Consider the following 269,146-nt stretch of genomic DNA (forward strand, 5'->3'; position numbering starts at 1 on the left):
CCATTGCAGTGTGCCAGCAGGGCTGCAGGGAGCTCAGAGACCACTGAGCAGTGCTGCACACTAGCCCAGACCCTCAAACATTCCGCTGGGACGAAGCTACTCCAGGGAAGGGAGGGCAGGAGGGAGTGGACATGTGACCTTCTTCCCTGTTGCCAGCAAGCCTGCAGAGTTTACTCCTGCCCCTGCTCAGTTCTGGCAGAAAGCACTTTAGCAACTGCTGCTTCATTTTTTCAAGGCATCAGCCCCAGAACTTGCCAGCCTCCCTCCTCAAGGAGAAGCAAGAGGATAGCTTATCACTTGGATTTTTGTTTAACTGAGGTTTTTTCTTCTTTGAATGACTGTTGAGCAGAACAGACTTTAGTTTCTGGAATTAGGCATTCTTCCACATCTTTTGTAAACAAGCTGAGCTTTCCTCCAACTTTTCAGCTAAAAAGGCATAGGTGTATGGTCAGCCTCACCTTTGTGGTGCTAGGAAGATCACAGAGTTGGTATTGCTATGGACTAAAGTGGGGTACGTGGGCACAGGAACAGTTACACCAATACGCAATCCCCTCGGGAAAGGTGTTCTCCTAGCATGAACGTGCTTTTTATCAGCATGGTTTATTCCCCTCCCCACGTGGGAAGAAAACCTCCCCATTCATTTTAGCTTCATGCATATCAGATTGCTACCAAATCTAATGGTGAGGGTGGAGGGGATTTAGGCCAATTTATGGGAGCAGATCTCCAAGGTGCTGAGACTTTGGCTTGTTATCCAGAAAATGCAAGAAGAGGAACCACAGAGGCACAGCAGGAGCCACAGGGCTACCTGGCCACCCAGAACATACTGCCTGCATCTCAAAGGGCTGCCAGCTGCTAAAGGACACAGCCCCAGCACCTTTAGTAGCATCTTGTTTTTCCACGTGTCAGTTGGGCTTGCACCTGCCACGCTAAGTTTGCCATGAACCTTTCCTGGTGCCTCAGAGAGTGCCATACTTTTGGAAAGGCTGCCTGGAAACTTTTGCATGCCTCAGTTTTCCCTGCGGGTTGAGCTGTCTGCTTCACACAGGAGACTTGGCTGAGTGATGGTGAACAGTGGTTTGCCCATGTCCAAGAGACGCACACGTGTCCCCGTGGGAGGCTCTAGACCACAGCAACTGTTTGCAAAAACACTGTGAGGTGTGTGAGAACAGAGGGGGTTCCCAGAGGCAAGAACCCCCACCCCTTGAGACCTTCCATCCCCACATCAGAGGGGTCAAAGCAGCTGCCTAGAAGAGGGCACAAAAAGGCCTGAAATTCCTGAAGAGCTGTTACGTCATTCAGACCCTGGACACCTGGGTCCCTTGGCGCTCTGCACACCTTAGCAGCAGGGACCTCAGCACCCAAAGGTGAAGAGTGAGCTTTGCTGCCTGCCCCCAGTGAAGCTCAGCTGGAGACTGGCTTTGCACAGCTCTGCTTTCTCCAGCCCCAAGGCTGTTTCCTTTTGCTGCTTGTGGGGGCACAGAGCATGGTGACCTCTCGCTGAGTGCAAAGGCCGTTATCAATAACAGGAAACGAAATTGTCAGGAGGGGCAGGAGGGAGAGAGAGACCCAGAGAGAAAGGAAGCGGTTAGAAAGTAGTCACTTCCATTTCTGCTGTGAGAGAGCCTGCACCCACACATTGCTGGGCTTGGGGGAAGCAGCACTGGCTTTCCACAGTCTTATCTGGTCTGGGATCAGCAGTGAGTTTTTCGTAAAGAGCACACAAATCATCTCCTGACCTGTGATAACAGCTAGAAAGGAGAGAATAAACTAGGGACAGTTAAAAATAGCCCACACCTAGCCGATGCCTGGTGCAGAAATAGGTGCCCGTAGAGCAGCGAGTCAAACAGCTACTGAATTTGCCACTCCACTGGGGCTAATTTTCTCAAACTTTCTAAAAACAGATCAAGCATGTGACACTGACTGTACCATGCCCCATAAGACCTGAACACAGGGCAAACATATTAATGCAGATACCTAGGGCCAAAGGGCCTTGTGCACTGCATATTGCGGACCAGGGAGGATTTACTAGAAGCTTCTGCTTGAAGTCTAGGACATGTGGATATGTTGGGGCTGTCTGAAAGATCAGCCCTATACAACGAAGCCAATGCAAGAGCTTGGCTCTCCAAGGGCTCCCCTTTCAGTTGCTAGCTAGACTGCTTGCTGCTGGACAGGAGACACCTTTTCTTTATATAGGTACTTGCATAACTCACCCCAACAGCCTCTTCCTCTTTTCCTGGGCAAACGGTAGAGTTCAGGACTGACAGATCTTCAAATTAAAACCATGTTTTCCCAACCCTTCTATTCTGTTTTTCTAGATTCTTCTAAAGTGCCAGAGTATGGGTAAGCAGGTGGGACAGCCTATGGAAAAGCCCTTGCCACCAACTGCAAAGGCGAATCCATTGCTATGCTCCGCTGCAGAGACTGCATGATGCCCCTTGGGCACAGCAAGAGGTTCAGCCTCCTGGCCCCAAATATTGCCAAGACACTTCTGTCTGGAGCACAGCAGGGCATGGCCTACAGACAGGACCTAGTACCCAGACGGTCAGGATCATGTGAGATAAATTTCATGTGCAAATGACACTAATTCCCTAAACTGAAGTCCTCCATCCTGTACATCAGCACTGAGGTGCTGGCATCCACACTTGGCTGACAGTACACTAGAACATGTTGATTTCCTCCTAAAGGAGATCCCTGTGCCACTGTGCAGTATGCAAGAGCGAGAAGCCTGTGCTGCCACACAGAAGCAGACCTGATCTCTAGGTCTGGAGGTGGAACTCACTGTACTTCAGGCGAGATGCACTGATGCAGCCAGAGGGCAGCAGTGCAGAGAAATAAGCTGATCTGCACAAAGCAGCTTCCCCTGAGATGCTGTCTGCCACTGCACAGCAAGCCAGCTTCGCCAAGGCAAGGCAGTGCGTGCGTGCGAGTACGTGAGCCTGTCTGCTCTTGCAAGACATTTTGGATAGTGTTTTCTGGCCTCAGCAAATCAGGAAGTCTTTGTGTTAGGCCATGCATTCCTTCTGCTAAGTGGTGCCTCCTTACTTCCCTTCTTACTCGCTGCCCCCCCACAGCCTTGAGTTTTAGCCACAAGAGTACGCAGCACATGGGGTCTGTTTTACCCCCTGGGCTCCAGGCAGCAGGGATTTTCATGTCAGCTCATTGTGGGGAAACCATCATGCTGGAAGCCACAAATGTTCTAGATCTAGAGGAAATGCTAAGAAACTGCAAGCTTTTTAAGCTGTTTTCCTTCTGCTGTTGGGGCTAAAGTGGGTTCCCAGCTGCTCTCAGGCAAGGGACATCTTTCCTGCCAGCAGGCACAGATAACAGAGGATGGAGCCACGTGGCTTTGGGCACTGGAGGCTAAATTAAGGCAGCCGCTGGTGACAGTGATGTCCCTGATGCAGCACAGGCATTGGACTTTTTGCCCAAGAAAGCTTTGCTTTGCCAGCCCTATATGAGCTGCAGCAGCTGGCTGTAGATCTCTCCTTCACCCATGGCCATGGTACGCCTTCTCCTTGCACACAGCTCCTGCCCAGCATGGGGAACGAGCGGTGGCACTGGGCCCAGCGTGGTGTGTGCAGCAACCCTGGGTAAGGGGATAAGGGGTCCCACACAGGGGCCTGAGGATTGCCTTACACACTGAGAGCGCGGGGTGCATGCAAGGGCAGGAGATGAGACCCACAGGCCTGTTCCCTGTGCTTCACACCAGCCCCACAGGGTTTGCTAGCAGGTAGGGCATGTTCCCAGCAGCCTGGGGCCAGTGGGCAGGACATCTGTTTCTGTACAGTGTAGCTTCAAAAGCCCCAACACAGATTTCAGCAAGCTCGGGGCTGCTTTCTGCAGCACTGCTGATGCCTCTGCCACTGTGTGGGAAGGGCACCAAGTCAAGGCCGTGATACCTAGCAGATAGATCACTGCACAGATATACAGATCTGCCCCTGTTTCTGGTCCACAGGCTAGTCCTTCCCCTCCAATACCTTGGCTGTGGTTTACCGGGAGCAGTGGACCCTGTTGGCAAGGGGTGCTGAACTGCACGTGCATTTTGGGAAAGGGTGAGTACCCCTACACCCCAGAGCGTGCATATTGTGCTCTGCCCTGTGTCTGGGATATCAGGATCGAGCCAGCAGGATGGACCAGTGCAGCTGCAAACTGTGGGAGAGGATGAGAAAGCTCGTGGGTCACTGGCCGAGCACAACTACATATCACTGAGGACTATGGGGAAGGGTGTGAAGTTGGACACAGCACATCTCCTCCCAACCCTCTCTCTGGCACTGCTAGGAGATGGACCCATCCTCCCAGAAAGATGTGGGCTAGGGGAAGGGTCTTTTCTCACCCGGGGCAAGTTACCCTCCAGGCCATCCTGGCACCATTACATCTGAGCAGACCACGTTGCTCAGCAGCATCATGTCCAGCAAAGGGGCATCTCAGCCTCCTCTCACAGTCCCCGAGGCAGTTGTGCTCCTTCTATGAGTCTTTCGAGCCTCTCCACAGACACAAGGGCTGCCAGCAAATACAGCAAGGCTAGCAAGGCCGCCTCAGCTGGTCATTTGGGCCCTTCCACTTTTGGGGCGTGGAGTCCAGCCGGGGGGACCCTGCAGAGCTCTCTGCATTTTTAGCCACACTGCTGCACTGAGGCAGGCAATGCAGCAAACTCCAGGCATGTGCTGGGCCAGACAGAAAGCCCTCCTGCCTGATCCTGCCTAGGAGAGGCTGTGGGTTGTGTTACATCCTGCAGCGCCAGCTGCATCTGGACCCAAGGGTGCTGACAGGAGCCCCCAGTTGATAGCCTGCCAGATTTGTGTCTTTCTCCATTCCTGCAAGGGCCTGTTTTATGTTCTTGTTGTGGTCAGGGATGGCTGAGCATGCGTGGATCTAGGATGGACTCTGAGGAGGTCCAGATGGCTCCTGTCTCCCACAAGGAGCTAGGACTGATTTGAGCAGTGGCGGCCACGCTGTGTGTCAGCATCCCCTCTGCCTGTCTCTCCTCCAAGGGTCAGACAGTCCCCAGAGGCTGATGCTTGCGGGCTTGCTGTTTCGGCTAAGAGCCTTTTCTTAGTATTCCTCAGCAACTTCAGGGAAAGATGATGTTTGTCAACAGAGAAAATATCTCTGCATTTCCCCGGAGGCCTGGTGGGATAGTCCCCCTGCCCTTGCTCATTGCAGGCCAGCCCTGGGTAGCTTCCAGGGCGGAGAGGAGGTCGGTCACAGACAGAAGAAAACGTGGAGAAGATGGGCAGTGGGGTCTGGGGCCAGAGGCAGAGGAACAGCAAAGGATATTGGGTGGGCAGCACCACTAGGCAGGGTGGTATGCACCTTACCACGTGCACAACTGCAAACAAGGGGAGAAAGGATGGACCTCAAGGCTGGAATGACAGCAAGGGCACTGCACTCTGCTAACAACCCTAACATGCATGTCCATAACAACTCTGTTACCCTTAGCAGCTGCGAGGGTGGTCAGTCTCCAGGGCCTGGCTGGGAGGAGCGGTTGTGATGGAGGTGGAGAGGCCTGCTCCAAGCTTCCAAGAAACAAGGCACAGTGGCTTGCTGTGGGGTGATCTCCCCCCACCCTCTGCCTTCAGCAGCTTCCCACCTAAGCACTGCAACACCAAGACTTTCCTGCAGGAAGTTCTCCCAGCTCAAAGTAGGCAATGCTGAGCATAGGGCACTCTACATGCTCCCTGCACAGGACTTAGCCTGGATTGCCACCCCTGTCTTATCTTCTGAACATGTCTCCAGTCTCAAACAGCTCTTATGCAGCCCTGCTCTCCTTTCCCTCTGGCTGATGTTCCCCTGCCAGGCTACGAGACTCTCCAGGACACAACCATCCCTCACTCACCCAGCTGTCCCAACTGCACCCCCGAGCTGCTCCAGGCCTCGGTGAATCGGACTGCCCACAGACTCTCCTTCAGCGTCCTGGGCCATGAGGCCGTGAAATGGAGCGACAGAGAGACTTGGAGGAGGTGTCGAGCAGGTAGGACACCATAGGCTGGCCATGCACATGACAGGTTTCTTAGGCCATGGAAAGCTGCCCATATTAAACACCAGTGAAGCTGTATAAACAGGCAATGCCCAGTCTAGGTCAGTCTAGGCAAGACAACAGATTCATAGTGTGCTTTCAGCCCAGAGAATAAGAGATTAATGTTGTCTCCTACAGCAGGTCTCCGATAAATATCTCAGCTGCTCCTAGAGCCAATCTCTTATGGCTTTTTTCTCTGTCAGATGTCCAGGAAGCATGGACTTATCTCCCCAGTGAGGAGCAGGGCTGGCTCCACTGTGGGACCAGGCTTTGCTTGGACAAGATCTCTGCTCCAGTGGTGCTGGAAGAGCTGCTTACAAAACAGGAAACCATTTGACTAGCAAAAAGCAGCAAAACATTCCCTTACTCTTCAATGTTTGTTGTTTTAGGCTCGTGCAGCAGCCAGGCTGCTCAAGTCGAACTGCAGCCCGGCTGATACCCCCAAGCCTTGGGAGATGTCCCTCCCAATCCCTGGAGCCAGCACAGCCAATTCTCCCAGCCCGTCTGGGAAACACCAACTGAACCTTGCAGCCAGAGCAGCCCACCTGCACCACCCATGGGAGAAGCAGGACAGCGTGGCTTCACAGCTCAGCTGCCAAACTCACTGCTAATGACAGCCCAGGAGGAGAATTAGGAGGCTTGGTAATGCTTTCTGGAGTGCCCATTACTGGGGTGTCTCACAGCTTCTCTGTCTGCTCTCCCTCCCTCACCTGAGGCTGCAGAGCAGCTCTCCTTCCCCATGCATGAATGGTAAACTGAGGCAGGGCTTGTGTGGCAGGTCCTAGCTGGGCCACAACAATGAAAATAGCTTCTGCCAGTCCTTTAGTAGTGACTAGCTCTCCAAGTCTGGTATCTGTGAAGATCTTCAGGCCCCACAGCCCCTCCATGCCCCCACACCCAGTCTCTCAAGCCAGGATTTCCATTTCCATCAGCATTACCCTTGGGACCCTTTGTCAGGAACCCCTGGGCAACCAGGGCTGAGCTCTGGGTCACTCTGCAAGACCCTATGAGTGGTCTCATTGCTGCAAATCAAGCAGCAGAGGCTGAGGAGAGATCACAGGGCTCTGGAGCAAAACTCCTGGCAGGCAATAGTGGAGGGTCTGATTCTGCATCCCTCTGTGACTGCTTCACCCATGCTCCAGAATTGCACCACCACCTGGGTGATGAAAAGCTTGTGTGATGAAGCCCTTTAGCAATTACCAGCTGTGAGAAATGCACTCATGGCCAAGATCAGACCCAAGAAGCAGCTTCCGAAAAGGAGAAAACCAGACCAGCAATACTGCTTCCTGGTGCTGACCTAAGCTGCCTCTGCACACCGTGATGGGTGAATGCAACCTATGGCAGTCTCCCAGGGGCTAAAAGTGGTGGAGGAGTCAGCCAGACTGGAGCAATGCCAGCCCCAAATGAGCATCAGCCTGGGGAAAGTAGCCCCAGGGTTGAGCTGGAGGGAGGAGAGCCAGGGTAGGGGTTCACTGGCTGTTCCTGCTCCTGAGGAGGAGCAGAGTTGCCTTCTTTTGGGGGCTGACCTTGGAAAGTAGCAGGCACGACTGACAGCCAAAGAGATGTACTCGCGTTGTGTTTGGCTCCGGGTGCTGCAGGAAAATCCAAGGAGCTGCAGCTCTGAAGGGAAGCAGGTACCACCAAGCCAGGAGGCAAGCACCCCTAGAAGCCATGCCGCAGGGCCCTGGGGCTATAGCAGTGCACGGCGTTCTCCGTGGGCAGGCATTGCTCCCGTTGCTTAAGGACCAGCTCTGCCCTTACACAGCACCATCCCATAACAGTTCCCTGCCTCCAGGGGCCCTCCAGGCAACACGGTGCTAAGGGGAGGTGTGCACAGAGCCTCAGCTGCTGCAGCCTGCCAGGATTTGGCACCTGCAGGGCAGGCCAGGCTGCAGGGCTCAGTATGTCCGTGGTGCTGGTGTTGCTGAAGGCAGCAGTTTGTTTGCAGAGGCCTTGCTGACAGAGAGGATGTGCGAGAGGGAATGCAGCCAGGCAACAAGATAGGACCTTACCCTGCCTTCACCCTGAGCTGCCAGGCAGGCAGATAGCCTGGGGATACAAGATGGGGAGGCCCATGTTTACTCCTCTGAAAAAGAGACCTTTCTCCCGGAAAACAAAACCTTTGTGTGCAAATGCAGCCATCTGGCAGGTCTGTTTTTACACAGGAAACTTTGAACCAAAGGGGCTAGGCTGTTTTTTTCAGTTCATGGTGGGATTTGGAAACAGAGTTACTTTCCAAATTTGGAGGCTGTGTTTTTGCATAGTTGCTGAGCATGACAGCAGTGTCCAGGGCTTTCCCCTGCCCCTTCAGCATAGTCAGTCTGGTCTGGACTGAGCCGGTGCGTTGCCTTCTTTTTCCCTTTTCTCTGCAAAGACAACTTTGCCCAGCTGGGGAGGCATGGGGGGAGCCACTGGTGACCGTGATGGGAAGGCTTAAACCCTCAAACCTGCAGCAGAAACAAAGTCCTTCTGGGACTGAAAAGGGACAAATGCAAAAGGGGTAGAAGTCCCTTTCATGCACCACATAGCAGATACTGGATCCCACTGCTCCCATATGGGCCTAAGCCAGGCTAATCCTTCCAGCAGTGTACCAAGAGACAAAAAACACGAGCTCTAGGCTTTGTTTTTCACTGGGAGTACAGGAGACGAGTCCCCACACGCACCATGGTGGTTCTTGCACACCCTCCTGCCACGACTGCCAAGATGAGTGAGGAGATGCCTTCAGACCTCTTCCCATTGTCTCAGCTTTCCTCTGAATCACCGGCAAGATGCCCCTCCCTGACCCCCAAGGACCATCTAGCTTCAACACAGGCCACCAACTCATCTGGCTGAGGATAAGTGATTGCCATCCCGGGCACCCTCTTGTCGGGGGCTTGTACCTCCTGAGCCAACGCACCATCTCTTCTCCATCCATTTCCCAGAGGGGGGCTAAGAGGAACCAGGAAGCTCTCACTCCAGGGTGATGGGTGGCATGATGGGACCCAGGGCAGCAAAATGGAGCTAATCACAGCCCACAGGCACCTCCAAGCCATTCACGGGACTGGCTGTCTGTGTTAGCTCCGTCATGGCCTCAGGGCCCTCCTTGCCCCTCCCTGCAGTGATGTGAAGGAGTGTGTGCTGCCTACAAGGGTCCCTCCACAAGGATTCTTCCCCAGGGCTCAAGCTAGACATGCAATGCTTGAGGCAATGCAAAGGAGGGCTGTCTGCAGGGAGGTGTGAGGAAACGGCAACACCAAGCCTGCAGGTGTGGTGCCTCTCTTGTGCCTGCAGGCACAGCACAGTCCTCCTACTTTCTCCAGGGTGCAAACCCCTGCGGTTATGGGGCAGCAGTAGACATCTCCATCCATCTGATCCCTCCTCCATGGTGTCCTGCAGTTTTTGAGTGAGATGCTGGGCGAGCCCAGGCGGGCCTTCCTTCAGGACCAGCCCAGACTTGAACGTCAGGGCCATGCACAAGCAGCAGTAAATAGTGAGCAAGTGTGAGCGTGCATAACCGGCACTGTGCGCGCCAAGCTCACGGGGACGAGCTGTGGACCTCCGCTGCGGATGCCCACCAGGAGAGGTATGGGTCCCACTCTTTTGCCCCCTCCCTTCTCGGATGTGCGTTTGAAGTCGAGGTGTGTACAGTGGGGAAGGGACTGTGAATCTTCCTGGGGAATGTCAGGGCCAGCCCCGCACTCAGGTACAGCGTGGGCAAAACCTCGCGCGTAGCCTGCTGAGGCAGGCTGCAGAGGGCAGGGCAGCCTCGGTGCATGTGTGATAGGCATAGACGGGCATTACGCTGCTGTGCCTGTGCGATTGGGAGCTGGGGGGATTCGTACCCTGGCTTTCCAGCGTAGTGAGGCGTGGGGAGGCACTGGGTGCCTGCTCCTGTTGTGCTGCCAGCAACACACCCTTCTTGGCTATGTGAGAGTGGATTTTCTGGCAGTACCAGGCACCTCTGCTGTTACCCTGTGCTGGCTCTGTGCTGGCGCTGCCTTGGTGCTGGGACGCTGGGGCTGTGTCCCAGGGTGGGAGCTCAGCCCCCCAATGGCTTCTCAGGATGCTGGCAATGGGATGTGGGTCTTCCAGGCAGTTCAGATGCTGCCGTAGCACTGCTTGCAGACGGTGTGCGGCAGGCACATTCCAGACTGCCACAAGCCCCTCCCAGGAGACTTGGCGTCTCTTGTCCTGGCCAGAGGAAAGTGACTCCTGAGTCTGTTCAGCCCCAGGGCAGTTACCCACACCCCAAGAGGACAGAGCAGGTCTACCCGGCTCTGCCGGCTTGCTGGGTGTGCTCTGAGTAACTCACAGCCCTGCTCTTCCCAGGTCTCCAGGCACCTGGTTCACAGCCGCAGGCATCATGGGCCCTGCTGCCAGGTCTTGTCTGTCGCTGGCTGCAAGGAGGGGTGAGCGCAGAACATCGCCCAAGCACGAGAGAGTTGCTCCTTTGCCTCTTTGCCTTCCCAGCAACCTGGCCAGCATCAGTGTGCTTGGCTCTGAGCACAGTCCTGCCCTGCAGAAACGGTGCCTATCCCCCTCAGCCTGACTACTGGGAGATGCCCTGGGACCTTGCCCCTCTCCAGAATGGGAAGAGCTCCAAGGTTTGAAAGCATGGGGTGGGAGGCAGGTAGCAGTGCTGGTAGGGCTCAGTGTGGTTAAAGACCCACAAGGAGTTGAAGAAAGAGCATCCCAGTATCCTGGAATTCAGGGTTTGTGCTGTGCGGCTGGCCTGAGCCTTGCAAATGGAGAGGTCTCAGCAGCACCCACACCCTCCAAGGGCTCTGTCCCGAGGAACAGCCTTACCCCTTGTTGCTCCCTCACAACCCCAGCCATCACTCAGCAATTTTGGGGGGTGGCAGCAGGTTGAAGTCATGGCCTGGGGCAGTACGCAATGCTGGTGGTTACAAAGAGAGGATGGGGACCAGACAGACTTTGCTTCTGGGCCAAGGCAGGACAGGAGCCTGGGCAGCTGCCTTCAGCCCAGTTCCCAGAGCAGGAGGTCCAGTGGCACCGGTACCCCATATTGCTGGGCTGCTGGGCAACACAAGCTCCCTGGCAGGGCATCAGGCTGCCTGCAGGAGGTCCTGCCCAGGGAGCGATGGCAGTGCTCGTGCAGAGGGACAGGAGGGTTGTGCTTCTGGATTCAGGCACAGGGTCCTCTGCATAGTGATGGTGTCACTTATGGCGTAGTGCCAGGCCAAGGCTATGTCACACTGCACCGAGCCCTCTCTGGGTGACAGGCATTCCTGTTGAGGTGGAGTCCCTTCGGATTGAGTGGCAGTGCCTGTGCCCATGAGGTTTTCCCCTGGCAGCAGTTTGCAGGTGCTTTCCCAGACTCCGCACTATGCCCAGCTTCAAGAGCATTGCCTGCTGGCTGACGCCATGCTGAGCCCGTGCACAGACCCTGCAACACTCAGGGATACCCCCCCACTCTCCACCGTCTTAGGCACCAACTGTGCTACCCAGCTTTATGCTCATCCCCTCTCCTCACCCAAGCTGGTGCTTCCCACGCAGGTCCCTTATTTCCTCCAAGCATGGAGAGTAATGCTTAAGCCTGGCAGATGCCCCAAAGGGGACAAGCCCTGTGCCACCAGCTCCATGCCGGGGCACCTCACGTAAAGGATAGTATGTGCAGTGCCAGGGCAAACCTGAGGATGACTCTGCTCTGCTCTGAGGTTGGCACTTTCCAGTGGGGTAGCCCGGAGTGGTTTCAGACAGGGCTTTTACTGCTGCACTTTAGCTACTGCCTTGCAATCAATGTAAGCAAGACACCACACTGATGGGCGTGCTGTCAGAGGTCTCACCTCTGCTCCTGACTGGATGAAGCCTAGTTCCAGGTGCAAGGATAATCTCCCAGCCTGGGGTTCTCCCCCTTGTAGGAGGCCAGGATGTGGCTATCCAGATTCTGCTGTACCACTCCAGCTCAGGCCAGCACGGCTTTCAAATACTCAGTTTGCCAGGCGCTCCCCCATCCCCCTGCTCCTCGTGGTAGCCTTTGCTGCTTCACGGAAAATGTGATGACTCGGCAGCCCCTGAGTTTCCAGGCCTGGTTCCAACTGCTGGGTGGAGAGAACTTCTGAAGTTGTTTTTGGGTCTGGCACAACGGAAGGTTTCGCTGTCGGGGGGACGAAAGGGGGGCTCTGGCATCCCCAGCTGTAGGCGGGCTCTCTCTCTGTCCTTGCCTGTGGCAGGCATGGTGTCACTGGGGCGGCCAGGCGGAGAGCAGCACTGACACATAATGAGTGGCTTCTTCTGTCCAGCATGGGAGGCTGCTGAGCCCCATGGCGCCAGGGACAAGGCCTGGGTTTGGCTCCAAGTAGCAATTCAGGCTGGTTTCCACCACAGGCGCAGTCTGAAGTCCCTGAGCTCAGGTCCAGCTCAGAGCAGAACTGCTGGTCCATGGGCAGGAATCAAAGTAGGCTTAAAACTGTGGAGCTGGCATGGATATGTCCCCAAAGTCAGCAGGGTACCAGCTCTGTCTGCCCTGTGCTGCACCATCCGCAACACATGGAAGCTGGAAAAGCAGCTGGGCTACTGCTGGGGCTGTAGCGCCTAACGGTCAGTCCCAGCCCAGCAGGCAGCAAGGCACGGTGCCAAGGCATCCAACCAGGAGGGTAATCTCTCCTCCTACCCAGAGAGGCATGGGGCATCAGCACAGCATGGCAGTAGGCTCCAGTGGGGATGGAGAAGACATGCTCCAGACATTCCTGCTCTGCTCACCAGCCTGGAGATTGCGGAGGGTGGGAGGGGTCCTTTGATGCCTGGGCAATGCTCAGAGAAACTACCCCAGTAGTGGAGTGGTAGCCCCAACACAGGGAGCTGTCAGCCGAAGTTGTTTGCCAACAAGCTCCTGAGATGGCACCGCCCAGCCACTTCTCTGGCAGCTCCAACCCACCAAGCCAGGATGGCCGTATGTCCCCATTTGCTCTCTCCACTGCCGGACCCCCTTGCCCATCTGTCAGACAGAGCAATTCCAATGAGCCAAAATATGGGGCTCTATCACTGTGGCCACTAGGCCACAGGAAAACCTGTGGTCCAAAAGCCAGGGATTTCCTCAGCCTGCAGCTCTGCAACACTCCCAGCTTTGCCAGTGAAAGTGGGCACACACCCCACAACCCTGCCAGCTCCTGTCTGTCCTGAGCCACAAGCTCTAGCACCATGCTGCTGTGCACAGCTGGATGCTGAGGGTACACTCGAGCACAGGACACAGCTGGTGTGACAGCAGGGAAGGGGTTTCAGCCCAGAGCTGCAGGGATGCAAGCATAGCTGACCATCCCTCAGGTCTATGCTGAACTATACGTTAACAGTGACATACTCAGTCTGAGCTTCCAACCCCTACCAGTGTCCAGCCCTTAAGCCTCCTGTCCTAGGATGCAGGACACCCAAGGGCTGGGATGCCAGACCCTTGGAGACTTACGGGAATGCTCCTAGTCCAGCAGGGAGACAGTTAATCCTGGCATGCCTAAGGCAACTGGACCTGCTGTATCCTTCAGTGTCTGAGAGCTGTTCCCAGGTGTGGGGAGAGCAGAGCAAGGGGTCAGGCTAGAGGGTCCGTTCCCATGCTGATGGTCTCACTGCATAGCACAGCTGCCTGCAGTGCAGAAGTTTTGCAGGGAGGCTGGTGGCAGGAGCATTTGGGCTGCAAATAGGTGAGGCTGGAGGGGTTGGGCCAGTGCTCCAGGCAGGCAGATGTAGTGAGCATGTGTGGGCTCAGCTTACTCCCCAGCTGAGCAGGGCAGACTCAGCCCAGCTGGCATTTCCTAGGACCGCGGTGAATGAGGTTTGTTCTCTTGCTGGCCTGGAGCCCTTTGGTGTGCTTTGAAGCTCGATGTGCCCCACCTTGACTCTTTAGCCTGGAAACTTAGCAGGGGAAGCTAACCTCCTCCCAGGGCTTCCCTGGTAATCCAGAGTGTCCCCTGCTCCATTACCCCTGAATCACAACTCCCAGCTCTCCAAGCCTCCATCCTAATCCCCAGCCTCTTGCTTCATTAGCCATGGACTCATCCATTTTGGTGCTGCCCTCACCTGCAACCCTGGCCACTCCCCACCAACACCCCCCACCCACCCCCAGGGCACCACACTGCCCCATCCAACCCCACCACCCCTGCCCTGGCTTCCTCAGCTGGCTCTGCCTCTGCTCCCAGGCCAGCCTGACTCTCCAGGCTGTTCACTGCAGCAAACACAATCCTGTGCTCCCTGCCTTGATGTGGGGTCACCCATCCTACTTTGTGGCGGGACACCTTAGCCAACAGCCTGCACAACCCCCCCTCAATCCGAGTCCTGCCTGGTGAGATGAGGGTTGAAAATTTCTTTGCAAATGCGTTTGGGAACATGCCAGCTGTAACCTCCAGGATCCCGCCCTGGGGCCTCAGGGTAAACCTGGCAAGATCTCACTGCAGTGGGGAACTCTAGCCTCTTCTCAGCTGGCTGCAACCCCCCTGCTCTGGAAAGGGGCCTTTTAAAATAGCCTCCAGCCCACTGCAGCCTGCAGCAGCCAGCCTGGAGCCTCCCCCTGCTCTGGCCCACAGGAGGGACCTCCCTCCCCACCCCTGTGAGTGGCTGAAGGACGTCACCTCCAGTACCTGTGAGCATCCACCGTGCACCCAGCTACTTTCTCATGAGTCAGAGACTAGTCTTCTGGTCACTTCTACATTCAGCAACAGTGGTGGGTGTCTCCAGTCAGGGCTTTTACCCTGGGCCTCCATCACTTAAGCAGATGCATTTCTTATATATTTACTTTCATCCCCTCTGGAGCTACCTGTATTAAGGATGAAAAATGCTTGCCTACACTAAAGCCAAGGCACTGCCTTGTGCTCCCACTGATTTCTATAGCTGTTCAGGGCCCAGTGACAGTACAGAGCTCTGGGATACAGGGTGTACTCCAAATGGCCCATGTTATAAAGCCATGCATCTGTGTTAGGTGGGAACATTTGAGTTATTAATAGAGGGGACGCAAGGCGATAAATACATCCTCACCTTTGGGACACATAGCAAGGCCAAGGCTCCTTTACCCAGCGCTGTTTGAAAGTTTTTGGGTGGTCCCTGGGTGTTTCCACTGCTGCTGGGGGACAGGCTTGAGATGAGTCAAGTCCAAGAAGTCTCCCAAATCAAGGCAACTGACAAGCGTGACAGAGGCAGGGCCGGCCCTGTAGGGGATTGGGACACACACACACACCCCGCCTGGCCCTGGGCTTCACTTCCCTCAGTCTGCTTTTGTTTGGGGCCTGGGATCTCTGCAGAGTCATGATGGTGACCGAGGACAGGGACTCCTAGCACCATTCCCATTTCATCAGGACCTGGGGCACACTGTGTCCTGCATGCAAAGAGAAGGGGAGTCGCATGCCCTGTCCCGTTGTCCACCTGGCCCCATCAACCTGGGGGCTGTCAGGAGGTTTTGGGCATGGATGTGGGGTTGGAGAGGGGTCGCAGTCTGGGGCACTTGAGGATAGTTGCCCCTCTATTTTATCTTTGTTCTCAGTTAATTGCTAGGGCCTTCCCAAAGCCTTGGCCCAGGCACTGGGAGCAAGTCTGGCCCCCACAGGTCCCACTTTGCTAACCTCAGAGTTTCCATGGGAGCGAATCCATCATCCTGTTGGCCAGCTGGGGGATGAGTCCCCGTGGGATCCCACCCTAACAGGCTCAGGGGCTCACAGAGTCTGGCAGGGATTTAATAGCTACCCTTTGTGGCCGTGCTGGCTACCAGGACAGACTCCCACGGCCACACAGGCTGCACTGGCTTCCTGAATAGATGCATCACTGAACCTTTTCCAACACTGCCCCAGATCTCCAGCGCTGATGTGAAGCCAATGGCATCTCCACTGTGAATCAGAGCTGGCAACCAGCCACACACTGCACAGACACAACACACTACCACACAGTGCACGGCACTGCACATGGCTGGAAGGGCACAATAAACTCCTGACAGCAGCAGTGCAAAGCCCATCTCCTACAGCCCAGGAGAAGGTGTGGCACAGGTCAGAACCAGCCAATGCATCAAATAAACAGAGCACAGCCCAGGCACCTTCGCACCCATGAGACACAGCACACACAAAACTCTCAAAAAGTGTACACCCCCCCACAGCTCCAATCCGTCTGCACAGCAGCAGTGCAACAACGGGCGTCATACAGAGACACATCTCCCACGTCAGCAGGCATGACCAAAGCTCACATTCCCCATCAGCATCATGCACAGACACACAGGCATACAGAGCTAAAGGGTACATGAACATGCTGGGGACAGAGATACCTGGCAAGCTGCGCAGCACCCTAAATCTACACTCGTGCCAATGCCCCCTCCATACGTACAAGCCCAGCTGCCGGAGGCTGTGGTCCGCCTTCTCCTTGCTGGGGGCTGGTTTGGGCACTCCCTTCCAGCTCAGAGCCGCCATCTGCCCTGTCCTGTCTCCTCCCCTCTCCTCCCCTCCCCGCACCAACTCCCACAACTCTGCAGAGCTCCTGACAGCCAGACAGGGCTCCAGGATTGCAGAGACCGAGCCACAGCAACCCCCCCCACATCCTCCAAGCCCCCCCGGCAGGCAGCTCTCTGGCCGCAACACACACGCTCACACAAGAACAACTGCAGAGCCGCCGCAGAGGGACACAGATCCACAGGAACAATAGCAAATGCTTACAAGAAGACGCACACACACACGCTGGACTTCTCCCAGCCCAGAGGCGCGCTCTGCTCCTGCCCAAGGACGGCTGGCAAAGCTGATGTGCGACACGCTGGCATGCAACGCCTGCTCCCACTGATGTCAACCTGTCACTCGAGCTTGGAAAGCATGTGGGGACACAGCCCCTCACTGCCATGGGATGAGGGGCTATCTGGGGACAGCCACCACTAAGAAGCTCCCCCAACTTGCTATTCCTTTATTCTGCAGCAGCCCTGGTCCCAATGCAACTACTGCTACTGGCACTGCTTGTCCTGTGGGAACCGTGGCTCCTGGGAACCCTGGTAAAGGTAAGCCCTTGTCTCTTGAACCCCTCGTTTGTCTGTGCGGGATCTTGGCTCCACATTCACTGGCAGTAAGGAGCTTGCACAGTCCTATCCCGCTGAGGAATGACGGCATATTTCTGGGCTGCCTCTCCAGCCATGCAGCTGCACCAAATTAGCAACGTTTGCAATTATGAGCTGGCTCTTTCCTCCGCTTCCCCCCACCCACTATGCCCTGTTGCCCCAGAGCCTGAGATCAGAGCTTGTTACTGCTGCCATGGCTGCACGGCTCTTCGTCCCAGGAATTGGCTGGCTGCTATTCCCAGGGGGTGCGGATCCCCCTCACTCCTCTCCACACACACACTCTCAAAGGCAGTTGGTGGAGGAGCCAGAAATGAGTCAGACACCAGAGCTGAGGGGGAAATAACTACAGAAAGATGAGTGCTCCTCTGTGGCTTGTTGCTGGACAGGGAGCGGATAGATATTTCCTTTAATGTGGAGAGAACTCGCCTCAACTTAAAGCAGAGCATGCCCTGCTTGCACTGCTTGCTAGCAGGCTGTGGAGAGGTGGGTGTCTCGAGAGTTTGCTGAGCACCCACTGTGGGGTGGAGGGTGCTAGATGCTCTGAACCTGTCAGGACAAACTCCTGCTTGTCAGCCTGCAGCGGATGGCAGCTGGACTGAGTTCTGGGGTCCCTTCATCCCCCACCATGGTCATGGGAAGGGAGGGGTGCCTGTAGAGGGAATGAGATTGCTAGGGCCTGTCCTGAACTCACTCCCTACCCAAATCTACCCCTTATGCTCTGATAGTTTTGGTGGGATGTCTCCACCCCATGGGCAGTGCCCCATGTGTGTCTGCAGTCCCAGGACCCATGCAAAAGGCCAAGGCATCCCAAAAGCTATGTCTGTCTCCCTGCCTTGGCTAGGGGAGGGCTATCATTAGAGATGACCTGTGCTATCCTGGGAAGACAGGGTCAAAGTCCCCAGATGTCATGGCTGGGTGGAACCTATACCCAGCCATTCTGACCCCTGGCCTGGCCCAGGTCACCTGTCCCAGACTTTAGTCTCAGCTTGGACCACCTCACCTCACCCCTGTCTCTCTTGATGACCTCAATCCCCCAGGGCGAGAGATGCAATCAGACAGCATGGGCAGGGTTGGAAGGACAGGATGCACCAGGTGATAGAGGTAAGTCAAAGATGAGGGAAACAAGGAGCTACCTAGAATGTGGAGTGTGGTCTTGGTGCCCAGGAGCTGGCAGACGATCAGTTGTGCTGGGCTAGGACTTTGGGGCCTAAGAGTAGCTTTATAAATATTTTGCTTTAGATTCACTGCCTGTTGAAGCTGATCATGACCAGGGAAGGGGAGGGAGTCAGCTGCACCCTCTTCTGGTGCCCAGTCTCGTGGGGACCATGGGAACAGCCCTGTTTCTCCCAGCAGAGATGAGCTCCATGGAGGGCAGCATGTGGGAGATGAAAAAGGCTCCAAGCTCCCTCCTTCCCACAGAGCATCAAGTGGGCACAGCAGCGACACAGCCACAGGTCCCTACAGGGAGCTATAGAACCAGCCAGGCGGGATTGTGCTTCATGGAGCTGCTCCACGGCTGCTTTGAACTGGCCGAGGAGCAACACAGCCACGCTCACTCTGCACCTAGTGATTCCTGCTGTGTGCTTGCATTTGGCACATTCCCCAGCATGGCTCTGGCCCATTGTAATGAGCACTCTCCCAGATGATCCACAGGCAACATTTAGGGCATTGCATGTGTCTGGATGTGGCCATCTATGATGTGGTTAACAGAACTTAGCTATGGTTACCTGAACAGTACTATGGGCATGGGTCTCAGGGCTGGACGATGTGTCTGGCCTATTTTAGGCGTTAGTATAGCTTTACCAGAGAGGTGAAGATGACTGGGAAATGACAAATGCAGGAAGGCTATTCAGTTTGTTGGAAACCTAGGACCAGCAGACAAACATGAGTGGAGAACTCTTACCTTTAGGACACAAGAAAGATCCCATAGTGGAAAACCATCCTGGCCTGTCTAAAGCTGCTTGAACTCTGTGCCAAGCACAGTTCATCTGGACATCTTTGGGAGGAGATTAGGCATGCCCTCAGCTCCATGTGCTGCTGTGACTGGGTCTCTGCTAACAGCAAAGGGAGCCCAGGACAACAGGCCCAGCTGTAGACACCTAACTCACAGATACCCAGCTGCATTCACATAACCCTTCCCAAGCAGACTATTTCCATACCTGTGTTTGAACTGCCCAGGAATGGCTCTCAGAAGGTGTTTTCAGGGACCTGGCTCCCTTTGCTCCCTTTTTGGCAGTCTAGTTTTCCCTCTTCTCTTTGCACCCTCTCTGTGGAGTAAAGCTCTCCTTAGCCTAGCAGCAGACTTCAAATGACAGCACTACGTGAAACAGAAATAACATATAGTTATGAAAGCGTCATGCTTTTCCAGCTTTGTAGGAAACCCACACAAAACACCTGAACAGTCCAGAAAGTGTACCAGGCCCAAATATTCACCCCACACTATTGCTCCTCTGCTGCTGCAGACAGCCCTTGGCATGCCTTTGGGGCAATAGCTGTGCTTGTTTAAAGCTTTCTTGTCCTGCCAGATCACATGTAAGCCTGTTACAACACATTGCACATCATAAATTGTAAGTGCTAATTATTGCACAAATGTCCTATTGGCACTGGAGCTGCAGATCTTCTATAGTGTATCCCAAAGGCCAAAAGCAATAGAAAGCCTGTAGTTAACAATGATATTGAGGAGTGGAGAGTGTGTGACAATCTGCTAGCAGAGTGGTCCCTACCAGGGGCTTGTGGGGGGCTGACCCCATAGCAAGGCAACTTGGAGGCATGGGGGGGTAGGCATGGTGTGTGGAGGGGTCACACTGCCAGCTTGGTCCCAGCATACAGGCTCCGTCTCGCTCCTTTTTGTGTAGACAGTTCCTGAGCAATTCTAAGGACAGGGACCCACAAATGAAACAAATCCCTATATGACACTTCCCATTCCCAAACACTCTCTGTCTGGATGCCATAGCACTGGCCCTGCAGCCACAGCGTACTGACGATGCCACTGAAGCAACTCCAGGACAGGGACACACCTTAGCAGTGATTCATGTGAATCTGGTGCCACAATTCCACCACATCTGCAGCCTCCTGCTCTCCCTGTGTCTTCTCTGCACTGAGCAGGGCAAAGCACAGCACTGGCCCCACGTACCTGGGTGGCACAGCAGGTTCCTGAACGCCCTGCACTGGGTGACCCTCTCTGGGCTGTGGTGCAGCCAAGTGCAGGACAAGCCCCAGGCCTGTTGCTCCCTAGCAGTGGGTCTGGTTTATCCACGTGCTGCAGGGACCAGGATTGATATCTTGGCTCTCCCAATCCAGCTAAGTTCAGAAAGAACCTCCCTTGTCCCCAGCCCCAGCAACTCTCTCTGCTCTGCCTTAGTGACAGTGAGGTGTCAGTGCCTGGATCCCTCAAGGGCAGCCTTCACCATCCCCTCTGTCAGGGATCACACAGAGACAGGTACTGCTGCAGGGAGAATAACTGCCCCACTGCCATGTCCACCCTGTTCTCGTGATGGCCCTTGTTTTGCCCCTGCAGCTGGGTCCAGAGCCCTTTGACATCTTTTGGGGGGCCCATACCAACCAAGGAAATACCATAAGATGAAAAGCAATGGATTATAACCAGACAAGGCAGCAGTTCTGCCATAAACCTGGGGCTGTCTGAGAATAGCATGGGGTGGCCTGAAGCTGGAGGCCTGTTTTTTGTCCACCAGAAGAGATGCTCTATGCTTAGCAGGACCTCTTTCACACAGTGTCTTTGACCTTCACTCCAAAGGGTTTTCAAACACTCTCGTGTTTTCCAAATGCTGCTGAGACCTTGGGGTCAGGGGCCAGGGGTGTCTGACCGCAGCGGGCCAGTGCCCATGGAGTTGGCCTGTGCCAAGAAGTGCAGAGAAGGCTGGTGGGCTGGGGAGCCTGGCGCTGCACACTGGCTGCCCACCATGCCTCCGCTGGGGCCAGCAGCACCACAGCTCCCTGTTGAGGATTTCAGCTTTACCTCCGCAGGGACCCTTCTGAACCTCAGCGTGGGTGACCATAGCCGCTCGGACTCTCTCCTTCTCTCCTGGGATGAGCCGGAGGGGGGTGCCATGGGATATTCTCTCGCCCTCTCTTCCCTGGGGCCGGACATGCTGCTGCAGAACAGATCAGTTGGACCCAATAACACCAGTTTCTGGTTCCACGGGCTGACACCTGGCACGTGCTACAAGATTGAGGTGACAGCTGCTCTTGCCTGCATGGACATCACCAGCCAGACAGTCACAGGACAGACAAGTAAGAGGTTCCCCAGGGACTGCAGAGTCAATGGGTCTAAGTGCTCCTTCCTGTCCTGTCCTGTCCTGTCCTTTCTTCATACTCGTTTGGAGGGTGCAAAGTTCAGGGCTATGTGGAATACTGTGAATCCATGGGGAAGCTGGGTCATTCCCCACTTCCCTGTCAGTTAGGGTCCTTTCCTGATCCCCAGGGCCTATGGGTAGTAGATTATTCTGTCATCCATGAGGAGGGAGGGTCCTGCCCCTGCACCTTGCACTAGCCAGGCCACATTTTCTCCTGGAATAATGCAACAAGTGATGGACCAAACCGTGATGTGGACTCTGGAAAGAGCTAAGGGATAGAAAAGGTCATGCTTGGAGGTCTAGAAAGAGGTACAAGGAAGTTGTGTCCACTCCATGATTTTGGCACACCTCTGGCAATCACCTCTTTGTCCACCAGCCCTTGCTCTTGGCCTTTCCTGGCTCATCCCAAGGGACTGGGGGAAGAGAAAGCAGGACTGATGAGCTCACGGCTCAGGTGAGGACATCAGCCATTGCCTGCTTCTCTCCAGAAGCAGATCTCCAGAAGACCCTTGAGTAAATCAGTGCAGGTGAAGGTGGAAAGCCTGCTAAAGGAGGGCAGAGCAAAGGCAAGGGGTTGGCTGGGAGAATGGATGGAGAGAGGATGGTGTCAGACTGCCAAGTGGCTGGGAATCCATGTGGGGAGAGCAGGGTTTGGCTTACAGTACAGAGCTTACAGTAAGGCAGTTGGTGGGATCCACAGGGCCAGGAGGAATGGAGGGCCCTTGCACTAGGTAAGCCTGGAGGCAGGTTTGATGGCTTTGCCTTTTTTAGTGCATATCCAGCATGTTGTCCCTGACATAGCTTCATTGCCCAGTCTGAAGTGATCTGACACCCGTGGGAGACCAGAGAAGCTGGCAGGGAGCTAATGGGGCTGTGCTTTGGGAATTCAGTCTTGTTGGGCTGGCCAGTGGGACCTCATCAGGTGAGCTGAGAAGGCAGTGTCCCACCAGCTCCCAGGCAAACTGGCAGATCAGGCATAGCAAGACAATGAGCAAACCCTGTCTGTGCCACGCTTGACCTAGGTCCTTCACCTGTCCGCAACCTGAGCCTGAGCAGTGACGGGAGCTCTGCTGTGCTGCGTGCCTCCTGGGAACATGCCAGCGGGCAGCGAGACAGCTACCACCTTGCCCTGTACCACAGCGACTCCCAGACGCTCGTGAGAAATGCATCCATCCTGCCAAACGCCTCCACATTCCTGTTTGATGGTTTGTTGGCTGGCAGTGAGTATGCCTTGAAGGTCAGCACACTGTCTGGAGCCAGCCAGGCCAGCACCAGGATCCACCAGTGGACAGGTAGGGAGGGAGGGATGTGCCTGCCCAAGGCGTAAAGGAAGGGAAGGGATAGAGGTCAGAGTGGCTTTGGAGGGGGAAACGCAGCACATGTGCCAGCTGGGCTGGCAGAAAGGGGGAGGAAGACTCCAGACACAGGATGGGAAGTGTGTGTAAGTTGGGGGGCGGATGGAAAGTTTTCACACTCCTGCTGTAAGCTGAGGAATGTGGTAAGGGCCAACTTTGCCCAGTTTGTCAAGCCAAGGGGACAGACCTCACACCTCAGTCCTGGTTTTGAAGTACAAGCCCACAACTCAGGCTTCTCTCCTCTATGACCCCACGGAAGAAGGGCAGCATGGGGATCTTGGCAAAAGGCCTTCGCTGGTGGGAGCTGCAGAAATGTTGCATTATCCAGACTGCCACCTTCCTCTGCCCCTAAGAGGGGGGCCTAAGAAAATATGAAAGTATGGAGGGACCCCAAGATCTTTTCAGCCTGTCTGAGAAGGGATGTGGGAGAGAAATGATGCAGCAGACCCCAGCCAGACCTTCAGCCCCTGGGCCAGCATGGAGAGCAGCTATGGGTAGAAGAGACCCTGGGGAGGGAGAAGGGTCCTTGGAGCCCCTAGATCTCTTCTGCCACTGCTCAATCTCACTTCCTCCTGCTTTTCCCCTCAGCACCCTCCATTCCCACACAGCTGAGACTCAGCCCAAGGTCCAGCACCAGCCTCTTTGCCTCCTGGGCTGGTGCTGAGGGGGCTGCCTGGCTGCACCTCATGCTCCGCAACCTCCTCACCCAGACGGTGACCAAGACCCTGTCAGCCAAGAGAGGCCTCACCAGCTACACCTTCCAGCACCTCCACCCTGGCACCCAGTACTGGTTGGGTCTGAGTGCCATGGCCGGGCCTTACACCATGACGGGGCCGAATGCCACAGCTTGGACATGTGAGTACAGCACACTTGGGCTAGGGAAGGGGACCTTGGTCACCATGTATCTGCCTTTAGGCTCAGAACAGGCACTGTGAACCAAGGGCTCAGGAGACAGAGAACAACAGCATGGCCAGCTCCTTGAGGGTGGATGCTACCCTCACATCCCCCTGGGTCTTGGAGTCTTGTTTATGCAAAGCCCCCTTTTCTCCCTCTGAAAAAAGCATAGCAACCTACTACTCTTCAGTGAAGATCTGACTCTGTGCCTTGGAGATCCGGGCTGTCTCCCTAACCTTTTGTCTGGCCTTTGAATTTAAAGGTCTCCTGCAAGAGCCCTGGGTGCAAAGGGCAATTCATCTTCTTGGATCCTATTTGAAGCCACTCCAGAACCTAGCTCTGGGGGTCTGTGATAACAGAGAAGGGGAATGGGGAAGCAGCAGGGCCGGGGAAGGTGGGCAGCCTGTGAGGCTGGGTCAAGCCGGAGAGTGCCTCAGAGGAACAGGAACACCAAGTTCCATGGAACCGTGGGCAGAAACAGGGCTGCAACATAGGCTTTGGAGGAAGCCAGAGATAGCAGTCAGGGAGGAAACAGAGGGACAAGATGAGACACAAGGAGAGGGTCTGGTTCCAGGACCAGTGTCCCCTTTGGGCAGGTGAAATCCCAGTGCTCAGTATGCAACAGGATCAGCCTGATTTCTCCCTGAGGATGGCTGTGGAGGGGCCAGAGACTAGGCACCAGACCTCACTGGTGTGCAGTGCAGCTGGGGCCAGTGTCTCATGTGCCTGGGGGCTGTCCAAAGGCACCAGAGGAAATGGAGAACAAGGGAACACCAGTTTAGATGGTATAAAATGGAGGTTTCTGGAGTGAAGCAGAGCTTTGCCTCCCCTTGGTTGCTGTCAAAGGTGTATTTTGGTAGCACCTGGTAACCTACCTTAGTGGATGTCCCTAGTGCACTACATGCTGTACAAACACAGCCAAGGAAGGCAGTCTCCGGCAGGTCAGAAACTGAGGACAGCACTCCCAGACCCCAGCTAGTTGCCCTTGCCTTCACCTTCTTACCTCTGGCTGATGAGGGCCCTGAGAAGGGGTAACTTCCATCACCACGTTCCTTGTTTGCCCCCAACACTGTGTCCCCTGCGCTGTGAACAGTTCTTGCTGCAGACTTGCTTTCCCAGATCTCCCCAGGAAACCACAGGGAAAATGAAGAGAGCAAACACAGCCTCTTGGATAGTGCAAGATTCATGCCAAAAGCAAAGAAAACGTTGGCCTTCTGTAGGGAAGAGCAACAAATTATGGAGATGTCAAACTGCAAACTCAGGGCTGCTCTGCCCAGTGACTCGGCCTGGTCCTGGGCAGAGACAGTGGATGGTCATTGCCAGGTGTACACTGAAATATGAGGACCTGGGAGCCACAAGATAGCAAGTCTCCAGCTCTTTCCTGTTCAGCCTGTTAGTCCAGAAAGTTGTGGCCTGGAGCCTGGAGCCTGCTCACAGCTAATTCTGCAGCTGGGATTTTGGAAGGTCTCCACACCCCCAGCTGGTTTGTTTCTGCTATGAAGTGACTCCGACTACATCCCCACAGTTACTGTCTATGGCTCTGATTTACCCTACTGAAAAAAATGTCTTTGGTGTCAGATGCAAAAGTTGGGGGCAGCCAGCCAGCAGTTTGATCCAGGCCAGTTCCCGGGAATATCAGCAAACTCATGACAGGACACAAATGGAGATGAGAGGGGCATTTAGGAATTTCCCAGCAGGGCTGCCAAGCTGCTCTAAGCTCCACTAGACCAGGAATGGTTGCACTGGGGAATGAAAACAGCACACTCTAACAGAATGTTTAAGCCAGGCTTGTAATGGTCTTGCAACTAAGGGAGCAGGGAATGAGACTCAGGAGGATGTGGGGAGATCTGAGGGTCTCACATGGCACCCGCTCACACAGCAGTCTGTGTCCTTTGCCTGAGCAGGACAGGATGGGAATGCAGGTGTGCCAGACACCTCACAGCCCAGGACCTTAGCGCTGATAGGCAGTCCTGACACAAAGCAAACCCTGTGAGGCCTGGGGTTGGGGTTCAGAGCACCCTGTAATCCTGACACACACAATATTGTTCCCTTCCCTTCCAGACCCCCTGAGCCCTGGCAACGTGACCCTGAGCAGCGTGGAGGAGCGGAGCTCCTTGCAGGCGCACTGGAACAACCCAGCAGGAGAGAGAGACTTTTATCTGGTGGCCCTGCAGGAGGGAGAGGATGGCACTCCAACCAGGAACATATCTGTTGGAGGGGACAGCACTCATGTCACCTTCCATGGGCTGAGCCCTGGGAAGCAATACTCTGTCCGAGTGACAGCAGTGGCTGGGCCTTACCGGGCCTCTGCCTACAGCACGGCTGCCTGGACACGTAAGCACAAAGTCTAACGTCTTGTTGAGGCCATTTCTGCCTCCCCACAGAGAGGCCAAGCTCTCCAGTGCTGATGCCCAAAGGGAGGCCCACGGGAAGGGAAAGGCATGGTTGCTGCAGATGGCAGAGATGGAGTTGTGCAGTATGATGGCACCTGGCCTCAAGAACAGGTGTGGGTCAGAACGACAAAACCTTCCACACCATGAGTCCTCTTGAATGGTGGATTTCAAGGCCCTTTGCAGACTCATGCCAGGGCTAACCAAGCCCTGATCTATTCAATAACCTTCAGATTTAGCACTCAGTCGGCATCAAGACAACTTCCCCTCCCTCTGCTCACAATAGCATGGCTCATTGGGTACTGAAGCATTGTCAGAGCCTTTAGAGCAGACTGGCATCTCCCCCGTACCCAGTTCCTCCTGGGTGAACCCCAGAGCCAAAGTAAGTTCTCATCCAGTTGCCCCAAGGCTGCCAACTTGGGAGGGAACGACTGGAGCTCTAGCGGGGAGCATAGGGTGGGGAGGGACTTACTCAGCCCCTTGCACTCAGAGCAGTAAAATGGCCTCCCTGCAGCCCTGGCAGCCTCTGTTTGGCGGAGGGGATACCACAGACTGTCATGAGAGGAGGCTAGCTGCCTCATGCACTGCCCTACTCGGTAATGTGCATGGTCCCATCTTTGTCCTTCGTAGAGCCACTGTCACCAGCCAGCGTGAGCCTCTGCAGCCAGGGTAGCCCCTCCAGCCTGCTAGCCCGCTGGGAAGAGGCAATGGGAGAGGCGTACGTGCTGGCCCTCAGTGCTGTGGAGCACCCCATGAAGAACAGCTCCCTTCTCAGAGGTGTCACCAACTTCACATATGAAGGCCTTCGCCCTGGAACCCTCTACAGCTTTGAGATCAGCACTGTGGCTGGCCCTTACACCTCTGCACCTCAGCGCATCACCAACTGGACATGTGAGTGCCACAGCCCTCACCCCAGCCAGCCCCTGGGGTCCCTGTTGGATTCTGCCCTTCCCAGTGGTGTCATGCCTCAGGGTTCCTGAAATCATAGATCTTTTGCAGCTTCATGCAATAGAAGGGCGGAAGGCTAAGGAAGAATGCAGAGGTATTGTTGGATGTGCCCAATCCTGGTCTGCATCCTGATTACCCAGCATATGGGTTAGCAGCCCATATGGGCTATGCAGCCCACAGCCTCCTCCAGCACCAGAGCAGCCCTCTCTTGCCATGCTGCATTGGACCCTATGCTGCCCCAGCCCTTGGTACTTTGGGGATGTAACCCCCCACACACCCCCTCACTAGTCTGTGTGGGTTACAAGGGGTGATGGTGGCCTGTTCAGATCCCATAGGCAGCCTGAGGGCTTGGACTCCCTGGAGTGGGGGTGTTACTAGGGAAGGGGCTTCACTCCAACACATCTGGGGTTGCACCTCTGCCAGGTGGCCCCAGTCTGGCTGTACCCGTGACTCTAGACCTTGCCTTTCCTAGATCCTTTGCCTCCAGAGCAGCTGACCCTCAGCAACCAAGGCCTCAGCACCTCTCTGCAAGCTTCCTGGAAAGCATCTTCTGCTGGCAGCACTGGCTACACTGGCACCCTCTGGGAGACCAAGTCCCAAAAGTGGGTCAGGAACATGACTGCAGGGAACAACTTGACAAACATCACCTTTGAGGATCTGGTGCCTGGGCGACAGTATACACTGGAGATGGTTGCCATGGCTGGACCTTACAAATCCCCCATGCAATCAGCCACAGACTGGACATGTGAGTGCGTAACCCCCACGGAGAGGGGCAGGACTCCTAGCCCAACCCTACTGCAAATTGCAATCACAATCTAGCCAAAAAGAGCAGAGAGTTTTCAGCATGAAAGCAGGGCAGAGTAAGGAACTGGGGATAGGGATGGTTAGTCAGAGAAAGGAAGAGTGGAAGGACAAGCAGAGCCACATTCAGCCAGGTTGGAAGCAAAAGAGTCTTCAGCGCAGGAGAAACCCATCACTGAATGTCAAACATTTCCAAATGTCACCCAGCTAGAAAGGTGGGGACCAGGTCCCATGTGTGTTGCAGAGTCGAAGTCTAGATTATTTGGGGGGGGGGGTTGATATGCGAGCACCAATTTCTAACCTCATTCCACTCGGAACAAGCAATCCACGGTGCCCAGGACAAGGGCCCACAGACATACAGCCCTTTCTGCAACCAGCTCTCCAGTCCCCAGCTCCCCTCTGATGTTCCACCTCTGGAACAAGGAGCTCAAACTCATCCTAGGGAAGACATGGGGTCATAGCCCTGTCTCCTGAGTCAATGCAACACCGCATCGCCGGTCAGCAGCTCCCACCTCCACACTACGGCAGCTCCAACATGGCTGCTTCTCACTGCCTGCGTGTCTCCTCTTTCTCAGACCCTCTGGCTCCATCCGGTGTGACCCTGACCAACACTAGACACCCGCTGGGACTCTCTGCCTTCTGGGAGAAGGCTGCCGGTGATGTGGACCAGTTCCACCTCCAGCTCTACAGCAAGAACCTTCCAGCACAAAGGAACATCTTGGTGGGGCCAAAAACCCAGAACTTCACATTTCTGGGGCTGGCCCCTGGCATTCAGTACTTCTTGAAGGTGACCGTCCTTGCTGGCCCATACAGATCCTCCTCCCACTTTGCAACTGAGTGGACATGTGAGTGAGGGGTGGCACCAGACTGCTGCAGGGCCAGGGCACCCTGGCACTGCCCACAAGGTTTGCAGTGACACAGACACAGCCAGGCCACCTCTGCAAGAGAGCTCCAGTGAGAGCTGCATGCTCCATGATCCTGGGAATCAGAGCATGTGTCATGAGCTAGGTGCTGTATACTCATCTCAGAGTCTATAGCTAGGGCATTCCCCAGTCAAGCTGGAGCTCCTGCTTAGACCACTCATAAACCCAAGGCCTGTCTGGGATTGCCAGGAGAGGGATGCAAGGGGGGAAGCACAGAGACCCATCTGGGCCTGCTGCTCCCTTTGCATAGAGCAGAGCAGCCCACTGTGGAGCTGAATGCTCTTTTCTTAGTACAGCACCTGCCTGTTAGCAGCATCCCGGGGATATGCGTGGGCAGCTTGCATAGCATGCTGGCAAAGGGAGACCTGGCAGCCAACTGTCACAGCTTATCCTTTAGCCCTGTGGCAGAGGTGCAGGCTGGGTCCTGGCTTCTCCAATTGCTTTCCTCCGCCATCTCATGGCTCTCCATGCTGTGTTTCCCCCTAGATCCATTATCCCTGGCTAATGTGAGCATACAGCCTGGCCGGAGACCCCAGGAGCTGCATGTGAGCTGGGTGGAGTCAGGTGGTGGCAGAGAGCACTTGGTACAGCTCTCGGTGGCTGAATCCCTGTCCATCATCAGGAATGTGTCTGTTCCCCGTGGAGTCACCCACCTTGACCTGGAGGGGCTGGTGCCAGGGTCCCGATACCGCGTGGAGATCTTCTCACAGGCTGGGCCTCACCGCAGCTCCTCCCAGACTGCCATCGGCTACACTGGTAGGAACAAGGCTGTTCTGCAACTGTCCCCATGCCCGGTAGCATCCTGGCTGACTTGGTGAGGATCTGGGAGCCAGGAGAATAGTTCCAGGGCTGTTCCGCGGGAGGGCCCTGAGACCACATCCCTGCTGCCCCACTGGTGCCTGTCACACTCAATGTGCTGGCTGTCTTTTTTGGGACTCTCAGTGCACGAAGGGCTCACCTTGAGCCCACCAGCTTGACGGTGCATCCTATCATGCCTGCCCCAGCGCTCTGGGACAGGGGGGTCTCACACTGTGGTTGTGACTCACTGTTACCACCTGGGACACAGGGAGCAGCTTTGATCTGCAAGCAACCCACTGCCCTCAGCCCTCTTTAGACAGCATCTTAGAGGCTCACAGTCCTGCAGCTTCCAGTTTCACACCCAAGCTACCTTCAGTCCTGGGCACACCAAGATTTGTCCACTATAACGCTGTTTCTCTCCCACAGTCCCACTACCTCCTCTCTCACTGTCAGCAATCCCTGTCAGCACTTCCTGGGCTCTGGCTGTGCGCTGGGAGACCCCTCCTGGGCAGAGGGATGGATATCTGCTCAGCGTGCTTGAGGAGGGCTCCTCTTCATCAGCAAGGAACCTGGACATGGGAAAAGACAGCACCAACATCACCCTGTCACAGCTGGCACCAGGAACTTGCTACCTTGTTGAGATCTGGGCTGTAGCTGGACCCTACCGTTCTCTCCCCGAGAACGTCACTGGCTGTACAGGTGATCATCCACACCACTGTCGTGTGACTGCAGGTGGGAGAGTTTCAAGGAGCTGTAGAAGGGAATGGGGAATGATGTTTGGCATCCAGAGAGAGGAGAGCAAGGCCCCCTGGCCTGGTTCCCGATGATGGTACCTGCAGTCATTTTCTGCCTCTTACAGCCTTCTTCCACCAAGTGGGCACAGCATCATTGGCTGGCCTGATGCTGTTGGTTGTCCAGGGGAAAGCAAGACTTCTCCCCAGAGACGGCTACATGTTCAGAACTGGATTTTTCTCTCTCTGACTCATGTCTGTGTCTTTTCTCGCAGTTCCTGCTGCTCCTACAAACCTGAGCCTTACCAACCCAGGCAGCTCCTCAGAGCTTCGCACATGCTGGAACAAGCCCCCTGGCAGGAGGGACCATTATCGTGTTACTATATATAGCCTTTCCTCTCAGAGCAGGGAGAGGGTCCAGATCTTGAGGCCAGATGCCCAGAATGTTACCTGGACTCACTTGGAGGCAGGCAGCAGGTTTGCTGTGCAGGTCACTGCTGTGAAAGGCTCATTTGAAGCTTCCTCTGCCAATGTCACCCAATGGACATGTAAGTCTGATGGGTGGGGCACAGCGCTTCCTTGTGCTCCAGAGCCACTATGTGAGTCTTCAAGAGCATCCCCACCCCCCATTTCCCCATCCCAAACCATCCCCACAGTGTCCCTGTACACTCAGTCCATTTTCTAGGTCACTGTCCCCACTCTAGCCCCCATATTGGGACAGTCCCCCATCCACCTCAAAGACACTGGGTATCTCCTCTGTCTTGCACACCTGCAAGTCCCAAGGATATTGTGCTTGGAGCCATGTGCACTGACTGCCCCTTTGCCTCCATGCTTCTCTGTGGGAGGATCTCTGGTGGCCAGCCTGCCCACTGCCCCGCAGGAGCCTGGAGCTGGAATCCAGTCCATGGTACTGCCAGAGTGCAAGGAGCCACCTGGCAAAGCAGCCAAGCAATAGCAGTCAGCAGCGAGTGGTGGCACGCGCAGGGGCTGACTATTTCCCTGTTGTCTTCCAGATCCGCTGGCCCCTGCCAACCTCACCCTGAGCAGCCCCTCTGCCTCCACACTGCAGGCCTCCTGGGCAGCAGTGGACCAGGGAGCAGAAGGCTACGTGGTAGATCTCTGTGACACAGCCTCCAGCAGTTGCGCTGGGCACATGGTGCTGAGCAGGCACGCCAGGAGTCACACCTTCAGCAACCTGAGCCCCGGCACTCACTACAGCGTGGTGGTGAGGGCCACAGCTGGGCCCTACCACGCCAGCACCCTCAACCTCACCCACTGCACACGTGAGTATGATGCAGTCAGGTGTCTTCCACCCGGTCTCCCCCTTCCCGGTTCAAATCAGAGGCCATACTGGTCCAGCCAGATCCCTGCCTTCCTCTCCTCACCCACACAAGCACCCTGTGCATGTAGCATAGGGAAACTGTTCTGGACCCTGTGGCCTGGCCACCTGCCTCTCAAGTAGCCATCCACAGCCACTGGATAGAGGGATGGCTGGGGCACAGGCAGCACCGGGGAGGAGGGGGTCCCCAGAGGCAGCTGCCACAGAGGCAAGGGCAAAGCCAGTCTTTGGGACTTTGCAGGGCTGACCCACTGCCTGCAGCACTAGGGGCTTGGTATGGACATGGGGCATCTCCCTTCCCCTCAGCTCAGACACAGCTCCTGGCAATGACTCACGTTTCCTCCCCAGGCCCCCTGCCCCCTGCGGCCGTGCACTTTCTGAGCATGGGGCACTCCGACAGGCTGAGTGCATCCTGGGGAGCTGCAGCTGGGGAGCGAGACAGCTATGCGCTGACTCTGTACCATATGGGACTGGGCACCGTGGTAGCAACAGTCTCGCTCAGGAGAGACACCCACAACTTCACCTTCATGGGCCTGGCCCCAGGATATGAGTACTCCCTGGAGGTCAGTGCCATGGCTGGACCATATCGGGCAGTGGCACGCAACGTCAGTGGCTGGACACGTGAGTGCTTTGGGGATGGGTGGGAGGCCCGGCACAACTGGGCAGCCCTTAAGGGGGCTGAGAGGTTTACAGGAAAACTAGTGCCTTTGGAGATGTGCACACATGTGCATGAAGGCAACACACACCAATTAGTGCATGGGCACACTGTTATCCTCATGGACATGTGGGTGTTCACACATGTAGGCTTGCACAAGTATGTGCTGATGACACATAGTGGTATCCAGTGTGCCCATGTGAGGACATCTCCGTGCCCATGCAGCTGAATGTCCCTGCATACCTGAGCACTCATACCCCCGCTGAGTCTCCTCCAGCAGGTAGAAAAAACATTAGCATAAAGTTCCATGAATCAGTGGGGGAAGAAAAGGCTGATCCATGGTCTTCTCAAGAGAACAAGCCTCTGCTGTGGAGATGGACTAGTCCAGCACTTCTGCTCATCCCAGAAAGATTTTGAGGCTGGACAGGGTATAGACTAGTCCTGCCCAAGCTCAGCCCTGGCAGCTGCACTCTAGGCAGTTGTTCAGCAGAGAAAGGCTGGAGAGTGCATGTGCATGCGAAAGGGGGAATGGCACTCCAGTTGGGCTATGGGGAGAAGGGTGAGAGATGGGAACTGGACGGAGAAGAGCTGGCACATGAGGGACTACAAAGAATGAGCAGCACTGGAGGTTAATCAGGAGGGGAAGGGAAAAGAGAAGAGTAGGGAGGAGGAGAGTGCCAGAGAAGGCCTGCTGTTCCCCAGCCCTCAAGGAGAATCTGCCCTGATGTACAGTGTCCCATCAAGCATCTGTTTCCTTCTGCATGGTCTCTAGTCCCTAATATCAGGTCTGGTGACTCCCCAGGCCCCCTGCCCCCTGCCACAGTGTGCTTGCTGAGCGAGGGGCACTCCGACAGGCTGAGAGCATCCTGGGGAGCAGCAGCCGGGGGGCGAGATGGCTACGCATTGACTCTGTACCATGTGAGCCTGGACACTGTCGCAGCTACAGCTTCTTTTGGGAATGACACCCACAACTTCACCTTCACGGGCCTGGCCCCAGGAAGCAAGTATGTGTTGGAAGTGGTCTCCATAGCTGGGTCCTACCTGACATCTGCAGGGAATGTCAGCAACTGGACATGTGAGTACCAGGGTTTTGAGGGTGATCTCAGGCCTTGCTGGGACAGGGGTAACCTGCCCATCATGAAGGTTCACAGGAAAGTGAATGCAAGCACATAACTCTGCTGGCGTTTACGGCAGATCCCTGACCCCACCTTAACCCAAGTATAAGTCAATGCTGCAGCACTGAGCAGGGCTCTGCCCATCCTAACCATCAGCTCCACAACCCTGGATTAGGTCAGCTGCAGAGTCTGGGAGCTGTGGCTCAGAGCAGAGTTGGCCCCTGGGAACAGAGGAGCGAGCAAGAGAGCAGAAACTGAGCTGGAAGACAGTGGCATGAGGAGATTCAGCTTCCCCTTCCCTGCAATTGGCTGGCTGCAACCTCTTCTCCCATCCCATGGCAGTCAAGGCAGCTCGCTCCACCTCGAACAGAGTTGTCTTTGCTCAGTCAGGCAATGATCAGAGTTTGCAGAAGCTGTTTTTAACAGCCTCCAAGCTGTTAGATGCTGCCATCCAGCCAAGACAAAGTGCCCTGTCCTGTATGGTGCACCTTTTCCAATGACACTGCCAGGACACCTAGGCAATGTCCTCAGACCCTTCACTGATACATATCTCTCCCATTCTGTCTCTCCAGATCCCCTGGCACCACGTAACGTGTACATGACGAACCAGGGGTATCCCAACAGGCTGAGCGTGTCCTGGAAAGCTGAGTCCAGAGGACAAGACAGTTACAGGCTCCTCCTGTACCATGTGGGATCAGGTCTTGTGGCAGGCAATGTGTCTGTTGCGAAAGGCACCAACAAATTCACCTTCTCTGGTCTGGCTCCAGGGCACAAATATCTGCTGGAAGTCCTCTCAGTGGCAGGGCCCTATGCAGCCTCAGCAGCGAACATCAGCGACTGGACAAGTAAGTGGCAAAAGCTAGAGGCCCTTGTGTCAAAAGTGAGGTTCAGCTTTCGTGAGGCAGGCAGGCTCAGCACCTGCAGTGAGAAGGTGCAGAGACAGGGCTGGGAGTGTTGCCTGGAAGCTCTAGGTACTGCTGTAGCAGCAGGTTTATGATCTACTCTAGCCCTTGTGCAGGGGAGAGCAGGGGACTGCTGCTGTCCATAAGACAGTCTGGCAGCTATGGTCACTCTCTTAGGGCAGATCTACTGGCTTGTAGTCCCACTGCTCACAAATTGCTGGCTCCTCCAAGCGTAAGTGATTGAACAGGAGCAAGGGATCCACTGGTGGTAGTGCTACTCTGATCAAGGACAGTCTCACAGCCTGGGAGACCATGAGGCCCTACAGCAGGGTGGGGGAACACCCTGCCATGCCACACTGCCATTCTCTCAGGCATTCAGGAAATTCCTGGCATAGGGGATAAGGGCAGGCTGGGCTTTGGGTTTTTTTGTTTTTTTTTTTTTTTAGGAATGTGGAAATTGGAGATAAGCACAATAAGCCTTTTCATGTGCTTGTCCCCACAGACCATGCACTTCAGTTGGGGAATCCAGAGGTCTCTGCTCCCACGCTCAGCCAGCCCCTGGCAGGGTACTGGGAGTCATGTGCAGAGCCCTTCAGGCAGTTCTCTGCTGAACACTTGCTAATTTGTAGGAGGAGGAACCCATCTTCTCATGCTCATCTCTTTGCATGTGTTCCCATTACCATTTAAAGGCCATTTCTGCAGAGATGTTACCACTAAAAATAGGAAGTTTCCCTCCATATTTCCCATCTCCTGTTTCTATCTCTGCAGAATGGAACAGGGGATCTGGCATGCCAGTAACATTCCCCCAATGTGGTTTTCATTGTAGCCCCCTCAGTTCCCAAAAATCTTTCTGCGGTGGTTAAAGGGAGCAACACAATGGTCATCTCCTGGGACAGTGTCTCTGGCCAGCAAGATGACTGCCAACTGTGGCTGCGAGATCCCAGGAACAGCTCAGTGCCCCAGCGGCACACTGTCACCAAAGGCCAAGTGCAGCACATCTTCCAGGGGCTGATCCCAGGGAGGAACTACTCCATCTACTTGAGCTGCGTGGCTGGGCCCTACTGGAGCAGCACCAAACCCTTGGCAGTACCAATAGGTGGGTTTGATCTGCTGTGGGCCTGGGAAGAATGTAAGCCTGGAAGAGGGAAAACATCTGGTTGCCTCAAGGCTGGATCAGCCCTTGTGGGTAGGCAGCAGGGTGGGAAGTCTTCATGATGGGAGAGAAGGGAGACCTGCAAGGTGACCCCCTGGTAGCCATCAGCCCCCTGAGCTTTCCCCAGCACAGAGATTCCCCATCAGCGAATGGCCTGGCATCCTGTGAAGCAAAGTGGACTCTGCGGAGGAGATGTGCAATGGTCTAGTTCCCTTACAAGACACCTCCTTCCCATGCCCTGGCCCATTCACCTTGTCTTTTGGCCCTGAGCATGGAAGGCTCTTGAGCCGCAGACATGCAGCTCTGCCCTATCCCACTGACCTAGGGACCAGGGCCATAATGGCTCTGGGGTGGTACATGGGTTGGTGCTGGGATTTCTCTGATCCAGTGAGTTCAGAGCCTGTTGGCTCTCTCTTTTGCAGAACCAAAGCCAGTGGAGGATGTGCAATGCCTCCCGGAGTCCAGGAGTCTTTACTTGAACTGGACCAGCTCTCCTGGAGATGTGGAGGCCTACGAGGTGGTAACAGAGAGACTTTCTGATGGTCCTTCCACCTCCAAGCACTTTGTGAGCGTCCCTAGGAGTGAGGCCAGCCTGGAAGGACTGGGGCCAAACTCTTCATATCGAATCATTGTGAGCACAGTGGGCAAGAACAGGATGAGGAGCCAGGCTGTAACTCTGCTGTGCAACACAGCAGTGGAGGGTGAGTCCTCTGATTTTCTACAGCCTATCCACAGACCCCAGGAGAAGACATCTGATGTTGCTAATAAGACTTGGGGACTTTTTCAGGTATCTGTGAGCCCCATGTGGTCCTGCACTGGACTGCAGTGGGGCAGGGCTCTGAGGTGGTGGTGCCAGGGGCACTCACAAGCCAAGTAGTGAATGGTGGGTCTGTGGGAGCAGAGACACACTAACAGGCTGTGTTTGCTGGGTTCCTCTTCCAGCCCTGCCTCCACCCCTGCGAGCAGACATCTTCCAAGTGGAGGCCAGCTCCACAGTTATCATTTCATCCGACCTGTTCAGTGAGGAGAACGGCCAGATCGAGTATTATGGTGTCATTGTTACCACTAATGACTCATGTAAGTGCCCCTGCACATCCTGATCTGCAGCGGCTCCCTGGAGGGCAGCAGTTTCCCTGATATCACTCTGGGGCTACCACTGTCACTTTGTACCTTCCCTTCCAGTGCTGAGGCCCACCGAGGAAATCATGTCCAGCACATGGTATGACCACTATTACGGGACAGAGGACTCCTACCTGGCTGTACTAATCCCCAATCCCTTCCATTCGAGCCCCAGGAGCTCCCCCAAAACCTGGCCAGTGCCAGTGGGAATAGAGGAGTGCGGCCAGTCCAGGGCAACATGCAACGGGAAGCTGAAAGCTGACAAACAGTACAGGTAAGAGTCATCACCATCCTTCCTGGGGGGAAGGGGATGGAGGATTAAAGTGACTGCTCATGTCCTCTGCAAGGTGCCACCAGCTCCCTTGCCCCAGCCTCATCCTCATACTCACCAGACCCCCGATGGTGGAGCCCAGGGGTTGCTCTACCAAGTAGTGTTTGAGGAATGCAAGGGCTGACAAACAAGAGAATATTAGTGTCAGCAGGCAAGGAAAGGGAGAGCAGAAACAAAAGCTGAGGCTGACAAGGGCTGTAAGTGCTGCCTCAGCAGCTGACCGATGTCCATCTCCAGGGTAAGAAGAAAGCAGCCACATTGGCTTAGACCAGGATCTTTTTGACCCCATCTCTTGTTGCTGCCAGTGGCCTTGAATAGGGTTTAACAACAGTACAAACATGCTAAGATACGCCTCCATCCCCCAAATACTCTCTCAGCCACCAGCCGGTCTGAGAGTGTTTACCAGCTCCTGGTGCTTTCCAGCAGAGAGATGGCATTTTCTCTCCAAGATCTACTTCCTGCCCAGAGGATGTAGACAGCTAATTCAGAGCCTATCACTGTGTCAGTAGCCTTCTTACTGTGATTGAATAACATGTATTTAATTGTCTAGTCACTGAGGAGCAGGAGATCCTTTTGCAGCTTTTCATAGCTTACTTTCATTTTGACTGCCGTAAATATTGTGTATCTTCAGTAAATTGTGCTGCCTTTCTAGTTAGATCATTAGGAGTGTGGTAAAAAGCACAGATCCCTCCAGTGGCCTCTCTCCGTTATGAATGTTAAATCTTGTCTCCTATCTTTCAGCAACTTATTTATTCACAAGCTCTTATCTCTTATGCCATGGTATCTGCAGGCTCAGTTTCCTGAGACATCCTGACTCCTAGCACACCAGGTCTGGGGTGCTGCCAGAGGGAGCTCACACTCAACTCCACAAACTCTTGGCTGCTAAAATCCAAAACTGATTTTGAAAGTTCTAGCTTACATTTAGGGCAAATGAAGATCTACCCCTCTGGGTTACCTGTTCAGAGGACAAGGAAGCCAGGTCTGTGGGGAGCTATGATGCTTGGTGTGCACATTGCTTGGAGGAGGAGGATCTAGGACAGAGGAAGAGAATACCACACAGCCAATTCTGTGTGCCTGAGGATGGGTGTGGGTCTGGGCTCAGCTGTCCCAGCTGAAGTGCCCTCTTAGGGCAGCTCAGCTCTCACAGTAATTAGTGGATTGACATTAACTGAGACAGTGACTCGGCCCAACTTGATTTTCCCCATGTGCTACTATCTTTCCCTATTTCTGTCCTGTAAGAGAGCAGCAACTTACTACCTGGCTCTGCAAATAACCCCTCAGAGAAGAGCTGTTTGCTATTTGTGCTTTCTGATGTTTTTTCATGTTCTCCTAAGTGCAGCAAACTTGTCCAAGAGGCAAAGGTGGGAGGAAGCACCATTTCCACACATTACCTAAATTCCCATGAGAAAACAAGCCTCTTCTAATACAGCATTTCAAAACAGAGGCAGCTGTCATGTCCCTTTGGGTCTTCTGGCTGCTGGCTGCAGGGGTGTTGTGAGCAGTTCAGATTTCCTCTGATTGCAGGGCTCTGCTTTACCACAGGTTCAGCATCGCTGCCTTCACCAGATATGATCCAGTAGCTCCTGCAGTGTCATTCACCACATTCTCAGGTAAGATGGAATCTGTATCTTGCAACCACTTTGTCATCTTCCCTACCTGGTTCTGCAGGTAGATAACAAGCTAATGGTAGGACAAAGGGGAGTTCAGGGGCTGCAGTAAATGTTGTAAATATAGTAAATGTAGCCATTTACTGGCTCTGACTTCTGCCCATTCTGTCTCTTTTTGACTTCAGCTGCTGGAGCCAGTGCAGATGCAACTCCACTCCCCATGCCAGTCATAGCTGGCATCGTCGTGGGATTTCTCTTGACACTCACAGCTATTTTTGCTTTGGTCTATTGGAAACAGCTCAGAACAAAGAGGTGAGGATAAGCCATCTTTTACCAAGTGGGTGCAGGGTGAGAATCTGAGGCCAAATCTCACCTCCAATGCCAGGCCAGGAGAAAGAGCAGTGAGACGGTATAAAATGAGCTTTCAGCAAACTAGGACACCCTCTAACTAGAGCTGTGCCAGAGAGTCACAGAGCAGGCATAGAACCGAACACATCAGGCAGGGGTGAGCTGCCTGTGATTAATTCACAGAACCCTACAAATTTGCAAGGAAAAGTACCTAATGTGAGCCATGTGCTCACAGGTGCTCTGTGAGCCAGCAGTTTGAAATATGCTTGTAGCATCAGTCCCTGCAATGTAGGGAAGAGTAACATCTGCACTTTGCTTTCAGAACCAAGAAGAGCAGCCTGCCCCAGGAAATGGTGACTTACAGCTTGAGGTGAGTGCTGCCGGCTGGACTCTTTTCCTCTCCGCATACCCCCATTGCTTTGTGTCAAGGCAGGTCCCAGGCTTCCTTATCTACCTTTCATGTTTTGAATCAGGAAAAATCAAGCTGCTGTCCTCTCTTTCCAGTTGCTTTTAATATCCCAGGCTCTCCCATGCTCAGCAATTATTGCCTAGCTCCATTCCAAATCAATGGAAGTGGAAATGCATTGTTCACACCTCCTCTGCAAAGGTTTCTGCAGGGGGGGAATGCGTTCATCGTCCTGAAATCCCTCCCAGTACTTAGATAAACAATGCTCTGCTGGATCCACTTCCCCCTGTGCATGTACATCTAGGTACTGCAGGTCTCAAGGCTGGACTGTCTCGTTGGCCATGTGGCTGGTCTGCCATACCTCTCGATAGCTAAGGCATGTTCTCCTCTGGACTTCATTTCATGCAGAAATGTCCATCGGCCAATCCCCATACAGAACTTCAAGCAGTACTATGAGATGAAGACAGCAAGTGGTAATCACGCTTTCTTCCAGGAGTTTGAGGTAAGAGAACACTCCTGCTAGGGATAAGATTTAATTTCCCCTGTTCAAATCCAGCCTGGTTCAAATGAGATTGTTATGCCTCAGCTGTTGGGTGGCCTGTACAGCCTCCACATCTCCAGGGCCAGTAACCCACCTCTCTAGCAACCCAACCACACTGCTAGGCAACCCAACCACACTGCTAGGCAGTCTTGGAGGCGAAAGAGTGGATGGACCAAGTGAGCAGGTAATTCCCTTGCTGAAGACCTGGTTTGTCCAAGTTCTAGTAGAAGCACATGTTGTGTGTGATAGGAGGTGAACTAGCACTGTTGACAGCTGATGATGGACAAAACCAGAGGTCCCAGGCCTGGACTGGAGGCAAAGATGCTGAGTGGTGTTGCAGTGAGATCCACCTTGGCAGTATTGGAAAAGAGCCTGCACCCAAAATGAAGGTATAGGGGCACTCTGAGAACTGTTGGACCAGGCTGTGAAGTTCATCTCAGACCAGCTTCACTGGCTCCCATAGCAATTTCACTGCAAACATCTGTAGGGTCTGATTTGCTCTACAGCCAGCCCCTTTGAAAGCCCCACCAGTGACTGAGGCGGAAGCACCACAAGCTATTTCATTTTTCTCAGCACAGAATGCTTTGAGTTTCTCACAGATTTCAGAGTTTTTTTCTGGGAGGTTTTTTTTTTTCAGTAACTCTTGTTGTTTTTTAATTCCAAACCATGCTGTTGGAAAAGGCAGAGGGAAAAGCCACCAGTGGCTCAGAGTACATAGGCTATGCTGGGGAAAGAGTAGAGCAGTTCCTTGTGCATGGGCGAGCCCTTTCCTGGTCTCTTGAAACACCAGACAGAGCTGTTGGCCGTGGGCATGGAGCTGGCTTGGCCAGGAGCGATCTGTAGAGACACTTCTTGTGCTCAGCTTCTCCCTTGTCCTGCAGGAGCTGAAGGAAGTTGGAAAGGAGCAGCCAAAGGTGGAGGCTGAGCTACCTGCTAACATCTCCAAGAACAGATATCCCCATGTGCTGCCCTGTAAGTGCTGTCTCCTCCCTCCTCCTCCTCAGAGGCCCAGTGATGGGAGTTCCTGCTGTAACGGACGGGGAAGGGCTTACCTTGCAGCACTGCAGAGTTCTCAGTGCCTGGGTCCCCTCCTGTTTCTCTCCTGGAAGGAGTCTTGTACGGCTCTTCAGTTTCCTTTTTCCTGTTGGAGACTCAAGATTTAAGGGCTGAGCCACCACCCTCCTCAGCTCCTCCACGTGGCTGTTGGGCAGCTGCTGGGTGAGCCCTGCTCAGGGAGAGTGTCCCAGCTACACATGAAGTGGGGACCATGGTGCCAGATGACAGGCCAAGGAGGAGGAGCTGCTCTCGGCCATCCTCAGACTTCCCTGATGGGTCTCATGATAGTAGCTCCTCTTTCTTACACCCTGCTAAGCCAAGCAGGCTGGGAACACATCCCGAGGGAGCAGGGTGTCTGGCCGGAGCACGGAGCATAATGGCTGTCTACATCCATGGAGCTAGGGGAGCTGCCGGGGCTTGTCCAGATGTGCTATCCCTGTGAAGGAGTTGGCCATATCTTGGTAAAGGGCTGCCTTGGAGAATCGTGTTTGTTTGGTCTCTTTCAGATGATCACTCGCGAGTCAAGCTGACCCAACTGGGGGAGGATCCGCATTCAGACTATATCAATGCCAACTTCATGCCTGTGAGTACCCACTTGCCTTCCCCAGGCCCAGAGACTGCACATGGCCGCAGAGCACCAGCAGAGAAACTCTGCCTGGATTCAGGTCATGAGGGCTGGTGGGCAAGAGCTGCCACTGAAGCAGCAGCTGACAAAGGCTGTGGCAAGGTCTTGGGAGTCAGGCAGAGATGAAGAGTTGCCTGCTAGCTGGGGTTGATGGATACAAAGAGGGATGATGGGTGATTGCTGTGAATGCATAGGTGAGAGTGTGGGGAGACTGGCAAGGCTTTCTGCTTTCTCCTTGAGGACTATCCTCTTTCCAATCTCTCCCAGCTTTCTGCCCCATCTGTCTGTCTGCTCTTTCTCCTTCTGCTTTGTACAGCTGCATTTGAACAACCTTGGACCTGTGACCATGTCCCCCATCTGGGGGATTTTCCCAGGTAACAGCCAGGGGCACACAGCATGTTTGTGGATTTGCAGTGCATGTGCGTGTTGAAGGGATAAAGGCAAAGAAGCAGGCCTGAGACCTTGCATGCTTACCTTACCTCAAGTTATGGTTGGGGAGCACAAGAAAGACCCCAGTCTGTCTTTCCCTGGTTGCAGCTGGATTAGGAATTCCTTGGAGGGAAGTGTGGGAGGTTGTATCTTTCATTCCAAATATGTAGTGAGCATGTCTTGGGGAGCACATGCTTCCTGTGTGGTGGCACCTCTGAGATCAGCTGCTGGGGTAGCTGTGCCCACATGGGCAGCTGGGCTGAGGAAAATGGGTATCTCCACGTCTACCACAAAGGCAGACCAGGCACTGACTCTGTCCCAGGGCGGGACCCATCTGCCTTGGGAACTTGCCAACTCTTTGTCCGGCTCTTGCTTAGGGTTACACATCCCAGCAGGAGTTCATTGCCACCCAGGGGCCTCTGAAGAAAACAATAGAGGACTTCTGGAGGCTGGTATGGGAGCAGAACGTCTACAACATCATCATGTTGACAGTGTGCATGGAGAATGGGCGGGTAGGTCTGCACTGCATGTTCACCACAGCCAAGCCATGGGTAGTGAGACCTGCACAGGTCCATTTTCTGGAGGAGGGTCTGGGATCCAAGACAAGGGGAGGTGGAGGAGAGCTGTGCCAAGCTCCTGGTGGAACCACCCTTGCCTGTTCCCCACAGTCCTGTCCCTGCTTCCCTGGCCTCCCCTGCAAAGAGGTGTCCAGGTGCTCCCAGAGAGCCATGAGGTGACCCCTGTGGGTTAGCGAGGCCTGGTCTTCCCTGCACTGGCCTTGCTGTGACCATGACCTGCCTGTTTCCTAGGTCCTCTGTGATCATTACTGGCCATCAGAATCTGCCCCAGTATCCTACGGGCTGGTCCAGGTCCACCTGCTGAAGCAGAGCAGCTCTGAAGAGTGGACCATGCGTGAGTTCAAACTGTGGCACGTGAGTAAGAGCCCAAGAAGACAGACTCAGAGCACCATCGAAGCCTGTGGGTTTGCTAAGGAGAGAACCTGCCACTGAATACAGTGGTATTTCTCCTTGTTGGTAGACATCTGGAATACTCTCCTTTCTCTGCCAGTAGCAGGGTTCAAGGCCTACTCCCCAGGGAAACAGTCTGTCTCACCTCATAGTTTGGTAACACAGAGATGTTCAGTGTGTATCATCTCCTCCTTCCTTCCCACTGGCCTGCCATCCTTGAAATGGGACATGAGCTGGAGCTTCAAGGAACTTTGCCTCCTGATGCTAAACAGCGTTCAAGAGGGCACATTCCCAGAGTAGGCAAAGGCAAGTCTCCTCCCTGCCACCTCCACACAACTCATCATGGCGGGGAGCTGTGGAGAGAGGCCAGGTCAGTAGGAGCCATGGAACAGTGCAGCAGACACAGGGTCTCTCCCAGCCAGGTAACAGCCACGTGCATAGAGCTCTGGCACCGACTCTGTGCAAAGAGGCCAGAGGCAGCCAAGGGATGATGAGCTTTTCCCGCATTTGCAGCCCCAGGATGGATGAGGAGAGGCAATGAGTTGTTGTCATGGCCTCTCTGCAGCTCCAGTGTGGACAGTGTTAGCCAGACCCTGCTAAATGGTTGTCCCAGGATCCAGCACTCCCAGAACTGCAGACTGCATGCATGGCTGTCCCGCCAAGCTGCACACTAATGATCAATGTCCCCTCCAACAGGAAGGCCTCCAGGCACAGCGACATGTGTCCCACCTGCACTACACAGCGTGGCCTGACCATGGGATCCCAGAGTCTACAACTTCTATTATGGCCTTCAGGGAGCTAGTCCGAGAACACATCCAGAGCACCAAGGATGCCGGGCCGACTCTTGTGCACTGCAGGTGAGGCACTGCTCTGTGGGGAGAGAGCCAGTGCAGAAGGCAGGACGGGAAGATGGGAGAGAGCATGGGAGATAGGATCCCCACTCCTGCATGAGCCCATGACCCCCTCCCTCCCAGAACCTATGCAGGGTAGGGATCATGAGGAGGGAGAGCAGCATCCAGGGAACACAGCTGGTCTGGAAAGAGCCTCCCTGCTTAGTTGATGGGGATTACAAGCGAGCTTGTAACCTGCCTTCCATCCCAGGGGACTGGGAAATCTGAGGATGTTCAGCACCCTCTCAAGACAGTTTGAATGGTTCCTCAGCCCCAGAGCCATGCTGGGAGCCATTGCTAGCAACCAAAGGGGAACCCATCAGTCACAGAGTCCAGCGAAGTTTATCCCTTGCTATCTGTGCTGTCTCAGTGCCGGAGTGGGCCGCAGTGGCACCTTCCTTGCCCTGGACCGTCTGCTACAGCAGATGAAGCAGGAGAAGATAGTGGACACATTTGGTGTTGTTTACACCTTGCGGATGAACCGTTACCAGATGATTCAAACTCTGGTAAGCCATCTACTTTCTCTTCCTCAAGGCCTATCACTTCTTGGCATAAAAGCTAGCAGGGCTGGCAGGCATCAGCAAGCTCCAGCACCCCCAGGCTGGTACCTAACCTGATGCTGTATCATCTTGCTGCTCAAAGCAGTGGTATCACCCTTGGACAGTCAGCTGGAGTGGAAATTGCTCTTCTTCCATTGGGGTCTCCAACAGCTTCATGCCTTGCCAGAGCCACACCAAAAACATGCGGAGTCTCAGAGCCCTCCCAGCAGGCTCAGAAAAGCAATCTATGACCAGGAACAGCCAAGAGCACCTAGCAGAGGATCAGGCCCTTTACAGATGATTCTTGACCCACACCACATCATTGACCTGTGCTGCTCCAAAGCCCAGCTGATATTTGCAATCCTCAGGGTGGTACAAAGTGTCAGTCCTACCCTTCAAGACAGATAAGAGACCCAGGGAACGGACCCAGGGGTGCTGAGATTGTACTGGCCAAGGGTTTTGGAGCATGAATGTAGGACATATTCTGCCCACCATGTAGTGCCATCCTCACCCATTCATGCTGTCTGTGTGGTGCAGGACTGCTTTACACTGTCTGCCTTTGCCTTCCAGTCCCAGTATATTTTCCTGCACAGCTGTATCCTGGACAAGATCTTGGAGGAGCCACTCCTGGGTCTATCAGGAACAGAAACGTAAGAGCCTGCAGCATTTTGCCTGCTACTCTACCCACCCCAGTCCACAGCCCCTTCAGGCAGCAAGTTCAAATTCTGATTTCAACTTGGGTCTTGGTTCTAGGTTCTAGGACAGCAGGATGGGGCACCCCAGACAAGCATCCCACCCTGTGGGTTTTTTTGCGGGGGGGGGCATTCTGGCACTGGTTGTTCCCCGCAGTATACAGAGCCCAATCCAGAACCAGGTGGGAGTCACCAGGCACACTGAGAGGGCACAGGGGACTGCATCCCCCTTTCCTCCAGTGGCAGAAGCCTATCAGTGTGCTGAGCTGTGCCAATGCCACAGCTGTACCCTGCAAAGCTGCCCTGGGAAGGCATTTATATCGGTCTCTGAATCCTCAGCCCACAGCCATGCACTAGCATTGGGTTCAAACTGGAAGGGCTGATGGCAGCTGGGTGGTCTTGGGATGTCCCTTCTAACTGAGGCCATGAGGAAGAGGCAGGGTCAGGCTAGGCCTGGCTTTGCCTGCCTGCCTTGTAGTCTCTGAGGCTGCATCTGGAGGTCATACATTGACACAGTCAGACTCTCTCCTCCCTCACTGAAAAGGTGTATTTGTCTATGTTGTCCCTTGCAATTGGGGTCTGGGCTCTGCTGCACCTGAGACCTGGCCTTGCCTGAGGGAGAGCAGGTTGGCATGAGCCAGGCTGGTATGCTGCAAGGGTCCAGGCATATGAGGGGTGGTGATCTGTCCACAGCCCTGTTTAGCTACTGTGGACACAGCATGGATGCTGCTGGGTTTGCTCAACTTCATCCTTACGCCGGTTTCTTTCCCCAGGTCCTGCCCCATCCCACTCAAAAGCTTTGCACAGCACTATGCCCAGAAAGCAGCCAAGTCCAATGTGGGCTTCCTGAAGGAATACGAGGTGAGACCTGTCCTGAGCAGGGCTGCAGGGAGTGCCACCACAGCCACACAAACTGAGGGGGAAGTGGGCAGTGTTAGCCCCTGGCCTGGCTGGGGTACACCCAAGAAGCATCCTCCTGAGTGCATCCCATGCCTTGGTTTCCAGCAGCCTGGCTGTTCTGGCCATACCCCCTTCCCTCCCTGGCATCGCGTCTCTGGGCACATGGCTCCCTAACACATCCTGCACAGAGCAGGCGCTCCCAGACCCCCATGCAGGGTAGGGATAGGAACCTACACACGAACACCGTTACCCTGTGGATGGTAGTGGAGAAATGCAGACGTCTCCTGGCAGTGCAGGCCAGACCTGGCAGCCCACCCCACAGAGGCCTGGCGAGGTGGTTATAGAGCCAATGCATTCACCCCTCTGCTGAGGCCAGGGGTCCTCAGGAGCCCACAGATCCTCCGGCTCCTCCTGAGCTGTCTCCGCTCACTGCCTTCTCCACCTCTTTCGCTGTGGCAGACCCTCCTAGAGGCTGTCAAGGAGGAAGCCAGCGCCGCGACACCACCCTCCGGCAGCCAGCAGGCACGGCCCTCTGCCAGCATCCTCCGCTGTAAGTGCTGCCAACGCCTCTCGCCTCCTTGCTCCTTCACCCGGGTGGAGCCAGACTGGACCAGGGCAGAGCTCTGCTGTACAAAAGAGTACGGTGACACGCTGGCGCGAGTCGGCCGGAAGGTTACCAAGGTGGTCAGGGCTGGAACACATGATGTGTGAAGAGTTGTTTAGAGAGGTGGATTTGTTTAACCTGCAGCAAAGAAGGCAAAAGGGAGAACTTACGACTGTCTTCACCCACCTGCTAGGAGGGTGTAGAGAGACAGTGACAGACTCTTCTTGGAGGTGAACCCTAGAAGAGCAAGAGGCAACAGGAACAATTTGGAACACATGGAAAATTCCGACTTTGTATAAGGAAAAAAATTCCCATGAGGGTGGTCAACACTGGTCTGGGGACCCAGAGAGGTTATGGAATCTTCATCCTTTGGGACATGCAGTGCTCAGATGGAAAGACACTGAGCAACCTGCCCTAACTGGACTTGCTTTGAGCAGGAGATTGGCATAGAAACCTATGGACCTCTCCACCAACAGGAAAGGGTTCCCCTCCAGCATCTCCAGGAGAAGCTCTGGGGCTGTCCCTGGGGGTGAGTGTCCATAAGGCAAACAGGAGCACAGCAGAGGGATAATTCTTTTCAGAGAAATGGAGAGAGGACAAGGTGGTTGATGGGTATGTGCAGCTTTGGCAGAGTCTAGCAGTCAATTTGCAAGAGCAGCATGAGAGCAAAGCTGCCCTGGCTCTCTTCATATTCCACATATTTTGCAGATGATCGCTCCAGAGTCAAGTTTTCCCTGCTGGAACAGGGCACTTTTTCAGGTCTCCTTCAGATGTGGCGTATCCCGGTGAGTTGTCCCTCCTCCCACAAAGCTGCAACACCCTCTTCAGTGCCTGAGCCCTGTCACTTCCTTTTTCTGTGGGTGGCAAGTGGTGCTCCTCTCTTTTTCACCCGACCCTCGCTCTCTGCTGCCTGGTTCTTGCACTGTTCCACCAGCTCCACTGGTCACTGCTGCTCTGTCACTGTACATCATGCTCTTGTGGGCAAGAGCATCACCTCTGGGGACTGAGGATGAGTCTTTTTCCTCTCCCATGTTGGCCTATGCTGACTTCTCTTCATCAGTGCTTTCTCCTCTCTCTTTGCCTCCTGATATGTTGAACTTCCCATCTCTTCCTGATGTCTCTCCTTCAGTCACTTGGGATGCCTGGATTCCTCTGTCTCCCTTTCCAGCTGGAGAGTGACTTACTTTCTCATTCCCCACCCAGGGCTGCAGTTCCAGCAGGGATTACTGGGCTGTCCAGGGGCCTGACAAGGTGACCATGGAGGAGTTCTGGACCCTGGTGTGGGAACAGGATGTCCACACGATCCTAACACTTCTGCCCTGGCATGAGAAGGGAGAGGTAAGGCTTTGTGCCCACCTGCACCTTGGTAGAGTAGGAACCTGTTTAATGGAGCTGGAATCTAATGTAGCTCCAAAACTTAAACTTTCATTGTGCCCTGAAGTTTGAATACAGAACCAGCTTGGCTAAAACTGAAACTTTTGTATGTCAAAATGCTCTTGCAGCATGTCACAGGAGACAGAGGTTCTGTGCTGCCCACCATTGGGTCCATGGGCTGGGTCTTTAGACTCAGCTGCCTCTCCCCCATGGGTATTCTTCAAGCTGCATCTCAAGAGCACCCCAAGGACAGCAGCTCCTGCCTCTCTCTAGCTGTGGATGGACAGAATGGAGGAGGTGGAGAGCTTCTGCTGAACAGAGTCCCACTGTCAAGCAGCTCTGTGTGAATGGGGAAGTTAGCTGCAATCTGCTGTTGTCGCCAAAACTCCCCTAGGCTGCAGCCAGGGGATGAACTGACATGCAGTGATGTTGGAGGTGGTCTCAGTCCAGCCCCATCACACACCCCTAAGATGGTGACTGATCTGAAAAATGGCCAACATCAACATGAAGCCCAACTTGCTGTTGTGCACAGGTCCCAACTGAGGCATGCTGGCCCCTGGAAGGAGACTCTCTCTGCACAAAGATGCTGACAATCCAGCGTGGTGCAGAGAAACCTGGTTCAGGATGGAGGTGTATCCAGCTCAAAATGAAACATGTATGTGTTCATGGGGGTGGTCTGGCTTCCACTGCCTGGGATGTTCTTCACTGCTGGCAAACAAGTGTAGAGGGGCAAGGGCTCAAGTGTCCATAGAGTCTGGGCTGAGCTGCTAGAATAAAGTGCCAGTAGCCCTTGAATGCAGGAGGGAATCTAGGATTGCAATATTCACAATATCTGTGGAGCAGACAGGAGAGGCACAGGAGAAGCCTTGGAGGCTTCTCCCACCACCTGGCCAATAGGACTTTCTGACCCCTTTGCAAAGACCCACCCAGTTCTCAGTCTCTCTTTCTCTCAAGGGGAAAGGTAGGATGCCAAAAGGGAAGGATAGCAGGTTCCTACATGCACCAACCCCACTGGGCAGATAGATGATGGGCAATGCTGCAGCAGAGACTGTTTGGATAGCATTATAGAACCTAGCACTTCAGCTCACAGAAAGCATTTGGCAGCCCAAGGGTTGGAGACCTGGAACCCTTCTGCATGCAGATCCACTCTTCCCTCCACAACAGCCATGCCAATTCCTTATGTCTTAGCAGGAGAAGAAAGCAAAGGAGAAGCAGGTGCAACAGTTCCTGTATACACTCTGGAGCAGCAAGAAGCATCCAGATGTCCAGAGCCTGGTGGAGTTCCTCACTGCTGTCAGACGGTGCATACCCCACCGGAAGAGAGCCAGTCCTCTCATCCTGCACTGCAGGTACGATGGAGCAGATTTCTGCTCCACCCATGGGGAGTCCCCAAGAGCCAGTACCCACCAGGCTGCACAGCACCCTGACATGGCCACCAGCAAGCCAGTGCCCTTCACCAGAGACCTCAAGGTTTTGGGACATGTTGAGAGAAGGTCTGTGGGAGACAGGGAAGCTCTGGAGGTCAGATGAAGCAGTGCTCTGCCACCCCTATGGGAGAAGGGAAGGCAAACTGGGCTGGGGCAGGGGCAGGGGAACAAGCATGCCTGTTTGAGGTGCCTGGGCCATCCCTGGGCCAACTGCTGAGGTCCTGGGAGCAGCCCTGATGTCCTCACCTGCTTGTTTCCAGGAAGAGCTCATGATCCCTCAGGAGCCAGCATAGCTGGCACACTGCCCAGCTTGGTGGAGCTGGCTCGGGTGAGGGATGCCCAGCTCAGCAGGGCAGGGTAGGCTGGGTCTCCAGGATCCTTCAACAGGCACTATGGGGCTCGCATCTTCCTGGTCCCCTCAGGGGTCCCTGTAGTCTACACCAGTGCTCGCAGATTCCTACCCCTGCGGGACACTGTTGCTGCATGTTCTCATGGGGCATCTGACTCCTGGCCTAGTGCCCTCTGCCAAAGAGGCTTGGTTCAGCCTGGCCTGGAATCAGTGCCTCTCCCCTGTCCCTTGCAGTGGTGGTGTGAGCCAGATGGGGACACTGATTGCCCTCGATTGCCTGTTGCACCAACTGAAAGCTGAAAGAAGCGTGGATGTCTATGGGGTGACCCTCCACCTGACAAGAAGCTGCTGTCTCATGACACCAACGCTGGTAGGTGGGAAGGAGGGAGAGTGGCAGGCAGGGAATGTCCTGGTCAGGCAGCAAAGGGGGAGAACGGGACACTCCTATAGAGTTGCTTGGAGCTGAGCAGGCTGTGTGCTGCACATTCCCACTCCATGAGTGTTGCCCATCACCTGGGATCCATCCAGTCTATGCAGTGCCTTTCTACCCATGCTGCAGCTCTGCCAGCTGCTGAAGGCTAAGGATGCTGTCTCTTCCCAGTGATCCCCCAGGAACAGGCTTTCTGTCTCTTCAGTTATGGAGCTAAACTATATTAAATATCATGTGAGCTCATGATAAATGCAAGCCACACACTTTCTCCATCCTGCCCCAGAAAGCATGAACCACCAGTTTGGTCCCATATGGCCAACTCCCGTTCACTCTGGGCCCCTGGGCACAGCTATCAGCCCAGATACCCAGAACCTGCTGGGTGTCTGCGCTTTTCCCTGACACATGCTCTGCCACCCAGACCAGCTCCCAGCTGCAGCCTGCAGCCACAGCTGCAGCCAGCTGGGAAGAGGTCAGCAGGACACTGCGACATGTTTGCAGCTGCCCTGTGGCAGCATGAGCCACAGGACTGCAGCACTGTTTGATGGTACTGCAATCAGGCCCTGCCATGCTGGTCCAGGACTACCATGACCCATGCCTCCCAACATGCTACTCCTGATAGGCACTGCTGGCACAGATGTCCTCTGGACAGCACGTTCATTTATTGCAACCACTGAACAAGGCAATGTGGCATCCTGGAAACCCTCTCCAGAAGGGACAGCAAAACTGGGGCAAATCTCTCCGGGGTTTCCCAGCTGCAGAGCCTCCTGCAAACAGCTAATCACATTCTTAATTAATATGAACCACACATGTGGTGGGAGCTGGAGGAGGGCAAGGCCTCTGCTGCCTCTGCTTTGGAGCTCCTTTGTGTTTCAGCAGTGGTCTTGCCAAGCAGAGGCACAATGTGCCCATCAATGCACAGCAAGTATCGCTCAAAAGCTGCTGCCCCACTGAGGAGGGAAGGGCCAATAGAAGCAGCTGTCTCCCCACCTTGCTGCGAGCAGTGGTCGCTCTGATCCTAGCATGCCCTGTTCTGGCCAGAAAAGGACACACAAGGCTAACCTCCAGCCCCGTGCCTCTGCCATGTGGCTGCCAGCCTCCTCTGTCACCGTGGGGACTTGCTAGGATGCTGCCTTTATCTCTGGCAGGGCACTCTGCTGTCATGCTTGGGGCCATCAGCTGATTTTTGGAGGCTTTAGCAGCCAAAGAAGGGGACAATGAACCTTTGAGTGATTGTTCATGAATAACCTTGGGGTGTTTAAGCACCCCAGCTCCAGCATGCAATGTGTCTCTGGGGATGCACTCTCACATCTCACCAGGGGTTGAGTGTGCCCAGTCTGAAGCCAATCCCAGAATGTCACTCCAGATTTCTCAGTCAGTCCCGGCTCATTGAAAACATGCTCTGGTGACCTGGAGTCACAGCCATTGTGTGATCTGTGGCTTTCCCAGTAGTTCAGTGGGGCTAAAACTGCTGCCAGCAGGAGAGTAGGCACCTCGTGACTTGCAGCTTAGCCAGTGTATTAGTGAGGCGTTTGGAGGCCCCTCTATTGACTGCCTAATCCCCCCTTCCTGGCTACCATGTGATTTCGACCCACAGCGTTTGTAGGCTGGCCCTGCCCTGCCCTTCAGCTTTGTACATTGAGCACAACTTCATTTACCTTTCCCACAACTTCAAAGGGGCCTTTCCCAGATCCCTGCCATTGCACCCATCAGTCCTCATCCCAACCCTCACATGTCCAGCACTTTCCTTCGTGGGCAGTTTATAGCATAGCATTGTTTTGGAGCAGCCTGATGTTTGCCAAAATCTCTCATACCAAATCTAAAATGGTCTTGGAATCTCTGGACATTCATTCAGTGCTGATGGATAATTTTAGCCACCTTAAAAGTATATAAATGATGTAATTAGATTTAAAACACGAGATCTTTTTCTGTGCCTGTGGAAACTTTCAGAGATCTAGCCTAACCTGCTGTCAACCCTTGAGTGGGGTGTGCTGGGACCACCACAAAGGGAAACTCTCTGCTCCATCAATCTTCACCTGGCGAGACTCAGGTCACGGCCAGACTGCTTTGGGCACACCAACAAGCACCTTGCTTGCTGCCCTGCTGTGTCACTGGAGTTGCTCTGCAGTCTTGTTTTGGATACAAACCCCACGGCATAAGCAAAAACTGCCAGGGTGGTTTAAGGAAGGCAAATTAGTGTGTTTTTCTCATGCAGCAGTGAAATTTGCCTTCAGTTTTTACAAATGGAGATGATGAAGCTGCAGGAAAAAAAACACAGTATATCTAAAGCTCCAGGCCTGATTTTTCCTTTCCAGGCAACTCTGGTGACACAGGACAGATTTGGACCATTTGGGACAGTGAATCTTGCTCTGCCATCACATACTGTTAGTTAATCTCCTTCATGAAGCGGTTGTAGGCACTTTTAAAGCAAACTGCAGGGTTAGTCTTGAAATCAGGAGGCCTGAGTCCCCCTGTCAGAAACCTGATTCCAGAACTCCTTTTCTCTTTTGTAGGACCAGTACATGTTCCTGTACACCTGCATCCAGGACATCATTGCCCAAAAACAGCCCTAACCCCTCTCAGCACTTCCTGGCACCATCCTGCCCTCCACCTCTGTGGGATCCTAATGAGAACCAGACGCTGGGGAGAGAGCACTGTGGGATTCTTGGCACAAATGAGCTCTGCACCAAGAGGGGACTCACCTGGATGCAGCCGCTAATGGGTCCTACATGGATCACAGGTGCTGGCAGAGACATCAGGTCTCCTGAGGAGACTCAGGCAGTGCTGTCCTGTCACACATACTGCTGCAGCCACTCGGATTCTTGGTGCCTGGAAGATTTATTAACCTAATTTTGGTGCATAGTCCTTGCCCAGGAATCCTGCAGTGCTCTTTCCCCTCAGTACAGGAGGGATAACACTCTCTCCCTGCAGGTCCTGGCTCCAGCAGGCTGCTGATGTCTGATGAAAGCCCTTGGCTGCACAGGCTGTGTACGCATCTCATAGCACCCATGGACACAGCATGCACTGAGATGCCAAATGTTGCTATGGGCAGAGCACCCTGGGAGCAGACCTGTCTTGGCTAATGGATCAGTGTTAGGTACAAACAATAAAGAGCCCTAGGAAAAAGTGTGCTCTTAAAAGTAGGTTAGCTTTCCTGGGGTCCCAGAGAGGTCCAGGACTTCCCCTGCTGCAGCAAAGTACCCATTCCCAAAGGGCAGCTGTGTCCCTATCCAGGAGGGCCGTGAGCAACGGACTGGGTGCCTTCAGCCAGCCCAGGCACTGCAGCCTGTGGGTGTACATAGAGGAGCCATGGCTCAAATTCTGAATGCATTAAGAAGAGCGGGAGCTGCTGATGTAAGAAAGACTGGTGCTCATCCCCTCAAACAGAGGAGAGATGAACCAAAACCCAGCATTTCCCCACCAGTGGTGTTGGACAAGTCCTGTGGCTTTCATTTACTAAGCGTGGCCCAGAAATCCCAGGTGTTGAGCACAGTTAGGTCTCAAAGATGTGTGTAGATGCAAGCTTTAGCCCACTGTCCAATAAACTCTTATTCAAGGTGTGCAGTGTCCATTGAAAGCTGAGAAATGTTTATATCTGTATGTGCCATCGTGGTTTATGATGCATAAAACACCCAGTGTTGTCAGTCTCAGAAGATGTCAAGAACGCCTGTGAAGCTCCGTGACCTAGGAAGTGGGGCCAGATCCCAAATACAGTGAAGATGTGAAGTAGAGCCACTGCCCTGAGACAGGATGTAAGCAGGAGCCTCGAAGGGGCAGAGAAGCAGGATCACCTGAGGTGGGTTTGCTCCCTGGAGCCTGGCAGCCAGTGTGTGGGGCTTGCGTGGCTGACCCCCCACCCTGCGATGGTGTTCGTTGCCCCTTGGCCTGGGTGTCAGCCCATAGCCTGAGGTACTTACAGGGGCAAGACTACCCTTGTTCGGCCAAGCACAGCTAGGAGGGTCTCCCAAGAGCCTGGCCAGGACTAAATGCTCAGAAAGGGGCAGCTGCCAAGGTTAAGAAGGGGCAGGAACTCCCTGTCCTCTCATTCCCATTTTTCTGCAATCAGAGCTACCCTGTGGCTTTTAGAGTCATTATGCCTGGGGCTCTGCTCAAAGCCATATTCCCTGTGGAGAAGGGCTGGCTCTGGCTCTACAGCTTGTGGCACAGGAGAGGACAGAGGCCTCACGGTGGGATATCATTCCCAGGGCCTTCTTGTGGGCTCTGCAGAGCTGTTGTCTCTCATGGAGCAAGAGCAGAATAGCATCCACACAAGACAAGTTGCCAACCGCCCCCCCCCCGCCCAAGTTCACCCTTAGCTTGTGGCAGCTGGCTGATCAATGCAGAGGAGCGAGTTCTCATGGCACGTGCCCTCATACCACCTCTGGTCCCAGTGGGGTTCAGTTCAGCACAGCACTGTCCATCTGCCTTGCCAGATGGGCTATTGCACTAGGCCTTGCCTGCAACTCCTCAGGAAACTGCTGGTGAGATTTCTGTGTGTCCATGTAGCCCCAGCCATGGACCACAGAGACAGACACCATCCCAGGTCTGACGCACGGAACCAAGCTTACGGCAAAGAGTCCCTATGGGCATCAGCTCCCAGCTACCAAGAAATCCATGACGGGGGAGGCATGTTACTGTCTGCAAAGCTGCCGTGAGTCCAGGAGCAACTGAACCCACAGCTCTCATATCTGACTAGTGCAACACTGTTTCCAGCGGAGCCAGCAGCCAAGGTGAACCCCTGGACATCTGCAACTAAAGCACAAGCTGCTTTGTCAGGCCTGAAGGGACCATCCCCATAAAGGGGAGAGGCACAGGGCAGGGAACAGGTTTCACCAGGCCAGCTCTGTGTGGCTGCATCAGTGGCACAGCCCATTGCTGAGTTTCACGCCCCTATCTAACAGGAGGCCGACTTGGTGACAATGATGAGTTTACGAACTCCCACCCACTGCTGCAAAGGAGTCTGGAGCCACAGATGCCTACAGAGGGTGTCGTGGGAGCTGCGGTTTGGATGAACAATTTTCCAGCCCTGCAGCTCAGAGCCACGAAACCCGGGGGGGAGAGAGACAACAAAACAGTAAAACAAAACAAGCCTCCAGCTCGGGCTGCTCAGTGAGGTCTGGACCATGCTGTGTTGTTCTTCACATTTAGCCTGCTCCGGTCTGGCAGCATCCAGCTACCACCCTCCTCCACCAGTCCCCACGCAGAGGTCAAGACCCTGGAGATGAGAAGGACCGTGTGTGTTTGGATCCCCTATCCCTACCCCCCGGTCCTGAGGCTGCCAGAAACGGGCCAGACTGGGTTAGTAACGCCAAGCGAGAGAAGAGCAGGGGTACCCAACCCACAGACTCCTTGGGAGCTGCAGCCGGGGGAGCCCGCTGCGACCGCTGAGGTACCATGGCACCCCTGGTCTCACAGCCTCCCCGTTCACTGGAGCTGACACTCTGCCCTAACGTCTTCCCTGTCCCCTGCTCCATCCAGGACACAGTGTCTAGCAGTTGCTGCACCTTCCCTTCGACACAGTAACAAGACACAGCTTCCACCAAAGGGAGCCCATGGCATCCTGACAGTGCAACTGTATCCATTACCATGCTGAGCGCTGCTGTGATATTAGGTGTCTGGCACCAGATCATGGCTGCCTGGCTGTTCCCATGCTGGGGTGAAGAGTCCCCACTGCTCACTCGGTTGTGCTGGACACCGTCTTGCATCTGAGCCACACCAGCACCAGGCAGCAGCAGAGCTGCAGCCTGTTCCTTCCCAGGATCTCCAGCATCCCCTCTCAGCAGCTACAGCTGTCAGCCACATGCTGGAGAGCAGAAGCTCTGGGGCCAGACAGATGCGGACAGGGCAGATTTGAACTGCGAGGGGAATTCCTCCTGGGACAGCCCATAGGAGGCAACGGTTGCTCCATCGCTCAGAGGGAAGGTTCCATCCTAACACCCTGCACTTGCACATGCTCGGCTTGGCATGGCCTCAGCTCCCTGACCCACTCAATGCAGGGACTCTGACCAGGGAGGCAAGTAGGACCTCCAACAGATAGGACACTCTAGGTCAGGGGTCTGGTCCTGCAGGTCCTTCACCTAACTCTACACCTCTGTCTCTCCTCCCTGTAGGGCATGAAGCCACCAGCCTGCCCTGCGACATGTTGTAAGCAGCCTCTCCTGCAGTAAAGAGTTAAAGTGCAACTGAGGCACCTATTTTTCTGTGCCTTGAGCATCAGGGAGGAACTATCTCTGTCCTTTTATGTACAACTCCATTGGGACCAGTCTTTCCAGCTAACAGGGAGCATGGATGCCTTCAGTCCCTGCTCTCCCTCTGTCCAAGTCAGACAGCTGGGCAGCATGCAGGGCACTGGGGCTTTGTGCTTGTTTTCAAGCATTTGCATTTACATTTTGGAAAGCCTCTGGGAGCCTTTGCTGGTCCTGGACTCACTCACAGCCTGGCTGCGGTATTTCAGCCTTTGGATGGCCCTGGTGGGAGCATGGGCACAAGGAACATTCCTCTGGCCTTTGCCCTTACACATGACCTCGAATGGCTCCCTGGGGCATTCCCTGGGCTTACAAGCGGTGCAGACACATCCAAAGCACCAGACACTTGGCTCCAGCTACATTTAGCCCATCCCTGCTTGTTTAGGATGCATTCTGCTCTCCCCAAAACCTGAAGGCCCAGCTCTAGGATCGCTTAGGAGAAGCTGGGGCCTGCAAGGAAGTCTGGAAGGTCAATCTTATAGTCAGATCCTGTCAGAAGAGTGACTGGCCCTTCCACAGAGGTGTCATAGGAGAGGTGAATGAGTTCAGACCATCCATCCAGAACACATCAGCAAGTCCTGGGGCCATCTATTCTCCTGTGTCCCTGTGCTTTGTGAGATTGCCTTGGGCACTCTACATCTCTTGCCTTCCTCTGCAAGCTCTTCAGGAGGGACCGCCTCTCTGTTCTGTTTTTCAAGCACGCAGCACAGTGGGGTCTTGGTTCCTGCTGTGACCCTAGTAGTGACAAACAGCCAGCATCCTCATGGTCTGCCATAGGGCTGTTTTCTCCTGGAGAGCAACAGCCAAACCATGAGTCTTCTGGGAACATTCAAGGGGTGATTCTGAACTGTCTAAAATTCAGAAGGGCATGAACAGAGGGCACAGATGGTTGCTTCATGGGAGCAGGGTAGAAGATGCACTTGTGGGTTTGTGCTAGGGCCCCTGGGCCTGACACCTGCTGAAGATAGGAGTACGCAACCCGGAGCTCTTTGGCTCAGCTAGCACAACCTGTCTTGGGACAGCTTGGGAAGGTCCCCAGTTGGATTTCCCGGATGCTGACACCGGGGATCACTGAGGGAGCATTGGCAGCACTCTGGGAGGACTGACAGCACAGCACTACCCACCACCTCCCTTCTCCTCTACAAGAAGAACATTACTGAGTGACAAGGTCCAATTCCAGTGAACTGTCCTGTTCAGGCCCATAGAGTCATTTTGGCTCTCCAGGAGTGAATATCACCACCCCTTGTTAGGTTTTAGCAGCAGCTCTGCCCCAGCCATACCTCACTCCAAAACAGCTCTAAAAAGCCTTTGCCAGACACATTCCACAGACCAAAGGCTCAGTTTGGCATTTCTGCTCTGATTCACAGGGAGGATTTGACAAGCACCGATACCCAGTGTCCCAGCACTCCTCAGGTCCAAGACTTAAATCCAGAGCCATCTCAAGTGTATTGTGTCTGAGTGAACAACACAGCTCTTTCCCACCGCTCCTGCCTCTTCTGTGCCCCTGACTTTGCAGTAATTGTACTTGCAGTAGCTTACACTGGCCAGAGTTTTTTTCCCCAGTTAGGCTCTATTCTAAATTTTTCCAGGGTTTTATCTGATTTGAAGCAAGCTGTAGGAAGACTTATTAGCAATGCGCTGTGAAGGTAGCAAAAGAAATATCACCTAGACTGTCACTTGCCATCCAGAGATACCACTCGCTAAAGTGTCATGCTTGATCACAGACTCCTAGCATTTGATACCAGAGTTTGAGCTCTATCCTTTCAAGGCAGGTCCGTGTGAATGGGAGATGCAGCAGAGCATTTGGGGGATTCTGAGTGGATGAAGCGGTGTGCAAAGGTAGCCACAGCATGTTACCAGCTCAGGTGAGTAGAGGATGATGCTCAGCTTGCTATAGAGCTGATCTCATCTTCCAAATCTGCAGCCTGCCACTAGAGGACAACACACAAACACATGTGAGTCTTGAAGAAAAACACATACATCTACATTAATAGGAATGAACTGGATCTGGAGTTCCCACTGCCTTTAATAAGGGCATGATACAGCCCACACTGCTCACAGTGAACTTCAATTTAAATGAGAACTGGCTGAAAAGTGACACTTCCACTCCAGCAGGATTTATTCAGGAATTCCAGGTTTACCATGGAAACATCAAAGTTCACTGGCCGAAACAACTTGATGTCCAGACTCTTCATTTTGCCAGCAGCCAGGCGGCGCACAAGAATACCCAATAAGTGAACACTCCAAATATTAATATGTATTATCAGGTCTCAAAAAATGAAACATGGAAATGAAACACCACAACCAAGCTAGAATAAAAAGCAAACAGAAAATTCGAAGTAAAATGAGAAAGACAGAGCAAAGTCCTCCACTTCAGACTGTGTTGCTCCAAAAACAACATGAAAAATGTCATTGTAATCAATGCCTTCCTGGGGAAATGGCTTTATTTCAGCAGGATGACAGTTTTCTATAGGAATCTCTTCAGTGCGATTTTTTTTTAAGTGCTCTATTAATAGTGTGCTCAGCCAAAGCTCTGCATCCCCAAGGAGAATTCACTGAGTGAGAAATTGTCAGGAGCTCACAATGTGGTTGTCTGTCTGTTTAAGCTGGAGAAAGAGAGGGAGAGAGAGGAGGAAAATGTAGATAAAAGCCGCTATTGCAGCCAGGACCACAGTGATAGGCCTGACACTTTCTACAGATTGACACCAAATTTCTGGCTGCTGCAGGAGCAAATCTGCCATTTCAGGCCACACTAATGCCCCATGTCAAAGCTGGAGGGGAAGGGTTGTCAAGGAACCCGAAGAAGAACCCTCTCTCTGGGGAGGGTTTCCCATCTTCCCACCAAGCCTTCCTCCACCCAGATGGCAGTGTTTTACATTTGGAGCTGTCAAAGCACATTGCAAATGTTTAATTAATGACATGTCCAGAATTATCCATGATGGAAGTGGCCTAATTCCAGTTAAATCAGTTCCTGTTCTCAGACTAAAATTCTCGCTCCTCTGCACTCAGTGGCAAAGTTTCCATTGACATCAGCAGTGACTGATTCTCAGCCTTGAGATTTTGGATCTTAAGGGACTCTGCAAAGGAAACAGTTTCCACATCATCACCCAAGCCAGGGTGTGTGCATCAGACCAAGCCTTGAGCTTGAGCTAGAACAGATCTTTTTGGAAGGGATAATCCATTATGACTCAAAAGCCTTCATGGAGGACAGAGTCCACTTCAGACCCAGATTAGCTGGAGCTTTGTATGTCTCCCATTTTGCAGACATACCTTCCTGACCCCAAATATTTCCCCAGCTCTTTTCTGAAGAGATAATTCAGGTATCAAGAGGAAACCCTTTTTCCCAAAAGATAAAGCACATTCACAAGAAGTAGGCACTGGGGAAAAAAAAAAAAAAAAGTAGCTGGGGCCATGGAGGGGCGATACAGGGAGAAATACACCATTACTGATAGTAGTCAAGGTCCAGCTAAGGCTGGGTAGCCCAATTGTTAGCTGTCTTTCTGCAACATGAGAGACCCATATTCAGCTGCCCTCCTTGTCACAGACAAGATGTATGTCCCTGTGGAGAAACGCAGCATGATGCAAGCTGTGGTGCCAGACTTGGCCCCCATCACAGAATCCACTGTCATGGGAAGACAGTGATCATCCCAGCAAGTGGCAGTGGGTGATCCTGAACAGCCAGCAAGTGCAGTCACAACAGAGGAGTGGAAAGGCTGTGCAGAGCTGAACTTTGCAGACTTCTCACATTGCAGGTACAGAGCCCTTTTCTGAAGCAGCTGCTTTAGGCACCCCTTTTGAATGCAGGCCTGGATGTTGCTTTACCCTTGCAAACACCATTGCTGAAGGAATCCCTCTCCCCTCCCCTGGCCAAACTCAGTAGTTCCCTCACACCCAATAGCAAGACACCTTGATCTGATGCTTGCACATCCCACACTTCCTGGGATACCTCTGGGCCTTGGCCTGGGCTGGCACACAGAGTACTCCCCCCTCCCCCAGCTCAACCAGACCTACCCCACTTTGCATAAGAGAGCTCCAGGTCTGCCCAGGCCTACGGGGTGATCAGTCAGCCTCTCACCGTGGTATGATGTCACTTCAACCCCCACTCTAGAGACTATTCCTCTATTTTGGCCTCTGACCATTTTACCTGTGGTTAGAAACAGCTCTTGGAGCATTCAGAACCCGCCACCCACTCCTGGTGTCAGTGCCGCGCAGCTCCCGCAAATGCAGCTCATGCGTGCACACGACCTTGTCCTGTTCAACAGGATGGCTAGCAGCGCAGCTGCAACAGCACCGCATCCTGCTGTCCCGGTGAGCACTCCGGAGAGGAGCCCTCGCTGAGCTAAGCACAGTGACACTGCAGCTCCATCCCCTGTATCTCCCACCCCAGACCCTGCCCTATGCAGGGGGTTGAGAGCAATGGCAGGACTGCTTCTGAGGCATGCAGAAGCAGCCGTGAGTGAAGGTCAGACCAGAGGACAGACAGACCAACAGCCCTGAGCACGGTTGCTCCCAGCAAAGAGCTAGATGTGAGCTCCCCACTCCCTTCTCCCCAGTTACACCCAGACTTTCCAGTTGCAGCTGGCTTTAGCAGCCAGCGCTGACACACAGAGTCCTTTATCTGGGGTTATATTTCAGCGTCCCAAAGTCTGGAGCACTTGAAGTGCTGGTTGGGTACTCCTGCCTCCCTATTTATACTCCTCTGCCCTGCCAGAGCCAGTTTTGCCTTCCCCTGCACTGCTATCTCACAAAAACATTGTTACAAAACAAGCACAGGTCCTGGAGCTATGAACAGGTCTTTATTTGTTGAGGTTTCTTTTTTTCTTCCCCCTTTTCTTCCCTTTGAATGAAATTCCTGCCAGCTCTAAAGGAGAGAGAAGGAAAAGAGTAGAAAGTTTAACTCCTCCCATTGGAGTGTCTCACGCCCCTGCCCAGCCCTTGAAACCCAATAACCAAGATCATTCAACAATGCCTTCCCTTCCCTGGCTACATCCTTGCTGCACTCTGAACTGCACAAGGCACGGCGCCCGCAGCGTGTGAAGAAGCAGGGTCACTGCCCCCATCCAGCTCAGACTGGAGGGACAGGGTGAGCAAACAGCACGTCGCACAGCTCCTGCGGGCTGCAGCCAAGGCAAGGATGGACAAGCTCTTCTTCTGGGGCATTCTTCTGGCCTCCTCTGTCTGCTTCCAAGCGGTGTCTGTGGACCAAGATGCTGCACCCTCATGCCCACCTCAGTGCCACTGTGAAGAAGATGGCATCATGCTCTCCGTGGACTGCTCTGAGCTGGGGCTTTCGGAAGTCCCTGGCAACCTGAGCCCTCTAACAGCTTACCTGTAAGTACAGCCCTTGCTGTTTCTGTTGCAATGCTTTCTCCAGACCCCTTAGTCAGCTGCATCTTTGCTCAAGCTTGGAAGTTTGTGCCACATTTTCCTGAAACAAAATTTCCACTGGAAGTCAGGAACAAAACAAAACAAAGCAATAAAAAGGGCAGCTATTACTCCAGGACCTGCCAAGCTAAGCCAGCTCCCCCTCCTCCCTGCACCCCTCTGCAAATGCTGTTTATATTGTGATGTTATGTATGCTTTGCTTCTTGATTACAGTGGATCAGAGGAGCTGATTTGCTGGGTAGATTCTGATTTTCTGAGAGCATAATGGAGTATTTATACCAAGCAATTACTGCAAACTGTTCTGGGATCCTTCTGTCAAACATTTCAATACCTGTGATAACTCATGGCTTGGGGTGCTAGGGTTTGTCCAATTTGCCTGTTTAAAATTAGTATGAAAGTCTTATAAAATGGTGTGAGGGTGGATTTTTTTCAGCTTGGCTTAAAAGTTCCTAAATCTCTGAATGTTTCCCTTCCCCTCTACTATCAACACCGCAAAGAGTTAAATTACCACAAGGACTGGTGAGTTCATTTCTAGCCCCAGAGACAGTATCAGGGGTCCAATCTGATTAGTGATGACTGAGGATATCCCCAGGATGAGCAAGGGAGTCCATGAAAGCACCATGGAGTTTGACCAGCTCCATGCCCCCGGGAGAGGTTACCCCTTTCTCAGGGAGATGAGTTGTCCCTGGCCTGCCCTAGGAAAGATCTGGTCCGTTTATTCACAGAAAGTGCTGCAGTCACCATCCTCAGCTGTGCAGCAGGTAGGCTGGGAAGGACATTGCCTTTCCCAGCTAGGGATGCAGCTAAGAAGCTGCCGAGGGAAGCTGTGTGTACTACAGTCATACACAGCAACTGGTAGTCCCCAGGCAGTGATGGGGATATACGTTTTGTGCTCATCACAGCAAGAAGAGGCATGTGTCCAGGTGTGCAATGCGTACTGTGTTGCTGGTTTCCTAGCGTCCATGGCTTGTCCTGTGATGCAGTTGCTCTATGGTGAAATCTAAGCACACTAACCAGTTAGGAAGGGTTTTGCAAAGCCAGGTTGAAGCTGCTGTGGCTGGATAAGAGCTTCTCTCCCCATCCTACTTGCCTGAGGAGCATGTTGCTTTACGTCTTGTGCTGACCATCAGGTGGCCAGAGTTGTGCTGGGCCATCTGAGAAGGAAACATGACAGGAAAGGACAATTTTCACTGGGGAGCATGAAAGATGAAGGAACTGTATAACACAAGCTGACCCCGAGGCTAAGTTTGGAGCTAGCTGCCTATCAGTGTGATAAGTCACTATAGCTCTGAAGCATGTCCCAATGGAGGTGGTTAAAAACATGTGGGCTGTAAGCTTGGGAGGCTGCAGAGCTCTGCAGCATCAATGCTACTGCGAGGACAAGTGATAGCCTCATCAGGGACACACTCCACCTTTGCAGTCCTCACAAGACAGGGTGTGTGGGGCTCTGGCTCTGTGGAGAATATGTTGCCATCCAGGTCTACAGCGTGCTCCCCACTGGGCTGTGAGCCACAGAGAGCTACACTGCATGAACCAAGGTGCACCACTAAGTAGAATGGTCCTCACTGCCATATTTACCCTGAGGTGGTGGTGAGAGAGGGGACGTAGAGCCTGGGGATATGGATTCTGTGTTCAGGGTGCCCAGTGAGCAGGTGTTTGAGGATGCTTTTGGCTTAGTGCAGCAGGTTACTGTGTGGCTACTCCTGGCAGAGCTCTGGTTATCTCTGGGGCTCAGTCTTCAGGATGGCTCTGCAGTCCCCACTGACTTGGGAGTGTGTCCAGTTGCCTTGGTCACCGCTCTGCGCTTTCCTGGGAAGCTGTGGGCTGCTACAGCAGCCTGCTTTATTCACACGGTGGCGCCAGTGACAGCGATTTGCAGGAGAAGCACCAGCAATGCAACCTCCCAGCCCCATCGCCTTGCAGGAAAAGCCAGGCTGGAGGGACCCTTCAGGTGTAAAATCCGTGTGATAAAGCCTGGGAGGTGTTGGAGGGCCCAGCGTTCCCCCCACCCCCCTTAGAGCTGGACCTGTATGGGGGACAACAACACATTTGTTTTATGACTCTTAAGTGCTGCCTGTGAATTAATAAATAAGATGATGTAACAGAGGTAGGAAGGAAGGATGAATCGGGAACTAGTGGAGGAGGATTGAAGAGCTGTGTTTTCTCCCCATTTCTGTCACTACCTTCTTGGTTTACCTTTGGCAAGTCACAGAAGTTTAGTTTCTCAGTTATGAGGTGTGCAGGCAGGGATGGTTTTTTCCAAGCAAATCACCATAAATTTTGTTGAAACTATGGCTCTTCAGGAGAGATCTAAGCTCTTCACACAAACTCAGGCGTTAAATCCATATTCAGCTATGTAAAGAAATGACTAAGTTTCTTCGGAGAGCTGCAAGTACTGAAAAGAAGGCTCGTAGTGGAAACAAAGAACATGGAGCTGAAGGCCAGCTACTCCAAAAAGCTTTCCAACTTCATTGATCTGTGTCTTGTCTTCCAAGCAAATTACTCATGAGCCTTTCTTTAAAGAGCAGAACTCCCTCAGGTGCAAAATAAAGCAAAGGATCTTCATAATAACCTCTGATTAGACACTGCCTCACCACTAATGAGCTTGCATTCATGCCCCATCCTGACAACACTGTGTCTCCATCATGCCTGTCTCTCTCCAAGAACTCTGTCCTTCTCACTGTAATACAGTATTCTGGGATCACCCATCCAAAAATAAGCTTTTCCAAGATGGAGGCGTCATCAGTGAGCTTGCAGCAGTGGTCAAGGAGATGGGCGAGAAACAAGTCACCTCTTCCCAAGGGGATTTCTCCAGTAGGCACTTAGACCTGTTGGTGTCTCCTTGGCAGTGCTGGAGGGAGCCCAGGCAGCCAGCTCAGCTGAGGGTTGTCTGTGTTAAGTGACAGGATCCTGAGGTCTGCATTGCTCTTGCAGGCAGCCTGAACTCGTTCAGGTCTCATGCGGGCTCTAACATCCCACTTCTCTGTAGCAGCGCAGACCACCCTGCCTGGTTCATGACATGAAGGCTTGCCAGCCTCAGCACAAAACCTGGCTGGGGGAGGCGAACTGTGTCTTAGCCTGGCCTCAGAGCCCAGCCATGAGGCACTGAGGATTAGCACACCCTGTCCTGTTCAGCTGCATCCAGAGACCCTAAGGCCTGTACTAACCCAAAAGAGTTGGGCTATTCAGAGTGTACAGTTAAGATTTAGCTAACATGCCAGTAAGTCCTACCAGCAGCATGACAAATATCACAGCTCCGTCTTCCACAGCCGGTATCATATGCAGGAGAGTTGCTGTTGGGGCTGGCAACAGAGATGTGTTGGAGCTAGTGGGGGATCTCTGGAGAGGACCGTAGCAAGCTAAGAGCAGAGAAGGAGATTGGCGCTGCAAAGGGGAAAGATCCTGTACCAGCAGAGAGGAGAATGCAAAGGGGCACTGGGGAAGATGGTGTCAGGTAACAGAGGAAATCAGGGAGAGGAAGAGTTGCCCAGTGCAGAGTGTTAGCTTGGCTTCACTTCCTGGCACTACTGCAAACCTTACGTGTGACCTGATTGAGTGATCCTATCCCATCCCAGATCCCCTGGGATATGCAAGTGCCACCTCCAATGGACTGAGGGAGATGGGGATGGGGGTGTCAATCCCTGAGGTCTGGGGACAGGGCTCTTACAGGGCGCAGGCGCTCAGAGCAGATCAGTCCCACTACATAACTGCTCTGGGACAGCATCCTGATCCCACCTCTGACTCACCTGTATCTGGCTACCAGCCCCTTGGCAAAGGGAATGGAAGGCAATGCTGGGGGGGTAAAAGGCTACTCCCAGTTTTCTGAGGCTGCTTCCAGTTCATCAAAAAAAAAAAAAAAAAAAAAAAAAAAAAAAAGACACTGCTGTAACCATGTTGCTGGTGCCTGCCAGGTACCTCCTAGGATCAGGCTAGCCTGCTCAACCTTAACTAGCAGGAAATAGAGGGCTCAAAGAAATGGAGTTCCTGTAACATCAACAGAGGACACCCTCGTTGGTGCCCACAGATGGAAAGTGGTGGCAGTAGCACCATGGTTATGTGTTCAGGTCAGCGGGCCAGACAGCCCACACGCCTGGGGCAACCAGCACATGTATTGGTTAGAAAACAGGTTGCAGTGCCTCTCACCCAGCCTGGGCTTAGGAAATATGCGAAGGAACTGGGAGGATTGTCCAGAATCACAGGATACTTTAGGAAGGCACCTCTGGACGTCTCTGATCCAACCCTCTGCTCCAAGCAGGTCCAGCTTATCAGGTTGCTCAGGGCCTTGTCCAGACAGGTTTTGAATATCTCCAGGATTCCTCTGCCCCATCCTTGTTCCCATGATTGACCACCCTCATGGGATTCTTTTTTTCCTAATATCGAATTGGAATTTCCCATGTGCCAACATGTGCTCCTTACCTCTTGTCTTTCTCTAAAAAGAGTTTGGCCCATCTTCTCTACACCCTCCCACCAGGTAGTTGAGGACAGCAGTAAGATTTCCCCATTTCGCCTCTTGTAAAGACTGAACAAACCCACTTGTATCACCAGTGCATGAGACATAGGCGGAGCTGGGAATACTGCAGTGAGCGAGAGGGGAGCATATGAGGAAATGGGGATAGTTCATTGGAAGTGATAAGGATGTAAAACACAAACCTGTAAGAAACCAGACATCATTAGCACCACTGCTCACAGCTCAACTGGAGGAAGTGTAGATGGCTTCTGGCCCTGTGGTGAGCTACTCCAAGCCAACCCCCCATTCCCCAGAGCCCCAGGCCACCCACAGCGCCAGGGCGGTGTCAGACTCGACTGCTGCTCTATGCCCTGTCTCCAGAAGCACTGGAGACCACTGTGTCCTTCCCATGTTAGCCCCTTGTCCCAAGACCTGTGCATAGCTCACCACATGCAATATTGTTGCTCTGTACGTGCAAGCAGGGAATGACCTGAGGCACAAGACAGACTGATGAGGTAGTCAGACTATTGCTGTCATAGCAGGATTTTCAGGGGGCAGAGGGAACAGAGTTGAGTCTTGTTGCTCCTGGATATCACCAGGCATCTATGGAGGCTGCCCACACGGAAAGCTTTTCATTCCCCATGCTGTTTCTGTGGGGAATGGGGCCAGAAGCTCTCAGGGCAGTTCTCATCCTGCAGAGACATTTCAAGCCATCACCTGGAATTTAGCAGCCCACTGGGAATCTGAGGCCAGGGTGCCACATCACCCATACTCTCCACCGAGCTACCCTCTGGCGTCAGGCAGCTGCAGGGATTCGCAGGGAGCAGGTTGTTTGCCACTGTGATGTGATTCCTGGTGCTGCCACATCAAGCCAGGAAGCCACTTGCCTGGTCACGCAGCACTGTATCACTGCCTCCGTTGCAGGGAAAGCTTGAGGGGAAGAGATCTCTTTCCCAATATATATTTTCTAAGTACCCACAGAATTTTGGGTAGGGGAAGTAACAGAGTTTGAAGGGTTCCTCCAGAGCCGCATCTGGAGCTCAGAGCAAGACAAGTACCAATGCTGAAGGCAGCTGCTCTGCCTCCCCTCAAGTCTAAGTCCTCCTTATTCCTCTGCCCCAACCTCTGTCCCCCTGCAGCCTTCAGCTTGGGAAGGGGGAGGATGGACCCCACCACAGTCACCCTGTGAAGAGCAGCACCCCAGAAGAGGGGCAGGACTGGTGGCTGAGCTATAGGACCCCGGGCAGGTGTCAGAGCAGTGGGGAGGGGTGCTGGGTTGAACAGATGGCTGGGCTTGTAGTGGGCTGTAGGGAGACGGGATCTCCTGCTGCGGGGACCACAGGGACTTCTGTGTGCCTTTGGGAGGGAGGTGACAAGCACACAACCTGGGGAGATATGGGGGGTATCCAAAAATCCAGAAATTGCCAAATCCTGTAAACAAAATCCTTCCCTGGAGCCATCCCTGCTTTTCTTCCCCGGGCCATTTCTCTCAGATAGGCAAAGGGTTTGCCCAGTGCCAGGGCCCATCCATAGCCTGTTTCTGTGCCATGGTCACCAGAGGAGCCACAACACTGCACCAAGCCCCCTCTGCACCAGGCCCCATCCAGACACAGCACAAAGGCACAGACCCACCCCAAAGATCTTCTAGTCCCTTCTTCTAAAGCTCCAACACAATACAGGTTTTCCAAAGTCATTCCCAGGTCCTGGTGGCCACACCGATGCACTAAGGACTGTCTTCCTCCTTGATCTTCTTTCTTCTCCAAGGCAAATGGGCAATGCCACTCCTGCCCTGTACAGCCAGAAGCCCATGGCATCTCCCTTGGAAATGCCCCTCAGGCCTGCGGGAAATGGCAGCCAGAGCAGGAACAGAAGGAAACATTTATGAGCTCAGCAACCCACACCTAGGAGATAAGGCTGGTAAGAGGCATTAGGAAAGCTGGGCTTAGGCACAGGCTTTGCAGCAGGTTTATGATTTCCCATCTAACAGATTTGAGGTACAGGTGTTTTTTTTCTGGAGTAGCAGGGATAGTGAGTTTCCCTCCTCGGAGCACTTGGTTTCCACCAGAGGGGCTCTGTGCCATACACAAGAGCCTGCTGGCTCTCTATAGAAGATTCCTGTCAGCAGGAATTAAATGGGGGCTGAGTTCAGCTCCTCGTTCAGCACCCTGATTGCCTTCCTGTGTTCAGCCACTTAGCACTAGCTCATTCATTGCCATCCTCAGCAGAAGAGCATCTTTGATATTTCCGGATCTCAGCTTTATTTGTCTTGCTAACTGCTCCCACACCTTCTGTGTGAGTTAATAACACATGCGAACTGCTGAGTGGCCATTAGAGATCAGGAGGTACTTGCACAGGGAATGGGAGAGAGGTGTAAGTCCCAGCTCTGCCGTGGGGTTTTCGTGCCATCCCAGGTGAGGCAGGCAGGCTCTGACTCCAGGCAATGTCTGGATGCTGACTGCTATGTAAGGATGCAGTGCAGGGTCCGGGTGTAAGGCCCAATGCCATGCACTTTCTGGCTCAGCATGCCCCAGTACATCTGCAGAGTGTCCTGTGGCTCAAGGAGGCTTTTTGCCTGCAACAAAGAACCTGGTGGAGAGCATTTCCCTGCATTAATGAACACGGACATTCTGGAATACCCTAGCAGGCTAGGCCAAACCAAGATCTGCCTCAATCCCAGATATCAGGGAGAGCTGCCATCACTGATAAGAAACCCATCATTGACTCTGGCCGGTTTTCCCCTCCTGGAGAATGTAGATAAAGGCTAATCCAAAGTAACGTAATTCCTCCTTCTGTGCTCCCCAGCATATAATAAAGAGAAAACCAAACTGAATAGATCTGGGATTAGGCACAGCTTGGGAGTGGCTTGTAAGAGAAACTGAAAAACAACCTGGAAAAGCCACAGCTACCGGGCATGTGCTTCCAGGTGGCCTTGTGTCTAGGCAGCATGTGATTCCCACCCAGGCCACCAGCCAAAATTCCCCAGCCCCTGGGCCCATGGCAGCACTTGGGGTACTGCTGGTTAGTGGTTGAGAGCAGAGGACCTTCTTCCCTGCTTCGCTGTCGTGAGTCCTGGTGCTGCAGATGCTGGATCATGCTTAAGCACAAAGCACAGAGCAGAGCAGTAGGAACAGTCTGAACTCCCCTACAGAGCGGTTAAAATCGTTGTGTTGGAGTCAGCATCTCAGGGGGATCAGCATACTTCACAGTGAAGCCAGAACTGGAATATCTACATTTAATGGCTCATTCAGTGAGGTCAGATGTAGAGCTGACTGAAAAGCACATTTAGTGGAATGATTTTCCCAAGGAATACATCATTTCATTGAAAGCAAAATGCTTAATGAAAGTGGATCAGTGTTGATGGAACTGTGAATGGGAGAAATGTAGTAACAAGTTGAATTAAGAGAGATTATTTCAATGTTTTCACTTCATGGTGACTTTTTTTAAAGTTTCCATTTACATATTTTCACCTGCTGGTGTTATGTCTACCCGTAGGCCATTTAATATTCACATTGCAGGACTCCAAAATTATCAAAGCAAAACATCCTGATGTTTCTAAAACATAATATATTGAATATTTGATCTATACTAAATATTGACATGTTGGTTCTTTGTTCAGTGTTGAGAGGAAAATAAATATTGAAGTCTCTGAATTTCCAATGAGAGGGAAACTCAGATTCTTGGCAGGTCTCCTCCCTCCTCCTTCTGATCCCCTACCCCCCTCTCTGTCCTGAGCTCCATTCCCTTTTACCTCTAGATATCTTGAGCAAGAAACAGTTTCTGCTCTGGACACTACTGGGTTTCATTATAAGCTGTGCTCTCCAGAGAGCGGCTGGTCCACGAGTGAGGACTGCAGCCTGAGTGCTCCCTGCTAAGACAGGCAGTGCTGTGGGTGAAAGGGTTGGGGCCTGGCTTGAGTACTGCAGGTCACAGCTCAGTCTCTCCTGAGAGATCACTTCAAATGAAAAGAAGCATAATTTGCAGATTTTTTTGCAAGTGACAGAAGGGTGTTTGGAGCATCAGATGTGAGCAGGTGTCCACTTCTTGGTGGGACACTGTCTGAGGAGGGCCATAGGTGGTGAGATGTGGGATCTGCCTCATCCCAAAGCTCGCAGCTGGTACACACGTCTCTGTGCAGTCAGGAGAGCAGCCAGACCTTTACTGCACTTGCTTCACAGCTGGCAGTGAGCGCTAAGTTCCCTGGCAGCAAGGGAGCAGGTGTACGGACAAGGAGCATGGGCGGGGGGGCAGCACACTCGCGTGGTTAGAGTAAATATGAATGGGGATGGGGCTGTGGTCTTGGGTGGGCAGCAGCATGCGACTGTCAGCAAGCCTCATCGCTCATTCTCCACTAGTGAAATGCAGCTGGGGCGATCTGTTTGGTGACTGCAGGTGACCACTCCCTCCTGCTCCCTCTTGGAGGGATATTCCGCTCCTGGTCCTGTCCGTCAGAGCAAGCAGTGGCTGGGCTGGGCTGCAGCAGACGCACTGTCTCTGCGTGCTCCCTTCCAGCTGGTGCTGCTGTGCAGGAGTCCACCTGGGAGTTGCTGCTCCCTCTCAACATGCTCTGGACTTCGGCCATAGCTGGCTGGGTTCTCACTCACATCCGATCCTGCGGTGTCTCTCCACCAAGCCCAAGAGCAGTGGCCACAGCAGAGCTGGGCTTTCTGCAGCATCACACATTCCCACTGCAGCCACCCTCCTCTGCCCTCCCCGCTTTCCTCCCTGCCCAGCCCCTAGGCTAAGCAATATGCCACAGCCTCCCCTCTCTCCCTCCCTTCCTTGAAGAATAAGCTCATAAATCTGCCTGGGGCAATGAAAACACTGAGCTCATGGCCCTTAGATCTGTGCGGGAGGAGCTCTAGATGGCGATTAAAGGAGTTTAGGGTTTTCTTTGAAAAGCTCTTTGATTCTGGCAGAGGCTCTGGTGCCAAAAGGCAGCAATGAGGCAGCAAATGCCTCTCCCCCTCTGCACCTGCCTGGGTCAGGGAGCAGCGGCAGGGTGGAGGAGGGAAAGGGAAGCTCAGTAATTCCCCCACTGTAGTGGAAGCTAAGTGACCCTCGTCTCCCAGGCGAGAGGGACCTCTGACAGCAGCAGGGTGGTGGGTAATGCTGTCCCTGAGCTGGAGGCACCAAAATGACTCCACTGATGTGGAACAAGGAGCTCCCCCCACCTCCATCCGTCAGGGAGCTGGGCTGGGTCGTAGCAAGCCAGGCAGCCACCCGGGGAATGGACAGCCACTCTTCTTGGCTACAGTGAGGTGGCTCAGAAAGCATCGGACTTGGGCCAGACTCCTTGGGGACCTCATGCTGTAAGAACAGGAACGTGTTTGCACACAGCAGGAAAATAGCTCTGGATGGGGAAAGGGGTGCTGAGGGAGGTCCTGAGTGGGCTGCCCAGCTGTCAGCCCAATGCTGAGCTCCCTGCAGACAGCACAGGGCCATGGCTGGGTGCCAGGAAGTCAGGAGAGGCTGTGGGGAGCCAGGAAGGAGCTGGGGCCAGAGAGATGAGGATGGGACAGCAATCTCCACAGCAGTGTTTTGAAACACTGTGGTGAGGATTGTGAGGGCTGAGAGGAGCCTGAGGTCCTGGAGAAGGAACTGAGCTTGGCAGAAGATGAAGAGACATCAGAAACCACCTTCACAAAGAAGAGCAGGACCAAGTGCAAGCATCTAGGGTTAGAGCAGAGTCAAAACAGAGCCAGGCTCCAGTCTGAGAAGAGGCAGGTACTGTGCCAGTGGTGGGGAGCAAGGGGAGATCATGGCAAAGCTCAGTTAGTGCCTCCAAGTTTGCAGGGATGTGTCAAGGGACCAGGAACAGGTGATGCAAACTCTTCTTCCAGTTCTGCCAGCACAGACTTTTCTAAAACTGATGGAGGAGGGCAGCTCCTTCTCCAGCTGCCCCTTTTTATGGGATGACTGAGTCTCCTTAGGTATCTCCAGTTCTTCATTCGCCTTGTTTGCAGTCCTTCTTGTAGCTGTTTAAAACTCTTTGAAGGATTTGGAAATGAAAAGCAGCCCCCATGGGAGAGGAGTGAATCAGACACACCTGTAAGGGTAGGACCTGCTGAAGGGACCTGCCATCTCAGTGTGAGCAGCCACAGGTCCCACTACAAAGAGATCCTGGGGAGACAGAATAGTTTCCAGCACTGAACAGCACCATGGGGCACCAATTAGTAACATTCCCCTTCATTCAGAGGGAAGGTGATGCCCAAGCACAGCATCATCTTGTCAGGGCTGCGCGTGCTGTGCAGGGAACTGCAGGGCGGGAGGGAAACAAGAGAGGAAATGTTCTCTCCTCTGCTGAGTAAAGGGTGGGCAAGACAGGGAGTGCAAGAACAGGGAGGGGGGACAAGGGAAGTCTGTCGTGAAGATGCCCCATTCCACGCTTGCGTTCAAAGGCTTTGTAATGCGACACTCACCCTGTGGAAATGCAGGGGCTTAGAGCCACGCAGGTGATGGATGCAGGAGGGATGGACCATGCAACCTCTGGGAAATTCTTTCTGCCAAGGGCCCCCCCCGGCCTGTGCCACCTCCCAGTGCAAGCACTGCCTTGCATGCAGAGCAGAGAGGGGGCAGGAGGGACGGGCAATGAGTCAAGGCAAGGCCACAGCTGTTGTTGCCAGCGTGACTGTGTGGCCAAGCATGAGGGTGGAGAGCACCAGGGACCTCATGGCCTTGGCGGATCTGAAGGCACAAACCACCTTCCCCAGAATGTTATCTAATGTAGGGATAAATCTAGGTGTAACTGCCTCCCACTTGGGGCAATTTCAAGAGAATTCCCAATTCTAGATACATCTCATCCGCAGAAAAGCAAGCTTTCACCAGCACATGTGCAAGACTAGCAGCAAAAGCAAATACCTCACTTTCAAATATGAATTCATCTCCTATTTTTCATGGAGAACACAAGAAGAAATTCTGGTTGCAGGGAATAATCTTTGCAGTTTTGCTTTACCCCCATTTCTGCAGCCACTCCCCGGCACCAACCTCTGTATGAGTGGCAGTTTCCCCAGTGGCTTCCACCTGGATCTGAGAAGTCCAAAATCTGAGTGAGCATTTTCTTGGCTTCCCAGGCAGTGCTCTGAATCAAACTGACTATGGACATGAAAACAGCACTTCTGCTTTTGCTTTTTCAGCATTTCTGAATGGGAGAATGAGATATAGAGTCATGTAGCCACATCATAAGACATCCTTCTCCCTGCACGTATGGGCACAGAAGTTGTCAGATAGTGTCTGAGACTGGGCGGTCATCTCCATTAGTAGCATATGCCCCGCTACCAAAGGACGTACACATACCTTTAGGGTCAGTGTGTCATATTTGCTCATGTTAATCACCTGAAGTCAAAGGGACCACAGTCAGGACAGGATCTTATTTATAGGTGCAGGTAAGACTTCTGTTGCACTAATATCCTGTGGCAATGAGTTCCACAGATTATGTGCCTAGTGTGTAGAGCACTTTCAAGTACTCTCTGACGATTGCGTGTGGGGTTTTACTGAGCACAGTGTCAGCCTTACTGTACATGCTGTCCTTAACTTTTTACCGGTCTGGGGCCAAATCAGCAGATTCTAGTGCTGTATGATATGTCTCCAGCTGCAGTCCTGCCCAGGAAAATGTCCAACAATTAAGGTATTGTTGCTCTTTCATGTGGTGTAAGACAGCACAGGATTTATTAGTGACAAAAGCATGAATGCTAGAAGCCTTGATTTATTGAAGAAGGAGGAAAGGAAACATGTTGCAGCCAATGGTGGTTAGTGTGATGCGAGTCTGAGATGAGCTTGACGTGCTGTGAAAACTGCCCTGATCCTCCACATGGTGCTCTGGCTCACCCAGTAATACTACAAGGTACAGTTCCTCTTCCAGCAGACTACTTCCCACTGACTACCTCACAGGTGCTTTGCAGAACAGGCTTTTCCCAGCACGGAGGGACACAAAGTCTTAGTTTCTTGGGAATGACCAGATACCCCATGGCCACAGCATTGGCTCCTTTGTGTGATGGAAGTGGGAGATACAGAGGACTGGAGTGCAAATTAAGGAACTTGGACTGTTTTCCAGCTCTGTCCTAGCCATATAGTTTACCCTAGACAACTCTTCTCTCCTTCCTGTGCCTCAGTCTCTCTAGCTTTAAAACATTAATACTAATGCCTTCTCTAATGCCCTTTGAGATCAACTGATTTAAAAATTGCTATAGAAACTCTTAGCACTTTTCAGCCATGTCTGGACCTCTCAAGTTAAAATACCTTTTCAGAGTTTATTAAAACATTCTTGAGCTTTACATATGTGCAGCCACAAAAAGAAGAAAAACAATACTAAACTCAAATTTGTAGCCTGCCTTTCATGTCCACTGACCTTATAGTTCCTTCGTTATGAATGTAGCCACAAGTCAGTAGAGCGACTGAAATACTCCTCTGGAGCTCAGCAGCTGTTAAAAAGTATTTGGGCAACACTGGTGACCTTCATAGAGGAGGTGAACTGATTTCTGAATCCAGCTGGTAAACTGTAGTTTGGCCAGAATTTTTGTAAACCCCAATTCTTTAATCTAATCTGCTTTCTATAGGAAGCTACCTTGCTTTTAGCATACTTCTTCTGAACATAGGTGGGTAAATAACAGCTATTTCAGTTCTTTGATTAAACCAAAAAAAGGAGGGGAAAGACTGATTTGGATTAAACAAATAGATTTTTTCAGGTTTTCCATGCAATTAAAAACAAAACAAAATATGTTTACTTTGGGTACCCATGAAACATTTTGCTTTGACTCAAAAAGGAATATTTTGTTTCATTTTCAGGTTACTTAAATATTTCTAAATTCTTTTTAATAAGGGTTTATAATGAAGTGTTCCGCCATCTCCCCTCTCCCGTTCTTTCAGTGGAGCACAATATTTCTGTGAATTTAGAGTTGGTTGAAACATTGTGAGTTCTGCCTGGCTTGGAAAGTCACCTGGCTGAGCTTGGCCTGTGATTTGTTTTTCCTTTCAACACCACTTCCGTCTTTGCACCTCCCGCTGCACAGACACGCGGTACCAGAGGAGGCATCGTCCTCAGCCCAGGGCTGTGCTGACTTTCCAGGGAGACTAGAGAGTGGCCAGGAGAGTGGAGGAAAGAGTCCACGAAGGCATCTTTTGGCTTCAGAGATCACTTCTGGCTCTTCTGACTACCTCCTGCTCCTGCCAAGACATCTTCGAAACACCTTTGAAACATCTCCAGCATGTTGGGCATTGTGATTGGGCTGGAGGGGAAATCCACATTCCCTTTGAAGTCTGGATACTTGAGCAGTTTTAGAATTATAGGGCTGTAATATACTGGAATGTGTGGGGATGTAATTGTGACTTAGATCCTTGGATGAAAGGTGCTATGTACATACAAAAGGTATTATTATTATTGCTATTATTATTGCTATTATTACTATTATTATTATTATTATTATTATTATTATAGAGCTGCAATATGTGGATTGAGGATGAAAGTAACACCAAAAGACCCTGAAATATGAGCTGTGTCTAAGGAAATTTCAGCCTGAAATTAGGTTTTGTCTACATGGGGGAAACAGAGTAGCCAGGATGACAGCTACAATGACAGCTCTGGAGCTTTTATTGAAGATATGCAGATATGATTCCCAAATCCAAGCTGCTGTGATTCTCAGAAGAGTACCTCCAGGAGGAGCTAGTCCAGAGCAGTTTTTGCAGAAAAAAAAAGACATCAGACAATTTCATCATTTTTTCTGAGACACTCTTAGTGCTGTCGGGCAGACTGCAGCAGTCACAAAATACGGCCCTTGCACATGAGCCATCCAGCATGTGAAGTGCAGGAACTGGTGACTCTCAGCATGGCTTAGGGGCTGGGGTGGAAACTGGGAGACATGAACTCCCAGTGCTGCTGAGTGGAAGAGAGAGCTCATGTGCTCTTTGGTCCTCCTTCTGCACTTCAGCAGAGAAGGGGCCAGATCCAGAATCCTGAGCTTATCATCCTTTTTCCAGCCATCAATCATATCTCTCTGTGAGCAGCCTGGGAGTAAAGCACGAAGGAAAGCAGGGATCAGCTTTCATCCTCCGTAGGGTCTGTGGCTCTGCGCAGCCTTTGCCATCACCCTCGAGTTGTTTCTCCTGTCCTGTTCTGCACTGACATCTCCTTAACTTGGGGGAACTTAAGTGAAGCCAGACGCTGAAGTGGGACTCCCCATGACAGCACCCATGATTATTTTCTGCAATGTCACAGGCTCTGTGAAGCCTCAGGTTTCACCCGGGTGTGCGGTCCCAGCTGCCCTCCTGAGGAGGGTGGGGGGAGGATTTAATCTGCTCTGATTTCCATCAGCTTTGAAAACCCAAGCAAAATAGCTTGGGTTTTTCCACCAACGTCAAAGATTTTTGGAAAAGGCCTTGGCTTTCCTGCCTCAAGAACTGTCACCTAGAAGGGTCTAGAGAGGTGTCTGCACTCATTTGTCTTGCTGAAAAGCTGAGGAAGAGGAGTGGGAGGCAGGTGGAAATGGAAGGGACTGTTTTGCTAGAGCTGGTCTCCCACCCAGAAGGGGCTTTCTCCTTTCTGGGATATCCCCTGGGAAGCAATGCTGGCCGTTGGTTGGCACAGGCCAACTCAGACACAGCGTACCATGGCATACACTGAGATCTAAACAGTGCGCTCCAGCAGGACCCAAACATACCCTGGGAGACCTGGTCCCTTGAGCAAGCCAGGGAGCAGTCTGAACTGACAGTACCAGTGCACCCACACACTCCTTTCAAGCTTCCTGGCCTACATTGTCCTGCAGTGTTATTTGAACTGGAAGGCAGCTTCATGCTTTAGCATGGAAGAGCTTTCATTTACAGGGTGGGATGACTTGTTCTGTCTGCAAAGCTGGTATAGATATAGGTGCTTTCACAGTCTCCTTTGGGCCTCCCTCTTGCTGGTTCAATGCCTGCACTTCAATGTCCAGCATGATGTGCAGCAGGGAATCCCTCTAGCAGCTTCACCCTGGATAGACTTTCTTTCCATAACAGTATGGAGCCACTGCCAGAGATGGATGTTCAGGAAATAACTCCATGCTGGTAGCCCTCTGGAGTGCCACTGGCTAGAGTGATTTTGCAAGGGAACGTCCTTCTCTTCTGTTGCTGTTTCTGATGGGTACAAAAAGGGAGGATTCAAAATCCCTACAAGAAAGGGTTCATAAAGCTGTAGTATTATAGCTATGCTTTGTGGTCTTGAAAGGAAAAGGGGGGAATGTAGAGTGCAAAACAGAGAGACTGAGAAGAAACATCTTTCTTAAGAGATGTCCAGAAGCTTATTCTAGCTGATGCATTCCAGATTAAACCAGGCCTCACCCGGAGAGCAAAAGCTGCCTGGAGAGCAGAGCTTTGACACTGGGACTTCGGCACAGAGATGTAGCAGAGCATTGTCAAGCAAAAATCCCTCCTAAATAAAGAAGGGACAGATTTTCAGCAGCAATGAACTATCAGTGGTGCCTCTGGAACAGGGGATCATCTCAGAGATCTGGATATCCATACAAAAAAAATCTTCCCTTATGTGTGCCAAAAATCTTTCAAAGGACTGTGAGCCAAAGATACATCTCTAACGTGTGGCCTGAGCTAGTTGTTGTGCCCCAGTCTGGAAAAGAGGAGGCCTGGGCGCTGCTCTATGCATCCCTGGGTAGGTCTCCTCTCTGCTCGGAGAATACAGTGCTCTGGCATTCATGTTTCCCCATGTCATAGGCTGTTGCACTGTTTCTTCAGCCACTCCTTTTCATGTCAGTTTGCCAAAGCTTTCTAACCAAGGCATCCCACATGTGCTGTCTTCCTGGGAATTTTTGGATTCTTCTGGTCAAACATTGCCCCCGTTTTGCTACTTTACATGCCTTGTGAAATCAGACGTGCAGAAGCAAGAGCATGGCATCTACCTGAACCACAGGGGCCGTGGAGCAAAGGCTGGTTCACTTTGGGGATGGTGAGTCAGGTCCATCCACAGCAGCTTGTCCATTGCTAAACTCCCACAAGCAAGGCCTTGCTCCTCAGCAGGAGAGTTCAGCTCCCCAGCCCTGCCCGACTCTTTCCCAATCATACTGATAAGTTGAGCCTTTTCCCCTAGTAGAGTCGGGAGTGATGGTGACTCACCACCACTTTGGTGTGAACCATGCAGACAGGCACTCCAACAGCAATGTGTGCTGGAGACAGGAAGACTCTCTCTACCCACTTGACAGCAGAAGAAAGGCTTTTCTTGGTGTGCAGGGACCACCCACCAGAGAATAAGACAAAGCAAGAGCTGTCACGCTCTAATGTCTTGTGGCTTCCTGGTGACACAATAGCATCTGTTACAGTTAATGGAAACCTGCTAGTTGCTCAGTGTAGCAGAGATCAGCTCTGCCATTCTGCAACCCTGACAGGAGCCAGTACTTGACATCTCCGAAATGCAGCCTGTTCTACGAGAGGAGCTCCTAACTCCCCGCCAGGCCACTGCTGGGTTTGGCTGGAGAGCACCTCACACAGCCTGAATCCCTGCAGGCCTTAGAAGGCAGCGAGCATGGTAAGGAGTGCAGCTGGTATTCATCTCTTACCCTGGGCTGTGAGCTTCAGCCAAGAAGCCAAGCTGCTACAAACAGCATGCAGAAGTTCTCCTCCTCTGCTGTCATAAATACTCAGAGACTCTTCCTCTGTAAATCACACGCTGTCTTGGAAGGCAAGGCCTAGATGCTGAATGATTAGCCACAGAGACCCAGGCTTTCCTGGTTCACAGTAGCAGGTGTTGGTAGGAACAGTAGTTCCTGGGAAAGCATTCAGAAATGGACAGATTCAATCACCCACTCCATCACTGGTACCACAAAAGTAGTCTGCCAGCATGGGCTTCGTGAATGGATGGAAGGAAAGCCAGACAGGATCCCATCTGCCATGTGTCCCCGTAACCAAGGTGGATGCCTTGGGCTGGGTGCTCAGTTTCTGGTTGCTGGGAGTTCACAGCTGCTGTCTTTGAAAGTTTCTCATGAAAAGGCCAGAAGTCCAAAAAGCATTTTTCAAAAGCTGTCAGCCATAATGTTTCATTTTAAGAAGTCTGTAGTCTGAAAACAGATAGTTTTCAGCCCAAAATGTCTGAATACCACCAGGATTTTTCTATTCTGATAAAAATGCTATTCTCCATTTGACACTGTCAGCAACTGTTGTTTTTTGCTCCTTGCTCATTACTGTTTCCTGCAAGAAGAAACAAATATTTCCAGGCACTGATCCTCTGGGTTCCACACCACCTAATCCATCTCTCTCAGCCAGCACCACGCCTTCTCCAGGGACAATTTATTTTACCTCCAGAGTACAAGGAGATGCAGGAAACTGCATCTGGCCCACGGTTTTGGGTTGTGTGTGGACAGGACAATTATTTATTCTGCTCACTGGCTGATGGTTGCCTTCACAGTGAGATTCAGCTCAAAGACAAAGCCCAGACAACCACAGCCCAGAGTGGTGCTGGTAAGTGAAGCTTTGGCTGGGAGTGGGTAACAAATTAGGCAGGAGACTCAAGTGTCTCTCAAGGGCAGTAATAGGGCCCACAACTAGCTGTGAGACCATAGGAGCAGGAAACATTGCATGATGAAGCAGATGGGGAGCAGTCTCTCCCTCTGACTGTTACTTGGGCCCCTTCTTTGCAGGCAGCACAGGATTAGGGATTTAACAGCAGGCTGGCAAGATTGTCCCAAGAAGGGCAGACCAGATTGGCTAAATGGATACTAAATGATACTCTTAAGGAAGTATCATGCTACAGCTTATGAAAAAGGAAAACACAGTAGGGTCTGTGACATTGCAGAAAAGGCAGTCGGAAAACAGTATAACTCATTCTTCATTGTGGCTGCAGAGTTGACATCCAGAGATAAGTACAAATGATTGGATGACTGGCAATTAATGTAAGGAATGACTGTGTGTTTTGCCCCAAAGAGCTCATCTGGATGACACCTCCATCGATTTGCCAGTCTCTGGCATCCATGAGCTAGTAATTCTCTCTGGCAGGTTCTTGCAGGCTGGTGTAGAGGGCAAGGCTCTGCTCCTAGATCCTGCTATCGCTGCCTGAACTCATGGCCACAGCCTCCCTCAGGGAATCCTGCTGTACTGTCTGTAGGAGTCAGTCAGTAAAATCAGCTCATGAAAGAAAGAGATAGCAAATCATGGGCAGATGAGAAACATGCATTCCTGTGTCCATTTTTTCAATAGTGGGGTACCATCTCCTCTTCACAAGTAGGCTGAACTCCAGAGTAAAACATCCCGTCATCCTAATGCTGGACTAGATCTTCTAGATCATGCTCTAGATCATTGTTGCTGTTGTGGACAGGATTCTGCTTCTGATTTACCAATTTTATTTACACTATACCCGGTTCTTTCTGTAACACTATTCATCAGTTAAGTGACCTCCTCCCTTACCCTGTTACAACTATTGAGGGGCAGGAAGGGAATATGTAACTACAGCTAGTGTTCCTTTCCCTGAGTCCCACATGACAGACTACATCACAAGCCTTGTAGGGCAGGGCCCATCCATACTGTGACTTTTCTCAAGGTTCAGCTGATGCTTTAATGACTAATTACAATGTTCTTCTGCCTGGCAGTTGTGAGGAAATGGCTGGGAAGTTTTGTGTCTCAGGTTAGATTGGTGACATCAGAAGAAGGTTCTGAAAATGCCCTAGGCTGTCCTAGTTGTTCCTGTTCTCTGCTGTATTTACCAGCCCCAAAATATCCACGATTAGACCTACAGGAGCTTTTTGGTCTCCTGTAACTGTGAGTTATCCTGGCAGGATGATGATCTGTCCTAGCTGGGGGACTGCAGTTCCTCTTAGTACATAAAGGAGTCCTATGACTGTACCAGAGGAACAAGCCTCAGCTTTGGCACCTTCTGTTATCCTTTATTTCTATCACACTTAGAAGATATGGGAAACAGCAGAGTCCTCCCTTTTCACCTCAGTTCACTGGGCGGTATCCACAGCAATGGAGATGCTGTGTGCCTGGCATTTCACCTTCCCTTAGTCAGGTGTTACCTGGGACTTCCCCACTTAGCATACGGCAAGTGGGAACAAAGCTCCATCTGTCCTGTGGCCTTTGGAGTGGTGAGACAGGAAAAGGTTTAGCCCTCAGGAACTTGGAGCCTGCCACGGTCCCTGCACCTCCCCTTTGCTAGCCTGCTCTTCAACAGGGGACATATTTCATAGTGCATGTTAACTTCCTTAGAGAGTACCCACCACCCGTTCCATGATGGAGGGCTGTTCCCTGAGGTGCTGGCACGGAAGGATCCTGGAGCACTGGGCTCTCAGGTTTTGTCACCTTGGGGTACTGCCGGCTTTTACTTCTTGCTCATACTGGTGCAACTTGTCTGGGCAGGACAGGTGATGCTTTGCTGCATGAGTGGAGGGAGTGCCACTGACTCACTAGCAGGGCATCTGATTTCCAGGTATGTCCCACACATCTCACTACCTTTCTTCCAGGAGGCCGGGGCACAGGTGCTGGGGTCATCCCTTCATTGCTCTGTGTCTAAAAGATGAGGTAGTAGGCCTGGCACTCAGGGCCTCTAGTTGGAGTAGCACCCATGGCTAGCAGGCAAAGCTTCCCACATCCTGTGGCTGCCATGGAGTTGGGAGCAAGAGTGGCTGGTGGAAAGTCCCCTCTTCTTCATGTGAAGCAACATCCCCTGCCTAAGGCTGTGGAAAGGAGAGAGTGAGCAACAGGACTGGCCAGATCCTGCAGCAGGGAGAGTTCCTGGCAGCGCTCTCTACCTCAGAGCAGCCGCAGGCCCCCTCTTGCTGGCTGTAGTTGGTGTCAAAGTCCCTCAGTCACTGGGCAGAGGATGGCCAAGACTTTGGAGACCCAGGCCAGGTGCACATGGTGTTAAGCATACAGGGACACATTACCCCAGCCCTGGCAAGCAAGTCCCAGTCCCTTCCATCAGTCAGGGTGTGCACAGCCTCCACACCAGCTAAACACTCCCTGGAGCCCGGCTGGACCTCTCTGCCTGTGAGCACAGTAGGAGGAGAACAGGACTGGGTTTGCCCTTGGCATCTGCTTTCCCACGTAATGACATTCCTTTGCCTCACACCGGGATCCTGCCTCCTGCCCCGGTTGTGTCCCTCTTACCTTACTACACAGCTATGCCTGATGTCCCTAGATGGACCAAGGAAGGGAGAAGGCTGGGAGCCCCAGCTGCTGCTGAAGCCACTGGCACCAGGAAGAGCTGAGTGAAAACAGAGCATTCAGGCTCTGGCCCAGCATATGGCAGCCGGAGGTGGAAGGTTTGCATAAGCTCTGCTTATGATTTCCCAGTCTGGGAGAGCATCAGGGAACATTGAGCCTGCCCTTAGAGTTTGGCCATTATCAGTTTAATCCCCCTCAATTTAAAAACTCCTTGTAATTAATGAACCTTCCCAATAAGAGTCACAATGGAACAATTCATTAATTCTGATGTGTGCAAGCTCTATATTCCTCTGGCTCTATGAGCTGCTGCTCCTACAAGAATATGGAGACTGATCTATTTAGAGATGAGACCATATCATCTGCAGCGTCTTCAGTGATTTACTAATTTCAGAGATTGTTCTCCAACCCTTTGGAGCTTGCCTACTGCTTAATCCTCCATATGCACCAGCTCCAACCACTGCAGCCAAGTGGATTTGCACTGGATCATATCTGTCAAAAAAAAACAGAATTAGAAACACCCTGCTTGAGGGTGACTTCACTGTTCATATCATAGCAACCATCAGGGATGTCACATGAGATTTCAAACTTCCACTATCTACTGTCAAAAGTTTCTTTTTCCTCCTGAAAATTCTCAATTACTCTAAAATTTTGAAGATAAAGAGCACAGAAATTATTATCAGACACTATGGGAGTACTCTAACTGGCTGGTAGTCCTTGCAGGCTGTGTGTACACATCGAGCAGGACTCACTCCATGGGTTATGATTTTCATGAGATCAAGTATAAATCAAGTAAATTTATATGGGTTAATTGTCTCTTTTGCATCCATATGGGAGTAAGTTCCCAGAGAGGCACCACTGTGAATTCAGTAGGAGGGAGATAAGCAGCAGTTGCAGTGTCAGCACTTTCAGACAGAGGTGGACAAACCTGGGAGAGCTGGTGAACACTGCAGTCCTGCAGCTCTAGAGACAAGGCAGAGCAACAACCTGTGACTGTAATAGAGAGCTATGTCCAAGGAATTGCTTTCTTCCCTGTACCTGGAGGGCACCATGCCCAGGACAGAATGAGGTCACCTATTAACAGTGTGCATCCAGTGGAAAGAGAAATTCTGCTCTCATGCCATTCCGCACCCATCCTGCACAGAGCAGGGACTTGCCTGTCTGACTTGCTCTCCATTGAGGGAGGAGCAAGATGAGCTCTGGAAACCACAGATTTAGTGGGCTAGCCTAGCATGGAGGTTAGAGACCTATCGGCCACAAGGACCAGGGTACCATGGCAGCCTCTAGATACGGTGGATTTGCTTTAGCACTTTCTGTTTCCATCTCATACCCTGCCCCATTCAGAATTATGTTGGAGACAACAGAATGAGTCACTGCTGTGGTTCCCTCAGTGGACTGTGATTGTGTCAGGGCCATTCCCCAGATGAGGCATTATCTGCCGGACCTTGCTCATGCTCATGCTCTTGCTCATGCTACCCTCTTTTTGGCTACAGAGCATGGCACCCTGGTCCAGGCATGTGCCCAGGGCAGATGACGACTGCCCCATGAGTTTATTGAGTCTATCTTTGTGCAGGGGTTTATGACCTCCACAAAGGGGTCCTGATGCATGCTGTCCACTGAAAGGCATGGTTGTTCACACTTCCCATACCCACATAGCTTCTCCTTCCACCTGCTCTGCTCCTCACCTTCCACCTGTGCGTATCCCAGGGCAGTGGATTTCTCTGTCCTGGTCCCACTCTTCCAAGGATAATGGACTTCTCTTAGGAAGTTTCTACTCTCTGCTAGCAGAGATCCCTCACGTGGGTAGCTGGCAGCTCCCCCTCCTCATTCTCTAGGCTTTCATATTTACAAGAGGCTGGAAGAGAAAAAGACATACAAGAACCCCTTTGACATGCTCAGACTGTGCTGTGAGTCCCCACTGGCAGGGCTTACTAGGATTAGACCTGCTCCACTGAAGCAACCACTTAAACTAGAACAAAACTGAAACAGAGTATTTTTCCGGACAGAAACAAGAACTATGACATGGGACAAAGCTGGATTAGTGCTCAAAGCAGGAGGCATTAAGAGATGCATAGACTGAGTATAGGAGGTTTTGATAGCTGACGTTAGGAAGCTCTAAGCATGGCTTTGCAAGCATCTCGTTATATCTCATCCAGGTGTAACATTATTGGAGATGAGTACCCAGGACACGGGACATCCATAGAGAAAAAAACCTACCTGTCATGGAGTGGTCTAGACTTCTTGATGTCTGCTGGACGGGGGATTTCTGTGGGATTCTCAGTGGGTTTCCAAGAGTTCTCCAATGTGAATAATCTCCCAAACCAATGAAATGCTGTCTGTTTTCTCAGAATCCAATATTTGTTGGATTTCACACTCCTGAGGGTCACCAACCTAGACTGGAGGGAGAGTAGTGTTTTTTTCAAAAAAGGCTCTTCATGAAGGGTTCATGAAACAATGAAAGAACTCAAAGCAGCAAATATGTATTTTATCGGGTTGATCTGAGCAGAAATTGTGAAATCTCCCCCCCAAAAAATGGTTCAATTTTTAGATAGGAGTGAAATTTGTAGATATTTTGTTTAGACTGTCTCTCCTTTTGATGGAGTTGGAGACTCGTGACAGTAAAAGCCTGGCTGGACTTTAAAGACTTCCTTTGTTTTTTCCAGAGGGGACTGCAAACCTCAGTGCACAGTCAAGGCTAGCTGAGAAATCTGCCCCTTTGTAATTTAATGGCACTGAGAGTGGACTACTCTCAGTATTGAGAGGATAGACCTCCACAAGCTGAGTCCAGGGAACTGTACAGACGAATGAATGGAGTAGTTCTATGGAAATTGTGTAGGCAGAATAAAATATACCCAGCCATCCAGATAATACCAGCCTAACCATTGCCCCAGAGTTTATCTTATTTTATTTATTTACCCAATAAGTAAGCTTAAAGTAAATATGCAAAAGTAAAAAACTCTTTTATTCCCAATAGGATAAGAAGTTCTTTCCAAAACATGGATGAAATCTAAAGTTTCCAATCAGAAATTATAGTAGGCAGCAGATCTACAAGAAAAGAGAAGCTGAGCTGCTTCCTTAATAGTAGGAGTGTAGGTGCAGGGTAGAAGATGTGTTGCCTTGATTAAGCTCTTTAATATGAAAATATAGCTGTTCTGGTGTCATGTGGTGGGAGATCAAAAATGTAAACTAAAGAAAGAGCCTGTGCAATGAAAAATGCAACAGCAGCACCAGTCTTGATGTAGCTGCAGGATTCAACATATAGAATAAGTTTCAGGCATTGTGGGCCAGTCAAAAGGAATATGGTGAGAAGCTCATAATACCAGAAATACCTACTGCGTCAGAAATAGGGCTTGCCTGGACCTTGAACCAAGAAGCCCCTTCTGGGCTTACAGCTGTCTCCTAGCCCAAGCAAGCAATGTCATATTTGCATGGGTACTGGCTTGGTTGAAGGCTATCAGCCATCAGTACGCAAAATCATCTTTTGGGGTGGCTGAAGGGACCTGAACAGGCTGCCTTGACAAAGTCCCACTGCTTTTAAAACTGACCTCCAGGATTTCAGACTAGAGCTGGCTAGCTTGTGTTTTTAACACAAAGCCAGCTTTCCCCATCTTCCCAACAGGCCAATACAAGATGGTGAAATAAAAGATAAAAATAAGGAAATGTGGGTTAACAATGGTTTAGTCTGCCAGCCGTTCTGCTTTCATCTCCTCAGCATTCTCATCCCACCTGCATAGGTGTGGCACCGCTGGAGGTAGCACTGCTGTTGCTCAGAGATACACCTCTTTGATAACACCTCCTTCTCTAATATACATGAATTCATCTAATGTCAATCACTAGAAATTTCTTGCATAGGGAAGAAGCCATGACTGAGAGGTCTTGAGCTGAGCTAACACTACTCCTTCAGCACAATGAGAAACCTCTGCTTTAACAATAAAGTGGTGGGTAGGGTCTGTGTATATGATGAATGGGACAATTATAAAAACCTGTTTAAAACTCTCACATATTTCCTAAGCAGCCAGGGTGTGATTTATCTCCACCTAAAATGCAAAATGCATACCTAAAATAGGCTGCATGAATGACACAGTAAAAGGGCTTGTTTGTCTCCATGGGACTATAAAGGGAATCCAAAGTCTAGCTCAGATGTAGAGATACACATTGTAGGCATTTAAATTGAGGTGGTGAGATTCAAACATCCCCCTCTTTAATAAGTCCAGGAATGGGGACATCATTTGGTGAAGTCTTTAATTAATTGGTGATAAAAGTTAATGAAGCTAAAAAAGCACCAAAATCTAGTAACTGTCTTTGGTGTGGCCAAGTCTGTGTTTTCTCAGGGTTCACTTTCATTGCCTCTGGGGAGGTGAGGGAGCCCTGGAATTCAATGGAAGACCTTTCAGAATTTCACCTCTCTAATTTGGCATATGGTTTGTGACAATTCAAATATTCCAGGACTGATTTTACAAGCCATTCAGGTTGGTTCATGTTCAGTGAAAAAAATAATGCTCTCGTCTAAGAGTATTATTATAAAGGAATCTAATAAATCTTAAAAAAAAATCATTTAAAATGTTGTAAGGTAGCTGCAGCATTAGATAGGCCAAAGGGCATGACAAAATATTCAAAGTATCTGTCTGTGGTCCAAAAGGTTGTTTTCTTTTTATCCACTAGGGATAATTCCTTCCAAATTATAGAAATCTCTGTGTTGCAGTTTTGTATGGACATTAATTTTCAAGATCAAGAGTAACAGACATTTTTTCTCACAACAATCTCCATGATTTCCAAAACTTCAATGCACAATTGAAATAAGCCATCCTACTTGCACACAGAAAGAATACGAGGACACCTGTGGCAAAGCTAAGGCACATAGAAACCCTTTCAGAGGGTTTTCAGAAGTGTTTTCTGAATGCTTTGGTAATGGCTCTGACCATGGATAAATGAAACCAAATCTGGCATCCAGGAGCAAATCGTGCAGTCACCTGCCCAAAGGGAGGGCAGAGGGAAGCAGCATTGTGTGTCCATAGCCAAATACTGTGTTGGCTAACAGTGCTTGTTTTCTAGCTCAGGCAAGGATGATGTAATGCAATGACCTTTCCTCCTGAGACCATGACTGGGCTGACATTACTTCTGATGAAATATTGATGGAGACAAAAATCAGAACTGGATGTTATCCCCTCATTCCAAAGGGCTAAAGATTGTGCAAGGAGAGCCAGTCAGTCCCTGCATAATTGGGAAATGGGGTGAATGAGCCAGACGAGAAAAGGTAATAGCTAATTCATTTTGCAATGTAACAGCAGCCACTACTAATAATATAAACTTTTTTCCAACACATCAGAAGCAAGCAATCTGAAAGGTCAAAAGGTGGCAGAGATGTGGATGGAGCTGCTCAAACACAGGGCTATTCTCAGAAAATGAAATATTTTTCTTTGTTTTTCCCTGAGAACAGGCTGTGAGCAGTTGGACAAATCTGCTGTGGACAAATCTGAGAACTAATGGTTCAGATGAATAATAAAAATTGTCAGGACCAGATGATACTCACACAGCTTCTGAAGGAATCCAGTTCTGAGATTACTGACCTACTAACCACTCTGCTTAGCCTATTGCTTAAACTAGTCCTGGTATCTGAAAAATGGAAGGTGACAAGTGCAACACCAACTTTTGAAAGGCCTTCAGGGATAATCCATGGAATCACAGGCTTGCAAACCAATCAGATGGAGTGAAGCTGCAAGTAAGGAAAAGAATTAGCAGATAAAGGGATAAAGGGTAGATAGAATAGTAGATAGAAAGGGGAAGGCTTGAGTAGATGAAACAGTTCAGTGAAGGTGTCAACAGGCATCTGGTCCAATAGAAATTAGTTCTTGAGCTTCCAGAAAGTCTCCAAGAAGGTCCTTCCTCAAACTCTCTTAAAGAAATTAAGCTGATATAGAATGATGATCAATTAGGAGAGAGGAAATGAAAGTAGAAGACTCAGAGGTCATTTTCAGAACAGAGGGTGGGAGGGAACCAAGGACACAAGGACAGTATCATAGGAACCTGTGCCTCTATCAGATTCAAAAGTAACCAGGAAAAGCAGCAAACAGCAAGATAATGGTGCTTGGCCAGAATAAAGAAATAGAGAAAGAGAAATGAACACTGACCGCAAAGGGTTTCACACTAGTCTCAAAGGAAACAACATACAAATTTAAGTGTTAAGAAACCCAGGACAAAGCACAGGGTCAAAGAGTTCTATTCTTGTGCACACACCAGTGGGCTGCATGGATGTTATGTCCACATCAGGAAGTGTTCATGGAGTCAGTACAGACAGTTTGATGAAAATGTGGGCTTGGACCTCAGAGCAATCAAAAAGACAGTTGTGTGGTACATTGTTCAGTAAAGGAAGGGAAACAAATGTTGTTATCGCATAAACCCAAGCTGCACTATATCTAGTTTCCCCACTCCAGAAGTGTGTTGTAGGTCCATTGAAGCCGAAAGGGATAACCAGAGGTCTGAAGCAACTTCTTTCCAAACTGCAATCAAATACATAGACTCAAAGATTCAGGGGTCATAACTTAGAAACAAGACAGCAAAGCAAAGAAAAAGCAGATCTCTAAAATCAGGTGAATCAGTTCTTTGGGTCAGGTTCTAATCCTTGCCTGCTCTCAGTTACCCCAGGGGATCCTAGTTTTCTGCCTCAGCCAGTTCCACATGCCTTCTGCTCTTCCTCCTGCCTCTCTTCAGTACCATTCCTGTGCTAGAAGCACTTTGTGGAGACAGTTGGCTTCAAGAGTGGTTTTCCAGCCCATCTTGAGTTCAGTGTGTTCTCACTGTTTGGGAACTGCTAGTGAAATGACTATAAAGCCACAGTTACTGCCCTGTCATGAAAATGATACAGAGTAGAGTCATTAACTTCTACTACCACTTCCTCGACTTTCCTTGTCTTGCCAAAATTGCAATACCTCGACAGGAACTTTATTTCCTTTCTCCTGCTTCCTCCTGTTTGGTCCATCATGGGTCAGAGGGGCCCAGGTCCTCTGAAGGATCCCCGATTAGATCAGTTTCTAAGTGTTCAACATATGGGGTGCTGGTTTGCTCAAAAAATTGAGCCATTGTGTCATCAGGCACTGCTGCGGTTGCTTTCTTTTGAAATCCAGACTTTACTGAGGTGCATACAAGGGTGCCGAAAATCCAGCTGCAAAGCAAGCAGCTCCTGGTATGAGATTTTCCTAGATGTGCAGCCTGCGCTGTGAATGCCACACACTGACAACTCAGGGCTATTCAATGGGAGAGGAAGAGTTTTTGTTTCAGGGTTTTTTTCAATGGAAAAATGTATTTTCTCTTCAAATTGAATATTTTCTTCAGAAAATAGTAATGTTTGCCAAAATGTTTCAAGTTTCCAGTGGAAAAGTTGAATCAACATAAGTGACTTGAGTCCTCCAATCCTCAATCAAAGAATGTGCCTGGGTCAGAGAAACCAATATATGATTTCACAATGACACTAAACAGTGCAATGGGAGGCACCTGCTTGAACTTATATTTCAGATATTCCTGCTAACATCTTTCCTATCCCTGCTAATTTGACCCCCAGGGATGACTGTGTTAGAGATGCTGATACTGGGAATTAGTATTCCACAGGGAAATCAGGTATTTAAGGAAAAGAAATATTGTATCTCAAGCTCTGTTTTTCTTCTAAAAAAATATATTGGGAAAGTTTCAGGAAAGTCTGATCAGAACACCTGGTCTTTCATCAATTTCTTTCTGATTGTTGCCTGGTGGTCTTTGTAAGTGGAGCTGGATGAACTGTAGAAAACAGTTCTCACAAGCTGAAAAAAAAAAAGGGGGGGGGAATCTTTTCTAGGTTGAAGACAACATTTTGTCTGAACTGATTTGAAGCAGTTCAATATATTTAACCATGTCAAGAATCAATAATTCTCAGGGATGTAATGAAAATAGAGCATTTTAATATTTTCAGCTGAAACCACTGCACTGGCTGCTTTGGCCAGGGGCCAGAACCCTTGTGGTCAGAGTTCAGAGGCTTCCTAGCTGATGTATAGGTGCGGGAGGTGATTGGACAGTATACAGTGTTGGTGCTCTCACCGTGGCCTCTTACTATTTGGCTGTTTTTGCTGTTCGACTCCAGGATCTTCGCAAGGGATAAAGCGCTGTTCTGCTTGTTTTACAGGGGTCCAAGGGCATGCTGAAAGGAAGGGGCTGGCTGAGCATCCCATGGAGAGGCAGTGACACAGCTGGAATCAGCTGAGGTCAAACACTTCCAAACTTCCCTCCCCAATGCCAGCTCTGCCCATCCTAGCTGCCCTCACAGAGTATGCGGGGACATCCTCCATGCAGTAGGGTATGGTCATTAGGCTCCAAATGTGGCAACACCAAGAGCTACCTGACTCTTGCCTATAATGGTGCGGAAAACAGTGGATCATTTCTTCGGGCTCTCATTTAACGGGGATACAGCAAGCAGAATGTAAATTCTGGCATCAGTTTCATGGACACTACTGTTTGCATTTCTTCTGGTCCCAGGGAGCTCCCAGGCTTTGAGAATTATTGCTCACAGTGCAGCAGAAGGATGGAGGACTTGGTAAGGGAAGGGAAGATGAATCAGTTACAAGAGTCAAAAGACTGTCTGAGTAGCCTCAGTTTGGACTGAGTGTAGCATTAGCAGCAGTTCTGGGTGTTGACTTTCCAATTCCCATCCTCAACAGACACTAAGAAGTGCCAGTACTTGAGTATGTGAAGCCAAATATCAGTGTTGCTGATAATGTCCCAGATCACTTTTTGAGAGATCATTTGGCAAGGAAATGGAAAGGTGTTAATTACAGGAGCAAGGAGGCAGTGTAGAAGTGACTGGCAGGCAGTGCCTCCGTGACAATGTCAAACCTTCTTACACTTCTTGGAGTGTACTACTTACTTGTAGTAAAACACTAGTTCCTGGAATCACATGGTTAAGCGAGAGTCTTTCGTTATAAAAAGGCATTTTCCAAACGTCAGCCTCAAAACTCAGAAGGCAAATAAAAGAAACCCAATACTCTTTATTGTTAACTCTTTTGCCCAAGCAAGCAGGCAATATTCAGAGTCATGAAGGGCTGGTTTTGTTAGGATGAAAAGTAAATTATAGCAGTTGGGTGTATTCTTGATGTAATCTCATTTATTTACTAAGAACACAGGCTTGGGCCTGTTCCTCTGAGAACTGTAGAATAAACAGCTACCAGTGGCCTTGCTCAGAAATCCTCACATCTGCCCCTCTGCACCCGGGAAGCTTTGTCTTCCTGTTACTCACAGCAGCTTCTCCCCATCTAAGTTCCATCACTTCAGCCTGACTCCAAGACTTGATATTGCAAATCCCACACCCACACAGATTTCAGTCTGAGGTTCCTCTGTGGGAGCCAGTACCAGCTATCAGGACGATGCTTTTTAACTCTGGCTATGAAGATTGGTCTGACTTTTGGAGGTCGAATTAATGAGTGTTTGGAACCTACAGTGCCGTCCTTACTAGGAGGAACGCATTGAGGTGGTTGCCTTGAAAATCTTTTCCATCTCTTCAAGATGAATGACTACTTGCACCATTCTGCAAGCATATGGGGCAGTTGAAATGCACATCTCTAGTGCCCAAAGCAAGACTGGAATTACTTACACTGTGTTGAAGGGAATGCACAGAGGCAAGTGGATGTAACAAGGAGCTAAGAATGTATTATCTAATGGAGGAGGGAAACCCAGAACACTACTAGGTGTCCAATTAATACTGGTAGGTATTCTAGACTTTTTCAAGGGCTGAACAGGCAGCTCTGCACCAGAAATCTCAGACCCATAGTCTTGGGGTGATTCAGGGCTCATTGTACCCAATGCCCTAAGGCTTTCCTTTGTGTTTTCATGTGGAAGTGGCCCTAACGATGGTGCCTGGGCAGCACTTTTACAGCTGCATTTGGTGTCAGCAAAGGCCCTGCTGAAGGCCCTATTCCAGGGCTGTGTGTAAAGACATTGCTTGTATGATCACTAACGGCCTTCAAGCTGTGATCACAGCATGCCGCACATCGATTCTCCCCATGCGGCTTCTGCCTGGCGGGCACCATTCCCTCTGCTCCTGCGGGAGTTATGAGCTATCTGTCACAGCAGGTGCTAAGTGTCTTCAGGATATTCTTCTTCCATTCTTCCATGCTTTGCTGCTTCTGTCTGAGACACAGAAGCCTCCTAAATAATGCGCTATTCCTTGGAAAGAGGTTTTGCAACATTCATACTGTGGCTGGGGACTGTACCTCCCACAAGCCTGTGCAGCAGTTTGTGTCCTTTCCCCGACCTGCCACCACCTCAGCTCTGAGACAGCCGTGAGGCACGTCCTGGTGACGGCAGGGCACTCGGCTTCTAGTAGCAAGGATTGCTTCTGCGGGCAGGCACGAGAGCAGGCACAAGGCTGCAGTTCTCCAATAAAGTTTCAAAAGTTAAAGGCATTTTCTGCTAATATTAAGAGTCCGGGTCTCTCTGCTGTCCTCTGGGCGTGACACTGGTTTCTGTACAAGAAGCTAAATCACTGCTCAGAGGTTACAGTGCTCAGATTGCCTAATTCTGTGGCCAGACCCCCATCTCCAGCCCAGGCTGCACTTTACATTTCACATATTAAGAAGTGGAGAGATGTTCCTGCTGCAACAAGCAGTGTCAGGTGAAGACACTGGAACCCACTGCAGTTTGTGCCCATCTCTGCTGGGGTCACACTCTCATCCCCACTTCAAGCAAACTGTCCATCAAAGACAGCTTGACCTATCCCAGCTGCCTGCCAGGAGCAGGGTGGGGACTGCTCAAAAGATCCTGCAGAACCACTGACCTTCGGCTTGTGGCAGTGAATGGCACATCTGGCTTGGAAAGGACATTTGACTTTTCAGGTTCAAACTGCACAAGACGAGCAAGATCAAACTGGAGCTGGGCAGGAGTGCTAGACTAGCTTGAGCTCTGGGGCAAGGCTGCCCTGCAGCTGTCTCACTGCCATCCAGAGACGCCATCTACCACCTACGGCCATAACAGGGAGCACAGGGAACCTGGATCAATGCAGGCCAAGGCTTTGAAGACGGTTTATGATGGAGCAGGCTGCCAGTGATCGTTCCAATCATAGGAAGGTGTCCACCCATTTTCTAAGGAGCATGGCCACATCCTGAGTGGGAAGGCAGTCAAAACCCAAAGTATTCCCTGGATTACCCACACAAATGCCTCAGTCTCTGTGTCCAAGGTCAGCTCTACTCAAACAAGGCAGAGGAGTCATCTGAGCCTGAGGATCACATCATGCAGACAGAGTCCCTGCAGAGAACGGTTGCCAGCAGCCAGAACCTTTCTGTGTCTCTGCATGGCAGCATCCAGCTCCTCCCTGCTGCACCCCTCTCTCCTCTGCCCCACTGGGCTACAAGTGAAAGCCCTCCTATCACGGGCTGTGCAAAAAGTGCCTGCCCATCCCAACTGGCAAGGGTGGCCTTAACATCACCCCAGCAACGGTTATATATCTGTCCCAAAGAAGAGGCAAAAAAGGACACATGGTGCCCACTGCAGCCAACAGGTTGCCAAAACTGTGGAGCAGAGAAGAGATTGCAGCAGAGTTGAGACAACTCAGGGAAGCAAACTTGTGCTTTCCTGACATTGGTGGACTGCTCTGTGACTGCTGCATGGTCCTGCCTCCAGCCTCCATCTCTCGCACACAGCCCTGGAGAGCATCTAGAACATGTTGCAGGTGATGAGACATCACAGTGTCCGTCCAGGGCTCTACAGCAGCTGCTTCGCTTCTCCCCTGCACTCAGACCCTTCAAAGCATTCCTTATGCACCTAGTGGTCTTCAGAGCAGATCTGGTGGAGCAGCAGTGGCTGAAAGAGGTGCTGATCACACATCAGCCAGATAGGATGAAGTCCAGAACGGTGATAGCCAAGCCTGATGGCCAGTTGTCACTCCGTGTGTTCTCAGTCTTCTCATGATTTGCACAGATCTGGATTCTCTCCTTCATTTCATCAGAGCTTGCATTTCACTTTAAATAAATCCTTTTTCTTTCAATAAATCTTTCTTGCTCCTCCTTTCAGTAATTTTGTCTAGCAAGGTGGGGGTAGAGAGTCTAGCCATAGCCTGGCCTGGGAGACAGAGGACTGAAGGTGGAAGAACTAAGTCAGAACAAGAAGAAATGCAGGCAAACAAACAAACAAAACAACTTGTGTTCTTCTCACACCCCTACCCAGCTGAAAAGCCCTCCACAAGTGACAGCTGCATTAACAGGCTAAAAATCACTTGCTGTGAAGCAGCTTCCTTTACAGCTGCAGCTCCTGGTTCTTTCAAACAGCTGGAAAAGCTTCAACAAGCAGACCTTACTGCACCCGTTTCCCTTTTCTTGGCCAGATGTCGCACAGGATACAACAGGCAGTGTCCTGTCAATTAAATGTGAACTGGATTCATGTCTGATCCCACAGGAACATCAGTCTTTCCCAGAAACATCAGCGCATCAGGCTGTCTAAAGGAAGGGTGAGACTGTCCATGTGCGGCTCCAGCAAGGCAGGTGAGGGCAGCAAGCAGCAAGACTGATGTGAGCACTTCCTTTCATGTCTATAGTTTTCTAATCAATTAGGAAACATGCAGGCATCCTGCCCTTCTCCTGACCAGCAGGGCTGGTGTCAGTAACAGCTACATTGTTCTCCAGCAGATTTGAACATAGATTTAAGCATAGAGTACTTTACTTTTGATGAAGAACTGTGCCTGACATTACGGAGGGACAGCAGAAGGAAATAGGAGGTTTTCACTGGTGCCCACCAGGCTGATCTCACCCGCATTCAGGGGCTGTTTGTGCTAGAGGGGTAGGCGGCTTGACCACATGGAGAGTAAAGGTTTAGGGTAGGTGGACAGGATTTGGACAAAGCTGTAGGCAGCAATTCCCTTCCAGGCCAGCAGTACCCCCATCTCAGAAAACCTCCACACAGAGGGGTCCCCAGGCCTCCCCAGAATGACACTGAACAGGATCCAGCCCTGCCTGGATGACACCTGTGCAAGGCAAACAAGGCTGGATGCCTCTGGAAGCCAGACACCCATGCACTTGGGAGCTGCCTCTTGGAGACCTGCTCCCCACCCAGTTCTCCTTGGCCCTTTCCCTTCTTCTTTATTCTTCCTTCTTTTAATACGTCTTTAATACATCGGATGTTGCTCAAGCCCACTGATTGTTCTCCCTTTTGTCCTGGGGCAGACAGACGGGCTCCCTAGACAATAGACAGACTTCGCCAGTGACTGGAAAAGAGAGGGGGAAGATTTACTGCCATGAGGTAATTGGTGGGAGGGATTTGAACTTTCTTTGCTTTAGGAACTGCCTCCATTGTCCTGCCTTGTCAGCAAAGCAGAGATAGGGAGGGTCCCAAGCATGGTGTGTTTGCAACAGAGTAGATTTGCCTTTTAAAAGCCAGCTCTGTTCAGAGAGCTGGGCCAGAACCGAAATCCTTGGGCTGTGACTGTGTTTTCTGCCTTTGGGTGCAGCTTGCCCCACCTGCTTCAACACTTCCTTTGCCAGATTTCTCAATCTGTCTGATTGGTGCCCCCCCCCCCCCTTATTCACAGCATAAAAATGTCCCAACCCTTTTTCATTTACTCCAACAAGAATAAAAACGTCTCCCTGATGCTTTTGATAGTGTGTTACAGCATGGACAGGTAGCATCACATACCAGATAATGTAAGTGCGTGGGTGCATAGCGAGGCCAGTGGAAGTTGTCAGTGCAAAAGGTGAGGACTCATGGGTTGCATGGGGATAGGAGCATATCCATTTGCAGCCAGAAGAAACACTTTCACAACTTGTAACTGCCCACATGGCATTTTTGCAGTCCCTCCTTGATGTGGGTGTTGCAGGCACAGATCACAGAATCACAAAATTGTTCATGTTGAAAGACACCTCTGGGGATCATCTAGCCCAACCCCCCTGCTCAAGCAGCGTCACTTAGAGCACATTGCCCAGAACCCTGTCCAGACAGCTTGTGAATATCTCCAAGGATGGAGACTCCACAACCTCTCTGGGCAACCTGTCCCGAGATTCAAACACCCTAACAGTAAAGTAGTTTTTCCTTATGTTCAGATGGAACTTACTGTGTTTCAGTTTGTGCCTGTTGCCTCTTGTCCTATCACTGGGCACCACTGAAAGGAGTCTGGTCCCATCCTCTTTACACCCTCCCTTCAGAAACTTATACACATTGATAAGATCCCCCTCTGCCTTCTCTTCTCCAGGCTGAACAGTCCCAGCTCTCTCAGCCTTTCCTCATATGAGAGAGAGATGCTCTAGTCCCTCAATCATCTTATTAGCCCTTTGCTTGACTTGCTCCAGTGGCTGCATATCTCTGTTATACTGGAGAGCCCAGAACTGGCTGCAGTACGCCAGGTGTGGCCTCCCCAGCGCTGAGTAGAGGGGGAGCATCACCTCCCTCAACCTGCTGGCCATGCGCTTCCTAATGCAACCCAGGATACTGTGGGCCTTCTTTGTAACGAGGGCACATTACTGGCTCATGTTGAGCCTGTCTACCAGGACACCCACATCCCTCTCTGAAAGGTGCTTTCCAAGTGTTTGACTCCCAGCCTGTCCTGGTGCATGGGGTTATTCCCCCATAGGTGCGGGATTTTGCATTTCCCTTTGTTGAAGTTCATGGGGTTCCTCTCTGCCCATCTCTCCAGCCTGTTGAGGTCCCTCTGAATGGCAGCACAACCATCTGGTCTATCAGCCAGTCCTCCCAGTTTTGTATAATCTGTGAACTTGCTGAGGGTGAATTTGGTCCACACATCCAGTTCATTAATGAAGATGTTAAACAGTGCTGGCCCCAGTAACCACCCCTGTGGGATACCACGAGTGACTGGCCTCCAGCTGGACTTCATGCCACTGATCACAACCCTCTAAGAGCAGCAATTCAGCCAGTTTTCAATCCACCTCAGATCAGGAAATGCTATGCTAGATATGCTGTCAGTTCATTGTCCCTTTTGCCATGAGAAACCATTTTATTGGGATGCACAAGACAAGATCAGGCTGCAACAGTGCTTTGAGTCTTGTCTGCTCCAGACAGGTGCTATGTCTTTAGTGAATGGATGGCTTAGCCTAATGAGGGTCCACTGATTATGTCTATAGCACTGTCACATCCTCACTGATGGCTCTGGGCTGCTAAGTTTTCCAGCCATCTGAGGTTATGGCTTTGGACACATTTAGGACATTGCAAAAGCAAGCTAGGTTGAACACTAGAGAGAAACTTGAAGATTACCTGTTTTGGGCCCCCCCCCTCAGCACGCTCTTTACACAGACACTGCCAACAAGCTCTCAGACAGAGACAAATCTGCAAACAACACACTCTCTAAGCTGCTGCTGTCACTTCTACCCCAACTCAGAGTTAATGCCAGAGCGTCAGTGGGAGACATGCTAGTGCCATGTTCCATGAGGCTTGCAAAGAGCCAGCTCTCTTCAGATCCTCCAGATGGGACAATGCATCAGAAACACGTCCAGGGAAATATGGGGGCTCCAGACAGGGCATGGTCACCCTCTAGCTTGGACAGAACCATGTTTCATTTCTCCAGCCTGACTTCTGGACACCTCTTCCTACAGGGTTGGCTGTCCTGGTAATAACTGATAATGAGCATTTGCAGACCTGCCTGGGAACACCTCCAATACCATCTCCATCCCAGCTGCCTGCTGGAGAAGGCACAGGAGCTGAGTGCTGGAGACACCTACAAGAATAGTGGCCAAGCACAGGCTGAGGGACTTCTGTGGCCCTCTTGCACCTGGGTTGTTATCCTTTCATCTATCCAGATCAGTAGTTGGAGTACCTGGGCTAAGAGCCCTAAATCTTGATGTGGAAGCTACCCTGAACAAAGAAAGTGGGCAGTAGCTCCCTTTGGTGGGCTCAGTGTAGCTGCGGGCCAAACACCACTGGTACAAAGACACAGTTCACTTGGGGAGCTTGGCAAGGCTGGAGCACATTTCCTCATCCTTTTCCAAGGCCCAATCAGGACCTGATGTGGCTGCACAGCCCACCATGGTCTGAGCAGCTCCAGTAGTACATAGGATCAGTCCATGGGTGGCTTCCCCATTGCCACAGCATGCTGAGGCTATTACATGCTGCTCTTTGGAGGCCAGCTAGCAGTGTTCGCACTTTGCCAGAGGCCCTTAAGAGTGCGGGTAACAGGCTAGGGTTTCTTCAAAAGATGCATCTTGTCTGCTGGTTTCCTACCCTGTGTGAGCTTTGCATCTGTCCCTGATGGATACCCCAGTAGATATACCTGTTGGACACCCCTGAAGTGCATAAACCCAAGCCTTAGTCTATGCACTGCCCAAAGCTCTGGTGCCTAGGTGGTTGGGGAAGGCCAACAGAGTCCACCCCTTGCAGATAACGGTGGGCGTTATCCAGACCCCTTCTGAGGGAAGGCAGAGTGAAGAGAAAACTGTGTGTGGTGATGGTGATTTGAGAGTAAAACAAGAACTAAGACCTTACGTGGTCTGTCACAAGACTCTGTGGGGTAGCTCCTGTGGCTCAGCACACCAAAGCCATGTGCAAAGCAGCTGGGACAAAGCCCAGACTCCCATGTGTACAAATGATGTTCAGCAGGGGGTGGGGGGAAGTTCAGTAAGGAGGACAGACGTGGCCACTAATACCAGAGTTGGGGTATTTATACAGGTATCACTTATCTGCTGCAGCAGAGCTGTTCTGGAGTAGGGCACTCTTACACAGCTATTGACTCATCCACACACTGATGGGATGCTATCAGCAGGGAGGGCAGACTGTAGCAGTACTGATCAATAATATCCTATCTCTGTACATTACACAGCATTAGTCTTGTGGAATACTGCTCCACTACCAGGCAGGAAGACCAGTGCTTGTGCTCAGTGTTTGTAAGGCCCTAGATAAGAGACTTAGATGGTATTAAAAGGCTATTTTAAGTTTTATTTATGCTTCTAAATTATCTCATTTTTTTTCTCACTCTTCCTCACTCCCTCTCTATATTGGAGGTCAGCCATAGGTGTTTAGACAAGGCAATGGCTGGGGTGGCTTGTGAATCCCACTTTAGAGACCATTCTGCTTGCTTTAGTGAGGTGGTATTTCCCTTTTCCCTCTGTCCAAATCCATCCTCCTACACAAAAAGGAAGGCAGGAACATTTTCAGAAGTACATTTTTTGAGGTTTCCTTTACTCAAAGTCTCATGAGGTAGACAAAACAGTGTAGGGACTGGGCACCAGCACGAGTTAGTCTATCCCCATAGCTCTGGCATCACAGCCTGTTTCTAACTGAGCTCAAGTTAGGGCTCCAATTTTCAGAGCCAAGTGGCCAAGCCAGCTGCCTCCACATTACCTGTGAAGACAGGGCTGGGGGTGAACCAGACCCATTTGTGCCTTTCTCTGCCTTACAAGCTGGATGGCCAGCTCCAGGCGTGTTAACATTGGCCATCACCTCGTATGAGCTAATGCCACAGGATCAGTGAAGACAGGACATTGCAGCCTTTCCATGGTCTTTTTTTCCTCAGCCCACATTATCACAGCACACAGATAGAGGAAGCAGGGGATAGGGCTGGGTTAGGAAGGGAAACAGAGTCTCTCTGAGGCCCCAGTGTTTCTCATAAGCAACACAGATACTTTGGCATATATCTTCCATATTGTCTTCCCAACAACATCCGACACTACCTAACTCCCAGGAAATAGAAGAGGGCAATTTTGCAAGCTTCCTTCATAGCTGAGAGTTAATGGTTGGCCATGCCACAAAGAAGGAGAGTTTAAACTATTTGGAGACAGGTGGAGTATGATAGAAAACCAAACTTCTGTTCCATAAAAGCACCTGCCAAGCCGAATTCTAAATATAAAACATTTGCAGTGCCAGACCATCCCAAGCTAGGTCTGCTCCAGAGTGAATTATTGCTTTCTGTTCCTGCTTGAGCACATTAAATGTATTCAGCCTTGTCATGACGTGATTGTTCCTTCTCTTACTTGTTTTGGCACTGAGCACAATGTCTCCAAGATGAGTGAGCTGAAAAGCGAAGCCTGGACACTGTCTCGTTTCTAAGCAGGTGTTAGATTATGGCATGGTTTTCTCCTCTCAAGGCAGCTGCTCTGCAGATGTCATGTTATTACTGTTTGCAAATTTGATACACATGCAATGACCCGGAAATGTTTTTCAGGGCCGGTACTACCCACCTTCTCTGGTGCAGGTGGCATCAATGCAGATAGCTCGGCCTGAGGCCCCTGAGCTGAGCCTGGCCTTTCATCTGTTAATGACAAGAATAACCCCCATGTGTTTCGTTTCCACTGTGATGACAGGTAGGGCCCAGACAGAACTTAATCCAGTTTCCCATGTGGTTGGGATTTTCAGGGCCTTAATTTTCTTTGAAAATCCCAGATTGCTCAGATAACCTCCTGTCTCTGTGACACGTTCCAACAGCCAAGACTAAAATACTACCACAAAACAAATTTAAAAAGCCAAGTGAAAACCTTAAGAGAGGTTCTGCAGTCCCAGTGTCGCAATGGGTAGCTCTGTCTGCGACTTGCCTCGTGCTGGTGGGAGAGCAGGCAACTAGGAGCTTTCATTATCCTTGTGATATGTCTCACCGCTGGCAAACAAGCCCTCACAGCGTAACAGTGCACCTTAGCCTGTGCTCACAACAGCAGTGATAAAGCATACAGGCACAGAGCTGTGATTCGTCTCACGACTGGCAGCTCTTTTCCCACTTCTCTCACATCCCTCTGTGATCGTGTTTCGAAGGAGACCCTGCTGATCTGTCTGCTTGGGTCCAAAGTGCTTGCAAGAAAAGAAAGATGACTCCGAGGTCTACCTGGCAGCTCAGGACTGAACACAACCTTGGCTTTTTGTTTGGCCAAAGATTCGCCAGGCTCTTTTGGGGTTGGATTCAGTTGCCCACACAGAGGCTCTAAGTGCAATATAAGATATACCGGGGAATCTGAGACACTCGCACAATGGGCAGATATAGTACAGGACCCACATAAGACTGCTAGAGTGATGGCTGGAAACCAAGGTGAATTCCAGGGTATCTCAGGGTCTCTATTTATGTAACTAAATTGTGCCTGCAGTGCAGGCAATGCAGACAAGGTCCAAGCTGGATGGATGAGGAGGCTGCTGTTCAGAGCCTGCCCTGGCGGGGGACTGTGTTCTGGGAGACAGACCCCCAGCTAAGCCTCTCACAGTACAGCAGTGCTGGCAGCTGGACTGCAGCTTTGAAGGTGCATGTGAAAACCTGTGGGGAACACGTAGCTAAAGCAGTGCTTTTCTTTGGCAGTTGTTGAATAATTGAAGTCAACACTTCTCTCTGCTGGCCAGGACATTTGAAGCATGTTCCACAGGCCAGTGGGGAACTGAGCACCTAGAAAGCACAGCGATATAGCACCAACATCCATGAGCTTTCAGGGTCCTCCGCACCAAAGCAGCAGGGACAGGCATCAGGCTTAATTTTCCAGCATTGTCATAAATGAGGATGCTGATCCAGCTCCCTCCATGTTGCTAACAGGCAGGGATGAACCTGAGCTCAGGTTTACAAAGTGGCTCTGAAAGCAATTCTTGTAAGAGCAAGGCAGCAATGTTGCAAAAGAAACTTTACCTCATCATGCATTACAAGCCAAATGGGAAAATTTATATCAGCCCACCTTTTCATGTTTGTCAGCCAGCATTGCAACACGGCTGGCGTAAGAGTTGGTTAGAGCAGTGTCAGAGACATCAGAAATCAGCCTTCCAAACCCATTTCAGGCATGAGAACACATCCTTGGCTCTTTGGTTGTTTATGCCACTGAGTTGTCCTTGCTAGTTGGTGATGGTGGCTGGGTTTGTTTAGAAAGTGCCATTTAACCAGAGTCTTTTGCAGCACTAAGTCTTTACAAACCAAATGTGGCAAGGGCCAAAGTATGAGTGTTTCTGGGGACTGTTTCCCAAGCCAGAGCACTGCCTCCCTTGGTGCCTCCTGCCAGCTCCCAGACTGCTACAACTCTTGGCTTTTGAGCAGCAATTTAGAGACCAGGAGGCCATGCTCATTACTGGAGTGTTTGTTTGCAGGTTGACACTGGCATCTTTCAATGCACACACATTCTCCACAGCATATCACAGATGCATGCATATGTCTCTAGATGCACTGTGTACTTACAGCCCTATGTTCCTCTTTGTTGCATCCAGGCCTTGCCAGGACCCCAGCTGCCATCCTGACCACCCCACAGCAAAGTAGTCATGAGAGCAGTGAGAATCTAAATAGGACCAAGCAAAGCTTATAGTAAAAGGACTTGTGAGGGGTCGTTGGGGAGTGTTGAATCTGGAAAGCATCTTGACTGGGTTAAATAGACCACTTACATCTGCAGAGGGCATTCTGACAAATATTGTAGAAGCTATCCCTCTCTGTGAGGTCAAGGATTTTGGCATAAAGCCATCAGCTTGCATCTGGTAGATTAACTACTCGTTTTCTTCTGACCTAAGGTCTTTCTCCACCTTCTCAGTGAGAGAAATCAGTTATCACTGGAGCTAACAACCTGCTCTGAGGATTCAGAAGCAGGAAGACACAGGTTTCTCATCTAAACTTTTCGTACTAGTTCTTGCCAATAAATTTCTTGTGTTTTTCCAGGAACTTTAAAGAATCTGTCCAGAAGTGCCAAACTGGGTACAAGCCTCTATAATCTGTTGTATGATTCCTGTTCTTTGAGAGAATGGTAGCTGCAGCATTGTCATCACTGGAAAATCTAGGAGATCACATGAAGGAAAGGAAGCCAATATGAAAGGCTCTGAATGTCAAGCCCTACTCCCTATGCCAGCTGTTTTTTTGTTCATTGGTATCTCTCTGACACGTCAGTCACCTCCCGGTACTAGCACGTGGGTTCTCAAATCGGGGCACTCACAGCTCTGGAGATAACACAGGCTACTTCAAAGCAGCTTGCCAGTGAAATAAAGAAAGAAACTCATCATCCTTCCATCAGGGGGAGATGGGGAACAGCTCTTCAGGCAGTATCTCTTCCTGCCTAAATGCAGCTGAGCAACCAAGACCAGGCTTTCCTTTGGTGCCATAGACCTTTCCCACAGCAGTAGTGCCTAGCATCCTGCACCCCAAAGAATCCCGTACTAGTAGCTTTCTCCTGAGCACTAAAGGATCTGTTTATAATGCACAGGAAAACAAGGTCTTTCTTTGAGGAAAAGTTTCCTACAGGAAAAATTGCTCTTTGTTAAAACCAGAAATTTCTAGGCAGGGCAGACAGGGTTGAAATTTTTGAAGGAAAACATATTGGAGGAGTTTGAAGTGAAAGATTTTGTTTTGATTTGGGTTTCATGTTACTTCTGATTTTTCAAAATTCAAAGTTAGGTTAATATACACAGGTAATACATGTAAATAAATATTGTGTTATCACAGCTTGGCACTTACTGAATGCACTGTTTTGATATCAGCATTAAATATTTCAGTCAGCCATTCTGACATTTTCAACTAAAAAATGTATCAGAATTTCTCTCCTGTAAAATATTTCCAAATTTTTCCTGTTTCTTCTGGTTCATGATGGACACTAACTCTGTAGAGGTTCAGTAGTACCTCTCCGATCCTTGAGAGCCCTCTAGTTCATATGTACTTCTTTAATTGTCAATCCCAGGACTTTGGGATCAGATTGTGAGCCATATGTGAACTGGTGTAACCCCCTGGAGATATAGCTTGTAAGGGGAGAGGCAGCCCAGACCAGTACTCTTTGAATAGTGCATTGCCCTGACTCTTCCCCAGTTCAGCAACAGGCTGCTCCTGCACCCAACTCAGAGCAGCTTTGTCACAGGTAGAAGTTACACATTGCATGTGCTCCACACAGCCTGCTAGATCCTTTCTCAGATTTCTTGCCAGCCAGAGAAGTAACAGGAATAACTGCATGCCGCTAGATCCCCTGAATGTGGAAGAAACCAGAAAGTTTTCATATGCTTCTGGTCAATTATAGGCTAGTGATTTCCTCCTCGCCAGCCTGGGGCTCTGCCATCTCAGTTCAGCAGGTCTGAAAGTGAATGGAGTGGGGCTGTAGACAATGGGCATCGACTGTCCAGGACTCCCAAAAACAGCTGTGGGAGGGGTCAGAAGTTGGCAGTGATAGCAGGATGTGTGCAATGAAGAGAAACAGGACAGAGATGGCTGCTCTAGGCCAGATGTGCAGGAGGACTCTAATGTGCACAAATTAACTATGGGCATGTTAGAGAGAGTGCACCAGGGCTTTCATCTTTCAAGCAGAGGTGGAATTTAGTACTCAGAGAGCTTTTTCTCCTAATTTAAATACTGCCTCTCCTTAGATTTGCATCTGGTATCTTGCTAGGGTATGTGGGGACAAATGCACTTTGTGCAAACCCTGTGCAATGGAAAGGAGGATGTGGCTGGCGGTGGGTGCTTGTGCCCCTGATACGCAGTTGAAACCATGATTGTGGGGTATGTGCACAGACCATGCTACCTTCACTCCAGCCAGCTTATAGGAGGGCAACCAGGGCACTCAGCAAGTGCTCCCAAATAAGCATGGGTACCTAGCTGGGCCCCAGGTGCATGGTCTGAAAATTGCCTTAATCTGCCACGCCTGGCACAGTCCTCCTGCAAGGAACATTCTGGGTCAAACCAAAAAAACACTGAACCCTGGTACTGGGTACACAGACCAATGAAACAGGAGTACTTTGGTCTTCAGCAAGGGCTGTAAGAGCCTTTGAAGAACTCATATTTTTGCTTAGGACTTCAGGGAAAAGAACAAGGAAAAGCATTGTCCTCAGTCTGGCTGGACACCCATCCCCCAGCTCCTAAGAATCACTGGTTTAGGCACCATCACTTTGAATAGTCACTGGTAGATTTATCCTCCATTAATTTAACTTGTATCTTTTTCAATGGGTTTGTTGTTCTGGCCTCTACAAAATTCTGTAACAATAAGATGTGGTTAAAATAGTCTTCTAGTGCATCAGACCACCATCATCTTCTCTGTCACATCTCTCCTCACACATCACTTTTCCAAGCAGAGAAGTCTTGGTGTCTTTACATGATGTGGTTCCAGAGATCTTGTTCCCTTCCTGTGCTTTGTCTGCCCTTCCTTCAGTATCTGCTTTTCTGGAACAATCCAACAAGCCATATATTCCAGGAGGATCATTTACTCTTCCAGGAACATCTCTGTAGCAATCCACTTCTGTTCCTATCACTTTGGCTGCAATGGCTGCTCAACCAGTGTGCTCCCAATGCACTGTGCAAGTGGTGTAGGGGAGCTGCAAAGCCCTTTATTGGCCTGAAGAGAAAATCCCTCTAGTGCACACCGCATGTAATAGCGTAAACCGCCCACAGAGGTCCCCTTGGAGGTGCTGGGCAGAAACCTGGAGCAGGCAGGGCAGACTTTAATGCACAAGCTCCCTTCTCAGGTACTGTAGGTTGCAGAACAGCCCCAGACTGCTGGCAAGTACCTGCTGTGGATTTTCTGGCTCTCCAGAACAGCCTTGCAGCTTACAACCATCTTTGGCTTGCCTTGCCCCGCTTTCTACCTTTCTACATTGCTCTTATTGGGACATCGCGCAGTGCCCCTCAGCCAGCCCCCAGGTGACTGTGGCTAGTATCCCAGAGCAGAGTGGGGTAAGAGTTTCTCAACACAACATGTTTCTTCCTAAATATCCTGCCTTAATCAAAGCAGAAGATGCCAACTTGAAAGCACGCTATTTCCATGACTCAGATGATTTCAAAGATATATGCATGGGGAATGTGACAGATGTGCCAATTGTATTTGTTTGCTGTTTACTGCTCATTACCTCTCTTTCAAAAGGCTTTGGCTGGGCAGCAGAGAGGAAGGTGCCTCTGCGTTTATCTTGTCCTGGAAGCTGTGCTGGATGTTAAGAGGATACCTTGACTGGGGCAGAGAGATTACACCTTCCCTGACAGTGACTAGGTCTGCTCCCAAAGAGCCCAGTGAGAGGGAAGCCTGAGCACAGCAGAGACCCGGAGAAGAGCAGGAAACAAACTCCCAGGTAGAAACAAGGGAATGTGAGACTCTCTCCAGAGACCTAGTGGGGACCATGCCATTGCTAAAACTCAGGAAGCTGCTGGGCTATGGGCAAACCTGAAGGAATGTCCCTCTCCCCTCCAAAGGACACCGGAGGCAGAAAGAACGTTTGTTTGCAAACCCATTTTTTCTGCCTTAAAAAAATGTCCTTGTTCTCATTCATGTTCCAGCATTATTTTTTTTAATTTAAAATTCCTTTTGGTGTTTTTGATATGCTCACACTAAGGAAAAGGTTCAAGCTGACCCCCTTTCAAACACTGGACAACTACGAATCCCATAATGTGAGGCAAAAATGTAAAAACAAAGTTTTAGAGAGGCTGTAACGTTCTGTTTGGACACTTCCAGGACAGAAAGGTATTGATTTTTATTCCAAATTACTTTTGATTTGGAATGTCTTCTCTGTGACAATTGTTTTAATGTCAAAAGTGGAGAAGCCTTTTTTTAATTTTGTTAAAGAATTAAATAAACAATTCTAACATTTAAAGAAAAAAAATTCTTTCAGTGCTTCTGTTTCATGGGACCCACCGGAAATGTGAACTCACACAATCAGGTCAAAGAGCACAATCCAGTGCTTGCCCAGCAACCTACCTAAAGCAGCCTGCTGCATTGGCTGCTCCATCTGAGAGGTGAAAGCACAGGTGTTGCAAGGATGCTCTGGGTTCCTTTATGCCCCCCAGAGACTTGTCTCAGCCCTCTTGGCTTGGAGTACGAGATATACTCTCCTATTCCAGCCAAATCAGCTTTATCCAAAAAAGCACTGGAAGCAGCAGGGCACTCATACAAGAGTGGTCTTCTAGTCTGGAGGATGTCAAATGCCAGCATGCTTACAAAAGCCGTATCTGGCAGGAAAAGTAGTCTTCTCTCTGCATTGTCACAGTACAAATACTTTCCCCTTTTATCACCATGCAGACTCTATAATCCTCTGTAAACCAGGACAGTTGCTGTCCAGCAACAGGGAGCCCCAGAGAAAAGACTCCCTGAATATGTTTAGCAAGATTCAAATTTTGACTTTTTGGAAAAAATGCGCTTACATTCTGATCTGAATTTCATCTCTGTCCCACAGCACAGCATATTCTGGATGCAGCTGCTTTCTGCCTTTCAGCCATATCTGCTCCCATGTGGCTGCAGTCTGTTCTGCCAATTCTCCCTTCTCCTTCAGTGTTCACCCCCCACACTCTCTTGCGTTCTCCTCTGCTTTCTAGGGATAGACCTTCCCGTGGCAGACCCTGCAGGCCCTGGGATGAGACAGTATTCACTGACAGCTCTGGCCTGGCAGATGGTTTCTAAACATTACTCCTATTGTTCTCATGTTAATCATTCCCAAGGGCAGAACTGCGCTACCTCCTCTGCTCAGCTCCTTGCTGCTTTCATGCATGGAGGGCACATAACTCAGTGCAGAGTCAGGACAGTTACAGGAGGAGCTGGAAGTGGAGGAGTCAGTGCTGTATGAGAGCTATGTTTGCCATAGGTCACTGCACAGAGCAGACTTCTGAAGACCTGCTGGTGTAGGGATGGGCTTAATCTCACCCAGGCAAACTGGCCTTGGTGGAGCCTTTATTATTGAAACATTGTGGAGATCTCGGATAGGGCCTACACATGGGGGATGATCTAAGATGACTGATGTATTTTCAAACATGGAGAGGTGGGAGTAGAAACATGTTCTGCTCTTGCCTATTATAGTGATATAGGATTGAAGCAGGGCCGGTGCCTCCAGATATGGTGTAATGCAAATGAGCTCTTATTGCTTTGATCTCTTTTTCTTCCCTTTCTCCTTTTCTTTATGGAGACCAGCCTTAGTGTAATTTTCAACCTGCAGGCTTTCAGGAAAATTTTCAGATAGCTCTATGGTTCCAAGAACCATTCTACCCACAACCCCAACTTTACCCCAAGCAATTCAGGCATTTGGTGGTGACTTCAGAGATTTAAAGATAAAGAGAAAAGGAGATAACAAAAACCTTTATGAATCACTCTAGCACGATTTGAAGAATTTCTAAAACCGTCATTTATTGCCTTTGGGCTTCTTTTTTAAAGCTGATGTAATTGTACCTTTTTTGCTGGATGCTAATAAGAATGAGAGTGGCCAGAAGACAGACAGAGACACTGCTCATCTTCCAGTGATTTCATCAAGACAAGAGTTCTCCATGCCTTCCAAGAATGGGTCCAATGTTGTACCATTCTGGGACAAGGATGAGAATTTTGCTCTGGTTTTGTGCACACAGAAAACAGACTGCTGGACCAGAACCAGGAGGCCTTAGTGCTATAATTGTGCAATTAATTAATCAAGAGGATACCAGGTCATTAGCTTCTCTTCACAGTCATCTTACAAACTCAACTGCCTGAGCATGAGGAAGCTCTGTTTCATGATGCAGGAACCCATGTGTTCGGCACCAGCACTGAAAGAGACCGGAGTTACTGAGTCTGTGCTGGAATGGGAGCACATGAATATCCTGCACTTCTTGGAAAATGCAAAGATATTGGTATAGTGGTTCAATGTGGGGATTGAGAAGATGGTCACCATTTGGGATGCTTAGTATCTTCCTGTAGACTCAAAACCCAAGGATAGCAGCCAGGTATGTTCTTTGGGGCAACCTTGTCTCCTTACAAAGGAAGAGCACAAGGTTCATTTTATTAAACACTGTGAAGATCCCACCCAGTGGCTTGGGCAATGTCTGCCATGATTTCTAGCTATCACCACTTGTATGGGACATCAAGGTGGAACAGTGAGGAACCCCATGTACCCCCTCCTGAGTCCCTGAAGGTCTGCCCCTCTAACCACACTCTCACCTCGCAGAAACTTTATAAAGCAAAGGTCTGCCTGAAGGCAGCTACTTTCCCCTTCTCTCATAGCACGACAACACAGGCTGCTGGTACGGCCAGGTGACAGAGGGACCCATGGAGTGCACGTTAGGGAACTGGAGCTAACAACCAGACTTTCTACCCTTTTGGAGCAGAAAGAGGTGGCTTGGGACTATACTCATTGAGCAGAGTGAGGAGCTGCTCTCTGCAGAAAATATCCCAGCCCTGTGATGGCCTCCAGGAGACCAGCATTTATCTGGTCATACGCACTTTGCAGATCTTGAACCAGATGCACATTTGGCTTTCAGGATACGCACCTGTCCTCAGCTGAAACAATATCACTGCAGATTTCACCTTTAAACATTTCTGATGGAGCAGCTGCAATCTCATCGCGTTGCTCCAGTGTGGCTTCATTCTGTTTTACTTCAGGTCTGCTAACCTCTGTTTGTAATTCATATTATGGTGTGCCTTTGAGGAAACACTTTGCATGCAGCCTGGGAAGAGGTTTATCAGAAACTTTGGGAGTGATGGGCAGAGCAGTCATCTCATTCCACTTCAGCAGCTAGCTTTTAGACCCCTAGAGTCTGAGTGAGGCACATCAAGCCCCCCTGCTCCTAGAGGTACATCCTGGGGGAGTATCACTTGGGCCTATCTTAGAGAAGGATCACAAGATGCCTTTCAGGCAGGCCCAGATATTGTAACTTTAAAAACTTCTCTTTTGGCATAAGAGCATGACCTTCTACAAGGACCGTAGGTGCCTTCACCAGAGCTGGACAGAGCCTGCTGTGACTGTTCTGCTCCCTGCAGGGACATTCACTGCCGCATATTTCAGAGTACCACCATAGCAGCTGGCATCCCACTTGCCTGAGCAATTACGCTAAAGAAAAGTTCTTTTGATCTTTGAGGCTCATATCACCCCTCACCTAAAACATTGTGGCACCCATCCTGTAGCACTGGTACAGACCTGACAGGTCTTACTGGAGCACCCAAAGCATGGTCTGTATCACATCATTTTTTGGTAAGGAAGACCAGCTAATCAGCCAATAATCAAAAGTTGTTCATGAAAGAAGGTGACATCAAAGCAAATAATTTAAGGAACCCCTCGAGGGCCAGAGGACTTTTAAGGTCTGAGGCTGAATCACATGGGCTCAATCTCCATGAACTGTGTCTCAGTTTTCCTGCAGGTACAAGTTAGAAATGCTTACAATGAATGTTTAGAATTAGTTATGGAAGGGGGGAGGGGGGTGTTAAATCACACTAATTACAGCCATGATGGCTTTGGTACAGTGCCATTGGAAAACATAGGTAATTTGAGCACATGATGCAAGAGGCCTTAAAAAACATTTTTTTATGGATAACTATGGGTGAGACGAGAACAGGGTTTCAGTTTTGGGAAATTGTGTCCCTCTACCGTCAGGATTTCAGACCACAGCCACACAAAATAATTCAACAATGAGAGATTTCCAGCCATTAATTGACAGCTTGCAGGGACGACAGTCAGGCCAAAAGTTGGGGAAAGAGGAACAGAGAGCTTTGGGATAGGATAGGGATGGCTTGTCCCAGTGTGGTAAGTGCCAGTGCAGTGTAGTCTCATGAGCAGTGCATTGAGATCAAAGGCAAGAGATTGGACAGTTCCTTTGCTGGTCTTACATTGCAAGCCAGCATAAAGCTTTGCCACCCTACCTGTTTCGTCTCCTACCTTTCTGACTCCTTTCAGGTTTAAGGGACTTTGGGATCTGAATTATGTCTTCTGTGGTTTTGTATAATACTTGCTTCAGCATGGTCCCCATCTGTGTGGTTGCTTCTGCAGTGCAAATGACAATATCTGTGCTTAGATATGAGTAACCCAACATTCATTTGTCTCCAGTAGATGCTAGTCACTCAAAAGAGAGAGCCATTTTGCAAAGCCAAAGTAACTGACAGAGCTGAGAAAGGGCAGAAGAGTCCCTGATCCATGTTGTCCACGAATCCCTAATTCTTCTGCCAGGTGTCTCCAGGGGAAAAAGAAAAAAAAAAAAAAAAAAAAAAAGCCAGTTTCAAATACCGTGGGTTCCTTTTAAAATGAACTAAATGAGGCTGGCTCAAGTAACCACCCCTCGATGTTCAAAGAGATAAATAGCTTCCCTGATTACCTTGACAGGAAGTATTTCCACTCTTGCATGCACTGGGAATGTACATAAGAAACTTTACTAAGAGGAAAAGCATGAGCTTGGGAAAATACAGCAATAAGTCAACAACATCTTTACATGAGTAATAAGTCAAACATTTACTCCCACACCACTTCAGGCAGGAATTCTATGCCTCAACTTTCACACAGGCATGGAAAGCCTGTGGAGAAACGTCTCATACTTTAGTGACTAGGAAAATCACTAAGTCCAAGACCACGCTCAGGAAGTTCGCTTCCAGCCTCAGAGGCACTCTGTCTTCCTTCACACCATCTGTCCTTGCTCCATCCCCTCCATGCTACCCTGATGCCATGGCTAGTCCAGGGACTCCACCACACCAGCCCGCTGTGATGTCCACCGCTCCAGAGGTGCTGGTGTGGGGCCCCATGGAACTTACTCCACTCTGACATTACATGGGAGAATTAATGCAAAAGGATGGGGGAAGGGAACAGACCATTGAAAGAAAAACCTCGTGAAGTAAAGTGAAGCTGTGAGGTTGATGGAGTGATGGGACGACAGTGTTTCTCTCTTTACCTTTAGGAACATTTCTCAAGAAACCAGTGCATTTTGTTTCTCGTTAGGCGGTATAGGTACTGATCAATGGGAATGGCTTTGTCTGGAGACACAGATTTACCAGGAAGAAAAGAGGGGGTTGAAACATCTTTGTCCTCCCCATTACTACCAGCCGCACACTGTGCACCTCTGTGCAGCAGGATATGACTGATGCCAAGTGCCACGTCTCCGTGTGACCTCTCCCCACCAGCCCAGGTTGCGGGACAGATTGCTGTCCCCATCGTACATAGGAAGGGCTGGACACCCAAAACACTGTGATATGAGATTCGGCAAGTGGCTTCTGCAGTGAGCAAACTGTATTCCCTAAATTGCCAGCAGAAGGCAACTTAAGGGAAAAGTGTCAGAACTTCAAGCAGATTTTTCATGTTTCAGATCTGTGTTTTGTTTCATAGTCTTTCATTTTACGTTATTTTTCTTTATTTTTACATTATTTCACAACATGTCAAAACATCAGACTGATTCATTACAACATAAACAGGAGACACTTTGATGTAAAAAAAATGTATGTTTTAATGGGTGCTAAGTAGCAACTGCCCTTAGGGATTTAAAAATAAAAATAGAAGCTGCACAAAATAATACTTTAACCCTTCTATTATATCATAGTATTACCCAAATGTAAAGCACAGCATTGGACACCAAACAGTACAGACAGTAATCTTACTTTGCATTCATTCTGACAACAGAATTACAAATTCTCATAGACTACTTGGGGATTTTTCCACCACATTTTTGGAGATGAGAATTTTTTAAAGAAAAATAAACTTTGACAGGAGTTTCTTAAAACAGAGCTCATGAAACTATCCAGTTTTGTCACAGGACATGCCTTCAAATGAAATGTGGTGGCAGGTTTTATACCCTCCCTAGGTGTATCCAGTCTCCACCAGTGCCAAGGGGTTCTAGTCAAAATGTTTGTGTTTTTGTGGAAAACTGTGCAAAACTACGAACCACCCCCCCCAAAAAAACCTTAAATTTCATTACTAGCAAAACTCTGGAATTTTCTAGCTAAAGAACACAAATCAATTAGAATATTTTTTCGATAAACCTGTTTTCCATTGAAGCGATTTCCGACTCAGGGCCCAAAGCCAACCCATGATGCTCCAGGGCATTTGATATGTGACCTTTGAAGCAGTAGCAGTGCTGCAGTGTTGTGTGTTAAGTCTTCAAGGTCTCAGTTAAAATGTCAGTGTGTTGAGAAGACAGCAGCCAGGTTGGAGAGCTCCCTCTTATGTGGTTGGGTTTTGTTCAGGGACATTTTCCTCCTTCATACTTCTAACTTAGTTTCAATTCTTGCTCTTGGTATAAACGCCCTTCCTCCATTCATTTATCCATCCCCAGGTGGTTACAACTCCAAGACAGATTCCCACTGACATTGGTGGGTCATGTCTTCCCTTAGGCTCATGAGATTTACTGGAAGAAGGAGTAAAGTAAAATTCATTCATTTTTATCTTGTGCCTCCTTATTCTTACATTACAAGAGAGGGGGCTCTGTCTTTCCCACCTAGTCTACAGTTTGAAGGAGACAAATGCTATCCTGCATATATACAATGATCAAAAATAGCCCCTCTGCCTCACACAGCTCCAGCCAGAGCCTTAGATGGCATTTGACTAGGACATCTTTAGTGCTTTGCTCAATAGGGGAGATGACCCATTCATTCCCATTGTTTTTAAATATGCCAGCATGTGATTCAGCCTCATTGTTCCTCATAGTTTTAAAATTGATGCTCACATGCAGTCATCTGAACACAACTTGCTCTACATTTCTGTAATAACAAATGCTGTTACCTTTATATGTAGTTGCCCGTTAGGGCAGGGTTGCAGCTATAAAGTACCAGGCCTCCTGAAGAACCTCTGAGCCCAAAAGCATCCTTCTTTTTTTCCAACTATTAGCCAGTCTAATGCACCATATGCTGCAGACTTTGCTACCTTTATATCCTGAGACCATGACAGCCCCAGAATTCTAGCTCCCGCTGAGGACAACACACAGTGACTTTGTATGGGTCAAGGGTTTGAGACTCGGCAGATGTCCTGGACCCTTTGGGTCCCTGCACAATCTCCGTCGCTGAGAGTTTATCAGACCCTAAGCAGATAGAAAGTGAGCCTTTAACTGGAAACCGCAGAGACTAAAATAAGCATAATCAGATTCCCCCCGCACCCTAAACTTAGACCTTGTCACCCACAGAGCAGGCTTAAGGCCTATATTCTAGGTGTTGTCCTGTAGTTTTTCCAGTTTAGAGCAGGCCTGTTCGATAGGATGCAACCCTTCTTCCACAGCTTTCTGTCTCCTCAAAAACAGCTGTGTTTCCCAGAAGAGCTGTCTGTGAGGGCTGGCATGACTAGTGGTGACAGAAAAGTGCTTTTGGGCCCAAGTACGTAGTGTAGTATTCCAGTATCATTGGGCTTCCTGTCCAGTCCCAGGAATGTGTGAGACACTAATACTCATTGTGCTGTTAGGAATTGCCATAATTTGCTCTCTAACCTGGAGAAGCTCAAGCAGACCACACTGAAGAAGTGATTACTTCACCGTGGTTACTTCCTTCCATCCACTCCGCAGGCTGATGTTGCAGGCAGAGCCTGGCCTATGATAAGATGCTAATGATGGAGCTTGAAAGGGTTTCTCTCTCCAAAATGTTTTCTCCCTTAGCAGCGGAAAAGTGGCACACAGCCTGGCAGAGGGATTTATTCTATGCAAATAAGTAAAAGTAACTGATCAGAGATTTCTGTCTTTCTTCCTTTTTAGAGATCTGAGCATGAACAACATTAGCTGGCTGCAGCCCAGGACTCTCTACCACCTGCGCTTCCTGGAGGAGCTGTAAGTATAGAGCAACCACACGGAGCAGAGCATGGTCAGGTGGGAGCAAGCTGGAGAGGTGCCTGTGGCTTTGGTAACAATCCCCAATGTTGTCTGTCATTGGAGTTAAAGGCTGGGATGGAAGGGGGCTGCATAGCTGGAAGAGGGTTTAATTGTTGCTGGAGCTGTAGGAGCTTGACTGAGGATAATACCTTTAGGTGCACAGGCCAGATGCCAAAAGAAAAGAAGTGCCAATCCATTATGCCAAAGGGGGCAAAAAATTAATACCTTCCACCAGAACAGAACCACACAAACAAGTAGCTTCATTCACCTTTCTGCCTACAGGGTCTCCTCACAGCCATCTGCAGTCCAGAGACATGTCAATTCCTGGTCACTTTGCATTTGGGACTGCAATGAGCCTAGGCAATGGAAGTCCAAAAAAGCAGCATTTGCTCCAGAGGCTGGGGTGTCCCATCATGCACCAGTGAGTACAGCAGTCTGAGCAGGCACACTCAGACACAGCAGCAATCCCAGGGAATCAGCATGTGGCTGTGTGTCAGTGAAGCAGTGGCCCCACTTCTGAAAGTGTGAAATTAACCACCAGCATCAGAAACCACTGGAATCCCTTGGGAGCCCCAAAAATAGGAGCCTGGAGGGCAGAAGATTTAAACTGGACATTCTGCATAGGTAAATTGCACCTGTATGGTCTTATTCCACTTGACCGTGAGAAATACCTCCAGGTGTTGTTCTCATGCTGTTGTTCCTTTCAACACAACAGCTTCTGCTGGAAAATGCAATTTCTTCAAAACACTATTATTACATAGAATGAAATGCTAGTGCATTTGATGTATATGTTGTAAACTTAGTGTACCTATAACAGTTACAACAGCTTAATCTGAGTCTAAATGAAACACTTTGACTTTACTGAATCACTCCTTGCAACCACTTTCACAAAAAGCACTAACATTTCAGCAACGTTAGTTTCCAAAATGTCAGAATTTCCTACAGAAAAGGAATTTGCACTGCCCTGAATAGAGGCATTTACATCTCCCAGAGAGTCAATAAACACTATCCCATGTGTTCAGCTATCTGTGTTAATATTTGTGAAGGCAGCTGAGTGACCCTGAATCAAAAGCATCCCATAATATTGTGTAATGCCAGTGATATGCACATATCAGGGTGCTGATCTGCTCCTCTTCTGCCTAACACCTTACTGCTACGAGCTTCAATGCTGTGTAACTGTGTGTAGCACTCAGACAGCACAGTCATGAGCAGAAAGTCCTGTGTGTGTGCATTTAGAAGAGCTTGCACATGTGTGCACATACTTATGTGAATACACATACACAGAGGCAAAGTTACTTCTCCGAACACTCAGTATTGCCTAAAGAAACCAGACCAGATATCAGTTTTCATTGTTTCCATAACAGGTCAGATCTCGCAATTATCAAATCAGACTACAGATTATTAGTTTCAAATAGACTGCAGCTGGCAGCCCCTGGAGTTGATAATCTTCCCCAGATCACCACCTGGGAAATGAAAAATCATGGGGTAGAAGGAAAGGTGCATGAGATAAAAGGTCTGCCTGTGCAGCCTGGGACATTGAAGATTGCCTGTGCTGATCCTGTTGTGACAGACTAGGGAACCCCAGCCAAAGATGCTGCCCACGAATTGGGCTGAGCAGTTGTCTAGGCTGGACTGAAAGAGTCTGTTATTATCCCAGTGGTAAATTTCTTAACTTTTATAGAGATTTGCTTTGGTCATCTTTGGTCTTCACCTGCTTATGGCTTCTATTCATTAGACCTTGCTCTGCATTGGGCTGCTTATAAGGAGCCCCCGCTACCAGTATGCCCTTTACCATTTGGCATTTACAGACTGTGCAGGAGTCACTTTTTATTCTTCTTTAGCTTCGCAGCTCGAGCTACCTACAGAAGGTGGGTTTTCAAGACCTTGCATCCATCTGAAAACTTTTTCTTTCCATTTTTTCAGCGTCTGTGTTGCAGTGTGGACACCCAAATCATTCACTGGGGTAGTACTGCTTTTTGCACATGGAGACTGTACTCCCTGTTGTATACAATTAATGGTTGTCTTGCTGCAAGCAATCATGTCCTGATTACATGTCATATACAAACAGAACAGTCTTAACCAGCACTGAATAAATAGTCATAGAATCCAAAAGAGCCAGCTTTCCACAGCCAAAAATAATTATGAATGAAACAGACTAAGAGGAAAAATCTAAACAGGAAAATCTGAAAAATAATTGGAAGTTGTTAGAGAACATTTCACTAGAGGTTCAAAATGCCACAGTTCCTCCTTTGGAAAGGAAAGGTATTTTGACTAGGAAAAAACACCATAATTAGGAATAGGAATAGAAACTGCAGCATTGTATGCCTATGCATACCCAAGTTTATGCTTGAATTTGACAGCAATAATATAGTAATCCTATATATAGAAATCAAGTAATTGATATGAAATCAATGAAGTAAGGAAATATTTTTATTTAATATCAGGAATGAAAAGTGATTCTCTCAACAACAGCATCTAGATAAATATTATACATAAGCCTGTCATGTCACCTATAACTGTACCAAACTTTCATTCGAAAACATTACATCAGGACCTTCACATTGAGGAGGGGAGTACCCTTTGTGCAAGCATGGGCAGTCCAAAGATTTGGCTACTTACAAGGCTTGTCTGCTTGCATGTCCTCAATAGAGTTTTTTTCAGGTTTCACAGCTAAAACCTCTGCATATTTTGACTATCCTGAACATATTCCCTTGTATCTACTATCACCCTAAAGGTGACGTGTAGCACATGATACCAAGCCTTCTGTCATTCCCACCATGGCAGAACTGCCCACGCTGGGGCACGCAGCAAAGGCCAGAAAGCCCTGCTGAAAAATGAGGGACCATCCAGGTATCTCCGTCTTAATGCCTCCTGGGGAGGAGGAAGTCCTGACAACCTGCCTCATTTCTAGGCCAAGAAGGGCTTACAAGAAAGAAGGCAGCTCTGCTGCAGCCCCCTCAGACCTGGAGAAGAGGTTTGAAGATACCAATAGCAGAAATGGGGCTGGAGGGCAAGTCAGAGTAGGTAGCAATGGTGCAATCCAGGGCAAGACTGGTTTGGAATTGTGGGCTGCAGTGATAGGGGATGGATAAGGGACAGTATAGATAAGGGTAGAAGAGAAGGGAGTAAGCTGATTTTGGCAGAGTGAAGTGCTTACTAGGAGGTCTGGGAGATGGAGCTAAAAAAACTTGTCCTTGCTGCAATTATTCATCTTAGTAAGGTGAAACCTCCTTTCAGCAGGTTTCTCAGCTCCAGGTATTTGGGTGACCTTCCTGCCCCAGCCTGCCTTGGGCCCTCCTGTGTTCCCTGGTACATCCTTGATAAATTGGGTAACAGGCTTGAGGACTCAGCAAGTGAAGAGAAAAATTGCAAAATTCAATTCAGGGTGAGGTAAAACTGGTGATCTGGGGCTTCAGTCAATGCAAAACAGTTCATTTGACCTGAAACAAAATGTTTTGTTGCATTTTCAGGTTACTTCTTAACATTGTTTTACTTTGGGTCAAACTTGAAAAGAAAATGGCATTTCAAAGTGAAAGCTGAAAAGCTTTGTTCCAAAGATGCCTAAAAAAAATGCTTGTACATTTTGAAAAAAAAATTACATTTTCTTCAGCCAAAAATATTTGCCAACTTCAAGACAGATTTTCAGATCTCTTCAGGTTCCCTGGAAACTATTGTTTGTTAGGGACAGCACTTTTTCTTGCTCTAATACTCAGAAACATCCCCAAGACTCCCTGTCACCCCTGGCCCTTGAACATATATGGGTGTGATCTGTCCCTCCTATTCTTTGAAAGTCCCAGAAAGTCCATGTTCCTCCTCCACAAACTGCTCATAACTCCTCTCTCCTGTTCTGTTGCTGCCAGTCATCCCTCTCATTAAATCTATCTCCAATATCTCTTGGGCAAAGCAGCTTAGAGAAGATCTGGGATTTTTTTAACCTGTCACCTTTTATAATGCCTCCTTTTTCTCTACATCTATTTTAGCACCACTTGAGGCTCCCCATAAACATGGAGTTTCATGAAAGTCAGAGATCAGCCGGACTCAGGGCTCAGCTTGTACATAAAGCTGGTCATCTGGGCTTCAAGTGAGGAACAGGAATAAAGGGAAGGGGGAAGAATACTGCAAAAGGAGATAGATGTGTGTCCCATGGACACTGAGGACACATGTGCCACCTCAAGCACCCACTCCTTCAGGCTGCTGTGGAGCGCAGCTGGCCATGAATTCACCTGAGCCTCAAGTGTGGCAGCCCTCTGCATTCACCCTTGCTGGGCGGTGGGGGATGCAGGGCAGCAGGTTAAACCACAGTGGTGCATGAGGCTCTTTAGCAAGAGGCTGCACAATGAAGCAGTCAACCAGGCCACATCACCGGGTCCAGTCAGCCTGTGGCCCCACGAGGCCATGTCCTTGTTGGCTCAGCTCCCATCTGCAGACCAAATGGCCGTGTCTCACAAGGGATCAGAGGCAGCTTTGTGGTTACAGACGAGCACGGATGAGGACACTAGGACTTCTCCAGTTCTACCATTTGCTCACTGTATGGTCTTGGGAAAGCAATTTTCCTCACCAATGCCTCTATTTAGCCATCCATTCAGTGACAAGAATGAGCCTTTCAGGTGCCCTAGATCCTCTAGATCCTGTTAGTCATTAATTTTTACTCTGAGCTGCTCAAGAAGGTGTTATGGATGCAATTAGCACTCTAGCTCCAGGGCTCCAAAGAGACCAGATTCTTCAGTTTCAACCAACTTTGAAGAGGCAACATCACCAAGGACTGCCCTCCGAAGGTGCCTTTCTGATGGCCGTCTGTCAGTCTGCATTTCTGGCTCCCAAGACTTCCTCTGCTCTTTGTCACCACCCTGCCTCTAGCTTCAGTGGTGAAACAGAGCTAACTGCGCTCACAGCAGACAAGAGAGGCAGTGCAGGAAGCAGGCATGTTCCCAGTGCAGGCACTCACCGACTCTTCCCTCCAAAGAAAGCCTGTCCTAGTGCCACTGGAAGAGGGGTGTTCAGACATGGGCCTCACACAGACAGGGAGCAGCCTGGAGTTTAGTATGACTCCTCTTTGTTTCTTTCTTTCTTTTTCTTTCTTTCTTTCTTTCTGGCAGCAGGAAGATTGTTTAAAGTTGCTAATAAATTCCAGTTAATGAAGCCTGAAAAGCCAGAGCTGGGAGCCAAGAGAAACAAGAGCAATCAGTACAGAAGGAATAGAAAGAGGATCTTGAAAGCCAGCCTGGGAATAATAACATGTTGAAATGTGTTTGCCGGCAAGGGCTTTGTTACTGTGCTTTGAATCCAAACGCAAGTGCTTGGTGCCAAGTAGAGAAACTGCAGCCAAAGGCAGGTGTTCATTGCCATTCACCTCTTGCTTCAGGGCACAGCGGCAAGATCAGACCCCTTCCCAGCCACTGGCTCTTTCACCTGCCTCTTATGAGGCCCTGGGGGCAGAGGGACTCACTGTCACGGGGAGTGCCTTGCCTGTGCATTTGGTTCGGTTCAGTAACAGCAGGCTCAGGATCCATGCCGTGGCCTCTCCTTGCAGAGTATTCCCTATCCCATGCATAATGGACTGGAGGCGAAGCGACAGCATAAGAGCAAAGTGAAACAAAATGCCAACATGTGCGTTGGGAATGGGACCAGAGTAGCCCTGTCTTCCTCCCCTCCCACAGAGAAGACCCCCTCTTCCTCATCCTCTTCCTATGGGGGTGCAAGGGCCAGTGGAGCTGCGGTGGGCTACAGAGCATCAGCATTGCGTCAGTATTCCCCTGCCTGGTGTTGGAGCCACTCACTCCAGCTCATGGACATCTGTGACATCCATCTGGAGTATTGTCCAGTGCAGGCTGTCACTCCATTAAATGACTCTTTCTGAAGTGATAGCTCTGCTGCGTCAAGGGGTGCTGAGATTTCTGGGCAATGTTTGAGTATGCTGGCACCACAGGGAAATGCCTTTCCTGGAGCAGTGAAGTAACATGTCTAGGGCAGGGCACTCCTGGGAGAGTAGCTTTGGTAGGTGTCCTGATATTCCTGTGACAGCACAGGCTGCAGCAGTCTCTGGTAGAGGGACAGACACTTGCGGGACTGTGACCTTGTGCAATCCCGGCCATCTCTGCAAGGCAGCAGGACCCTGCCTTGCCACGCCAAAGCCTGGAGAGTCATCACCATTCCCTTGGCAGCCGCCTCGCCTGGCACAGCGCTCCATTCCCAGATAGCCTGCCTGTGGCTGAGAAGTACTGCTCTTTCTGTGAGCTGCAGCTGCTCTGAATGTTTGGGGACTCTTGTTCCCCTCCAGGACACGGCCTAACTCCTGTGTCCGAGAAGGCACCGGGACACTGTGACTGAGCACACTGCTGTGGCTCACCTCCAACTTGTTAGTGACAAGGGGAATTTTATCTAGGATATTTTGTCCTCCTGGTTGACATTTCCTCCTCAGCAGAGGAAAACATTGGTCACCAAATCAGTGCATGTGACAGCACAGGGAGGGTCAGAGGATATTTCCTCTGAAGAAGCCTTCCAGTGGTCAACTCTGTGAAAGCTAGCATAGCGTGGAGGCAGGCATTGGCCAAAGTACAGGTGGGGACATGAGAAAAGGGCTTCTGCAGGGTTCTCCATTGTGCACATTAAATGATGGAGCAAAGTTACTGATTTGGCCCAAAACAAGTTTAATATGTTTCTAAAATTTTAGAGACTTTAGTTCCTGTTCTTTGCCATTTGGGCTAAGGGTAGTGTTCAGCATCTCAAAAATCCTTGCAACTGAGTATAACTCACCCTGATTTTCCACAAAACTCCCTTCTAAATGGCTAGCTCTGTTCTGGGGTATTCCAAGTGGGGCCCCACAGTAGAGTAAAAATTCAAAGCAACAGTGAAGGCTTGGAAGGAGCAAATATCCCCTGAAAACCTCGACAGCTTTTATTATAAGGGGATGGAGTAAATGCATTTAGTGTACTGTATTGGGTTGTTCACTAAGGAGGTGTGTCTTATTAATTCTTACTTGGCAAATTAATCCAAACCAGCTTGCATATGAACATCCGTGTGGGTTGAAAACTGGCTTGAAGATCGTAAACAAGAGAAACAAATGCCGTCAATCTATTGAGTTAGAACAGGCATTCGGTGGGAGCATGGAGAACAGAGTTAAGAATAGGCCTGCATAGTCTCCTCCTCAGTGGTGGAGTAAGGCAATAAAGACTCTGTTAGAGACACCTCCAGGTAATACCAAACTAGGACCAGCTGCAGATTCCTGTGTGGGAAGGGAGAGTCCAAGCCTGAGTCTTTTCTCAAATATACCATGTTTTCACTTGCATGACTTAATTGGCTTTATTCCTGTTTTACACTCAAGCATAACATGGAGCCCTTGGTCCCTTGTGTTTCCAGGAGATGGCAAGGTCTAGGCGTGATGTCACTGTTTAGACAGGAGTGAAGAGAATTTATCTGAGCACAGATTCTGCCTTGACAGTGTAAGTGCCTGAGAAATGAACTAGAGCAAGAGATCAAAGAGGTAGACCGACAAGCACAACAAAGATTTGGCAAGGAGAAAATTCCACCAGGATATGGACATACATGTTTGTCCTGTCCTGCCAATGGGCAATGTTCCTGCCTCCTAATGTGAATGATAAGGGCATCATCATGTTGCCTGAGCACATGACATGAGCGATCATGCCCAGTAAACATCCCTTGGGTGTGCCATGAGAGTTGTAGCATGACCAAGAAGCCCAAGATACAGGAGGGGTGGGAGCCTGTGGTAACTGAACTACAGAAACCATGAGCTGGTAAATCACGTGTTTGTTCCAACTTGGAGTGTATTGGGAATGCAGATCAAAGCCTGGAGGAATGTTCCCAGAAATCACTGGGCAGGGGAGGAGAGCAGAATTCAAAATCCGCTGAACTTGCACACTTTCCAAAGCAAGCCAGCCAGCTCCAGCTCCCATCCTCCACTTCCACCTGACCCTTTTCTTCCTCTTTCACCAGCCACTTTTAATCCAGAGCTCCCTCTTCCTCCCAACCCCAATGTCATAAAGGTATAAGCTCCGTTGGACAGCAGGGCATACAGCAGAATCAAGTCTGCCTATGCTAAAGGTAGACCTGGGTTAAAGCCCTAGACCTGAACAGCCCTGGAGTGGAGCTCCTGTGATATGGACCAGACATTCACTGCTGGAAGAGCAGCTCCCTATTTCCCTGTACATGAGAGGCATAAGCGAATGCCACCGCTTAGCCATTTTTTGCAGAGAGATTTGGAAACATAGCTTCAGTCTTTCCCATGGAAGGAACAAATGAAGAGATGTCTCAGAGGAAGTCACACTGGCAACATCACTTAAAGTTTTATTGTCCCCTTTTAAATAGAAATGAGGGAGCCATCTCAGTGAATTTCCTAGGATTTGGCTTCTAAAGATGCAGTCAGCTAGTGTCTGCCTGCCGGGCTGGGAGATTTCTGGAGAGTCTGGGAAGGAGAGGGACAGAGGAGGGAACCAAGTCCTAGAGAGGCTGACAAGTGACAACGGGCAGTGGAAGGGCTGCCCACTGACTGAGGGAACTCATTGTGTCTTGGGTCTCTTGCACAAATTGGCCCAGCAGCTAATGACATGGAAGCAGGCATTCCTTCCTGGCGGACACCCCTCCTGCAGGGCAGTACACCTCAGAAGACCTATCCTTTCCTATCCTACGCTCGGAGGCATGGGACAGTCATATTTCCTTGCCTGGGATACCTGGCTACTACCCTCAGCATCATGCAATCGTTGTCCTGGACGTACAGCAAGCCTCCAAAGCCCACACTCCCAGAGCTGTGTGCACACCTCTATCACATACCCCACTAGGAAAGTGAAGCTACTGCCTATGTGCATGGACACAGGCATCTCCCATCCACCAATCTCCACAAACATGCAAGTTAGCACAGCCTATCCTGGATCTCAGCAACACTGGCAGTTGCCCTGGAAGATGGATCAAGTGAAGTGGATGGGATTAGTACCTCCCCTTGTGCCCGCTCCTCAGCTCAGCGCTGAGCTCTGCACCTGGGGAAGAGAAGCTGGGCTGCCCTGGGAGTGGGAAGGAGGTAAGGATAGCAGGGAGATGAGCTGGAAGATAGAGGTAAGCCAGTGGGGTGGTGTAGTCTCGGTGTGACATGGCCAAGAATAGAGGCAGGAGCAGCAGGGGGTCATGGCTGCCTTTTCCAGGGCTGGAGGATGCTTTGTGCTCCTCAAGTCACCCAGAGATGCTGCCCAGGGAAACCGTGACACCCCCCTGCAGAACTGTTTTTCCCTCACGTCCTGTTGTGTCCACAGTGCTGAGAAGCCACGAGCTGGCCCAGCATGTGTCCTGCCAGCAGACATGGCTCCCTGCCACTCTGCTTGGAGGCCGGGAGCACAAGCCTGGCCTTGATCCAAACTGTTAGTGCTTGTGCTGCTAATCCTAGAGGTCCCAGCTCTATTTAGCGACCTGGCAAGTGGGTGTGGGTCCCACAAACACACCAGGCACGTGAACATAAAGGCAAACAGCTGCCAGGAAACAAGCTAAAAGGCATATATAACTGGGAACACGTGTGGAGTGCTGCTGGCTGAGGCACGGGGGCAGACAGGAGCTCCAGGGAGGTGAGGACAGACAACCCTCAACAGAGGAGCTGGCAAGGCCTGGTGGGATGTTGGGAGCAGGCTGAAGATGCCGTGCTGAAACACCTCCCCTCCAGGCGAGCACTCTCGTCTCCTGGACAACACTCCCTCCCATGTGGAAATCAGCAATCAAAGGAGCAATTACCCCAAATCACAGCCCCCAAGTGACAAATAGCCCAGCCTGCTAGGTAGCTTGCATACTGCAAAGAGGCAGGTTACAACCTGCTCGCACACATTAAAGAGACGACCCTGTGCTGTTTATGCTGTCAGAGGCCTAATTATGGGAACAATTTTCTCTAGATTCCCGAGGGGAGAGACAGGGAGGGAGAGAGCTTGGGCATCCACACAAGCTTGCACAGCCACCAGTGACTGCGGTTCCCCAAAAGAGCACAAACCTCCGTGACCTTTGTAGTGTCCCCAGTGCAAAGCACTTTGCTTTCAGGCTGGATTACACTGCTCATGTTGAACACCTGTCTCCTTCACAGCCAAAATTTTGAAAAAGGAATTGCCTTTCTTGCCAACACTAAACAAATATGACATGTTTGCAAGCTTGTGTGCCCAATCTCTTGGTCCTGGTTTGAAGTTTCTCAGCCTCAAGATGAACCTGGTCACAAGCATGTTTACTGCTGTCTTTGGGAGATGCAATATTCCACTACAAGTTATGTGGACAAAAACAGTTTCTTACCCTGTGACTATGGAAAAGTCCAACCTTGACCTCTCTTTGACCACTTGGGGATCATAAAGTAAAGCAGAAATGCAGCAGTGATTTTGGGTTTTAATCTCATGATTTATAAACCTGCCTTCATAATTTCTGGCTGCTGAGCATGGGGATGGGGTTCAGGTTTGTCCCCGTGAGAAAAACAGGAGGAGGGGAAGATCCTCCAATTCCTACATTGAGCCTAGGCTCAAGAGTCCTGGATTTTATTCCTGGCTCCCCCACAGGCTCCCACCATAACTTCTCAGGACCACAGTTCCCATGTGTGAAAGTGATGGTAACAGTGAGAACTGTTTGCAGCTTTCAGTGTCAGTGAAAAACCCAAATCCATGTTAATGTCTCAGCCTGTTTCTGGTTCTTGCTAAAATTTGGGCACCCTCATCAGATGATCCTGTACAACAGTGAATACCACAGTCTTTCTTTGAGAATTTTTTTCCACCAGTTCTGAATGCTGTCCCCTGCTCTTTGTGCTGTGACTCTGGTGGTCCCAGTCTCCTCTGTGACGTTGTTCCTCATTTTGTCGTCTTCTCTTCCATCCCTTCACATTCGTCTCCTCCCACACTGTCCCTATCTTTGTCTTCCCTCCTACGGTTTTCTCCAGCCACTGTTCATCCTCACTGCCCATCTGAGAACCACTTTTGCCATCTCTGACCTGGTTTTGCAAACCATACTCAGATGAGCTGGCCCTCTTGTAGCATCCGCATGGTATTCACCATCTCCTGCCCCTTCCCCAGTCTCCCCTTGCAGCAGCCATACCAAACTCTCATGTGTGGAAGGAGCTAAGTCTTTGCTACGACCACATAGGTCAAAGTAGGGCTGAGAGTGATGGAGTGAAAGCAAATCAGGTGGCATCAGACTTTAAGAAACTGATCTGTAGTGCAAAGCGTAACCTGCAGGATGCAGAAACAGGACACATGCAGACATCAGGGACAGATAAGGGGCAAAGCCATGATTTAGGGATATCCCTCCCGGGACCCACTTATGCCTGAGCAGAAAGTAACTCTCCCCCTGCCCCACCCTCACTGCAGGCATCCGGCTGTGAAGCAGTGCCCCAGGCAGAGGTCCCTCACACAGGCAGCCACAGGAAGTCTGTGTTGTAATATCCGTGAAGTGGGGTCCTTTCCAGGTACCCGGGGAATGACTTCAGCCACAAGCTATCCCTGGATGCTGAAAGCACTGAACTGAGAGTTGGCGGTAGTAATGAACCATTATTTTCTTTGCTTGTTCCCCAGCCATAAAAGGGGATCATATGCAAAGATTGCCTGAGCCCACACCCGCAGCTCAGCTTCCAAGTGTCAAAACATCCTCCCTGAGAAGGCTGTAGCAAGATGCATGAATTGTTAAGCCTCTGCAGACGAGGGATTGTCATTACAAGGATGTTGACATATTACTGGCTCTTATTTTTGCTGCAGACGCCTCTCTGGAAACCAGATCTCCAGGATCCCAGGGGAAGCTTTTTCTGGCCTCTACAGTCTGAAGATTCTGTAAGTAATTCACTCCCTTCTGCACAGCTACCACCATCTCCCCCTGCCTCCCACAGCACCTTTATGCCAGGCACTGGCCATGCACTGGGACTTGGAGCCAGCCAGAGGAATCTGCCCTTGCTGCAAACTGAGTGCCTGACTGCAGGCAAGCCAGATGGCCCAGGAGGTCTCTGGGAGGCTCTGAAGATACCTGCCCACAGGAAAGATAGGTTCCTCGGGCAGCATGACTCCAGCCTGAGCTCAGCCAGCTCACAGGGGCAAGGCGGACATGTGCAGCTGGGTCTGAGGAGCATTGCAGCATTCAGGCCGTACCTAGGAACTACCAAACCACGTAAATAAAGGCCTAGTCACTGTGGGCAGGCCACCCACCTCTGTCCATTCAGTGGGAAGGGCTGGGACTGCCCATGCCCGCAGGAAGGCCTGAGTGACAAAGGTTACCAGCAAACTCCTCCCTAGGGACCAGGGGTGTCCCACTGATCACGATGTGACATAGTTTTTGCATCCATGAGACAAGCCCGCAGAGTCTGTGCAGGGTGTTCAGCTGCAAGTCCCTCTTTCTCCCTTTCAGGAACCATTTTAAAAATCTACTGCAATAAACATTTTATCCCCAAGGGGATGTTTTGAACTCAGCCGCAACGTGAAATTGTTGTAGCCAGCCCAGTTTATACAGAGCAAGCAGGTACAAACCTGCTCCCAGGATTAGAGAGTATAGGCTGTTTACTACGTCTTCTGAAGATGTAAAGTATGAATCCTGCCCTAAATCTCAGGGCTTAGAGATTTATCCATCCCCTGCATTAGGCAACAAATCAAAGGAACTGAGAAAAAACCGCAGCTCTCCCACCCAATTTCAACAAGAGGAAACTTTCTACTGAGGGAACTTGGGAGCTTTGAAAGCCGCTTTTGATCAATTTCTACTTGTGTCAGGCCCAGCTAACTATTGATGCAGAATAGAAGAATGATGCCTCCCTTCCGGAGCCAGCACAGCTCCCAACAGGTTGCAGTAACAAGAAGAATGTGCTCTCTGCCCTGCCGTCAGCGTGTGGATAGGCTCGTGGACGCCCCACATGCCCCACTGTGGTTGCAGACACCAGGAGGGGCAGGTTCACGAGTAGCCCTATTCCAAGAAGAGCCCCAAAGGATCAGAGCATCTGTCTCTGTATTTCCAATTGGGATAGGTTACAGAGAAACTTGCTCCAGGCCATCTTGTGAGATGAAGGGAGAGCTGTGGTCAGTGTCCTGATGCTTTAGGACAATCTGCCTTACTCACAGCCAGGCTGTGCCCAGTGACAGAGGGTGGTAACTGGGCTGTCACAGCAAGCCCCTGCATCACAACCAATCCAGCACTTCCTTAAATTTACACCAAAACCCCTGGCTTTTCCTATGGAGATATGCAGAGGACAAGCCCAGATCGAAAGCCAAGGAAGGAAGGGTTGATGCTCACAGTGACTGGCCCATGCAGGCCCTGCTATGGGGCTGTTATTTAAAGTTCTTGCTTTCTAGAAGCAGGGCATTGCCAGCCCTCCTATCACTGGGAGCATTTCACTTTCCAAAGCTTTTGACACTTTCCTGGCCACATTTGCAGAGATATGTTGGGCTGTCATGTGCTTTTGCTCTAGGAGCTGCTGTAACTATTTTCTGTAATGGTATTGCTGGCTCCACAGGTGTGAGGTCATTGGATGTAGTTGTCAATACCCCCCAGGCTTCTGGTTCTTGCTTCCTCCAGGAACGGAGATCATCCACCCTCCTTTTATTCCTCTGCCACCATGAGAGTGAGGCAGGCAGTGAGGGGCATGGAAAGATAGACTAATCCCTGGGAATTTGCTGGAACGGGATTAGAAAATCTGCCATGACAGACTTCAGGAGCATTCCAGCTTTAATCACATTGGAAGGGCTCTTGGCAAGGATAGGGATTCTCACTGATTTCTTCAGCTTAGAAAAGACAGAATAAAACCACAAGGTGCTGCAGAAGGAAGGTGAAGGCCACCATGTGTGCTCCTTCAAGTTGTTTTTTCTCACCAGGCAGTATTCCTGCTGGGGCTGGTAACACTACAGCAGCTCAGCAGGTTCTGCTCCATCTCCCCAGAGACAGGTCAGCAAACAGTGTTCAGAAACTAGCAGCAAGAGTAACCCCCTGACCAGCCTCAACAGCCTTCCACCTGCAAATTTCAATCTGCGCGCCAGCACAATGGCACAGGAGAAGGAGGCACAAGTCTTCCTGGCATTGGCTTGCTGATGAACCATGAGTCACTCTACTTCCCCTCTGATCTCACTGGGACAAGGCTCTGTGTGTGTGTGTGTGTGTGTGTGTGTGTGTGTGTGTGTGTGTCCAAGCTGCCTTCCACAACAGGACTCACAGCCTCATTTGGTACTGCAAAAAAATCACCAAAACCTCCTCTCCAAAAAGGAGAAAGTGCTTATTATTGCCATATTACTTATGGGAAAAAAAAGGCAGAAACTGAGATCAGAAGCAGAGTGCCCCTTGCTAGCCTTTTGCAGAGTACCTTGCACATTCCCTGAGAGTCTGGTTCAGGGCAGGAACAGAGAGCAGAGCCTGGACAAGGAAGATCTCAGGGTTGTCTCCCTGTTACTGTGCCCTTGGAGTGACTGAAAAGCCTTGCTCCCTCTTCCCAAGCCATTTTTCAGTTTTCTCTTCTCTTGCTGTGCTTCTCAGTTCCCATCCAAGCCACTGTTTCCTGAGGGCAAGACCTAACCTTTTAGCCAGGTTCTCTGAGATCTCCCCATTACCTGACACTCTGAAGATGAGACTAGCAGCTTCAAACCCAAAAGACTGTAGGAGGCACATGGTTGAGAGCCTTTGGGACTGCTGTGATGTATAGGATAAGTTAGGGGGGTTTAAGCAGGTGTCAGGGGGGACAAAAAGGTATAAATTCATGTGCATCATATAGCTGCACAAAGTGTACTCTGTACTAGTTGTGCTTGGGACCTACTGAGTGACACTTTGGCCCCAGTTACATAAATGGCCTAATGGGACTGCCATGAAAATACACAGTGCAGAACACTGTATTTTGTACTGACACAAGCTGCTTACCACACTGGTCCAAGTCCAGATCAAATCCTTCCTCCCTATTCTCTGCGTGTTTCTCAGCCTGGAACATACACACAGAGAACTTAGGACCGATAGAATCATTCCCAAAGTCATACACTTTTCTCTAAAATTTCTTCTCCACCAAAAAAACCCCCCATATTTTGAAGGAGGTATCTAGAGAGTCAATTTGCAGAGTCCATGAGGCCAAAGAAACCAGAGAAATACTAAGATGAAAGCTATTAAGAGAGAAACAGCAACAATCCTGTCACTTAGCTGGAGCTGACCCATCAAGCTGATACCTAATTTTCCTGATTCTGTCACAAGTCAAGAGACAAGGGCACTCTGAGAGGGTGGGTCACCTTTCAGCCTGTACACTGAGATATTGGAGCTGCACTGAAATTTTCAGCAGATGCCAGACTCCCTCTCACAGCCAGCAAAGGCACAGAGACCGACTCCAAGGCCAGATACCAAACCAGAGCCAGGTGGTAACTGGGAAGTATGCTTTTTACCTCTGCTGGCAGCATAGGGCTGCACAAGGCAGCACACACCTGCAAGGACAGGCGCAGGACTCAGCAAGGGCTTGGCTAATGGGAGCGACAACTGGAAGAGGCAGGGTGCTGCAAAAGAGAGGCCAAAAGGAAAGCTCTGTGGACAGACAGGGATAAGCGGCTGCACAGCCAGAAGTGAGGACTTGCTGGCAGTGCTGCAGAAATGGCCTGGGGTTGGTGGGGAGCCCAGGAGACCCGAGGCAAGGCTAACTTGCTCTTGGAGAAGGCAGGCCCCCTCCGGGCATGCCTAAACGGGGGTAAAGCGGCAGGACACCAGCAGGGATCCTCTCGCTGCTCCTGATGCTGGGGTCCCTCGGCTGGGCCACAGTGTCTCGTGCTGGCCCTGCCCCACAGGCGTGGAGCAGCTGGAGGGCACCCAGGGGACAACGGGCAGAAGGATCAGAAAATGACAGGTCAACATCTGTGAGGAGAACATAGCAAACATTGCAGGGGTTATAGAAGACTGTACTTAGGACAATTTAGTCTAGAAGAGGAAAGGCTAAGCAGACATCCTGAAAGCATCAAGCACTGAGGTATGCAGGGTGCTCACCCCCATTCCCCGCATCATTGGGCAGGGGAGTGCTGGAGGGACCCTCTGCCCATGCCTTCCGCCTGCATCCGCTGCGCAAGGCTGGTCCATTGGCAGCACGGATGACCCCCCAGTTGCCTGGTGTAGACCAGGGGCTGCCCAAACCTTAAACACTCTGGCCATCTCTAATCCCTGCTCTGGCCATCTCTAATCCCTGCTCTGGTGACTTTAACTATGCTGCCTCCCCACCCCCGCCCCACCCACCTGCTTCTCCCTGCATCCTGCCATTCTCAAAATGCTTCCCTGTTCCCCTTCCCGGAGGGATGAGAAAGGAAGGGCCCCGTCAGGCACGCCTCTGAGCATCTCGCTGCCCGCTCTGCAGGGACATGGGCCAAGCGCAGGGACCACCGAACCCCACGAGCTCTGGTGCTGCCGTGCCCAGAGCCCGTCCTGCCTGGCGCGCACTGCAAGGCTGGTGGGACCCCTCCAAGGCGAGCGTCACTCAGAGAGGGCTGTGGGGCCGGTGGCTGGTGGGAGAGGTGTGAATTGTGCCCTGCCACGTCCATAATCAGAGGCCCTGGGTCTTCTCCCGTGCGGTAAAGCAGGAGCGACCAGGCTGACACAACTGCCGTGCTTGCCCAACCGATTGCTGCTTGCGAAAGGGGAGCCAAAGCCCCAGTGCCAGACGCCTCGGGTGCTCTATGCCCTGCGCCTCCGTGCAGCCCAGCGGTATGGGGAAACTGGGCCAGGCTGATGGCAGGCACACAAGGACCAGCACAGCCTGGGGGCTCCTGGATCCTGCCTTAGGGTTTGTTTCGACGGTCAAAGTGTGCTGGGAGGATATAGGATATTGGTTTCTGTGGCCCAGTGAAGAAGGAAAGTAAATCACTTTTTTTAAAAACAGTGAGAAGGACCAAGCATCTGGTGATGGCCTGAAGGCAAGTTGAGAGAACTGAGGTTACTTAATGTGAATAAGAGGTTAATGAGGACAGGCATAATCCGTCCAGGACATAGCTGCTGGAATAAGGAAGGAAATACATATCTGAAGGACAGGACTAGCAGGTTTTGAAGCAGATGGCACCAGGGATGTTCAGGATAGATTGCCTCTAGAGGTTTGGAGCTTTTGTCACAGGTCGGCTAAGATGTGACAGATGAGAGGTGTGGCTGGACTTGGCTCCACAAGAGACTGCAGGTATTCAGGAGCTGAATTGTTTTAATGTGGCAGGGCCTTAGAGCTAATGGCAGTCAAGTGCATGTCCACAAGTAAACACTCACATGGATCTTGGGCTGTCAAGGGGCCTGGTGCTTTCCCAGTCTTTCCAGAGAATTAGTCTGTGATTAAAAAAGGATGGGAAACACCCTGAGAATTCCTCCACAAACCTGCCTGTGCAGATGGTCCTCTCCCTGCCCTCGGAGTGAATCCCAGCGCTACTGGAAGCAGGACCAGATTCTTGGCTCTGCCTACTCCGGCTGTTTCACTGCACAAAACCGCCTGGAAAGTGGCCATAAAGATAGGCCTCTGCAGAAACCGTGCAGGGGTACAGCCAAGGAAGCAGGTGTGTGGAGACTGGGAAGAGAGCAAGCAAAGAGCCAGGCTCCCCCACTGCCAACAAAACATTGTGACACAGGGGAATATAAAGAGATCTTTATGCACCAAGCCTTGAACCAGGCCTAAACTGAAGACGAGGGGAGATCTGGCCTCCTCCAGTCCCTTCAGCTGAGTGCAGACTGCCAGCAATGGATGCTCAGAGATGGTGGCTGATGCTCTGTGGTCTTCTCAGCTGATGGCAACATTCCTTTATGAAGAGACTTTGCAAGCGCACCTCTCCCAGAGGCACTGTTCTGTGGCACGGCCGACCCTCATCCTTCCCCCAGGTGGGAAGCTCCAGGGTCTATGCTTCAGTGCCAGCATCTCATTAGAAACCAGCTCCATTGGCCAGTTTGTCTGCTTTGCCTTGGTGCTCCCCACCAAAACCAAGTCCTTAGTCCACACTCTTCCAGACTTGGAGCTCTCTGCGGGGCAGCACATGTGGCTTAATCAGAGGCTCTGGGAAACTGCAAACTGCCCAATCATTCCAGACGTCCTCCAGCTGCCTGGATGCCCCTAACTTTGCAGTGCCCTGACTGGAGCTCTGTGAGCCAGGAAACATGCATCCCAGCTGGCCACGTGGCTGAGCTTGTGCTGCCATGGCTTCACACCACATCCCACCCTTGCACATGTATCCCTCATCAAATGCTCTGCCACACGGGCAGGATTGCCAGGCCTCTGATTTTCCTGACTGAACATGCTGCAGCAACAACAGCACTTATTAGCCAAGAAGGAACCTCACACCAAATTCAGCAAGGAAAGACTCCAGGCTCAACCACAATCTGAGCCTGCCTCACCCCAAAATGAGGAGGGAAAATGCCTGTGTTCATCATTTTGGCTGCAGACCCCACACTCCCAGCAGCCAGCTGGGGGTGACCCACCCCACTGCACCATACCCAAACAAGCCTCAGCCAGTCTGCACGAAGGTACAGACCCAGCGCTGCCCACAGCCTGCCTGCACAAGCGTGCTGACCCTGCGCTGCCTGCAGCCGCTACCACCCACGCTCCGCCCTGTTGCTGCCCACAGCTGGTCTCTACCAATATATAGCCTAGAGTGATCCTGACAAGGGTGGCCTTACTCTGCACCTACAACATTTCCTGGGCAGATGGGCCCTACCCAAAGGCCACCTCCATTTACTGTTCCTCCTCTTCCCTCCAAGAGTTGCAAGCGCAGCAGCTCATGTGGCTCAGGTCAGGCACTGATTGGCCTGGATCGTGAACACACATCAAGAACATCACCAAGAAGGCCCTGTTGCCCCAGGATGGCAGGTTTGCAGATGGCTTGGGACACTCCAGAAACTGACAGACAGTCCCTACCTCTTCGACAACCCCAGGTCTGTGCAGAACATAAATGGCTCTGAGACAAAGGAAAAGATGTGGCACATCCAAGAGAGGCGCTCCCATGGGGAGGGAAGAGGAACGTGCAGAGGTTGGAATGTCTTTAATCCAGATGTGCATGCTTCAGGCACAGTTGCCTCCAGCAATAACAGCCTTTTGACTGTGCTGGCTGAGTCACTTCAATCTCCTAAGATGGGGACATTTTATCATGCACAGGCCTGTACCTCTGAGGGCTGTAAGTCTGCTGAGACTGTCTTGTGCAAGGATCTTGATGTGATGGGACCTGATCCCAGCATTTTTCTGGTCGTTCAGGTGTGGTCTCTGCCAGCTAACAATCCTCTTACTTCCAAAAATAAAATATGACACCCTGGAGAGCTGTGATTTTTTCTGACCCATTGGACTGGCCTGCTGCAGACCACTGGTTGAGTGTGTCCATGTCTGCCATTGTCTGCAATTCCAGTATGGACACCTGAACAGTGCCAACCCCAGGTGACAGTGCACCATCCAGACCTGGTCTTGAGCACTTGCTGACCTGAACGGTTCTTGACCATCATGTTCATCAATGCCCTCAGCTTTCCCAGAAGGCCCGTTGCTCTATTTGACAGTGTGTTTGACAGTGGCTCATCAGTGGAGACCACTGCAGCCCCACCTGTGACAAGCAGGGACATTTCTCTTGTCCCTCTAGTTGAAAGCAAGTTAGCAAATCCAGTATTTCCCTCTCAGCAGAGCAATTACCTTCTGTTCAAGTAGCTACTGACATGCAAATCTCTTTTCTCAGGAGACTGCCCTGCCCTGTTGCTCATCAGCACTCGTCTCCCAGACACCTGCCTGGGAGCAGCCTGTTGCAGTGGGACAAATGCAGGTGCTATCTCCCTTGAGCTGACAGGATCCATCCCCACTAACATCATGGAAAACAAGCCTCTCTGAAGTCAGATTCCCTGCTTGGCTCGCAGCAACTGAGAAGAATTGCCTGCATTCCCAAGCACAGAGCAGCAAGACTTATAGACCCCTCAGCTACATAGTCCCTGTTCCTTCTACTCCCAGATCAGCGCCTTCAGAGAAGGGACACTGGCCTGCACGCACTGCAGTCCCTTAGCTCCGAGAAAAGTCACTGAGAGCTCTTAGGAACACGTAAACTCAGTGCTGGTCTTGCACTCCTATGTCAAGGCTGGCGGGGAGTGCTATTCTGAGCGTAGCACTGGGTCTGATGCTGTGAGGACTTGCCCTCCCTCTCCTGTTGGCTGCTGACTGTCCCAGCCATGGGCTGGTGTTCCCTTCCTCTTGGCTCCTCTTCACCACTCTTACTTGTAGAAATTGAGCAGTCCATGAATTTCTGTGGCATGTTTAGCTCCTGTAGGACTTTCCTTATGATGTCTCCTGATGCAACTGGTTGAAGAGAGAAAATTGCACTCAGCACTTGGGAAGCTCTGCACCATTCAGAGTGGGAATAGGGTGAGATTGCTTCATGGGCACAAGAAAGCAAGTTTTGACTGAGGAAAGCTGATGAAGTCTAGGGATTTTGTTTTAACTGAAGCCAGGAGCTGATGGAGAGGAAGGAACAGAGACAAATGCTGATGGAGAAAGGCTGAGACCACTTTGATCTAGGATTTGGGGGTTGGTGTGATCTTGTGAACTGAAGCCCAGGTTCACAAACCATGTCTGTGCCACGCAGTCAGTCACTCTGTGGCCTGACCTACAGTCCTGATGCAGATCCCTGTGCCATTCTCCATGTACACACCATGGTACATGCAGCTTTCTTTCCTGAAGGGCTATGAACGCAGGAAGGGGACAGGCCATGACAGAGGTGCTCTCCTCAGTGACCCACAGTGCTGTATCCAACTTATACAGGGCAAGCATCCCAAAATGGGCAGTGCCACCATTCAGCCAGAGAGGGACTCTGTGACATTGTCCCAGCTCTCCATGTGCCCTGCTGCCTTCTGAACTCTTTTGCCATCATCCTTTTGTGGCAGCATGCAGGCATCCCTCTGTTCCTAAGCCCAGGAAAGATCATGTCTTCCCTAGCCCTTCCCATAGCTTGGCCCTCATGGCAATTTTTCTAAATGCATCTGGCTGGACTTCGTGTTGTCTGCGTTTATTAAGTACATGCTGCACACCCCAATGGCCTGGGCTCCAGGAGGCTACAGCAGAGTGGAGCTGGTCATGAATCTCAAGCTCGTAACAGGCTCCATCCAGCCAAAATGGTTTTCCTTCCAGTCACAGGCAAGATGTCCAAGATACTGGGTTGGCTCCTAGGTAGAGGAGAGGGACATGAGCAGGGGAGGAGACCCTTTAGGAATCTGCCTATGGAGCAGGTGCCTAAATACTGCCTATAATGAAATATAAGCACTTCAGGAAGCTGGGCCAAAGTGATTCTGGTACCCTGGAAGGACTAAGTGTGATGTAGCCAGGAAATCCAGTCACAGAGCATCCCCAGGAACTAGATGCCACAGTGAAGGAAATGTCCTCCTGCTAATGGTCAGGGACTTCCTTGCCATCAACCCCCCATTCTTCATGCTATCATTAGAGATCTTGACAAAATCATGCAATATTTTGTTGCTGTTGTTTTTGAAATGGCCTTTTATGAAAAAAAATACAAGAATGCGATAATGTGGCATGTAAGGCTTGACTGTAGTGACCAGGGCCCTGACAGGGGGTGCACTTAATACCAGACCATAAGAAAAACCATCCTGGGACTTCCAGCGATGGCCAGTGCACGCAGCATGTCTTTTCCTGCTCGTGCCTGAACTCCTGGTGAGCAGAGCTAGGGCTTTCCTGAACTTTAGGCTGCATGTAGAATTTTGGGTATGGTACCAAGGTGGCCCTGTCCCCTAGGAACTTACCTAATCCTGTTTGATACCATTTTCTAATTTTGCCCTCTCTGTACCATGCTCTAATGATCAACTGGAGGTAATTATGTGCCCTGCAAAGAAGCACGGCTTCTTGTTCCAGCCTTGATGCTCAACCACTTCTCTAGCAGCCCTGCAGTTGTGGAAAATAACAGTGTCCAGCACTCCAGCGGTTTCAGAGATGTCTGATGTGTCTTCCTTGAACATGGCTTGTTTAAACCAAAAACTGTCAGTTTGGAAACCATTCCATGCTGGTGGCTGTCTGGAGAGTTTCTCATTCTGTGATACTGGTTTGAGATGAGACTCATAATAGATTTGAGGCACCATTGAATCAAGAGCAACATGACAATGGATTTTGTTTTAATACGGACTCCAGACACTTCCGTTGACCATCTCCTAGCACTGAGTTCAGATTTTACAGCAACTCCAAGATCCCATGGGTGTCCCCTCAAAACTACAGCTGTGGTTCCTAAAGCCACTTTCTGAAGCAGCAGAACTCTGCCCTGAATCTTATTTTTAACAAACCTGAATAATTCTTCACTGGGCCACAGGAACCAATATCCTATATCCTCCCAGCACACTTTGACCGTCGAAACAAACCCTAAGGCAGGATCCAGGAGCCCCCAGGCTGTGCTGGTCCTTGTGTGCCTGCCATCAGCCTGGCCCAGTTTCCCCATACCGCTGGGCTGCACGGAGGCGCAGGGCATAGAGCACCCGAGGCGTCTGGCACTGGGGCTTTGGCTCCCCTTTCGCAAGCAGCAATCGGTTGGGCAAGCACGGCAGTTGTGTCAGCCTGGTCGCTCCTGCTTTACCGCACGGGAGAAGACCCAGGGCCTCTGATTATGGACGTGGCAGGGCACAATTCACACCTCTCCCACCAGCCACCGGCCCCACAGCCCTCTCTGAGTGACGCTCGCCTTGGAGGGGTCCCACCAGCCTTGCAGTGCGCGCCAGGCAGGACGGGCTCTGGGCACGGCAGCACCAGAGCTCGTGGGGTTCGGTGGTCCCTGCGCTTGGCCCATGTCCCTGCAGAGCGGGCAGCGAGACGCTCAGAGGCGTGCCTGATGGGGCCCTTCCTTTCTCATCCCTCCGGGAAGGGGAACAGGGAAGCATTTTGAGAATGGCAGGATGCAGGGAGAAGCAGGTGGGTGGGGCGGGGGTGGGGAGGCAGCATAGTTAAAGTCACCAGAGCAGGGATTAGAGATGGCCAGAGCAGGGATTAGAGATGGCCAGAGTGTCTAAGGTTTGGGCAGCCCCTGGTCTACACCAGGCAACTGGGGGGTCATCCGTGCTGCCAATGGACCAGCCTTGCGCAGCGGATGCAGGCGGAAGGCATGGGCAGAGGGTCTCTCCAGCACTCCCCTGCCCAATGATGCGGGGAATGGGGGTGAGCACCCTGCATACCTCAGTGCTTGATGCTTTCAGGATGTCTGCTTAGCCTTTTCTCCTCTAGACTAAATTATCCTAAGTACAGTCTTCTATAACCCCTGCAATGTTTGCTATGTTCTCCTCACAGATGTTGACCTGTCATTTTCTGATCCTTCTGCCCGTTGTCCCCTGGGTGCCCTCCAGCTGCTCCACGCCTGTGGGGCAGGGCCAGCACGAGACACTGTGGCCCAGCCGAGGGACCCCCGGCATCAGGAGCAGCGAGAGGATCCCTGCTGGTGTCCTGCCGCTTTACCCCCGTTTAGGCATGCCCGGAGGGGGCCTGCCTTCTCCAAGAGCAAGTTAGCCTTGCCTCGGGTCTCCTGGGCTCCCCACCAACCCCAGGCCATTTCTGCAGCACTGCCAGCGAGTCCTCACTTCTGGCTGTGCAGCCGCTTATCCCTGTCTGTCCACAGAGCTTTCCTTTTGGCCTCTCTTTTGCAGCACCCTGCCTCTTCCAGTTGTCGCTCCCATTAGCCAAGCCCTTGCTGAGTCCTGCGCCTGTCCTTGCAGGTGCGTGCTGCCTTGTGCAGCCCTATGCTGCCAGCAGAGGTAAAAAGCATACTTCCCAGTTACCATCCAGGTGCTTAGCAGTAATGTTGAAAGTTAGTTCCAGCACAGATCCTGCAGACCCTCACCACATATCCTTCACTTGGCAGAGAACCATCAATTATTCTTAGTATGGCCTCCCTGCTGCCTTTTTTGTACATCAACCTAGACTCCCCTGTTGATGAGATAGCATTTAACGACAGCATGTAACATCTTACTAAAGTCAGGGTAGATGATGTCTCCTCCTTCTCCTTCATCCACATGACCTTGTGCCCTGTAGAGAATAAAACTTGGAGGCTTTGGCACATCTCATTTTTGACTGGCCAGTACTGGCAGTTACTTGTTTTCCAGCTTTTTTTCTTGTATGCTTACAAATAGTTTGATGGTTGGATCCAGCTTTCTTCTAGAAATAAAAGATAAACGAGTGGCCTATAGCTCCCTATAACTTCCCTTTTTTAAAGACTGCCTCCATAATTGCCTTTTTCCAACTTTCCTTTCATGACAGACCTCTGACTCATCTGCAGTAAAGCTACCAGTCTCATCAGCGGGAAAGTTTCTTGCTTGCATCTGTCCTTTTTGTGCATCCCTCACTAGTCAAAGCCATGCTCTGCCCCTTTGACACTGCTAGTAATTATGACAGTCCCTCAAGCACTATTTCCCTTTTCATGTCATCTCCAGCCACTCCTTGAAGGTTTTGGAAATAGAAACCTCAGCTATGTAAAACATTCCTTTCTTTAGGCACTTTCCCCAGCCCAGTTACTACGCTGGGATGTGTCTCTCTCTCATCCACAGGAACATGTGCCTGTGATGTCCCAGTTCTTCTAGTGGTAGGGAGCAGGTTCAGGACACACGCTGCGTCCAAAGTCAGATATCAGGCTCTATCCAGTGATGCAGTGATAGACAAAACTTGCAAACTCACAGATGTGGTGCTCCCGGTGGGCAGAGAGAGATGACAAAGGCTGCCTCAATTATAAATACCCTCGGGATACAGTTCTGCCCTTTTCTGAATCTCTGCAGCCAGTCAGACACCTGCCCCCGGGACGAGAGGACTGTCACCTAATCTCTCTCCCTCTCCCAATAAGTTGTGTAGTTATCCTAAGGTTCATGGCCCTTCTCTACACCCTACACTCACTTTCATTTCTGAGGAATCCTAGTAATCACTTCTAGTCCAGTCCAACAGAGTCACCTGCTCTCTTTGAAGCCCCTGGGTTTTTTATTTGTTTTTTTCCTCATATGCCACGTGGAACAGCTCCAGTTTCTGCTGCAATTTGTGCCGGTACTGCAAATCCCCTTAGTAAACAGTTTAGTTATGGAGTGGCTCCTCAACCATTATGTCTGCTGCAGTCTCAAAAGTTGAATAAGAAAGCTACCCACAGGCTAGTTTCCATAGACTCTGCAGAGTCTATTACCTCTGCAGAGGTAATCATCACTGGGAGAAAGATCTCTTACACGAGTATAAATATGAGACGAGCTGAAAGCACTGGTATTACTGTGGACTAACAGAAATGTGCACAAATTCCAGAAACTCCACCCAGAAGTGCACCTAGATTCCTTCACCAGTAATATGTGTGCATTGTAGCGATCCCTCTCCTGTCACATCTTCACAGCTGATCCTCCAGCTGCCATTGCAGCACCTAACTCTCCCCAGGACCTTGCTGCAGAATGCTGGTGATCCTGGATTCTGGCCTAGCCTGGATTGCAGCTCACCTGCTTGCCCCCTACTAGCTTACCTAGGAGACTTGTGTGACAAGTACACTGCTTTCCAGCCCCTCCAGTTTTCTCAAGAGACTCCAAAGCAGCTCCAGAAACAAGCATCAACTTCCTCCATTTTGTGTCAGGCTTTTTTTTTTTTTTTTTTTACAAAGGTTTTTCTTTTTTTTTCTAACTATAGGATGTTGCAGAACAACCAGCTGAGCCACATCCCTGCAGAGGCACTGAGAGAGCTGCCAAACCTCCAATCTCTGTAAGTCATTAAAAATCAGTGCTGTGAGCTGCAGAGTCCCTTGGGGGCCCTGGGTTCCCAGCATTTGAGTCATTAGTTCCTTTGTCAAGGATGTTCTGTCCCTTCTTCCTTTTCTTTTCCAATTAAAATAAAGATTACTGTCACTTAGCGTAGAAGGGAGGGGAGGGTGGTTTTCATGGAATGAACACTGTCTTGGTAAAGGATGTTGAAATTACAGCTCCCCATGTGTGCATTGTGATGAAAAGGCCACCAGAGCCAATGCACATTTCAAGGAACACTGGAAAATATCCACCCAGAAGGGGCTCTGTCCTCTCTGCTGTGGACCGTGGTAGGGAAGGGAGCAGCCAGGCAGCACAGAGGACACTCGGGTCTGTCAGCGTGCAAGTTGCATTGTTTTGCCTGGATAGAGGATAATTATGTGAGGGTATAAATGCTTTAAAATACTTCTAGTGATCCAGCTGGGGGAAAAGATGAAGCTGTGATGGTATTTTTCCTCTAGAGTAACTATGCCTGCAGCAGGTTTGTGCTACTGTGTTCACTAAAAGTCACACATCTCTGAAATAGCTGCCGTTTTCCTACACAGAGACCTACTTGCAATCAGAGCTCTGTTCCTGGCAGTGCCACTGAATTTAGGGCAGATAGATATGTTTGGTCATCACACAGATGGAGTAAGTAGCTCTGCTAAAGCTTGTACGACCATCCTGAATTGGTTTTTCATGCAGGATCACTGAAAAATTAACCTTAACCCTAATCCTTAACTTCAGTCCTAGCCTTACTGTGTCTCTTTACCATAGAAATGTTGGCTGCAAGAGGTCTCTGGAGGGGTCTAGTCCAGACTCCCACTTGGAGCAGGGCTAACACCAAAATTAGATGGGGCTGTTGTGGCTTTGTCTACCCAAGTCCTGAAACACTCTAAAGATGAAGATTCCTGTTCTCTGGTGACCTGACCTAGGGCTGCGCTACCCTCTTGGGGAAAAGCTTTTCCTCATGCCCAACCTAAAACCCATGAAGTGAGATTTGTCGCTGTTGCTATTTGTTACATCATTTGGCATGAACCAGAAAAGATTGCCTCCATCATCTTTAGTTGTAGGTTGTTAGCAGGGTTCCCCTTAGCCTCCTCTTTGCCAGGTTAAACCAGCTCAGCTCCTCCCACCTCTCCCTGTGGTATTTGAGGACCCTGACTCAATTACTAGCCCTCTACTGAACCCATCCAGTTCCTCGACATCCCTTTTATACTGAGCTGTCCAAAACTGGGAAAAGTTCCCCATGTGTGGCCTTCCCAGTACAAAGAAGGAGTTTTTTGTAAACATTAATTTAAACATTAATTTGCAATGGGAATGTTGTCCATTCAGAATAAGCATGTTCTTGCTGCCAGGAGAGATTTGGAACATTTGTTGCTGCAAGATCATTGGCAAATGGCTGTGGCTGTTATTCAAATGTTTTGACATTAGTCTTTCAAAGATGAGGAAAATGGAAAAAAAGTCAAGATCCCCCACTCTGAGGTTTTGGAGATTAGATTGCTTTCCAAATGATTTGAGACCCTCAGGGGAAGTGTGATATGGAAGGTGTCACTTCAGTGGGGCTGCCCCAGCAATGCCCCTTTCACCCCTCAGCCTCTCCCTCCTCTGCCCATGAAGAGCATCAGCCAACCAGTGCCATCAGAGCCCACAGTTGGAAAGGCCTAAATTTTGCACAACTCTGAAGTTTCCTCTTCATTTCAACCACCTGCACGTAACCACTGTGGCTTGGGCCCCTACCCTGGGGAGCACACTCAGCTGGTGCTGAGAGATCACAAGCTCCTTCCCCTCTGCCATCAAAGTACCAGGTCATACACAAAGAGTGCAGAACACTCCAACAAGCTACACACAGCATTTTCGGGGTTCATTTAAGGCTCAGGGTGGGAGGAAGGCTTGTCTTGAATCAACACAACAAACAAATGCTGAGGCATTGCAGGGTAAGCTGCCAGACTCTTATCTGTGGCACTCAAAGATGGGGAGGAAGCATTGCTGAAGCTGAATGAGCTTAAAACTGCATTTGGCTGAAGCGGTGCCTGCTCTTAGTGCACTCTGAGGCCATCTAGTCCAGTGGCTCTCCTGGGTGTCCTCTAAGCTGGGTGAGGAAGGAGTGCGCAGGCAAGCTGGGATCTGGTATTCTTCCTGTCAAAACTGAACAGCAGGAGAAAATTTCAAGATGAAATAAGCTGCTTCAGACAACTGGGCATAGCAAGAGAAAGCAAGTTCAAAGCAAAGATATCACTGGGAAAGCAAGTGTTCCATCAGACAGAGCTTAAAAAGTGTCCGCTTCCACCCCTCATCTGATTTTCACATGAAAAGTCAGGAGTTTTTTCCAGCTGCCTTGCAGTAGCTCAGAGAACCCCTGTGACTCTCTGCCTCATGCAGACACTGTCAGCCAGGAGAATGAGTCGAACTGGCTGCAATGACTTTCCCTAGAGGAAGCGCGTTCATGCCATGAAAGTAAATGAACTGAGAGAAACCTGAGAGGACAGAGAAAGCCCAGTGTGAGATTCAGCCACATTAAGTGAGCTTTGCTGTGAGCTCTGGGCTTGCTGTAGAGACATACACCAAACCCCACCAGATACCTACCACTGTCTGAGCTAGACTGAAGTAGCCAGGCCTTTTCTGCAACAGGACAGTATCTGGGAGAGGCCTGGATACATATTCTAGCAATGTCACAAATTGCCAAGGGCTTCTGGATCTATCTTTACACACATGACTATTTAATTAAACGACCTTTTTAGAAGGTCCAGCTTCAAGAACTGACAGAGTATCAGAGAACAAGACATGCACAATTGGAAGTTTGCACAGTTCCTTATGGCAGATCCTCTCTTAGCAACCCCTCAGTTCCCCGAGCCAGACAGGTACCCTGCTCGCCCTCTCAGGAAGATGGACCTGCTGCACCTAGGCTGGATCTTTTTCATCACAGCTCACCTGATCAGAGAAACTGGAAAGTGATTAGCAGAGTCACAAGCAGCAAATTGGTGGGAACTGGCAGACACAGAAAACTACAGGGCAAAATGCTGTGGAGTTGATCTTTCCCTATTAAGATAACAACCTCACAAAGCCATTTCTATCTGCACAGTCCGAAGTGCTTTACAGAGGAGTTTGCTCATTGTCAATGCTTGCAGTTCACAGATTAAAAACATACAAGCATATGTAGGCAAAGTGATCTTCCCACGGCCAGCAGCAAAGTCAGAAATAGGACCGAGGCATCCTGGCTCCATGTGCCAGTCCAAAGTGCTTCCTTGTCTCACTAGAGACTTTTCAGTGCCATGATCAGGGATGCTCAGGCCAGGGTCTGGCTTTGCGGTTGACCTCTGCATGGCATGCCATGGCTATCCAAGGTGTTCGTCTGGAGACCTTCCCCACCTTTCCTCTTGAGCCTCAGCTCTGACTCTTCAGCAGGTTTTGAGTCTTTTACATGTAGGTATACAGAGGATAAAGCACATTTCAGGCTTTGGCTGAACTGCTGCAGACACACGGAGCTGCATTCTGCATCCTGGACCCCCCTCAGTGACTAGACCAGCCCTCCCAAGATTATGTCTGCTAGAGGTGGTTAGGTCACAGCGCAGTCGGTATAACCATTAATCGCCAAGTGAGGAAGCATTCGGGACAGGTCATGTTAAAGACGGCACTAAGAGAGTGGCTTCTGTTCTGAAAGGCAAACAGCAGTATCTTTTGCAGGTCTTACATCAGTGACCCAGCCTCACCTATCCTGTTCTTGTGTGCTCATGACATTTTGGGATAAACCTATTGAAGCAATTCTGGGGTAAAATGAAGACATGAGTCAGGCCTCCTACAGTCACTTTTCCAGGTTGTGCCCATGAGGCTGAATCAAATTCTTCAAAAGTGGAGGGGTGGGCTACTGCAAATAAAAGTTTCAAAGGTATCCAAAGCGAAGGAGCCCTCTTCCTTCTGAGGTTACCTGATTAAATAGGTTTCAAAAGTATAGTGTGCTGCTCAGAAGGACCCTGCTGATAGATCACTAACAGGCTGTTGTAAAATCCACCCTCAGCAGACAGCTATGCTCTGAGAGGATGGGCACAAGCCAGCTCTGCCCCATTTTAACACTGCACCAAGCCTGAGATATGTTTCTAGCTTGGATTCCCCACACTGCTTCAGCTCCATGTCTCATGGGCTGCATCCTGCCCACATAGCAGGCACACTGGGTACTGATTTTCTAAGAAAATGCCTGGAGTTATGGTCTGTAAAGCACTGACTAGGGAGGCAACTGCCCAAGCTGCTTCTGCATCTTCTCGCACAGTCTGGAAGCTGGAGTAGGTTGCCTGGTGGTGATCCTAAAGCCAGTTGCTGAATTTGTCCAGCACTGCAGAAAGAGAATGAAGGTTGGAGGCAGAAGGTCTCCATCAAACTCTGGTTTCATTTAACAGTGGGACAAAGCCATCCAGCAATGAAGTACCAAGCAGGTGCTTCAGAAGGAGCTAAATCAGAGTATTTTCTTAACATTTGTTCATGGATTTGCAAAGGGATGGAACATCAAAGTGATATCGCAAGTGTAGGAGCTGTCAGATTGTTTGGAAGGCGCAGGCACCTAGTACACTGGGCCTCCTGGCTCCAGACTTTGGTCAGAGAGGCAACTGTGTTCCTAGCTCTCCTGCCTCATAGAGACAGGAGCTCCAGGAAGGCGCAGATCCTGTGGTGCTCCATTCACTGAATGCTGTGGGTTACCATCAGCTTTCTAGCTGAAAGCGAGTTCAGAGCCCTGGTAACCATCAGAGCCAGCAGAGCTGTGCCACCAGTCTGAGTAATTCTGTTACAGTACACTGTGAGACATGCACCCCAGCTGAAGAGCTAATCTGAAAGGCTTTTAGCACATTATTGGAAAGTCCTACTAGAAAGCGTGGAGGACATGAGTAGAAAAAGATGATGATTTATACTTCCTCACTCTTTACACAGAAACTGTACACAGAAGCCTTGGACATAGTGAGGGTCCAGTCACCATGTCTGATAATGAAACCCAGCACAGCTATAAGGCACAGCCCTGCTCTGGATGGACCCAGGCATTTTTGAAGGCAGATAGCATGCACTGTGAGGGCCCTGCACCACTCTTAGACTGGTGAGTGCATGACCTACTAGGTCTCCATCCTGTGCTGTTTCCCAGTGGGAGAAGCCAAAACTTGTGGAATCTTGCAATTTTCCTTCTAGCTCACTTTTAAAGTAGAAATGTTCTTCTGTAGCCTTCTGTAGCCATCTTTTCCTTCTCACTCCATTCCAGTAGGGAAATACTCCATTAAGATAAACAAGACCTGATTTTAAATGGATAAGTGGCTTGGTATGGACTGTCACTGTGTCTTAAGGCAGATGTAGAACAGAGATGCTCTGCTTGGATTTCACTCATGTTGCCATGACTTCTCTGAATGCAGTAACTAACCACAGGCCAAGAGCCTCTAATACAATTCTGTATTAGAGATATTTTTTCTTCTTTTTCAAGTTTCTGAGTCATTTTCCACAAGTTCATGAAGCTCTTGTGTATTCATTGCCAAAAATTTAGCCAGCCTGGAATACCCATAGGTGTTCCGTACGGTTTCTGAGCATTACTGGTTAGGCTATCTGAGACCCAGTGTATTCCTGTTACTAAGAGACTGTTTTTTCTCCATTCAGAATGAGAAGTGGCTTTATGGCACATCATGACAGTTCACGAGTTACCAGACTTGCATGGCACTTCATGGAATATTAACTATTTGCTTTGCAAGTTGGCAACGCATGGTAAGCTGACAGGACAGCTGAAGAGGGGGGTGAAAATAGGTGCCAACAAGAGTGGGCAGGAACAGACAGCTCTACTAGACAGAAAAGGATTGTATGCTGGTTATTTTCTTGCTCTTTAAGATATTTGCATTTGATGTCCATGTTTATCATTCTGGGATTCAGGCAGGATTTGAAGGGAAAGTATGTATTTCTTATGGACAACCTGACATAGCAGAAGAAAAACAGGCAGACTTCTGGATACACAAGTCTTTTCTCAGGTCTAAAGCAAAAGCAGCCAAACTAAGCAGAAGCTGACAGCAACTGTTGTCAGCTTAGCTGTATCAGTGTGACTGATAGACAATTCCAGAGACTAAGTGGCTGAATAAGGGGGACAGAGAGGAATGCATTAAGTCCCTGTGGGACAGAAGGAGTTTGGCATTTACTGCCTGTGCAGCACTGAGTTAGAGCTGAAATGTAGCAAAACTCTAACGTGCCAATGGAGTCTTTGCAACAGGAAAGTAAAAAAATAATGATTAACATAAACTCCTGTTGTCTCCAAAGGCAGCTGCTTTCCTGCCTGTTGAGTGTCCAGAGCGGATGCCCACTGAGGCAGGACATACTCACCCCACCCTATCTATTCACTTCGAACTGAACTGTTGTATCCCTTCTCTGCACTGCTGTGGTCCCACCTGGAAGACCAGGCATAAGGCATGTTCAGACCTGTACAGAAATCCCTCTGCTTGCTTGGTGAGACTGCAAGGTGGTGTGGTCAACCCGCCACTCCTCAGTTTCTGTGAGATCCATGCTGTGAGGCCGTGGTACCGACTGAGAAGTTGGAAGCTGGTCTAGGAGCATCTAACAGCAGGGGATTGACTCATACATATACACTCAAGGAGAGGAAAGTCCAGCCAGAAAGAAACTCCAATAAAAGTTGGCACCCAGAGAACAGAAGAAAAGTTATTCCTCCTTTTTTTTTTTTTTTTTTTATGGGGAATAATGCACAGGGAAGTAGGAGTTGTAGGAGAAGTAGGAGAAGAGAAGCCCAGGATGATCAGAAAGTCTGTGGCACAGTCAGGACATGAACCTGACTTTCCAAAGTATCTTGCCCCCAGGACAGCTTCCTCCACATTGGAGCTCTCTTGAATTGTACTTGCACCGTATGTTCCTTCCCACACAGCCCTTTATTGTGGCAGCCTGAAAAAAGGACTCTGCCTCCAGGGAGAAGCAGCAGCAGCTCAAGTTAACGCATCCTGGGTCTGGTCTCTAGAAGACTATAAACAAGGGAGAAGGAACACTGACCAGGTGTCACAAAGAGACCAGGCTCACACTGCCCTCCCTCAGTGGGTATCAGGAGTAAGTGGACTGAAAGTCTACTTCTTCTGGGCAGACAGCTAGAAAGGGTTGCAGTGGTGTATATGCCACAGCGTCTACCCCATTATCCTCTTGAGGCTAGCCAGAAAGTAGCTTTGGTGTTGAACTGGATCCCAAATTGCGAGAGAGTGGCTATTCCCTGATAGAACGGCTGAGATCATGTTGCATCTTCTGATGCAAAGCCAGCTTGGGTCTCCAGTGACTGTGTGTCTTGTGGCTGAACACCATCCTCTTGCCTTCTGCTCTAGGTCCAGCAAAGAGAAGGATCTGTCCTTGTGCAAGGAGCCTTCTAAAAGCTGTCCATCCATGTTCACAGAACAGATGGTATGCAAAAAAACTGACTTCAGATTCAGGCGAGTTGATGTGAGATAGAAAGGTCAGGAGGTTCTGCTGTGGATGCTCTCCCAGAAGATGTTCCCATTGCCCTGCTTCTCTCCCTATACCTTTACTAATCCGGGAAGAGGTACTCTTTGGTTTTGGCAAATAACATTTCAAAGCAGCAGGGCTTCCTCCTGAAAACTCTAGCACAAATGTCAAAACTTATGTCAGAGAAAGCAGAGACGGCATCACCTCCTGCCCAGCACACCTCCTGCCCTGTCCAGCATCAGTAGCCATCTGTTTCTGTGGTAAAGCAACACTTGCCCAAAGATATTCTGCTCTGCTTTCTCTTAGTAAAGCCTTATTTCTCTCTTTCTCCTATGGGTTGCCTGCATTTACCTCACACTGTCATCTTGTCTTGCCGATTTCTTCCTCCACAGCAGCAAGATCCCAGTCTACTCCACAGTTCTGTCCTCCCAGGAGTAGTCTCCCACTTCGTCCATATAAGATATACTTGTCCTCCATCACAGCTCCTCCGAGGCTGCAGCCATGCCTGTGGGGCTGGAGTCAGGCCTGCCCTGCTCTGTGTCAGCTGCAGGATATAGATGCACCACTCCATGGAGCCCAAGGTGTCAGGTGGGAGACCTTGGCAGAGATCATTAGATGAGTGCAAAGAGGAATTTGGATTTAAAAATAAGATGATACAAAGCTCTGGAAACTGAGCCTTCTACCAAGTCTTATGGATATGCTTCCCAGACATACTTGCTTTATCTGGGAAACATGTTGGGAAGCTCAATGGGGAAGATCAGAGAGAACATGTACCTCTGATGGCAATGCTGTGAGCCCTGGAAGGGATGCCAAGGCCTTACGTAATGCTCCAATCCAGTTGTGATCCCCTGGCAGAGTATCTGGTTACCAGTGGCTAATAGGTGCAATAATAGCATACCATGTGTACTCTGGAAGAGTCGTGTGTCAGTCTAATTAACGACTTTGTGGTTTGCGAGCACTTACTTAAAGCAGATGGGCACTGTGTCTGTTCCTTTGCCAGACACAAGGAGTCCAAGGTATTTCAAAGTGAGCAGATGCTATAAATTATAATTACCAGGCTTGCAGAGGTAGAGAAAGCAAAGAGAAAAGAACCCTGATGGATTAAAAGATCAGGATAAACTCTTGGTTTTTCTTTCTCAAATGCCCATGTAAAGTGATGAGAATGGCTGGCTCCTTCTGGAGTTTCTCACAGATCAGTAGTTCAGGTAGGTGTTTAGGAGGTTAGTGTTTGCCAGAAGGGTGTTAGAGATTTTCCAGTATGGGTGGCTCTATGGTAGCTTCTCTCATCTGATTTTGAGCCCAGGGGTTCCCAGGAGGAGATTTTTAAGTAGCCCAGTGCAGCTTCCAAAGCTGCTGGTGGTCAATACCAGATGCATTTTCAGCATGGTGATCTGATTTCTGGCTTATAGCCATGAATCCCAGAGCCGTGTGCATTTCTCCAGGTTTCAGACATTCTGAAGTGCAGGGATCGCAGGAGACTTTGGGCGTCCCTCATACAGCAGCAGGTTGACTGAACCAGGGAGACAAAACAGCATAAGCACAAGCACAGCTCCCAGGAGTCACATTTGTCCCTGCTGCACAAAGGAATCCACTCATTATCTCTTCCCCCGTGGTAGCTCATCTATCCTCCCAGAGAAGCTTTGTTGCTGCACCTAAACTTATGGACACCCCAAGCAGCCAGGGGTTAGAGTATGGACAGAGCTTGCACAGAGATGCTAATACACATGAAGTCATCTAACCCCTCCATGAAACACCATCACTGTGGGAGTCTTCATCTGCTTGTGCTGCTTCATAGCTCATCGCTATGTATCTAAGCAATACCCTTTCATCAAGAGATAGAAATAGATGCTTTGGGGGCGAAATTCACCTCCAGATTCAGACACCTACCTTAGAAGATGAATCACTCACAGCAGTGCCTGTTCCTCTCCATTCACAGCAAGAGAAGTGCACACAGCTCAAAAAGAGACATGGAGTATAGCTGAGACGACAACTAGCTGTGGTATGCACCTGTGTGTCAAGTCTGGTTAAGCCTCATAAAGTCCTCACCACCTGGAGCATGGCATGTGGATCACAGAGTTTACTGCGGCTCTAGCCCATCCCCTGGCCTGCATGCTCAGGGACTCCCCAGAAACATGTGAACATCTGGTAGCCCTGTTCCAGAGGCGAGACTGTGTGAATCATAGTCCATCAATGCTAAACTTTGTGATAAGACAAAACTGGAAGCCTAGTGTCCTGGCTAAAGGTCCTCAAGGCCCACTCAGTCCAGGAAAGCCATTTGCAGATATTGCTGCCCAGTCTAAGTGGTCAGCAACAGCCAAGGCCTTGGACCAGCCTTGACTGTGAGATTTCCTCCCAGTTGTCACTGCTCCTGGCAGCCTCCAGCACACAGAGCCCATGCCCTGCCTCACCTTTGCATTTGCAAGAACAGAGACCAGTTGTAGCACAGTTTAGCTCTGGCCCAACATGAGGCTTAGAAAATGGTTCCCAAGCACTTTTAGACAGACCTCACCATTTCATTCACCTCGTCTTCTGCTCCCCAAGTCTTTCCTATTTCTTAGTCATCCCCCATCCCTGCCCTGCCATGTTCCCTCTCCCCAATAGCGGCAGCAGCACTTCCTTCCAGGAAGGGTGAATCCTAAAGATCTTGCACTAAGGGTCTTCCTGCCTCCTTTCGCCATTGTACTTTGAGTTCTGCCTTGTCTGCCCAGCAAGAAGCAACATAATGCTGGGAAATGCTGGCTTTGATCCTTGAGGACACAGGGCTACATAGTTAGCCCTGTATCCAAAAAGGATTGCCTGGTCCTGATGTTGAGCTTGACAGCACGTTTTCAAAATCAAAGTGGCTCCAAGAAAAACCTGTGATTGCCTTTGCATCTGCCTTGTGTCTTCTCAATGCTTCAGCATTGCAGTGAGTAAGGATCTGAAGTGAATTTTTCCCCTGGGCTCTCCCTCACACTTTTCATGTCTCTAGTGCTCGCTTTAGACTCTGGTCTCACACAGGCAAGGCCATCAGCTAGTTTCTGCCATGGCTTCCTTGCAAGGCAAGCCTAAATCTCCCCAGACCATGCCTCTGTACACCAGCACACAGTGGACCTTCCAGTGAGTTCTAAGGAGTGCAAATGCCTGCAAGGGAAGGAACTGCATCTCAGCAAGAGTTCTTCCCCCAAGACAGCATGTGTTAGTCACCTACAACAAATTATTTCCCACAACCTGGTGGCTAACGCAGCCCAGTACACAGTTAACCATCATCACTGCAAGCAGGCACAGACAGTGGCCAATGGCCCAATAGGTCCCATTCCTTGGGAATCTGTCCTAGCTTCACTTTTATCCTCCTTCATCCCTCACAGTCTTTGTTCATTGCCTCCCTCTGAAATGCTTACAGAACACACTTGCCACTTTGGCCAAATCAGCTGTTCCTAGCTGAAGTCAGAGGAAGACTCCTCCCAGGGGAAAACTCCAATCCTATCCGTGTTGGTCCTGTTAATATCATCTTCCCTTTTCATGTGCCTACAGGACAGCAATGTCCATTCTCTTTACATCTGTCCTGCAGAAGGTATCAATGCCTTCATATTCTGATGGGATACAACCTGATGAGACAAACCGTGTCACATACATTGTTCTTAAAAATATTGCAAGCATTTCCATGTTTCCTACAAATATCATTTCCTCTGACATTCTCATCAACTCCCTCTGACTTCACTTGACTCGTAATCTCTTAGCACTAAATCAGCAGCCTGCCATGGACACTCCCTGCACATAGGTTAATTTTACCTCTTACTAAAATAATCCAGTTCTTCCACCGATTGGTGTGCCATTTCTCTGGTAACTATCTTTAACAGAGACCTTTTGGAGTTTTATGCATTAAAGACTCCTTCAGCCCTTGCTCCTCAAGGCAGGTAATTATTTTTATACCATATGGCTGGAGATTAAAATGCAAAGAATAACTTATAGCAATTTGCAAACATGTGGACTTTGATGTAGACAAAGAGGAAAGCTCTTCCCACCAGATCAGACTCTCAGAAGCATACAAATTCTTATGACAGATGGAAGAAAAAAATCACTTTGGAATCAGCATGGCCTGAAAAGCTCAGTCGAGTCATTCCTCGTTTCAGATCTTTGATCTTTCTGAGATTTGACAGTTCACCGTTAACAGCAATATTGTTTTCTATAAATCACATGTGATGCAATAAGGTTTAAAAAAGGTGTTGTTTCCATTGGGTGTTCACAGGACAGAAACTATGGAGAAAACAGGAGTCTACAAAATCAATATAACATAACGGTGACTTGCAATCTGTTGGCATAGAAGCTGTCTTGTAGCAAGACCTACTCAGTCCTGTAACATGATTTATTGGACACAGACATTTTGGAGAACAATGGAAAAGAGATCAAGGAAGAGCAATCAGGTAGTTCTTAACTGAGAATCACAAGATAAAGTGAAACAAATCAGCCATAAGTTCTTTCTTGATGATCTCTGCTCGTGAGAGCACAGGTCTTTGAATTTGTCCTGTGATAGGCCACTTTCAAGCAGAAAGGATGACTCTGCTAGAAAATGAGAGCCCAGAGCAGTGTCACAGAGCAGGTAGTGAGCTAAAGAAGTTCATTCCACTCCAGAGGTCATTGGCTGCTCAAAACCTTCCTGTCCCATCTCTGAAATCCTTTTTTGTCCCTCAAGCCAGCCCTTTTCAGCAGCTGGCTTTGGAGAAGAACACAACTAAGTTGGTATGGGTTTTGTTTTCAGGAGAAGTCTGATCTCCATTTTATCATTTAAGTGTTTAATGGTATTTCTACAACGAAGAAAGTCTAGGAGGAGCCAATGAGCAGATGTCTACCACAGATGGTAAACTCAGAACTTGAAGGTCAAGTGTACACTGCAGTCAGACATATCAAACACATCTGGATGTACCTTGTCTGATGATGTAGCTGTCGTGTGGTGAATCCTTGCTGAAGTTTGGCTGTTGTTAGTATTTCTTGTTAGCTATATGGAAGCAGGAGACTGTCTGCCTCCACATGTTGCGATCATTCCTCCCAGACCTAGTGTGCACAATCTGAGATTCACCTGAAAAGGGCAAGGTGGCCCCTGTGGCTTGTGTAGTTGAGCCATCCCATAGGTAGTAAGGAAATGTTACAGATGTGCTTCCTTTGTTTGGTCTGAGATGGACTGATGTCCCTGGAAGGGGCCGGGACTCTCTTGCTCTATGGGCACATCTCATAATTTAGTTCAGGAATGATAAGCCAAATTCAGATGAGTCACTGCTTTCTAACATAGACTTTGAGCAGAACAGATTTTTCTGTCTCCATGTGCCACAGACTGCCATCCAACCTGCCACTCGTTAGTTGTTTTCTCCGCTTCAGCCAATGCATGATAAGTCTGAACTGTCATTAACAGAGTTGTGATTGCCACCAGGACTGGCAGCAATAGTTTGGCAATAGCAGACCAGGTCTGAGGAGAAAAAGCAACCTCAGAATACAAGACCAGCTTAAGATTTCAATTTTGGAGTTGTTCTTGTGCTTACACTGATCTGACCCAAATCCCTGGCCTGAATTCAAGAGTGTTCCAAACAGGTAAACAAAGTGCACAGCTGGACCTTATTTCTTATTCTAGCAGTTTTCTCTCTCATTCAGCCTATCTCCTCCTGTTGCTCTGTTCTTGGATTGTCCCTCAATATCATTCAAGAGTGCTATTATTTTTACTGCAACCACGAGCAGTGCTGCCGTTTCAGAAGCCATTGACGAATCTATTTGGCAGCATGTGCATCACCCTCTTTTATAGGGCCAAAACTGTCTTTATCACTGTGTTCTTGGCAGGACCTAGCAAGCAGCTTCAGTGCCTCACTTCGTAGCCCTCAAAGAACAGCAGCACAGTTGGCCACACTGGCATTTGGCATTTCAGCAGAACAACTTGGGTTGGATTTGCAGTTGGGAAGTTAGGTGGCTGTGGCTGGAAGGCTGGTGCCTTTGCACAGGTGCTATAACTAGAATGTTGGATCCTTCCCTCATGATGGAAGATCCTAAGATAACATCAGGAAGGAAATCCATTGCTTCTGAGTCATCCTCCATGGCCTCGCTACACAACCATCCTTCCCTTCAGGTAAGCTCCTGCCGTGCCCACGTCTCCCTCAGGCAGACCAGGTGGATTTGTCTTCTCTGACCTTAGCTGTCTAGATATTAATCATCTCTGCTAGTCATCAGTGTAAAACGATCAGCATATCCAGAGGGTGATTCATCCATCATCTTAAAACCCTGTAGTGGGGGAATGAACCACTCTCTGGAGGGATCTGGTTTTCTCTGCTGGCTATGGAGAGACCCTATATAGCTGGCTTCAACTTCTACATGGATAATACTTGGTGAGATAAGCTTTTGCTACCCCTGGAAAGCAAAAGCATGACCACACACACACACACTTTTATCTGGCAAAAACAGATCACTGAGCTTTTCTGAGGGAAAGGTTTAGAGACTACATACTATCTGTTGAACTTATCATCCCCAAGGAACACTTCTGTTTAGCAGTGACCCAATACATCCCCCCCTTCATTAGTCCTTTATGCATTAAGTCCTGGCTCTGAGCAATGAGGTGTTGTGAAGTTCATGTAAAGGAAATGTCCAAATGGCCCATGCTTGTGAGTGTCTCTGCTATAAAATAATCCCTGGCCTCATCTCCCAGGAAAAGTGTCATGTTGTTTATCAGGCTAACAGCTCAAAGTTTAGCAAAATTCAGTCACTCTAACTTTTTTTATTGTTTGGCAAAACTGGCAAATAACACTGAAAAATAGATGTTTGGCAAAATTGCTATCTTCGACCAAGTATGGTGTCAGCAGATATAGAAACTCTACTCATGACTGCATTGGACACCTTATCTGTGTACACAGTATTTAAAAAGCAAGTTACATCTCTTGACAGTGTTTGAGGTTCTGCCCTAGAAAGCATAGAGAACAGACTCTTTAGCTCCCATTAGTCTTGAGTTGTACCATCATGCTCATCTTTTAATTCTGCCGCTATTTGCCTATCTCAATTCCTCTCTTGAGACTCCACTTTCTAACTCCCACTCCCCCACATTAAGTTTGTGATTAGACCTTCTTGGGACAATACAAACAAAGTGTACTGCAGCACAGCACGACTGTGGGTGATGAAGAGTGACACCCTTGCCGTGTCCCAGCACATTTGGGACTCACCAGTTGTGCTCCCAAGTGAAGAGGTCACAGCACTGGTTGGCAGGCTTGAGCTCTATTTCTCTAGCATCTTGGCAGAGGTTATAGCTGCTGCTATAACCGTCATGTACTGTAGTCACCTCCAGACTGGTTTATAAGCATGACCGCTAGCAACCTAGCATGGCAACTAGGAGTTCCATTTGGATAAACATTCAAGAGACTAGCTACACTAGGCTGAGACTGGTGGTCCCCTGTCTGCATTGCTCCTAGCTTTCTCTGCCACATTTCAGTGACTGCAGTATCCACCATTCAACAAGCAACCATGCCTCAAAGGAGACCTTGACAAACTCAGAAATTTAATTCCATCTGCATATCCTAGCTCAGACTGTACTAGCTTTCAGGAAAAGGCACAAGCCATCTTGACTGCCCTGCCAGTGCCTAGAACGTTGCAGACACTAAAGAAATAATAATTACAGTTCACATATATACATGATCTTGGGTATGAGTCGTATAGAAAGTTCCAATATGTTTTACATTGACCTTTATTATGGGGACTCAGGAACCTTAATTCACTCACTTGTACACATAAGTATCCAGGGCATGTTACATTTCCCTAGTGATGGCTCAATACAGAAGATGGACAATGGGTCCCAGATGTTACATACAGTAGATATAACCACACAGCAGAGAAGATTGGTCCCAGATGTTACACACAGTAGATATGTCAGTGCAAAAATAAGATGGCTCCCAGATGTTACATACATTGAATGTGTAAGCACTCCTGATGATCTGCAGAAAAGATCCAGGTAAATTAGAGATAGGAAGGCAAGTAAATATGAACAATATTTTTAAACTGGCACCATCTACGCAGCATTTAATTGTCTATGTAAGACACACCCATGGCCCTGAATCTGCTCTTATCTTTAACTCTGCATCTTTTGTAACTCCATGGAATTCAATAGACCATGAGCCAGCAATGTGCTCTCGTGGTAGAGAAGGCCAATGGTATCGTCAGCTGCATTAGGAAGACCATTGCCAGCAGGTTGAGGGAGGTGATGCTCCCTCTCTACTCAGCACTGGGGACGCCACACCTGGCGTACTGTGTCCAGTTCTGAGCTCCCCATTATAAGAGGGATATGGAGCTACTGGAGCGAGTGCAGCAAAGGGCTACTAAGATGATGAAGGGACTGTAGCGTCTCTCATATGAGGAAAGGCTGAGAGAGCTGGGACTGTTCAGCCTGCAGAAGAGAAGGCTGAGGGGGGATCTTATCAATGTGTATAAGTATCTGAAGGGAGGGTGTAAAGAGGATGGGACCAGACTCCTTTCAGTGGTGCCCAGTGATAGGACGAGGGGCAACAGGCACAAACTGAAACACAGTAAGTTCTATCTGAACATAAGGAAAAACTTCTTTACTGTTAGGGTGTTTGAATCTCGGGACAGGTTGCCCAGAGAGGTTGTGGAGTCTCCATCCTTGGAGATATTCACAAGCTGTCTGGACAGGGTTCTGGGCAATCTGCTCTAGGTGATGCTGCTTGAGCAGGGGGGTTGGGCTAGATGATCCTCAGAGGTGCCTTCCAACCTCAACCATTCTGTGATTGTGTGATTCAAGGATTTCCTCCCATAGCAAGGACAATGGTAGCATAGTCAGTCTAGTGAAACTCAGGGGTGAAACCTGGTGCCACAGAACTGTCTCACCTTTTAGTGTAAGGCATGGGAATCACTAGCTGCCTTGGTAGTACAAACAGCCAAGTGATGTGATGTGCATTATCGAAATTTTAGGGGCAGCTAAAGCCAGCTCTGCGCATCACAGGGTCTGTTAGTCATGGTATCTTTGGCAGTAGGAGCTCAATCTGTGAGGGCTCTTCTCATCCAGGCTGTTGATGGTCCAAGTGTTCTGTCTCCTAACAAGCATCCACAGTGCTAACCATTTCTGAAGGAAGGCAGCACCCTTCATAGCACCTTGCAAGGTGGGGTAAAGCTACTAATCCCTTTGTACAGAGGAAGAAGGAGGCAAAGAAAAGCTAAGCGACTTGTCCAGGGTCACAGTGAGTCTGTGGCAGAGTAGAGGGCACTGGACAGACAGGTCCAAATCCCAGCCAAGCAGCCTAAGCCCTGTTCTCATGACTGAGTGTTATAACTACTAAGCAGCCCCAGCTGCCGGGCAGAGCACAACAGTTTTCCAGTGCCCTACAGCTGTAGTGTGACTTCAAAGCTAATATGTCATGCCATGGGAGCAGCCCTTCAGCTGTAGTCAGAGGGCACGGGAAGATACTCCCACAGACCTCCATGTCAACTCTGGGGGACTCGTGGCAACCATATGGTTTAAAACAGCCTACAGGTGAGCCTTGAGTGAGCTCAGAACACTGTTGTGAACCTTTCTCTGGGACATCCTCTGGCCATCTGTAGGTCACACATGTTTAGTGAGAAATGATACACTACAAAGGTTACCATCAAGGTTCAAGGCTCTCAGCAAAGGCCCAACTATTCTCCTCAAGAGTCCGCAAGCTATGAGTATGAGGCTTATTTCACTTCTAAAACAAAGCTGGCTACACTGGAATGTCACAGGGGATGCTTTGGGTCTTCGCCCAACATGAGAAGGCTCTCATATACATCAGGGTGCAGTCCAGCACCTGAACAGGAGGAGGCCCCAACCCATGCGTTCTTCAAGTATAAATTATCACCAGTTTAGTTTAATGACTGCCTGAGTCAACCACCACAGTCAGGACATCTGGAGCCCTATCTCCCTCAGCCTTGTACATCCATGTCAAACCACATATGGAGAGCTGATGGAGCAAGACCAGACTAGTACCCAGCTGTGATACCCCTGACCCCAATGCGTGCAAGGTGTGAGCTGGTTCTCATGTCCCAGCACACAGCTGGCTCAGGGGATCTCTCAGGCTGCTGTGACCTTTATCCTCAGCCTTGCTGGGTGAGCTCAGCACAAGTTAGACCCCCTTTTCAGACATATCTCCTGACAGAGCCAGGGAGCTTCGCCTAACTGGGGGCTGTGACCATGTTACCTCCTTGTTTTACATACCTGAATCTTTCTCCCCTTTCCAGTTGCTCCCAGCTGTCCACCCAACCCTGATTTAATCCTTCTCTGCCTCCCACAGTACCCTTCTATCCATGTAACAAAAATCCCACCCCTCAATGTTCACTCACTTGTCCTGCTACCCCATTCTCCTTGGCATGACCTTTGTATGTTGCCCACATCCCACCTCACTCTCCAAGAGTTTCTGAGTTCTCCTCTTGCATCTACAGGGAGCCTGTGGTGCTCCCTGTAACTGACTGAGAATTGAGCATCCTCAACATAATTTGTCAGTACAGCTGCCCCACCACCTCTGGCTTGATTTCTTCTCTGAGCTAATGAGAAAGGAGCTGTTCTGATCCTGTTCTGCACATCACTTTGCTCTTCAGCCCATGCCCAGGCTATGACCCTCAGAGCACAGAGCACAAGCCTCTACCAGCCCAGCTTCACAAGATAAGTATTAGTAGCAAACTGAGGAACCTAGTGCTCACACATGGTCGAATTACAAGTGGTCTGGTCTACAGTGGGATTATAAAATGGTAAAACCCCTACTTTTCCCAAATGCAAAGTCTTAAAGGCCATTAACCTGCAGCAACAGTGGCCATTCAGAGGTACAGGTTTACTGCAGGTGGAGTAGTGGGTGGATCCCTGTTAACAGAGCTCTGCTGGTACCACATGAGATGGTGGAGGCAGCAATCCTGGGGCACGGAGTTATGTGCTACTGATAGCTTTCTGAAGTGAGGTTCAACCACAGAAATATTTGCAGGCCCCTCAACATGAAGCCAATTAATTTTGCACACACTATGAGCATCTCTTGTGGAGATCAAAATAGACTGGACAAGGCAACAACCTATTCAGCTGTCTTCCCAGAGAGAAATATGTCCTGCTCCTTCCTGTCTCTGAGAACTGCCCTTCTTTCTCTTTTCCAGCTAACTTGTGTGCTTGATGAACATTGAGACCCACACTGCTTTGTGGGCCTTTGAGCTACTCTGCTTGGTCTCTGGCTGTTTTCTGTACACTCCTGATTTCCCCATGTGAATTTCCTTGGTACCACGAGCAAGAGGGCAATGCCAGTGTTCCCAGGGAGAGGGCTGATCAGGGAGTCAGCACAGCAGTAGAGTTCAGCTGCACAACTGTCAGCAGCTTCTATAGCTGCACAGAGATTTTGGCAGTCCTCCTTGCACAATTCTGCCCTGAGGGCTTTTGGAGGTGTCTGCAACTCAGGATAACAAAGCCATCTTGTCTGTACCAAGGGCACTTTGTGTGAAGTCTAAGTATTTCTCTGATTTCACTTCCTGAGCATCCCCTTGTAAAGAGTTTCCCAGAGGCACGTGTTCCATTAAGTCAAGAACAAACACTCCCTGCAGTTCAAACAGAACTGTGCAAACTTTTCCACCAGGTCTTGTTCCAAAGCCAGTGGATTGGGAACATCTTTGTGTCTTGGACCTTCATGCATTGCCTGGGATAGATTTCACAAGAGCTTTTAGTCTGGAAGTAGAGCTGCGGGGCCTCTTGCAGGTCTTGTTTGAGGGCTGTGAGCTCTCCTGTGGCAGGGGCAGAGAGGCCAGGTGCTGAAGCTGGCCTGCAAGACAACGTTTTCCCTATTCAGTAGCATATCATTTCTACCACAGTGACTGCAGCATTGTATGATCACAAGGTCATGAAAGGCAGAGCAGACACTTGAACCCAGGTCTCCCAACTTCCAGGCTAGCACTGTCCCTGGCTGCCTTTCTCCTATCCCATTCAATACCAGCTGACGGAATAAGCCCTTGCTCCCCAGCGAGGTTATTCTGGAGGGCTCAGGGTCTCAGAAACCCATGCTTTTGTGTGTCCGGGCCTTATCAGATGCTGTGACTGGCACAGGAGACAGCTGAATGCTTGCACTGTCGCACACACAGGGAGCTGGCTTATGGGGGAGTGCGGCAGAAGGGGGAGGAGAGTCTGGCAGCACTGAGTGTCTATGAGCAGGGTGTTTTGCACAGCTCTGGAGTCAGCCTCCCTTACTGTACCCTCAGTTCCATGTGCTGAGAATTCCCTGGGAGCTCACAAGCCAGGTACTGACTCAGTCAGTGTGTCTGGGAGTTTTGCCTGAAAACAGAGCTGAGGTGTCGGCTCCAGTCATTAGTAAGTTATCGGAGAAGTTTAGCTGCAGTGACATCATTCCTTCTTATGTTACTACAAGGAACTTATATCCTATTATGGGATAGGAGGTAACTCAATGGAGCCTTTCAAGATAAACTCAGACAGGAAGACAGCCATGATTGCCCGAAGGCACCAATTAGACATTTCTGGTGAGATCAGCTCTGTTCAGCAGACACACATGCACACTGGGGCCAGGAAGACAGCAAGCTCTCGCTCCCTTGAGAAAGGGGTGGATTCAGGGAGAAGTGGGGAACGGCCCTTCCTCCAACTGCTGCTGTGTCCAGGCTCACTCCTGAGGGAAGCAACTCTCTCTCCTGAGTGCCCTTTCTTGATGCCCTATATTCTGCTGCTGGCACAAGGGAAGATACAGAGGAGCTCCACTGTTTGGCTGGAGAACAATCCAGCCGCGTGCCACCCAATACTGCCTATGATCTTTGGTGGCGCATTTTCTCCAACTTTACCAAGGGAAATAATAGCCCAATATATTATACAGATTCTGGGAGGATGGATTGGCGTCTGAGGCCCCAGTGCCCTGCTGTGAGTGGCCTGTGGGGTGTGGGGGGACATCACAGAGTCTATACTTCAGACTGGTTACTGTGCACAGTTTTTATAAAGCATCCAAATAGCCTGCCATTAGAAGTTCTTCTGTGTGCAAGGAAGAAGAAATAGCAGCAAAAGCCAGGATATCTCCTGACAGCATGGCATTGTTTGTGTTGGTTTCTGGGCTGCAGCTCCCCCTATATATGCTCATAGCCAGAAAGAGCTGGAAAGAGCTGGGAAAAGTGGCTTCTGCCCATGATAATCTGAGATTTGTATCATATCTGCTAAGGAACAGAGAGAGTTTCTCTGGTTATCCACTCCTGCACACTGACTACCAATTATGTTACACACAGCAGGATGCATGGGCTTACAGATGTCTAGGAAGCACAGTCCTACATCCTCTGAAAGCACTCTGGAAGCAGTTCTTGGAATAAGACACTTCACAGAGACTGATGGGACCGATGCACAGGAAACAAACAATCTCTGAGTATAGTGAGACCTGTCAGAATTAATACATGCTTCATGACCTACTTGTTGTGTTGGCAATGGCACATAACCCCATCACTGCCTGAACCTCCTGAATTGGCTGCACTCATTATGTTGGCTTCTCTTCTGCACACTGGGAAGGTGGAATCTCCCACTATTGGCCTATTCTCATAGAAGAGGACTTCCCGACCTACTTGAGATTGTTTTTTCTACCAGAATCACCTCTGGACTATTCTTGGCAAAAGGGCAGGTAGTTCCTCCTCAGGCCTTGCTCAAATGCAGACAACACACAAAGCAATGAAGTGGCTCTTCAAAGCCCACATGAATCAAAACCAGCTGTGATCCTGCACTATGCTGGCATCTTCACCCTGCATCTACAAGCAGGCTACCTGCTACTGTCCTGCCCAAGGACAGGTTTCCCTTTTCCCACTCCTAACAGTTGCTAGACTTCTACCAAAAGCCAAGGCACATTTGATGTTCTTCTCAGGCAGGCCCCCTCTCCCCACAGCACTGTAGTCCTTAAAGCAGCAAACAGAGTAAAATTTGAAGTGATTCTGGGCACTTTTTTGGACTTCTTTTGTTTTTAACTAAGTCTCATATTTAAGTCATATAAATGCCTCATAACCACCAGCAATAGATTCAGATCTAAAGCCAGAAGCCAAGACTTGCAAGCAGCTGGTGATTTTCATATGCCTTTGTTCCTGAATGTCCCTCCTAAAATCAATTCCCTTCACCTGCAACTAGTGGGATAACTCTCTGCAGGGCCTTGATCCTTGGTTGAGCTTGGAAATCTTGTCTGTATAGACATCTGGGTTCTGGGGACTGCTGGATGTCTCATCCACTGTGGGGCTGTAAGTCCTGCTCCGTAGCAGGCATGAGACAATGTCCCACTTCCAAGCCATCAGGCAGCTCCATAAAGAGGAATCCAACTCTGTTAGCAACAAACTGGTTAATGCTTGCAAGAAAAAACGAGTGATTTGGTAAAATGAAGATTAGAACATCTCCATGGAAGGTGAGGAGCCAGCCCCAGCCTGTGCTGTCCCATTTACCCACTAATCGGCCCAATTATCTAAGGTATAAATCATAACAGAAAACACTTATGGAGCCAGAGTCACACACTGAAGAAAGGAGAGAACTGTTGGGTTGGTTTTTGTTTAGTATAATTGATATAATTACTAACAACTCTGTGCCAAGAACTTCAGCTTTTCTCCTTCCAGAAGAGAGTAGAGAGTTGTCTGAAAGCCATAGCAATTAGCAATCCCCACATGCACAGCTTTTATTAGAAAGAATGTACCTATTCCAGAAAGAGCCAACAACTCCCTGAGGAGCAACTAAACAATTTGAAGACCTTTTGGTAACAGGAGCATAACCATCACTTAGTCTGTTCTCTATTCATGTGCTGATGTTGCAAAGGGACATAAAGAATCCTGCCCATCATGCTGCATATAAAACGCCTTTAACTGGACACTTCCATGTCCCCAGTTTTAACTTCAGTAGCTCCAAATAGGAGTACTGTCTGGTGTACTATGTTTCAAACAGGCCACTGTTTCTTTCTTCAGGCCCTTGCCCAGCTCATTGCAACCAGCAGAAAGTCTCCTTTTTACTCCATCAAGGAATCTGGCTGAGGTCTGATTTTCACACCTTGAAGTAGATTAAGCCAGTTACTATGTGTCTGGAGCTTACCAAGCACTTTCCCCTCCCTCCCTGAGCACACTGCTGTCCAGATAGTGTCTCACATGGGCAGCAGCCACATCCATAACAACATGCCTACTTTTCACCAGCCACCCACCATGAAGGTGAAGAGATAGAAGACCTGTGGTTTATTTTAGTTATACGGAAGCTACCTCTTGTTGACAGAAGGACTCAGACACACAGAGCAGAGACAGATCTGCTACAGCCTGGCTCTACTGTTCTCGGCTCTGCAGCATGTTCAAAGCTTCTCCCCATGCAGGAGCATTTACAGACTCCTTAGACAAATCACAGTTATTGCCCCTGTACTAAACCTACAGATCCACAGAGGTATGCAGGTACCTGAGCATTAGGTAAGGAGGCCGAACATGGTTGCCCCATGGGGTAAGGCTGCCACAGCCTCATGTTCCTAGGTCCAACCAATCCATCAGGAGGAAGGTCCATTAGTGGGACATATACGTATGGATTTGTACGATGGGAGTCCTCTAGCAGCTAAGCTTAGACACTCAGACCACCCAGTAGCTGGCCCCTGGATCGCCAGTCTCCCTAGTTGCTGGCACCTGGACCTATGAGCCCCCAAGGCCTGCAGCCCCCCCCCCCCCCCCCAGTTGCTGGTACAGACACCCTCACTCACACACACACACACACACACACACACACACACACGGGTCTCAGTAGGCGTCCAGATCCCACAGTTTCCCTGACAGCCTGCCAGGACTCCCCTGGTCTCCCCAGTAGCCAGCTGCCTCCATGGTCTCACTCTTAGGGACACATGCACATGCCTGGCTCCCAGGTCACTGCACCTACTTGCCAGCTAGTCCGGCTTGACGTTCGCTAGCAATCGCACACTCACTTGCAGATCCTTGCTTGCTCCAGTGGCTCGCACCACAGACACATGGGCCCTCTATCCATCGGTCTGAGGCCAGTTGCTGGCGCTCAGACCTCCACACACACATGCTTACAGAATAGAGTTCCTCACCCAGGAAAACAGATAGAAAGGAAGTTAATAAGCAGATAGGACAGACTGCACTGATCGTGGCAGAGTATGGCCAGACAAGCGTACTGAGCAGCCCCATTTACACACAACCAGCCCTTTTTTATCCCCATATCCCTCTATTTTCCCACATTTGTTCCTCCCCAAATCACCTAGATTCCTGACCTTCTGCACCTTTGTTTCCTCCCTTGAACATCCCATAATAAGTCTTGCACAATCCCATATGCTTTTCTGCTGCATCCCACAATGTGCCCCAGAGCCCTAGGCAGTAACCTCCCTCTGTCCAATGGCTACTACATTTGTCTAATCTCGGTGGGTTTCATACCTCGTCCGTAGGGATAATGCTCTCCTGGAACAGCCCTGAGAGGAGCCCATACAGGGTGTCCTCTGAGTAGGTAATTTTTGTTCCCCCACCTGCCATTATGTCTCTGTGGTCTCTGTGCTTGCGGAGATGAGCCCTTGATGGGTTCAACAATCTCCTGTGATGGGCCTGGGAGAAGCTGGAGCAGGATACAATTCAGACCCCCCACCACCACCACCACCACCTGCCATTGTCTCTCTGTGCTCCTTCGTGATTTTGGAAATGAGCTTTTTACCTCATAACCTAACACTGAGTACTTCAAAAAAATCCACCAGCTTCCCATCCTACCTCATTGACACTTCTCTGATACCTAAAGGACCATGGATGTAAAAAGTGCCTTCCCTGAGCACATGCCAAATGGCTGTGGAGAAAATCCAGCTGCATTAACTGTTTCCCTAACACCTGGGGCACCATGACATAGAGGACAAATTCCCCTGCGGCTTGTGCCTATGGCTTTGCCCAGAAGCTCATCACCAAGGTGGGACATGAAGCTAAATACTCCAGGGGCCATCTTACTTCCTTGCTATAAACAGTCCTTGTCATGAACAACTCAGCCTTGTATTCCAGCCCTTGGTTCTACTTTAGCATCTCCATTTCTGAAAGCTCAATTTGGTTTTAAAAAATGATAAGTATTCTCAGTGGATATTTTCATTGTCTGTTCTTTAATTAAACTTAAAACAGAACATTCATCTTAAAACAATTTTCAGTCAACATATAGAGATTTGGATGAAAGCATGTCTCTGAAAAGTAAGCATTTTTTTTCTGAATAACAAATAACCATGCCAAAAGCTAACAAAACTCTTATGCTGAAGAAGGAATGAAAAAATAAAGCCAATATTAATGTTTTCCACACAAGTTTTAATTTTGATCAAAAAGTTCTTGTTTGTCCCAAAACATTTTGATGAAACTTTTCAGCCAGGCTTTTCAGTCTTACCCTGAGCTGCTGTAGGATTTCCTTTTCTGCTCTTTATTCTTTAGATTTGCTTTCTCAAGAGGATGCATGATATTGTGCTCTGATTTGTCTGTAGTCTTGGTGACAGGAGGTAAATTGAGGCAGAGCTTGCAACAGGGCCATCTTCTTCAAGACAAAAATATACATTATCTTTTATTAGCTTTCTGGACAAAGACGCAAATGCTATGGCAATGATACTGAGCCTTGGGTGTGATTCATTCCTGTTATCCATAAAAGAATCATTAGAGCTGACTGAAAAACTTTCAGTCAAACAGCCTTGCAACAGAAACTGCTGTTTCACAGCAATGCAAATGTATCGTAACCTGGAGAAAATCATTAATGTGGTAAAATGGGAGGACTGGCATAGTTACTTAATTGACTTTGGAATTATCATTTCAGTTAGTTGAGATGACTATGTTAAGACTTGTACATTGCATTTAAATGATGGTTGTCCAAGGGAGGTCTAAGGAAGGCTCAATTGCATTTCTCGACCAGGTACAGATCCCCGGATCTGGGGTAAGGGAGGAATGCCTGTTCAGGTTAGAGCTCAGCGCAGGAAATTTCTTTCTCTGTAGCATAAAAAAGGTCCATTTCCTAAGACCACTTAAGAATTTCACCTAGCAAATACCACCCTAACCCCACTGCAGAGACGTATACTACAGCTCATACCTGGGATATTCCCTGCTCCACGGCACATGACAGTGAAGCTTTTGGTTTCCTGCTACAGATTTGAAGTTCATTACAGAGCGCTGATTTGTGAAATGCTCTGTGTGCCCTTTCGGACAACTGTTGGTGGGGGGGGGGAACTGTCTGGGGCTCTGTTCCAGTGTTCAGTTTTTGTCAAAAATATTAATTTCTATAGTAAAAAATACTGATTTCCATACCACATTCTGTTTATGGAGGATCTTTGATTCAAGGGTTGAGGCCCTAATAGTTGCTAATTTCATTTTCTAATGCTTTCATAATAGAAAAAGTGCTTTCTCTTTGCAGTTTGAATTCAGAGAACTTTCTTTTAGACTGTTTGGAAAAACAAGTTCTGTTGGCCATGAATTGAAATCATAATTTTCTTTCTCCTTGGTATAATTGGTTCCTGATTCTTCTTCCAGACTTGAAGTGTTTTCCTCTAATATTTTGATTTTAAAATCTATAGGCAACACACTAGATCCTACCCACCACTGTTGAAACAAGTTATCTTTAAAAGAGAAGATTTCCAAATCTAGTTTTTGAACTTTTTTGTTTCGTAATAAGTTTAATATTTTTTGGCTTCTCATTCTGATTTGGAACAAAAACACATCTTGAAAAATAAAGTTTCCAACTAAATTAAATCTCTGCTTTTTAACTGCCTTAAGGTTTCCATGATGATTAAAAAAAAAAAAAAAAAAAAAGCGATTGGCAAATCAAGCAGAAGGAAAGGCCTGAACATGTGCAATACAGAGAGCGCAGGCCTAATTCCTGTGTTATGACATATGGTCTGACTTGCTCTCCGTGTTTCCTGCACCTCGTAGTTTTGTAGGTGGCTCTGACTGTTCGGATCTAATGCAGGACCTCAGGCAGGGCTACCATATATCTCAAATTTCCAGGCAAATCCTTTTCCTCTGGAGTGAGACTTGGCCCATACCATCCGGGTCTCCTGCACACCCTGCAGCAGTAGGTCTGAGTGGGCTGTGGGGTCCCCAGGACAGGGCCGTGTTTGCACGGGTCGGAGGCACAGTGCACACTTGCCCTATAAGGTTTGGGCAAATCCATGGCAAGCCCAGCCCCAGGAAATGTAGCTTTGATCCTCATTTTTAAGTGGGGTGCCTGCAAGCCACAGCTGGCTAGTAGCCCTTTGGTGGGTCCTCATGAAAGGAGAATGAGACTTAGCCCAGACACTTTGTTTAAAGAGCTGGCAGCTCTGACAGCAATAAATGGGTCATGGAAAATGGACCATCCTTGGTGGTGCCTTGGCAGGTCAAACATCCTCTGCGAGCACAGGCAGGAGCCTTGCGCTGAGACCTTCTTACGCTAACCACTATTTACAGACTACCTCAATCTCCCTGGCCATCAATCCATTCCGCCTCGGCACCAAAACTCCCTTTACATAACACTGTGGGCACAGAAATAAATGCTAGATCAGTCTCTGACTTGTCCCCACCCTGTTTCTTTCCCACTCAGACGCCTGGACGCAAACCTTATCTCTGTGGTGCCCGAGAAGAGCTTTGAGGGGCTGCTTTCCTTACGTCACCTGTGGCTGGACGATAACGCCCTGACGGAGATCCCTGTCCAAGCTCTGAACCACCTGCCAGCGCTGCAGGCCATGACCCTGGCTCTCAACCACATCTGGCACATTCCCGATTACGCCTTCCAGAACCTCAGCAGCCTCGTGGTGCTGTAAGCCTTCTCCACTTGTTACTCTGTCACAGTCGCGGCATCTTCCAGCTGGGACAACGTGCTGACCAGGTCTGAGCAAGCGGTGTCCTCTTCTCCTGGGGAAGCCAGAAGTCACAGGGAAAGCCCTGCTGCTTGCTCGCGAGAAATAGCTTTTTGCTCCGGGGGTGGCGGCCAGAGGTTTTATTCAAGAAACTCAAAGAATCTCCATCATTTCATATGAAATGCTAAGATTCTTTTTCAAATATCTTCATGGCTTCCCCATTTTTCACTGAATAGTAAAAAAAGCTCCCCAACATTTTTCAAGAAATGTTTTGCATAGGAAAGTCAGTATCTGAAAACAGAATGCATATTTTCTCGCACAAAATTCAAGCAACAAAAAGTTTATCATTTCTATTTCCTCTCTGCTTCCCATGTTAAAACTGCAGGAATTTCTATCTACATGAAAAAAAAATTGCAACAATTTTCACTGAGGTCAAAAAGCAATATGTTTTTCTTGGAAAACATGCCAAGAAGACTTTTTGACCAACTTTATTTTGAATAAAAGGTCTCATCTCAACACCTTGTCCACACCTCTGTGTGCTTACATGCATGACTGTATTAGGCATACCAATCAACTATGCATTCTTTGCAATGATTATAAACCCTTTAGTGCCTGTTATTGTCCAGTTTGCATTATAAACACTTTATTGACAACATTCAGAGGCAGATAATGCTGCTGCTCTCAGAGGTCACCTGCTGCACATGGGATACATTTGCACTTTTCACCATGGGACGTATCCTTTCCATTAACAGAGGCTTGCATCTTATCTGTCTTTTAAATGTAAGTTTACGTGTGCAAATTATCTAGTCATTTTTTTTTGGTGATGATTAGTAAGTTCAGGTGTGATTGTCAATAACTCCAGAAATCCTGTGTCTACACAAAATGCTACCTTTTATTTTGGCAATATGCATGTTGCTGCCAGGCTATTAAGTAGCACTGGCATGTGGTGCCTAGTGAAAGTCTAGCAATTATTTCACTTTCAAAATTTAAAGTGTTTACTGAATCCATCTCGCATAGAACGTGCCTGGACAAAGCACTGTCCAGATTTTTATTAAGCATCAACTTCAGCTGTTTAGACAAAGCATAAAGGGTTATTTAGAAGAAACGCTAAGAGCAACTTGAGAAATGTCAAATAAGTAGTTTACACCCACAATAGTGCCCATTCTACCAAGGCATCCCATGACTATCATAATGCAACCACTTCATTTAACTTTAATAGCTAGCACAGAGGGTGAGCTGACATTTGGGTTATTATTTCAGTCTCAGAAACATGCTGCTTTCATTCTGGCTTATCCCATACTTTGGGTGAGAAGCAGCTTCTTAATTAAACAGGCAAGCTTAAGAAATAAAAGTCATTGGCCATTAGGTCACAAGGGAGAGAATAATGTCCTACCACAGACAATTGGAAAGGAACATATGTGTGATCCTGCCAGGCACTGTGGGACACGATGCTAAATTTTTGTGGGATCACAAGTGTTCAGCAGAACAGGCCCCATAAATCTCTCCCATGCTTCCATGCATACCCCTGTCACACATAACCAGTGGAAAGTCACTCAGTGCTCTTCCTGTACCCCTACCAGAGAGATTTCCTTGCTTCAGACTCACCCACCAAGCAGAGAAGCACACACTCTGAAAAACCAGCCCAGTTAGGCGGTACAGTTTGCAAGGAGACTTTGCCTACTAGGATGCAAATGATACACATGTGCATTTTTATGCAACTGTCTGAATTTGCACATAGATGGAAAAGAAGAGCTAGCTGCTACCATAAACTTCAGGAAACTTCTAGCCTGGGAGGTATTAAAATGAGCACCTGGGGGAGGAAAGTCAAGAGCAGATGTGGAGGAGCATAGGGGAATCTTATTTATAGTATGATTAATGCTCATGGACATGGCTGACCATGACTGAGGGCGTGACCTTCCCAGGTGCAGAGATGTGCTTTTCCTCCTCCACACACCTTGGGCCTTTGGGAGAGATGTGGTTGATCTTGCAGCAATGATGGAAAGAACCAACACCAGAATGTACAAGCCTCAATCTGGAACAAGTTAAGGGGTTCAGTCTCTGCTAATAAATTACACCTCTGTTGAAGAATTCCCTGATCTTATTCCCATCTATTGCTGTTGCAGGTTTCTGACTAGAGCTGCAGGGTGTTCAGTAAGCAGAGCCTCATGTAAATCACTCATCATGAAATCTACGAGCCTTGGTAATTGGCACCATCCCTTCCCCAGCTTTGATAACAAGGGCTTCATTTGCTGTGATCTTGGCACTGTGCTGTTAATGGCAGAAGGGAGATGGCTTGTTTGATTAGGGTAGTTCAGGGGAGTAGGATACTGAAGGTGTTACCTCCAAGTCTGATCTACTTGGGACAGAATGTCTTAGCATCTGCAAGTAGAACTGGTCCTAAACAGCTAATAATTTAGATGAAGCAAAGATTTTTTTACAAAAAAAATCTTTCTTGGGCATAAAAGATTTTTCATTCAGAAGATGAGCATCTGAAACCCCTATGCTGCTGTGCTGACAGCCTAATGAAGTGCATGGCAGCAGTTCTCGTTAGTGTCCCTGGTCTCCTCTGTGGGCTGAATTCAGGAGAATGTCAACTCCCAAAACAGAAATCAAAATGCTTCTTCCAGCATTCTTCTTCCAGCTTCTTCTTAGAGGGGTCCACTAGTCCAGAAGTAAAATCTCAAATGGACAAATTTGGGAACCGTAGCCAGGAACTCCCCCAATGCCACAGAGTCTCCTTGCTACCACATCTCTGAAGTGGACTGCCATCCCTTCCCTTCCTAGTGTCATCAAAGGAGCCGTGAGCCCTCTGAGCAGACATGTGAGGGACTGAATGGGACACAGAGTCACAGTGGCCTCTCCCCCACAGGGCAGGCAGCAGAGAGGTTTGCACTGCAGCCTGGTAATGATGCACCAGTTCTCTGGCTAGAGAAAGTCTTACAGAGGTTTTACTTTCATTGCAGGAAATCCCTTAAGTCACAGCAAACAAGGTCCAAACCTGAATCCTTCTCCATTCAGGTGTCCAGAAAGCCTTTGCTCCTGGAAACACTACTGATTCTAACTTCCCCGTAATGCTGAAGGCCATGCTGTCAAAAAGATTGAGTATTTGCTGCCTTACCCGGAGTGAGCTTGAAGCCAATCAGTTGCCTTGGACCTCTGATGCAGAAAGGATACTCCATTCATCTTAACCTTGCCCTGATGAACGAGTCTGCCCACCCACAGGTGTTTCAAAAACAGACACTCAGGGAAATGACAAGAACCTATTAACAGTTACGTTTGGGGGCAAATCAAAGGTATCTTCAGCCCTATAAGCTGTCCCAGCATGGACCAGCATCAAATGGCTAAAGAAAAATGTAAGAACAGGGTAAGATGACTGTTCTGCTTCCTCAGAATACATTCACAGGTTCATCTGTGGTTCAGAGATTTCCCAAACTAGAGATGAGTCTTTTATTTGTAAGACCCATTGATGGAACTTTTGTCCACGAATTTGTCCAATTGCTTTTTGCAAGAAAGGAAATCTTAGTCATTCATATCTTGTGGCAAGGAGTTCCACTGACTAATGATCCACAGTGTGAAGAGGTACATGCTAACGTTGTCTTCATCCTGCTGCTGGTTAGTTTTGCCTAATGCCCCCCTCATTCTTGCACTGGGAGAGACAATGAACAGTCTCTATCTTGACTATGTCATCCATGTATTTGTAGCTGTCTGTCATACCCCTCCTTCAATATAACTTTTCCAATCCTGTCCAGTTAGCTGTTTCATAACCAGAAGTTAGTCTGCAGATCATGCTTGTTCGTTCCTCTGCACTTTTGAGGTGGAGAGACCATAGCTGCACATTGTAATGAAGACAAAGATGAACCATGAATTTATACAGTGGCATAATGCTGTTCTGTAATCCTTTCTTTCTCTATTCTAGTCATTCCTATCATTCAGTCTGCTTCTTTGACAGCTATTGAACACCACGACCACATTCCTAAGTGGCTATAGATATTTAAGAGCCTGTTACTCTGTATATGCTCCTGTAAGACTGGTTTTCTCCCTTCCACATCACTTTACATTCATGTAGCCTGAATTTTAGCTCATGCTTTATTGTGCAGGACAAGCAACTCATTTGGGAGCACTTGCCTCCTGGGTCACCCACAAATCTTTCCAGCTGAGTGATGTGTAGAGAACTGAAACGTTGAGTAAATGAAGGAGATTCTCTTCACTTTTCTCTTTTGTACAGCTTTTATCATCTAAAGAAATGATGCATCTTTACCTCTAACAGCATGCTTCAGTGACTAGAGGAAGCTAGTTTCCAAGACTCTTGGTTCCCACTCCCGTTTCAGTCCTTGTTCAGGTGTCATTTTGGTCACATTTTTCAAAAGGGGCCACTGATTTTCAGTGCCCTGCCTATCTGGGAGCAAATGTCCAACACCTCATCCCTGATTTCCAAAGGTGTTGAGTACCAGTAATTTCAGCAGATATCACAGGATCTAGTGGAACTCAGACTTTCCCAACAGAAGCCCCAATGTGTTAGGTCAGAGCACTGGGATGAGCCCGTGCATTACTTTCTTCACCTGTAAAATGGAGTGAACAAATCCCCCTCTCAGAAGTGCTTTGGAATCCCAGGGTTGGGGGGGGGGGGGGGGGAATGCCAGGCATGTGCAATTCATTATTATTAAGAACAATATAGCCTAGAACATCTGGGTCCCATTCATTAGAGTTTTAGTTGGCAAAAGTGCCTTTTCTCTCTGCAGACCAAGCGTGTTGCCTTGGCAAAAGTGAGTTTCCCTCTCCGGTGCTCGAGGAAGAAATGAATGCCTCTCCTGACACAGCCCTGACAATGTCACTTCTAATTGAGTTCTGCTCTTCACCAGACAAGTCTAATGGCTGGTCCTTCACTGCCAGGAGTAGCCTATGGGAATTTGTAACGTTTATGATTTAGATTTCTCTGCTTATCCTTGGCCAGAATGAGGAAAAGGACGGTGTTGCCATGGTCAGGCTGGAAATTCATCATGGCAATGGCTGGCGCAGTGGGAGAACTCAGATTGTGTCAGGTTTTGAACTCGGTTCAAGATCATCTAATGCAAATAACTGATGGAAAATGGTTGCATTTATCCTTTATAAGAAGAAAAAAAAAATGTTAGAAATGAAAGAGATGGAGAATCCACTACTTCTCTTTGTAGTTTGTTCCAGTGGTTAATCATCCTCAGTGTTAACAAAAAAAAAACTTGATTTTTTTTTTTGGCTTTGACTTCATACATTTGTTCTTATTATTCTTTTCTCCACTAAATCACAGAACCATTTTAGTACTCATTTTCTAACCAGGAAGGATCCTATACGTTACACTGCACTCATCCCCTTGATCTTATTTTTAATAAGTTAAACAGATTGAGTTTCTTAAGTCTACATCCTAGTTGTTTCCAGGCATTGGATCATTTTTATGGCTCTTCCCTGCAACCATTCCAAAATATCAACATCCAGTTAGCAATGTGGATACCAGAAATATATTTAACCTTCCAGAGCTGGTCTCACCAATGCACTACCCAGATGTAATGTCCGTTCCCTTTCCTTACAGTCTACTCTCCTGTTTATGCAGGCAAGAACCCTTATTGAACTAGTGTTCAGCACATTAGCTCAAACTGCTTTCCCTTATGTGTAAGACAATACAATAGAGGTACCCTGTCCCCTTGGAGGGGGCTTTTGCAGACCGAGCTGGGAGCCAGCCATGCTATTGCTTGTGTTGGGCTGTTTCTTAGTTCAATACAAGACTCTTCTCCAGGGTCTTTTTATCCATTGGAAAAATACACGGAAATGAGAGTGAAAGGAAAATGAAAAAATTCTGCAAGGACTTCTTCAAGGAGGATTTGGATTAATCTTGTTTTAAGCACATTTTGTTATAAGAAATTGTTGGCTGGGACAGAAAATCTTCGTTCTAGAAAATGCTGTGTGTTTTTGTGGGACATAAATGAGTCTTGTACATATTTTTTCTGGTGTGCTTCTGAAGTCTCATCAGCTGAGAGACTAGGCAAAGTGAAGTGTCTCTCTCTAGCCTGTCCAAGGGACTATGACAGCGTTGTACTCTACAGCCATTGTGCAGCCACAGATCATGCTGCCTTCAGCACCACGCAACATAAAAGGTAACCCATCTTAAAGTATGGGAAGCCATCACGACGTGCAGTAGTACTCATGCTGCTGCAGGAGCATGTGGGGAAACTGTGTACGATCATTTTGGAGACCAGTCAGTGGGAAAGCCAGCCATGGTGACTGCTTTTGCAAAGAGATCCGTCACTGTTTGCTAGTGCAGATGTATTAAACACAGCCGGTGGAAAACACAGCCGGTCCGGAGGGCAGCCTACAGGAAAACAGTGACTGTCCTGCTCCTTCTTGGGCAAAACTACCTTCATGGATGATTGCCCCAAATTAAACCATGGTACTATGGTACTGGCCTGCAAAAGGAGATACACAGATTTTTAAGATTGTTGCTCTTACTAAGGACAGTGGTGGATACCAGTTCCCATAGGTATAGGGGGGTGCTTACAGACTTCTCATGTCTTTGCAGCAAGAGATGGCTGTTTATAGCCCAGAAACAAATATCTAGAGTTGCTATCAAACCAGCTGTAATTTGCAGGGCAGAATATAACGCCATGTGGGCTGAGCCCAAATTGACAAACACTAGAGAGGCTGCAATTCCACTTGTTAAAATGTGTTTACCAGGGGAGAAAAAAAAAAGGCAGGATGGAAGAAAAGAATGTCTTTTCAAGTGTTTACCTTTCCAGTTTATACTGCATTCAAACTCTCATTTCTATTATTGTCATGTGGTTGGGTAAAAACTCTAAAGTTAAGCTTGGCCAGCAATTTTCTTTATAATTCTATTTTCTGGTTGCTCATAGTTTTCTTACCAACAAAGAACAGCTTCTAAAGATTTTCATTACTTTGTCTTCAAACAAATCATTTTAGAGCCAAATTTAAACACAACAGGTGGTTGCTTCTCTATTCTCCTTCCCTGCATGACTTGAGTGATACTGGTCAGTTCAAGCTGCTCAGCATTTCCAAGCTGAGAAAAGATTGCCTGACATACCATCCTAATAAACTCTAAGCAGCTCACATTTTCCCTAGGGTTAAGCATTTCCTCCTCATACCATCCCCTCACAGTAGACAGATGCATTGGCCTAGTGATGGAGATCCACTCAGCAGGTTGTCCCTTTTGCTGGACTTACAGAGAGTGACTCCAGATCCAAGCCCTCGATTTACCAAATGCAGTATCCAATGCTCAAAGGGACACATATGTCTGGCATCATCTTACGCTGGAAGTCCCAACTGAAGTAAGGGCAATGTGATCTGAAACCACCACATAAAATTTAACAGAGGAAATCATTTGGACTTGAACTTCTTATCTTGTGACAAATAGAAATTTCTCCTCTAAGCTCCTGGCTTGGATTTTGATCTCATCCTCTTTTTTCCTCTAAGAGTGACAATCAAACGAAGTTTTCTTGCAGGTAACTGCCTTTTCTTTTTCACCATTTGCTCAAAGGAGTAAACATATTTTATCACACACCTTTCCCCTCCCTTCCCCTTCCTCTGAAATGCTTGTACATTCTTATCCTAATGACAAACATCCTTTTGGGGCTGGTTTCTGATCTGCACACTGTTTTGCAAGTCCCTACCAAACTGCCCTAGAGCCTGGCAGGTCCTCCACTCCCAGCTCCCTCCTGTTTTACCCCAGAATATTTGGCAGTGGGAGCTGTGTGTGCTCAGCCAAACAGTTCACACTTGAATCCAGGTGAAATGAAAGATTTTTCAAGCTGAGACAGATTAAGATCAAGCAACAAGTAATGAAAAAAAATCACTGATCCACCTGCCAGTGTGGAGTCTCCCCCAGGCTCTTGGAAGGAGGCAGCACTGTTGGACAAAGGCTGTTACATCCCTGAGCTTGGGCAAGGGAGAAAGAGATGAAGGCAAGCAGTGTGGCAACAGATTAACCACAAGATACTCCATGTTAAAGGAGACACCTGAGATGTAAAATGAACTGATGGGGAAACCTGCACTGACAGACAAAGAGGAGTGTCCTGCCCCAGAAGACCTTACCTCCTCTGTGGGCATTTCTCCACACAGGTTGTCCCAGTGCAAACATGGACATCACTAATGTGCTTAAGCACGTGCTGGTGGAAGTGCAGTCTGGACAACAGTATTTTGCCTTCGCCTGTTTTTCAGAAGACATTCCCCAGGTTGCTCACAAGATCTTTCTACACTCACTTCAAGGTGCTCTTGAGTAGGATTTCACAGGGACATTCTGCACATCTAAGCACTAATTGTGCATTCAGATGTGCAATTAGTCATGTGGTTCCCACTGGCTGTACTGGAAGCCTGGTGGCTAAAGCCCCCAGATGTTTGTGTGTGCGCATGTCACATAGCCCCTCCACTCCAGCCAGATACTTTGAAGCATTAAAATGAAGATAGCTTTTACTGTAATCAAACTGGAATTAATCCGGGATTGGCAGTATATCCATTTTTTTGCAAGTAAAGATAATAAAACCATGACTAACAGGATGATTCTGAACTCAAAGCCTTCTTGATGCGATTAAGCCTCTGAGGAGCCCAAATATGACTCTGTCCTTAGACATCACCCAGTGCCTATGAATGGCTGCTGAAACTGCACAGCACTTTGCAGGATTGGGCCCAAACTGTGTTAGCAAGGTAAGGTAAGATCTAGAGCATCTCATGAGGGTTCTTGCTTAAGCACGTGCATTTAAAGCCACTCAGCAGCTGTGAAAGTGGAGGTCTTGGGGAAACTCCTATGTCAGCCTGGATTTCCTGGGGAAAATGGGAGCTCTGTAGCTGCTCTGCATGCACTATTGCATCTAGTATGTGCTGTGCCTTACAAGATGAGAGGAAACCTCATAACACATGATGTCATCCCTGCTCAGGCCATACTCAGCATGCAGGATGTCTCTGGATCATGGATCAAATTAGCAGGAAAAAATCAGCTAGGCTGTCCATTGAATGTCTCTGTTTTGCCCACAGGCACCTGCACAACAACCGGATCCAAACTCTGGGCGCCAACGGCTTTGATGGGCTGCACAGCTTGGAAACTTTGTGAGTTACCTGTTTTCTTCCCTGTGCTAAAGACCTTGTGTGCGTTCATCCCTAGTGTGCTATGTTGCTGCCCAAGACCTGGGGTGCAGTGTGCATTCACGAGGCCCCTTGAGATCCACCATGCCCCCTAGCAAGGGCTGGGCACCTGCCAACACAGCTCATAGGAAAGGGCCGTGTCTCCAGGACAGCTCCCACTGTGCGTCCACTCATTCCCACCATCTGAGGGTGGTGCAGTGGGGCTTGCTCCAGACACAACCCAAGTGGGCAGATGCCGTGGGCACGATGCTGCCCAGGGCAGTGGCAGACTGGCCTTGCTGCCTGTGTCAACATCCCAGCAAGCTGGACAGGCTGTGCTGCTGCAGCACAAGGGGTCTGTGCCTGTGGGTGACACAGGCTGGGAGGGAGTCTCAGGAGCCCTGGCCACACATCTAGTCCTGGTGAAATCCAGAGAGCTTGCATACATGCCTTGCTTGCGGTGTGTCCCCATCTCCTCACTGCATGCACATGGTCCCAAAGACTCCGAAACACTTCATTCCACCAAAATGAAAATCTGGGGATGGCTTGAGTTCTAGTCTGGTAAAATCCTTGGGGATCTTTGGAATATCCCACCTTGAGAGGTTTGGCAAGCACCTCATGTCACCTAAAAACACCCAGAGCTAGCTGGCTACGGCTGTGGCTTGCACCATGAGACAGTTGTCAGCGCTGCTGGGTAGGCAATCTATCAGGAGGCCATGTGGGAAGATGGGACGTGGGAGTAAACTCTCCTCCAGGACACAACTTCATTAGCAGCACACGGGTGACCCTGAATTCAGAAAAACTTAAATCTGAAGGCGTTGCCTTGCACACGAAGCATCTTTGGCTGCAGTGTGAGTTGCTTGGGTCTCATGTGCCATGCACTGGCCTAGGAGAAAACATAAACAAGCAAATAAATCAAGGCTCTGAAAGACTGAAAGAGGCACATGTTGCCCTCAGTTGTGCAGAAACATGTCCCTCCATGCAGGCCTTGGGGTCAGAGTAAGGCCCACATTCCTTGCCAGGAAGAACTAGGGGGCCTGGGTCATAGCAAAAAGAGGGGTGACACTTCCCAGCACTCAAGTGCCATTCAAGGAGACAGGGCCTTTCTGTGCCAAGCACAGTGCCAGAACACAGCAACTGAGTGAGACTGGAAGCAGTAGGCAAGTGCTCGGTCCCTAGACACACTCCTTGGGGCTGGCTCATGAAATGCACTTTTAGACCGACAGATCCTGGGGCCACCCAGAAGGGCTCAGCTGAGGAGAAGTTAAACTGTGCCAGGGAGGAGGCTGTGGATGGTGCAGGAAAGGAGGCTGGATGGTCACTTCTGGTGACCTACAGGTCTCCTCCTGTCACTGTGTCGGATTGGCCGCCTTCTCAAGAGTTTTTGGTGGCCACAAGCAAATACATGAGGTCAGAGTCATGGCATCCAGGCAGCACAAAGGAAGGCACATTGCAGAAGGGAGTGGAGAACTCCTTGTTAGAGAAAAGCCCTGTCTGGACTGTAGCCCATATAGACCATGCAGCAACATAGCAGTCTGCAGCTGAGGTGGCTGGAAAGACTAAAGGGCTTCCACTGCCCTGAGAGACCATCTGGCTTCCCTGGACACTTGCACTGAATGCTCATTTTCCATCTCTTCCCCTCGGCTTCTGCTCTAGTATTGCCTTTGCTTTTTGTTTCCCATCTGAGATGCCCCCTTTTTAATGTTGTTTTCCCCTAGCTCCAAAATGCTCCTTCAAAGCGGAGGGAGCTCAGGGTTTCCCGCTCTTGTTCTCAACACCCTTCTCACAAGCACTGTTCCTGAGCACAGAACTGCTGCATGTTGTCCCTGAAGGCGCAGGGCTCACAGCCTGCAAAACACTGCAGGGATGGGGCCTGCAGCAACGGAAGCCCTATCTCTGCAGGCCAGGAAGAGTCGGGTTCTGCCTCACTCTATTGCTCAGCACTTGCATCCAGACCCTGATAGCCCTGACTTGTGCATACGAGCATCACACAGGCCCCTTCCTCCCTCAGTTGCCTGAAGATGCAAGGACAGTGCTGTGGAAAACTTCTCCAGACCCTCCTCACTGTCTGATCGCACTGAAGGAGTGTTGTCTAGAGAGAGAGAGATGATTTTTGTTCCTTTTGGCCTGAGCATCTAATTCTCATCTCCAGGTCAGCCAGTAATTCAAGTCATTGATCTTTGATGAACACTTTGTTCCTCAAGAGCAGCCAGCTTCCTCAGGTTAATCTCCACCACTCATCTAATCTGCTGTCCAAAAGCTGGACAAGCTTTGTGGCAAAAAAACAGCTAAGCATTTGGCTGCATGAACCAGGTCAGGCTGCTAGACCTGCACTCTACCTACCACCTCTCAGCTCCCATGCATGTGGAGACTGTTACAGTCTCCCGCACATACCCTTTAACTCAGATTATGATTACATTCTGTTGACAGCACTTAGCACATTTTCTTGGCTTGTGCAAGTCAAACTGTGCTCTCAGTTACTCTGTGGGCGTTACCTCCTGGAAGGCAGCAAGATGGTAAGAGCTGGTGAAGACAGAAAGTTCTCCAGGGTTCCTAAAATGAGAATTTGTGGCCAGATGCTGATCATAAACCAGGCACAATAGTTGAAGAACTGTAGAACTTAAGAAGAAAAAATTGTTTGGGGGTTTTCAGAGACACCTAGGAAGTTCAGGTGCAGAATCCCCTGCTCCCCTGCAGGAAATGTTTCTCTTCATATGCAGATAGACTGGGAAACTCCTATTCTACAAATGCAGCCAGTACTTTAGGAGAAGCAGCACCTGCTGCTCCGTGCAGCCCTCAGCAATGTGCAAGCTGCCTAGGCACAAGCACAACAGATACCTATGCCAGACCCTATCGTTTCTGCAAAGGCAGATCATGATGGAACATCTCTGTTCATGGAGATGGCTTGATATTTTTGAAGGTCAGCTAATCTAGTAAAGGGTGAAGAGAACATGCGAAAGACCATCTTCCCTCTGCATTGACCTGCAACTACTGTGCACAGGTGAGCAGCAGTCTCTGCCGGGTACACAACAAGAGCAGTTCTGTATTTTCCATGCTGCATGTGGTGATGGGATGGGTGTGTGAGGGGCAGGGAGACAGCATTGTGTGCAGCACTCACCAGGTCTTGCCTGGTCAAACAGCAATGTGTAGCTGGAGAAAGCAGCTCAAAGAAGACACTTTCTGTCAGGGAAAGATCTGGCTGTTCACCAGCCCCCCAAGCTTAGTCTTCCTGGGAAGGAAACCTGGGCAGGCAGGCTGGAAGCAAGTCAGAGCAGCTCTGGCCAGATTCCCAACAGGATTTTGAAATAGCCTTGAAAACTAGTGAGTTTCCCTCACCGGTTCCTGTAAGCCTGTGGAAGAGATAACACAGAGCAACCTGCAGGGCTGTGGGAAGAAACTCCAAGCATGGCCAAGTCATGAAACTAGGCATTAGATGGTCAAACCAGCCATTTTTTAGCCCTCTCCCAAATATACAGGGTAAGTCACAGAGTGTAAATGTCCTTATGTGACACTTTCTGTAGCCCCTTTGGTAATGGAATAGGTCCTTTAAACAGGTTGTAACCTCTTGCCCATAGGACTGTCTTCCAGGAGATGCTAGAGCAAAGCCCGTGGCAGCTGGCCCTGGCAAGCTGCATCTACCTAACGAACATGGCTCTTGGGCCCACTGCATGCATGCAGCTTCCTCCTAGTAGATCCAGTGCATATAGTACAAAGAGCACAGTAACTTTTAATGCCTTATGGTTACCAAGGAACCTACAATCGTAATCCATAGCTATGCTTGGAGGGGAAGATCCAGCAGCCAGTTGCTCTCCAGGCAAGGGGATCATTGGGGACCACATAGTGCAGTGTGCTGGGGGCATCCCTGAAGGGAGAGTGGTTTGGGATGAGATGGGGGAGGTGAAATGAAGGAGTAAAAAAAAGCCAGAGAAAAGCATAATCTTTATAAATAGCAGAAGTAAGGCATGCCAAAAGCTGAGATTCCAGCCACAGTGCTTTTCATGTCACTTTGCTGTTCCTGTTTTCCCTTGTAAAACCTGCTCTGTAATATATTACTCTTTAGGCCATTTAATGTGAGCTATAAAACATTAGGCAGGATAAGCAACTTCCTGCCGTTTGGATGGAAGAACCTTAACTTCTATTTTTCTTGATTATTTTGGCCTTAATTTCTCAGTCTTTAACGTGAGGTGGGAGGGGTGGGAGAGTATTAGATTATATCTGTTCTGTAGCATAGGCTTGGCCGGTAGTGACATTTGTAGAAAAGCTGCCAGGATAGAGAAGTTGATTGCAGCTAGGAGCATCACTGAATGAAAGAAGCAGATTCTTGGAAACATTGAGACTTTGTACACTCAGGTCTGTGGGCACTGTGACAAGGGAGAAAAGGCTTTGTCTTCAGAGCAGCAGCCAGGGAAAATGCCACCCAAAGACCTGAATGGTGCTAGTATGGGAACTGAGTTCCCCATCAGTGTATGGACAGTACTTCTCACAAGAGGATCCCTACGACAGGAATTTCCACAGTGACTCTGATCTTGTGCCCAGTTTTCTTCTTTACTACCTTAGCCTGAAAAGCTGACCAGTTTCCCAAGGTTCTTAATCTTTGCAGCCAGAGTCTGAGCACAACCTAAAGGCTAAGACTGATGAATAATTACATCAAAACCACCCTAGTTTCTCCACACTATGCAGTACTTGACTTTGACCTGGCTACATAGATTGTGATAATGCTAGACTTAGCCCTCCGCTTTCCTGGAACATAAATGTTTCATGGACCAGACCTGGAAGGGAAGGTGGATGTACAAGCACCACCAGACAGCCCAGCCCCAAGTCACTGTTCTCTGCAAGGTGAAGGTATGGAAGGGGTAGGTGACCTGAGACAATCCAGAAATACATATATGCATATATATCTGTGTGTGTGTGTGTGTGTGCACGCATAAAAAATATATACACACACAAATACATCTCCAGTGCTTCGCAGATATCCATGGGGAGGGAAGCTAAACACAGAAGCTTAATTTCAGCACTGGCCCCTGAGCACCTAGCTCCAAGCACCAGCACATACAAACCATCTTTCAGCACTTCCCAGCTTTCCTGGTGTTAGGAAGTCCTTGGCTTTGCCTGGCGTTCCCATGGCAAAGCAGCACAAACCACAGACAGCACGTCAAGAGGGCAGCCAAAGGGGTAGAGAGGTTCCTGCATGGATCATCCTGTCTTCCACTGAAACAGTAGTACCTCACTGAAAACATCCCTGAGCTGGAAGCTGATTCCTCAGCTTTGAAGAGGAGAAAGTGTTTTTCCTCCTAACAAGACTATTTTGCCCAAAATAGGGCAAAAAGGGAAAGGAGGTGTTGTGGCCCTGAGTGCTGGCTGCCATACACATGGCGAGGAAACCCATTTAGGCAAGTCACTAGGGCTTCTGGTATACTAATGGGGTAGGTGGGCGACAGTGGTGGCTCCAGCAGGTCTGTGATCTCAGATCACTCTCAGGTGGACACAAGCTGGCACTGCCAAGTGGCCCCCCAGCCCACCCGGCAGGGAGAGGGTCACTGGAGTCAGCATCGCGATGTGAGTACGGGCTTGTCAGCTTCCAGCTCCTGTTGTACCTCCCTGCCAAGCAAGGTGCGGCTCCAGGCATGCTTTGGCACTCGTCCCTGTGCGGTGTTGTCTTTTGCTGCGGCAAGGCTCGAGGGTCGGTTGTGTCCCTGAAGTGAGACGCCCTCCATGAAGCAGGTTTGCACTGAAGACCTCAGGTCCCCCAACATGGAGGCCATGGAGTATTCCCAGAGCCGGCCCCTGACATTTGCTCAGGGCTTATTTTTGAGTTACCCCACTACAGTTTCTCTGAGGCAAAAAAAGGGAGAAATGCAAAAATGAGAGCTATGGTCATCCCAGTGGCCAAGTCCCCCACATGTATGGAGGAGCATTGGCCTAAGTCAAAAACAGGAGCCAAGTTTCCTCCCTGCCCTGAGACATGCAGCCGGACGAGACCCTCTTTGCCCAAGCTGATGTTGACAGACGGAAAGCATGTCTCAGAGGCTTCCTTTCTCCCCATCCTGATGCAAGGCTGAGCTGATGAGGTGGCTCTCAGTGCAGAGGCAGGAACGGAAAATAAACAGATGCTTCTCAGGCCCAGCCCAAAATACTGAAGTCCTGCAGGCTATGGGTGATGTAACAGCTCCTCGTCTACACTGGGGAGGGTGATCTGCCCCCAGAGTGCTTCTCCTCTGGCTGCTCAGGCATCTGTGGCCCATCTCTGACACGGACATGAGGAAGTTTTTTAGAGATGCCCTGCAGTCTTCCTTCAACCCCTCCACCTGAGATGACACCACTGTTCCCCATCTTTCTAACTTCATCCTCCTCATCCTTGTCCCTGCCAGCTCCTCTGCTAGTCAGACAAAGGAGATAAATTACTTGGAAGGAACAAATCTTCCTTCATTTAAAAACCTTTTAGTTTATTTTAAAAAATAGCACTAATAAATTAAAAACATCTCCCAGAAGGGCTGAATCCAAAACCCTCTGGCTCCAGGCATTTTATCTGCCTAACCTTGCCTCACAGGAAATGCCCTTACCACAGACTTTCACAGCGCACTGCCCTATTATCCAGGTAATTAGCTGAGTCTGTAAATGCAGAGCAGAGCTGGAACCTACTGACTCCTCCAGAGAGCTGGATTTTCTATGGGAGAAAAAAAAATTAATATAAAATACACCTCAGGCAATGAAGGCAGAAGGAAGGAAATGGGAAATATCTCTACCACAGTTCACACAAGGATTGTTTAACCCTTTTAGGGCTAGGCAGGCCTTGTTGGTCTCTTGGAAACCTGTCTGCCAAATGATACCTCACTGTTCAGGTGGGATTTGACTTCATCAGCATGTTTATTTTTGAAAATTTTTGTGCAGTCTCATGACTCTAATCCCAGCCTGTACAATTCCCAAAATAGCTGATGGTTTAGACTCCTCTGAGGATGTCCCATTTTCTGCCCCAAGCTGCTGTGCTCCCTCATCAGGGTCCTGATGCTCCAGCCCTGCAGCATGTCAGCGTGGGTCCCCGGGCAGCTCACACATCCAGCACCAGAGGCAGCTTGGCTCTGCAATCCCACTCTGCCGGAGGAGGAAGGGGGCTTCAGCAGAAACCTTGGAACCCAGATTCAGGGGATGGAGAAAGAAAGGTTGTTGGAGAGGTGGGTCACAGACCAGGGCTTCTGTTACATTAGCTCACTGCATCTGGACCAAGAACACTCTGAAGTACATGACCCACTCCATCAAGTAAATGGAGGTGACGTTACCAAGGAACAGAGAAGGCCTTCTTTAAATCTGGATTGGCAAATGCACTAGCCACTACCCAGGAGCACTGGGACCAGACAGTTCCCTTCTGCAGTCTCTGCGGGCCAAATGATCCCAGTTTGCTGCATCTGCTCTCCTGAGAGCAGACGCCGGGACTGCTCAGTTACACAACTCAAGCTCTGAACTGGTCGTGTGCCTCCTGACCAGGGTCTGAGCAGAACCTTCCTTTAGCTGAACCTGACGCCAAGCAGACATGATATTTCAGAAGATTAGAAAAAGAGAGAGAGAAAGAAGCAGCTGAGATGAAAAATGGTCATTCTGGAGAAACTAAATTTTTTCCATGGGTTACAGCTTGGCTGTAAGCCTCACCCCTTCCTAGCACTCTCTGTTTATTCTCCATTGCTCCCTCCTTTTCTCCACCAAGGCCTCACTTTCTCCTCTCTTGCACCCTGCCAGCTCTCCAGTCCGATTTCCCCCATCCTGGATCCACTGATCTTGCAATGACAGACAGCATTGAATCTCCCCAAATCACCACGCCTTGGGTCTCCAGACCTGCTTGCTGTGACCCCAACTCTTCTGGCGCCTTGTGCTTCATCTTCCTCAAAGCCTTCTCCCAGCCCCACTTGGACACAGCCTCACTGCTGCCTTTCACAGAGCAGCTGAGTCAGTAGAGCTGCCCATGCTGGAGAAAGGAAACCTGCTTCTAGAAACACGTGAGAGTGAATTGCCTGTGAAAGGGAGGAATGCACACTGCAGGCAGCAAAAAAAATAACAGGCACGCATATTTTCACCATGGATGTGCAGATGAACAGAAGCTCTGCCCACTCCCCTCCGCTTTCCCCCACCCCATGCTCCGCTCTGCCAGCACTAATGTGCACAGGGTGCTGTGGACAGCTGGGTGCAGACCACTGCCAATTTGTGCACCTATGGGGTGGATACGGGTCCCCAGCTTCCTTCCCACAGCTCAGTTCAAAAAAACTCTGCTGTAGATCAGGTTTTCAAGCCTGCCTTCCCCTGCGTGGCAAAGTGCAGCAGCCTTCTCCATGCATCCTCTAAGTCATTAGCTCTGTAGTTATTGTCTGTGCATTCAATGACTGAGGTCCCCACTGCTCAGCTTTGCAGTCAGTTCCTTTTGTGTCTTGTAAATGATACGTGCAAGGCAGCGCTTGTGCTCCCAGGACCCCCCACGAGCTCCCGCTCTCAGAGGCTTACTTCAACCTTGTTAAATAAATCAAATGGAATTGAAAACATATTTAATTCAGTACCTTCATCAGTTAAAGAACAGACAGAAATACTGGTTGGAACAGACACATTCTGGGCACCGCTGCATTTTTAAATGGGGAACAGAGCTGTGTGAGGAAGGACTGGCAGCTGCAGACATACAAGGCAGGGCCTACAGACAGGACCTCCCCCTCCCCAGCAATAGACCTTTCTGTGCCACATAAACCCTGTAAAATGGTCCAGCGCTGTAAAAGTGAAAGCTGGGATGTTTCTAGGCAAGGACATCAGAATGAATACTTGTACAGGGATTACTACTTGCTGCTGGCAGAAATCAGGCACCATTAGGATCTGACAACCTTCCCATGGTGTGGGGGCTGATCTCTGCCCCTTTGGGACACTGATGAACTCATCATCAACATCAACATCAGAGCCAATCACCTGGGTTCTTCTTACAATTTGTGAAAATGAGCATTTCTAGGACAAGATTCAGTAACCCAAGTGAAAACACTAACTCTAGGAGATGAACAGGTCACTTCTTTCCCCTGCCTATAAATGGACTCGTGCACACAGGTGCATCTCCCTCTTCGATGTCTCCATTTGGAGCAGAGGGAGTAGGATGGTCACATAGCTTCAGCCTGGCTGAGAGTTAGATATGTATTCTTGGTCCTTTCATGTTCCTCTCCCCTCCTTTCACTTATTACATGCACTTGCTATGTCTCATCATCCAAACTGTCCTGGGGAAGGGCACATGCTTTCTTCATGTGTTAATCACTATCAGGGGGACAGGGTTTACACTGATGCTCCGCAATAGAAATACGGCACCTAACCGTTAACATTACCAGCAGCTTACTAGGTTTAATGAACCCTCCCAGGTCAACTCAGTCTCTGGTCAGAGACATCCAAAGCAGCTTTGGTCTGCTGTGGGTTAGTTGACCTGTGCAAAGTGAGCCCACAGTTATCATGCACTGGATCCAGTGACCAGGTCCTAAAGGGAAAGCTGGCCTGGGTTCCCAGAGGTGTGTAGGCACAACAGGCAGGATTCATCTCCTCCAATACCTTACAGTGGTGCCATCAGACACCTAGCAGGTGAACTAAATCCCAAGGGCTCAACGGGCACCTAAATATCCTTAAACACTCCAAAATCCACCCTGGAGGCTTATAACATGGGGGTGAGGGGGGTGGCACAGAGGACCACTGAGGGTCATCATCACAATCTTAAACCTCCTCTGTCACAGGGTAGAATCGGCCAAAGGCACAGGAGTCAGCCAAGGGTGGCCAGATTCCTAAGCATCCCATTTTTACTTCCTTTTCATACTATGGACTAACCAGGCAACTCTTCCCAGCTCAGGTTCAACCACAAGCCATGACTTTGATATAAGGCATCTGGGCAAAGCTGTCTGGCCAATGTTGGGCAGGAGGTCAAACTAAATGGTCATCACAGCCCCCTTGGGCTTTCAGACTACCAATTAAATCATTCCCACTGCTTGATTTGGCTACAGTAACCAGCACAACTAGGAGCAATGGTAATTAAATTTACTGGCAGCTTGGTTAGATGCCAGCAAAGGACAGGTGGCAATGCAAGTCCTTATCAGGGGTTGTAGGAAGGCTCCCTCCAGGGCATCAGAGTGACATCTCAAACTACTGGCAGGAGTTTGCAATGGGACTGAAATAGTTAGCAAATGTCCCATCTCCAGCTTCTAATCTTATTGCATCTTCAGGTTTATTAGCTGCAAATTTGTGGTGTTTTGTGGCTTATGGAAGAATTTATAGTACTATATAATTTTTTTTTGGCTTCCTGTGTGGAACCACTAATAGTCCCTAACAGGCAGAAAATTGAGCTGAGACTCTTTCCCCTCCTTCTCTCTTTTTGGCCCAATTGAAGATATTAATAGTTCCAGGCTTCGTGTTGTCAGCTTCAAATCACTCTGGCAGTTAAAGCCCAAAATAACTAACTGTGCCTTTGATGTCAATTTACTTTTATTTCTAAATAAACAACAGGGTTGTTTAAGATCTTCCAAATATGAAGCTATAGGCTCATTCTAGAAATAACAACAATGGAAAGCCAGCCAGTTCATGGTGTCTCAGGCAGACTGGGTGACCTTTAAGAGGTTTTCATTTTAACTAGAAGAACAGACAAGGCTCCTTTCGACATCCCACTGTCATGCCTAGAGCTGGTAACTTGGAGCACAATTAAGGAAAGTGATTTTTTTTTTTAATAGCAATTTCTCTTGCACACCATTTCTGAAACTCTTGGCTGAGTGATTTTGCTTCCAAAAGCCCTTGGTAATGGGCAAAACTCTCTCCTTTATGGCATGGACTTTCTTTTTCTTTTCCCTACATGCAGTTTCATGAGGCTTCCCTATTGTTTTAGCATGGTGCTGTTGAATTGGCGATGGTAATGTTATGTTGGCACCCTTCTGCCAATCTTGGTGCAGACTTTGGAGATGGGGCAGCTCAGACACCAGCAGAACCAGGTCCGGCTCCCTGGGACAAGAGGCTCCCCCATCGCCACAGCAGCCCAGCTGTGCCACAGCAGCCCAGTGTGGATAGTGTCACCTGCTGGCAGGTTTGGCTTTTTGCAGCTTCCCCTGTGTCGTACCAAAGATGGAAGTTGTGGGAAAGTGTCAGAGTGTGGAGCTGGGACCAGCAAAGAATTGTCAAAGCTGGTGGTGGGACAGCAAGCAGAAAGGAGTGGTGTCTGGGACAGATGTACCCTTGCTGATCTCAGACATCTGCAAAACGATCTGAGGACTGAATTTCACAAAATGACCAGAAACGTCCTGCTCCTGTGGAGCTCGCCACTGCCACAGATATACACACGCTCCCACTCAGTGAAGGTCAGCGGGCATTTCTCGGTCATTGCTTGGAGCAGGGCCTCCCTTGAGCTCTGGGGAAGGAAGAGAAGGTGCAGGGAAGCCATCCATATGTGTGGGCTTGGATTTGGGGTTTGGGGAGGGATTCCCCCCCACCGAGGGGAAGAGCTCAGGCTTGGGGAACATGTTGGGTGCAGGCTTCTTTCGGTCTCTCCAAACTAGATGAACTCTCTGAAATCGGCAGGGCTTGGCACAGGGCAGCCTTGGAGGCAAGTCAGGGCAGCATGAATGGCACATATAGATCCAGAGCAGGCGGCTGCTAGCAACACTTAGGGGAGGTGTTAATTAACACAGTTGGGTTTATTTTCCGTGAGGGAGGCTCACCTCACTGATAACCAGGAAGCACTGGCAGGAGCCAGCATAGGCCCATTGTCTCTTCTAAACAGACTGGGGTTACTGGCAGCCAGACTGGAGCAGTATGACTACACCTGGTTGCATTTCCACTTTCCCACAAGCCCACTCTATGCCAGAAGTCAGAGATGGCTTTTTTTTACCCAGAGGGATCTGCTGAACACAATGCTCTTTGTGTCTGTCTATTTCACAGAGGGGGAGGGAGGCCCAGGGATGCTGCCAGGGCTGGGAAAAGGTGTGTGCTCATTCAGGAAGAACTGTTCCTGTACATACTTGCACACACACTGAAGTACAAACAACATGTTCATCTGCTGATGAAAGAGCAGACTGCCTGGAAGGAAAGCAAGCTGGAAAGGAAATGCCTTTTTAGAGAAAGACAGGAACAAATATTACAGCATGTTGAATTATTCCTTGTAAATAGTATTGGTTACAGATCTCAGCTCACTTTTTCTGTTAGTGAATCACAGGTGAGCCAAGTCTCATCTTTATTGGGCAGTATTTTCCATCTGTTGGCTGCTCACAAACATGTTGGGTATCGCTGAGGAGAAACTCACCCCCTGGGCCATCACGGAGAGCTTCCCGTGGCATCAGTGACATGACCACAGTGGGCTGTGTCGCATGGGGAAGGTCTCACACTGCCTGTTCTCCAGGACTGGTCACTTCACATCACACAGTGTTGCACTAGCACCTGTATTTATGTTACAAGAAGTTTTACCAGGGGAAGGAAAACCACACAACCCCACACACCCAGCCCTGAGTGACCTCTGCAACTTCCTGTTCTGCTGGGAAATCTCATTATAAGCTTGGAAGAGACTGTAGGGCGAGCTTTTCAAAGGTATTAAACACCTTACACACAGACAGAGAGAGATTTGGGACTGTCAGACAGTTTATGTTGTTAATTCCCTCTGGTTTTATCCAGCACAATGGTCTGAAGGTTAATTGGATTTGACTGATACTTGCAAAAAGCCCAGTAGTGTCCTTTCTGCACGTCTAATCACTTTCTCTTTAAGAATACACCTCTTTACCTCTTTGAGCTTTAATTCAGAGACTGTGCACCACAGCAGTCTTGCCCTGTCTTCTCCCAGTGCATATATATAATTGTGAAGCACTCAGACATGACAGTGATGGATGCTTGACAGGTACCATAGAGAGAAACTGGCTAAGAACATACAAATAGCAGATAATAAGCTATGTGCACCTTGCAAAGAGTGAGAAGCAGGAGCAGTCACGTGTCAGGTTATTTCTTCTTAGATAGCTCAATTTGGACTCAAGCAGAGAAGACTGGGACAGATCCCTGATCTGCTTAGACCCATATCAAAACTAAGTGCATCAAAGCACGCTCTTTTATAAAGGAGGGGAGCTCTCATATCTAATAGATGTGAGCTGGCTGGAGGAGGGGATTTGTCACTCCTAGGCCTTGGGGACGCATGCAGCAACTTTTTTGTGCACTGGGAATTTGCCATCACATTGCAGGTTGGACTAGGCTGGGAGGCAGAGCTTGTGGCCTTGTCCCTGGGCCTTTGATCCTCTACTGTTGATTGCCAGCACTCAGACTTATTAGGCTATTTGGACACTTTCCAGATCCTTTCACATGCAGTGTCTGTACTACAGGAGCAGGATTCACTTGCTCAAATCTACATGTACAATGTAGGCATCCAGACTCCCTCTGTAACAGGAGGAGAGAAAAGAGCTTTTGGAGTGGGGAGACAGATCGTGCCATAACAGGGCCTGCTTCTCCCCCTGGGCTGCAAAGGGAATCCAGTCAACCAGGTCTGATAAGGACTATTTAAGGGTACACAAGATAAAACCGACCTAGGCCAACTTCATGTCCTAGAGAATATTTACTGGAGAATGACCGGGTAGGTGACATGGCCAGAAGAAAGACATGGAGTAAATCATAGACACATGGAGTCCAGAAAGACCCAAGGGAAGAGCCATTTGGAGACACTATCTAGGGTGATTTACTGGGTAAATATCCATCAGGGCAAAGCCAAGAGAGTGCTGTAGAGACATTTCCATGTACGGACACTGGTAAAGGAGAGGGACTAGGTAATTACCAGAGAGAGGAGGGTCAAGAGAGATCATAACATAATTACCATGCTTGGGCCCAGAGGTTGAGAATTACGAGGTAATTGGGCAGCAGCTCATTGCTGTGTAAATGAATGGTTATTTCTGTTCTGTAAACCACAATCCAGTTTACATAGCAATTACTTTGAGGTCCATTAAGTGTAATTATACAGTAATCTCCAGGAGCCAGTAATTACCCTCATGTTCCAAAGTATCTACCACTTAAAACCCAGTGAGTTTCATGCAAGTAGGAAGCAGTCACATGGTCTTCAGACTTTACTGCCTTCATCTGTTGGATGGAGAGGATGGGGTTAATGGTACCACTGCAGCTGGAATCACCTCTCCAAGGACAGTATTAGACATGCTAGATTAGGAGTATTACACATCCAAAGCTCAGTCAGTCTCCCTGAGCTCCCTCTAGTCATCAACAGGATCATTACCTTCAGAGGGCTGTTCCTTCCAGGTTGTCAGCACTGCCTCATAGCTCAAATAAATCCTTTTCCACACATACTAACCCATCCTTGGAGGAAAAATATAGTCCATGAGGCTCATTCAGGCACAGATGTCTCTTCTGGTTGCCAAGTTAGAGTAGGTAGACCCTGCACTTGTCATTATGACTGACTATATTAAATGTATTATATTTTACTTAATTTATTAAATTGCAAATTAAACTTAACACTCAGCAGTGTCAATTCCTCCTCCACTTCCACCTTTTGCTCACAATTTCTCAGCCGTCAGAATAAGAGCCTTCCCAGAGTCTGCTCTTCCCACTGGTCCCAGCCACAACATGTCCCATTGCCAGGATAGTCCAGCATCCCGTCCCCAGGATGAGTCCCTCTGCTCTGCAAGTCCCTGCTCCGCTCTGCACCTCCGGGCCAGGGAAGCACAAACAAAACCCTTTTGTGGGGCCCACAGAATTGAAGCTGCTCTTTTGTTTCTTGTTTTTTGTAACATCCCATTTTGGCTCTGGAAAGGTGAGGAAAAAGGCCTCATACCATAGCATCCGGGGGTGAGTCTCTGAGAGAGGGGGACAGGGCATTCTGAAGACACGAACCAGCAGCATGGTCCAGCTCTGGGCACTGAGGGGCTCTGCAGAAGGGGTCCAGGGAACAGCAACCCCACAGCAGTCACGCTTGGGCTGGCTCTCTGACAGTGCTCCCAGCAGGGACTATTCCTGCTGCAGGAATGTGTGAGGGTTTGTTTCCAGGCAGTGGCTGGATCAGTGTGGTAGGAAAAACCTATCTCCCTTGCTTAACAACCAAGTTTCCATGCCTTCAAAGCACAGATACTCTCAGCTGAGTTTCTACAGGATTGTTAATGAATGTTTTTCCCTTCTCTGTCTTTCAGGGATCTAAACTACAATGAGCTGTTGGAATTCCCTGGGGCTATTAGGACTCTGGGTCGACTACAGGAGCTGTGAGATTTTCTGTTTATTCCCTTTTAAAAGCATTCTCCAAAGGAAAGTGACCAATAAAGATCTGCATGTGCTGTGACCTAGGGAGAACACTCAGTCCAAGCCTTCAGCTGTCTTTCTGAGCACTCTCCACCACGTGTATAAAAGCAGTTTAAACCCTTGATTTCCCTCTGCTCTAATCACTCCACCATCACCCTTGGCCAGGGCAGGCTGAGGGGAGTGGGAGATCCCCCTTTAAGGCTTGGAGCAGATTCCTCCTCAGCTCTTCATTCTCCGGTGGCATCTGATGCCAGCTCAAAGTCCATCTGATCTCCAGCTACTTATAATGTCCTTTCCCCAGATCAGGTCCACAACCATGGACTAACCTGTGTGATTGTAAGGCCATGGCTTCTGCAGGCCCTGTGCCACCTCCTCTGATGTACACAAACTATTTGATCTCCCATAGACAAATTTATAACAGGGAAACCCACAATTTTATAACCACTTTATGGCCTAGCTCTCCCCTAACCGGTTAGCCTAGGGGCCACTAAAAATGGGAGACCATCCAAGTTAGCACCAACAAAGGTAGAATCCCCAAGATAGGGTCAAGTCCAGGTGATGTGGATCCACGGTCCCTGTGGACAGCTGTAACCATAAGACTGTGTCACACTGGTGACGGGCTAGGATGGAAAAAAGCTGTTGCTTTGGTGCTTCTGAGAGGCTGCAGAGAAAATCTGACACTATCTTTTTCTTTCACTGAAAGAATTTCTTTTGTAGGAGATTTCTCAGATCAGATATCATCTTTACTCTGACTTTCAAGTTGGGAACAAGATTCTCAATCCACTTTGAGGTGGCTTTTGAAATACACATCGCTAAAGAAGAGGCAAATTTCAAGCAGCCACCTGACTAACCACTAAAGCAGACTCTTCTGGGATGAAATAACCTGGTCATCACCCAGAGCCTGCACTTGGTGTTTGACACAGGATCCTGTGCCGCAGTTCTCTGGCCTTTGTTATACAGGAGATCAGACTGTGGCCACAGAGCTCTCTTCTGCTGTGAAAAGTTGCTGGTAGCCATTTTTTCAAACTTAACCAAAAATTTCATGGCTAGATCTACAAATTCTTTAAAGCCAATAGGGCCAATAATTCACTGCAGGCTGGACTCTGATTAACAGCTGTGGAGCTATAAATGAAGGGACCATTCACAAAAATTGTAAGCCCTGGGTGGTGTAAAATAAGTTTGTTTTGCTTGCTACAGTTCCCTGCCCTATACATCTTAAATCTTGAGTCCATTTGATCCTGGTGGGTTGAGTGTAGTGGCTTATGGAGCACTGCACTATTCGAAGAGTAAATACAGCAGAATGAGAACTTTGTCCTGCCGGATGAGGAGAAACCTTGTTCCTTTGGTGGGCTGATGCTACAGCTAGAACAGAGCATACTCCTTCCCTTTTATCTCTGTGTTTTGAACGCTCTTTGCCTTTAAAAGTGTTGAGGAAAGAAGGTGTCTCCAAGCTTTTCTAATCCATTAATATAAAAATACTTGTTTCTCTCAACAGTGGCTTTCATAACAACAACATCAAAGCTATTCCAGAGAACGCATTTGTTGGGAATCCCCTCCTCCAAACAATGTAAGAAAATTAAACAATGTTTCCTAAATCATTACATCCTCCAGAAAGGGGCATTTCCTGCTGTCTTTGGTTGGGATCCCTGACAGTTGTTACCATGATCGCAATTTGATATTCATGGTATACAGATTAATGTAAGCTGAAATCAGCTCCCTCTCAAGTATGCTTTAGCTTTTCTGCCATGGATTCTCCTTTCCCCTCAGCTGAATTCTATTATCAGGCTGATAACAAAGAAGGAACAATAAATGGGTAATCTGCAGAGAAATCTTGCTGTGCAGATCAGAGGGTTTTCTAAGCCCTGGTTGAAGTCTGCATGTACTTTTTCCTAGACTTTAGAAATGCTGCTAGTTGGTTACAGCAGTGACTATATGTGCTGGGAACTGGGAGACAGAAGAGATAGTATCATCCCAGACCAGTGTGCGTCTACCCCAAACCCATGGACATGAAGTTCTGCAGAGGGATACATAGACCTGCCAGTGCATCTGCATTCTGACACAGAGACAGCCAGAGATTCTAGATAGTTCTTCCCTGCACCAATCATGACAAGTGACAAAAGCTCTGCTTGGCTAGTCTAGGACTTAAGTTATAGAAATACCAACATCTGGAAAGCAGTGGTGACACTGGGTGAAAATGGTCATTGCTCCAGTCAGAGCAAACCAACCTCATTCCCATCTTCTTCAGACACCATCCTTGATGTCATGTGGGGGTGGGACACATCCAGAATGCTGATGTCGTCATTGGATCTGCCCATCTACAGTCCTTCACAGTTGGTGAAAGTGATACTTCTAGGAGTTGATTCAACTCCTAAAGTTGGTTGGATCCTAGGAGAGCTTAGTTCTCTCCACTGACTGTGAAAAGCAGGGAAGATAATGGTGCAGTAGATGTGTAAGATTAGACAAAGTGTCAAGTGCAGGGTATGTCCTAGTAGGGTCAGAGCTTGTAGCAAGATTAAAAAAGGACTTGCATCTTTCTAGCCTGCCTGGTTCATCAGTCACCTGAAGGGCCATCCCAAAGCAGCAGGATTTGAGATATCATTTGTACCAAAGTTCAGCCAAAACATTTCTGGTGGGAGAGCCTAGGGTTATCTGGAAAAGTAGGGTTCTTCACTGGGTAGCCAGCACCTCCTGCATAGCTCATTCCCAGATTCCAAGGCTTATAATGGCATCTTCTCTGGGATGCACAGCAGAATCTGACCAGTTACTCATTTCCTTTGCAGCCATTTCTATGACAATCCCATCCAGTTTGTTGGACAGTCTGCTTTCCAGTACTTGCCAAAGCTACACACTCTGTAAGTTCATCAAGCGGATCTTCAGAGGTAACACAACCAAGCTCCAAGTCTTGGGAGCTGGAGACCCTAGCGGCCTTCTCCCTCTCCCCTTCCCAGAGGAAGCAAACGAAGGGGCAGACACTGCCGATGTTTTCTGCTGAGGGAGAATAACTTTGAGAAGGAGATTTTGGAGGGGGAAATTTCTTCCTCCTATCCACCCAACTGGCAAGCACCTGAAGAGTCTTCCAGGGTCTCCATGTCTGCATCAGCATCAGCAAAGACCATACTCACAAGTGCCACTATATTTGCTATACACTGCTGAAGCTAGCCCTGCACCATTGTGCAGCGTTCCCCAGGATCTGCCATAGAAACCATTGTGGCCCAACAAAATGAAGACATTGAAGGCACCTGCCTTCCTCCAAGGGAAGGAGAAATATAGGAACACTTGTGCCTTGTAACATCACCACCATGGCAAGAATTATCTTATTGGGCAGATAGCGCTGACAGTGCTTCCTTCACATGTATGGCCCTAATCCTGCTCCAGGGCCATTACCATGTGGTAGGCATCATCTGGACCAGAACAGCTGCTCCACATTGGCCTAATCTGGCTGGATTTTCAGCTAAACTGCTGGAGCACAGTGCTAAGTATTGAGGCAAAGGTAACCTCAAAATCTCTCTCTTTACAAGCCTCACCCAGCCTCTCTCTGCAGGGACACATGGTCAGGCAAATAAAATAAATCCTCCAAATACACATGCATTCTTTAGCTCCAATATAGAGTCTCTGGGAGGCTTTGGTGGGATGCCCCACTTGCATTCCCCATGGCAATTGTTTCTTTAATTTAATTTGTGTAGAGAGCATGCCAAGAATGTCAGCTGCTGGGGAGTGGGGGGGTCTGAGCCTGCCAAGTCTCCCTGGATAGAAAGGCCCAGCTCTGGTTCACTGCATCTGTGCTGCATGTGAGACGTCTGCTCCACCAGCCAGTGAGCAATGACACACTCATAGGAGTGGCATCTTTGGATACGGGCCTCCCTTTGCCACATTTAGGTGTACAGAAGCAAATTTGCCAACAAGGCATTTCGGAGCAGATGGTCTGGGACCTTGGGCAGCTGCATTCGCTTCCAGTTCCTCTGTGCACTGTATGTTACCCTTATTTCTCTGCAGGTCACTCAATGGTGCAACGGACATCAGAGAATTCCCAGACCTTAAAGGAACCACCAGCCTAGAAGTTTTGTGAGTGGCAAATCTCTCCCCTTTACTCTGCTATCTGTGCTGTTCCTTCTTCAAGGTGGTCCAGGCTGTTTCAGTGAGGACAACTTTCACAGTGCTGTGCAGTTCGTTATCTTCAGCTCTGCCTCTTCCTGGTCACTCACCTCTCTGCTTCATTTCACTCCTGTGCCTCCTGAAAGCAGCTTTCTTCTCTGTGAGTTGCTCTTTCAGTAATGTTAGAGTGTGCTCCAATCTTTTTTTAATTTTTTTCTTCCCTTCCCTTCTGCATCTGTGAAGGAATAAGCCTTTGGGTGCAGTGTTTCAGCATGATCTGTTGAGACCCAGTGCTTCCCAGGACCAGCACTGACAGTGCAGTGCAGGGATAGAAACATCTGCTGTGTTTGCAAAAACTTGCTTCCCTGGCTGGGGGCTCCTGGAGCTGGTCTGGCCCCATCCTTACACTGCCAGACCCAGGAGAGGAGGAGTCCTGGAGGACGTGCTGTCTGTGGCCACACATGGTTCTCATCTCCATGGCACTAGGCCCACAAGCTGTGCCCAAACTGCAGGGCCTGGGAGCATTTCTGAGCTTCCAAGTCCAGGTACGTGCCCTGGCCATGCCATACCATACCACCACCCATACACTGTTTTCTGAGGCAGCCATAGCTCCAGGCAAATCATCAGTCCAGACAATGGGGATTTGAGACAGCAGAGCATGCCGCAGAGGCAGTGCTACCCATGCTAGATATGGCCAGGGACACCAGTGAATTCAGTACTCAGCAATGTCCCAGAATTTGTTAGAGGAACATTCACCCTTTGCCATGTCCAGCAGCATTGCCCACTCTTACCCAGTCTCCGTTTCCAAGTCAGCTTTCATTTCTCTGCAGGTGTTTCACTATCCCATTTATGTTGTCCCTCTTGCCACCAACTGGGGCTGGTAGCTCAACCTGGAGGTAGCAGAGTCTGTGTGCTGGCTCTCAGTAATACCATTTCTTCTCTCTCCTCCACTCCTCTAGGACCTTGACCCGGGCAGGTATCCATTTACTTCCCAAAGGGATGTGCCAGCAGCTGCCCAGCCTCCGAGTCCTGTGAGTAACGTGTTTCTCTGTCCTGCCTGGTCTTTGGGAAGAGGGCATTAGAAATTGGGCTTGCTTCTTGTCCAGCCCAGGGAGGGAACCAGCTATGGAAGACCATCCCACGGAGCCAAGGTTCTCGCACCTGCTACCTTTCCCATGCAGAAAACAACACCTTCTTGGGCAGTGCCGTGATCCCTGCATATTCTTGAACTTCTTTGCCTCATCCCAGCATAGCCCCAGTGTGATGCTCTGGGCTCAGGACTGTGAGTGATGAGACAAATCTACATTTGCCTCCTCCTTGCACTGCATCACTGGGAACTGTGTGTCCCATGCAAGGAACGCAGTGCGAGTGCAAAGGGCATTGGGTCAGAATGGCAGCATTTCACAGCTTCTAGGTATACACTGCACAAAAGGCAGGTGTAAATCACGATTCACACAAGCCTTTGCTCCAAGGCTGACTTCCCCCAGTTGGAGCTCCAGGAAGTGCAATCTTCTGGAGGAAGGATCCTGTTGCACAGCCCAGGAAGGTGCAGGCCTGATCTGATGAAGAGCTGCAAGGTCATATGGCTCCTCAAAAGGTGCAGCAGTGGCAGAACAGGGTTTTGCCCCAAGACTCTAAATCACTTTGGCCATATCTGCTTTGCAAGGCACTGAATGATGCTGAGTGGGGTATGTACTTCTTCTTTAACATGGTACACAATGAAGTCAGTCCCCAAAGTGATTCCTGCATGTTCTCAGGAAGCACACCCCTCTGAGATCCTCAACTTTGTCTTCAGTTGAAGACATCCTCTGTAATGCATCATGAGCCAGATTTATACAAGTTTGCTGCCTTAGGGCAAGCAGGAGGCTTGCCTCTCGTCAATTAGTCTTTATACAAGCAAGCTGAAAATGAAAACAAGTTTGTTCCAGGAAAGCAACAGGAGTGATTTTTTTGATCACAGAAGTTGGAAACAAGAGAAAAACATAAAAATAAAAGAACATAATTAGTAACTTAGCAGATCACAGAACTTTGGCTCCAGCTGTCCCTGTAGGGAAGATCTCTCAGTTTTAGACATCTGGACCAATTCAATGGACATCTTGCCACCAAAATGTAGCCTTTGGAATGGCCAAAGCTGTAGGGTACTGTAGGCTCTATTTATATTTGCAAGTTATCAGAACGTAAACCTTCACAACAGAGCCTGCACTTCATCCCTTCCCCCTTCCTTGTGGGAGAGTTTTATGGGGACACCCCATCCTTGTTCCTTCTTCTTAGTTAATTATACTGACATTCACTGCATTGCTTTCAGCGTTTGAAGACAGGGTATATGGGCCAATGTCTGTGCATGTTTACATCGCTCTTGCCTGCTGAAATGCATTAGCCTTGCCTTTGAAATCCATTGGTCTTCCATCTCTTCACAGAGATACCAGTTGCCCTCCCTGCTTTCCCCTACTTTGCCAGCCCCTTGGTAGTGCTTCAGGATAACATCACAACTCACACACATCCAAACATAGATACTATTTACACCACATTTCTGGTCTCCCACTGTCCACATCATGCCACGGGTTTTCTGCAGCGATCTTTCACGGTGGCTGTAACACAGCAGATTTGGCATTTGGGGTCCGCAGGCTCCCACCCACCTGTTTGGTTTTGGTTTTCAACCCATTGACGGACACCACACTGTATTTTCACCCCCAAATCTTGGACCCTCTGCCAGGCTGCTCAGGCAGGAGTCTGACCCACCACAGGGCTGTGAGTCTAGTGGGCGTGCTGCGAAGCTGGCCTGTGCATGGGCATTGAGCCCAGCACACCCAGGGCAGGGCAGTCTTGCCAAGCTCATGCTTGGTGTCAACCTGACATCGTTCTGCTGCTTTGTCCAGAGCTTCTGTGGCTCAGGGGACAGATTTGTCTTTCCTCTCAGGCAGAAATAGCTGTGCCTGCCCTGAGCAGAGCTGAAGTCTCTTTGATCCCACCAGAACCTTCGCCCTGATGTGTCCCCAGCACAGCATCAGTGACCACGGCTGTTTTTCATGTACCTACTGGCCTGCATCTGATTAACTCTGGAGGAGCCAGAAATAATCACTGAGGAATAAGTTCTCCCTCTGTTATGGTTTAGCTAAGGAATCACCCAGTCAAACCCCGTGGATTGACAGGGGGCCAGTGAGAAGTGACTGATCCTACAGCTGTCACCCTCTGTACTGGGTGACTGTCTCCAGAGCCAAGTACAAAATGTTGTTTCATTGTTTTTTCTCTTCCTCTTCTTCCCCACCATAGAAAACCAGGGTGGGGGGGGGAGGCTTGGCAAAAAAATAGATAAATAAATAAATAAATAAATAAATAAATAAAATGTTTTAGCAGCAACTTATTGGCAGAAAGATGGAAACCGAGTTTGGAAAGTCTTCTGAGAGGCCACATACAAAACTTTCCTCTGGGACACCTTTTCCTTGAAGAGTCATGAATTTAGTCTCTGTTGGTAGGGAAAAGAGCTGATTTTAAGCATTAATCCTCTCTAGGCCCATTTTGGTTTTAATAAGTTCACATCAAAGTTGCGCTAGGATAGTTCCCCTCTGACTGCAAAGTGACTCTACCTTTGACGCTGACACACTACCAGACTACAAAGGAGTAGGAACAGGAGTTTGCTGGGAATGGTTTTCTGGCTATTGCAGCGATGGCAGCACTTAAAAGAATGAGGACCGGGAATGTTCACATTCTGTCATGTCCTGCACCAATTTCCTGTCTGTGCCACAGCTCCCTTTCCTGGGGAGAGGCCAGGAAAGGCTGAATGGAGAGCACGCAGTGGGCAGTTCGGTTTGCTGCACCACGAAGGAGGCAAGGCAGCTGACTAGTTGCTCTGCTGGCCAAAACATCCCCAGGCTCTGAACGCACATCTGCAGCTTTTGCGAGCTCCCCCATCCACAAAGACAGGACGGGAACTCTGGCACAAATACATTTCTGGTTTGCCCACAGAAAAGCAAGGCTGTGCCTGGCAAAAGTTGGCACAGGCACATTTTACACCTGACTTGGGGCTGGGGAGGAGTGTAGCCTTGAGAAAAAGCCGAGCCCCCAGCTGTCGAAGCAGCTCCTTCAGCCTGTTTGCAGTGCTAGAGGGAGCTGGGCTGGGGCTGGATTTGTAGGCAAACCACTGAGCAATGGCTGCATAGCACAAAGACACTCAGAGCAAGCGTCAGGTGTGCGCAGAGCAGAGATCCCCCTTGCCTGGGGTTACTGTTCTCCACAGCCGTGCAAAATGAAGGTCAGGTCATCCCCCTCTCCAACAATATCTGCTTTTCCAGAGAGGGCTCAGGAGCACTCACTCTTGATCTCCTCACATTTCTGTGCTGGTCCTCCCCCTACAGAGAACTGTCTTACAATCAAATCGAAGAGCTGCCCAGTTTCCACCGGTGTCAGCGGCTGGAAGAGCTGTGAGTAAAGAGATCTCTTTCGCTCGCATCTTGGTCGGGGGGAAGGGGCTGCCTGAGGGACAGAGATATATACAAACCCAAACACAAACCTCACCTAAAGCATCGTTGGGTCTTGAGATTAGAAAGATCTGTAGGAGTGAGAAGTCTGATTCAATCACACTGGGCACACTCGAGGCTCTGGGCCCAGAGGTGAACTCCTTTCACCAAGCACTGGGAAAGCCAAGCATTATAGCTCACTATCTGGACTGCAAAAGGAAGAGAGCTCCAAGCTGTATTTGCCCCTGTGCACATATAACAAAAATACATTCCCTATGCATAAGAGCTGAACGCACTAAAGTCTTCTCACAGGTGCCAGCTGCAGGAAACAGAAATAGGGCAGGACAGCACTGAGTTTTCCTTTACTAACTTGAAGTCCCAGGTATGAGCTAATCAAGGGTGCGGTGTACCTATGCCGTGAACATTTTCTGCTTCAAGGGCTCAGACACAGAGCAGCTCACAGCCACACTGCTGAGGGCTAGCCTCTCTGTAGGGAAGACCGACTCTTTCCTCACGAACAGCACTTGACCTGGGTCTCCTCTGGGCCCCAGGAGGCACCTCCATTGCTCTGAGACAGTTAATCATGCTCAGTTCAAAGTATCTGGACTCTCAGAGCTCACCCCACCTCTCAAATCCAACCAACAGGAGTTCTTGGCCATCATGAGGAAAAAAACGATCAAAATAATAAACACCATGATTTCTTTTTAGAATTCTGCAGCTCGAAACAGTAGATGTGTGGGAGCAGCATCCCACCAAAACACGGAAGTCCCTTAGAGAGGTTGTCCCTGCTCCCTGCAGCATCACAACCTGAAGAGCCAGACCACTTCATCCAGCCTCAGCAAAACTGAGAATTAGGACAGTGTGTGAAATCATACGAAACTGAGAGTCGCACAGCCCATGTTGCCTCTTTGGCAGCTCTGAGGGCAGAGCTGGGCAGAAATTTTTCATCAAAACATCCCTCCACACAAAAAGCACTGATCTTTAACATTGATGGGGGAGGTGGTATTGTAATAATTTTGTCTGAAGTATCCCCAGGAAAACTTTTTAAAAAATACAAAAAACAACCAAAAAAGACAAACTTTCAGAATTCCTAACTTGCAGTTTCACTCATGGTGCCTATATTTCTTTTTACAGTATTTCATAATATGCCAAATTCTGGTTGTCATTAACGCAAAAGCACAGTAAATCCCTCTTTCAGACTTCTTATGTTAGACAGACCATGTCTTAAATTAACATTTTCTTACAAAATGGAAATTTGGTCCCTTAGGCCCAAACTTATCATCCTGTTAGCCCCACCCCCACCAGATATCTGCACTTCTTCTGGGAAATGAGTTGGAAACAAGTTTGGTGATGCATGGCATGCATGGCATGCAAGCAACTTACTTACATGTGCCAGTCGCTCTATTGTAACTACCGATGTGCAGGTTTTCACCTGCAACACACAGGTGGTCCCTTGCAGCTAAACGTCCTTGAATCACCTTTCACTAGCTTGCTCCAATACCCCTTCTTCCCAATCTCCACATCCCCAAATCAGTGCACACCCAGCCCTGCTACCTGAGACCCCCATCTCCCCAATTTGTGCACTGAGCTCCCTAAGGCCCTCACCTGAAATCTAAACTAGAAGTACAAAACTGGCTTTTTGACTACACAGGACACTGAGAAACCATCAATAGAGTAGGTGTGAGAGCCTCAAGCTCCTGCCTCTGACACGTGAACATATGGCCAAATACCAGCTCAGACATGACAGCCATTGCTTGCTGATCCTCGTGAGCATTTGTGAGATGAGTCAAGGTCATTTCTGAGTCTGAAAGGCAGGTTAGCTACCCAAGAAATGCCCTGGGGGTTGTTATAGGTAAAGCACTGCAGAGTGGCTATCTTCCTTTGCAGAATATCAGACATCGAGGAGGACACTTTTGCAGGTCTGGGAATTCATGATGGCCATTTTGCAGGAAATTTTTAAAATATTCACCATTATTCCAAACCAGAGGAAATAAAACTGACAAATTGTGAATGTTTCCCACAAAGCGGATGCTTGGATCAGTTCTGGATGTCTCCAAAGGGGTGTGGGAAGTGTGTAGTCCAGTCCGCTAACAGCACGGCCAGCTCTAACCTTCCTCCCTCTCCTGCTGCTGAGAATGCAGGTGTTGCCAGGAGGCAGCTGTGAAGGGCCTGAGGTACTTTATCAAAAAACATGTGCAAGATTTGGACAGCAGGTTCAGCAGGATTGTTCTTCATGAGAAGTTGAGTTCCCTTCAGCCCTCAAATCCCCTTCATCATCACTGATGCAAAGGACAGCACCATGTAGTCCTTCCTGAAGAGCCACATGGAGCTGCATTTGCTGGCTCACTGGCTCCAAGCCCTCCTCTTTGGCTCTGGCACGGAGCATTTCTAGGCTCAGAGTGGAACACAGTGGGGAAGTGGAGTGGCTTTGGAGATGACTAGGAACCTTTAACCATCCTGCATCAATGGCATTTTATTGTGCCGTGATGGCATCCAAAGGGATGAGCGTTGGAATTGCCCTTGGGAAAAGATAGCTTGGAGCTGTTTTTTTGCTCAGCCTGTTTATCCCTTGAAATTAGAGCAGGTTTCCCAACCTCACATGGCTCAAATGGCAACTTCCACTTTGACACTGTTTACTTCTGCTGCAGTGGGACAGAGATCCCTACAAAGTATGAATGCAACTTCAGCTATTTTCTAAAGCCAGCTTCTGTCTTTTCAGTGGTCTCCAGCACAATAAGATCCATGAAATCAGAGCAGACACCTTTGGGCAGCTAATGGCCCTGCGCTCCATGTAAGTATAGCCAGGCTTGGTTGGCAGTGGGAATGACTGACCTTTTTGCTGGGTGGGAAGGGGAGCCATTAGCACCCAGCCAAGCTGACATGGAGTTTCCCAACCCTCCTCCCTCTATTTCCGCTGGGAAGCTTTGCTTTCATCACTAAGTTGTCTGGTCCCAACCTTCTTCCACCTCCCCTTGTAAAAGAACAGGAGCAGCAGGGTTCTGGGGCAGAAACCTTCACCCTGATCTCCCTGCTGCACACAGAGCCGCTGGATGGGACTGGCATTGATGGAGGCTGTGAGTGGGCCAGTGAAGCTGAGTTTAGCAGTGCACAGGATGCACCAGCCCAGGATGTGTCTGACACACAGATGCCATCCATCTTGTACAATGTACACTTGGCACATGCAGATACCACCTGTAAACAAACTCATTAGATGCCAGGCTTACTGACCACACTCCACACCACTTGTACTGACCACACGCTGCAACTCCTATGTTGCGCACCACATTACGGACACCTACCTCCTGAATGCCCACGTGACGTGGGTTTATGCCAGGGGGTGTGCAGGGGCTCTAGCACCCCTTTCGCTATGCACACTGGTCCTGGCAGTTGCAGGGAACACTTCTGGGCTTCGCATCTATGCAGAGCATTTCATTTCATTTGGGACTGTCTCCTCACAACTCAGTGCATATGCTAGCCATATTAAGTGCACAAAAGCATGCACGTATCATACATGCATACTGACCTTGCAGTGGACAGCCCACTTACTTAAGTGCACAGCACCTTTCTGAAGCTAGTAAAGCACCTCTAGGTCTGTTGGAAGTCATTCCCCCTGTGATCTGTGGGAAGAGCCCTCCAAGTGCTGATGGTCTGCATCTGCTGTTCTCTTAGTGAAATGAATCACATAAAAGCTTTTTCCTATGGTACAGCAATTTCTGTGTCCTTTAATATATCGGCATTCCTAGAGATCCCATGTGTGTCATGTACACCATGCAGTTATTCACATATTGCAGGTAACACTACAGACAGCACACACACAAATATGACCATGCTGCTGTCACAGAACAGCCACACAAGCATAGGTCTAGGCCTATACACGCTAGCATTTGTCTTTGGGTATTTTCTGGGTCCTCGTGGGAAGGATTCTTCTCACCTAAGCCTCAGACTTCTGCAGCGTGACACATATATCTGAGTTAGGTAACCCTGGCTCAGAGTGAGATGTGACCTCTAGCTCAGATGGAGGCAGAAAGTTAGTTTGTTGAGGTGCCTCCATGACCCTCCCCATATTAAGCCAACTGTACATGACAGGACACACTTAAAAACACCTTGTTCCACCTTCCACACAGATCCTGACCCTATTGCCCTAGCCTGGACACCCAGCGTTGTGACTGCATTAGGGACGTTCTGGCATTAAGAAGGCATAACCTGCCTAGTGCTCTGAGGTTTAGCATATGAGCATAAAATCTCCAAATTTACAGAAATGAATCCAAAAAGGAACCTGTTGCCTTAGTATCAATGGAGGAGCTGCTGCAAAGCAAACCCTTGTGCTCTCTGTTAGAAACCACCCAGATAAAGACTCCAGTGGTACTTGCCTCTGAGGAGCTGGAATGAGACAGAACTTACTGCAGACCAAGGAGCTGCAGATCCCACATTTGTTTGTATCTAATCCCTGGCCTAGGCCAGTGTCAGCAGCTTCACTGTTCTGCTCTACACCCCTCTTACTGGCATATCCTTCCCTTGCAGAGACCTGAGTTGGAATTACATCCAGTTTATTCATCCTGAAGCCTTTGTGACTCTGCACTCACTCACCAAGCTGTAAGTTGCAGTAATATGTCTTTCACAGTGGGCCACGGAAAGTAGGTATCTGAGGACCTCAGACTGACTTCCCAAGCTACCAGGGCACTTGGCATTTAGATTTCAGAAGGGTGCAGCGCTGAGGCATTCAGTCTTACCAGAGGCGCTTGTCTCAGCGCTTTACATGGGCAAACCAAATTCCAAGGTGCCCTGTCAATATTAGAGGGAGAACGAGAGTGCAGAAATGGCCATCTCCAAGATGCTCACACCCTGAACACTTAACACATTATACTCACTTTCTGATTTTCTCATACCTGCCTGATGCCTTTAATACAGTTCAGCGTAACAGTCCATTTCAACAAGAGTCATCATAGACCATCTTCATTGGTTCTGCAGGGGTCCCCAGTCCTCAGTCCCCTGGCCAAGACTCATCAGTATTTTATGAGCCATGAGCTACAGTCATACCTGATCTATCATAGGGAGAAGTGGGGGGGGGACGAAGTGCATGAGATATATAAGTGCATAGGGAGAAGTGGTGGAGGAAGTAGTGCATGAGATATATAAGTGCATAGGGAGGTAGATATCACACAGAGCTTTCAGCAGGAGCATTAATCCCTGCCCCCCCCTCCCCATCTGCTCCAGGGATTGCATTATCAATCCATTTATTTCTAGAGGAGCCTGGCCTGCCTGCAACACCCAGCCCCATTTCGGTGTCACATTTCAAGGAGCAACCAAGGCAGACAGCATGACTCCCTGAGCCTCTGCTTGGCTGAGATATCACTAGCACCAAAACCCTAATCATGCTGTCCCTCTTTGCTTTCTGTTCACCAGGGACTTGACTGATAACCAGCTGGTCACACTGCCTCTGGATGGTTTGGGTGGACTGACCCATCTGAAGCTCCAAGGCAACCCAGCTCTCTCTGAGCCCTTCTCCAAGGAGAGCTTCCCCAAAATGAGGTACTGATAGTGCCCTGCGCCCTGTTCGCTCCTTTACTTCTGGCTCTCATCATGGTCTGTATTTGTTGATATCAATCAGCATCCTGTTTTCCTTGTTTACCTCATGCTTTCCTCCATCCTTTCAGGCCAGTAGGTTGAGCAAGTCTCATCTGCTGCTAACGCGCCTCATCTATCTTTTAAAGTCTTCTATGGGAAAGTGATAATGTGCTCCTGGGCCCATCGGCCCTACCCCCAAACACACACACAAGTGGAACGCATGGAGAAGGCTCAGCTCAGGGCTCCACTCAGTGGAAAACATTCTCAGAAGCCAGTCCTAGCTAATGACATCCAGCTTTCCTTCAGTAAACTCTGTTTGTGTGGCCATGCCTTGTCTGCTATGGATTAATGAGGAGCCTGAAGGGGTCAAGCTGAGCAAAATGAGGCTGCAAAAGGCTTGCAGTTTGGTGCTGCGCTGCAGGCTCAGGCTCTTCTGTCTCTTCATTAGCAGTGGGTCTCCAGCACTCCACCTTCCCTCACACTGAAGAATCCACTGTACAGTGCTCCAGATGATTTGAATCCCTGTGAGATGAGACCATGTCCTAACTGGGTCTCCTGGGTGATTGCCCTGGGGACATGTTGTCAGCAAGGATGTGTGAGCTGATGTTCCCACTCAATCAATACAAGCTGAGAGTTCCCAAGGCTGGAGTTTCTCAAATTTAGGCCCCCACCGCTGGACTCATAGGTCACTGTACCAAGACTGGGCTTAAGAGCTCAGGTCTAATGAGAAGTGTTGAGGTGTCATTTCAGTCTGCCTTGGCAGTAGTGCCTGCAGGGCTTTCTCTTTTGATTTTTCTGACTCATCATAGCCAGGATCTACTGCATGACTGTTTTCCAAACGGCTGGGGATCTCAGAAACTTCTGGAGGGCTTTCCACACCCAAGATGGCAGCCCTTTGTGCAGAGTGGGTCGAATTCAGCAACTGCAGGGGTGTTCCTCATCTACAGTAATTCCACTGACATCCGTGAAGCTGGTTTGGATTTGTACCAGAGAGAATGAGACTGCAGGATTCGTTCATTGAACCAGGCCGGCCAATGGACCCATTAGCATTTCCTAAATTTCAGGCTACTGCCACTGAGTAGTTTTATTCTTAGAACATAACGTGTCTGAAGAAATCATCTGAGAACAGTTCTTAGCCATGCTGGGAGGATCTGTACCTCCCTACCACCTTTCAATAATAGGATTTAATTTGGAGTTTATAATAGGAAGCAAGTTTGTATACAGAGTTTCCATAGCCTCCCGGGGCTCGGCCAAAAATGTTTGGGAACTTAAAATAAAAGCATATTTTTAGAATCTAGAGTTTCACCATATTTACTGATCTTGTCAGAAGACCTTAATTGTCTGGAAAACTTAAGGTTCATTTGATTTCAACAATCTTTCAGACTTCCAGCAAAGAAGCAGGAGTTTGCTATCTTTGAAGAAAATGCAACTTCTATCTGATAGCCTGGTATTTTTTCTAGATGCTGTTCAGCTGCTGTTTAATTAATGATGTAATACACACTATAATTAACAACTAACAATTCTACTTTCTGTTAGAAAGCAGACGTATTAAAAAAACTTGCTACATTTGAGATAGCTGAGATTCCCCTGCCAAGGATAGTAGGGGGAGCCACAGTTATGGAATCAGAGTTCGGATGTGCATCTCCGACCTGCTGCAACAAGCAAGGAGGACCTTGCACTTACCCAAGCTCTTGGGAAGCTCCTCACTTTAATGAAGAACAAAAGAAAGGGTGCCCAGCAAAAAGATGGACCCAGGGCAAAAACCGATGATCCCACATGCAAAGGAAGTGCATATGGCATATAGCTAGCAAGCATGGGAAAGTGAGGTTAATTCAGTCTTAGGATATCTGCAGAAAGGTTTGGGGGAATTGTCTAGGAACTTCAGTGCAGCTTCCAAACGTAGTGTTTGATGACAACCCACTGGCAGACAGACAGTCTTTTAAGCACCAAGATGGGGCATTGCAGAGGCACAGTGGGGTGACCAGATCCTCACTCTGCCTACCCTGAGACCCTTACACCAGAGAGAAGTCCTGCTCCAGTGTAACCATCAGCTGATACATTGGCTTTCACCACATGTGAAAATAACACACAAAGTACAAAGCAATGGAGAATCAAGTCTTGGAATTGACGTGCCTAAAAGTTCTGCTTTCCTCCTTTGCAGAGTCCTTGAGGTACCTTACGCTTACCAGTGCTGTGCCTATGGAAGCTGCAGCAGCTTCTTCAAGGTGTCGAACCAATGGGAAGCAGAAAACATGAGCCCTGAGGAGGAGGATCCCCATAAGAGAACCATGGAATTGTTTCCAGGTCACGCTGATAACCACTGTAAGTAAATTGGGCTGAATGGTGACCAACCTGCGGGCTGGGCCACGCTGCGAACTTGGATGTGATCCTGCATTTGCGGGAGTGTTTCCATTGCAGGCCATGGAGTTACACCTGCCTCAGAGAGAAGGCAGACTGATCCTTCTCCATTTCTGGTGGCAAGTTTTTGTGAAGGGGCTTCAGTCAGTGTCACTGCATTGGAGGAAACAAGGAAGAGCTTATCTGGCACTTCTAAACCTTCAAGATCTAACAAAAAGATCTGGCAGTCTTCAAAGGCATGGACACAAGCACTAACTGGACCATGCTGACTGTAGAGAGAGGCCACACAAGCCACCTGGGTGGGGTGGCCAAGGTTAAATGGAAGAGTTTCTGGCTTTGGTCATTAGGCTTCTGGGCAGTACAGAGTCTCTGGCAGAATGTCAGTTTTTGTTGCTACAACACACAGCTGGGGATGGTCTCTACGATTAATCTGAATGAAAAGAGACTGAAGAATCCTAAGAAACCACAGATGGCTGAGCTTGAAGGACTGGAACTTGCAGATGGCTGGATAAGTTCAGCATGGGGGCTGGGCTATGCCGGGCAGAAGTGGCCCCACAGTTAAGACCGAGCAGGGGGTTCTGTTCAAAAGTCAATTTTTTCAGTGCTCCACAATGCACTTCTACACAGACTCTCTTGAAATCTGTTGCACCCACAGCCTCACATCTCGATGGTAGCTCCCCACCAAAAGCTGCTCTGATCCCTTTTGAAGGGAATCTCAGAAAAATGCAAAGAAAAGCACAAGCTCCTTTGTTTCTTCTGTAACTGCTAGAGAGCAGAAACAGCATTTTAGGATGCAGTTGGGCACTGCATTGTTTATATGTTTGTGTAAATACAGAGGTCACATGCACTCGCATGGCCTGGGGCATCCTGTAAGCAGAAGTACATCTCACTGCATTCCTGCAGGAAATAGAGAGGGTGCTGTGGACTCAAGGACCAGGACAGCCACACTTTATTGACCTGCTCCTGGGAGCACCATAAGCCCAGCCAGAAACAGGGAGCCTGCAGAGTCTCCTCTTGCTTCCTAAGCAGGCAGGACAAGATCCAGAGAAAGATATGGACCCGGAGCTTGACCCAGTGCAGTTGGGTTTACGTGGGGAACTCTGTGTTATAGCAGTGATGGGAGGCAGGATAACACGGATGCTGTTTGATACCTCGTTACACAGCTAGTGAGCGAGTCACAAGCCTTGTTTTCCTTATTCCTGCCATCTGCCCTACTCTGATGCTTCACAGGCTAAGAATAAAGCTTTAGTGGTGTAAAATGTCCAGTCAGAGACTAGCAAATGTGATTCCTGCTACCATGGTGTGATTCCAGGAAGTGTTGTAGGCTTGGTGGTTACACTGGGCAGACAGTACAGAGGAGCCATATGTTAAGTCACTGCTGCAGGAATTTCTTCTCAGCTGGATTATTTTTTCCATCATTAGTGCAGCCCATACAGTAATAATCCTAGTGCATATACTCAGTGTTTGACCTTGTTTGCTGAGAGGGACCACAGCACTGCTTACAGACCTGCCCGTGCTGGGAACCAGATCATTCACTGCAACTGAAGCCATTTGATAGCTGAAAGGATACTCTATCCTGGCCCTGTCAGAAGACCAATACCTTCCACAAGGCTCCCAGGCCTCCAAGCATGTCTCAGTCCCTTGGATTATGTGTGTGTTCATGAGACATTTGAACCACAGAAAAATGCTGAGTGATTGCCTGGAAGAGACTCTTAGCAACTCGTATAAAGCCAGAGTTTCTGATCTTAAAGCTCTGGGTTTATCTGAAATACCGAACTACAAAGGTGCAAATGTTGAATGCACAAGAACATCCTTACTAAGCATAGCCCTTGCATGTGACTCTCCTTACCATTCAGCAAAACAGTCTATTGCATGGTCTATATGCGTGGTTTATTCTTGACAATGAGGGTTTTGTAATATCATTATTTTAGTTAATTAATTGTTGCTTTATTTCTGTTCCCAAAGCCTCCTTTCTGATGGTCATCAGTGGTATTCAGCTCTAGTATATGAATCTTGTAACAGTTCCTCATTACAGAGGAACAAAACTCCAAGACATTCTTTCCCTGCAAGAGATAAATTGGCCTCGTTAAGAGCAAATAACTCAGCACATTTTCCCTGCAGCGTGTGGCCAGGCTCATCAGGGCAGTGCTGTGGGAGAACTTGTGAGGGAGGGACGGGGCAAGTTTCCAAATAACGATGTCCTCTAGGTCTTACATAATGCTTTCAGCAGGAACTGAGGAGCTCTTTACAAACAAGTCAGCAGAATTTCCCAGATGGACAATGAGAGGTGCAGGTGGTGACTTGTCTCAGGCCAGCAATGTACAGTGCTCACAGGCGAGAAATGGGTCCTCGAGTTGCACAGTCCTGCTCCAGCAGCCAGGCAACGCTTCCTCCCCAGTGTGTGTCCCGGGCAGGCTCTGACATGCAGCGTCCAGCCTTCAGCAGAGCCCCTGCACCAAGTGACCATCTGAAATCCAACCACATATACCTGTGGCTGTGACAGACCCTGGGGGCTGCTCTGCTATCTCCTGGCTTCCCAGGGACCTGGACTCTCAGGACCCCCTGCCTGCTGGGTAGGAGACACCACCCAAGCATACCTATTTGCCTCTGGGTAATGGCCACCCTGGACCTGAAGGAGTGTGGTAGTACATGTTTGATTATTCAGTCACCTTCTCACTACAGATATTTAAGGTTTTATTTCTCAAACTTTTGATATGCTTTGCATATGCTTTTTTGGATTAAAATTGGCAGTGCTTAGCAGATATCCCTGCTGCAAGCTAATCCCATGTGGCTAGGCACCAGCCCAAAGATAGCTCAGGAGTTTGTTACATAGCACATCTGCCCCTTATTCCCTCACTCCCGCCATCCTCCCAAAATTGTCTGCAGAGGGAGGGTAGGCAAGGTGCAAGCACTACCATTGCCATGGGGTACTTCCATCACATTCCCAGCATTCCCCTTCAGGATCACTGGTTTGGGGATAAAAAAGGATACATTTACTTAAAAGAATATGTTTGCAATAACAGAACAAAGCTACAGAGGGAGAAGAGGTCACACACCTATGGTTATCTTTGGCCATAAGTCAGTCTTACCCAGCCCAGCATCTCCATTGGCTTGTAAAACTGATTAATTAACTGCTGCAACCATTCAACGAGCCCTGGAGAGTCCTTAGAGCTATGCTTTTCCTACTCCTGTCATTCAAGAAGTCTACTAGAGTCCCCCAAAAGCAGATGTCCAGGCACCTTGTTCCTTAAGCAGCCTAAGCTGGAATGAGCCCTTCTATCTGCCCTTCTCTGATTTATCTGCCAGCATCCTTCTCTGTGACTGAGTGCTGAAACCCAGGTGGTATGGGGGAGGAATAGGTCATTCATTGCCCTCCTTTACATCCTTTCATGAGCATTTCTGTGGTATAAAAAAATTAGCTGAGCATTTTGAATGTAGGTTATGAGCTGTTTTCTCCAATTTACAACCTTATTAAAGCATAATATTAGAACTTTATAAATTATAAATCTTGAATATTAACATATGAGCTCCCGCTTCATCACTCGTTAGGTTATTTTGCTAAAACTTTACAGAGGACACACACAGGACAGAGATCTGGGAAAGCTGTGTGTGAGAACGCACAGTACAAGCCCTCTTTGTTAGATCCAGGGGAATGTTTTGGAGACCCATCACTATGAGGTACAGAGAAAAGTCTATCCTTCTACCTGGTGGACAGCAGTCTCTTGTGAAATGCCACCATTCAGCACTGCACAGAAGTACCTGAAGATCTACTGCCCAGGAGCTCTTCTGGAGGCCTTCAAGTGCTGCTATAGTACCATCAGTACCAAAAAAGAGAGACATCAGTTTTCCTTAGAAGCAAAATCAAATCCTGGTGTCATTACATAGTACTTACAAGTTAGGCTAATATTACTGCATCTTGGCTTTTTGTCTAAACAGAGATGGAGCAGATACAGCACATATGCGAGCTGAGAGGAGTAAACTAGCTGGATTTATGTCTTCAGACAAATCAAACTCTCAGGGCGTAGATGCCCACTGCTTGAACTGACATTTGGATTCCCCTGCCTTCCTTGGTGCTGAAATTTGTTAGGAAATCTTTTCATTGTCAGAGTCTAATAGTTTGGCCACACAAATAACAATGATTCTCTGAAAGTAATATTTCTATCTGGTTGTAAACCAGGGATTTAACATTTCACTAGAATATCTTAGATCTAAAATCCTGAACTGAGCTAAAATAGCAGCACTCAACCTGGTGACCATTAAAGGTCAGATACATTAAGGTTTAAGGGATCCAGTTTTAGCACCGGGGAGCATCAGAAGTGGCTGCATCAGGAGGGAAGGGTGGCAGCAAGGCAGGTATCTCAGTGTCCTCACCAACAGTCACAGTCCCACTGTACCAGAGCAAGATGAAGAGAGCAGGTCTGGCGACACTAATCAGGCTCAGCCAACAGTTCATATCACCAGGCAAGTATGTAGAGTCTGCTGGTCAGGCCAGCAAGCCAAGTCAGTAAGTCAGGGTCAGGATCAGGAAGGTACAAGACTGGGCACACTTGTACCTGCAACATAGCTTAGGCAGGGACCAAGTGCTTGAGCTTAAAAACAGTTCTCAAGCAAAAGGGGAGCTGGCTCGTGCCAAGGCATCTCACAGCTCCTTGATTCAAGGCCAGAAAGCTACGCTGTCAACAGCGGCCCTTAGCCCAGGCAGCCGAATCTGCAGGATGGGACATGCATACGGGGCCATTACAAGCTGCACCATATGACACCAGATAACAGCATGGCCTCTTCTCTTGCCAACAGGCTGACAGCTGACAGGAGAAAAGCAGCACTGCTCATTGCTGGGCAGCAGCCCATGCCCTAACTCTGAGAGAGAGAGGAATTATCTGCAAACCCCAAACAGTGACTGCCCTGCATGAGGCAGAGAATATAAAAGGGGAAGAAGCATCCAGCCCAACATTTTTCATGCTATTTTTTCTCCAGCAATTCTCCTCCTCTTCCTCCAACTTTGGCATTCATGCAGCCTGATGGGGACCATTTGCCACTGAAAGGGTTAAGCATTTTTTTCCACAAGGCCTTAGAAAGTGGAGGTGCCTTACCAGAATTTGAACAAATAGGGTCTAACTCAAAAACAATGCAGTCTGCCTTATTAGAACAGAATAGACATTTTCATTTCTCTATACAGTTCCCTGGCTGAGGGAAGTACCGATTTCCAGCAGACGGAGGTACATTTTCTGCCTTGAATCCTGCTGTGCTGGCCAAGGACTGTTCCACAATTTGCAGCTAGCTCGGTAGTCCAGGCAAAAGAGAAGATCACTGCCTTCGCCTCATGCAAATGTTGAATCTATACCTAAAACCAGCCTTTGTGCATTCTGGCCCATTGAAGAGAAAAGCAATGGGGGCAGATTGCATTTAAACTTTACTAGAGGTTGGGTGGCAGGCGCACAGAAAATGCAAATCTCTGCATTGATTTGAGTACTGTGACTGCACATCACAGCCTCTGCACTATGGATGGAAAAGACACTGGAGATTTGTAAGACTATAAAGTACAGGGAGGAAATATTTTTCCATCCCACTGTGAGTGTCTTCTTGCCAGACTCCAGAGCAGCAGCAATATTTCAACTCTTACATGGACAGTTTTTAAAAATGGCATTTTTTTCCAAAGCTCACTGAAGTCGAGAAGGCCACAATGTTTGTCAGGAGGCACTAAAGATGGCACATTATTTGTCATCATTCTTTAATCAAATAATCCCAGTCTTATTTTCAAACACAGGCTTTAGCAGGTCTCATGAGAGGGACCATTCCTAAGTCTATTAGGCATGTAAATCCTGCTTCAGTTAGCCACGTCTTCAGCACCTTAAGACCATGAGAACTTGTCTTTCTGGCCAGAGTGTTTGGAGCTGTCACAGACTGTGCACACTCACTGCTGCACACCAGGGTACCAGCATCCATCCTCATCATCCAAGGGAGAGTTCATTCCACAACCACAGATCCGGTCTAAGCTCTCTGGCTATCGAGCTGTGGCAAGCAGAAAACACAGCCTCTCTCCTTCCTTTCGCCTGCAGAAAACTCTCCAGAGCTCCCCATGGGGAGCAGAACGCCATGCTGGTGCCATGGGTGGGGATGGTGCAGCAGCACTGCACCTGTCCTCACCGTGCCATTCCCCGTGCTGTGAATCAGCAGTGATTTGAGAAGGGCAACAGAGAACAAAGCAGAAAAGCACGTCTTGGATTAGACTAAGAGGATGCCATTTGCTTTGGTAATGACCTACACCATTTGGCCCACAGACTGAAAGCACATGGAAAGCACAGCTGAGGTCTTGGCCCCATTCTCTTCCAGCAGCTTCTCCCTCAGCCAAGCAGTCTCCGTCTCCCCCTTAAGAGAGCCCAAGCCTGGCTCAGGGTGCAGCTGCCAGAGTGATGGAGATGCCAGTCCATCAGGCTGGGTTATGAGTGTGATGCAGTCTGGTTCGCAGTTGCATAGATCACAAGGATCCAGAACCTGCTGGCATGGAGGATCAGTCTGTCCCTGAGCAAAACCAAGACTGGAAACCTCCAGGGTTAAAAACAAGGCATCACAGTCTCCAAAAATCATAAGATATAAAACAAACCAGTAAATGCTGCAGGGGGTGTGTTTTTGCTTCGGAGTCATTTGGTGGTGGTGATGGCTGCTGACGAAGAATTTGTACTGAAGCAGAAGTTAAGAGCTGTCTTAGAACAAAGCTCCAAAGTCCTTGTTGATGAACTAACATTGGACAAGTCCTTCCCAGGGAGCTTCCATTTACAGGATGCATTTAAAGGCTTTGTTTTCTGTAACTACATAGGCCAGAGTATTTCTTTTTGTAATAAAGCAAGCTGGGAGGAGGGATCTGCAGTCACACAACTCTAGGATCTGGGGCTCTAATAATTCCAATATTGGGAGGAACCTTTTAAAAACAGAGTAGTTGGCCACATTGCAACCCATCAGCGTTTACAAGACAGCTCCATGAGTTCTCCTTCCACAGCAGTGACTGCAGGGCACAAACTGGATACAGCAGCTACTTTGAACTTGTGGGCTGGGAACTGGCTGGGAAGGTCTTTGTCAAAGGACGCAGGCAGTGGGGAAAGCTGATGGCCCTGCTCACCCTGATGGCCCTGCTCGTTCTGCTCTGAGCACCATTATTTTCTCCCCAGATGAGCTAGATGCAGATGACCTCCAGCTGGATCTTGAGGAATCAAAGCTGCACCCCACTATACAGTGCACGCCCAGCCCTGGTAAGCAGCCAGGGAAAATCCTTCCTTTGGACACAGTTGGGAGTCTCTGAGCTTCTCTAAATCCAGAGGTCACCACAGCCCTTCCTGCAGTGTCTCTCAGATCGCAAGCCTGAATGGGCAGGCTCTGGCCAATGTGGGGACAAATGAGGAGGACATCTTACCTCTCCCACTCTGATGTAGCTGCCCTCCTACAAGGAGTGGACGTAGCACCCTTCTCCATGCAACACCCTTCTCCACATGTCATAGCACCACTGTACCATCCTTCTCCAAACAGAGGAGGGCATTGCAGTGGCAATGCCGAAACCTGACCTTTTTACATTTTAGGAGCCCTCGTAAGTTTGGCCTCTCTCGTCTCACGTGCTTTCTTCCTACACCTCATGCCTGTCCCAGACAGGTTCTGATAGCAGGCCCTAGTCTGCATGCTGGAGCGCGCTCCAGTGCAGGGCTGAGAGCACAGGGGGATCTGGGACAGAGCCAAGAGGTGGCACTAAAAGTTACAAGCAGATTCTGCTGCAGAAGAGGGCAGACAATGCTGTATACCTCTTTCCAGCCCTTGGCATTCAATAAGCATGGGGCTGATGGGCTGAGAGAGGGCTGGGACCTGGCCACTGCGCCAAGCAGCACCGCTAGAGCAGGGCAGGATATTCTGGGTATAACTTTGGACTTTGTTTTCTTTCAGGGCCCTTCAAGCCTTGTGAGCACTTGTTTGAGAGCTGGATCATCCGCCTGGGAGTCTGGGTCATTGTTCTGGTCTCAGTGCTCTGCAATGGGCTGGTCATTTTGGCTGTCTTTGCCTCTCCCAGTTACCTCTCCCCAGTTAAGTTTGTCATCGGCTCCATAGCTGGAGCCAACATGCTGACCGGCGTTTACTGCAGTATGCTGGCTCTCGTCGATTCCCTGACCTACGGCCAGTTTGCTAATTATGGTGCCAGGTGGGAGACTGGCATGGGCTGCAGGGTGATGGGGTTCCTGTCCATGTTTGCGTTGGAGGCTGCCATCTTTCTGCTGACTCTGGCTGCTGTGCAGTGCAGCATTTCAGTCTCCTGTGTGCGGGGGTATGGGAAGTTACCCTCCTTAGGCAAGGTCAAGGCCGCTGCCCTTTGCTGCCTGTTGCTGTCCTCTGTTGCTGCAGCTCTGCCTCTCTTCTCCATTGGGGAATATGCAGCATCCCCTCTCTGCCTCCCGTATCCCATCCCGGATGGGAAACCTGCCACCCTGGGCTTCACTGTGGCCTTAGTGATGACAAACATGCTCTGCTTCCTGACTATCACAGGCACCTACATCCGGCTCTACTGCAACCTGCTGAAAGGCGAGTTCAGCGCTGTCTGGGACTGTGCCATGGTCAAGCATGTGGCCTGGCTGATCTTCACCAACTGCCTCCTCTACTGCCCAGTGGCCTTCCTCACCTTCTCCTCCATGCTCAACCTCTTCCTCATCAGCCCAGAGGTCATCAAATCCATCCTCCTTGTGGTGCTGCCCTTGCCTGCCTGCCTGAACCCCCTGCTCTACCTGTTGTTCAACCCCCACTTCAGAGATGACCTCCGCCTGCTGAGGCAGAAGGGCCAGGACGAGGGAAGCTACCCCCAGTCCTGCAGGGCTGATGACATGGAGAAAAGCTCCTATGACTCCACCCAGGCTCTCGTGAGCTTCTCTGACATTGACCACATATTCGAGAGGCCTGACTCCCTGGTAGTGCACCCCATCCTTGACAGCTACAGCTTTCCCTCCATGACGCTCGTCCCCTGCCAGCAACGGGTGGGCACCAGGGAGAAGAAGAGGGGCTACTCTGAGCATTGCCCCTGCCTCAATGACAGTGAGGTTCTGATCACTTCGGAAAGCCGAGATCCAGCCAGCAGCAGCCTCCGGATAGCCTTCTTCTCCTCCCCACCCACACCACCCTACACATCTCACTTATAAAGCTCCTCTGAGCAGCCATGCAGAACAGCCCCACACCACACACTGATGGCCAGCCCCAACACACGGTGGCCAGCAAGGTGACAGCAGGCTGCTCCATGTAAAGCACCGATACGACCCATCCACCCTCACCCCCCATCATGTAAGGCTTGGCAACAGGCACCACACTGCCAGCTGCCACTCGCCTGGAAGGGCTCTGACTGAGCTCCAGATCCTCAGGGCTGGCCATGGCAGGAGATAAACCTTCTGTGTGAGTGCTTCCCCTGCTAGTGACCGCATGGGAGAGAGCCCCACCAGTCAGGAAACGTGTCAGGGAGACCCTGCTCCTGGTCATCCTGTAGCATCGCAAGCTGAGAAGAGCCCTGAGCAGAAAGCAGAAGCCTGCAGCAAAGCCAAGCATGTCTTATCAAGGGAGAGACATCTTAGCAAGCAAAAGCCTTTGCTCTCTAGCAGAAATGGGTGGAAATGGCCTACCACAATGCCAGTGCCTCAGGCCTTGCCCCTTGGGGTCCTCTGACCCCAGGAAATGGGCTTGTGTCTGACCCATGCCATCGACAGGAAGAGCAAAGGAAGTGGATTAAAAAGCAGTGTATTCGTGTGTGTGCCTGAGGTTTGAAATGCCTCCGTTTTGGGAGGCTCTGGTTTGCCCAGCAGGAGCCACACGGGTTAGGCAGGACCCACACTTTCAGTTGATGTCAGAAGCTGGAAATGTTCAGCCCCTCTTTCAGTCTGGCCCACAGTGTCTAACAAGGGGATTGCTAAACCCTAAGGCGGCCAAATCCAAAACATCCCTTAGAGAAATGACTATACATGCCTTGATAACGCAGCAACTCCTGGCCAGGGCCCCCAAGGGAACACGGGACTCTCTCCCACCTCGTTCACTCTGTTCATGGGGTGGCTTTCGCACACTGGAACACACCCTGGGTCACTTCTGCCTGTACCACCCGGCTTCCGGTCAGGTGTAATGGGAACAAGATATGGATCACTCACCACCCCTAGACTTCACTCCTAGAAGACACTTTCAGTTCTTGGGTACACATTCCCCATGCAGAAGAGCCAGCCGGGGGGCTGCGTTTGCCCTCCCATATTTTGAGGGCAGCTCATGCAGAAGGAGGGAATAGAGGCCAGCCGTGTGGGACGATGGCGTCAGGAGGACACAGGCCACTGGAGAGAGCCTCAAACTCACTCCCTGCAGCTCAGGGATCTCCCAAAGCCATCTACTTTACCGCAGTCTCTCCCCCTGCCACCTAATGCAGCAGGGAGTCCCTTCAGTCAGAGCTCAGGCCCTGGGCAAAGCTTTGGTTCTGCCGACATTACTGCAGCTGTGTAAGTCATTCATCCTTGTGAGATAATAAATGAGCCCCATTGCTGACCAGTGGCTGGCTTCTGTCCTCTTGTGTGTGAAAAGCACCTTGTTAGTTCTTCCAGCAGCTGGCTGCCTGCTTCTCCCAGCCAAAACAGAGCTGCTGTGCCTCAGATGCTATCTGTATTCCCTCAGTGAGGACTGAAGAACTGGGCCCCTCATTAAACCCAACATATACAGGGAATGAAGAATGAGGCCCTGAGGGCAATGCTGCTTCTGCAGAGGAGCAGGATGGTGATTACATGACCACTGTCCCTCTCTAGACCCCAAGGGCCAGATCTAGCTGCTTGCATCCCCTGATTTGATTCTGCTCAGGTGCATCCAGTGTATGGGTTCATGAGCAGAACAGTGGCTGCTGCATGGCAGTTTATGGACACCGTATAACAGGGTCAGCCATACAAAACGGACTCCCCAGCCACCGCCTACCTCTGCTTCCCTTCTCTGCACATGCCCCCTGTAGTCTTACCCCAAGCACAAGGAAAGAAAAACTTGAGAGATCGGCAGGAAATCAGAGGAATGGGAACTTAAGATTAGAAAAGATGATGGACACCTCCAATTTAGTAACAGAATCCACGGCTCTGCTATGCAGTCCAGGTGGAGGCTATGAAAAATAAGTCCTGTTACAATATTTGGATACTGATCCAGTCTTCTGACATCCTACATATGCTCAAAATCAACTCTCATACTTGGTCTTTAAAAATACTGAGCTGTTTTGTTCTGTTTCCTCAAGGCTGCTTATTTGCAGTTGAATGGGAAAGATTCATATCTAGTTTGATTTGCAGAAATAAAATGCTCCTTCAGAAGTGAGATTATATACCTCCAGCATAAATCGTAACTCCATAAAGAAATCCCACATTACAAGACACCCCAAAATTACCTTAAAGCCCACTCAAAAGTCCCAGTGACATTCACAAGATGAGCATCACTACATGTCACAGACTGACATTGCAACACTGTCTGAAATCCCCTGCACTGCTGCCAGGAGCACTCATGCCACACGAGCAGGCCTTGAAGTACCCGGAGGAGCACTTGACAGACAGCTGGCCCCTACAGATGGTGTGCCTGAGCTCTCCATGGGCACTGGGCCATCAGGGGAAAGTCACACTACATTATGGCAGCAGGAGCTGAGCAGCACTGTGGACAACAAAAGCAGGGTACCGCGTGGCCAGTGCGGCAGGAATTGGGTCCCCGTTGTCCCAGCTGTGCACAGACGTGATACAGCCAACAGCTCTTGGGATTATGTGAATTGCAGCCCTCATCAAACCTGCCTGTCCCCTATACAGTCTCAGCCAACCTCGGCACATTTCGCTGTGCTGTTGACATGTATGTCTCAGATAGTGATGACCATGGGACAGACCAGCTGGCATTACGGATATCCTTCATGGTACTGAATACAGAGGAAGCGGTGATGCTGAGTTCACAGACTGCTAGGAGACTAGCATGGCCAGCTTTCCATGGCTTGTGCCCACCATTTCTGGATCTGGCTGAAGAGGAGAAAGAAGATCTGAGAATGTCTAAGTCAGGAATAGCCTGCAATGCCCGGGACAGGGACAGGATTGATGAAGGCACTGGCAATGTTGCACCTTTCCTCCCAAGAGCAATGCCATTTCTCCAGACAGCTGTGGAAAACTTCACCGCAGGGCTGGGCAAAGACCCTTCAGAGTGTGCAGGCAGTTCCTAGTCATTGTGGGATTTCCCACTCCTGTCTCACAGACTGACCAGTGCCCAGTAGCCCTGCTAGTTTTCTCTGTGCCAGAGCCCAGCACAGCCCACCTGAGCTCTGTGCCCCTCACTCCCTGTTTCAGGGCCTCCACAATAAATGATGTCCATGCTTGTCCTGATCATTACCCACTCCTTGCCCATAATCCCAGGCCCTGCTCCACCCTGCCTTCTACCTCATTTATGTCTTCAGGCACATGCCTGGAGGGTATCCCCTCTATGGGGGACATTGTCCATGCCAAGGATAGGTCACAGAGGAGAAGCACTTCTGGGAAAGGAGGGACTAAGAGAGGACCAGGCGTCCCCAAAAGGCATCAAGCCCAGAAAGCAGAACCACCATAAAGCACAGAAGTACTTCACTGCCATTCAGTGTGAAACCCTTTCCTGTTGTCAAGGGCCTACAGGCTGCCTCAGGCTCGTCCAGGGAAGCTCTGGCAAAACAGTCACCCTAAACGCCACTGCCCATCTTACGGCAGTCTAGGGATTGTCTGTCCCAGAGAGAACAGAGCTACTTGGTCCAGATCCTGTGCAATGCACAAGCCAACACCTTCTTTCCTACCCTGCAGAGACAGCTCTCATCTGGCTCAGAGCTCTTCCTCGTGGTACTTCTGTACAGACCAGTCTCCTCACTTAACTGCATGCAAGCTCATCACAGAGCAGGGATGAGAACTGCTCCCCCTGCATCCCTGGGGCCATCTGGGGTCCCTCAGAGCCTTTCAGAGCAAAAGCACCCTGAAGCGCTCTCTTGGCTGTGGCCCCAGCAGGAATACTGACAGGAAGGGGGGAGCATAAACACAGAGCATGTTCTGGCCTGACCCGTAGATGTACCCAAGAAACAGTGAGTGCATATGGATCTGCAGAGGTGCTGGGAGCAGAACCTGGCATCTTCCCCTCTGCTATTGCAGGTCATAAATTCAGAGTATGAACTTTCTGGCAAGGGCTCATTAAAGTGCCTTTCATCACATGTGTAATAGAGTGTACGCAACGCTTCCCATCCTACCAAACACTAAATTCAATAATTAACAAAAACAAAAACGAAAGCAATCCTTCACCCTTACATCTCCCTGCTTAGCAGTTCTTTTGTCCCTTACCAGTGCCAGGCTGAACATCTTTTTTTCAGACAGCTTAGCCCTCTGCCAGTTATGTATAACTGAGTGCAAGCCTGCTGGGCCATTCCCACAGGTAACACCACCAGCCTGGACTATCCAGCCCCATGGGCTTCAGCCCCAGGAGTCAGCCTGAACTATGTAGATCATTGCTGGCCAACCAAGAGAAGTGTGAGATGACTACAGCAAGCCCATGACAGCTATGAGGAGGGAAGTTCTCACTCCCCACCCTCCACCAGCAAGGACTCAGGAGGCTGCACTTCTGCCTCCTGGACTAAGCTTTGTCAGTGAAATAACACACTGGATAGCTCCCTTCCAGAGGATCTTCTTCAAGGATGCCAAATGTTTTCAGGGCCCTCTCAACAGCATCCAGAGGTCCTTGAGGCATCATGAGCTCTTTTCACTGGACACAGGGCTCCCCTGGATTCAGCCTTCATCTATGAGTCCATGAGGACAAGGCTTGCTCCCTGCTGATCTGGAAGACAGCTCTGGCTGGCTGGAAAGGCATGCCAGGGTTACATGCAGGCAGTCCCTGGCCTCTGTGGCTGATGCCAGCAGGCAAATGGCACACGCACAGTAGGAAGCTACATTCCCAAGTAGGAAGCTACATTCCCAAGTACGTTGTGCTCCTGGGGAAAGGGGATGTATGCAACTAAGAAGGTAAGGCAGAAGTTTAAGTCTGCGCCTCCCTCCCCACCCCCCCAATAAGATCACTGCTGGCTGGAAGAGGCCTGGCTGTCAGACAGCCTCAGACAGCAGCCTGTGATTTGCACCTCTTGGCCAGACAAATAGAGCTGGGATGTGAAAGCCACTATGGTAGGGCTGCAGCTCTGTCAGTGTGATAGACTGTGCTGGTAATCTCCACTGGGCTGGAGGTCCCAGGCCCCCTCTGACACACAAAGGGTTGCCAGGAGCTGATGGTGGCATGTTCTGTAGGCACTGCCTGCTGTACACTAAGCACGAGGGCACAGAGGTGTTCAGTCATGTTGCAGGGGAGGAGAACCAGGCCACGCTGCCTCGTGGGATACATTTTGGCTGATGCAGAGTATTCCAGGCAGAGGCCCTCTGTGTAGCTGGATAACTTGCAGAGCTGCTCTGGATGTCATTGTCAGGGCTGGGCACCTTTGAGGTTTCCCCTGCATGTCAGCAAGGCGCTGTCAGGACACCCTGAAGGGGACAGGCAGCATGACCGACTAAGGAGTTCAGCCCTGAGGGACCTGGAAGCATTGTCTAACAGGACAATGTAGAGACAGTTTGTAGGTACTCTCTGATGTCAGTTTTTTCACTTGTCCAGCCCTCACGGCTGAAGATGTGCAGCTCCTCTGAAACAAAGCCAGTGAAGCAAGCACCCTACAGTATTATTTTTTCAGTCTCATTGTTTTTCCATCAGTGCTGGGATTTCTGGAAGCCTGAGCCACTATTTGGAACACACGAGATGGCAGTGCTGCCACAGCCATAGGAATGCAAATGGTGAGAGGCAGGCTTTGCATGGGATGGCAATATCTGGGACTGGCCAAGGAGGCTGGAAAAAGCAGAGACATTCTGGAGAATGCAAGCTCTTCTTCTGGAGTGAAACATACCTCACGGTAGCTCTGGCAGCTGACCCAGCGGTTTCAGGTTAAATCCTGAGGTATCAAAGGATTAACATCTCTTTCCTACTCTCCAGTGTCACAAAACCATATTGACATTTTCAGACCATCTCTACCAAACATGCCCCATGATATATTACTGTTCAAGACCTGACTAAGAACTTCCAGGCTGTCTCATTAACAGAATGCATGCTGGTCTGAGCTCCTAGAAGCAAACAAAAGGCATTTTATCTCATTTTTTTTTGTCTGTGAATATTTCATAAGCTGTATTTCTTGCTGGGATCTCTCCCCTGCCATCCATACCCAAAGCTTCTCTATACTGACACTACACTCCCAGCCCTGGGTTCCTCAGATGCCATCCTGCCTGTACCCCTTAGCCCCATGTCATTCTCCACTTTGTTTTCATTGAAGGAGAAGCTTTGTGCTCTCTTCTCTGGAGGCTTACACAGCTCAGTGTATGCCCTCCTCCTTCTGCCACAGACCACAGGGAGAGGATGCTGGCTGGTGTAAGTACAAGCAGGCACAGACAGTCCAGAGCAGGAGCATCAGGGGGAAGAGAAAATACTGGCTTTGGCTCTCAGTGTGAAAGGCCCTGTGACCTTGGATTTCAAGTGGCCACAACATAGGTTTCCCTTGTGTCTGCTGCATGCTATGCCCCCCCCCCCCCCCCATTTGCCATTGTTTGGGGATGGAGTTCTCAAAGATGGGCAGATTGGCACAGAGAAAGGTGAGATCTCATAGATAATCTCCTGGAAGGCTCCGAGCTGCAAGAGATACTGGACTGGACCCCAAACAGAGCATGGAGAGCAGAGTGTGGAGCAGCGGCCTTGTGGCACCCCATGTGGCCAAGGAGATGGATGGCTCTGATGCACCAGGTTACCAGACCCAGGACCGTGGTACCCAGCTCTCTGCTCTTTGGAAAGAACAGTCTTTAGTCCACCTGAGTGGGGAGGCCAGTCTATTTTGTAGCTATGACTACTGGGATGCTGAGGGCCATTTCATCTAGGGGGGAAAAAAGGTCCTATGTAGATTTCAGCTCCAGCTCCAAATTCTGCACACTTCAGAATCACACAATCACACAGTCACAGAACGGTTGAGGTTGGAAGGGACCTCTGGAGATCATCTAGTCCACCCCCCCTGCTCAAGCAGCGTTACCTAGAGCACGTCACACAAGATCATGTCCAGATGGGTTTTGAATATCTCCAGAGAAGGAGACTCCACAACCTCTCTGGGCAACCTGTCCCAGTGCTCTGTCACCCTCACAGTAGAGAAGTTTTTCCTCATGTTCAGACAGAACTTCCTGTGTTTCAGTTTGTGCCTGTTGCCTCTCACCCTGTCGCTGGGCACCATTGAAAAGAGTCTGGCCCAATCCTCTTTACACTTTCCCTTCAGATACTTATTCCCATTGATAAGATCCCCCTCTGCCTTCTCTTCTCCAGGCTGAACAGGCCCAGCTCTCTCAGCCTCTCCTCATAAGAGAGATGCTCCGGTCCCTTCATCATCTTAGTAGCCCTTTGCTGGACTCGCTCCAGTAGCTCCATATCTCTCTTGTACTGCAGAGCCCAGAACTGGACACAGTACTCCAGAGGTGGCCTCACCAGTGCTGAGTAGAGGGGGAGGATTACCTTGCTCAATCTGCTGGCGATGCTCTTCCTAATGGAGTGCAGGATGCCATTGGCCTTCTTGGCCACAAGAGCACACTGCTGGCTCATGGTCAACTTGTTGTCCCCCAGGACTCCCAGGTCCTTCTCCACAGAGCTGCTTTCCAGCAGGTCAGCCCCCAGCCTGTACTGGTGCATGCGGTTATTCATTCCTAGGTGCAGGACTGCACTTCCCTTCACTGAATTTCATGAGCTTCCCCTCTGCCCCTCTCTCCAGCCTGCTGAGGTCCCTCTGAATGGCAGCACAGCCCTCTGATGTATCAGCCACTCCTTCCAGTTTTGTATCATCAGCAAACCTGTTGAGGGTGCACTCTGTCCCATCACCCAGGTCACTGATGAATAAGTTGAACAAGATTGGACCCAGTATAGCTCCTGAGGTACACTGATTACATCCCTCTGAGCTCTGCCATTCAGATAGTTTTCAATCCACCTCATCATCTGCTCATCTTCGGTCCTTCTCTACTGGGTAAATGCCACACTGCTTTCATGCAGCGGAAGGCTGGCTGTCCTACCAGCACTTACAGCCTTCCATCATGAGTCTGAAATTAGTGTGTTCTAGGAATGCAGTCAAAGCCACAGATATGTCTGAAATCTACCTTCCCTCCAGCTCTACCCCTGCTTCCCATATGCAGAGGAGGGAGAGGCACTACTTTGAAAGGTGATATGCAGTGGCATGGTGTGGAGGAGGCAGGCTTGCAAGGAGCTGAGGAGTTAAAGGCTTGTTCTGATTGCTCTGGAAATGGCGGCTTTCTCTTCTGCAGTGGTTCCTGTATTCTCAAAAGTATTCTGCTAGGAGATTTCTTAGGCTTGGATGAAAGGGGAGGAGGCACAGGGTCTGTCCAGTCATGTTTCAAAGTGCTTGAGTAAACTCAGGATCCTTATCAAGCAGCAGTCCCCACTTAGGCTTGGGCTTCCTTTTGTCTCTGTCTGCTGCAGACAGTAGGTGTGGATGTAAGGATGCAGGCACCACTCTATACCAGACGGCTCCAGCTAAGGTACTCTCTGTCCTTCAAACAGTGGGTGCTGGTGGAGTCAGCTCCTGCTGTGCCTGCTTCCTGCACACCGGGCCTGCCAACTCCCCCGTGCCAGAGCCATGGAGGTCTTGAAATGCTCCACAGAGCTGGTCATTCTGTGGGAGCTAGGTCTAAGTGCATCTCTGAGAGTTCTCACCTCTCAGCCTTCATCTGGTTTTCAGGTAGGTTCATTTGCTACACAAGGATAGAGAGAGTGCATTGCATTAGCTACCTGTGGCAAGCATTGCTCCCAAGCAGCAGATGCTGTCTCATTCCTTCCAAAGTGATTAACAGGAGCTCAGGTGCCTCACTGAACAGCCTGAGGGGAAGAGCAAAGCACTGACTTCTTGATTAGCAGACAGACAGCAAAAGTCAGACTACACTGTGCTGAACTCCAACTTGAGGGAGGATTTTTATCCTCCCTTCTCAGCTTCCAGTGCCATAAACTATTCATGATAGTAAGTCCATTTGAGTCAGACTTATTAGCATGTCTGACATCTCTCCTTCATTGCACTCCACCATGAGAGGGTATCTGTACTCAAACCCACCCAGGGGATTTTGTATGAATTTGTCTTTCTTGACAAGTGCTTCCAAATCATCATCCCTTCTCGCTCTTTATTCTGCAGATAAGCTTCTTCTGCATGCTAAAAGGCTCTCTGCCATTTGTCTTCTCCTAAATTGTAATAATATTACTCTTAAATACCATACTTAGGCATATTAATTGCCCTAGTGGTGCGTAAGATCCTGTCAGGCATAGTCTGCTTTTAAAGATAAGGGATTTATAACATTGTTATAATTTATTCTTAACATTCATTCTGCACCATTCCAAATGTAAATTACAAATAAGCCTCTGCAGAGTCAAGAAAAGACTCTACATAGGCTGCTCTGCCTTTCTCTACTCTGTAGATGTTTTTGCATGTATATTTGACTTCAGATGAGCACACACACACACACACACACATAAATGTCCAGTAGCTATGCATGCATGTATGCTAGATACTTAATTCTTTGTAAAATCTCTATATCTCATCCCCAAAGTCCCTCTCCTACAATCCTGAACTATGCCTTATGCATTGTCCTGAGCGAACAAGAAAATTATTCTCTGCTGTGGCATGTAGAGCTGGGCTTATTCACAGCCTTGGTCCAGAGCAGTAATCAAGGCTTCCCAGAACAGAAAAGAAAGGTATTAGGGACTTTTCTACAGCATCCAACACTGTTAGAGGACACAGAACTGTATTAGCATGGCAATCCTATCTCATGTTCTTTCCAGAGCTGTTGTTCTTGTCTCCCAGGTCAACCCCGGCTTGTCTTTCTTTTGCCAAAATGTTGGACTTGTTCTGTCATCCCCAGCAGCTCAACAATCACAGTTCCACCCACCAGGCCTGGCATTCAGCACTGTGAACTATCAGACTCCAGAGATAGCAATCTCATTTACACCTATGCACTAATATGCAAAGGGAGTTATACTGGTGGAATTTCGATGTTAGGAAACGATAAGAAACAGGAAATTGAATAGCTTGCTTTAAACTGCAGTATCCTGTCCTCATGCACCTGACAGCATTTCATCCACTGTCCTCATCTCTTTCTTGTGTCTGAAAAATGAGAGAAATCAGCCATAGATACTCATGCACTCTGTGTCCAAAGTCAGATCTGATGTTTACAAAGGAAATACATAACAAGCTAAGGAACAGATGCAAAGTTTCAGTTATAGCTGAAAGGTGCCAGTTCTATTGCGAGAGCACTAAAAGGAATCAGATCTATAGCAGGAAGTCTCCTTTGAGAGTCTTCTGACCCTCACCTGGAATTTAAGCAATTAAGACATTTGCTCAACATGCTGAAATAATCTTCTCAGATTTATAACTTAGCTATTGACTGTATAGTGTAGCAATTGCTGGGAAAAGGTTGGGATGCAGCAGTGCTCTCCACTGTGTATTATGCAATGAATGTTATCCACTTTGAACGACTGCTAACATCATTTATTATCAAAACTCCAAGAAAGGAAACAAACTATACTCTGGACAGGCATATTGGTGTCCAAATCATGGAGAGTAATGAGACTTCTTTTTCCATACAAACTCAAACATACTCTTTTATTGAGCATTGCAATTTCTATCATGCAAAAAATAAAAGGGCAGAAATGCCAAGCTGCAAAAGTACTTCCTTTGACAATATTAAGCAACTTCTCATTCATTTATGGATATCATCACAAATGAACTGTGGCAATCAGAAGATGACTATTTATTTTTGGTTTATTCCTCTTCAAATTGTTTAGAAATAAAAAACAAAAAACAAGACCCAGCAGAAGATACAGGAAACACACTCTTCACAAGGAATGAAGCACTATCTTTGAAGGAAATGACTAACATCGCATCAAAGACAGCAACCTAAAAACAGAGGGGAATGACCAACCCACCAGCATTACATATACCTTACAAGACCTAATTCTTAAAACTGATTAGTGATATAGAAGGAAAGTGTAAACCAAATTGACAGTGATCCTAAGGACAGCAAAGCAATCTACAAAGTAAGCAGGAGTTTTCCCCTGTTCCTGATGACAGCGTTTCCTTTGCTTGGGGAGAGATTGGATTCTTTCAGGTATTGTCTCCCTTGCCCTAGAGACAAAGGCTTACTTCTAGCCTGCAAGGCACGTCCTGTGGTCCTGATTCTCCCACTGTCCAGCTCATGGACATCCCTAGTGCCCCATGGCACCCTCCCAGTCTGCATCTCCAAGTTTTCTCATCACCCTGCAGGGGGGATAGCAGGAAAGCAGGGAGAGATGGACAGATCCCATGGACAGGTCTCATCCTAACATAAAGCTTGACAGAGAGAGAACACTCAGTGGACCTGGGAGACCAGAAACATATGAAAGGACTGTTGTTTGGATGTAGCCAAATACTTTAAAAAACTTATTACTAGAGTTTTCACAGTCAAGATGTAGGAGGGAGCAAAGGACTAGGCACTTTGTGGAGACAGGCAAACAACTAGCTCCTCCTCTCAAAAACATCAACCTACATCCATGTTTACACTGCTGTGTGTGGGAACGACTGATCTTGAATTGCTGCCACTTCAGGGATAAAATGCAGTAACTGCTCTATGTCATCTAGGAACAGTCTTGGGTTAATCCTGAACCCAAAAAATAAGGGCTAGTTCCATTATGGATGATTTCCTGAGCCAGGGGAAGGAAGGAGAATGGAGCTGGATGACTTGTTTGGGGGGCAATGCTAAATTTTCCTGGCATCAAGTGTTCAGGAAACTGCAGCTTTCAGCAACACAACTGAACTGACCCTAATCCTCAAGGAAGACTCAGACATGTAGGTGGGTCCAAATTTCCCACTGACATTAAAGAGGTGCCCAGAAGGAGTCCTTGCTCCTGCACACAGCTTCATAGCAGGGCTCTTCCTCACCTTTCCTGTGTGCTTTGCTGCCCCATAGTAACAGAGCCAGTTAACAAACAGAAAAACAACTGCATCAAAAATTCTGCAGTTGTTGCAGTTCCAAGCCCTCAGGAAAAGAGCCTTTTATGCGTTTACTTTTTGTTTTTCTCTTGCATTTTTTTACCAGTTGAATCAACCAACTAAAATAACTGGATTGTTTTCCTTTCCCACCTCCTTCAACCCACCTCTTCTCTTCCTTCTTCTCCCACTCTCCCATTCAGATCTCTATTTCTCTTCTCTCTAGCTTTTTAAAAACTCCTGGTTTGGAAAAGTTACATATGCACATTTTCACGTTTCCTTTTGCCACTGCACTGAAGATATTTGAGGAACACAGTGAAGTAAATTTCACTCTAGACACACACATGTTCAATTACATAAGCAGCAAAGGGAAAAAAGACAAGGCAAAGCAGTTCCCAGTGCAGGTTCTATGGCTTAGCTGGCCTTTCTCTGCCTTGCTGTGACTGGCTGTTTGTTCAAATCCTTCACCCATCTCCATCTATCTTCACTTCGCTGCACCACTTCTTCTTCTGTTATGTTTTCATCCTAATCTTGTTTCTGATTAGCTGATTCCTGCTATGTAAACCTCCTCATCACCCCATGCAAAAAAAATTAGAAGAAAACAGAAATAAAGCTGTGCCACAGATCTGAAGCTGGCAGGTGTAACTCGAACAAGTAAAGCTTTTGAAGAACCACTGCTCTCTTGTGACAGATCCTGGTGAATAAAGAATATCCCAGAGCCCTTGAGGCTTGGCAGGGATAAAGGGTCGTGATCTAACAGTGAGCTCTGTCCTGCCAGAGCCTGTTAGAGACAAGCATTACTGGAGTAGGCTGGGAAAACCCAAGTCATGAGGACATGCAGTTTCAGGGCCTGCACGCCATGCACAGAGCACGAACAATGATGGAGAAATGTTGACAAGGGTGCACATTGGTCAACGTGAAGAGAACCTATAATTTTTAGCAGGCCACATGCTCGTTAAACAGAGAATGAAATGGATCCCATCACTTACAGTGCTGTCTCTCTCTGTGGCTGAGGTAGAGAAATGATCTTTTGGCCTTTACTCAGGTCACACAATGGACAGCTACAGCCCACTCATCTGCCCCCCAGACCTCTGCTGACCCAGAGCATCGAGGCTGGGATTTTTGGAGAGCCCCTTCTACTGCAGGAGATCTGAAAATCCCAGTCTTCCAAGTACAGCAATACACAGAAAGGGAAGAACCCGCAATCAGACATCAGTATATGCTGCACACCTGCTTTTTTCTTAGACTCCCACATGAGCAAGAAACAGTAGAAAGATTTTGCATCAGAGAAGTTGTACTGTATAGACAGCTGGGAATTCAGTATCTCCTCATCTCCCTCATCTGGAGACAGCCTACTGATATATTCAGTAGTCAGTGTCAGGAGAGGAGGGCAGAATCCAAAGCTGTGGAAGTCTGGAGAGGTATCTCTTAGGAAGAGGTATTTAAGAAACAGATCTTGCTTAAATGGGATCTCGTGAGCTCTGTGTTCCAGTTTACAAGTAACACATGCTAAATACTTCCCCAAGGTCCTCACAGGTCCTTAACTCCCTCTACACAACAGTGCTGGGAGGAAGTATTTCTATCTCTAACTAGAGCCCTGACTTATCTTCCTCAAATGCCTGCAGTTGGCTTCTGAGATTTCACTGAGATTTCATTGTCAGTTATCTTTTTGCCAGCACCTAGTAGCCTCGGACCACTTCTTCTGCCTAAAGTATCTGGTAAGCTATTGCCTCAACTGTGACCTGGAGTAAAAACGCATCCTGAAAGGCCCTTTTCTTCCTTCACAGCAGTGCTTAATGACTAAAAAAATACTTGTGAATTTATTTTACTGTTAACAAAGCCTTGGGAGTTTAATAGTGAAGTCAGTTGTATCAAATAAGTGAAAAATTGGAAGAAGTCAGCATATAAAATTCTTCATCCAAAACTGATGGTCTATGTTCCAAACATTGCATCCAGGGAGCCAACCCTCACCTCTTAATGCCTCCCACATGCTTAAATGGAAGGTAGAAATTACAGCTGTCTCCCCATGTGCATCCCATACGGTGATATGCAATTCACCTTCCAGAACAAATATTTCCAAGCTGAAAATGCCCTTTTCACATGACATTTTTGCTCCACTGAGAACTTCTTAAAGGGAAAAAAAGAAGTTGAACCTACCAGAGGTTAGAGCTCAGGCAGGAACAGGGAAAGAAGAGAAAAATTAATGAGCGCTGAGCTGGATGAGATTCATCTTACTGGACATAGTCAGTCCAGGCCATTTTTGAGGGCCAGCGTGCACTGGATAGTTTCCAGAAGATCTGAAAGGGACCAGAAAAAAAGACAAAGATTGACTGCAGCTAACTCAAGACACCCAGGTAGCTTCTGCTGGGTGAATACGCTCTTCCCAGCAACTACCCCCGGCCCTCTCCAGTTGGTTCTGCTTCTCACCAACCAGAAAACCTGAAATTGCACCAAGCGTCCATCACTTGTCCAGTCCTGTGCCTCAAATTGTCTATCCCACCAGTAGGAATATTTCTTGTGTCCAGCACAGTTGATATGACTGGAAGCAAAGGGACTGCATGACCCTTCCTGGATTACACTCTCTCTTTTATGGATCAGTTTGGAATTTAAGCACGCCACCATACCAATGAGAAAAGGTCACTTTCAAAGTGAAAACAACCTTTCTGGAAGGAGTGTGAGCTTCTTACAGCTTTTCCTGCTACCTTGCATCAGACAGGAGAGGTTCAGATCCACAGGTCAGCCCCACGAGCAGGTAAGCCAGTAAGGAGGGGCATCTTTGACCTGTCTGGCAAAGCTCTGTGTGGCCTCTGTGTGCACACATATATGTATCTGCTTGGTGGCAGACCCTAAGGATTTACAAAAAAATAAAATCAATCCCATTACATTTCTGGCAGTCCATAATATTGGGGAACTTTCATTTTCTGGCAAGTTTGTTTTTCCTCTGAGCTTATTAATGTTCAGCATGATATCTTATTTTACCAGAACTTTAGGGACACATTATCATGGTTCATGGAAACACAGCCCTATAAAATTGTAAAATATATTATGATGGCAGCAATCCTTTCTGCATAGAAGGTTTTCACATCAGCCTCCCATCCATTTTTCACTCCAACAACCACATCACTCAAAGCACATCGACAGCCCTATTGCATTACTACAGTAAAAAGAAAAAGCCTTATGGTTCGCATATTTAAACCTATAACAGAGATGGGTGGTTTTTAGCTTTTTATGCTAGAGGAAACAGGTTTGCAGAATGTAATATTATCAGAGAAGCTTTACAGAAAAACTTTTGCAGATAGCTAGGCAAGATTCTCAATGTGTCAGCTTTTCAACAGTGTATAGGCATGGGCACATCTGCCTTTTTAGTTTTCTTCTGCTTTCTTTTAGGCCTTTTGGTTAATGAACAGATAAAATATTAGCTGACAGAGTTCCATATGCCCTGGACCTTGTTATCTAACATTAAAACATAGACTAGTTTAGAAACAACATTGTAAAGCAGTCTGAGTCGCAAAACAGGGTTAAAGGAAGTTTTACCTGATTCTAATAAACTACACAAGGATTCTGGAGCACTATCCCTACACAGAGAAGTCTGTAAGCAAAACATGAAGACATGTTAGTAAACACAATAAATCCAAACAGAAAATCTCTTACACATCAGTTTATGATTTTGAAATAATCTATATGTATCCCATATCTGTTATAACAGTAACCAACCCGTCCACAAGGTCTTGGAAAGTGTTTAGGCACAGAAAACTTAAATACAAAAAACCCTATAACATACCAAAATTAAAGATAAACGCTGGGGCTTTTAGGGACTTTAGCAGGATGTTTAGATTAAACTAAAATTCAGCCCTGTACAGAGAGATGAAAGAATCCTACAATAATTGGGGTCAGAGTAGCCCTTTAGAAGGCTCCAGTCCAACTCCCTACATGAAGCAGGACTAACTTCAAAGCTTAAACAGGTTGCTCAGCACCTTGTCCAGTCGAGAAACCTTTCAAGAATGAGGTTCCCACCAGCTTTCTGATACCTGTCTCAGGGCTGCACCATTCAAATGGGGAAAGTTTTTGCAATAGAATTTCCCTGGCTGCAACTTGTGTCCATTGTCTCTTTCCTTCCCAATGTAACTTCTGAGAAGAGTCTGGTTCTGTCTTCAGCAGAACCACACATTAGGTAGTTGCAGGCAGCAATAAGATCTCCCCTTTGTCATCCATTCTCCAGACTGAGCAAACTCAGTTCTTGAACCCTTTCCTTGTGCATCCTGTGCTTCAGGCCCCCGTCTTACTAACCTTCACTGGATGCTGGGCGTCCCAAACTGGACACAGTATTTCAGATGTTAAATCATAAGTGCCAAGTAGAGACGAACAAACGCTTCCCTCAACGTGCTGGCTGCACTTTTACTAATGCAGTCCAGTATGCAGTTGGCCTTCATTGCACCAAGGGTGCATTGCTGACTCCACAGTCCAGCTACAAGAATCCTATGGGAAACTGTGTCAGAAACCTTGCAAAAGTCAAAATAAACAACATCCCCTGATCCTTCTTCCGCACAGCCAGTCATCTCATTGTCGAAGGCAATATGCCTGATCAGGCAATATTTACCTTTAGTAAAGCCATGCTGGCCATTCCCAGTCATCTTATCCTTCATGTGCCTTAATAGCTTCCAGGAGGATCTGCTCCAAAGCTTTCCCAGGGCCTGAGGTGAGGTTGACCAGCCTGTAGTTCCCTGGATCCTCCTTCTTGCCCTTCTTGAAGATGTGTGACATCTGTGACCTTTCTCAAGGCATCAGGATCCTTCCCCAGTTGTAATGACCTTTCAAAGATGATAGAGAGTGACACCGGCCAGCTCCCTCACTGTCCTCAGATACATCCTATCTGGTCCCATGGGCTTGTGCACGTTCAATTCCTATAAGTGATCTCTAATTCTATCTTCTAATGCACCTTTCTCTCCAAAACTCTGCCAGTAGGCAGGAAGCCCTGGGAGGCCCTGCCAGTGAAGCCTGAGACAAAGAAAGTATTGAGCCTTTTCTATACCCTTTGTCACTAAGTCACCCAGCCCACTCAGCATAACTCCATAACTCCACCCCTGCACACTCAAGCGATATCTCTATAATGCTCCTAGGTAGCCCAACACTGCTTTCACCTTCTGTGCACTTCATTTTTTGCATTTGAGCTCAGTCGTGAGTTCCCTCTTCATCCATGCTGGTTCCTGCCACACTTGCTTGACTTCCTGCGGATCTGACTGGACCTTTCTTGTGCTGTGAGGGTGTTCTTCTTGAAGATTTACCAGCTGTTCTGGGCACCTTTGCCCTCCAGGGCAGCCTCCATATTGGGATCTCACCTACCTCTGAACAAGCCAAAGTCCAATTTGCTAGAGTCCAAGGTTGTTATTCTGCTATTCATCTTCCTCACTTCTCTCAAATCAAGTCATGATTCCTGCAGTGAAAGCTGCCATCAGTCATCCCATCATAGTTCTTCCTTATGCAGAAATAGCAGCTCCATCACATCCCCTACTTGGTCTGTGCAGCACTTTTATGAAAAAAATTGTCTCCTGTGCACACTAGAGATATGGATTGGTTATACAACATTGTGCTGTCTTTCCAGAAAATATTGGCGTGTTGAAAGTCAGCTGCCTCCAACCACTGTGCACAACCTCCTATTAATCCTGACACCAACCAGTTAATTCACAAGAACCCCCAGAGCTTTTCCACAGTTCTTTTCCCCAAAACCAGTTCTCCATCCTGTATTTATGCCACTGATTGTTCTTCAGTGTAGAGGCTTGTATTTGTCACTGATAAAATACATTCTATTTTTCCCAAATTGGTGAGGCCTCAAACAGCTCATCTTTCTTGACCATCATCTTCTTCTGCCCGCAAGCTCATGCTTTTACTAACATGACCTTGTTTCCATTTTATTGAGCTCTTTGTTTTTCAGGTCATTGAAAATGTCACAATTTCACCAAGTCAGTCTCTTACCGCACTTCCTTCCTCTACTGATCACTCACTGAAGATTGTGTGACTGGTCTCCATCATCCTGGCCAGTCTCAAAGAAAAATCCTACTTTTTTTCCAAGCATTTTTTCTACTCACTCTCCTTCCAAGGTGCAAAGTGGTTAGCATCATCCTAGCCTTGCCCACAGAAGCCATCTACAGAGCTAGGAGGCAGAAGCTTGACAAGGAAGATCCCCATGACCATTAGACCTATTTCGCCTCCATGGTGTCTTTCCATCTCCAAGTAGAGCACCTGGATAGAGTGGCTTCTCTTCAGTGCTGTGGCCACGGCCTGATTTACAGTCCAGTTCACAACCTCTCCCAATACTTTCCCTTTCTGTGGCAAAAGGAAGGCCCTGGCATGCATTCAGACTGAGTGTGCCAGAGCAAGGCATTTCTTTCAGCGCTTTCAGAACCTCATGTTTAGATTCTGTCTGCTTTTTTCCCCTCATGTTCTGACATAGTTCTCTGTGTCCTCCCATCTGGGGTCAGAGACTGCACCAGATCCCTCCAATGAGAGCTGGACAAGCTGGGGGTGCTCTGTGCAATACCCCCTCTCCAATCCCCTTGCTTTAGCCCTTTAAGATGACACCATTGTCCCTATCTTTTAATTTCTTGTGCAATGTAAGCACTTGAACTCCTGACTTTGGATCTGCAGCCCCCCACCAGCAAGGGCCATATAAGGGAAAGAGCACGTTTATGTCATGGCATTCTAGGGAAGAGGTAAAGACTGATGGTTATGTATAAGACTGAGTGTCTTGATTTGGGTGAAAACCCACTCTTTGCAAAGATGAAGGCAAGAGAGAGGCAGAGATATACCGGGTCCCACAGTCACTTGCTCACAATCCATAAAAGGCTTGTTTCCCCCCCCGGTGCCCAGCTGCCAGCAGTGGAGATGTGAGTGGATGTCTGCTAAGGTACAGCTCCACAGCCGGTGCAAGCAAACTCACGCAAAATGGGCTATGAATCAGGAACAGGAGCTAAATATGTGGCAGAAGGTGAAGACAGGCTGGTGCCAGCAACAACAGTTCCAGCGCTTGCTATGACAGCCAGCAGCACTGAAGCAGGTTCAGTCTTCCAATGGGCCCAGTGAGCAACAAGAGCAGCACATCAAGCCATAGGCCAGGAACGGACAGATCCTGTGCCCACAAATGCCATAAGGGGAGATGACCACAGAAGTGCTATGAGACCATGGTTTCCCAACAGGGAAGAGCAAGATGGGGAAACTGCCTGGTTGTACCACACTGAGGTGGTTGTGCCTCTGTGTGTGCTATCAGTGATATGCCAGTGACATTAGGAGACTGCCCTCTCCTAGTCATGGCATCAACGGGGAGACACTACCCTCTTCTGCTGTCAGGCTGCAATACATTTTGTGATGGGATGTGCAGAAGGGATGCACAGACTTTGCCCATTCTTTGTGCACGGGTGCAAGAGCTGTGATTCCTGGGTACAGGTTCTGGCGCTTTAGGGATCCAGCAGTAGCCAAGTGGGGGAATTCATCCCCAAGAAATACTTGCTCCAGGCGGCAGTCATTACCACCGTGTTCTGTTTGGTGCTGTTCTAGCAAAGGAGGAACACTGCTCCCCCATGGAGTATGGATTTTATAGTGCTGATGTCTGAGAATTCAGCCTTGTGGAACAGGTCAGGGACATAGGACTTTCACAGCACACTCTGCTCTGCGGGGGAAGGGACATGCTTCTGCAGCCGTTTCACACAGTAGATGCGATAACTTGCATGCTACACATGCTCCTATGTACAGATGCCAAAACAGCAACACCTCCTTTGATGTTTCAGATTCAGACTGGAGAAAGCATTGAGTAACCTGATTTCACTTTACAGTTGACCCTGCTTGGACCAGGAGGTTGGACTACAGACCTCTTGAGGTCCCTTCCAACCTGAATTATCCTACGATCCTATGTTCCAATGATAAGGGATTCAGTTGTGGTAACGATGTAAGCCAACCCCTGCAGATTAATATTGAATTGCTAGAGCAAAATCTTAGGAACTCTGGGCTTGTGTATTGGCCACAACACAAAAATACCAAGATTTTGCCCTGCTTGGATGTCTGGGTAAGTGGACAGCAAGAGAATATTAGCTTCTTTTGTTCATGGCTACTTCTGGAGAAATACTGAGACTCTCTCCAGCCACCATCACAGGCACACACACACACACACAGTTTGTATATTTTTTATAGAAGTAATGCTGGGAAAATTCTTTCTCTGTAGAACTGCTAGAGCAGACTTGGAGCTACTCTGCCCTCACGTGGTATGTGGACACTTCTGCAGTAACGTATCTTGCTATGTATCCTTATAACTATCACGTATCACATCCTTATGACATATCACTATATCATCTTTCCAATGTTTGTAGAAGATCCTGTCCCCATTAGCACAATGGACTCATTGACCATTCTGAAAGTACCTGACAGATCACATCCAACAAACACCAAAATCATTCCCCAGAGACACATGCCATTTTGAAGATGAGCATAAAATGTCAACAGATGCTTTTTAAAATGCTTCTCAGATTAAACTTGTGAGACATTTCTTACAATATTCCTGAAGACACTCCCCCACTCTGGAACCATTTCCACTCCCCTTGTATCCAAAAGTCATTTTAATTTGTCTCAAAGACCTTATCTAAGGGATGAGGCAAGAATAGCTTGAAAAATTATCCAAAGCCTATGAACCATTCTGAGACTCACCAGAAAGCTGGAACAAAGCCTTTGAACTATGGACCCAGCATACCAGAAATCACAAAGGCAATTTTGAAAATATATGGATTTAAGGCCCCACCATAAGCAATTTATCAAATGCCTCAGTGGCCCTGTCAAAGGGACTTTTAGAAAATGCCTATAGGGCACTACTGATGAAACAATTGTGAAAAATCCTCAAGGCCGTAGTGAAGCTGCCCTAGAGATCAACCATATGGATTTACTGTGAACATCTTCATAATTCTAAAATTGCCCCAGATACCACCACACAGAAGCCATTTCAGAAGTGATCTATAATGTCGAAGCATAGCCAAAAGCACCCCATTAAAAGGACCATAAAAAAGCAACCAAAAACTCCCACACGTAAAGAAACGAACATTAAAAATCTTTTGTGTGATTTTCAGAGCATTCTCATAGGAGCCTTTGAAGGGATTTATTCAACAATCCCTCCATTTTTTACAGTCCTATTTACAATGGTTTCTTTGTGGGGATTAGGGCTTATTCTCAATAGCTCCTTGGCAGTATTTTTGGCCTCTTCAGTGGGTTTTCACAATGGTTCCATGATGAAGGTGGAGTATTTTTACAATAGGCATTTCATAGATTCTTTGAGACAGTTTCCATAATGGTTATGTGATGGTGTCTTGGGGGAGGATCAGAGGCTTGATTTAAACTGTCCAAATGATGCTGGATTTGAGAGTATTTTCACTGTTAAACCTATATTCATTGGATCACAGCCACAGTTTTATGCCATGAAGAGCAGACAGTTGTAATCACAGGATTTCCACCACTGACTACAATTTCAGGGGAAGGGCTGGAATGCCCATATTGCAGACAGAGTAAGATAACACCACCTTACAGTGAATCAGAAATGAAATTGCATCTGCTATGAATCTTTCCATGCTTGCATACTGCAACAATCCCAAACTGGTGACACATCATCTGTGGCAGTCTTTCGGTGAGCCAGGCCAATGCAGACTCCCCGTCAATTATCAATGCCCTACAGTAAAAAAATGTCAGCAAAGGAAGGTGTGGGGCTACCTCTAGGAGAGAGACAGCCATGATGTGAGGAGTGTAACTTCTCTTGGAGATACACCTGATCATGCCCCAGTTGACTAGCAATGGCTCAGCTTGTGATGCATCTTGTTGCTAGACAGAAATTCCAGCAAGTCTTGCATGGTTGCTCCTTCTAACAAGAAAAGTGTCCCCCACATGTGCCTTGCCAGAATTTCTGATTCTCTGACAAGAGAAGGCAAAGGTCTGAGATGACAGTGCAGGGATCTCTGCCCAGCCAGGGGCAGTGCATACTTCTGGCTTCCTTCTCCAGGCTACAGACAGTGGTCAGCAACTCTGACAGCACCTGTCTCCTAGGCTGAGCCAGGTATCCTTGCCCTCTGCCCTCTCTGTTCACAGTATTAGTGCCCACACACACACAACCACCATTCCCAGACCTGAGCAGCTCCTTATGGGGGCTGAAAAGTCCAGACCCTGAAATTCATCCCAGTCTTGACAAAGATCTTAGCTCTGACTAGGAGGAGCGTCCTTCTCTTTCACTCCAGAGACTAAAACACCTACGGTCATTATGGCCTATGTCTGAGGCTCTTCCTTACCTGCTCCAGGGCTAGGGTAAGGGCACTATGCTTGTGAAATACCACCAGAAGCTCATTGAAAGTCTCCCTTCCACAGGTTTCACATAGCTCTCATGAAAAGGCATGCTGTTCCAGAAGGACAGTTGCAGTCCTGATACTGACCTTCCTGAGGCTTTTTTATTTTTTTAATTTATACTTACACTGCCCTCAGGTGTACCCAGCCTGGCCCATATCCAGGGAAGTGACCTTGTACCGTTGCACTGAGATCTCAGCTGGATGACTCCCAGCACTCTTCACAGCTGCATAAGCCTCTTCCAGACATGAGACACAGTGAGAGAACTGCTTCCCTGCAGTAGGGAGGGGGTGTGCCATGTCTCCTTCACGGACTTTTTTAGTGGTGTGTAGAAATATAGAGAGCAAAAAGAGAAGAGTGGAAGGTACTCTGGGATATTTTGGAAGAGCTACAGGTAAACATAGGCCACAGCAGTGACAGTCATATCCCTGCTGCCTCTTGAGGATGAAGTCCAGCCTGGTTCCCTTTCCCACCACTCTGCTCACAATGAGCATGAGTTTCTGCCCTGGGAATTGGGTTGACTTGCTCCAGAGTAAAGCCAGAATGTACATCAGCATGTAAGAAGTGGCAGATCAAGAAGTCGGGTTCTTCTGTGATTACAGCCACAATAAACTTGCCCATCCCAAACTGGTAAACCACTGCTCAAGAAGAATTTGGCATAGTCTGCTTCCACTCCAGGCTCCAAGGAGAGCTTGAGTGCCCAAAAGCTGGCCTGTTTTTCCAGGAATGTCAGTTATTGTGATATAAGAAATCATCTCTTCCTTCAAACCTTGCCTTGCTTTCAACTGAAGAACGTTCATGAGGCAACTGGACCGAAGAAACAATGAAGAACCCAGGGCTTGTAACAAGAGCTGAAATTCAATAACTGACTTTTTCTGCTAAAAATTGCAGCATAAAAATTGAAAACAGACTCACATGTCCTCAGACGAGCAGCTCAGTGCAATGCCTAGCTGAAATCACTAGGCACTTTCAGCGTTCTGGCCTTTGCTGGTGTTTTAGAGGATGTACCCAAGTCTGTGGTGGCTTTTGTCAGATGTGACCCAAGTGACTCAGTCAACCCACGTCCAATCTTTCTTCCTCAACCTTCCCCAAACCATTTTTCCTCCCACACTAATAAAACAATTCTCTGTGCTGAATAAGCATGAAAAATGTCTCTTGCATGGGTACCAAAGATACAAGAGTCCAGAAAAAAATGGAAGCTCTTAAGAAATAAAAAATGCAACATTTTGGGGTTTATTTCATTTTTCAAAGGCCTGGTATGCAAAAGCGGAGAGGATGTGGGGAATGAAAAGAATCTTGAACGTAAAATATTTTTCTCTCAGAATGAACAACGAAAGATGCCAGATTAATCTTCAAATTGCATTAATTCTGCTGCGTTTTAAGCCTTCAAAATACTCTTTATAACTAAGAAGCACTTCAAACGAAATCACTTTGTGCACAAGCCAAAAATAGTTTGTGACATTTTTGCCTGTATTAGGCAAAAGCTCTTGTTGATCTATGCTGGGCACGTCTATTTTATATTTATATCCCTTCTTTCTGACACTACAGACTAGTGCCTGTGATTCACGCTGACACTGTGAGCTCCTGAGGAGTCTGAGGGCAGACATATCTGGCGTGCCCCCATCCTGTCTGTCTTTGAGGTACACTCAACTCTTCCAAACCCCATTTATCTGCATCCTGAAACCCTTCAGCCTCCCTGTAAACATGACGGCCTTAAGCTCGCCTCAGTCATATCAGCCATTTCCGCAAAACACACTGAGCACAAGCAATTGGGGAAGCAATTTGTTTGTCAGATTAATCTGATAGTGAAGGACAGCTCTGAAAACTGTGAGGTATGGGATAGTAAGGAAGGAACGGGAGACTTTTTCGACCATGATCCTCAAGCAGCAGCGAGCGTAAAGGGTCTCAGGGTAGGAATTTGGGCTCTGAGCTGTTGATCTCTAGAGAAATGGCCTAATTTGCCTTTGTAAGGAGAAAGAGAGTAAATTTGAGAGGAGAAAAGCTAGAGTACGGCTTGGAGACGCCAGCTTCACGGGGATCTCTTCCCAGTGTATCTAGCCTACGTGACCTGAAGACGCGGTCTCTCTGCGTTGGTTCTGGGGTCAGCTAGAACCAGCACAGCTCAAACAGGAGATACTGAGGTAGGACCTGCTGCAGCTCTTGTGAGCACACACAGGTGCAGCCCCAGTCGACCCAGTGCGTCTACCGGCTAACCGCCTCCCCCATGTCCCGGCACGGGGGTGGCACGACACATGACTTCCCAGGAATGTGACGTTTTGGCCAAGCTCGAAGTTCCCTAAATCCGAGCGAAACGCAGCCTAGCTGCGGAGGCGGCCGCCCAACCTGCCCCGCAGGCAGCCCCCGGGTGCGCCCGAGGCACCGCTCCCCTATGGTCTCTCCGGGCTGGGCCACCGGGCCCGGTTACAGGAGGCGGCGAGGCGGGGGGGGTCCCGCACGCCCCGAGGACCGCGGCGGGGCCGGGCCGAGCCAGCGGGCCAGGCCCGCTCCCCCGGCAACGGGAGGGAGGCCCGTTGCCCGGCAACCGGGAGGCACCCGAGGGGCGGGGTGGCGCGGTGGCCGTGACGCCATCAGGGCGCGCCGGGCGGGGAGAGGGAGGGGGGAGGCGCGGTGCGCGGAGCCGGGACCTCTCCCCGCGGCGGTGAGTGCGGGGCGCGGCGGGCCCGGGCGGCGGCGCCCCGCGGCGGCGGCTCCCGCGGCGGCGGCGGCGCCGGCGCCGGGCGCCGCTCGGGGCCCCGGCGGCGGGGAGAGGGGAGAGGGGAGGGGGAAGGGGAGGGAGCGGCGGCGGCGCGGCGGGAGGGCGCCCCCTGGCGGCGCGGCGGGCGGGCCTGGCCGTGACATGTGGCCGTGCTGGCTGTGCCCGCAGGTGCCGGGCGCCATGGCCCCCCCCAAGGACATCATGACCAACTCGCACGCCAAGTCCATCCTCAACGCCATGAACGCCCTGCGGAAGAGCAACACGCTCTGCGACGTCACCCTGCGCGTGGAGCACAAGGACTTCCCGGCCCACCGCATCGTCCTGGCCGCCTGCAGCGACTACTTCTGCGCCATGTTCACCAGCGAGGTCGGTGCGCCCCGAGCGCCTCCCCGCCGCGGGGCTGGGGCCTCCGGTCGCCCAGCGTTGGGCCGCCGGCCACCCCCGGGTGCCCTGCGGTGTGGAGCAGAAAGGGTCGCCCGATGCTGGGGCTGCCGCTGTCAGGCTGTTCAGCGGTCGGCACTAGATTGCTCTACCATGGTGTTGGGACGCCTGGTCGTGGCGTCCGGTCACCCAGTCATGGTGCTGGGTAGCTGCGATGCGGCAGTAGGATCGGTAGGACACTCCGTGGTGCTGGCTTGCCTGGTCATGGCATTAGGTGGCTTGGTCGTGGCGCCAGGTTCTTCCGTTATGGTGCTGGGTTGCCTGATCATGGCATTAGTTGGCCTAGTCGTGGTGCTCGGTCACCTGCTCGTGGTGCCAGGTTGCTCCGTTGTGTTGCTGGGTTGCCTGGTCATGGCATTAATTGGCCCAGTCATGGCACTGGGTGGCCCAGTTGTGGTGCTGATTCACCTGGTTGTGGCACTGGGTCACTCTGTTGTAGTGCTGGGTTGCCCGGTCATGGCATTAGATGGCCCAGCTGATGCTGGGTCACTCCATCATGGTGCTGGGCCACTTTGTTGTGGTGGCAAGTCACTTCATCATGGCACTGACCTACTCCATCATGGTGCTAAGTTGCCTGGTCGTGGTGCTGGAGTGTTGGTTTGCCTGATCGTGGCGTTAGTTGGCATGGTCATGGTGCCGGTTTGCATGGTCATGGTGGCACATCACTGTTGTGGTGCTGGGTTGCCTGGTCGTGGCGTTAGATAGCCCAGTTGGTGCTGGGTCGCTCCATCGTGGCGGTGGGTCACTTCCCCATGGTGCTTGGTCACTCTGTTGTGGCACTGGGTCACTCCACTGTGGCAGCAGGTCACTTCGTTGTGGCACTGGCTCACTCCATCGCAGCGCTAGGTTGCCCCGTCATGGCACTGGGTCGCCCAGGCGTGGCACCAGGTCGCTCCATCGTGGCATTAGGTAGCCCAGTCATGGCACTGTGTTGCTCCATTGTGGTTCTAGGTCACCACGTGGTGACCATGGTGCTAGATTGCCCAGTTGTGGCACAATGAGAGTTAAAGGCTGCATTTGGGACTGTGGTCCTAAATCACTGTGTGCTGTACAACCAGCCTGGGCACCAGAGATCTGCCAGTCTGAGCTGACAAACCAGCAGGCTCTGATGCCTCTACTGATTTTTCTCGCGGCAGTTTAGGGTCTGCCTGCTTCCAGCCATCTGTCTTGCCAAAGTTGGCAGCACAAAGCTGTACAAGCAGTGCTGTGCACCTTAGTCCAGGTGGTGAATTAAGGCAGCCACTTTAAAACTGAAATGGATGATACTTAACTTATGCAGTGGTCTGTGTTTCACACTGGCTGAGCATCTGGCACATGGGTGGTTGGGCTGTTGCCCTCGTAAAGAGGATGTAACCTCTAGCACAGGTGGTTGGGGGTGACACCGTAAGCCAGGACTGCTGTGCTCTACAAATGTCACTTGTGAGAAGCTTTGCTCTCACAGTATGTGAGTTACATTATATTACAGTTACATGAACTGCATGCTGTTTTTCTGAAGCACTGAAAGGTAATATTTGAGCCAAAGCTAGCACTCATTTGTGTTGGTAAACAGGCGATGCTGAACCTGGCCTTGTCTTTTATAAGTTTGAATCAATCTTTGTGGCTCCTTCTTACCAAAGATGCTTTCCTTGTCATAGCAACTTCCCTGTTGGCAGGGAGAAAAATGACTACCTAGCCCAAAGGTCCTAAAGACCTGCCTGCTAACCCAGTAGTCCTTTCAAGACAGAATCCTTTTCTTCTTTGTCTTATCCTGTAATGACCCATGTCTTTAGAGCTGTGACTTGCGAGATGTGTGTATTTTTATTTCTTTCAGTGCTGAGAAGGGTGAACAGGTATCTTAATTTCTCTAGGTGTGTGCAAAGCAAGCGAAAAAAAACGTGGGCCAGCCACATACCAACACATCTTTTTATCCATGTCTTTATCAATTTTGCAAATTTAACAGATTTATGCACATTCTCTGCATAAGGAAATAAACTTTAAAAAAAAAATACACAAAGCAAATTCAGCCCATGGAGGTTGAAGTTCTCTATTTAGCAATGGCTTCAACATACACAGCAATACAGCAGACTCTTCCTGCTTCTTTCTGTTTGCCCCTATGTTCCTGTCAGTGCCTTTGACTTCCTGGACTTTATCTGCACAGTCTACAGAGATCAGATCACTTTACATCTTATTAAATGGTCTTTGTGGCTGCTAACAAAAGCTGAGGATAACAGCAATTGATGTACATTGGATCTAAGCTGAGATCGTCTCTCCTTGCTCCTTTATACTCTCATTTTGACTGTATCAATGTAGTGACTGTAGTGACCTGAGTTCATAGATATATTTTTTTCTAGGAAAATAAGTGCATCTAGTACACAGTGGGCATGATCGCTCACTCTCTTAGTCTTTCAAACTGTTGCTGCTTGAAGGATTTTATTTGTCTGCTTAGTTTATATTTCTTCCAATTTTGCTTTTTCATACGGAAACCCCAAAATAACAAACCTGCCAAGTGGCACACACAATAACTATGTGTTTGTGGAAGAATGTTCTTTCCAAGAAATGACAGCTTGGTAAGCCTCAAAGTGGACCTATTTCCTATATGTGTTAATGACAAGTATTTTGATGAGTGTAATGGGACAGCAGTTGGTTGCTATCCAAACTCTTGTGGGTATAGAGTGTTTTGGCCTTGCCTATGACTTGAGGGAACTCAAAATGCTTGATTGCATAATGGATGTAACCGTCTCTACAAGGGTTCCTTTGCAATTCATCATTAATCTCCTGCAAATTTGGGGACTACAACATGTGCTTTTGTTGCAACATGTGGCTTTTGTCAGACTTGGACTACACAAGGCTTTGTTCAGAACTGATCCCTGCATCATGCCCTGTGTCATTCAGGATGGTACATCTTTGCATGATCAGTCAGTGTAGCACTGAGACTGTCATCTGAGATTATCATCATAGAAAGCTGCATTTCCCCATCCATGTGTCTCTCCTTTCCTTCTTTCACTCACATCTGACTTTAATATTTACTTTCAAAAGTTCTCAATCTTACTTAACACTAACTTCTTTTCATTTTCTATTTTCTAGGAGGAGGAGAAGCCACTGATCACCTGTTGAACCCTTGGCTCTTAACAACACTTTTCTCTGCCTCTGTGCTGAGGAGTGCGGGAATACTGAAACAGCTCATTAGTTTTACCTACAGATCTTTTCTGTGTGGCAGAAACTGAAAAGCAGTTTCAGCAAATGCTCCCTTGCATCCTAGTTTTTTTGCATCCTAGTTTTGTACTGGGATTTCTGTCGTTCTTTGGACACAGAGTTGATCTTTGGCTCCACCTCAGAAAGAAGCTAGTTTATCTTCTCTTAGGGAGTATCTTGTAGAAATTGAAGAGTTTGGGTTTTTTTTTTCCCATTAGAACAAGTCAAAATTTTCTTCTTATTCTGAAAATAAAGGACTTGTGTTTCTATTCAGGTTCTTACACGATCATCTCACTGCACCGTGAATGTCTCCCAGAATGCATTGAGCCACATTATGAGCACTGTCATGCCAGCATTTCTTTTTCCCCTTCCTGTAAGAAGAAATTGGAGGGGTATATTACAGTACTCTTTTGTGCATCTGCATTAGTGAAAGGCAAAAATAAGAAGGGGACTGAGATAAGCAGAAAGATGTATGGTTCCAAAATCTTAGGCTGAACCCTAGGTCCTGTCTCCTGCACAGAGTGAGTTGCATGATTTATGGGTGGGGGGGAAGACAGCAACGCTATGTCTCACAATAGAGCTATCAGCTGCAGCCCCGGTCTTAAAGCTCTCAGCAACTTAGGCATCCTGAGGTAAAAATCTTGCTGTATCCATGTGACTCTTTTTAAATTTTAACAGGAATGTGCTTTCATGGACACTGCATTTGATTTCTGGATCTGCACTGATGCATACTTTTTATGAACCGTTAGAAATGTGCTTGAATCAGGGAGTATCAATCCCTTATTGCTGTACTTGATGCCAGCTGGCAGAACTCTAGTATGAAACACTGAAAGGAAAAAAATAATCTGAAATTGTTCTAACAGCAGAGCTGCAGGAAGATGTCTCATACCACTAAACGCCTGCTAAAGAAAAGCTTCTCGTACTGTTTTTTGATTAGTAGTCCTATGCCTGTAATTTTGCTTTGCTTCTGAGTGCAGACTAATTGGAGACTGCAAAGAAGCGTAAGAATTACAGAGCACAGTAAAGTAGTTAGTTTCTTTTCCATCTTTCTAATGCTTATGAATATAATAAATGATAGGTATCCCATTCAAGTCCTAATATGTGGATGCACTGCTTAAAGAGGGACTATCTCTGTCCCAACAGCAGAACACTAAGCACTGTATGCAGTTCTCTGATAGCACGTATGCAGTCTGGAGCTACAGCCTACAGTGTTAATGGGATGTTCAGAATCAAGTTGTGTCTGTGCTGAGATCCTTCTTTCCAGCTCTGATACAAGGACTCCAGGTTTCTCGGTATTATGTACGTTGTGTGAAGGTACTTGACACGTTTTCCTCCGTCCAAGTAATCTTAGCATGTGAGTAAACTGTGAGCCAAATAACAAGTGAGTAGTGCACTGTAGAAGAATTGTATCACATGCAAGGAGAGACGGATCATCTTGGTGTTGGTGTTATCCTTGTGGTTAGTGTTTTGGTCAGCAATAGGCAGAGAGTATGTGCACAGTTGATCATTGAATATTGGTTGTGGGAACAGGACCTTTTTTTACGAGCTCTAAGCAGAGCCCTGAAGAACAATTGTCTACAGCTTCTGCTTTATTCATATAGGCCTGGCACCATTATAGTCTGCAGTCAATAGCTGTATATAATTTCTTATCCTATTTCTTCCAAGTACTCTGGATGGCCTGCATTTTCATTTGCCTATTGCAATCATATGAGCATCCTGTCCAGTTGATTCTGAGCTCTGATGACACCTGTGTCCTTCACTTATTGCACAAAACAGCTTAGCCTTGTTGGGGTGGAATTTTTTTTTTTTTTTTTTGTCTAGCCCAAGTGATGAACTCATTTTAGCATCTAAGTGGCCTGTCATGCAGCAGGTCAGCCAAGGGAATTTGCTGCACCTTTCTGGCTCAGAATGCCATGAAGTTTGTTCTTTGTGTCAATAAACTTGATCAGCCACTTCTGTCAAACTGCTTGGGGTGTCACAATTAACTGTGCTTCTCTGTACTATAAAGTGCATCACAGAAGTGGTTAAGTCTCAGCAGACATTTCTTCCCTTCTGTTACTGTGTCATCAAATGCCTCTGTAGGAATCCCACTGACTGCTCTTATTTTCCCTACTTCTATATCATGTCCTTTTTCCCCAGCTGTGGTAGCTTCTAAGCCAAGTGATCATGCTTTGATCGTGCTTTATCTTCAGTGAGTCCCTGCTCTATCTGTCTGTAACCAACTTTAATCTCATTCTTGGCAAGAAAAGTCAAGGGCTTTCAACTGAATCACACTTGCACTGACACTGACTCGTAAGTCACAGGAAAAAAGATGGGTTTTGCGGTGTGCTTCGTGGAGGCATTCCTCTCTGTTCAGGTCCATTCATGCTGACAAGAGCTTGCAGCTATGTGCAGGATGCGATTAGTGATTCCACATGCTAGCCAATTGTTCATGAATCATCAGATGCTGTGCCAGCAGCTTTATAATGGCTGCACTAAAGCACTAATAACTGATGCTCTGTGAAATACAATCTCAGTTTTGTACCTATAGAGGTGCAAATTGGGGGGATTCACTGAGTTTCTTGTTCCCAAAGATTGACTGAGACAGTTGCATTCCTTAGGAAAAAAATGTTCCAAAATGATGTACCTTACAGATGACAAAATGACAATGTACAGCTCTCGTTGGTAAGGGGACAAAGTCAGGATTGTTTAAGTACTATCACTGTATGTACTATCACTTTACTTTCAAATGTTCAAGTTAAACTTATATTTAACCTTTAAGTCTGAATTTTCTGGCCTATAAATAGTCATTCTTTTTAGGGACTTTCACCATTGCAGAATGGACCAGGAATTGAACAGTTAAGGAATACTTTTATTTGGTTTGGTTTCACAGTAGAGTGGGCAATGTGGGGACTCCATAAGCTGTAACCTGTCATATAAGTCGAGCCCAGGGAAGAACCCCACTGAACTGTCCCTTCTAGTAAAGCATGGAATAGTTGCATGGAAGAGAGAGTTTAGTTGTCTTATGCAAATGACACACAATTTCTGCTCTCTCAAATCTCAGCTTGCTCCTTTTATGGTGCAGTTTGACTGTCCTCCCTAATAATAATACTGTCTCATCTACTCACCCTGTAGGTGAATTCTCTAAAGAAATTCCCTCACTCCGCTTATTCTTTCAGTGAACACAAAAAGAGAAATACCAAATCACTGTTGAAGCCTCTCTGGTAGTTCACGTTTTAAGAAACTGTTGGGTGTTGTTGGCTTTTTGATGAGATTCCTGAAAAGTAAACCTTTGTCTTCCTTCTAATTTACAGCTCTCAGAGAAAGATAAACCCTATGTAGATATCCAGGGACTGACAGCCTCCACCATGGAAATCCTGCTAGACTTTGTGTATACAGAAACTGTTCATGTAACAGTAGAAAACGTCCAAGAATTGCTTCCAGCAGCATGTCTGCTTCAGCTGAAAGGTAATTGCCAAGTATCACTGCAATTGCACAATTGCTGCTGGTCAGAGATTTTGGTTGTCTAACCTTCTGTAAAGAGGATAAACTGTGGGAGGCATGACATTTATAAGTACTATGTTGATTCCAGGCCTAAGCCCTTGTGCCTTGAAACTATACAGTTTACATCAAACTTCTTGGGCTGTCTTGTGAACTCTGGTGTCATTGGTAGAACTAACCTGTATGGAAAAAAGATGATAAAACAGGTTATTGTTCCATGCTTTGGGCTACTGTATTTCTGCCTGAGAATTCTCAGGAGGAATTGTGGTCTACATAGCACATAAACATTACAGCCAAATCAACTTCCAATAATAAAGCAAATCCTCAAAATAGTTTGACCTTGCCATCATAGTATGTCTGGATCGTAACAGCCTGGTTGATGTCATTGCACATGTACCTATAAAGCTGATGACCCTGCTTGAGCAGGGGGATTGGACTAGATGATCTCCAAAGGTCCTTTCCAACCTCAACCATTCTGTGATTCTTTAAAGCTATCAGAATCCATAAATCCCAGGCAACTATCAAAAAGACATTGGAGAAAACCTAGAAATCTGGTAGCCACATCCATTAGCATATATATTTTCAGTTTATACTCCTTAAAGCTGGGTAAGGCTCATGTTTGAGTCTCTTCCTAATACTAGATTATTTTTATTGCATTTAAATAAAATACCCAAATGCCCAGACATGTGGTCTACTGCTTTGTGTTTTCATGTCCCTCTGAAGAAAAGTTTGCACATTTGTGTTTCTGTGATATTTTTGAGCTTGCTGTTTGCGTTAGTTTTTCATTATTGCTTAGAATTTTCTTTTCTGAAGCCCTTTCCAAAGCAGTGGTTTGATTCCAAGCATGCAGTGCTCATTCACCCCTCCAATTACCCATAGGTGTGAAACAAGCTTGCTGTGAGTTTCTGGAAAGCCAGCTGGATCCATCAAATTGTTTGGGCATTCGGGATTTTGCTGAGACACACAACTGCGTTGATCTAATGCAAGCTGCAGAGGTCTTCAGCCAGAAACATTTTCCAGAGGTCGTTCAGCATGAAGAGTTTATTCTGTTAAATCAAGAAGAGGTTGAAAAGCTCATCAAGTGTGATGAAATTCAGGTAAAATCTGGAGAGTACCGCTACTGTGCAAAGCACTTAAATGTTTAAACTAGTCAGAAATTAGGGCCAATTAGTCCACACTCCTAGCATGGACTTCTCACACAGTCCCTGAATTTGGTATTAATTTTCCATATACTTTCTTCTAACTTTTTAGCCACATAATCTAAAACTGGTCAGTCTCATATAGCATATCACATGCAAGGCTTCCCTGCAAATAGGACAGTCACAGTCAATAACCTCTGCAGAGTTCCTGTTCTCTTGGATCCTCCTTTCCCTAAAGAGGTTTCAGAGGTTACGGAGACAAGTTGTATCAATGCCTAGATGAGGAATACTCCCAAGATTTTAACTTCTGTTTGTGGACTTGTATATGCTACTCAGCAGCTCTAGGAATGCAGGTGTCATCCCAGGCATGTGGCTGTCCTCTGCTTTCGCAAGCAGCAGAATGCATGGTGGTGTGGGGTAGTCCAATTCTTTAGGGAGCTATATCAATGTATATGAATTTTTTAAGGGAGGGTGTAAAGAGGATGGGGCCAGACTCTTTTCAGTGGTGCCCAGCGACAGGACAAGAGGCAACGGACACAAACTAAAACATAGGAAGTTCCATCTGAATATGAGGAAAAACTTCTTTCCTGTGAGGGTGACAAAGCACTGGAACAGGTTGCCCAGAGAGGTTGTGGAGTCTCCTTCTCTGGAGATACTCAAAACCCATCTGGACGCGATCCTGTGTGACGTGCTCTAGGTGACCCCGCTTGAGCAGGGGGGTTGGACTAGATGATCTCAAGAGGTCCCTTCCAACCTCAATCATTCTGTGATTCTGTGATATGCAGATTTTGTTCCCTCACGGTTGGTTTCTGGAGGATTTATTACTTGGCTAGTACCTGTCAGATACTTTTTTTCAAAATTTTCTATGACAACATATTTTCTTGAGAACTGAAATAAGTTAAACATTCATTGGTAGTGGGCAGGAGGCTTTGTTTTATTGAGGTGGACTTCAGGGAGAGCTGATGTTTGTTTCAGCTCTAGGAGAAGCAATTGAAGAAATCATTATTCAGCATTTACAGTAACATGAAATCTTAAAAGCAAAGCAATGTAAGGGATACCTCTGGTAGGAATTCCTGAAAAGCCAGTACAGCAGTAGCCAGGGAAGAACTACTGGTATATTCTAGTCTGCCTTGAAAGTGGCCTTCAGCAAAGCTGACATCCTCTTGTTAATAGATCCACTTGAGAAATAACATGCAAGATGGCCCTAAAAGGCCCTGGTACAGGCTGAGATCAACAGTGGAGAATGCTTGAGTGTGTTTGGCGTTTGACAAGCAGCAGCTTTAATGTTGTGAAAGTTTGAGCTAATGTGGGTTGTGGTGAGTATTGACATAACGCTTCGGGACAGTCAAGAGAAATAATGAGGAATTTGAGAATGACCCCAACCAAACTAATCCGATGATCCACATATGAGAAGTGGAATTCAGTGTGGATTGGAAGGACCGATTCAGGCCTTGCACACATCCTGTAGCATATGAATTCACTGTAATACCTAAAGAAGAGGAGTGGCACAAATCTAGCTGTTGCTCAGGGTAATACAGGAGTGATGTGCTAAGGTAAGGTGCAAGAGCCCCCCAGAGTGTTGTATTACAGGATACCGAGGAAGTATCCTCCAGAAAATCCCCTGGCTGTTCGAGAAGTATGATGGGAGGTTATCACTGGCATGCTATGTTCAGTATTACTCATCATATATCAGGACACAGAAATGATCTAAATAACAGCAAAACTATTAAATGTATCAGAGGACAGTCAGTTCAGGAAGGAATAAAACCACCTGTGATTGCTGCATTTATGGACGAGGTGGGGAAAATTGGAGGCAATAAGAGCTCTGAGTGCTGTCCTTTTGTGAGATCTAATTGTCCTTTCCCTGTAATTCAAATACAAAGAAGCCATTTGGAATTACAGTGTAACAAATATAAATCAATGGAATGGAAGAATTGCCTTACATAATTAACCTCTGTGGCTCCCTGCTTCAGAACATTGTGGAACAAACAGCTTCATACTGAACTTCACAGTGTACCAGTCTACTAGTGGGAAGACTCAGTCTTCCTATTACAGTATCTCCTTTTGTCTTCACATTAAATGCCAGTTAACAGACCTCATGATAATAAATTGATGTTTGATTTGCTTTCAGGTTGAATGATCTAATGACCTGCAAAAACAAAACCAAGCATAAATAACATGTAATAGGGCTTTTTACAATTTTTTCTCGTTTGGTAATCATAGATGGATTTGCATGGCTGTGCTCAGTGTGCGCTGGAACTACTGCATTTGTAAAGCTGTTTGAAGCACCTGAGATTCTCTAAAAGTACCAAGTTTAGATGGTTTAGTGCATGTAATGTCTGGGAGTGGTGTAGGTACTTGCACGTGCTGGTCCTAAGTGGAGAGAGAAATAAACCAGAGTCAGGACAGTAACATTCAAACCCTGAGGTTCTTCACAGCCAAAGTCTGGTTGTTTATGGTTTCTAAAAGGTGAATTCAAATAAAAGACCTTACATGTAGCCAGTATGGCCAAGGTGTTAAAAGGTCAGTGCATGAGCAATGGGCTACAAGTGGTTAAGTGGGTCACTGCTCCTTAAAAAGGCACCGTGTCTCTGATCAGCTTTGAGATGGTACTTTCCACTCTGCAGTATGGTAACTGCTGCTCAGCTGGGAGCTCAGGGGAGCTGCCCTGGGAGTTGCTGCCTTTCAGTGGGCTCGCTCCCAACATGCTGTGTCTCCCAGCTTCTCGCTTTGCTATGTACTGTAAAGCTCACTTTTCAGGCACTTGTACTGTCAGTTGCTGATCTCAGCTATAAGGAAAAAACAAATGCACTTTTATGAAAAAGAAAACACAGGAATTTCATAGTGCATGTAAATACAGACTCAAATTGTCACAGTGTCTTGCTAGCTGTTAAGCAGCGCCAACAGCCTGAAAGTTGTCTGTTCCACGGCCCATTGCTGAAATACCCTGTAGTCTGATCAGTGTGTGCCTCCTCTTTCCAGGTGGATTCTGAAGAGCCTGTTTTTGAGGCAGTTATAAACTGGGTGAAGCACTCAAAAAAAGAACGGGAAGCATCACTGCCAGAACTGCTGCAGTATGTGCGCATGCCACTTCTCACCCCCCGCTACATCACAGATGTCATCGACACCGAGGTATCGGCAGCCTGGCTCCCTGGGCACAAAACAGCTGGGAGCCGGTATCTGTGTTTGATTGTTGCATTCCCTGGTTTGATCCCTGCTATCCTAACAGAACATGTCAAAAGTAGTTTTTCTACCAGTGCTTTTTTGATGCTGAAACCGTGATGTTGTCCCCATTCAGCTGGAGAGCCCGCTGTTTAACTCTTTCAAGGAAGGGTCAAAAGAAAAACAGAGCAAGCTCAGAAGCAATTTTCTGTGCCAGGAATTACGATATCTTGCTTTCCGGCTGGCAGGGAGCCCCAAACTATGGAATTATTCAACTGTCTCCTGACCAGTAGCACCTTTTCATTGTCATCTGTTGTAGTTTCTAACAAGTGCTTTCTGTCTTCCATTCATAAGCAGTAGCAGGTTTCCTTCTCTAGGCAGAGATAGGCTACTGGCATGGGGTCCCTAGCGAGGAAATGGCTGTGGAGGTCCTCATCAGAAGTTGTTGTGGGTGCAGATGGTGAGCACGTACCCTTGAATGAAATGAGCAGCAGCACCGTAGGTCCAGAGCCAGCACACAACTCGGAGTTATATCTAGTCCTTCTTTGTGTGGCTGGAGTGGTGCAGAGGCAAACCAAAATGTGGATAAGAGTTTATTAAGCTTTTGCCATGAAAACTTAATTCCAACAAGAAGTGATGCTGACCTAGAGCTAAGTTTGACAGAAAGGCACAGATAAGTTCAAATCAGCGTTCTCATTTGAAGGTGATGAGAGTTGATCAATAGTTACTAGCCTTTGTCACTATCCAGAAATGGCTGATTTAGCAAAAATAATTTTTAATGTGTATGGCTGCCTTCTATGGATGCTCTTAAATAAGTGCAGCTAATATACAGGTAGTTGTGCCGGGGCTAAAATGTGTTTGGTCAGGTTGTTATTGTCCAGCTTAAACTGAAATTTAAGCCAACGCAAAGCAGGCTGGTACCAAAACAACTAGTTCCAAAACTAGTCTAAGATATTGTGAATATAAGGCCTCAGCTTTATTACTGCCCAAGATGGCCCCTCCAGACTGGAGATGAGACACGATGGTGGGACATCATCGTCTTGGTGCAGGATGGAGGGGCGAGAGTTGGCTCTGTGTAACATCAGCTGAATTTTCTCTGCCCTGAGAATCCTGGCCTTCTTCCACAAGCACCAGGAACTTGTAAAAATAGGTAATCTTTGCTTATTGCAGCAGCATATAGCACCAAGCACCCAGAGGGAACTGAACACGGCATTCAGGAGAGGTTGGTCCAGTCCCTCAGCCAGGGATGGGAACTGTTGCCATTATGCAAGGAAAATATGAGACTTTGGCCTTGAGCTGCAGTGCCCCCAGCTTTTTTTTGAAAGAGGGTCTCACTGTTCCTGTAGGCTCTTCCTGGCTCACTATCTCGCGTACACGCCCAGTACAGAGATCAAACTACTAGGCCCAGCAAAACTGCTTAGCTTGTGCTCTGCTCCTTGTTTCTTCAATGGCAAGGTGCCTGTTTGAGAGTTGATTGTGTGTGACTGGTCCAGCCAAGCTGATTTCAAATATAGTTTCACTGCCAGTTCCCAGACGTACTTCTACTGGCTTAAATGTGGATTTTCCGTAGTTTTGCAATATATTGCATGAGAAATCAGCCATTTCTGAATTTGCACCATCTTTTCAGCTGCAGTAGTTCCTTACGTGCAATATTTACACCCCAAAACTTCTAGGCACAGACAGCACACAGACCAGTTTAATGCTGTCTGAACTGACCAGAGTTGACTTGAGGGCAGTCCTTATTAGGGATTTTTAAATACATCATATGTACCAGTGACTTATGTTTTTCCCCAGCCTTTTATTCGATGCAGTCTGCAGTGCAGAGACCTTGTAGACGAAGCTAAGAAATTTCATCTTCGGCCTGAGCTCCGGAGTCAGATGCAGGGACCCAGGACGAGAGCACGTCTAGGTGAGCAGCAAAGGAAAGGACACTGAGAAGGTCTGGGGCATTGGCAGGTGCCCCTGTCTAGTGCCTTGTAATTGTATTGAAGTGCTTTGCAGCAGTAATGTGTCAATCCACAGTCCCAATGGTACAGAGAAGGGACTGGAGCAAAGGGCAGGTACATAACCATTTTCTTTCTGAGCTGTCCATGCCTCCAGATATGTTTGTCTCAGCATGCAGCTCTCCAAGAAGTGTAGGAAGACTTTCTTCCTGCCTAAAAAGGCAAGCATCAGTGTCAGAAATCAGAAGAGCTGGGAGGTAAGAGACAGCAGTGTTAGAGTGAAGATGAGTTTTCGAGAAGGAATCTAAGAAGGGAGGGCACAAAAGGGGGAAATGGAGAGGTGCCCCTTTCCTTTCAGAGGTACGTTCTGCTTTTCCTAGTCCTGCTGAAGCACAGAAATGAAAAGTTTTTCCTCTATTTCAGTAGCTCCTACCAAACTGGATTGTTGGGAAACCACTTGGCTTAGGTTTGCAAGCACATGGAGTAAGAGAAACAATAGGAATGACTGACAGAAGAAGAAAAAGTATTTTAGTGGCCCTTCCTCACCTGACACCCCTTCTCATAGCTGCAGACTTGCTCTCTTTGGACTGTCTCTGGCATGCCTTTATCCTGGGTGCACTCACAGGGCACTGCCTCAGTGCCAGCACTGGCACTTCTTCCTACAAGCAAACCTTTGTGTGTATTCTCCAGTGCTGCTTCTTGTGTATTGGAAAGGGACCCTGAAAACCCCTCCAAGCCCATTTCCTGTTATTAATATTCTTTTAGGAGACAGAAAGCAATTTAAACACTAAAGGAGGAGGACAAATTAGGTTTGTCAGAGACACATTGATTAGATTTTTTGTCCTGAAGGGAATGCTGTTATGATGTAGTTTAACCTCCAGCATAGTCCAGGCCACAGCATGTTTTCTGTTTTTTCCGGAAACATCCTGCTTCAATTCCAGTGACAACTGGTTCTGCTCAACCTGCCCTTTTAGAAAGAGGCATTTCATTTTGTTCTTGGTTAAAACACTTCTGTTGATGAAAGAGACATCACATCACTGTTTCATCACGTAATTGTTCACACAGGTAAAAATTGTACACCCTGTTTTTAGTCTAAGTTTGTTAAGTTTCATCTTCTGGATTCAGTCCTACCTTTTTTCATTGATTCAATAGCCATGTGCTAGCAGGAATGCTCTTATCATGTGTTACTCATAAACTGTGATCAAGTTGCCTATTAACTTTCTCTTCGACAAACTGAAATGGTTGTGCTTTTAGATGCCCTGTTGAACAGCAGGCTTTCCAAGTCCCAAATTGTTGTTGGATCCGTCTTCTGAATCCTTCCCAGCTGATTTTTTATATTATTCTCCTTCATTTGAGGTGGCAGCTTTTTGCTTTGTGGCAGACCAAGTCTCGTTAAATCTTTCTTATTTGGTGTTCAGTCCTTCTGCAATGAAAAGTTGGACAGTTCTAAACACCGGCAAAGTTTGCTTTTATAGAAAAGGCCCAAGGAATCCTGAGGATTCTTATATATTTTTTAAACTATGATAGAAACCTACCTTCAAGACCATCATTGCCCAGGAAGTTAAAATTTTCCAGGTCACAGGTCTTATTTAACTGTCAGGGAGAAAATAAGAAAAGTTTGGTGATCATCTCAAAGAAAAGAAAGGAGAGGGAAAGCAGCTTTGAAATAAATTACCTAAGTCTTAAGAAACAATTTCTGGAAAAATATTTCATGAATTCTTCAGACAGCTCTTGTCAGACAGACACACAAACATGACAGAAGATGGATTTGAGAAGGAGGAAGCTTGAACTGTGCGTTCCCACACCACCCAAATATGCTGCTCATTTACAGGACCTTGGCGCAGGAATGTACAGAGGGATTGAATTTGATGTTGGAGATTTTGCCTTTTTGTGACATTTAGCAGTACAATGGAGGAACAGAAGACGATGACATAAATAACAAATAGAAACTACCAGGAGAGGTCACAGTGACTCTTTTTTGTTAATGTTTCTGGCATATTATTCAAATGATGACATGCAAGGAAGAAGATAAAAATATGAATGCCCTTATTAATTCTCTTTCAATTTTTATAAGAAAAAGGTGGTGATTTCTTTTTTTTTTTGCAGTTCTTGGAAATATCTTTCCCTCAGCTCTCCATTTTGCCTTCAGTGTTAGTTTCTATGACTTCTTGCCTTTGTTGGAACAGTTGCAGAATTGTCCATTTTTATCAGGATGGTAATATAGCACAGTGGTGTCCCTAGTTGTGAAATAAGAAAGTCAGGGATTGGGATAGTTTGTTCCTCAGTGAAATGGTGAACAAAGAAAGATACCGTCTGGTCCGGATGTCAGTTGTAAGTAAGGGAAGAAGGCCCTGTTTGGTGAGAAGGATGCAGAGGAGGAGCCGTCTTCCTTCAGCTGTAGCGGGGTTGTCAGTTTGAAAAGATTTTGTGGAAAAGAAGACAAAAGAAGACATAAACCAGTCAACTTCAGCACCTGACTTAGCCCGCTGGACTTCTTGGAGACCCTCTGACATTAGGAGAGACTGACTCTTCCAGCAGACAACTCAGAACATGTGAGTTAGTTGTGCTCCCACACATCCATGGAAGAGTTTCTCTCTCGCACTCTCTTCCTCCCTATTGACTCATACCTGGGTTAGGTGCCTACACTCAAAGCAGTGATGAAAACAATGATTTAGAGGCAGCCTATTGCACCAGGGCAAGCTCAGGTGATTCCCTTGAGGTCACCCTTTGTTTGTGAAGAGGTTGACTTGACTTTGCTCTCCCTCTTTACTCTAGGAGCTAATGAAGTACTGCTTGTGATTGGAGGCTTTGGCAGCCAGCAGTCCCCTATTGACGTTGTGGAGAAATATGACCCGAAGACTCAGGAGTGGAGTTTCTTGCCAGTAAGGGACCATTTTTGACCACCATTGGGTTGTACAGGCATACTGCAATCAAATACTGATAGACTGATGCTAAGAAGGCATCAGCTATTTAACATTCCTCTGGGCTATCCTCTGTGTTCTACTTAGAATTTCTGACCTACATTCATTAGTATTGCTGAGGTTTACAAAGTGAATGCTGAAATTTGTTCATGTTTGAAGATTTACTAATTAAGCATTGTATAAAAGACTGTTGTTGTTATGGTTCTAATTAGAGGAGCCTACAGAGATCCAGAGCCTACTGAGACCCACATCTTTTTTTGTGTCACATTTCATCTTAAGAGGGGTGTTAAGCTCTGAAGTTTAGTGATGATGATTGAAATGTCAACAGGAATAGTGCAATCAGTCCTGCTATGGGGCAGGCTGCATGCGCTTTCTGGTTTCATTGTTTCTGAGTATAACAGGAGATAGTAGGGAAGAGAGAGAAGTGAAAGTTCCCAAATTTAAAATCACCTATATTTGTGTGAAATAGAGGAGAACTGCCTCTTCTTTATTATCGCTAATCCCAGAAGAACCTGTATCTCCTGGTCTCTCAAAATCCTATTCTTTTTTGGAGATGAAAAGCTTCAGAAATGTCCATCAGATCTTCCAAATCTCCACATTTTCCCATTGACAGTCTCTTTGGGATGTCAACGGGAGGAGCACAAACCTCCAAGATGCATCAAAGATTCAGTAGCAGCATAAGATAAGTGACATTTAATGCAAAAATATGTTAGTGCAAGGAGACCTGGCCTTGAGAAAAGAGATAGGCCAGGACAGACTATAGGCAGAGAAACACAGACGAGGTCTAAGCATTTGATCGAGGATCATATCCTTTACATCCATACTGCCGTCTGCCTCTGCAGCACTGGGCCATTTTCCAGCAGAGCAGCAAAAGAGGATGGAATAACAGTGGTTGTTCTCAGTGCATCAGTGTTATTTCTTCTTCTTGACCCTTTAATTCTTTTTACTGTCTTAGAGCATCACCCGTAAGAGGCGCTATGTTGCCACAGTGTCCTTGCATGATCGGATCTACGTGATTGGGGGGTATGATGGCCGCTCTCGCCTCAGCTCTGTGGAGTGCTTGGATTATACATCAGATGAGGATGGTATCTGGTATTCTGTGGCTCCGATGAATGTACGGCGAGGCCTGGCTGGAGCCACTACCCTTGGAGGTACGTCGTGGTCGCTGTACTAACAAGGCAGTACAGGCTATTCTGTTATCCTCCTGAAATGCCCAATGCCGGTATCCACAGAGTGGGGTGGCTTTGAGGGAAGATGTGAGTCTGCAATTCTTGCTTTTCATCATGTGCATGTAGAAATGGAAAACTTCCTGCCCGTGGATCCTGACAGGGGCTCTGTCTCCACTTCATTCTTATGGCATGTGTCTATGACTGGAGAGGGGGGAGCTCTATGAAAGATTATGGAGTGGGAAGCTCTTGGGGTGGTGGCTGTGCCGCATATTACTGAGTACAGGTTGCTGAATACAGCTATTTTCATCCAGCACTGGAGAGAGGGTGAAAGTGGAGCATGTGCAGAGGATTCCTGGGACAAACTTGGAAACAGGAAACTGCTTTACAAAGCAAAGCAGAAGACTTTATCTTGCTTACGGTGGCAAACAAAGGCCAAGAGGGAATATGATTGTTTTCTATAAGTATAACTTGGCAAGGAAAGGAAATGTGCAAATAAGAAATGTACAATATAAAAATTGAATAAAAACAGATAGCTATTAACAGGCCATGAAAAAACTGGTGTGGAAATGAAAGGAAGGTTTCTAGCCATTAACATAGCAGTTACTCTAATCCTGTACTCTAATTAGAGTAGTTCTATACTATATAGAGTAATTCTATACTCTAATGAATATATTAGAATATCTTCTAAATAAGTAATACCAGTTAAATGTTATTCATTGAATATTAGATCATTAATGTATCTGTTCTAATGAAAGTTCTGTAAAAATGTAACTGCTTTGAAGGTGACACTTGACAGATTTGTGAAAGCATTTAATGAATTAGGGTCTCCAGTATAAGGACCTGGTCTTCATGATGCAGGCATGTCCTTTGGATTATCTCTTGTTTTGCTACCAGTGTGTTTAATACCTTGCAAACATTTATTGTGAGGAGGTATTGAGGCAGTATTAATGATAGGCAGGGTTTGGGTATGGCAGTTTTTCAATATCTACTGCAGCATGAAAAAACAACTGGAGTGTACATGTTCTCTTTCATCCATCACCAAGAAGCAGATTTCATGGCCAGATGGGTTTTATGTTTGTTTAGTTTGTTGGGTCTGTGAGCAGGCTAATGCAGTGAGCCAGGGTGAGGAGGCTGGGTTTGCTTTTAGCTCTGAATGTGCCAAGATCTGTTGTTGCTCTTGTGTTTTGCAATCCATGTTGTGTGTTTGCTCCATCTGTGAGGGTCTCCTTGCTCCACGGCATGTGTGTACATTTGATGACTGCCTCACTAAGTCCAACCTCTGTCTAACGTTGCAGATATGATCTATGTTTCTGGTGGGTTTGATGGAAGTCGACGTCACACCAGTATGGAACGATACGACCCAAACATTGATCAGTGGAGTATGCTGGGAGACATGCAGACAGCACGGGAAGGAGCAGGGCTTGTTGTAGCTAATGGAGTTATCTACTGCCTCGGTAGGTACCCTTAGGACCTCTAGGTATTCTGCAAATATGTGGTTTCTACAGAAATGGCAGTGCAGATGCTGTCTGAAGGAAGCACAAGTTGTGTTGTTTCCAGGCTAGAAGAGACTCCCAGAAGACTGCTGTTGCAAACTTCACCACACTGGGCGCTGAACAGCTCTATCAGCAAACACAGATGGGTCTCAGAGTCACCACAGCAATGGCTTAAACTGGAGCTCCTATATAACTACACTAAATGTTGTTAGAAACAAACTGGAAATGGTCAACCTGCATTTGAGGGACAGCTGAAGTGAAGGTGATGAGCAGGGCCGTGTAACAGCTCAGGGTGGCAGGGACTGGGCAGAGGCAGAAACACCCTAGAAGTGAAGTAGATAGCTATAGGACAGGAATGACCCTGCTCCAGAGGAAGCAGTGTTCATTTTCAGAGGTCCATGCCAGCTGTGAATGCAGTGAGAGTGCTAGGCGGTAAATCACTCTAAAGACTTTAATAAGCTTGTTCTATAGATACTCCTTCCAGGCCCCGGAAAAGACAGGCACAGCACTGTTTTCCACCCACATTGGTTGCAGTCCTATTCCTGGGAGTCTCAGATATCAGACACTGGTTAGTGGGTTTCACTTCCTTCCCCCAAATTCCCCTTCCCCATGCTGTCCCTCCAGGCAGGTGCCACCACAGTGCTCCTTTGCTGAAGCAGCACAACGCGATTTCTTGGTATCTTCTTGTGCTTGTGAAACAGCTCTTTCCGCCTTTTGTGCTTTCGTCTTTCAAGACGTCCCAGCTTATGCTCTATGAAGCCTCCTGGTGTCAGCTGGAGGAGGTGGACTGGAGCCATGCAGCACCGATCCTGAGCCAGCACCAGGCCTGGAAACCATATATCTGCATTAGCAGCGGGATGGCACCAGCATGCCCAGAGGGAGGTCTTTGGTTCGGAGAGGTAGTGCTATCTCCCAGCACCGCCCTGTGTGGTGCAGGGTCAGGGCTCTCTCTGAGCTGGCTCAGGGTCTGGCATTGCAAGCTGTAGAGATCCTCTTTGTTCCCGCAGCCCCGGTCTGTTGTGAGTTGTTGTGCAAATCACGGTGCCAAGCTGTGCTGAGGATGAGCCAGGCATGTTACTGCTTTCCACACAGGAAGGGTTTTCCAGAAGTCAGACCCACAGTTTGCTCCTGTGTTTTGTCTCAGGTGGCTACGATGGGCTGAACATACTGAATTCTGTAGAGAGGTACGATCCCCACACTGGACACTGGACAAATGTCACTCCAATGGCCACTAAGCGCTCAGGTAAGAGCCTGCTATACCTTGAGGTCAAAATGTGTTGCACTGCGCTGAGTAAGCAGTCACTGCTGGCTTCTCCTGCTACCCTGGAGGATGCTGACTGGCATCAGCTGCTTGGCTTTGAGAAGGGACGATTCTAGGATGTGCTGACTTAGCTCCGCAAGGGGATTGATTTTCACATGCCTGATATCTGCATCCCATGGAAAGATGTGCATAGAGGAATGGAGGGCTTACAGGGAGGGAGAGGAAGTTTTGTGTGACTTCCATGACGAGGAACAGTGCATGGCTTGGAAAAAAGCCAGCGAGGGCAAGCTACTGACCACAGTGATTGTATTTAAAATAGTGGAAGAGTTTGCATTAAGTCAATGCTCCTTAGCTGCACAGGACCCACAAAGGCAGGAATGCTCTGCCAGGCCCTCCTTCTCCTGTGCTCCCTGCTGTGAAATGCATCAGTACCTGGGGCAGCCCTGAAGCAGAGAGCAACACTGATGCAACAGGGTTATATTGCAGCAGTGTTATGCTAATGACTTGAAACATGCAGTCATGCATTAATTATTCCCCAGCTTTGTCTTTGCTGCTTGGTTTGGCAGTTGTATCTAGGAGAAAAAATGTAGTTTAAATCCTGGTTTTGGAGTAAGCTTCTGTCTCCGTTGTTCTTCGTTTCTCAAAAGAGTTCCTGTAGGGCTGGTGCAGCTCCTGTGCTCCCAGTGTGCTTACTGACTAGTGACTTGCCTTCAAGTGTTGACCATCTGCCACCGCTCTGAACCTCAGGCCGCCTGCCCCAAACCTTCATGGTAGTGCTACAGAGCAGCCTTAGCTCTACTCAGCCTCATGTGAAAGGGCAGGGTGCTCAGTGCCTTCACCACCTTGTTGTTCATGGTGAAGCAGTTCTGCTGTCCTTACAGGCACTCTTTCAAAACCCATTTAAAGTTGCTTTTTCTCCATTTCTTTCAATAAATGCCCTTCACAATTAGCCGAGGCAGTATTGTTTCAGTTTGTTCTCTCTGAAAGTGTTCATGTTTAGGGACAAAAGCTAGTTACTCAATTTAAACTGTTTTCTAGGCTAGAAACAGTTAAGATTTCTTGTGCTTGCAGTGGCATTCACTGAAACCCCAGGCTTTAAATATTTACTCCTGTGACAGAGCCATTCCTTTTAAGCATGGCTTGGAAAGTATTTCCCATATGCCAGGAATGGTTTTGATTTAGAAGCTGGTCACTTCCCACACCCAGGAAGACTCCACATATAAACACATGATAAATCTGTGGGTTTTTCTACATCAAAGGCAATGTGCAAGACCTGACCATCGATCTCCAGAAAGTTTAAGGATGCAGATGCCTGTTCCCAAGGGGGCTGTTTGCACCACAAAAGATGGTTTCTGGCAAGACCGAAAGCAATGAGTTCAAGGGGAAAGCCTTTTGTGACAGGCATTTCCCAGTTTCTTGTCAGCTTCCCAGAAGACTTGGAGGCCGCTTGGTAGCAGTGCCTCAGCCCAAAAAGCAGACTCCCTCAGTGTCAGAATGAAGCAGAAATGTTGTGAGGCTCTTGATCCTGGCACCATCTCAGCCAGGTTCCTTCTGGGATGTAAACTTCAGCACTGAGATCTGAAACAGGGATTCACCCAGGAACAGCTGTCTGCTCTATCTTGACCTCATTTTTTGGCCCAGCTTTTTATGCTGCCTCTCTGTGATACTAGCACCAGTTGCCCTTCAACATCCATCCTACTATCAGTTTCAGTCCATCTGGACCAATGACCTTAGACCCTGTAGAACTTCCTTTGCCCCAGGGCTTTGACACTCTTTCTAAAGCTGCCTTTGTGCAGGTCTTGGAGTTCCAAAGAGGACCAGGACTAAAAGTAATCTTACCTTTATTCATAGAAATTGTCTGCTCCTTGTTTCTCTTTGCCTCTTAGGACAGATTCTGAAGATGGGCCACCCTAGAGAAACCTCGGCCATATTGCATTGCTAGACCTGGCTTCCCTGATCAGGCCTTGGTCTGGTCTCCCATCTCAGCTGATGTCTTCCTATTCACCGTTGAAGCTATCAGAGACCCCATCAGAGCAATCTGGCCATTCCCAGCTGTTCTGTGCTCTCAGCAAGGAGGATAGATGGGGAAAGTGAGATTGCAAATAGTGGAAGAGGATATCTCTTATACTCTGTTTGTAGAAGATACAAATCAGTCCCCAGAGCTGCAGAGCAGCTGGCTTTTTTCCTCAGGGATGTTCATATCAGTGCTGTGGTTACATGTTGACGATAACGCCCTGGCAGGGATTACCCTGCTCTTGAGATACAGCTTAAAACAGCAGAGGCTGTCAGCAAGAGCATCTGGAGCCGCTAAGTGCCTTGTTATCTTACTGCATTCTTGGCACTGAAAGGAGCTGCAGCTTAGCAACAGAGGCTGGCTGAGGCTGATTTTTCTGAAGTTATCAATAAACCCGAAGTTGGGCCAACTGTATTATTTATTGCTTTTACTGAGGCAGGCAAGAACAGCTGTTCAGGCAGATGCTTCAGCCCATTACACCTCTGTGACTGTGCAGTGAGGGTGCCAGACACCAGTTTTCCTTTCCCTTCCTCCCAGAGGAGCAGTGTCAGAGTAATCCTTCCTCCAGCTTCACACACAGCAGCGTCATTCTCCTTCCTAAGCCAGGGGCTGGGTGACACCAGGGAGCCAGAAACACCAGAGAAACCCGACTCCATGGTGATCACCCCAGCAGAGCTAGGCTTGCTCTGTTCTGTTCAAAGGGCTGGTGTGTCTTTCAGCCAAGGTGGACATCTCATGATGTTACTTACACCCTAACTGCAGTATGAGTCGGTCCCCCTTCCTCTGGAGATTCAGCAGCATTTGGTAGAGTTACAGGTTTTCCTTTATCATGTTGGAGGCAAGAACAACAACAGCAGAAGATCCTGTGTTACGACAGCTCTTTTGTGGGAGATTTAAGTGTAAGAAAATGTCCTCTGTGTCCTGGGGAAGAAACAGGAACTCACCTAGTTCAGCCTCATGACAGCGAGCCCTGGGCATGGTAATGCCAGTGTGACGCATGGATGTAACTCCCTCTTTCTCTCTTTCTAGGGGCTGGAGTGGCTCTGCTGAATGACCATATTTATGTAGTTGGTGGGTTTGACGGGACTGCACATCTCTCCTCTGTGGAAGCCTATAACATTCGCACTGATTCCTGGACAACTGTAACAAGCATGACAACCCCCCGCTGCTACGTGGGGGCCACCGTGCTGCGGGGAAGGCTGTATGCAATTGCTGGGTAAGAGGCTGGGCTGGAGAGGGAGATGCTGTCTGCATATCTGTGTGCTGGAACAAGTGCGAGTAAGTTTAGGTGACAGATCCTGCTGCTGTGTTTCAGGTGGCCTCTCCTTGCATTTACATTTCAAGCTTTATGATGTGACAGCCCATGGAGGCACCATGCCCCACCTAAACAGGCAGCATGATGCACTGGCCCAGGGCCAAGACAGGCAGGAGAGTGGCAGCAAACAGAAAAAGGAAGCCTACTGTAATGGTTTTATTTCAGGTTATTCCTGATGTATGTAATTGTGCAGCCTCCCAGGAAGGGCTGTGAACACCCCAGCCTCTTCCTTCAGCAGCATCAGTCACATGTAATTTTCTGTCCTTGCAGATATGATGGCAACTCACTGCTGAGCAGCATCGAGTGCTACGATCCCATCATTGACAACTGGGAAGTAGTGACCTCCCTGGGGATGCAGCGCTGTGACGCTGGAGTCTGTGTCCTTCGGGAGAAGTGATCTGGAGGGAGCTTACAAAGAAGAACACCCTGAAAAATCCCTGCTGGAGGAAGAGTCCCAAGCGATTTGCAGTGACTGTTCTTGAGAGTTGTGGATGCTGTGAAAGTAGGCATCAGAATAGCAGCTTTCTGTGCTGCCTTAACTAGAGCATGTGCATAAATGTGTTATCTCAGCAGTCATTTGAAATCAGGGGCTCTGTGAAGCTGGAGAAAAGATAGTGAAGTGGATCAGGAGAAGCTGCATTCTCTGCTGTTCCTGTGGCTAATTATCAGCAGAGCAGAGATGCCCCTAGCCCTGGCATCAGCCAGTCTGGTGAATGCTTCCAAGGATGTGTACATACAGCAACTGGGTGGTCTCTTCAGAAACTGTAGGACCGTGTGGGTCCTCCAGTTGCTCTCAGCCATGTGGGTGTGTGAGAGTGGAATCCAGCTGCTCTTATGCTCCAGCTTCAAATCATCTTGTACATACTGAATGTTTTAAACATGCTCCTCAAGAGCACGTCAGTGCAGAGCCGAATTGAGTGAGCATGTGATAAGGGGGGGGTCCTGCACTGTAGCTGTGTCTGCAAGTTCCTCACAGGTCTGCACACAAAAGGAGTCGCAGATTAATGCTGTCAACTACTGAGACCCAAAAGCCTGAGGCTGCAGGGGGGCAGGGGGGAAAAAGAGATTGCCTGGCATGGAAGCAGGTGTGCAGCATTTGTGCTGTAATCAAGCGGCTCAGCAAGGTTTAACACATCACATTTTCCTTGAAAAGCTTGACTGACCCGGCTGGAAAGCGCTGCATTTTCTGGCAGCAGGAACCTTGCTGTGATTCAGCAGTGCCTTTGCTCCCACCCCTGTGGGGAAGTCACCTGGCAGAGGCTGAGGCCCTGAATGTAGGGATGTGATTGCTACTATCAGCGTACAACTTGCTAGTGAGCGACTGGCGTTCTTCCCTGGGCAGATCTCTATCCGGTGCACCCACATCAGCCTTTCAGTCCAGACCATTGTGTTGATTTTCCTTTTATCCAGGATTTTTCTGCTGCCAGGGTCTTTCTGAAGTGACATCCAAGATTCCTTTTTGCCCTTTTATTCTCAAGTGTTTATTCCTCTGCCTCTTAATTCCACATCCTCTTACACTAGCTGTCCTTTGCGTACCCTGTGAACCCCAAGTGCGAGCTTCATTGCTGGCTCACTAGAGCACTCTCTCCTCAGCATGCCTCCTGCCTTGCTGTGTTTCTGGGAGCACGGGCTCTCTTCCGCCGTCAGCTGGGCCCCTCGGTGCCTGGGCTCCGTGTAGTGCTGCTCTTTGAGCGTACTGTTGACTCCTTTGCTTGGGGGACAGGGTGGGATCAGGGACGTGGTAGCATGACTTATGCACTTTCAGCCAACGCTCTGAACTTCTGCGTTTGTTCCTATCACACAAGTGTTCTGTGGTTTCATTTCCTATGTGTATTTTTTAATGAAAATATAAAGAATAAAGTATTTCCTGAGCCAGTGGGAGCTGAGCTTCTGTTCTCTGCCCTCAAGACATTTGTTTAACCACTGCATTGAGGGTATGCCTCTGTTGACTGTACAAAATCCTTCTTAGACCAGGCAGCCATCTTCAGCTGTCCTTGCCCTACAGCTTACAGATTTCAGTGTACGGTACCAAAGGGCAAGTGCTCCATCTGTTGTGGTCCACAGCACCAAGATCTATCAGGCCTGGGAGAACTTGCTAACTGGGGGTGGATTTGTTGCAAGATCTGCTTGAGAATAGTGTGGCAACAGGGCTGAGGAAACGAGTTTGTGGTAATACTGTTATAATAGAGAGTTTGCAGTTGCAAGAAACAAGTCCTTGGTCCACCATGGCAATATGGAGTAAACAGAACACAGTGTTAAATTGTCTGCCAATGGCATGGCTACAAAATGCCCTCCTGGTTTCCCCCTCCAAAATCTTCTCTTGATTTCAACAAAAACTGCAGGGGTTCTGCCCCTGGGCAGCCTCTGATGAGTCTGAACTCACTCCCAACTGCCTGGCCCTCTAGCAAAATCCATACCTGTTTTTCCAGATTTTAAATAGCTTCTCATGTTTTCCTGACACATCTCCAGCTAGAAGCATGTGAGGAACCAAAAAGAGAGAGTCCTATTTGGGGCAGTGTACAGTACACCTGGAAGCACTCACCAATTTCATACATAGATCTATCTTACCCAGTACACCTCTGCTGCTGGCAGAGAAAGAGGCACACGGAGGCAGAGTTTCCAGGTGACTGTGTGGCTCTGGCAGTGAACCTGGAACTGTCAATAGCTCCCCCTTCCCCTTCCTGGAGCAGTCCTGCTCTCTTGCAAAGGCCTCCAATGTTATCCCCAGGAATTCAGCTGCAGAAGCGACTAATGCTGAACAAATGTGCTGTGTGTGGTTCTGCCAAAGCTCAGCAGAATCAACTGCCAGCACCTAAACTGGGTCATAGCAGGACATGACCCTATTCACAGTGGCCAGCACGCCCATGTCACTTTTTGGGATGAGCTGTATCAAAGGGTTGTACTTGAAGAAGAGTTGGCATTTCCTGCTAGATAACCAACAATACAAACCTTAAAAACCATCTGCAGCTGTTCACAGCTGGAAATGGGAACAGTCGTAGGCTACTGCTGGAAGAAAAAGCAGAAGGGGTCAAAATGTTCTGCTTGGAAAGAAGCTGTGCGTAATTCTCACAGACAGAGTGAAGTTCTCCAAGAACTACCTAGGAGAAGATGCTGAAATGCAGATATTAAGCTTAAATTTTCAAGACCAGACAGCTCCCACCCAAAAGCATTAAGAATTGGCTGAAGACCCCTTTTATTTGGTTGGGTTTGATTTGTTTTTTGAGAAGTTCCAGTGTAAATAACAAAGGCAAGTACCATGCCAACAAGCAGCCCTGAAACAACCTGCTCAGCTCAACACAGCTTTGGCTGGCAGTAATCATGGATCGCAGGCCAGGAGAAGACAGGATAGTGTTGGCCACTAAGCAGGGTTTTATGGGATGTGGGTCTTGC

At 48.8% G+C, this 269,146-nt stretch overlaps 3 protein-coding genes across 8 annotated transcripts; all 3 read left to right on the forward strand.

Annotated features, from left to right (window-relative positions):
* The first annotated feature begins 9,522 nt into the window (after positions 1–9,522).
* On the forward strand, positions 9,523–53,524 carry LOC112983865 (receptor-type tyrosine-protein phosphatase V-like). Of its 6 annotated transcripts, XM_026101244.2 has the most exons (41): positions 9,523–9,578; positions 10,325–10,404; positions 16,879–16,958; positions 18,053–18,116; positions 21,000–21,266; positions 22,351–22,620; positions 23,272–23,538; positions 25,639–25,911; positions 26,598–26,858; positions 27,388–27,660; positions 28,292–28,561; positions 29,126–29,395; positions 29,864–30,136; positions 30,444–30,716; positions 31,182–31,451; positions 31,856–32,128; positions 32,965–33,237; positions 33,850–34,122; positions 35,006–35,275; positions 35,755–36,033; positions 36,275–36,409; positions 36,515–36,725; positions 38,325–38,392; positions 38,575–38,701; positions 39,060–39,107; positions 39,552–39,645; positions 40,566–40,656; positions 41,247–41,323; positions 42,172–42,306; positions 42,604–42,726; positions 43,459–43,619; positions 44,023–44,158; positions 44,762–44,841; positions 45,657–45,744; positions 46,243–46,333; positions 47,096–47,172; positions 47,591–47,725; positions 48,294–48,416; positions 48,953–49,110; positions 49,772–49,907; positions 52,478–53,524. In XM_026101244.2, exons 2-41 carry the CDS (start codon positions 10,359–10,361, stop codon positions 52,535–52,537), a joined length of 6,879 nt encoding a protein of 2,292 aa, XP_025957029.2. In that variant the 5' UTR covers positions 9,523–9,578; positions 10,325–10,358; the 3' UTR covers positions 52,538–53,524. The 6 variants fall into 6 exon arrangements, with proteins under 6 accessions (XP_025957029.2, XP_064354300.1, XP_064354303.1 ...); XM_064498230.1 differs by lacking the exon at positions 10,325–10,404 and having other exon boundaries at positions 9,529–9,578; positions 48,950–49,110; XM_064498233.1 differs by lacking the exons at positions 9,523–9,578; positions 10,325–10,404 and adding an exon at positions 16,408–16,781 and having other exon boundaries at positions 48,950–49,110.
* Positions 53,525–61,123: 7,599 nt separating this feature from the next.
* LGR6 (leucine rich repeat containing G protein-coupled receptor 6) lies at positions 61,124–218,647 on the forward strand. The gene is made up of 18 exons (XM_026101270.2): positions 61,124–61,540; positions 114,382–114,453; positions 126,204–126,275; positions 140,036–140,107; positions 167,060–167,275; positions 176,322–176,393; positions 191,540–191,608; positions 193,141–193,212; positions 194,426–194,497; positions 195,639–195,707; positions 196,697–196,768; positions 200,090–200,155; positions 202,911–202,982; positions 204,713–204,784; positions 205,595–205,720; positions 207,918–208,078; positions 215,278–215,358; positions 216,038–218,647. The coding sequence occupies exons 1-18, from the start codon at positions 61,344–61,346 to the stop codon at positions 217,273–217,275; spliced, it is 2,871 nt and encodes a 956-aa protein (XP_025957055.2). The 5' UTR covers positions 61,124–61,343; the 3' UTR covers positions 217,276–218,647.
* Positions 218,648–242,095: 23,448 nt separating this feature from the next.
* On the forward strand, positions 242,096–267,637 carry KLHL12 (kelch like family member 12). The gene is made up of 12 exons (XM_064498332.1): positions 242,096–242,190; positions 242,416–242,613; positions 249,153–249,306; positions 250,219–250,436; positions 253,461–253,610; positions 255,435–255,549; positions 258,359–258,465; positions 259,460–259,655; positions 260,969–261,127; positions 262,311–262,409; positions 265,471–265,657; positions 266,027–267,637. Exons 2-12 carry the CDS (start codon positions 242,428–242,430, stop codon positions 266,151–266,153), a joined length of 1,698 nt encoding a protein of 565 aa, XP_064354402.1. The 5' UTR covers positions 242,096–242,190; positions 242,416–242,427; the 3' UTR covers positions 266,154–267,637.
* The last annotated feature ends 1,509 nt before the right edge of the window (positions 267,638–269,146 follow it).

The sequence above is a fragment of the Dromaius novaehollandiae genome, chromosome 27, assembly GCF_036370855.1.
Source record: "Dromaius novaehollandiae isolate bDroNov1 chromosome 27, bDroNov1.hap1, whole genome shotgun sequence".
Classification (NCBI taxonomy): Eukaryota; Metazoa; Chordata; class Aves; order Casuariiformes; family Dromaiidae; genus Dromaius; species Dromaius novaehollandiae.

Coding starts and splice junctions, on each gene's coding strand:
- LOC112983865 (XM_026101244.2), top strand. CDS start 10,359: ATGGGCCCTGCTGCCAGGTCTTGTCTGTCGCTGGCTGCAAGGAGGG. Junction 16,959..18,052: donor TCCTGGGAACCCTGGTAAAG/GTAAGCCCTTGT, acceptor TCAATCCCCCAG/GGCGAGAGATGCAATCAGAC. Junction 38,702..39,059: donor AAACAGCTCAGAACAAAGAG/GTGAGGATAAGC, acceptor CTTTGCTTTCAG/AACCAAGAAGAGCAGCCTGC.
- LGR6 (XM_026101270.2), top strand. CDS start 61,344: ATGGACAAGCTCTTCTTCTGGGGCATTCTTCTGGCCTCCTCTGTCTGC. Junction 114,454..126,203: donor CTGCGCTTCCTGGAGGAGCT/GTAAGTATAGAG, acceptor TTTTTGCTGCAG/ACGCCTCTCTGGAAACCAGA. Junction 195,708..196,696: donor ACCACCAGCCTAGAAGTTTT/GTGAGTGGCAAA, acceptor CCACTCCTCTAG/GACCTTGACCCGGGCAGGTA.
- KLHL12 (XM_064498332.1), top strand. CDS start 242,428: ATGGCCCCCCCCAAGGACATCATGACCAACTCGCACGCCAAGTCCATC. Junction 249,307..250,218: donor ATGTCTGCTTCAGCTGAAAG/GTAATTGCCAAG, acceptor AATTACCCATAG/GTGTGAAACAAGCTTGCTGT. Junction 253,611..255,434: donor CAGATGTCATCGACACCGAG/GTATCGGCAGCC, acceptor GTTTTTCCCCAG/CCTTTTATTCGATGCAGTCT.